Source organism: Schistosoma haematobium, chromosome 3, assembly GCF_000699445.3.
Source record: "Schistosoma haematobium chromosome 3, whole genome shotgun sequence".
Classification (NCBI taxonomy): domain Eukaryota; kingdom Metazoa; phylum Platyhelminthes; class Trematoda; order Strigeidida; family Schistosomatidae; genus Schistosoma; species Schistosoma haematobium.
In genome coordinates this window covers 35,756,412-36,000,204 of record NC_067198.1, presented here as the reverse complement: position 1 = coordinate 36,000,204, position 243,793 = coordinate 35,756,412, and the positions used below count along the sequence as shown (strand labels likewise).

The 243,793-nt window shown below is 34.8% G+C and overlaps 8 protein-coding genes across 10 annotated transcripts; 3 read left to right on the top strand and 5 right to left on the bottom strand.

The window, feature by feature from the left end:
• Window positions 1-2,359: 2,359 nt before the first annotated feature.
• On the top strand, window positions 2,360-11,833 carry SDHAF2_1 (Succinate dehydrogenase assembly factor 2, mitochondrial; the record flags this gene model as incomplete). Of its 2 annotated transcripts, XM_012944657.2 has the most annotated exons (4): window positions 2,458-3,538; window positions 4,245-4,560; window positions 9,575-9,684; window positions 11,010-11,119. In XM_012944657.2, exons 1-4 carry the CDS (start codon window positions 3,418-3,420, stop codon window positions 11,117-11,119), a joined length of 657 nt encoding a protein of 218 aa, XP_012800111.1. In that variant the 5' UTR covers window positions 2,458-3,417. The 2 variants fall into 2 exon arrangements, with proteins under 2 accessions (XP_051069749.1, XP_012800111.1); XM_051213747.1 differs by having other exon boundaries at window positions 2,360-4,560; window positions 9,575-11,833.
• A 1,506-nt stretch (window positions 11,834-13,339) lies between these two features.
• On the bottom strand, window positions 13,340-46,291 carry MS3_00005657 (uncharacterized protein). The gene is made up of 12 exons (XM_051213746.1): window positions 46,232-46,291; window positions 46,128-46,196; window positions 46,023-46,077; window positions 39,332-39,423; window positions 36,463-36,558; window positions 33,360-33,464; window positions 31,809-31,894; window positions 31,123-31,198; window positions 29,641-29,840; window positions 23,043-23,145; window positions 17,200-18,243; window positions 13,340-14,947 (listed from the first exon to the last, which is right to left on the bottom strand). Exons 1-12 carry the CDS (start codon window positions 46,250-46,252, stop codon window positions 14,933-14,935), a joined length of 1,962 nt encoding a protein of 653 aa, XP_051069748.1. The 5' UTR covers window positions 46,253-46,291; the 3' UTR covers window positions 13,340-14,932.
• A 3,915-nt stretch (window positions 46,292-50,206) lies between these two features.
• On the top strand, window positions 50,207-80,788 carry RRP12 (pre-rRNA processing protein). Its single transcript, XM_051213745.1, has 18 exons — window positions 50,207-50,567; window positions 50,609-50,679; window positions 50,711-50,816; window positions 50,850-51,106; window positions 53,527-53,683; window positions 54,828-55,259; window positions 57,145-57,575; window positions 59,166-59,560; window positions 60,338-60,489; window positions 61,576-61,628; window positions 63,164-63,257; window positions 64,338-64,805; window positions 66,484-66,843; window positions 68,215-68,556; window positions 72,243-72,334; window positions 73,949-74,239; window positions 75,641-76,371; window positions 80,325-80,788. Exons 1-18 carry the CDS (start codon window positions 50,361-50,363, stop codon window positions 80,732-80,734), a joined length of 5,049 nt encoding a protein of 1,682 aa, XP_051069747.1. The 5' UTR covers window positions 50,207-50,360; the 3' UTR covers window positions 80,735-80,788.
• A 2,090-nt stretch (window positions 80,789-82,878) lies between these two features.
• Window positions 82,879-86,379, bottom strand: MS3_00010654 (uncharacterized protein). The gene is made up of 2 exons (XM_051219045.1): window positions 86,329-86,379; window positions 82,879-84,295 (listed from the first exon to the last, which is right to left on the bottom strand). The coding sequence occupies exon 2, from the start codon at window positions 84,291-84,293 to the stop codon at window positions 83,175-83,177; it is 1,119 nt and encodes a 372-aa protein (XP_051069746.1). The 5' UTR covers window positions 84,294-84,295; window positions 86,329-86,379; the 3' UTR covers window positions 82,879-83,174.
• An 11,117-nt stretch (window positions 86,380-97,496) lies between these two features.
• On the top strand, window positions 97,497-114,703 carry MS3_00005654 (uncharacterized protein). Of its 2 annotated transcripts, XM_051213744.1 has the most exons (7): window positions 97,497-97,582; window positions 105,854-106,081; window positions 106,124-106,226; window positions 106,268-106,429; window positions 106,492-106,569; window positions 109,307-109,383; window positions 114,147-114,703. In XM_051213744.1, the coding sequence occupies exons 5-7, from the start codon at window positions 106,519-106,521 to the stop codon at window positions 114,436-114,438; spliced, it is 420 nt and encodes a 139-aa protein (XP_051069744.1). In that variant the 5' UTR covers window positions 97,497-97,582; window positions 105,854-106,081; window positions 106,124-106,226; window positions 106,268-106,429; window positions 106,492-106,518; the 3' UTR covers window positions 114,439-114,703. The 2 variants fall into 2 exon arrangements, with proteins under 2 accessions (XP_051069744.1, XP_051069745.1); XM_051213743.1 differs by lacking the exon at window positions 97,497-97,582 and having other exon boundaries at window positions 104,692-106,081; window positions 106,124-106,222; window positions 114,147-114,553.
• On the bottom strand, window positions 114,172-136,118 carry MS3_00005653 (uncharacterized protein). The gene is made up of 4 exons (XM_051213742.1): window positions 135,741-136,118; window positions 126,435-126,562; window positions 118,207-118,395; window positions 114,172-115,276 (listed from the first exon to the last, which is right to left on the bottom strand). Exons 1-4 carry the CDS (start codon window positions 135,913-135,915, stop codon window positions 115,046-115,048), a joined length of 723 nt encoding a protein of 240 aa, XP_051069743.1. The 5' UTR covers window positions 135,916-136,118; the 3' UTR covers window positions 114,172-115,045.
• Window positions 136,119-170,058: 33,940 nt separating this feature from the next.
• Window positions 170,059-174,669, bottom strand: MS3_00005652 (uncharacterized protein). The gene is made up of 2 exons (XM_051213741.1): window positions 174,224-174,669; window positions 170,059-174,188 (listed from the first exon to the last, which is right to left on the bottom strand). The coding sequence occupies exon 2, from the start codon at window positions 173,979-173,981 to the stop codon at window positions 170,805-170,807; it is 3,177 nt and encodes a 1,058-aa protein (XP_051069742.1). The 5' UTR covers window positions 173,982-174,188; window positions 174,224-174,669; the 3' UTR covers window positions 170,059-170,804.
• A 35,526-nt stretch (window positions 174,670-210,195) lies between these two features.
• On the bottom strand, window positions 210,196-223,597 carry MS3_00005649 (uncharacterized protein; the record flags this gene model as incomplete). Its single annotated transcript, XM_035730270.2, has 5 exons — window positions 210,196-210,484; window positions 214,177-215,437; window positions 215,493-216,639; window positions 217,545-218,111; window positions 222,554-223,597. 4 exons carry the CDS (start codon window positions 223,595-223,597, stop codon window positions 215,358-215,360), a joined length of 2,838 nt encoding a protein of 945 aa, XP_035586761.2. The 3' UTR covers window positions 210,196-210,484; window positions 214,177-215,357.
• Window positions 223,598-243,793: the final 20,196 nt, after the last annotated feature.

The following is a 243,793-nucleotide window of genomic DNA, read 5'->3' as shown; positions in this document are numbered from 1 at the left end:
TTATACAATCGGGTAACTCAACCATACATACCCTGGACTGTCCCAAAGAAAAAGAAGCACGGACATCCCTGGATAGGGCGGGATATTCGACGTTTACTAAGACAAAAGAAGAACAGCTGGGATGTTGCCATCCGCCTTGGTACAGCAGGTACGATGGAACGCTACAGATCAATAAGAAACGAGTGTATAACAAACATTCGGGAAGCTCAAAGAAAATATGAAATGCAGCTGGCACAATCTGCACTCAAGCAGCCCAAGAGGATATTCTCGTACATAAACTACAGAACAAGGACTCATCACTGGATTCCCAACCTAATTAAAGTAGGAAGTGAATCTGAAATGATAGAGGAAGATCAGGAAAAAGCTGAGATTATGGCTGACTACTTTGGGGCAGTTTTCACTCAGGAACCTCCTCTAGAGAAAGAACCAGACCCAATTACAGAGTCAACAAACCAGCTGCTCACCGTGGACTTCGACCAAAACGATGTGCTTAAGGCTCTTAGCACGCTAAACATGGAGAAGTCAACAGGACCAGATGAACTACACCCTAAAATCTTGAGACATATTGCCCAATATATCGCAGCCCCACTGACTGTGATATTCAAAATGTCACTTGACCAAGGTGTGTTACCTATGGACTGGAAGGACGAAAATCGTCACTCCCATACATAAAACTGGTCTACGACAAGTTCCATCGAATTACAGACCCGTAAGCCTCACCAGTGTTGTAATTAAAATACTGGAGAGAATAATCAAACGGACCATAACAGCATTTATGGAAACCAATAACTTGCTGAACATGGCACAACATGGTTTTAGAAAGGGTCTATCCTGTACAACGAACCTCCTTATAGCTAGGGAGCTCTGGATTAATGCGCTAGACAACGGAAACTCAGTGGATGTTGTCTACATAGACTTCAGTAAGGCTTTTGACAAAGTGCCAACTAATAGACTGCTATTGAAGTTGGCAAACCTTGGTATTGCCGGACCTCTTTTAAATTGGATTAAGGATTTCCTAGTAGGTCGTAGGCAAAAAGTAAGAATAAATTCCAAGTGCTCCATCTGGAGACCAGTACTTAGTGGAGTACCCCAAGGTTCCATCCTAGGTCCTTTACTTTTTATAATGTACGTTAATGATCTTACAAGTATAGTACAGTCTCCAATGTTATTATACGCTGACGATGTAAAAATTTGGCGAGTAATAACTGGAGACACAGACGCATTTACTCTTCAGGCGGACTTAAATAATATGACAAACTGGTCTAAAGAGTGGCTAATGCCTATCAAATCGGAAAAGTGTGTCTACATGCACTTGGGGGATTCAAAGGTTAATACGTACAACATAGGGGATGTGTCATTACCCGTAGTCCGGTCTCATAAGGACCTAGGGGTGACAGTGAGCAATGACCTTAAGACGACGGCCCATTGCCGGGAGGTCGCAGTTAAGGGGTTTCGAACCCTCTGGGCTTTAAAAAGGACATTCACTAGGCTTGATACTACCATGTTCACCACATTATACACATCCTTAGTGAGAACTAAGTTAGAGAACTGTGTTCAGGCTGCAAGCCCCTGTTTAAAAGGTGACTCCGACATACTAGAAAAGGTACAGAGGGCAGCTACGCGTGCAATTCCGGAACTCCGGGGTTTACCATATAAAGAGCGGCTTGAAAAACTGAACCTCTTTACTCTATCCTATCGCAGACTAAGGGGAGATCTAATAATGATGTACAGAATACTGAGAAATGATTTCGGACCTAACTTATTCTCTCTCTTTCTTCCCACTAGATCGGGACACCTCAGAGGACATAGCGGGCGAGTAGAAAAGCCAAGAACGAACGAAATACTCGTGGCATACAGGTTTTCACACTGCGTCATCAATACTTGGAACCTGCTGCCTGAAGCAGTGGTGTCCGCACCTTCAATTGACTCTTTCAAGAGAAGACTGGACACTCACAGAAGCATACTAGAAAAGGAATAACATAGGCCATAGGCCTTCTGTCCTTACTACACAAATCTGAATCTGATATATATATATATATATATATATGAATAGACAGACTGAATAAATGATTCAGTCAAAAATGAAAATTCCAATCGCTGGGTTCTTATTATTTTCGAAGACTCACACGATGGGTTATTTTGACTTTGTGTTTATTAAGATGTTTTTAGTTCAGACTAAGTAGGCTGGTGTGGCGTAGAAATCTCCGAAAATAATTGGAGCAAACAGTTGAAGTTGTTATAGACAGATTAAGCGCCTTAGAGTAAAATATCTATTTAAGAGCAAAGGGTTGTAGAAATAGGCACATGTGGCATTATTCTGGTTGACTAGTCGGTTGGACTATTCAATTTTATTAGCGCTAATTGTGTTTTGAAGGTCAGGAGGTTTTGGTGATCTCGGTTATTTGCAGATCTGTAGAGACCTTGTCTTTTATACTAAAAAGGACTGGGAAGTGAAAGGTAGCTTCAATACTAATCCATGTAAATTGTCCCCAAACTTCCATGTTACATGTTTAACACTTTCAAATCAATGAATAAAATATCATGCTGTTATGTGATTCTTTCCATAGACGGCATTTGACAACCCTGACAATGTTTGCGATCTCGAACAATCGTTTCAACTTGTTGTTCGCGAATTTTATTTTCTGAAATGTCGGTCACTAGTGACAGCTGCAGTTGATCCCAATCTCCCACATTTGGGAAAATTTTGGGGTATTTTGTGGGAACTCCCAATGTCAAATAACATTCATCAATGTTTGGGGAAATTTCGAAATTTTAGTGCCATCTCCTAAAAGTTTACTATAGTGGTTTTTTCAAAGGGGGTCAAAATTTCCCCAAAATTGGGAGCTCGGGATGCGCTATTCCCCAACTCACATTGAGTCCATTCCTATTTTCTGAGAAACATAATAATGTTAGTTAAATTGTTATCATACAAAAGTTTAGATATTTCGACGATCAGCGCAGTGTAGGAATGAATCTAACCATACTGGAAGTTATAAAATTCCATGTTCATTTTAAATTAGAGTGAATCTGATTAAGATGTTATAGATTGTTATTAATTTTAACCTCTCGGTGAGTCATTTTTACGCTTTGGCTTTGATCACTCGAAAAGTGCTACTCTATGACTGAAGATAAAATTACCCACGAAGATACATGTGAAGTTTTTGTAACAGTAGCCTGTAAGGTATTAAATTCACGATTTGCAAAGATCACTTACCTGAAGTATAGCTATTTCGTTTATGACCATAAAGATCATTTCTGACGTCTATTCGCACTAGAAAACGCTTGCTGCTATTCGTTCCTGATCATCACTTATTCTCTAAAGTTTGCATATAATTCCTGTAGTCAATATAGAATACTGTCTTATAAGTTATTCGTAGGCATAAAATCGTTTGATTCCCCGATATTCAAAGATCACTCATGTGGGACAAAAATAGAAGACCTAGATTTATCCCTCGAAGTATTCGGACTTTTACTGGTTTTAATGAAAATAGAATACCATTCACCCTTAAAGGACCTGAATGGCAACACTCGGTCCCTGGTAATTTTGGTTTTAGCCTTAGGGTATGTTATTTCTTATAAAATCCGGAGTGTGTCATTTGGTACAAAATGGCAAGATAAACCATTGCGAGAAGGGATGTGAATCTTTGACTTAGAAAGCACAGGATGATTGCTGTGAATAATGAAGTATTTTTACGACAGTTACCAACTAAAAAATAGAAAATAAGCACGTATGAATTAAAACTTAAAATTTAAATAGCGGAATTTCAAATGTACTGCACAGATTCTGACGGCTGTCGTGAGGCAAGTTGTTTTTCCGACTACACTTTCAGGCTGTCCAGATTTTTCATGTCTGCTGATTGTACATAACTTCAAGTAGCGATAACTCGGCTCGTCTTCTGTATGGTAGTCACCATGTGTGATAATATTGGTGGTTCGTAATCTATCATTATATCACTCATTAACTCCTTTCTTGACGTCAAGATGAAGTTGACGTCTATTTACCGTCTCACTGCCTACATCCATTAGAAATGATATTTAGTCCACTTGGTATTTGCTCATTTCTCAGTGAACATTCTGGTATTGTAAAGAAAAAATAACATGACGTGAACATTACTAGTAAAATATCAGATTTAGAGTTATTAGGTCTGCGTTAAGTGTCGTTCGTTTTGTTCAAAACTCAGTAAGCTCGGATTTTCTATCACATATATGTACATAATAACGACGTTTTGTGTACCTCTTTGTAGATAACCAGCGCTCAACAGATTTTGAGTTTGAGTTAATTAGCATAAAGAAAATGAATTTTAAATACCACATTGTTACAAGATTGCCTATTATGTTAAGTAGTCGATTAATCACTCTACCTAAATATGAAATAAAAATGTATTCTGGATATTCATTCTTTTCCACTCAATCATCGTTTGGCCAGAATAATGTTGTAGACGACGTACAACTTCGATCTACAAATCAAGTATCTACCACAGAAACAGATGATGTTCGCAGAGCTCGTTTATTATATCAAAGTAGAAAGCGTGGAAATTTGGAAAATGGAATTCTGTTAAGGTATTCTGATTCTATTCATATATATATTTCTATAAGTTTTCAGTTTGCTCATAGTCTTTTGTTGTTATTATATAAGGAATTTGGCTATTGAAGGTTAGATCCCAAAATATTAGTCTACCAATGTTGTTTCTTATTTTTCCAGACCTATTTTTTTAATACGTTAATGATTGACGATTCTCTTTGTTAAACAAAGCCATCAGTTGTTCGTCAACAAGTGTTGGGCAATAATATAATATCTTCCGAGTGATAAAACTGTCCACCTAAGTCAGATGGCTTGTTTTACCTACAGAATCATATAAAATGTCTATTGAAGAAAAATATTCAGTCAATCTACAAAAAATTACGGATATTGACCATCGCTCAGAGTCTAAAAAACATTTACTTGTAGTATATCTGTTGAAAGCATAACTTCAATAATCAAACGCTGCATTGTAAAGCAGTTATTATTTACAAATAGTACCTAAAGGTCAGCAAATAGTTGAATCAAAGTATTCGATCACCTAATCAAATATATGCCCACTCTGTCATGCTGAATTTACTGAGCCGGAGAAAATTTACCGTTAATAAGGTAGTTTGAAAAACTCCTGGTTGCAATAATGGTGTTTGTGGGAGGGGGGGTAACTTTGGTTTCGTTTCTATATGACAAATCTTTAGGTTGAAGAAACATACAAATGAAGAGTGTTTATTATTAGTTCAGTGCTTGTATTATATTTCTGTTAAATGGAAAACATTTTACAAAAATGATCACTTCTGGTCTTGCTGTGAATCTGTTGAACACCGTCGTTTCATAAAGCTGTGGTTTCTTGTCCTAACTCAATTTTTAACGACTGAGTTGTTAATTTTGAACCCAACCCAATCATCATGGTTCACGTAAACAGGTACCTTATTATGTTTGCACACTATTCTTCCTTATAGCGTCTTCACCGGACCAGTAAACTTATGCACGCGTATTCATTTTATCACAGTCATGTAGTATCAAATGTGCTTTAAGTAAAAAAATAAATACATATCAATCTTTTAGTGTGTAGTCTGACTATACAATGAAGGTAAACAAGTGGACATAAACAATCAGCCAAGATCACTGTATTTTTTGTTAGCAGACTAGTCAATCATATTAGTGAATGGAATAGTACTGAACGCGAACTCAGGTGACGGGAAGCCAATTTATTACTTAATGCAGAATCACAGTGGCTTAGTAAAATCTGAAAACCATACATTAAAGAAATCATTTGCATATCTTCTTTGCATTGTCGTTTGGATACACCATTATTCCTCCAATTCTGTTGTTATTTCGATCGCTCCACGACTTCCTTTCTTTTCTATTCATGTCAATCTTCTGCTGTCAGGCATTTAACTTCCGACTGTTGCTACATACTACTTATATCTGTCAGCATAAGTATAATTATTACATACAATTAAAATACTAACCAGTACTTGGCTTTTACACTTTTGTGATTCGGCCTGAAAGCCTCTGTGTTCTTAGTTTTGTTATAACTATAAAACCGACAGGTTCTTGCATTGTACTGAGACCTCTGTAATCAAGTGGTTATTATGGAAGTAGTAGTATTGTCTAGTTCGACTGCTAACTAGTTCTCTCAGTGTCTGTAGAACTGATGACCTATTTTACGAGTGACCACTGAACAACAACTGGGGCCATAATCTCATTAATTGTCGAGATATTCCCAACATAGTGTCTAATTAGAAGACTAAATTTACATGCTGATAAAATCCCTGTTGTCTAGCCGTCCAATTATATGACTCAACTCATACACTGATGTAGAGTAAATTCCTGCCTACATTAACATAAATAGGTCATTACGATCTGCCCATAATCACGCCATAAGCCGTAGGGAAATTAAGTGACTGATCTGTAATTAGTCAACAAAAAATTGAGATTTACAAAATAGAACGATAATTTATGCAAGGCTTTCTGTTTGCACACACACAATCTGTTATTGTTATCACTCACATTGCGTAATCTAGCATTATAATCTGTAATGTTTATTCCTTGTTCATATATCCTCATGGAACTGATACTTTAATCATATATATACTGATAATAAACTCGTTAGAACGAGATCCCCTCTCTGAACTTCGTGCTTTTAATGTTTAGATGGGAATTATATGCCGATAATTTAAGCACCAAACAAAGGGTTATAATTAAGAAAATATTAAGATACAATAATCCAAATATTTACTAATTTTACAATAAAAATATCGATAATAATTCTTCATAAGATAGTTCCACAAATTACTGCTTTATCGATATTCATCTTGTTAGAACAACTCTATTCAATAAATCGTACTCAGTCAAATTTACACCGAAAAAAGAACTGTCCTTTTTGAAAAATCTTTCAGGGATGTGAAATTTCTTAATTCAGAGTATAAATAAGAAAGTTAATCTTCAACTTGGCAAATTGGCTAAAGTTAACTTTAAATATAATTTCGTTGCATAATTTTTTTTGTAAACTCTGTTTATTCACTTGTAGTGAATTTTCATTTGTATTTATTCAGCCAATATGAAAGTAGCTATTTTAATTTTGTTTATAAATTCACCATATTTTTGTGCTTAAGCAATTATTATTTATACACATAGTTCCCTTTATTATTTTAAAGAGAGCAATAACAAAGATTGGTGCAGAATAATATGATTTCATTTTATTTCGTTAGGTTCTCATCAACTGCTTACAACCTAAGTTATTTGAAATTCAGAATTATTACAGATATTGACATATTTATACATAAGAGGGTGATTAAAGATGAATAAATGTATAATGGTGTAGCGAAGATTCCGATAGAGTTAATGGGGTCCGGAACATTGAAATAGTGATTAGAACTCATGAAAATAGATTAATAGTAATAAAGAAAATATGAATTGATTTCAGTCAGTTATGTATAATGTAATTTAAAAGAGTTGGAGTAATGACTCAATAAATAAATAGAGGAATAAATGAATAAAAAAGGGGGTTATTGTTACCAGGGTAAAAAAAGATTTATTACTGTCTCTTTTTGTATACATAGATCTGGTTTTAAACGTTTGATTTCTATTGCTTCGGCAAATTCCAAGAGGTTGGGGTTTGATTGTTTGTTAATCACCTTGAAGGACTTCAGTATATCAACTTCATGTCCTGTGTCAAGGAGATGTCTTGCGATGGCACTGGTGGATGCTTTTAATCCATTTAATCATAAACTTTTCGGAATATGCTCTTTGAATCGGGCGTATTTTCTTTATTACCACTAATCTATTTTCATGAGTTCTAATCACTATTTCAATGTTCCGGAACTTTCCCTCTCAAATTCTATTTATTCGAGACAAAATTTTATGACCTCATTAACCCTATCGAAATCTTCGCTACACCATGATACATTTATTCATCTTTATTCACCCTCTTATGTATATGTCAATATCTGTAATAAATTAAATTTCAAATAATTTAGGTTGTAAGCAGCTGATGAGAACCTAACGAAATAAAATGAATTCATATTATTCTGCACCAATCTTTGTTCTTGCTCTCTTCAAAGTTATTATTTAGTTTATAAATTTTGCAATTAATAATCATTGAGTTTAATCGATATATAATGGGTTTAACTTGGATGTAAATTAATTCTTCTATGGTCTTGATCAATACATCTTCCTTACAAAGCTTTTATGTTTTACCGCTCGGCGTATTGTCGTTTAAGTGCTGTGTATCAGTAATCCAATTTGTCCAGTTTGCTCATTACGTATTAGAAGCGTCTCCCAACTGTTTATGACTGTTCCATTCACAACATAATCTTAGTTGTTTCAAATGTGGTAGGTGGTAATTACAGTCAAACATTTGGCTAAAACAAAACGGATTTTTTTTCCATTGATCTCAAAAAATTTAAATGTTTAGTGGTAGACATAGATGATTGATGAAAATGCGGTTGAATCCTAATATTTTAATATTAAAATACATTGATTATCTCGATCACTATAGTTCAATTTTCAGAAAATCCCAAAAGAACCCTAGTTTATATGCGACTAAACATGGCTCGACACAGACTATTGTTTCACTTAAGTCTTACATCTAGTAACGTAAAGCGGTGATTTAATATTAAAAACACTCAAATTTTAACAAGCAAATTGTAAATTCCACCTCTTCCACGAACTTGGTTATTTGGAAAACCAGACAGTATCATTATCCATTAGAAAAAATGTGATTCAACCTGACCATATAAACCTGTCCATGGCAAATGAAGTTTAAGAAGAATATTTTAACTCATAAATATATAGAATTTTTTAGGTTTGGGCACCCGGGCAGTATTACAGCCCTCACACATATCAAATGAGATCTGCGTGGCGCATATGTATTTGGTGCTCCGTTGTACCAATATCTATGTGTTAAAATAAATAAATAAAATAATAATTTAATCAATACAGTATGATTAGTTCACACATACTTTCGCCGATTTCAAATTTTATTTCATGTATGAGTAAGTTACCTATTTCACAAGATTCTCTAAATGTGTTCTCGTAACTTATACGTTCTGAAATCTCTAGATGGTGACAGAAAAGTACATAATGCTATTGTTGTAATCTAGATTCCTTAAAAGCTGCATGTTTAATGTGTTTACTTCACCTTGCCATTGTCTTAATTTTTGAGCAGTGACTTAACAGTTAAGCAGCTACTTTCATCCAATAAGCTCCGAATTTGAAGCTCAATCTGTATACTTCAGTTTAGCCAGCGTTTGATCCGTTTTAATACCACTGATACTTATATTTCCACAGTTTGAACTTTCCTGCTTTTACAAAATACAACAAAAGGTGATTATGAATGATTAGTGTAATAATCAATCAGTTCAACGCTCGAATTGATCACACTAGATTATCATAAGCTAAAATAAATCACAAATATTATATAAGGAGATAACCATTATGTTATCACTAGATATATGTATTAATTATTAATTTCTAATAATTTGTGTTTTAATATGGTTTGGCTTTTTCATGATTTTTAATATAATTATTTTTTTTGTGGTAATTTTCATATAGTACATTTGCTGCTAAATACCTGAATTCAATGACTCATGAACAACTTATTGCATATGATAGTTTAATCAATCTACCAGACAATGAATGGGACATTTACTATTGGATTACAAGTAAGTTGTGTTTTTCTTGAAGCAAATTTTTGTGGTTAACATTTTTCTCGTAATCAAGGTTTCTTTTTCACTTGTTGGTATTCCTAATCTCATGCTCAGCCTTCTTTTTTTACTCGTGCTTAAAATTGACAGTAACACTAGAAGGGATCCAAGCAGAATTTTATGTAAAACGAGACCAAAATTAGTCTTTATTTTACTTGATTTAGTTATTACCATTTTTCATAGCATTTAAGCAACAAAATATATCCAAAGCGTTAATGAGACTTATGCTCTCTCTTCTCAAAATCTAATCTACCTCTTTTAGAAGGTAAGTCAGAAATGTGACTGACAGGGTGAGCTGTAGCGTTTATTACCTGATTAGTAAATTCCAGCAGACAATGACAGTGTTTGTTTATTTCATTGATCGTTATATTTAATGGTCAATTCAGTTGTATTAGAAATAATCTGTTAGACATCAACCATAACTTCAATGGTGCTTGGAATTAATCAAAAAGGTGTTGGTTGAGGACAAAAGTTACGATTTTGCGCTATTGTATTTTCATTGAAAAAGACTTTATCGGTCGATTGTGCACACTGTTTGTAGTCACTGACGAGAACAACAGACTGTTATCCTTAATTCTCACTCACTATGTCAGTGATATTGACGTAAGTTGACTAACACCTCTTGTGAGAATTAATTTTCAGAAATATTTTCTACTGGGAAATATTTAGAATCACAAACATTTATTCATACTTTGTCAGACTTCGGCATTATTGTTAAATATCCTCAACTTTATTTCCAAGCACTGGTTATATCGTCATTCAAAGTTATACCTGATGTATTTAGAATGGGTGGAACGTGGTCAGGAGTGAAATCCAAGATCCGCGTTTCATTCCATTTAGTTCTCGTCAGCTGGACGTGCTTGTATCCGAATATTCATGTTCACATTGGGACTCGAACCCAGAACCTTTCACTTTAAGCACCAACACTTTATCCACTGGGCTGCTCAGCCCAGAAATCGACTAATTTGTTCAACACGTACGATGTTCATATCATTATTAGCAAGGGTTTCGAATTACAGCGTTGTTGATATTCAAGACTGCATATAATAATGATATACATCTTATTTAATTAAAATCCTCTTTTCTACAGCTGATTTCGATATTTACGAGATATCCCTAATTTTCTCTTTTTTTCATCCATACATTGGATGTAAAGAACTTTTTGATTTTTATCTGTAATGTGTATTAGTGATTGGATTAAAGTTATATAATATTTCAAAACTGTTACATTTCTTTTCTAAATTATCACCTGCTCTATTTTCTTTACATGTATCGTTTAAAAGAGGCAAAAGAAGCCCCAAAATATTTTCAAACAGATGTATTACAACTTCTTCAAGAACATTGTCAAAACAATAAGAACGAACTACGAAATGAACAGCCTAGTTTATATTAATTATGCTTTATACAAAAAACCAGTTGAATAGTTTTATTTTTCGCTAGAAATTTTCATCTCCTTTTTTTTCTCTCTCACACTTTCTCAGTTCAGTAAGAATGTTTTGATCATCTAAAAATTTATTCAGTCCAAATTGGATCTAGTTCTTTTTGTTTCACGGATATTTGTATAAAATGAATCATTTTCAACTTCATTTTCTTTTCTTATGTATATAAATATTGTTGAATCCATCTGCTTTGCAAAATCAATTTTATAATATTTCCCTATAGGTTAATGATTAATAATAAAATTTCTTTAAACACCGAAAATGTTTTTCCTTGAAATCTATTTATTAAGGCGAAAGGTGATTAAAGAAGTTTTTATAACTTATGGCCTCAGTGCCCTGTTAATGTATAACGTAACGATACCGCCAATCAGAGAGCAGAGAATTACCGATTGGACCAATGACGCGTAATACACGTGCGAGCAGTCTAGAGTCCTGATTGGTCTTGCTTCCCGCCTAGCGCAGCCTGTTAAGTCCAGAACTCCAATCTCAGCCTCTGCAGTATGAATCATTTATTTCAAGCATACTGGGTTTATATACTAATCAGACAGACCATACCGTACCATAAAATATGAAAAAAACATTTGTACAAGAATTAGCCAAATGTGGCTGTGAATGTGGGAGGTAGTGATTAATAGACAGGGGATAATTCAAGGATGGTTAATCGTATAATAACAGTTTATAGGCTAAAATAAAGCTTATGATAAGAGAGATATGAATAGTTTAATTAATTAACAATTATACGATAAAAATATACGCATAGTACTGGTCCATAAATGGATCCCAAAAGTTACCATTCACTATGCTTATCGGGACATAACAGAAATGTTGTGTAGCCGTTAGAAACCAGTAATTCTAGCCATTTGAAAAAAATCCAATATAGCTTAAAGTGTACGTCAAGTATCCGTGCTGTTTTTAACAGGACTATAAAATCATCGGTTACCATTACCTATATATATTATTTGTTGGCTAGTCAAGATAATACACTTAACTAACAGTAACATATATATATATATATATATATATATATATATATATATATATAGTTCTACTCGGCACTCACTGTGGTCTATTTGATTCCTTTGTGTTGCGTTACGTGAATCAATTAGCTTGGGAATGTTACATACTCTGAGGTTGATGAAGATGTAATACAACAATAACTTAACTATCCCACCATACTGTCTTCTTTTTTTCTTATCCTCAACTAATCCAAAACAAACGATGGTTTATTCGTCGAGTCTTCATTATCTTTCTCGAGAAATTCAACGTTTACATACGATCTCCAAAATTATTCTTTTAAATTAGAAATACTTATAGAGGTGACCAATTCGTTCTACACATCACTTTATGTACGAAAACAGCTTCGAAAATCACTGGTTTAACAATCTCTTGATTCTATCCAATTAGAATATTAATTTTAAACATATCCCTATTTTTCTATATACATGCTTAGGTATTTCGTTGTCACACGTTAGTGATATCCTTTAGTTACACTTATTTCACGATGATAATGATTATATCCTCATGCATTAACTGTTAAAGCTGCATCTACTAAAGTACTTGTGAATGTCTATTTGATAATACTTTGTTTCTTCACACTAAAATACGCCACGGATGTTGATGTTGGTGAATGCTCTCAATAATTGAAGTAAAATTTGTTAGTCATAATGTTATAAGTTCTTTGGTTCTACTCTAACCTTTAAACTCTTCAAGAGTCGTGGAAGTGACAACTATTTATTTTCCTCCCAAGCTTCAGTTTGACGACGCTTTTTTTCATTATGACGATTAGCTTTCTAAGTTGTGAAAATTAAATCACATTCCATGATTAAACAAATCTGTATTTTACATAAATAAGAGTTCTTGTAATGTAAGGAACGTTTCGTGATCAGATTTATTCCACTTAATTATCTAAAACAATTACTTCCATTCATCACCGTTTCACCTTGTTAATTTCCTAACATAGGTGATTTGAAACGATACATATTTTCATCAGCCCCTACGATGTTGATAATTGATTGGGTGATTATGACTATTCTGTGTACGTAACTTAAACGTTAATTTAACGGATTATAAACTAAAATAACAATTACAAACTCCATAACACTATGGTTTTCACTCATTATTTGAATATATACAAAACTTATTGATGGCTTTTGTTATCCTACGTAGGTGGGATTGTACAGTTTTTGAGAATGAAATAATCGAAAACAATATTTTCTTCGCATATTTTTGCTTTTTGACAGAAGTTATGAATTTGTTTCAAAACCAATATTTCTAAGGCCGTAAATACGACGGGGCTTCTGCAGCTTCTATTATTTTATATCTTGGTGATAACTCAACAACATTTAGTCGACGATCAACATAGAAACTCGTATTCGATTTGTTGAAATGAACTATGTTCGAGTTGACACTACTTCTAGTGAGAAGTATATCCTGTTATGAGGCAGCGAGTATTAGGGAAGTTGAAACTTTTGTGGCTATTTTTTAAAATTATTTTCATTATAAATGCCTTTACTGTAAAACCAGTCAATAACCGTATGGTTATATCTATATTGCCCTTATTGTAAGCTTTCGGTGGACCTACCGCCTGTTGCTATACGTTTTACTATCTAATTATGTACGGTTCGCTCCACACTTATAGCATGATGGCCCTTAAAGTGTGATCTTTTATTTGGTGTTCTGTGTGGTCAGGCATTTCCGATAAATAATTGTATGAGTTTTGAGTCATAAGCAAAAGAGAGGATTAATCTGCCACCTATCTTCATCTTCTTATTAGCAATTGGATTAGCAGGGGCTCTAGGACCAATAAATGTTAAGGCCTTGATTGATATTCATTGTGTAGCTTTGACAAATAGGTCACCGGTCTAACTGGTAATATAGTACATGATGTTGATTAGAATCTCTGGGCATATCAAGGTAAACTGTGACATCATCACACATAAAACAACAGCGTTGCTTAACAAGGAGTCAGATAATTACATAAACAAACGCAATTCTTAAAACAAGCTATATGAGAACTAAATTGGATGGATAAAATATCTGTTCTCTCACCTCTCTATGTATATTATTTATAACTTATTACGTTGTTTGGTTCCAGTCGATTTCGAGAACAAGATGTGCCTTAGATATTCAGTCAATTCATTATAATAATACCTTTATTGAATAGACATATAATTATTTGTTTTAGTAATTGGCATTGTAGACTTTTTTCTAGCCATTATCATGTGGTAATCCCGTTAAAGAATGCCCAGGACAGAGTGAGTTGAAGAATGCTGGTCGGCGACCTATGCTCCATTAGGAGTGACAGGAGTAAGTAAGTAAGTAATCCCGCTAAACACATAATTTGTAACTTTAAGTATGTGCTGTAAGATTAATGTCCAAATTATTATGCAAAAGCCTATTCAATTAATTAAATGTTTAACAAAAGTTAACGTTAATATTTATTCCAAAAAAAATAAGAGAAATTAATGATTCTGAAAATACTTGAAAGCAAAGTAAACGGCAAAACTCATGTCAATATGATATAAACTACTGATAGGTAGTCAATCAATCAGTCATTATTCTACTGATATCTGATTAAAGTAATATATGATTATGTAATAACATTTTACTTTCAATTACATTCCATTGAACCAATTATGATGACAAAATAGAAGTTTTGTTTTTTCTCTTTTCATCGACATAATTCATGACTATCTATTTAAATAATGGACAGTTATCTGATATTCAAATTAGGTAAATATTTTACCTTCTTTTTTTTCTTTTCTGATTCACTCATCCTCTTCCTTTGTTTATTTGTAAGCCAAATTAACATCCAAGAACATGTGAACAAAATGTAAACAAACATTAAAAAAGGAATCAATAATCATTTAACAATTGAACACTTTTACGCGTTATGATCTGTGTAGATATATACATACCTCAGTATACATTAGTCAAATATTGTTATGTAATCAATAGGAATGTATTCTGTTGATAGTAAACTAACCGAGTAACTTCAGTTAAATGTTGTTTTTTTAGAAAACAAATAGTAATAAGTTAAAATGTTAGTGATTTTTAGGTTAGTTACCGGAGTATAAATTTTGTAATGAATATCTATTAGTCTTAATAAGTCATACTCTATTGATCATGAAGTTATTTAGGAATTTATTCGATAACATAATTAAATCGGTTATTGTTATCTACGTCTTGGAGATCAATGAAAAAATGGTAAGAAAAGTATTTTCTTCTTCTTAGTGATAAATACAACTAATAGAATTGTTTAATTAGAAGAATATAGTAGTATGATGGGTTGCTTCATAGATGTCTCTGGATGTTGGTCTACAGTAATTTAATGGTGGTCTTGATGCAACCGAAATTTAGCCAGCTTCGATGTGTCATTCACAAAAAGGATATTGATCAGTTGTAATACAATTCTTACTACTCACTTGTGTATGTACCCTCAAAATGTAGGATATTTTTGTATTGTGAATGCCTACTGGCTAATATTTTCACATTCAAATGTTCATTCCTTGTTTAAATGTATCGTACAAATTTTAACCAAACTAAAATATACAAATGATAACTCTTTTAATCGCATGAATGAATTTAATTCGTTTTAAAAGAAAAGAACAATATTAAAAGGTATACTTTGTACTAGAAAGACATCAAATCATTTCTGTCTGGGATAATCACATAGGGAGAAAATGAAAAATTAATAAATAAGCAGATTTCTCTATATGTGTCAGTTAAAATGTGATATGATGGAAAGAAAAGTCAATTTCCGATTGATTTACTCTTTATAAGTTTTGTTCAAGATTACTTCCGTTTTGATTCATTATAATGATTACTCAATGTAGTATTTGTTTGCAGAGGTCCCTCGTTCCGAGTATAAGTGATAAGCGTTTCCGACATAACAATCAGCGACAACCAGATACAAAAAGTAGCATTAAAAGAGCCAAGACAATAAGCATTCAAACGACAAGTTATAACAAAATGTGACTCTTAATCTTCTAAGCTCAACTAATCTTTTGGTCTCAGTATTGATACTATGCAAAACAATAATTTAATCATGTCTATTTTATGCTGAATATCTTAAAAATAAGGGTAATTTATTTTCTTAAGAATAAGGAATTAACAATCACTTGCTTAGTATTTTTCTAATATCCGGGTTTGTTAGTTAGTATTTGTGAAATATTCATACTCAATCATCTCTTAACAGTGTTTCCGGCCAATAAACAGTTTTCAAATAATAAATTCATTCTAGCAATCTATCTTTAATCTGTCTTAGTGTTGAATAAGCCTGGGCCATTCAAAGGAAATAGATTTTTGGTTACTGATAAAATACCACATCACCAAAAAAATCTGGAATATTTTCCGATTTTAAAAACAGTCTCGCGAGATATGGCACCAAATTTCGAAGACAACAGTTATAGATTAACCTGATAATGAATAAAAATCGGTTCTTTCTTATTTAATCTAGAATAAGCGAATACTTGATGCCATCTAAACTGTTTAGCAATTAATAATACTGAAGTGATGGGAGTTTTCGGTTGCATAGTCTTGATCAGTTTAGTTTTTAGATCACATTAACCTTCTCGATGCAAGAAAAATAAACCAATTCAACCAGGTCTGTTGTGAGATAACAACTCACTGAAGACAACTTCGTGGATTGGTTGAAGTTAAACATTAACACCGTTGGATGCCAGCTCAGTGGTCTAGTGGTTAGGTGCTCGCGCGCGAAGCCAGTAGGCCCTGGGTTCTAACCCCGCGTGGTGCGGGGTCGTGGATGCGCACTGCTGAGGAGTCCCATACTAGGACGAAACGGCCGTCCAGTGCTCCCAGGTTTTCCATGGTGGTCTAGCTTCAATCGACTCATGATTTCAACCTATGAAATTTCTAAAAACTCTCCACAAAACCCATTCTGACAATTCAGTGTATTTGTTTTATATCAATAATGCATTGGAACATACAGAAAACCTTTCAAAGAAAAATTACTTTTCCAGTAAACTGATTACTTTGATAAGTAATTCATTGGTGTAAATCAAATAAAACTTACCTCAGTTATTGGTGATGGTAAACAACCCCAAGATATAATATTTTGTTTAGGTGGTCTAACTTCATTATCATTTAACAATGATTCTCGATATAGAGTCCTGTGATTATCATTGCTATTAATAGCATCCGAACCAAATTCACGAGTACTATGATTACTACTGTTGCTGTTCTTGTTATTATCATTATTATTAATGGGAGAAGTGTTCGACCATGAGTTTTTTTGAACAATTATTGGTATACAACTAATTTCATTGTTATTGTCATAAAGACAACTATCACTCAATGGGTTCATGTTATTTTTATTTAAATAAAGCACGCTACTTAATGACTTTTCAGTAGCATAATTCATATTACATACATTTGATGATTTCATAATGGGTAGTAATGTTTCGGTTTTTTCAGTAAGTATGCTACTACTGGGATTATTATTTCTTATTGAGTAAATTGTCGAAACAGTTGGTGATTTAATATCATAGGGATAGTTTTGATTGTAATGATGGGATTTTTGATTGGAATAATACGGAAATTGACAAATGGAATAAGTCGATGCTGATGAAGTTGAATTGAACAACAGGTTGTTTGTCAATGTACACTTTTCTTTATTACCACTATTATCGTTATTCGTTTTATCACTGTTAATATCATCACCATTGCCACTTTTCATATCAGGATTGTTAGTATCATCAACTTTTGCCATTTGAATACTAACAGAGTTTAAAGTAGTCGTATCATTAGAATTTTCGTGATCATTTGAATCTATGATTTCATTTGACTTTGTTGTCGACAGCGAGGTTGATGATTGTGATGACTGTGAAGAGGATATCTTACACAATGCTCCGTTTGTATCTTTCTGCGGCAGAGATTCTTTAGACTGCGATTCATTTGTTGTATTTGTCACCATTGTCTTTATATATGCTTTTGATGATGGCGGTTGAAGGGATGGTGGTGGCGGTAGCGGTAATGTTAGTGATGATGAGTTTGATGATGATTTTTTGTTCAAACAATGATAAGAATGGTTTGAACCGATTGTTTCGTCAGATGATTTCTAAATTTTGTTTTTATTTTCAGTTTGATGCAGGTGAAAATGAGATTTAATTTAATGATAGAATAAACAATATACAATTAAATGTTAAAACTAGAAAATATAATCATTCAATCCAACTAGAACTAATCAAATGTCGAAAACAATCCATCGTGTCATTGAAAATGAATTGAAACAATTCAGTGAAGAAAATGGTCTCGACAATATCATTTACTTAAGCTGTACAATTGTATGTATTGCAAGTTTACAAATAAAATAATCTATTGAAATATAGGAGGAAGATTACATCATATGATATGTCAAAGAAAATTGCTTAATAATCAGGAATTGAAGAAAGATGATGGGATGAGATGAAATGTGAGTAGGATAATTGTTCACTTAGCGAGTATTAGAAGGGTGAATAATGAATTAAAACCGTGAAAATGATATTTTTGTGGATTAGATTACATAGGCCGCACAAAGTGAGCGCTTTCCAAGCGCATCTCCGAAAATTATCTTCCGTGGCTATTGAAACAGGAATGAAAATACCACTTTGGATTTCCGTGAAGAATTCAAATATCTTGCATAATAAGCAGTGAAAATACTTTTGTATACTGCTTAGGACATTTAGAAATGCGGTGAAAAACTATACTTTATCACAATCGAGTGGAAATAATATTCATGAACGTATCAAATGCTCAATTCTATCTCCTTAGATTGTGTGTAGCAGGCAACTTGATACTATATTTAGTTACTAAGCTAGAGTCCTTAATCCTGAAACAGACTTAAAACTGATGGCACTATGTTTTATGGACAAACTAATCAGATGGTTCTTCTTTCTTCTTACTCCTGTTACTTCCAATGGAGCATAGGCCGCCGACCAGCATTCTCCAACCCACTCTATCCTGGGCCTTCTTTTCTAGTTCCATCCAATTCTTGTTCATTTTTCTCATACCTATCTCCATTTCCCGGCGTAATGTGTTCTTTGGTCTTCCTCTTTCTCTTTGACCTTCAGGATTCCATGTGAGGGCTTGTCTTGTGACGCAGTTGGGTGTTTTCCTCAATGTGTGCCCTATCCACTTCCAGCGCTTCTTCCTAATTTCTTCCTCCGCTGGGATCTGGTTTGTTCTTTCCCACAGTTGGTTGTTGCTAATAGTGTCCGGCCAACGGATCCGAAGTATTTTGCATAGACAGCTGTTAATAAACACCTGTATTTTCCGGATGATGGATTTCGTAGTTCTCCAGGTTTCCGCCCCATACAGTAGAACTGTCTTGACATTCGTATTGAAAATCCTGACCTTGGTGTTGGTTGAAAGTTGTTTTGAGTTCCAGATGTTCCTCAGTTGTAAATATGCTGCTGTTGTTCCATCGATCCGCGCCTTCACATCCGCATCAGATCCACCATGTTCATCAATGATGCTGCCCAAATATGCAAAGGTTTTTACATCTTCCAAATCTTCTCCGTCAATTGTGATTGGTGCATGCTGTGTTGTATCGGAAAATCTTGCTTTTCCATTTGCGTGTATTGAGACCTACTGCAGCTGAGGCTGCTGCTACACTGGTCGTTTTATCCTGCATTTGTTGTTGCGTTTGGGATAGAAGGGCCAGATCATCTGCGAAGTCTAGATCGTCCAGCTGCATACTTGATGTCCACTGTATCCCGCGTTTCCCTTCAGATGTTGATGTCTTCATGATCCAGTCGATCACCAGGAAAAATAGAAAGGGTGAGAGTAAGCAACCTTGCCTGACATCGGTCTTTACCTCGAACGAGTTTGTCAATTGTCCTCCATGCAAAATTTTGCAGTTTAATCCATCATATGAACTCTGTATGATATTGACTATCTTCTGAGGCACGCCGTAGTGTTGAAGAAGCTTCCATAGTGTTGTTTTGTCCACGCCAAATCAGGTAGTATGTCCTGTGTTTTTGAGCGAAATTTATTCATCTGTATGTCTACAGAATATTTTTGTCTTATATGTAATGTCAGTTAATGATGAGAATCCTAAACCTAAAAACATTACATTTACTGAGGACAATATGGGGACTTGTAAAAATCTGTTTGAACTTTTTTCGGCACGTTTGAGGGTATCGAGAATTTATATTCACCACGATGAGTTTGTATTTTATTGTTCTTTTTATTTACAATCAGTGTAACCTGTCGAAGACATCAATTATGTAAAGTCAGTTTACAATTTTCCATAAACTATTTATTTATAAAGGCTGTATTTTTATTGGCTTGAAACTATCTGGAAATTCGTCACGTCTGTTTTTAAGCCGTCGCTATATAATATTATCCAGAATTTTTAAATGTATGTTAATGGATTCATTGATTTGCTTTAACTTCATAGCATAAATTACAAATAGATCTTAACCAGATTGACGATGAAAGCCTAGAAGCGCTGGATGTGCGTTTCATCCTAGTATGGACTCTTCAGGTGTGTGTTCACTATCCCGCAGACAGGAAAATAAACCAGATCTTTCGGTCTGAAGAACGAAACCTTAACCTCTTAACCACTGAATCAGAATCCGGTTATATATAAGTTCAATTTCAATCAACCCATGACATGGCACAACCCTTATCGATTGTCTGTGGTGGATAAACGTCTCACACTCGACACGGACTGAATTCAACTAGTAACGGCTTGTAACTAGAACTTTAGGAGGGTTACACAATGTCGTAGATTGGTTGAAATTAAACTTGCATGTCACTGGATTCTGTTTCAGTGGTTTAGAACTTAGGTGTTATACACGAAACCGGTGGCTCTGGTTTAGTCTCCCTCATGTAGGTTACTGGATGAGCACTACTGAGGAGTCCCATGCTAAGATGAAACAGCCAACTTGCGTTTTCAGGCTTTTATTACAAGTCTAACTAGGATCAGTTCGTTATTTCACGTATGAAAATCCAGTAATCTCCACAAATTCCTCGAAGCAATAAATAGAATTATCTATAATAATAAATACATTTTTGTGATCCTTTCGTAACTATCAATTCAAACCTTGACGTTGCATTGCTTTTGTTGATTTATTAGAAATATCATATACTCGAACATATATCAATTACAAATGTAATAAGAAGACAAGTCTTTCCCTTTTTCTTCTGCATTTACATAATACGTATACATAGACTTAAATCGTCCATTTGCATTCGATAATGTGTTTTGAAATGTGAAAAGTCTTCTCATCTGGTTTTTAAGTGTTGTGCCGACCCCGCGTTTCTCTTGTACTGAATTTCCTCATTGTGTTTGACAACTTCGAGGTCACGTTTCGCTACATACTACTTACAAGCAATGTTGTGAGTAGGGTTGACTACACTACTGATGCTACTAGTCGTGGAACAATTACAATCACTGAGACGAATGGTGTAATTGAAAAGCTCTCATCATGTAACTTTCTAGACAATATCATTGTTACAAGGTTATTAAAGCGATAAACTGCTAGAATTAGTACACATATGACTAACAGTATATTCAGTTGACACAGGATTTAACTACTTGCTTGTTAGATAATTGTTTTTCTATAATCTGCACATTTTTGTCCTTGAATTTTTACCTTTTTTATCAATTCATTAATTTGTTGAAAAAATTGAGTTTATTTAAATGTTTATTAAGTCATTCAGTCAGTCAGCTACAACGTAGGACCAGGCACATATATGCATCGGTTCAAGTTACCATACCTCATTAACACAAGAAGATGAACACCGGATTCATAAAAGTAGTTAATTCAGAGGTGGTAATATATAAAAGAAAGATTGCATATAAGGATATAGTATAGGAAGAAAGAATTAGTTCGTAGAAAGAAAGATATGAAGCAATTTTAATCTCTTAGTTTAAGGGAAGACAGAGAGTGTATACACCTACGCCATTGTGATCGATTCTGAGCCATGTCACCAAGAGTCTCTAACCATTGGCTACGATAGTCACGCGGAACCCAACCAAGTAGTCTGCATCTACCAACATGGCTCAGACTAGAAGTTAGTGACTTCGAGCACTGATGCTACGTTTTGGTTTGGCCACCCCTAACTTTCTTCCATCCATCTCAAACACCGGTCAGCATTTCACGTCGTGGTAATCGGTGTTCAGGCATACGTAACACGTGGCTCAACCACCTCAGTCGATGAAGATTAACAACCTAAAGGACAAGTGCATTTCACTGGCTAAGAAATGAGTCAATGTCCTAAAGACACAGTGTCTAACCTCACTATTACTTACCCGGTGATCCCAGAAGACGCCAGCAATATTTCCAAGGCATCTGTGGTCGAATACTAGTAGCTTACGAGTATCTTCTACTCTTAATGGCCGTGTTTCGCTGCCGTAAAGTAAAACAGAACGGACCACCGTGCAGTGTACTCGTCCTTTTGTTGATAGTCGGATATCTCGCTCTCATGTTTATTGAGTGATAGCTACCAGTCAGTCTTCTAATAGTTCTCTCTTCCTCATAGTGATGGCTTTTTTGCAAAATTTCAATATTTTCCCCATAAAAATTTATATCACAGTATATTTTTAGTTACATCAATGCATATGGACATTTGAGGAAGAAATTCTAAAAGTTCAATTATTTCTGGAAGTTTGTGTTGATGTTAACTGGAGAAATTGTCCATCAAAGTTACATGAACATATCATCTGCTTCAGAAAAAAACCATAGTACAGTTATCCTTTTGAGCTACAAAATTTTTAGTTACTATGCGGTTAAGCAACGAGAGTAAATCATTTGGTTCAGTCAAAACCAGTCCTTGATAAATGTTTATTTTATACTAAATAAACAACGCTAAATCAAACATGAAAATTATGGAGTATACGTACCAAAAGATGTATATCTTAATGCTTACCTGACGTGTTATTATCCCCAATAATTCACTGCTAAGTTCAGTCACTGAAAGTGAATCATGTTCAGTATTTTCTATGGCTTGACGATCACTTGAATCGAAATTGCTAAGAATTGAAAAAACGACAGGAGTTTGGTTAAAAAAGAATAAGGACAACCAATAAGACAAAACATTCATCCAGTTGGGTACCAATCTGCGATAAAATAGCCTTCAAAGTAACTTTCATATCTGTACAAATGGTTAGAAAAACATGTTTTTTATATATTTTTTTGGGATATGTCTATCGTCCAAATCTCATCGCATCTGTACATTACCGATTGTGAAATGTTTTGTTTAAATCTTATTGTTGGATTCTTTATGCGACAACAACATATAAAATGATTATCATTCAAAATACAGTATATTTCTTAAATAACTCGTCGTTCTCAATTACGCTTCTGCTATTCCATCAAGGTACAACCAACAATGTTGATATTTTTACAATTTGACTACTTGATCTCAGTCATGAATGTTCACTACTTCAAGTTTGCTTCATTGTCATACTTTGGTGTTATAATATTTGCTTGATCATTTTTATCGTTTACTATTGTGCAATCCGTAAAAAACCTTTAAACAACAACTTGTAAATAACAAACTGATAAAATTGTCGTTAGAAAATAATTTTAGAAAATCTTAGAAATTGATAACTGCTATTTCTTGAGAACATAAGTTCTAACTTATAGAAAATATATTTATTAATAGGCAGAAGTGGATAATGACTAGCAGTGGAATTCAGAAAGCGCATTTCGTCCTAGCTAAGACTCGTCAGCTGGATGTAAATATTTTTCTCCGTTAATATTCGCTTCGGTTTTAGAGCCCACTACCTTTGACTTTAAACGTCAACGCGTTCTAGACATCAGTGGGAAGATCCAAACAAGCATTACAAACGAATATGACTGTTAAGTTAGTTATTATAGAAAATAAAACAGATGAATCTGTAATACATAAACACTTAAATACTTAGCTTCTAATTATTAGATCAACATTAATAATTTCATCTTATTCAAGTTTATTTAAACTGTCTTAGTTCAAATAGTATTACTGATATAAACATTTACTCAATCACCAAGTTGTTTAAATGTTAGAAAGGAAATTTAACATACAGAATGGTGTCAATAATCCAATTTCATGGAATTCTCGATTTTTTAACTTTGCATAAAAATATAAATATATATCATTCCCACTAGGTGATATTCTCTAATTTAATGAAACCTTTTAATGTTGAACACCATAAAAACGACTATTATTAGGAATCCAGTTTGGAGGTATACCTTTGGTTGTTATGATAACTAAAGCCCCTGAATGCCCTGGTACGGCCGAGAGTGGAGAGAGTCCGCTCACCCTCTCAAAATGCTCTCACATGGCCACACGCATATAGCCTCTGCCAGGGAAGTCCTACTCACTGCCTTCTCGTGGCGGGGGTGTTGTTTACGAAATTGAGAGGAAGAAAAGCGAGCGTCCGGCGCTTTAACCGCGTTAGTGGACACGGAGAGTTCACATAGGGGATTTGGAAAACCTTGATTCCAAACCAATCGTGCACATGGGCTCCAGTATCCTAAAGGAACAAATAGCGTATGGACCAATCGTTGGTCACCGGCTTACATGGGACTGCGTCTCCTTACGTTGCTCCACTGCCTTGTGGATCAGACCTTTAGGTCGAAGGCTCCAGGTGTGGCCCCCTAAGATAACCACCTGCTTCGGTTTGGGCACCAGGGCAGTATCACAGCCCTCACATATATCGAATGAGATTTGTGTGGCGCATATGTATTTGGTGCCTCCTTATACCAATATCTATGTGTTAAAATAAATAAATAAATGATAACTAAAGCATTATCAATAGGTTAATCAGGTATAGATGCTATAAGATCTTTGAATAGTCTCAGTATATTTGTGTTCACTGTTCAGATAGATCTTAAATATCAATAAAATGGACATTTATAAAAAATTTTTATCATTTTGTAACAAGATATATATTTAGCTCGATTAGTACAGTTATGTAATTGGATTTGCCTAGTTGAAACAGCATTGGTTTCATAAAAATTGCATTGAATTTTACATTGGACAACCGATTCCTAATACAATATGATGAACATATCCATAATAGTATCGTTAGGATTTGGAAATAAGTGTTGTCTGAGCAAGTTATTCATACTTATATCTTTATAATGATATTTTTTATTAGCGTTGTGATATTATCCTAATGTTTAAATAGAAGTAGGTTATTTTGAAGGGGAAACACATTTGATTATTCTACTTAGTGGTTAAAACACTACAATAAAGTCATAGAACACATCTTTTCATAGCTAGTCCCAAGAAGGTTGATGCGTATATTTTGTCTCAGAGTCTATGCATACCATTAGCAGTAAATCATAGATGTCCAAATCCCCCAGCTGAAATCGTACATTTGATGATCCAGTCTAAGAGTTAGATGTTAACTTTCAATACTCTACTTGTGAGGACATACTTCAAAGTTAAATATAGCGAAGGGGACATTCTTATCAGTGGTTATACTTGCGCTTACGCCTCGAACTACTTTGACCTGAAAGCTCAAGTTTCTCATTAACAGGAAGTCAGAGAACAACATACAAATTTGTTTTTAACATCGTCCTAAGACATAATTGATGTTTTGCTCAATAATGATGTTGATAAATGAAGATAACCAGAGTGATCTACATTCGAGATAGATCCTGAGGATGAATAAAGTGTGGATCTACAGAAAAATGACATCAAAATGTATCTCTAATATGTCCTCAACCAGCCAACGTTAAGTTTCTATGAAGAGTCAAATCTTTAAGAAATTGAAGGAAAAATCTGTTAACTTTACAAAGTGTATATTGAAATAAACTACAACTAAAAAAGAGAAAATACGGTAAAACACCATTAAATATAAACAATTCAAATGAGAGCTTGTCTGTCATAGGCCATAGTTTATACACAAATATTACAGTGAATCAATTCTTAACAGTTTGAATGACTTATTAGTCAAGATTTTACCTGTCAAATACTCCTACTTTGAAAGGTATCAATCAACAGAGTTTAGTGTTGTCTTTCGTTACAATCATATGAATAGGACCACACACACAATTAATTATGATGTGATAGAGGAAGGATAATCTTGCAAAAGATGATCGTCTTTTTTACAAATATCATGATATCAAAAAATATGCTTAAGCAATTCAGATACGGAAGATTGATTACTTTTGTCTGACTAAATAAAAATCCACGCTGCCAGTAGACTATCATATGAAAAAAAACCTGAAGTATAAGTTTTTCGAACACAACGCTAAGAAATTATGATTAAACTTAATCAGTAATTAACAAACATTATAGAATGAACGAGTATCTGTTCAAGTTACCATAATTCGTAGCAGCATAAGTAGAGAGAAGATTAACAAGATGATAGACTAAGGAAAGAAAGTAACTATTATTCACGATTTGTAAGGATTTTTGTATTATCCTGTTATTGATTCCCGGGAATGAATTTTAGTCAGTCCTTTTTTATACACGTATATTCTGGGGGACGCTTCAATATTATCTCTCTTTGTTACAAGTATTTTTGTATACTTAGATTATAACTAACATTGAAATCCAGAAAAAATTTTTCGTTGTATTACAAATTCACTAACATGATGTAACTCTGTCTAACAGTCAATGCTTGCACTGTGACTTGTGCTCAAGTTCTTATCACTTCAAATATTATATCATTCATCAAGTTAATGAGTCCAGATATTCATTAACTTCTTCAATGAATATGGTGTTTATTTATCTTGAATATCAACAAATTAATAGTACAAAACTTTAGAATGAATGAATCAGACTACTTTATAGATTTTACTGATATGAACTGGAACACTACTTAAAACCATGGAGTATTGGACAGTTATTCTATTTGTTGTGACTTTATGGCCTGCTAGTAATCAGATAATTTATTCGCCAATCAAAATACGACTTATTCACTTCTTATACTGTACTAAACCAATGAAGTCCGACCGGCCTGATCAGTCTAGCGTCCTATCGGTTCGTTGATCACCTAGCCCGTCCAGCTGAGTCCAGAATACCAACAACAGCCTCCACCATTCGAATCATTTATTTCAGACATACTGGGTTTATATATCAATCAAACAGATCACAACGCATCACAAAATAGGAAATAACATTTATACACAATAAAGCCAAAAAGTGGCTGTGAACATGGGAGACAGTAATTAATAAACTGAGTATAATTTAAGAACAGTAAATCGTGTAATGATAAATTATAAGTCAAAATGAAGCTTATAATAAGAGGAATATAAATATACATTATCTAGTTACTGAACAGTTATACTATAAGAACATATAGATAATATTAGTCCATTAATAAGTCTCAGGAGTTATTCGTAATTTAATCTTCGCTGGGATATAACATTATCTTTGTTTGTGAATCCTTAGTAGTATCATCTAATAATGTAAATTAATCACTGATTTACAATTTATATAATATCATGTACTGGTACGGCGAGCATGAACCACCGCAAGAAGGACTGCTTTAAAGGGGAGACGAGTGTGGTGTGTGCTGCTTATATCGACATAAGTAGTATATGACGTTAGTCGTGAACAGAATGTCTGGCAGCAGAGAGACAAGAGGACCGAACAGTAAAGAATGAAAACAGAATGAAAACGCAAGAACAATGAAGTCCAAGTCATTTTAAGACAGTTGATGGACATTTTGCAAATAAAGCATTTACTGTATGATTGTTATATTTTATTAGCATGTCCTGTAATTTTGTATTAGATCTATTCGACTGTCCCCACTCGTATTCTTGTTCACTACAGTACATTTAAGTATTTTAATTTATTATTAAACTAGACTATGTTAGTTAATTATAATTTCATTTTTAACATGATAATATTTGAATTTGTTTTAATAGTATTCCAATTACAAAGTAAATATTACTGAAAGAAAATTTCTTTTCTTTGTGAATACATTAAAGAACATATGAAACAGTATAGAATTAATCATTGGTTTCTATTGATTGAAGGTAATGTGGAGCTATTATTGGTATCAGTCATAAAGTATAAAGTTATGAGATGTTATTTTCAATGAATGAGTATTGAGAAACATAGTACAGCATTAATATCCATTTAAAGAGTGATTTATATATAAATATATTCAATATTATTAAAGTTCATTTAACTCTGATACGTTTTAACCTACAAAATGGTTGAAATATAAATGTCTTAATCGATCATTGAACTCCTACAATCTCCAAACTTCAATGAACACGGAAGACAGAAAATTGAAATAAGCTTTACTTCTAATGTTTATTTCATGTAAAGTAGAAATAAAGGGAATTTAAAGGTTTAAAAGTGGCTTTTGGGAATACAAACGATTCTAGAAAGTTCACTTAAAATATCAACAAATTTTCCAACTGAGAAATCGGATTAAGTAAAAAGAATAGTTTACTACCTAGATTATCTACTAGACTCTGGAGGTGAATAGGATGTACATTGCGGAAATCATCAAACTCCATCACGAGAGAAGCCCTAACTCAGAATCATGAAAGAAAAGTGAAAAGAGGTAGACCAAAGAATAAATTGTGTTGGGAATTGGAGGCAGAAATCAAAAGAATGAATAGCAATCGGAAACAACAGGAAAGGATTGACCAGAGCAGAGTTTGATGGAGAATCCTAGTAGGCGACCTATGTTTCTCCACAAAGAGTAACAGGCGTAAGGAAATAAGATTACCCAAAAAGTTTCCCAAGACAATCAATGTCTAAAAGTTATTTCGGGCACTTTCCTGGCTTCTGATGAATCTGGGGGGGGGTAATAAATATTTAACAAGTTCAAACATAGAAAAGTCAATAAACTAGCTAGAATAATCTAAAATATCAAAACAATAATTATGTAAACTGGTGTAACTAAGTGCTGAATAGCTGTTTCACTCCAGTTTTATAAACTGTTGGATATCTATATGTTGTGTGAAATTACATTGACTAAAACCACTGTGATAACTAATATTTGATTGTTTCAAGTTAATTTAATCTCCTACAGTTTTATTTTCAATAAAATGTAAAATTAACTTCGCTGTGGTTTCATGTTTTAATAAAAAAATGATTGTTTATAATCAATTAACCTAAATTATACTAGTCCGAGTAAATTATCCTTCGGCTTTGTTCATACAATGAATAAAACAAATAAATGAAGTGAGGATAAACTGCACTCGTGTTCGCTACTTGGACTTAGAAACCATCCAAAATGAAGCGGGAGTTATTATTTACACAGTCGTAATCCATGAAGGAGGTCGTATTTCGTTCTTGTTTTTTGCTGGCTTACATAAAAAATGTAGATTTTCCTACGATAGAAATGCCAACTCATCATGCTACAGAAGTGTCAAGTGTGAAGCGCACAGATGTGATGGAAGAAAAATTACAACAAAGCAACTATCATCCCTCTAATTAATTCTGGAATAAAAATGTTCCAAAAATATCTACAATTAAGTGACTGAATAAACGAAGATACAACCGTAATTACTAACCACGATACGCTCATATGTCTTCACAATATATGTATATATAAACATACCTAGATATTATTCGTCCTCTTGATGAACTTCTGCATATGGAACCTTCACGATCTTGACAACTCATTATACTTGATGCTTTCCATTTAGTTGCTTGAGTTGCATTTTCCATATTTTTTAATGATTTAGCATAGGACATATTCAATTCTCTCGCAGCACATTCGTGTAGTTTGTTGACTTCTTCAAACAAATAATTTAATATCTGACGAAGTGTATGGTTAAAAAAGATTGAAATAAATTTGTCTACATGATGATTAAAAAAAAGAGAATCCTGGTTGTTTAATGGAAGTTGAAAATCTAGGGACCAAAATAACAACTGGATGGTCACTAGATGCAGATCGAAACTGTTTGAAAATATAGTTGGATAGAACATAAACAAACGATGGTGAGTTTAAGTGATTGGAAGCGATAGAGCGAAAGATATAGCTGGATTTGCGTTTCATACTAGTTGGTGCTTGTCAGAAATATGCTTCTAATCCTAAATGGATTGATGTCTCCATCGGAGCTCGAACTCTTATAATCTATTACTAAAGTCTAAGGTGTTAACTGGCTAGAAATATAAATCCAAAGAATCACCATGATCTCTAACTCGATACTATTGATGAAGTCAATATTAATTATAGAATAAATAACCTACAAACTGGTTTCCTTTAAATGCCTATGGCATTCAATCATGTTTGTTTCGCTGTTCATATTTCGCATATAAGCATGTTATTTTAATACAAAAATGCCTATTCTCCTGAACGGATATATTGTGTTCTAATATCAGTTGAGTAGGTGAGTTAACGTCAATAAATTGATCTTGTGATTATTCATTATTTTTTCCATATCGTATCATTGAATTTCATCAATCAATCTTTCATTTTACCAATCAAGAGTTTATTCGTCAGATTATAAAATTGTACTCCAAAATATCGATTAAAAAAGATTTAGAAATCTTCACGGCAAATTTGATTCACTTTTTACACTGTTCATGCTGAAAACGTAACCAATGGAGTTAGATCAACATCGTAAACTAGACAACAGGATATTAATTGACTATCGAGAGACTAATTAATACATCATGGTTAATGCTTAAGATTCAAACCACTGAGCCAGCACTCAGTAGTTTGCAAACCTTGCTTTATTGAAGTCACTATGTTGCCCAACTATGTTATAAGACATAACTATGTTATGACAAGGATTAACAATCCTAACTTGGTGTTAGTTAGCAGGAAATAATTAATGTTAACATGATAAATCAAGATTTCTATTAATTTACTTGTTACATCAAAGAGTCTTACAGAACTGTTGAAAAATGGATATATTATCTAGATAATGTTGAATTATTGAGTATAGTTCATTTTACCATTTCAGAAAACCTTACAAAGCAGATATGTGGAATTGGAAACAATCATTTGCTTATGATAAATATGCAAATTCGTATACACTCACTGAAATGAAATGTTAATTATCTCTTCAATTTTACCGTAAAAAAGACTTACAGAGTATATTCGATCACTGAATTGTTTATACGTCGACACAAGGACAAACAATGCATCACAGCAAGCCATTGTACCTCTTAAGAAGAAAATTAGAAATTAATTAATCAATACCAGATTACCATGCAGAAAAATTTAGAACTATAGAAAAATTATAATATACCTCACTATTCAAACCCGATGATTTATAAAAATCGGTCGTCCAAGCTAAGTCGACCTAGTTAGACTATATAAGAGATCAGACTCAAACAAATGAAACAGACTCCCAACAATAAAACCAGTCTGATTCAGGTAAATAAACTTCGTGATTGGATTTATTCAAAATCTGTACATAACTATGAATATATGTACAAATCTTAATGGCTAAATTCACATTTCCTCATATGCCTTAGACTGGAAGTTATTGACTTCATGAACGGATAGTACCTCTCTCACTAATATCAACCTCAACTAGTATTACGCATCACAGTAGGCACTGATTCAATAGTTGTTTCTTGCAAACATTCATGCTAACAATGTTCTTTGCTCTAAAGAAAACTAAACAATGAAAGCCTCTTTTATGGCTGAAGAATTAAATCACTACTATAATACCAAACAATTACTGTTTTATTTATTTTAAGAAGTTCCATTCAAAAGTGTCTGTACTTGTAAAGAACTAAATGAAAATTTGAACAATATCAAAGTCTTACTCATTTTCAACTGTATTCATTTTATCCATTAAACAATTAGTTAAATAGTCATAATTCATTGAAGATGTCCTGTAATTAATATGCGCCTATTATCGAAGAAAACAAAAACGGAAATTGGATATCTTCTTTAGTTATTTTCTTGATTTATTTCAAGTGAATGGCTTTATCATAGATTGAAAGTCTAACTGGATAACATGTCTACGACAGTTGAACCACATTACACAGTATAACCAAAGTATAGCCAAATCACAATTAACAAAAATTGAGATAGAGTAGAAGACTACGAAATTACTATACTTGAGTTCAGTTTTTAGGGCAAAAAGTAATGACTAATTTGATTAGCCTGTTTATTCATTTTCTATCTGTTCAATAATTGCTTATATTGTATAGTTCATAATTGTAAATCTTTTTGTCTTGTTTTGTAGTTCAGTTTAAGCAAATCAACTTCTATACAAAAGGTTTAGTTTGAATCCCAAAATATACCAATTAACATCTTGTTAATGTTATTTGTTATGGTTGTTTTCGTATTTCTCTTTTCATTGTTTATTTAAATAGAAATAATAGTAGTCAAATTCAAAGTTATAAGTTTCGTTACAATACAGAATTCTTAGCACCAATTGTGTAGTATTACAAGAAATATCTCTTTAACATGAATCCAAAGGACAATCATACAAAAGATGTTTTATCAATGTTTTTTAACAGTCACTATCTTTTACTCATATTCATTTATTGAATTCTTCTACCAGTTTAACTGTTACGACTGATTCTTTTCCCATTGATCATACATAACATGCATGAATTACAATATATTTATCTATTGTCTCTCCAGAACATTGATAAGTAGTAAAATATGACAAGAAGTGAAGTGTTTCTGTTTGAGTTTTCCAGTATTTATTATCACAATACACTGTAATTTTTATAACAGAGTATGATCACATACAGTTTATATTCATAATTATTTAGTTGAGACACATCTAACGCGAATAGTTTAATCGGAATCATTGAGCAGTTGAAAAATAAAGGGGGCCTAAACACTTGAGTAGGTCGTCGTAAAAAGTGTTACTACTCAAAACTTTAATTGTATAGTGTTTTTTTAGTCTATAAGGCTTTTTTTCTTTTTCTTACGAATATGTTAAGCATATTTGGAAAAAAGGCTATCGGGAAATGGTAATTTCACATTTCACTTCGTTTAAGACTCGTCAGTTCTGTGTAACGCGGTTACAATAAAACTCAAACGTGATATATATCGATTTAAACGCTAAACCACCGACGGTCGTAATAACCCCCACTTACTTAACAAATACGATATTAGTGGATACTACGTTACATTCCTAATAAGAATGTGTAACATTTCATTGATCAGTACCTAAACGTATCAAATGCCTATCCTATATTTCACCACTAACCACTATCCCCAAACATTTTACTCATTCATTTAATCTGTTTATGAATCAGTGCTTAGATAGTATTATACAATATATATATCACGAAATTATAATACAATTTTATGGTTTTATTTGCAGCTTTAATAAAAACAGAATAATGACTTACTTTCTCCTTTTTAACTGTACTTCGGCTCCGGCTATAACTTTGATTAAGATTACGCTTATGTCGATTTACACGATGTGCTGTAGATTCCAGTTCTTTTAATTGAGGCTATATTATTAAATTTATATACATGTATAAATGAAGAATAATTTCGTATCCTTTAAGTAAAATGAAATTAACTAGTGAAACTTCAACTTGAATGATCATACATCTATTTAGTGATGGTATTAAGGTTAAACCACTGGGTCGCAGGATAAAACCACACTCCGTTTGAACAGACGGATGATATTACTAGCAATGACTTAAAGTTAATTACATAAGCTTATAACTAATAAATTAGTAAAAGCAACTTGATGATAAGATTTTTACTTTTATTGATAGAAGTGAAACGAAAGACGTATAGTTACAATAACCCTATACGTATATATTTTGCTAAAACAAGTAAACTATTTAATAATTATTTGAGAATTTTAATCGAAGTATTATTGAAGTATTGTAGCTCAGGCGGATGATTTGGATGGGGTTTTGTTCTCTGAGCTAGATGGTTCGGTCGTGGAGCTTTCATCGTTCTTCTGAATGACTTCATCAGAACGAACTTCAGGTAGAAGTGAAGTGTTCGAATTTTTCCACATATGTCTCACCAAAATAAAGAAGTAAACAATGACAGTTTTAAGGTCAACAAGAACCATTCAACATTGAGGTCTACACGACAAGCTGTTAACCACATTTGCAGAAATTCGAACACTTCACTTCTATCTGAAGTTTGTGCTGATGATTTCGTACAGAAGAACAATGAAAGTTCCACGACCAAATCATCCAGTTTAGAGAACAAAACTCCATCACAATAGTATTTTCTTATTAACTTATAGAAAAACCTGTCAATAAATACAATTGGATCATATTATAATTTGTTGGGATAAACTGAAAATTGAATGAATTTTATGTTATCTTCAGAAAAAAAGTAACATAAAGTGGTAAGATGAATGTAGATTATAGATGAGTAGTAATTGTTCAGTCGATCAATATGAAAGCTATAATGATTAAATATTGTGAAAGTTTACTGATAATTTAAGAAAAATACCAGAGAAGAGTAACAAAGTTTGATTATCAAATATGAGAGGTAGGAAGAAACTTAGGACGAATATAAGATGAGCAAGTGAACATTTTGTTGTTGCACAAAAATTAGACGTGACTCAATGAATTACCAGGTCTTTTGTGGTACTCAATTTTTAATTTATTTTCCTTTAGGACAATTTATTGTGAGACTATAGTTTACGGATGAATCAATCAGATTTAAGATAACAGATGTGGTGTTTGAATGAACTAATGATTTTATTGTACTTGTTGAATGCTTGATTTCGAATTCTAAATACAATACATTCGTTCGTGCTTATCCAGTACTTCGGAGCAAATTTCATCCCTTCATGTGGCTAAATAGGGTTTTAGCTTTATAGCTGATGTCAGTTCGTCATGAAAATCCAAAATCTATCCCCTAACCATTACGTCCAACTGTAAATCTTAATAATGATTCATCGCAGTAATTTACAACCCTCTTTTGACCTTAATTAGTAGGTGAATATTTTCAAGTTTACTACAGCATCGCTCAAAGGTTGTCCATAAACTACAGCATCACCCAGTTTATTTGATTCTATGAACGTCTTTGAGTTAGAAGTATGACACGAGAAAGGGACTAGAACTTAACTAATTCTAGGTTTGAACTGGTGATTAAACTGTATACTCATTTTAACCAGGCAGAGTAATCCTGAGAGATATGTTTTGAAAGAGATCGTTGTTCGCTAAATATAACATGCTCTACAAAAAAAAGAATTTAAAGATATGGGCCAAGAGTGAGCTTGACATTAATAAGTCCAAGGATCAGAAGTTAACTCCGCCTGGAGCTTAAATAAAAACAATTAGAAGTGAAGAGAAAGAGGATATTTTTCGCACAAATTTCGAAAGTTTGCTGCAACTGTATCCCCTCTAAATTCAAATTTCTTGAAAAAGGTCACCTTTGTGACCGTCGTTGGTCTTTCATATTGATGTTTTGGATTCATACTCTTATTAATATATGTAGGTGAATAATCATTACTGAGAAGTATCTTCTAGATTTTATCCAGTCAGTCACATATCATGTCACTGATATAAATTTGTCTGCCCTTCAAGAGTAAACAGAGTATCAAGTTGACATGACTCATCTAGTTAGAAAAATAGATAGTTTTCATTACAGATTAACTTCAGTTAAAAGATTGGCATAATCAACTTCTTTGAATTTTAACTAGCCTTAATTTTATTTATGCTACATTATTTAAACCACTTAATTTAATTTAAAATTTACTCCGTACAAGATAATTGAATCACAATAATGTGTTAGATTATAGATTTTTATTAGTAAATTATTGATTATTAGTATAAATCACAACGTCAGATTTACTTCAAATTCATTCACTGAGATTTAACAAATACATTCTTCTTCTTTAATGTCTCACATCAACTCGGCGCCCGAATACTGTAAAACTATTAGATCAAATTTAGACGAAAGTTTTAGATTGAGATCATGAATTGATTGATGTTAGACCACCATTGAAAACCTTGAAGCACTAGATGGCCATTTCGTCCTATCGTGGGGCTCCTCAACAGTGCACGTCCACGATCGCGCTTGCAGGATTCATACCCAGGGTTTTCAGTCTCGCGCGCGAACGCTTAACCAACTGGATCTTTGAGCCAGCATCCAATCCTGTTAATATCTAACCCCAACCATTCCACGAAATTGCACGACCATCTTTGATTGTAACGAGGTAGACACCTGTCTCTACCCAATACGGATTAGCTCCACTTTTCATGGCTTCTGACTAGAACTTCGAGAATTCCCTCACGAAGCTAATCACTAGTGAGCACATGGTAATTATCAATATAGGGGTTGTGGAGATTATTAATTTTTAGATTGAGATCATGAAACGATGGATGTTAGACGAAAGTCCTTGTTAATTATCGTGTCATTAAATTCTCCCTGATAATCATTGAAAACATGTTTAAAAGAATTCAATATTTTTAAAAAAAATAGTAATTCGTTAATACAGTAATATATAACAATATTGTTTGAACTCACCTCTAAATGTTTATACTTTACCATTTGTTTTATAATAGGCTCTGGTAATAGTTTATTCAATGTATCCGTTAATTCGAAATGAGCATTTTCTAAATCCTTTATTTTGTTGCACACATAAAATGAATAATAATAATAATAATAATAATCTAAGTAATTTTATATAAGAAATATACATGAAGAATTGAACAATGTAAACAATAAACTGATGAATTAATTCTACTATCATAAAGAATCATGTTATGAATACTGAATAATGAATAAGTTTATGTGAATTATTATCTGATTATGAAAATGAATGTATGAAGCTAATTTGTTAAGTTTCAGTCTTTTAAATGGTACTCTACAAGTTGAACTTTAATAATGTATATAATCAAAAAATGAATTGTTCTATGAACCAGAAAAATAAGAATAATTAATGAATTAGTTAAATTAAAATATTAGATAATCAATATAAGGTTGTGGAGATTATTAAGCGTTTGATTGAGATCATGAATTGATCGATGTTAGATCACCATTGAAAACTTGGAAGCACTGGATGGCCGTTTCGTCTTATTGTGGGATTGCTCAACAGTGCTCATTCACGATGGAAGATGGTCGCGCAATTTCGTGGATTGATTGAGGTTAGACAACAACACCGTTGGATGCCAACTCAGTGGTTTAGAGGTTAAGTGTTCCCACGTGAGACTGAAGGCCCTGGGTTGGAATTCCGCAAGCGGGGTCGTGGATGCGAACTGTTGAGTAGTCCTACTATAGGATGAAACGGCCATCCAGTGCTTCCAGGTGGTCTAACATCAATCAGTTCGTGATCTCAATAAAAAATATTAGATTAACTTAAAAGTTTAATATAGCTAAAAATAACAATAAAAATATCTTTTAAAGTAAATTTTAAACAGATAAACATTAAAAATAATATATAGAAATTTGTCTTTGAATATTTTTATTGTATGGTCTACCCATGTGTTAAACAAACGAATATTTACTTTTAAACACAATCTTCTGTTAATTTTTTACAGTAAAGTAAAATGCACACAGACGGCCGTGTATTGTTTCCTGCCCCCTCCTAAAAATAACAACGATTTAAATTCAGTTGGTATTGTTTACTTGAATCTTCCTATTGATGTTTAGGAATGTGATTGATCAGCATCTTATTGGCATATGTGCATACTGTGCGCATTGCCTCGATATTGCCTTAATTCACAAGCATTATGAGCAAAGGCGGATAGTGGCTAGCAAAGATGTCTAGGACTCGCATTTTGTCCTGTTCGGGTCTCGCCAGCTGTATGTATCTGCATCCCAGAGTTGATGTTAACTTTTGGACTCGAACTCAGTACCGTTCGCTTCAAACGCCATCGCATTATCCAGATTCAAGTAAACAATACCAAATGAATTTAAACTTCACCCCATTGCACAAGCAAGTGGCTATTAGGATCCAGTAGTCAAGTGAATAACGCGATGGCATTTAAAACGAACGGTATTTGGTTCGAGTTAACATCCAACTCTGAGATGCAGGTACATCCAGCTGACGAGTCCCAAACAGGAGGAAACGCGTGTCCTGTATTCTGCTGCCATCCACTATCTATCTTTGCTTATAAAACAGTGATTTATTGACAGGTTTATATTATAACGGTCTCTGATAACCGGTATTCAACTTTCATGTCACCCATATAATAGTAATGATTATTTGCTATTTGATTAAATAATATTTAATTTAGAAATTCTAAATTACTATTCTAAATAAAGGGATAAACTATAAATAGTGAAATTTTGCCAAAATATTTTGAATGATAGAGTAGTGTGCCGTAAAACAATACTAAATAATTACGTGTGAATCATCAACAGAATCGTTTTTCACTCGGTTTAAAAAAAACGTGGGACAAAGTAGTATATCAGATCAGATTTGCGAAAGTTTAAACATCTAGAATTATTCTGTTGGGAGTTGTCTATATTTGGACTGTTGTATTGTTATGTTTCCCGTATTGTAAGCTTTCAGATAATGCCCAAAATGTTGCTATATATTTTCCTTCCTCCAAGTTTTTTTTCCTTAACAGTGGATCTTTTATTCAGTTATCCTTGACTTATGGCGTAAGGATGTACTTGTTGTATTTTTCTATTTGTGTTTGCGGTCAGCCATTTGTTCCGTTCTACCATATGATTTCGAGTTATAGGTGAACTGTACAACAGAAGTTTTATCAACCTGCTATATTCGTTTTCTGTTTGGTTATCGGACTAGTGGTTGTTAGGATATTCACGGTCATCGTATAGTGGGCTAAACAGTAGATCATTAATCTTATAAATAATAAGCGAATCAGTCAATAAATGAACTCAATAAATCAGTTGTTTATATAATTATCAGTCCTAATATTGTTCATGAAGCATTTCTTTCGAGACAAAGAAGAGACGTTTATTGGTTTAAAAATACTATTCATGAAGAAATAATCTCAGCTACAGGACTATTGATAAATGGGAAGAATTTCAATTTTTTTATTAATGACTATTTGTACTAAAATTGAATTGAAATCATAGATTTCCAAATAATCATAAATAACTTCCTTTGTTTAGTAACAAATGGAGTTTTCAGAGTTCAAATGAGAAATGTGATCATGTCGATCATACTGAGGTGATGGACTTAAACAATATTTTTTAAACGATTCAATGTAGTTCACTTATTCAAAAATTTGAAATGTCATACGGACTCTGAATTCAAAAGAATTAGAAGTTGTATATTTCTGTGAAATTCACATATAGTGAAACAGATACCCAGCGCATTATGATTTTAACTAATTCTCTAATTAACTTCCACTTATTATTACTAGTAGTGAGAATAATAGTAATAATAATAGTAATAACTTGTTTAGTAATATCAACTTACATGTATTAAAGGAAATATTATACTACCTGTTGTATTGGAATTGAGATAATGAAGAAGTGATTTTAACACTTCACTTATTGAATCTGTCGACTCTTTAAACAAAACAAAAAAAGGTTTGTAATTGAGTAAACAAGTTGTTTCAATTTTTTTTAAAAAAACAAAGGTATGTATTATTATTGATTTATCTTCAGTGCATACTAACTGATGATAACACAGAAATGATAAAAAATGTTGTTTATTCGTTGTAATGCTTTTCAAGAATCCATGGTGTTTTTATTGTTTCATATAATCTCACTTAAATAGTCATTCTTTGTACATGTTTACTATCGAAGTAAATAGTAATAAATCTCACTTATACTTAATTCAAGTAGATGTTCAAGTATTGACATATTATTAATTGAAACTGATTGAGTAAATTAAGTACTTGTGAAGTCAAAATTACGTAAGCTATAAAGCTCGGATAATTAGCTTTCATTAAAAATATTTAAACTGATAATGATAGGCACAGCAGTTAATAAACACTAAGGGTACTACAACAAAATGAATGAAGTACAACTCATAAATACATACAATCCTTTAATGTTATGTAAAGATTACTTTTGGATTGTTAAGCAATTTTCACAGTTGCGATTCAGATATAATCTGTGAATGTCCGGTCAGTTTGATCAAACTTCCATGAATTCACTTTTCCGATAGTAAAACGTTAATGACAATGAATTTAAAATAATGTTACCAAACTAAGCTTGTATACATCCCTTTGCAACCAAAAAGAAACTAAAAAATGGTTTCATTCGTGTGAAATATATTTGTTTTTAGTGTGATAACGGACTATTATTAATTTGTCTGGGTTAACGTGCCTTTTCTTCACAAGAAATACTTTAGTATTATAAATTTCATTTTATTATGGGTCTGAGCAGTTTCATTAGCTATTAGCAATACATGCGACTTGTAAATTTACAAAACATAAAAGTATGCATTACAGAATATTCATTTTGTCCATTGTTTGGTTACAGCCTGATCATTGTTTGTAAAATGTAACTAGCACCAAGAATAACAGAAGAAATTTTCCCTTTATTCAACATATTTTAATGCACTCTCGATTTTATACACAAGACGATTTATGAAATGACTTCAAATATTTGATAAGGCAGAAAAGTTAGGCCACTTAGATAAATATGCAGTATTGACATATTACCAAATTTGTTTAATGAACATTATATTAGTTCAAAGCTAACTGTCGACCTTTTAAAATAAAGTACAAAGATGTATTAATAAGTTAAAATACCTTATCCGTGAATATAATAATCACCTGCCTGTACACATTTTTCCTAAGGAAAGAAGGCTCATTTACTATCAAGAAAAAGAATTCTGAGGTTACAAAACTGTAGGATTCATGAGAAAAAAGACTATGGAAGAATATCCGATTTTCAACTTATTTTATGTTAGTAAACGTTTTGAATGATGAATGGAGAAGTGATCTCGTAAATTAAAATCTAAAACATTTAGTATATAACCTATAAGAACCGTACTTATTTGACTTTTTAAACGACTACAAGACATGCGGTAAAAATTTTGTCCCGACCGTTTGACTGATGCTGACAGTAAATCATATAGCTTCCTTTAGATTGATATGATTTTATGTCATTATTTTGCTGTTATTCCAGAATTGACGGTGGTTATTGTTCGCAGGACATAATACATTTTTCATGATATCAAACTTACTACACAAAATAATGGTAAATCTGACTCCATACCTTGAGACAGTTTGATATTTCTTCATTGTATCTAGGATATATTTATTTAAATCTTTTTGATTATTCCCAAAGTTTAAATAACGGCTTAAGGACTAACATAAACTTCTTAAGATATTTTGAAGCTATGTATTCTTTAAAATTATTACTATCGATGAATGATGATGTTCAAAAACTTGTGGTACACCAATCCCATAGTTTCCACATTCAAAATTATGAAAGTGTTATAGATTATACCTGACAGTTAGACATGTTTCAGAATCAAATGTGACGTTTTGAGCTGTCTTTGTATCATGTGATCGTAACGAAAGATAACTAGGATAATTGGTTTTCAAGCTAAAATGATAAAAATAGATATTTTGACAAGACTGTAATTCACAGAAGAACCAATCAGATTTAGGATAACAGGTCTTGAATTTTGGAGCGAAATCCATCCGTCCACTTGGGTAAATAGAGTTTCGACACTGTGGCTTATGTCAGTTCGTAATAAAAACCAAAGTATAGCTCATAACTCTAGCCATCGACTATAAATTATAATCCTAGATCCTCACACTGGTTTAAAACCCTCATTTAGCCCTAATAACTAGATGGACATAATCAGGGTCACTTTGGCGTCAGTCAAAGGTCGTCCGCAAATCAAAGTCTCACCGATATTTTCATAGTAACTCAGTACAACTGAAATGACAATTTTTCTGACAAATCCCAGTGTAACTTATTCAACAGCTAGACTTCTCAGTTGTAATAAAACTAATAAAAACATTTATGGCACTGAATCTTAAAGGTTTAGTGACAAAACATAAACAAACCATAAAATTTTAATGGACGGTTATTCAATTCATAGACCACTAATAGCTGTGCTCAAGAATGTCTATTGACCATACATTTAATAGAGCAGATTTCAGTTGCATGCACAAAAGTACGGACCGAAAACAGTACGCGTGTGCTTTACAGACGGGAAGCTTAGTCGTGGTGTGAATTGCATTTATCAAACTTTTCCTGTGTCCCTTTTTATCCATTTTAACTGTTTTGAGGGTACTGTTTACTGTTTAATGACCGTGGACTTTTGCTAGGATCCATTAAACATTTCACATTACTATAATTATGAAGAATTCGTGCAAGCGAACGGACGCCGTTTTTCCGTCACCTCTGGCATGCAGTGTGACAAATGCGAAGGTTGGTTCCAAGAAGCATGCACAGGTACTACAGTACCTGCTTACAACAGACTTAATAGGTCGGATCGTAGGTGAGTATGTGGCACGTGCAACATGAATGCTGATAATTTTCAGAGCAACATCATCATCCTCTTAACGGGTCGGCAAACCTGAAAAAGGTAGTCCTAAAACGGGTAAACAAACAAAGACGAGCAGTCAATAAAAGAAGAGCGACCTCGACAACTCCAGTATCGACGGAACATGCATCAAAACTAGTGAGGACGTGCCGAAGCTCATCATCATCGTAACATCAACGGTACTAGACTCCCTAAGCAAAGTTGGGTCCCCCAGCATAGAATTCCTGTATGCAACGGTGGTCCCCGAAAACTCTGTAGGCGATTGGATCCTATCAATAATGTTGTAATGAACCAAGTGTCATCGTCTACGAAAACGACCGCGGTTCACGATGGTTCTTTCATAATCATGAACCATAAAGGCAGCTGTGACCTTCCCCTTAGTCTTCAGGACAAAAAATGACAGGATGCTCTGGGAAGTTAAATAGGGGGCTCGAACATTTCAAGATAGGGTCTTTAACGGTCACACGGATCACTCGACGGAAGGACTTCAAGCATCGAAACCACCCAATTCTACTTTTTGTAATGCTCACTAACGCTACCGATGTAGGAGATGACTTACTGGTTAGTAACTTATTGAGATCACATGGGAATGTAAGAATACTGCCTGATGTACCATATTCTGAGCGAAATATCATCAGAAAAACTATTAGCGAATCTCGCGAGACGTTTTCTCGCTGAAGAAATATCAGTGTGCAAAGTGTCCCGAAAAACGCGGACCCTACCCACATAAACTCTGATATTCGAGGACGGAAATTCGTCAATCAGTACTTGAAGCTCAAAAAAACTATTGACTCGACAATTGGTGAGGCTAGCTAAGAAGGAGGGATATTATAGACCTCTGCTGATGAAGATAACATTTCCATTCTCCCATATGGTGGCTGCAACTTTCAAAGCATTTTGTTCCAACAAACGCCAGTTGCCAACTAGAATCCATATGTGTCCGGATGGGCCAAATGATGCCAGAATCAAGCACAAAGGCACATTGGAGCTGACTCTGCCATTTATGAACTGTCAAGATCATGAAAAAAACGTAGAAAGGACAGGAGCTACCAACTCAGAAAACCCTGTGTAGGTAGATGACCTGTCCATTCACATAAGACTCATACAGATAAACAGTACGGGGAAGCTCACATGATTAAAAGTGAAAGTATAAACTTCCTATATATGAACACCACGAGATTATCGAATAAAATGGATGAGCAACGTGAACTCAGCAATGCTAATAATACTCATCTGATATGAATATCTGAAACACAGATATATTCTCAATTTACGGACCAGGAGTTAGCAATACCAGGGATGTCAGATTTACAGGACAATCTACAGCAGGTGGACTGGGAAGTTCACTTTCAGCTTGATATCAACGCTCCTTCGGATTTTTCGCTGCACAATACCTTATGTGCTACAAAGTAGCCTTCTTCTAACTGTCCCTAAAGTCTAAATGCAACGTACAGTCACCAAGAACCACACTCTTTATTAGCTAATCCACAAAATGCACTGCTGTGCGGAATACAAACGAACTGATAACAACAGCGCACACGGGCAATCCAAGCAAATAAGGAACATATGCACAAGGGCAATAAGAGAAGACAGGCTCCAGTACCGGATAAAGCTTACCGATAAGTTTGTCTCCAATCCGAAAAGCTTATTTCGTCGTGCACCCTCTCTTAGACAAGCCAAAACCGAAGTTTCTCGACTTTTAGGTTCTAGTGGCTCGACCAACTACGAAGTTGACGCCGCTAACCTGGAAGGACAGTACTCTCAGATACTTCAGCCGACCCACACTAACTATACTGATGAAAGCTTCACCTGCAACTCCACAGAACCTTCAGAAGTGAACCTGAGCGCTGAATCGCTGTACCGGAAACTTTAGCACCTAAGCAAAGCGCGCTTTTTCTGGTCCGGATATAGTCTATTCTGATATATCATGAGGAAAGCAGCTTCAATCATGGCAACACCTCTTAGCGTGATGTCCTCGCATTTACTAAGGCGAGACACATTATCAGACAATCGGGAGCTGGCTCACATCACACCAATTTTCAGAGGAGGTCGACGTAGCAAAAGTCCAAGCTACAGACCGATAGCACTTCTCTCTATACCCTCATAAAGTATGGAGTCCCTGATATGCGACGGTATATACGACTATTTATTATTCACAAACTTTTTTCACCCCAACAGCACGGTTTTGGGAAGGTTCAGATTTACTTTTAACAGTTCATAGTGTAAGGTAATACACCTGAGACATGTTGCGGATTACAATTACAGTTTAAGTAAATCTCCTCTAAAGGTATCCCAAGATTTAAAAAATCTAGAAGTGTTAGTACCCTATGATTTGAAGTCTTACGCTAATTGCGACAAAAATGCCTTCAGAGCGAATCTTGCACTTGTAAGGTTGAAGCTCATTTTTGGCCAGTTTTAAAGAAAAACTCTCCGTGTAATCTTCAACGGTGTTATTCGTCCCTATTTAGAGTACGCAAACACATTATTTCTCTCTCAGTTCAAAAATATAAGGACACTTTGAAACGTATTCAATAGCGAGCCATGAAATCAGTTCGGGGACTTAAATTTAAGCCTTATGAAAAGCGCCTCCAATCACTGAACCTTTTCCCACCATGGTACCGGCGTCTTAAAGGTGACCTTCCAGTGGCTTACAGCATCCTTAGCACTTCTGAACATCCCCTCAAACACCTAATTAAGCTTAGTCCTAAAACAAAACTTAAGGGTCACACCCAGAAACTGAAGACACGACAAAGCACAACGGACTGTAGACACACCTTCTACTCCTTAAGGAGAGGCAAATGCTGGAACTCGCCACCAGTCGAGCTAGTTCAAACAACTTCCTGGGAGTCCTTTAAGGGAAAACTTGAGATATTCTTGGGGACTAAGGATAGTATCTTACTATGATATACCAACTTTTTTTCCTTTTTCCTCTTTTATCGTTAACATTGCTAGGTCTCTACCTAGAGGTATCGGTGATCCACTGTTACTAGATACAAAGGATCGTTAGGCGGGAGCTTCTTTAATTCCGTCAAAAACCATCCGGACTATATGAACACATTTTAAGGTCGGAATAGTATCGTTAGTTACGAACAACTATCAGAACTTCATAAACAACAAGCTGGAGTTGAAACATACAATTTAACGGATAGGAATAGTTACAAGCATCATTTCAAAGTACAATGAGACTAACAGTTTCTTTATTCAATCAAAAAACTGACTCGCTGCATTTGTCAATATAAACATATACTCAGATTACGATTAGAAATTCACAATTGACTCGTTTTTATGAAATTCGGTGTCAACACACGTTTGAAAAGTGCTTCAAATGAGCGCAAAAACGAACACTTTTATTGCCATTATTTTTATATTACCCTTAAAATATGGGTGAATTGAAAAGAACATTTGAACAATTGTTTTCCCAATATCCCAATTTCGGTAAAGTCGCCATAGAAACTTCTGGGGAACTTTCGGTGAAATGTCACCAAAAGCCCGATATTTCCCCAAAATTTCCCTTCAACCTTGGTGAAGGTCATTTGACCTTGAGGATTTCCCCTAAATTTCCCCAAACTCGGGAGAGTGGGTTAGAACGATATCTCATAAATAATTTGTTCACCAGATAATAAAATATGCCGCCAAAACGCTAAGCGCTTACTTTTATTTAGGACGACTAGATTATTTATCTCCTCGAATATAACTGCCATTAGACGCTACAGTGTAATTCGAATTACTCGATCAAGAATGATTATGATGCGCTTACATGTTTCTGTCTGGTCTTAACCACCAAATCGCCGACGTTTACATCGTCAGCCTCGAAGCATTTCCTTCTCTGAAAGTTTACTGGTCAACAAAGACCAAACATACCAGACTTCTAAATATTTTCATTCCCTCTGAAATTCAGAAATGTGCATAATGGGTTATCACTTAGATCAAGGTCAAAATCTAATATCCTATTCAGTTGAAGAAATCACGTTTGTTTGCCTAAACACAATCATTATTTTCAATAAATTATCACTAATAAATTATCAGTTGTGTATTATAAGCTTACTGACTGTAAGTTCAGCCGATGTTCATCTGGTATCTTGAACTCAACAAAGTGAATTCAAAGTTGATATACATGGTCAGAAGTGTTACACCAATAGTTAAATCGTATTTTTAGAGGCAGGAGGGTCCGGACATCAGAAACAAAGAAAGAAAAAGAAAGCATTCTGTCAAAAAATAACTTGTGGATGATCTGCCTCTCAATTACTCCATAGTTTTCCCCATTTACATAAAATCTACTCAGTGCATTATTCACTAGAACCCTTCAGGTTATTGTCAGGGGATTAATAAGGATCACACCAGGTCTTTATCTCTTACATGATATTTATCACTTGACGTCTACTCTGGATGATGTAGTGACAAATGGAGTCAAAATATTCAAAATTAGCCAATAAACTCCAATGGACACTTAAGCGTTCTATATGAGATAGTTATTTACTCCCCTTTCTTGTGTAAACGTAAGTTTATTCATTTCCCCTTACTAAACAATGAAATACCGACGCATTTTGAGTAGCAATGTTGCTCGTTTCACTTTCGCCCTATGTTGTGTAGTAAAAAGGTAAGACCGACTTATACTGCTTTCTGATTTTGATGATCAAACCATAGGTTAACTACATATCTAACAATTGTTCAGCGCTTGTACTGAGCAAAAATCTTTCATGTTCTCACTAATAGTTTATCCTTCTGACGAATCGAGGATTTTAGGATTCTTCTGTTAGCTCAAAAGGCAATAAACCTGCTATAGTCGACCTTAAATATTTTGATGTATATCGAACGACGGATAAATAACGGTTCAATAAGCGACAAGCCCTTGATTGAAGGACAGAAGTCCAGTTCTATGCACTGTGTGTGAAGTAGAATTGGTAGATTAATAACATTATCTTGGTCTTTGATGTACGTTATAGATATTTTTATTGTAAGTTTTTCGTGTTAAATTTATTTTCGTCTCATTTATATCTCGGTAATTGTTCTATCTAGAGCTTGGATTCTCAATGTATCACGTATAATTTGAACACTCGAAAGCTAGAACCCGCCTAAGTCGCAAATGAGAAGACAGAAGACAAGTCAAAGGAATGCCATTCTAAACAGTGTAATTTGTTGTACAGAACTGTCAGGTATTTATAGTTTTTAGTAGAAACGAAACCATAACTACAGTCCTACGATCCGCATACAGAGGGTTATTATCATTTGTGCGATATGGAAGCTCCACATAGGGATTCTGGAATATTCCAAAAGATGACTGGATGGGATATATTCAGCTCTTCATGTGCTTCTCAGAGCTTCCTCGAGTTCACCCATGGGCCGTCCTCACACCTAGCCTCTTTAAAGTCTGTTGTGTAAAACTTTTTCTTTTGATCAACCTGAAACTTGGTTACTGCATTCCACTTGCAATCCATAGCTCTTGAAGTTTGTATCGCTTTGACCTTGCCTCATCTACATCTCTACACTCGCACTACTTAAGGCTTTCTTGAGATGAATCCATGAGCAACTGAAACAGGATTCTGCTTTGTATGATCAATGTTCTGTCGTCCCGTTGAATTTGACTTATTTGTCTCATAAATGTTCCAACATTTCTCTTAACTAAGTACAGTTCATTTCCCACAAGACGTTTCATAACACCTAGTTCTCACTTTTTATTACCTTGACAAGAACCCTTTCGAACAAATATGGAAGCGGCGAGTGGCCGAACGATACTCATTCGTGGGTTTATTTGTCTTTCTGGGCGGCAACATACTAGTAAAGACTGTCCGAATTTCCCATCCGAACATACACTCAGCTGGTGACTTTCCAGCTGATACTGCCGGATTGGGGGTAACTCTGTAAGACATTAGGAATTTACTGGTCATATGTCCTGGGGTACCTTCACCCCTTTGACCAGAGTTTTTTTATCATACCCTTTTCAACAATCTTTGAAATTGGAAAATTTAGGAAGCGCCAGACCCCTCCTAATGTGTACTAGGAATTTCTTGGTAGATCATAGACGAAAGTAAAAATAGATTCCAAATGCTCCCCTTGAAGACCAGTAATTAGTAACATACCACAAGACCGTTGCTAATCACTACCGCGAGGTGACAACCAAAGGGGTTTGGGACCTTATTAACTTCAAGACAGATATTACTGAGTTAGCTACTGTGTTCACTACGGTATACAGAACATAAGTAAGATCCAAACTTGAAAACCGAGTTCAGGCTGCAGGCGCTTATTCAAAAGGGGCCTCGGATATCTTTGGAATGTACAGAGAGAAGCAACCCGAGCGATTCTAGTACTACCAGGTGCAATATATAAAAAGTGGCTTCAAAAGCTATACCTCTTTACTCTGTCTTACCTTAGAATAAAAGATGATATGATTTTGACGTATATAATACTAGGAAATGACTTTGGAGTAGAAAAGCCAAGAACGAACAAAAAAACCCGTGACATAAATTTTCGTACTGTTTCTCTATTTCTTTAAAACTTTTGCCTGAGGAATTGGTGTCCAACCCATCAATTGACTCATTCAAGTGAAGACGAGTCACTCTCAGAAGTTTTTGAGAAGTGGACTGACATTGGGTGTTGGTCTTCTGTCCACAATATACAAATCTTACTTACCTACCTACGCCTGTTGTCCCACAATGGAGCATAGGCCGCCGACCGGCGTTCTCCAACCCTCCCTGTTCTGTTCCAGTTCTATCTAATTTTTGTTCATTTTTTTCATGTCTGCCTTCATTCCTCTGCGAAATGTGTTCTTTGGCATTCCTCTCCTCCTTTGACCTTCAGGATTCCGAGTTGGGGCTTGACTTGTGACGCAGTTGGGTGCCTTCCTCAAAATGTGTTCTATCCACATCCACCGCTTTTTACATTCTCCAAATCTTCTCCATCAAGTGTGATTCGATTGTTGCATGCTGTGTTGCATCGGAGAATCTTGCTTTTCTCTTTGTGTATGTCGAGCCCGAATGAGGCTGATGCTCCACTGGCTGTCTTCTCTTGCATTTGTTGTTGCGATTGCGATAGAAAAGCTAGATCATCTGAAAAGCCTAGATCGTCCAGCCGCATCCTAGATGTTCACTGTATTTCACGCTTTCCCTCAGATTTTGACTTCTTGATGGTCCTATCGATCACCAGGAGAAAGAGAAATTGTAAGGGGAAGCAACCTTGTCTGACACTGGTCTTTACTTCGAACGAGTCAGTAAGCTGTCCTCCATGCACGATTTCGCAGTTTAATCCATTAATGGAATTCTCTATGATAGTGACTGTCCCTCTGGCACGCCGTAGTGTCGATGAAGCTTCAATAGTGTTGTCCTTTCCACACTATCAACTCCGTTCCCATAGACAATGAATTTGGTGTCGAGTGATGAAATCCATTCAGTAGATTATTTCATGGTGACCCATGGTGTTGCGATTCAGTCAGTATACGATCGATCCTTTCGGAATCCAGCCTGCTGGTCTCGAAGCTGGGCGTCCACGGAGTCCTTCTTTCTGTTTTATCCGGATGAATAGTTAATTGTAGTTTTGCATCGGCTTACATCAAATTTTTGATTCAGGTTTGTATACTTAATTATGTAAAACACTAACCAGAAAACGTAATTCAGTATACAAATCTGAACCACAAATTTTGATGTAAGCTGATGCAAAACTTCAGTTAAATATTCGTTCAGATAAAATTCATAAGGGAAACAATCTACCGAACACAAAGCTCAGGATAGATTATTTGGATGAAAAAGGTACTTTTGTTGCGTAAGAATACAGCCAATTTCGAGAAATAAAAATCACATTTGGACAATACCTCCTGTTCGTAACTTGCACGTCAATTTGTTGTTTCATCCTTACTTTCTGATAACCAAATCCATATAAGATAAGTTATATGTCAATATGGCTGATAAAACGGCACTTGATTGTGCGAAAGGTACTAGTTAATTTTTTTGGATATTGAACGATTTGATGAGTATTTTTCAAGGTGGTACGTGTTGCACACATGGCCAGTGCTGTTTCGGATGTTTCCTTTGTTTCATGGGCATCAGCTGCTACGGAATGCACCAATCCAACATTTCAAACTGCATTAAATCGACCATGGCCTAATACCTCAATGCACAGAGATGTGCTGTCTGTACTTGCAGCTGTTACTAAGACAATCAAAGATAACGGTGGGAAGGAATCGCCCACAGAGTACTATGCCGCCTTGGTTAGTAATATTTGATAATAAGTAATAGTTCATGATTCTAGTTGACTCTTATCAATGAGTCCTCTGAAAAAGTGGCTGTTGCTTATTTACTAAAGCTAGTCATGTGCAAGTCGTAAGTTTGTCACCTATCTCACAGTCTTTAGTGTCCAGGATTCACTGTTGCGCAAAACATGTGGAGAGGCTGCAAAAACACTTATCAAACTTTTGTCGTCCCACAATATCAGCACTGATGCTTGTCTCATTAAATCCGTAATGTTTAAAATCGTTTTGTCAAATCTGTAGGTCTTAACGTGCCTCGGTAAACTTTTACGGGCTCAGTCGTATGACTCCTGGTCAACCGAATCCATCCGTCATATATATCGTCACGTGTTGCGTTTCGTTGATAGTGAGAAACCCAGCATTCGTAAATCATGTCATTCATCAATTGTTGATATCTTGGGTTCATTGAACGTCGTCAGTTTAACTGGAGATGTCGTTTTTCATCCCGCTTGCCATCAAACCCAGGAACATTTGTGCTCTGTTATCCGTCAAGAGACAAGGTATCCTCTTAATATTCTAGTAAAATTTGTATTGTTAATTTTGTTTTGAAATTTGTATATTATTATGAAAATCTCGGCCAAATTTTATCGCAGTTATCCACTTAGCATCAAATAATAAGTCGCAATAAAGCTCTTAGGGTTTATGTGTGTATGTTCACCGTGCAAAGGCGAGCCAAAAAGTGATTGAAATCTTCCAGCCAAATTTGTACTTAAAAATTCTTTATTCGGTTCGTTTCTACCTTCACCAACTATTGGGTCACATTAATAAAAATTCCTTCCTCCAGGTTTATTCGGGAATTATAAATATCTTCTTAATTGTTACTCGTACTACTTCATTTTGTTCTCATTTTTGTTTGTTGCTCTATTCACATATCTTATTAGTAATAAGTCCATCATTCATTCTACCCTGTAAGTTTGATTTCTAATGAACCATGCACTATCATAAGGAAGATGTGTCCCGGAACCGTGTTGCTAATTACAATTTGGAATATATATATATATATATATACCATGACAATGATTGTTATTGATTTTATCCCCTTATTCATATGTATGTATTATAACTCCACTAATCACTGGTTCGAATAGTCTAGAAAGTGTTCTTACTTGTCTGATACGGATTTATTTTGTTTGAACACATAAATATTGGTACAAGAGAGTGCCAGTATATATGCGCCACACAAAACAATGAGAATTCGAAGAGAGAAAAAAGGTAAGGAGCGTAAAAAAAGAACAATGACGAAGAGATTGATGTAAGGTAGTGTAGTAATAATGAGGGAACGGAAAGGTACAGTCAGAGGAAATCTTTCAGTTAAGGGAGACACAACCACTTTTTATGAAGAAAGTAAAAGAAGGTTACAGCTTGATCGCCACTGGCTTCTATTCTGAGCCATATCTGATAACGTCTCTAGCCACTGTGTAGCACCATCTCTCGGACCCCAACCAGGGAGTCGCAAAGGACCGACAGAAGCCAGTCCTTTTCAGCTTTCTTTCATACCGCGACACCATGTCATACACTGACCACCTCTCCGCTTCTTCCAACCAGTCCCAGAGTCGGCAAATAATGCACGACGTGGAATTCTCTGGGACGACATTCAGAGAACATGTCCAAGCCACCGAAGTCGGTGTTTCAAGATGGTGACACCAATTGCATTATCATCTCTGTGCCCGAACACACGATGCCGAACCTCTGCATTACTGACATGGTGTTGCCACTGAATGTCAGCAATCCTTCGGAGACAGGGATGATCGAACACAGAGAGTCGTCTAACATCCTCAACTCGGAGAGACCAGGTTCCACAAGCATAGAGCAAAACTGCTCTCACCGACGCGTTGTAGATCCGACCTTTTACAGCCAGACTAACATCACGAAGGCGCCAAAGGTGGCCCAGATTGGCATAAGCCGCTCTGGCTTTCACTATTCGTGCATTGATCTCATCACTCACACCCCCACCAGCACTTATGCAGCTACCCAGATACACGAACTTCTCGACTACGTCTATCTGCTCACCATCCAGGGTGAGTACAGGATTGGAATCCTGCCAGTCTTGTAGAAGTACTTTGCATTTCGAAGGTGCAAAGCTCATACCATACCTACGGACACTGATTGTCAACTGATAAAGTGCGGATTGCATGCCTTGGGCATTATCGCACAGTAAGACAATATCCTCCGCATACTCAAGGTCGAGAAGTCTTTCTCCAGGCAACAGATCCACACCACCATTACTTACATTCATCAGAGCTGTTTCCAGAATGTCATCGATGGCAAAGTTGAAGAGGAATGGTGATATTGTGCAACCCTGCCTAACCCCACTGCTCGAATGGAACAATGGAGAGAGGTGGTTGTATGCCCTCACTCTGCCTGAGGTGTTTGTATATAGGGCTTTTAGGATGTTTATAAACTTCTCAGGCACACCCTTCTTCAATAGACAATCCCAGAAAACAGCCCTGTCCAACGAATCGAAGGCAGCCCTGATGTCAAGAAACACTACGATTGTTGGCCTTTGATAAGTATGGCGGTGTTCTAACATTTGGCGGAGGGTGAAGATATGATCCATACATCTTCGACCGGAACGAAACCCAGCCTGCTCCTCGCGAGTCAATCTTTCTCGGGTTTTGAACAACCTACGAAGTATGACGGAAGCCAATAGCTTGGACGCAATCGGAAGTAGACCTATACCCCGATAGTTGTTACAGTAAGGACGTGAACCCTTTTTAAAGATAGGGACAACTATCGATTCATTCCATGACGTTGGTACACTCTCTAGTTCCCGAACCTTTGTAAACAACGTCGTCTGATGAGAAACTAATAAATATTTCCACTTAACGTATTTTTCTCAATTTTTCATAATTGGAATATGCAATATATTCCAATTCACTCCGTAGAAATTATATAACTAATTAGCACTAATTTTTTTTAGACAACTAATATCCTCACTGCATACAAAGGATGTCCACTGCACTCGCCTCTTGCATTGTCTAAATTTATTAGCTTCAATAGTCCCTTTACTCCCTTCTAAAGATGTAAAATTGGCTTTTGAATGTGTTCTTGAGTTAGCGAACTTCCCAAATCCACTGGTGAGTATATCGTTTTGAATTTGCTTACCCCTGAATATTTTAAATGCTTTATTTTATTAAGTAAGCTATATCAAAATACAAAATTCAGTTTATTCTCATGGAAATAAATACCGAACTAATCATACCAGTAAAGACGCTATATAATGTTCGTAATCGAACTGAATCAAAATGAAAATTCAGCGACAATTTGTATGATTACGTATGTCATTTCTGTTCATGACAAGCTTACTAGTCATTAAGGTTCAAAACTTAGTTATTTCATTTAAGTTATAGATTTTTATGGTTATGATTAAGTTGACGAACTTTGAATACATCATGTTCCCAACTATCTATAGCTATGCAGTTCGCTTCAATAACTCTTAAATGATGATACTCAGTGTTTAGTTGTTAGGACTAAAATAGAGAAAAATCGTCTGCTGGGACTTCATTTAGTTAACTAAATGCTTGCTTTTTCTACTACAGGTTTATACAACATAACTTTGTTTAAGGTATTGTGATACTGAATAGGTTAAATCACGGAAAAAATACTAAAGAAAATAAAAATTAGTAAAGACAGTTGTAGAAACTTATAAGAGCCAGAGTTAATCTATTTATTTTCAATGTACTTGTACTTATCTACCACTAAACAAATATTTTATTGCAACACGTAAACATTTTTCCAGAGGGTTACAAATATATATGCGCCACACGGTAAAAATGAGATTGTAGTGGCATAGAAAATGGAAGGTGAACATAATAGAAAAAGAATACAAATAAGTAGGAATTAGTGTATGAGAGTGAAAAAATAATAATAGGAGAAACAGAAGGAATTCTTCCAGTTAAAGAAGTAAGAAAGTTACAGCAAGACCGCTATTGACTTCTTTTCTGAGCCATGCCCGGTAACGTCTCAAACCATTAAACAATGATACGATACCTGAAATTCATGGCCAAATTACTGAGTTATATATTCGCTCCTAAAATTTTTCCGATTTCCTTAGTTGAAAAGCTTTTTGAAACCCAGAATGCATATATCGCAAACTATAAAAGCTAGTCAGTTGACAAGCTATTTTTCATATTTTACCCCATATCTATTCATGTTGATAAATAACTCGTTATGTTAACCATTGTACACACTATACTTGATTTCTCTTCTTTTACTCATTAGGTTGTAACCAAAGTGTTTCATAGCTTTAAAATAATGTTTGATTCAAAGCCATCATTAAAAACTTTACCTATTGATATAGCTGCACGTCTGTTGACAGCATTGTATTCATGTCGACCCAATGATCCAAATGTTTTTACAATGTCTTCTACAAACAATACATGTACTGGAGTAGATGCATTAATTTCATGGATACAAGCTCTCATCTCAGGATGTGCATATTTGTGTGATTTTTCATTGTTAGCTTTAAAAACTGAGGATAATGAGTTGAAGAAAACAATTGAAAATGTTGAACGGTTCAGTATTCAACGGTTGGCTAATGAACACTTAGATCGTTTGGTTAAGACATTAATGTCCTTGTTGATATCTACCCCACTTCCACAATTAAGAGAACCGGTTACCCAAAAATTAAATCAACTTTTTACTGAGATTGTTGTAAGTAAACCATTTCATAGATCTTACTATCTGCAATTTTATTTCTGAATGTCCAGGCTTTTTTATATATATATATATATATATATATATATATATATATATATATATATATATATATATATATATCATCGGATTGCTAAGCTACTACTTTGTCCTTGTTAATAGCACAGAATTCATAACGTCCTATTAATAACTTATCTCCTTGTCCATTTCCATTTTTTAATTCCCAAGATCCTCAGTAGCTAGATAACATACTTCCAAGGCTTATTCATACAGTCGCTGTAATTCATAACTTGATAAAAACATGTCACTGGCTGCTACTGTGCACTAAATGACTTGGTTAGTGAGGTATAAAACTTATGGCATACCAATAGTGTGTTCAATTGGATGTAACAAACGGTATTTAAGTGTTCCGTACTTTGATAATAACATTTGTCCAATGACGACCTAAGTTTTTATTACTAAGGGAAATAAATTGGTAGGCTGTTATAATGAATAAGAGCGTCTAATACTAGAAATCTAAATTTCGTTTGACTTTATTCATTCGCTCATTAGTATTGTGTTTAAACAGACTAATGAAACTGATAAAGTATTAGAAAACACTTGCTTAACAAACTTATTACTGAATAGGACTAATAAGTATACAATTAGACAACCCAATTAAGCTTTTCAATGGGTAGATTAACTCAATGCAACTAATCGTTAAAGATTTCATTACTATGTGAAGCTGATATTTGTATGAGATCTGTTAGTGTTGTCCTAATAGCCAAATATTTTCGTAAGATTTCGAGGAAAGAACAAAAATATCAACCGATTTTACATGAGAAATGCAATTGGTTTCTTAGTATGTTGATCCACCTATATATTGTCAGTTGCATTTTATTACTTCAAAATTATGCGCCATTCATAACGTAATGGGGATTTCATACGATATTACATGCTTGTATTAGAAATAATGTTGTGTGCCATCTTAATAGTGATTATTGCTTCATATTTATCTAATATGCTAGCTGTTTAGGGTTCTCAACACCCATGTCAGTTTTGTAATCACCCAGTTAACTGATAGTAAACACATTGACCGGTCATTCATAAGCACCATAAAACCTAATACGAATGTGAAATGCTCCGAACCACCACATCATAACAGCACATCGAGATAAAGTTATCGAAAAGAACACCAAAATTGTACTTTCATTAGTGGTAGTTCATAAAAAGGTTATAAATAACGTATATGATTCGAGAATATAAAATGAATTCGAGGGTTAAAACTTTCAAAATAATTTTGAAATCCACAATCTAGCAGTTGACAAAATGTAAATGTAAATGTCATCCAAAGTCTCCAACCGGTAATTGCGATGCCATTTGTGATTAATAAAAAGATTGCTGATAATTCCAATTCGTTTCCACTGTTGTTTTACGTTATGTATCTCTAGAATAATAAGCAAAATGTAATGTTCCTTACTCTTACTCCCAACTGTTAACTTGTCACTCGCTTTCACAGCATTCCATGTTTAAGTTAATGTCTTCAAATTCTACTGTATATTGTAGTGCTTACTAACTAGTGCCACTGACCATCACACACTAGTTATGTTTACCTACACGTAGTTACTGAGTCCCATTTGCTTTGAGTATGTTTCCTTGAAGCTGCAAAGGCGATATACTGCCTTATCTTGTGACGAAGTCCTGGAACTTAGTTGAAAGTAGACGATTTTATTGTCCACAACTACTTGAATCATGAATTTGGAATTTTTAACTTGGTTTTACCTTTCATCAGCTATTAATTGTATTCCACAAGTTGATCCCTTTGGAAGATATTCTGTCAGTCATAGTTTTCTATGTAACATTTAAAATATTATGATATATTATCTTTACCCTCTAATTTTAGGATCCCCAGCTAGTATCATGTCAGTTAGCTGATTTACTTCCAGACTTTATTCCTAATGTCTTATGTAGTTTTATTACTGGTCTTCAATATACACATTATGAAATATGGAACCATATATTATGCTTAATTGGTCGATTTATTATGATTATTTCTAAAGTGTTCCCTTCTGGTACAACACTAAATTCAAATTCTCTCGTTGAATTATTGAAAGTAATTTTGCATCTACGGGATTGTTTAGTTGATGGGCCTAAAAGTTTAATCAATCTTATCCATGTTGATCCGGAGAATTTCCCTCTAATTGGATTAAATGATTTGGGTGAGAAAATTATCGATGGATTGGATAGTGTTTGTTTATTGGCCGTTGAATATATCGGTCCAGAATTAATTCTACCGGGAAATATATTTTCTTTGGAAATGATTATTGAAGAGTTGTAAGTTACTTATATAAGACCTGGTTATATATATATATATATATATATATATATATATATATATATATATGAGAGAGAGGGAGAGTTCGATATGTAATCTTCATTTAACAAACTTTATTGCACCCCGATTATTATATTTTCACCATTCAAGTCATCCCTAGAAGTCCTCAAAAGTCACATTCTTCAACTATAACGTTACCAATTTCCTTACACAATTTTCCAAACCATAGATTTTTAGCTAGAATCCTGTGCGCACAGATGAGCTTATCAAATTCAGTTAATCAACGATCATTAGAACTGGACCTATGATAAACATAAGACGATACCGTGCACGTTTTGTGTCTTCATTAACATAGGAGGTCGACGGATATACTCATCACTTCCCTCAATTAAACGTCTGAGCCATTTTTTCATCATTAGGTTATCTCTACATATACACTTAACGTTTATAAAGTTATTGTGAAATTTTCTTAAGTTTTATTGAAAACGTTAGTTGTTTAGTTTGTGTGTTTATTGGTCAAACTATATATATATACTCTGTGGATTAGATGACTCGAAGACACATTTAGAAAGAGTCGATCATGGGTTTTTATTTCGACCCGTCTAAAGTCTCAGTAATTTATCTGCTTACTCGTCAATAGACATAATTGGACTGTTTCACTTGGAGTTTTCATTGTATCTCTGAAACATTTATTACGAGTATACTTCACTAAAGAACTATAGTTATATTTTGTGACATGTACTTTTGAAGAACATTTTATATAGATACAGAACCCATCACTCATGATTTCAGGCATGTCTTGCTGACGAATATCAATTAACATTAAGTGTGTTCAAAGTTCCCCATCGATTACCTCCAAACATAACATCAAGCACAGTTTATATGGTATGGGACCACCTACAATATTAATCGCCTTGAGACTTGACTGATAAGATTAGATTAACTCTAAGGACCAGAACAACATGACATCAGTTGCTAATCAATGGATAAATTATTCAGAAAATATTTTAAGTTACGTGGTTAAAGTCAGCTCATTATCGCTAATGATTTTTGACAAACTTTTATTTGCCTTAATTTTTGTTAAGGGAACTTAGTAATATGTCTGAATTATGTAAATCATGTCCAAGGAGTTTTTATAACTAGTGCTCTACTCGTTAATCACTTCTGAACTACCTAATACCTCGCTACTACAATTACACTGGATTAAGTAGAATTCAAGTCTATTGGCTCATATTCAAATGTCTCCATTGTTAGATCAAACTTTCAAGGCTTAATTTCATGTACACTGCAAAAGAAAAGATCTTTTTGGTTTGAACATCAAACGCGTTCATTTCAGTTCATGGTCTAGCTAACAAAGTTTACTAATATCCTGGTAGTTTGCTAAAAATTATATATAACATACAAAAGTCTATCCTTTCAGTTCGTAATACTTCTATCAATACTCATAACATTTATTCTTAAATGTTTGGTTGAGAAACTTATCATATGTGCAAGATATCCCAAATAAACTCTACTTATTTTTTTAAAATTGATTACTTTCATTTTTTGACATCAATCTTCTTAATTTTCTTAATTCATTCAACTTGTAGAGAGACTGGTAAAATTGACCTGCAAAGATCCTGGTTTCTGCCGTTATTATCACGTGCAGTACCACAGAAACCAATTGCATTATCAATCTTTCATAAACATATCCTTCCGTTAGCCGACAGAGCTCTTGCTGTAGCCACTGTATATTCTTCAGCGACTGTTTTGTCTGATAAAACAAAGCCTCCAAATAATGCTTTAATAACTTTATCAATTAAAGTAGCTCGTCAACTTTGGTCCTCACTAAACATGTTTGTACATCACAGCCCTATAGATTGGTCAGAATTATCAACTGGTGGGTTAGGATGTCGATTAGTTAAAGAATTGAATTCAGCTCCCGCATTAAGACCAATTATTCTTCATACATTTCGCCGATTAGCTAAACTAGCTGTTGGTAATGGTAAGTTTGAGTAATTTTTGATAATAAATATTTTTAAAATTCAATAAAACTGCTTTTACTCACTTGTTAAACCTTATTAACATATCCTTTTAATGTTATTTCTGATGCTTAACTGGTTGTGTGTATCCTTGTGAAACATTTTGGACGGATTTTTTTAGAGATATATAGTTTAACAGAGCTCATTAATTAATTCCATGTTTTGTATTCAAGTTTGGGTTACACTGGTTATGCGATGATATAAGAGATACAATAATAAATAAACAATGTTTTTCTTGTTTGCATATCTTCGCTTCTCATTTGGATAAAACCTGAATATCTCAGAAACTATACAACCATGAATACATATAATCAACGATTATCCCTCATTGAATGTCTATCTTAATTTTTCGTCTATTTTTTCCGACTATATAAATGCAATGTCTCTTTCATTTACCAAGTATGATCTCATATTGTGTACTTAGAACTGAAAAGGCTAGTAACCCTGTCTGACTGAACCAGAGTACTTTAAAACTCCAGCGTAAAGTTCACTAGTTAAAAGTCAAACAATCTAACTGTTGAAACCACCTGGAAAATATATATAAAGCTTTAGCAAAAAGGTAATACTTTTACACAATCTACCATCCTAATTATATCCGAGTGTTGATTGTTCTGGTGTTGTATTTTTATCTTGTTGCTTGAGATGTTTATTATCGTCATTATAACTTATGTAATTACCGCCATACTTTCGTAGCTACTGTTCAAAATACAATTCCTCTCTTTTTTTCTCCACAAAAAAAGACCTCGCTATTACAGTTATGCGTGGTGGTGCTAAAACAGCTATACCAAATATGTTATCGTTGTATGAAACACTGGACACATTTACACAACATTCATTAAAGCAAAAAATACAAGCGACCCTATCATATTATCTACCAATTTTATCATCAAAAGTAAGTATTTCAATTAGTTAATTTTATTTTTAAAATAAAACTGTCATCGACTACTTTCGTAAAAATAACTATAGGGAGGTTCAGCTAATATTTTACTGTTATCTTATCTGTTCAGGAGAAAATTACAAGTGTTGTTTGAACTCTTGAATTTCTAAGTGATGGAACCAAAAAATCAGAAATAAGCGTCATCTAACTAGTTCTAAACTATCGATTGATGCTTATCACTGACCCTCTACACCATTGATGTGTTTCAAACCTCGAAGTCAGTACAAAGTTGCTGAGTTGTACTACAGTAAAAAAAACTAGATAAGAACCATGATTAAGTGTTAGCTTTCTTGAGGTACTATGACCAGTATCTTATTTACTACTCTAGTTTCCACACTTTTCATCATTCCATCTTTACGTTGACTATGTCTATGTATGTAATGCGTTATGTTGTTCCCTTCTCATATTTAAATTTCCTCTGTTTTACCATTGTTGTTTACCATTCTATATTTGTAACCTTGTTGTTCCCCTTTCGTTATATTTATGTAGGGTGTAGCAACTTGTCCAAGGTTGGTAATTACTGACTACTGGCTGATATTAATCATCAAAATAACAATGTGATGAGAAACCATAAATATCTATTGAATTCTTCACTTAATAAGCCATTTATTTGATTCTATTTTAAGATCGTGTTAATACTACGAATAAACAATCGTGTTTATTCGTATTTTTATGTTTTTTGAGATATCAAATATCTGTCTTTGAAGACCACCTGACTTTTTTCTCATTCCCACACACAGTTATTGTCGTTAAAATCTCATTGTGTATTAGAGCTGTTCGGTCTGTCTAAAGTCGCGTTACATCTACCCTTCTTATATCAGTAATATCACTTGGTCTTATTATTCCCTCATAATCTTAAATGTGACCAAGCTGTTGTTCACGACATCTTTCTCCATCATCATTATATTTTGGTATCTATACATACCTATGCAATTATTTGAGTTTATTTGTAGAAGTATAAAAATTGCTTATCTTCACACACACAATTACATAGTGAAGTAATTGTTTTGTTTTCCCTGGGTTTTTTTTTTGAAATTTCAGATGATTAGCTCTTTGACAAAAACTGCTATGATTAAATTTGAAAATACAAAAGAGTAAGCGGTATTTTGTTAATATTAATTATTTTTAACTGACAAGAATGAACGACAGGGTATTTACTCTATCTCATTGGGTTATTTATTATCAATCAGTTTATGTTAAAACTAATACAGTATCCTATCCTGATATTATTGATCATGTTGATTATCAGTTCGGTAATATAATGAATCGACAACATTAGAAACAAAAACGATCCCTTAATTTACATTTTAACATTGATTATGATCGAAATCTTTGTTGGTTATTGATTTATTATTTGTAATTGTTTGCCAAGTACATATGCTTATTGTATACTGCGGTGTGCCATCTATTATGTTTAAGCGCGAGTGTATTATGCTATCTTGTTACCTAAATCTAAGCAGATTTGTGGGTTTTGAACATGTGGTTTATTGATTTAAATTCAACACCTTAACCATTGAGTCACCACTTCACAACTTCGTACTCCTGATATTCCAATTTTATGTACTGATTATCTAGTTATTTCTCATCAGTCAATAAATAAGGAAACCTTTTTGATATTTAACGAAATACTTCCGAATGTGTTCCCAGAAGACTATAAGTTAACTCGAAACGTAGATATAATTAGTGCAGTTTGTGAATAGGGTTGTGTTGACTATTGAATTTATTTTCTATCTAATTAGAAATTGTCGATATTGTTACTCTTTACCATTTAATACCAATCTCGAAGTGTTAGATGGTACCAGTAATCAGCCTCTGTCAATACTACCTGAACCAACTGTTTCATTGAACATATTTTTGTTTAAAATTTCATACCATTTTCAAAGACAACTAACAGTGAACTTGTTGGACGGTTATTAGAATTTTTTAAAGGCGGTTCTTTTGTTCGAATATATTATATAAATAGATGAATGTTCATTCTCCCTTTTTAATCTCCACTTTTTCTGCATGTTACATAACTACTTACTGCTACATTGTTCCCATCTGTCTTGTCCTGGAGGATTTGTTGTTGTTGTTTCAACAATATGTACAGATGTTTGGGATTCCAAGACATTTTGATCTGTCGTCTCAACTGACATTCCGAATAGGCATTATGAATGGTAAAATACCATCGTATTCATGAAACACAATCTCATCACTTGTGATATAGTTTAAAAATTCGTTTTAATTGATACAATCTCTAATAAAATAAGCAAATTTTATTTAATACCTTAGTCATTATTAATCGTTCTTTTCTTTTTTTGAAACATACATACACATTCCCACATTTGCATACACCTTCGGTGTATACACTCTCTGTCTCCCCTTAAACTAAGAGATAAAAATCGCTTCATATCTTTCTTTCTACGAACTAATTCTTTCTTCCTATACTATATCCTTATATGCAATCTTTCTTTTATATATTACCACCTCTGAATTAACTACTTTTATGAATCCGGTGTTCATCTTCTTGTGTTAATGAGGTATGGTAACTTGAACCGATGCATATATGTGCCTGGTCCTACGTTGTAGCTGACCGACTGACTGATTACTTATATCTACCGTTTTTTTTATTATTATTTTTTCTATATAGACCAGTTTATTTGGAAATATTTCAAATTTTAACTGCTTACAATTCTGTACAAGAATTGGAACAAATCATAAAAAGAATTAATGAATACTTAAGTGTAAGTGTTTATGTATTAAGCATTTTTTTCGAATTAATTCCTTTTGGTTTCCAGAAAAAAAAACTTGTTTATCCATTTAAAAATCACCAAACATTTGCTTTATTATTACTGGTCAATGTAACATTTCAAATTCCTACTTATCCATTTAAGTCGGATTATAAACATATTAATAGTATTAACCAATAGTGCAGTAGCGGCAGCTTAATCGTTAAAGGACACTAGATGTGAATGTTGTAGTTTCACGGTATCGAATACATGAAGTGGTGACGATAAATCATTTACGAAGTTTGTAAAGCTGTAAAATGTTTGAATTCCAACCCAGCGATTGGGTGTGGTGTTGTGCTCGTTATAAGACCCGAATGTTCTTTGTTCAATGTCTTTAACTGTTAAAATGAAGCAATGTCTTCAGTGCTTCACCTATTAATGTAAATTTGTTTGTTGATTTTTTCCGAAAACTTTGTTCAATAAACCGCTTGTATACTGAGTTGACTAATAATTCTTATCTTTTTTGATAAATAATTTCTTCAATGGTTGAGATCATGAGTCAGTTGAAGCTAGACCACTATGGAAAACTTGGAAGCACTGGACCGCCGTTTCGTCCTGTTGTGGGACTCCTCAGTCAACCAACTTATCTTAAATACTTCTCAATATCTCATTCATTTAAGTACTTGCTGTAGTTAGTTTTGCATTCGATTATAAATCACTCATCTCTAGTTCATCCTCCGTAATTTTTTAACCAGTTAAATGGAAATTGAATTCGTGTTGTCAAATCAACTGAGTATATGTTGTAATGGATTCTATGGAGAGATCTTTGTGAAGAACACTTATGTGTTATGCCATACTCCAGTTAGTCAAAGATACATTAGAATTCTTCTACATTGATCGGTGATAGATATGTATTTATTGATTTTTCGTTACCAATTAAGTTAAGACAATATTCTATATGTATAATAAGTGGCAGTCAATCTATGTAAACTTCATCCCAGTTCATTTTGTAAAATGGTATTGTTACATATGACACTTTTTAATTTCTGCTCATAATTGTCAATAATATTTTCTTAAACATTCTTTAAATTAAAGGATCCTCAATTATCAAAACCTTTAAGAAAACGTGTTTGTCGTGTGTTGGAGAGTATTTGTGCTGGAAGTACTAGTCAAACAGATGAATTTTTAAATTTACACTTTGATGATGTTATTCGTATGATTTATAGTTTAACAAGAAAACCAGGCACTAATAATTCAACAACTGTTACATCATTAACAGATAAATCATTAAAAATCGACAATAATCTTACTGAAACTATTGAAGAAAAATTAACTACACTATCAGTATGTGAAATGAAAATTGGTAAACCTAATAAATTATCACAATTCTTTATACCATGGAAATCTATTTTACGATGTATTCAACATTTATTTAAACGTATAGTCACTAATGAATTGAATACTATTAATAATACTAATCAGTCCAGTGATGAGAATTTGACAACGAGAAATTTAATGGATAATGAACGCTTAAAAGAATTTGCAAATATGTTTCTACCTGAAGTATGTTTGTCTTAGTGAATATTGGATAGATTAATTATGTATTTTTTTTCCTATTTTTTTCTCAAAAATATAGAATAATAATTAGTGTAATGCATGAAGGCTTTAAATTCGATTGTTGACAAAGTCGTAAATGCTTACTACTGAGATGACCTACATTTACGATAAAACAGCTATCTAGTGCTGTTCAACTTTCATCCAGTTAGTCTAAGGTTTCAACCCCACCCCATTGTCACCTACTTTGGTTAAGGTAATCGTCTAGGACGATTAGTGTTATAATTTCTCTTGTTACGACCCAGCCATTCCTATTGCTTATTAATCTTGGACACCTATTCACTCGAAAAGTCCTCAAATCAGAACATGATTGAATAGGAACGAATTTATATTTCAAATAACATGGGTAGATGGAAGTAGGAATTGTAATAAGAAAAATGTTAGTATATTTATAGTTTTTACACGAAAAGATTTCAGAGAATTCGTCAAGTATCCACCCGTGCTGATTATTTAAGAAATAGCCAATCAGCGTGCCCCAACGTAGTCCCGCATGGAACGTGCTTTAATCCAATTTATATTCTACTAGTAATTAGCCCCTCATACTGAGAATGCAGCTCAAAACTAAGTATGCGAACCTGTGCCTACTAAATAAGTTAACATTTAATAGGGGAATAAGTAGATTTATAAAGATTTACAATATCACAGGCTAATATCTTATTCCCCCTATGTCTATTCTGACAGTTCAGTGATAATTTTCACCAAGGTGGTTATTCAAGAGTTGGTAATTCCATACACGCTTGTTGTTGTTAAACTTTTGTATCGAGTTTCTCGTGTTAGATAATTTCAGTTAATTACATCTAATTTTCCAAAAGGTATGTATATCGAAATCAAAAATTTAACAGTCAAATCGCATTAGTTTTGTTAGAGACGTAAACAAAGATTCTTTCTTCAATTCAAATGCTACCTAAAATACTTTTTAGTTATTTATATCAATGCGATAGTACGTGAGTTTTCGAGTTTTTGTATGATTTAATTACTAAATAGTTCCCATAACTTCTTACATTGAATAAGAAACGCTAAGAGCTTCCACTGAATTGTCTTATATATTATTTCGACAATCCACTGTGGATACCTTTCAATCAGTTATCCTCTTACAGCATTAGTGTTGAACATGCTGAACCATTTAAAATTTCCTCTTTTTTGACTAATAACAACCTAGCTGTGGAAGATTGTCAGCTGACCATTCTACGTAATTTTTCCTTTATATGGATTTATTTAATAATCACTCATCTCCCTTCGTTATTTTCAACGTCAATAACGTGGAAATGTTTAGCTCGTTTTCATTGCCTTGAGAAAAAAGTCTGTTCAGCTTATTTATACATATGAAAATATTTGGCTGCAGCCATTCATTGTTCATTATTCCAGACTCGTAAATCAATGATAATCCACTAGAGCATCTCAGGTCTAGTCGGAAGTGGGATAATATTGTTTTCTACCTTTGTAACTATTTTGTGGTGATTCCTTTCTCGTTCGCAGGATTTACTGAATGAATATGTTCAGTCAACCCTTCCACATACAAATATACCCTTCATGTTGCGTTAATTTTTTCGTAAATCATTGTTTAATTCGAATTGTGACGTTCATCTTCTATCATTCTATGGTATATATGTATTTTTAATTTCTCTAGATATTAACCTGTTTATGTGAATTAAATCAAACAGTAAGAAATTTAGCTGGAAATTTATTAATCAACCTTGTCTATGCATTTGCTGGTCAACAAGTATGGGATAAAGATAAATCCTCTTTATCAATATATCAATCACAAAATAATCTATTAACTTTTGACAGTAGAAGTTCACGTCCGCCAACTATAATGAATAATATTATGAATGATGATACAGATACTGAAGATGATGATAATGTTAAATTCAACAATAAATCAACTAACTCTTCTTTAATGGGAGGTTTAACATATTCTGATGGAGAAGATAATGATGATATTATGTCAACAAAGTCTATGCCACGTGGTAGTCTTATATCTGAACAAGTAAGCGTATTTATTTATGCATGAATTGATATATATATATATATATATATATATATATATATATATATATATATATATATATATATATATATATATATATATATACTGGTCACATCATCCTGGCTCCAACCGACTATTTCTGTCCGGATATTCATATAGCAAATGTCACTAGCCATCACACAGAACGTCTGGTTCAAAGTCTCAATTATACTAACCTATTAATTGGTGAATGATTTAAACCTTGTTAATTAATTATCTCGATCTGAGTATCACACAATACTTTCAATAGCTACGTGCTAGTCACAATATTGCTTAAAAGTAGTATGTGGCGGATCGTCGCATGAGAGTTACTGCAGTCGAGAGCCAAAGACAGAAGTCTCAGAAAGTCACAAGTACAAGTACGGCAATTTCTGAATACTTGTGAGGCCATAAGGAAAGCTATAAAAGAGTCTACAACCAACCTGAGTTACGGAACCAATACATGAAAATGGAAGATTGAAGACTAAGTGCACATATTTCATAAATAATCTGTTTTCCTTCTAAGTAGGTATATATATTCTATCTGAACTTGTTTGTTTGTACATTACACTGTCATACCAATTGTAGAATTGTATGTATTTGTATCCAAGTGTTAACGTTAACATGCAGATATGAACCATCCAGTATCTTTCTCTTCAAACACGAACACTTTATTCATTGAACCACTAAATCCAGTAGCCACTGACTTTAAATTACTAATTTCAACTAACAGTATAAATCTAGAGAGAAGAATTTCTGACCGCTTTTTTTAAACTGGTGTTATTTACCCGTGAATCGAATAGTTTTAAGTCTGAACATAGTAAAACACGATAAGGTATAACCTTCTTTCTCCAAGTAATTAGTTTACAGATTTCCTTTTCTCAAAAAACATTTTCATCCACAACACGAATTCAAACTATTAACACCTAAATCATAAACCTTGAATAATAGTCTGTACACAAATTAATTGACTCTGAAATTGCCATTGAAAAATACACTTCAGTTTTAAAAAATTTATGCTTAACAACTTTGAATTATATTAAAATCAAAAATTTGCATCTAAGTAAAATTGTGGTCTCGTTTCCCTTTAAATCAAGCTTCAGATCACATGTAATAAACTTTGAAGTATTCCACAACTTATTGAATTGTGTTTTTTTATTTTTCTATGTCGCAAGTGAGTATATAGTTATAATAACATTAAAACCCTGATAGTTACAGTTAGTTTTAAGTTTCCATTGATTGTCATGAGTAATACTACTGATATTGAGAATTTCAGTATTTCACCTTAGAGGTATGTATAACCCATATTCCAAATTAAAAATTTTTTCATCAATGCACGTTCTTTATTCTTAGATATGTCATGCTTTAAACTCGGTTTTATCACGTTTATGGCCATGTCTACCACCGCATAATCGTCCTGCTACAAATTCAATTGAATTATCTCTACAACAATCGTCGGCACGTGCAATCTGTTTACTCATGAGACATTGGCGTTTCAGACAAGCGCTTATTTTGAATATTAATTCCGAATCAAATTTAATCTCTCAATTAGTGTCTACATTATTATCTGAAGTGAATTTAATTAGTCAATGTTTAGTTCAATCAAATCAACGTAAATTAATTCGTTTAGGTTTACAACTTGCTCGATCATTAATAATATTCATTAAAGAAGGTTCTATTAGTTTAGCTTCTGTGGTAAGTTCCATGTAAAATGTCTATTGTTTGTTTAATAAATACTGAAACACTGTAGACGTTACTTAACTAAATAAGTGTTTAATCGCTTAATAAAGCCAATTGGTTTATGAGATTTCACATAATGAGATTGTTGGTAATACCTTTTATACAGTGAGGTGTTTACTTAATTGTGGGTATTAATGTATAGGCCATTACTTTAAACCTTGAAATGTCCCTATACCACAAACACATGAAAAACAAATGTATCTAGTAGTATACTACGCGAAATTGTATTATTTATGGCATTTATTACTTACTACATTTACTTTGAAACCCGATAATTTCAAATTTGAATACACACTGAATTATAACTACAAAAATATCACTTAATCTAAACTGAATTCTTCAAAATAGGCACTACACATTAAAATTAAGTGAAAATAAATTGCAAATAAGAGATTATTAGTGACTACTGCCACATCTCACTCTCGAATAGCAACTATTTGGAGATGGAATTGAACTGATTTCTACCATATCACTAATTAGATGACCAGTACATGAATATTAGAATTCCAATTGACAAACGTTCTATTTAATTTACAGTTTGGCTAGTTACGTATTATCAGTGAAGCTATGTACCATATAAATATTCAGTCAGTCAGATACAACGTAGGGCCAAGCTTATATACGCATCGAACCAACTTGCCACACCCCATTAGCGTATCAACATGAACACCACATTCTTACAAGCAGTTAGCTCAATGGTAATAATATGTTAAAAAATAGAGTGCATATAAGGAGAAAGAACTAGTTCATAGAAACGAAAGGCAAAAAGTAATTTTAATCTCATAATGTAAGGGAAGACAGAGAGCGTATATACCGACGCCATTGTGATCGGTTCTCAGTCATGTCAAACAGAATCTCCAATCACTGGTTACGATAGTCACACGGGACCCAACCAAGTAGTCTCCATCTCCCAACATGGCTCAACTAGAAGTTGGTGAATTCAAGCACTGATGCCACGTTTTGGTTTGGCCGCCCCTAACTTTCAACAATACCAAACACCGGTTAGCATTTCACGTCGTGGTAATCGGTGTTCAGGCATACGTAACACGTCGCCCAACCATCTCAGTCGATGAAGATTTACAACCTCATCAACTGATTTACCATCATTCCGTAATATCCTGTGTCTAGCCTCACTATTACTTACCCGGTGATCCCAGCAGATGCCAGAAATATTTCTAAGACATCTGTGGTCAAATACTAGTAGCTTACGAGTACCTTCTACTCTTAATGGCCGTGTTTCACTGCCGTAAAGTAAAACAGAACGAACTGCCGCACAGTATACTTGTCCATTAATTGATAGACGGATATTTCGCCTCCGCCATAGGTGACGCAAGTTGGCAAAAGCCAAACGAGCTTTTCGAATCCGTGCTGAGATTTCGTCAGGTACCAACCCATTACTGCTGATCAGGCTTCTAAGGTAAGTGAAGTTGTTGACGCAGACCAGTCCTGAAGCAATAACTTGCGTTTAGAGGGGAGGAAACACGTTCCAAACATCTTGGCATTGTTACTTAGTGCTACCAAAAGACTGCACTTTATCAGCGTCTTCACCAAACAGGACTATGTCATCTGCGTGTTCTGAGTCGATAAGTGAACTTCCTGGTAGGGGATCAATCCATGAAAACTCAGACGACGAGAGCGTTATTTCCATCAGTAGGTCTACGAAGAAGTTAGACAAAAATGGAGAAAGTGGACAGCCTTGACGGACACCACTTGAGGTTGCAAAAGCAGATGACAGTTCGCCATAAGCTCTGACTCGACTAGTACTGTTCGAGTAAAAACGCTTCACAAGGTTTATGTACATCTGAGGTACAACTCTCAATGACAGACACTGACACAGAATCTCGCGATCCACAGAGTCATGCTGCTTTAAAGCTAAGAATGACTACCATTATCGGACACCGACAAGCATACCTGTATTCTAGAACCTGACGAATGGTGAATATGTGGTCGATGCAGCCACGACCAGGTCTGAAGCCAGCTGGATTCTCTCGTGTTTGCAGTTCACGTGCCTTAGTTAGGCGTCCAATAATTATCGAGGCTAGTATTTTAGATACTATATTAGTTAAACTAATCCCTCTATGGTTGTCACAGGATGATTTTAACCCCTTCTTATATATTGGGACAATCAGTGGTTGTGACCAGTCAGATGGGATTACGTCCAACTCCCAGATTTTGGCTAAAATATTAGTTACCTTAATCGCCAAAAATGGACCATTATCCCTAAATACCTCTGGAGTTAATCCATCTGGACCAGTGATATGGTGAGCCAATCAGAAGTGACCTAAAGGACAAGTGCATTTCACTGGCTAAGAAATGAGTCAATGTCCTAAAGACACAGTGGTATATATATATGGATGAGCATCTGTGCGTTTTATTCGGTAGTCCAATACACTTTCTCACCACTGTTTTGTTCTCGATCAAGTGGTCAGTTGGGGGGTAGCGCGTAGCACACGGTTCATCAGTATCAGATTTCGGACACCGCAAGTCACAACAACCAGCTGCTATTCCTCGTTTCAGATTAGCTATAGCCTTTTAAACTTCAATTAGATTCAGAGGGTCTATTTCAATGTTCCATTCAGCCTATTTGGAAATGGTGGGTAATCGTAGAATATGTTTCTATCCTTCCAAGTTTTTACGGAGCCGTTTAGCCAATGGTTCGGTATTTTAGGGTTTTAGCCAAGGAGGCCTGCTAGCTGATTTGACGTAGGGCGTGTACGTTGAAGGCTCCAATGTGTAGTTTAGAGCAAGGCTTCAGTAGACCTGGGACAGTATTTCGCTCACTAGGATCGTTGACCATGGTGATTCGAGGGTAAATCGAAGAAACAACTTTAGGTTTGATAGTCGAGGTAGGAAGGATAATAGAAATGGTAGAGGTAATTTGGTTATGAATACAGTGGCCTTGGGTGCTGTTCGAGATGTGGGGCGGTTATCACTTCCCGGTCGCCCACACCGTGGAAGGGTTCTTCTAGAGGTATCTGAAAATGAAATTGGGTTAGAGGTGGTCTTAGTGACCTGAGAGCGTGACCGCAGTGCCCAAGGGACAACTGCTCGAAGTCGGTCACACACGACCTTTTTGTGGGTAATTTTCGTGTTACCTCCGTAATTATTGGAACCTTACTACCGGAGACAGATATCCGTGGGATAAGGTGAGGTGTGCATTTTTAGGGTCGACCTTTTCTAACCCCACCTCTCCCTGTGGGAAGGCAGCATCGCTGTTATGCTGGTTGTCTGAGGGAAACACCTTACTGTTGTCACACCTCTGTACAGTCAACAGTACGACTTCGCCCTCGAACCTTGGGTTTTCTGCTTTTAGTCCTACCGCTCTTCAACCGACCTGCCTGTCATGGTAGGACCTTGAGGGATGATTGTTCCAGCCAGTATAGCTCGACTGTTTTATTACGATAGGCGAGCCCGACCACCACATGAACGTACTAGCAGCAACGGTCGGGAATATAATCATTACACATATTAAATTGATGTTTCTCACTAATTGATTAAACATACATTTACTTATATGAGATTTTTCTTTATTTGTTTGTGATAATTTTATCTTGGAGTATCTGTTCCTTTTCTACATTTTTATTGAAAAATATGGCACTTTTATTATCCCCATGTTCATATTTTCATATCATCATTTACAGCTTGAGACTTTACAGTCCATTCATTCATCGTGTAAACGACCTTTACGTTTTGTTGTGAAATCCATATTAGAAAAAATGGTCAAAAAGTTTGGGTATGTCACTGGCCATTCGCTTTTTGCTCTTGTTAATGAAAATTACACTTTAAAATGTGATTATATAAATCAGCACTACCGCCACCCCTCGTCCATATTTTTGATGTGTTTTGTTATCCTTGTGGTTCTCTTCGTAAAAGTTACGCCACGTAAATAATCTGATAATTTTGTGCAGTATTTATTGATCAATAACTACGTAGTTGTAGCTAAAATAAGCACAGTGAATTATACAATCAATCAAAGAACGTTGAACCTGAAGTACATTTACATCGTTCCAAGTTTCTGTACCACATAAGCACAACGAGATTAGATTTTCAGAGTAAATTCTAGAGTCGTAGAGATAATAGAAGTAATAATGTTAATAGAAAAGATTAAGCATGGGAGATGCTTTTCGGCAATTATTACGAAAAGTTTTTTTTGATAAATTTAGAAACTTGGGATCCAAAGAAAGATAGGTAGTTAATGCACCTGAAAGATTGTGAACAATTGTGAACCATGTCACCTACTGTCAATAACTATTGGTTACGATAAACCTGCTTACCCGAGTCAATTAATCTATATCTATTTACATGGTACAGTCCAGTTTTCAGTTGGTACCACATCTTCGTTTGACCGTCACTGGAACCCAGGAACACCAGACCACAAAGGCTGATGAGACTTCCCAGGTATGTGAGGCAGTCGACACAACTACTTCACACTCCCTATCATTAGTTCGGGTGTCGATGCAACCCAATCCTGAAGCAACATTTTGCATTTCGAGGGGGGGGTCGCATCCCGAACATGCCTGCATTGTTGCTTAGAATGGTCAGAAGACTGCATTTTGTCAGCATCTTCACCAAATAGAACTATGTCGTTGGCATATTCTAAGTCAACAAGCAAATCTCCCAGTAAAAGTTCAACTCCTGAGAATTCAGATTCTGAAAGCACATCAACGACAAAGTTAAACAAGAATGGAGAGAGTTGACAGCCCTGACAAACACCACTTGAGGTAATCAATTCTGATGACAGTTCACCATAAGCTCTCACTCTACCAGTTGTGTTCGAGTAGAAAGCCTTTACAAGGTTAATGTACTCATTTCAGTGACAGACATTGCCATAGAACCTCACGACCGACAGAGTCAAATGCCGCCTTAAGGTCGAGAAATACTACGATTGTGGGGCGTCTGAATGTGTGTCTATTTTCTAGGACCTGACGTAGTGTGAATATCTGGCAGTGTCTGTCACTGAAATGAGTACCAAAGAAGTACATTAACCTTGTAAAGGCTCTACTCGAACACAACTGGTAGAGTGAGAGCTTATGGTGAACTGTCATCAGAATTGATTACCTCAAGTGGTGTTTGTCAGGGCTGTCAACTCTCTCCATTCTTGTTTAACTTTGTCGTTGATGTGCTTTTGGAGATAACACTTTCCTCATCTGAATTCCCAGGAGTTGAAGTTTAAGGTTTATAAAGCCTCAGTTTGTATGATTTAAGTATACATTTGTCCATCCGATATGACAGTATTTAGGATTCATGTTTATCAGTCACGAGAGTAATATGTGATGACTAATTTTTTTATGTATCATATTATAAAAATCAAGATTACGCTTTTTATTACTATGTTATTGTTTTACAGACGTCAAGCTATTCAGGGTTTGTTGAGTGTTGAACATCAAAAAATGGTACGCAATTCAGTTAAACTAATAGCTCGTCGTGAACGTAAATCTAAAATGCTTGAACAGTCAACTTCAAAGACAACACCATCATCGTTGTCATTGATTAGTGGATCTACTCGCCAACAAATATCCGACATTGACTCGGACCATAATTCAAGGCGATCAATATCCAATGATATTAAAAGTATTCGTTCATCTATTCACAGTAAACCATCATCATTATCTCTGCCAAAACGTGTACATATTGCTCGGTATGTTTTGTTTATCTCTTTCCAATCTATGTGTAATAATTCTACGCGTTTTTTTAAAGTAATGACTTGGGTTAACTCGAGGCCAGCAATCCTGAATTTATCGTTTAATGTTGATATTCCCGTGTCACATAGTGATGGTTTATATTGTAAAGTGGTCATTAAGAGTAGAAGATACTCGTAAGCTACTAGTATTTGATCACAGATGTCTTAAAAATATTGCTCGCATCCGCTAGGATCACCGGATAAGTAATAGTGAGATTAAAGTAATTATAATGATGAATACGATGAATGTTACAAGTATATGTAAATATTTCAGAATATTACACGACAAACTCGCGTTTGAGTATGGGCGTAAAAATTGCTGTGAATACAACTATTTACTGAATATAGGTATCATTACCAAGGTTTGATTTGATAATTTTGAATAAATTGAGCATTGGGTTGATTGTTATAAATAAAATTACAAATAAATTATTTTTTACTTATATTTACTGAATAGTAATAAGTAGTATAAAATAGTACACAAAAGTTGAAGTGAAGTGAATAAGGACAGAACGTAAAAGAGACTTAACACACTTTTTGTCTCCCCTTAAACTGTGAGATTAAACTTAATTCATACCTTTCTTTCTAAGGGGTAATTCTTTCTCCCCGTACCATATACAATATTTTTATATATTACTACCATTGAAGTAACTGCTTCTATGAATTTAGTGTTCATCTCGTTTTGCTAATGAGGTATGGCAACTTGGACCGTCATTGGTCACACGTTATACATGACTGACTTATTGAGTGACTCAAATTGAATGTGGTGTTACTTCATAATTGTGAATAGGCTAGTTTTACTAAACATAGTTGATTGATCGTTCTCTTGTTGGCGAATACAAGATATAAACATTGTAAAAAAAATTGTTTATCAGAACTAAGCTATCAGCTAGTGTTTACACAGAAATAATATCTTACAAGAAATGTGTGAATTCGCACTTAATGTTAATGAATCCCATCAAAGAGAAATTAAAAGTTATCATTCGTGTTTATTCTAGCTGCTAGGACAATCATAAAGCATAGCTCTCATATGGTATAGGAATACCCTATCAAATCCTATAGAATCTATGAACAATCCCATTTTCAAATAATATTAACGATGATTATGATCAAAGTGCACATGTTGATATGCTTGCGTGCTAATTTTCTCTCAACTCTAGCTTCAATAAAGTGAACGAAACCGATGCCACTGTCTTCGTCCCTGCCCCGCTTACACTAAATTATTATCAATCGATACTCCAGTATAATTCAAAGAATACACTTAAGATAATCAGTTGTACATCTATTTCATATGCCCGACAATCTAGTGTTTTTTCTCATATTATCCCTTCGACTTCTTTTTATCATTTTGTATTCAAGGATGGATGAACTGTTAGCCACCTCTTCAAGTGAAGATGATGATCGTCCTTCAATCCATTCACATGCTAAATCTAATCGGAGTCAAACTAAATCATCACCTCGTGACAGTTTATCATTGAAACATACAAAATCATTAGTAGAAGAATTGGAAAATGCCAAACTTACTGCTGGATTGTGTAGACGTTCACGTAGAAATTTAACTGAAAATGGATCTTTCAATAATATGATAGACAATATGGATATTGATATAGGTGCCTATAGTGAAGATGATGATGACGACGATGAAGAGATTAATAAAGCCTTATGTAAACATCCATTTAAATCTAAACATCAAGTTCGTTTTGCCACTGATACAATTAGTCATACATCAAAAACTCGTAGTCAGGTGTCGCGACATACATTATCAGCAGTAACCACTGCATCATCACGTCATCAGCCTTCGAATGATTCAGATCTATGGCTTGTAGAAAATCCTGACAGTTCAGAAATTTTAGATTTATCTGATCCTAAATCACTCGCTCGTCATACAGCCTTTGCACCGGATGGTATGACAGCAAAAGCTATGGTTAACATTTTTCAGAATTCATTGGCTGAACAATCAAAATTATCTGCTTCGCAATCAACTAATAAACATAATAATCAACCTTTTCCTATTGTTAACGGGAAAATTGTTATTAGTGGTAGTACAACTGATGAAAATCAATTAATGCTGACCAAAAAAGATCATTCAAGTAAGCATGTTGTAGTTGTACTGTGCCAATTTGATGATAGAATACTTTTTGACAGTACAGTGAGAAGATGAATTTGGTTTGAAAAGTGTAATGTATTTGCGTACATAATCTAGTCACACATACGCTAGTCAAAGCATTTTATATGAAAATTAATCAAGGTCAATTAAATAAATAAACATGAAGTGATAACTGTAAATAAAGGAGAGGATAAAATTAACATAATATGTAAATAATACAAAATTATCGCACTTCTATAGGTCATAAAATACAGTAGCGAATAGCCCAGGCTATCGATGAACATGGTGGACGCAGTGGACATCTGTCAACTGAAGTATGTTTGTTATATGTTGACAATATGATGCGGTAGCGTTGTTTAAGAGATATATGGATGATTTACTGGCTATATACGATAAATAGTTAAGTGCCGCTTAGTTACTTGATAAACTCAGTAGTCTACTAAATTGTATCGTACATACATGAGGGAAAAAATGATAGCCAATTACCCGTTATAAAACTATGTCTTTTCAATATTTACAATCTAGATATCCGATTAGCCATCAAAATAACTAGTATAATTGCACAACTGTCCGCATAGCCTTCCCCAACAAGCATTATAATTAGCAGCATGTTTTAAAATTAACACGCGAATGTAATTAGTCCTTCAAATAAATTATGTTGGGTAAGTGCTGCATATTGTAACCGAAACAAACAAGATGATTGACTTAATTGTTACTAAACTGCCCGACCGTTGCTGCTAGTACGTTCATGTGGTGGTCGGGCTCGCCTATCGTAATAAACCAGTCGAGCTATACTGGCTGGAACAATCATCCCTCAAGGTCCTACCATGACAGGCAGGTCGGTTGAAGAGCGGTAGGACTAAAAGCAGAAAACCCAAGGTTCGAGGGCGAAGTCGTACTGTTGACTGTACAGAGGTGTGACAACAGTAAGGTGTTTCCCTCAGACAACCAGCATAACAGCGATGCTGCCTTCCCACAGGGAGAGGTGGGGTTAGAAAAGGTCGACCCTAAAAATGCACACCTCACCTTATCCCACGGATATCTGTCTCCGGTAGTAAGGTTCCAATAATTACGGAGGTAACACGAAAATTACCCACAAAAAGGTCGTGTGTGACCGACTTCGAGCAGTTGTCCCTTGGGCACTGCGGTCACGCTCTCAGGTCACTAAGACCACCTCTAACCCAATTTCATTTTCAGATACCTCTAGAAGAACCCTTCCACGGTGTGGGCGACCGGGAAGTGATAACCGCCCCACATCTCGAACAGCACCCAAGGCCACTGTATTCATAACCAAATTACCTCTACCATTTCTATTATCCTTCCTACCTCGACTATCAAACCTAAAGTTGTTTCTTCGATTTACCCTCGAATCACCATGGTCAACGATCCTAGTGCGCGAAATACTGTCCCAGGTCTACTGAAGCCTTGCTCCAAACTACACATTGGAGCCTTCAACGTACACGCCCTACGTCAAATCAGCTAGCAGGCCTCCTTGGCTAAAACCCTAAAATACCGAACCATTGGCTAAACGGCTCCGTAAAAACTTGGAAGGATAGAAACATATTCTACGATTACCCACCATTTCCAAATAGGCTGAATGGAACATTGAAATAGACCCTCTGAATCTAATTGAAGTTTAAAAGGCTATAGCTAATCTGAAACGAGGAATAGCAGCTGGTTGTTGTGACTTGCGGTGTCCGAAATCTGATACTGATGAACCGTGTGCTACGCGCTACCCCCCAACTGACCACTTGATCGAGAACAAAACAGTGGTGAGAAAGTGTATTGGACTACCGAATAAAACGCACAGATGCTCATCCATATATATATACCACTGTGTCTTTAGGACATTGACTCATTTCTTAGCCAGTGAAATGCACTTGTCCTTTAGGTCACTTCTGATTGGCTCACCATATCACTGGTCCAGATGGATTAACTCCAGAGGTATTTAGGGATAATGGTCCATTTTTGGCGATTAAGGTAACTAATATTTTAGCCAAAATCTGGGAGTTGGACGTAATCCCATCTGACTGGTCACAACCACTGATTGTCCCAATATATAAGAAGGGGTTAAAATCATCCTGTGACAACCATAGAGGGATTAGTTTAACTAATATAGTATCTAAAATACTAGCCTCGATAATTATTGGACGCCTAACTAAGGCACGTGAACTGCAAACACGAGAGAATCCAGCTGGCTTCAGACCTGGTCGTGGCTGCATCGACCACATATTCACCATTCGTCAGGTTCTAGAATACAGGTATGCTTGTCGGTGTCCGATAATGGTAGTCATTCTTAGCTTTAAAGCAGCATGACTCTGTGGATCGCGAGATTCTGTGTCAGTGTCTGTCATTGAGAGTTGTACCTCAGATGTACATAAACCTTGTGAAGCGTTTTTACTCGAACAGTACTAGTCGAGTCAGAGCTTATGGCGAACTGTCATCTGCTTTTGCAACCTCAAGTGGTGTCCGTCAAGGCTGTCCACTTTCTCCATTTTTGTCTAACTTCTTCGTAGACCTACTGATGGAAATAACGCTCTCGTCGTCTGAGTTTTCATGGATTGATCCCCTACCAGGAAGTTCACTTATCGACTCAGAACACGCAGATGACATAGTCCTGTTTGGTGAAGACGCTGATAAAGTGCAGTCTTTTGGTAGCACTAAGTAACAATGCCAAGATGTTTGGAACGTGTTTCCTCCCCTCTAAACGCAAGTTATTGCTTCAGGACTGGTCTGCGTCAACAACTTCACTTACCTTAGAAGCCTGATCAGCAGTAATGGGTTGGTACCTGACGAAATCTCAGCACGGATTCGAAAAGCTCGTTTGGCTTTTGCCAACTTGCGTCACCTATGGCGGAGGCGAAATATCCGTCTATCAATTAATGGACAAGTATACTGTGCGGCAGTTCGTTCTGTTTTACTTTACGGCAGTGAAACACGGCCATTAAGAGTAGAAGGTACTCGTAAGCTACTAGTATTTGACCACAGATGTCTTAGAAATATTTCTGGCATCTGCTGGGATCACCGGGTAAGTAATAGTGAGGCTAGACACAGGATATTACGGAATGATGGTAAATCAGTTGATGAGGTTGTAAATCTTCATCGACTGAGATGGTTGGGCGACGTGTTACGTATGCCTGAACACCGATTACCACGACGTGAAATGCTAACCGGTGTTTGGTATTGTTGAAAGTTAGGGGCGGCCAAACCAAAACGTGGCATCAGTGCTTGAATTCACCAACTTCTAGTTGAGCCATGTTGGGAGATGGAGACTCTTGGTGACATGGCTCAGAATCAATCACAACAGTGTAGGTGTATACACTCTTTGTCTTCTCTTAAACTAAGGGATTAAAATCGCTTCATTTCTTTCTTCCTATAATCTAATTCTTTCTTCCTGTACTATATCCTTATATGCAATCTTTCTTTTATATATTACCACTTAATTAGCTACTTCTATGGATTCGTTGTTCATCTTGTGCTAATGTGGCATGGCAACTTGGACCGATGTACATATGTGCCTGGTTCTGCGTTGTAGCTAACTGATACTACATATAATTCTTTTTAAGAAAATTAGAAGCAATATATTGTGGCAATTCGAACTGATGCATTTATATGCCAGGTCGCATATTGTTTATACGTGACAGCACTGGTTGAGATGGAACGACTATGTAAGGTGTAGAAGAGTTAAGGACGCTATTCTCCGCCTCGTATTTTAAACAAGTCGTTTAAGACGCAATATAATTATCGGATATCTTTTCAAATACAAAGCTAAGACCGTAAGACCTTTTTGAAAGCGGCTCGACTGAATATGAATACGTTCTAGGACAGTAATGATATGTTTGTAATGCTGATCGGTTTACGTGAGAGCCTATTGTAAACTAAAATCGCTTTCACATTCAAAATAGGTTGCAATATTTATTTTTCTTGAATTAGCAGAATGGGATCTCGATGGTGATGACGATGATGATGCTAACATACAGTCGTCTTCCTGCGTGAATAAAAACGATGTTAAACATAGAAAAAAGAGAACTATTCCAATACCTGGTCGTATCTACGCATCAAGCAAAGCAAAAGGTGATATGAAGCGACCTGGTATGCCAGAACCTTTTGCGTTTGTTCCACTTGGAGCTGGCATCGGTAAATCAAACAATTCAATTAGTCAAAGAGTAACGCCACTTGAACGTCGGCGTCTTTTGAGAGAAGTTGGCATGGGAAGACAGAAACGAAAGAGAATTCAAGGTGGTAACCAGATGAAATCCTCGAAGAATATTCCTTTAAAAGTTTTTCATAAAAAGACTAAATTTTCAAAATTATCGAAAGCTAAATTTTCACGAGATAATATATAAAAAACTGGAAATCTTTGTGATCGTTTTTTTCTTCTGATCATAATGTTATTATCCTACTAAATGAATTTATTTGATTATTTAAAAGTTATTCGGTTATGATTTTCAGTTTATTTAACGGCTAGTAGGTTTATTCCCAGGTTTAACTGCGTTTATCCACTACATTCTACTGAGTTTGTTCTACACAGAGTACCCTTTCCTTGAAAGGGATTGCATGAATAACAGTATGATCTTGAATAGCCCTTACGTAATTAAATATTAGAAAATGCAAAGTAGTGCATGTCCAGTGATTATGGAATAACCGCAGCTCACATGTTTTGTATTTTTTTCGTTTGTATAGCATATATACACCTCAACTCAAGTATCGGTAAGAACTTTAGTTTATCGTATAAATTAAACATCTCCCTCCCAGCACTCTAAATCTGTAATATACATTAACTTAGAAACCCGCAATTCTTAAAAAATATTTGTATTTAGCCTAACCAACATTCCTCACTGCATGTATTCTGTTTTCTCATGTTAGTCATCTTAGAACCAAGGATGGTCATTTAAAGAAAAATTTTGCTATCATGTTAATAGTTTATCCAAATCCATAATGGTAAAGAAACAGATACAAGGACAGTTTGTCTGTACGGCACCAACAAATTGAAGAACTCACAACTACGTCAGAGTTTTGAGATTCTACTAATTGGTTGTGACATGTTCCAAAAATGAATACTTAATTGCCTAATCAACAAGTAACAGAATGGTATCAAGTATTATATTCCAGAACAGGAATATATACGTCTATTTTCAAAACCTGAGGTAAACGTTCAACACTTAACTGAAATCAAGATAACAGGTGTCCAGATGCACTCGTAAGAAGTTCAGATGGTAAACTAGTAACCTATTAAAAGGCTGATAACCGCTAGCTTTGATTGTAAGGATACTAAGGCGATAGTTGAGCGAAGACTAAAATGCCACATTAACCAGGAATTCAGCTGGTAAGTTACGCCTTTTGTCGACCAACATAAGCAGAAATCAGAATATATAACGCGTGTATCTTGCGAATTACCACTAAAAAACCAAGAAGAAAAACTACTTAGTTAGTCGTCTCTCAGTATTCTGACCACCATTATAATAGTCGCTTGGTGAGTTGATTTCTGGTAAGATTATCCGCTCATTAAATCTGATCTACTGCTATAAATCGCCTCTACCTATTCCATATTGCCTCACAGTTGAATCCCACTCTGTCTCCTCCATATTTTGTTCCCACTAGAGTGAGTTTCTAAGTGTTTATTAGTACTATAGAGACTGTATAAACCTACTAGTGTGCTATCTGTAGAACCAATCTTTGTAACACTTCCTTCGAATCATAAAAAGAGGGTGGTTGGAGACTCTAGTCGCACACATATATCATGTATTCTACAGAAATATTAAGGAGAGGTCAACCATCAGCTTGTGCCAGATTTAATCACACTGATTAAACCAAGATTTATTCCAAATATACACAGGGGGTACACTACAAACATTCCTCACATTAACGCTCCACATAAATTAAAAGTTATTGGTTATTTTGTAGGCAATAAGCTTCAGGTCTCTATCTAGAAAACGATCACAAGTTGTACAAATATGGTCGACACAATCAGCCCAGCAACTATAGCCAGATTATATTACGTCATTAGTTGTGAAGTGAATTATAATAATATAAGTGATTGAGGTAACTGAGAGTTACCTAACACGGGCATTTATTGCCTACTCAGATATGCACAGGAGCAATTCGGAAGATGATTACAGATTGGTAAACTGATACATGCCATCAATTCACGGAATCATTGGCTATTGGTTTGAGTCATTATTATTCAAATCACTTCCACTGGCGTAACTGCATTCATTTTCTATCTCCACATAAATCTTAAGTAACATTACTATTTCAAACTTTATATTTTCCGATTTTGATTGTACTATATTATTATTATATTTTCAATTTTTGGTCTTACTATCTTTGATATTGGGATCATTTTACAAGTCTCATTGCTTTCTTTTATTATTGTGACTAGTAAATTTGTATACACATCAGTCTACTTTATTAAGGCTATCCCAAATCCAATACCAAGTAATTTCAAGAAACGTTTGCATAAAAGGTAAGCAAGTCAAAACTATTTCGATTGAAAATATATAGTACATTTCTACTATATACACGACAAAGCAATTGATTAGTTCAGTTTATGTACATCATTACTGACAATTTGATTGTCAAATTGCACACTGAAAAAGTTACCAATGTGAAAAATAACGTCCATATGGAATGACAACCGTAATCGTCCAATTCAGCTGAATTCCTTAGTTGATCAAGGAAACTACTTTATAGTGTACATGAAATTAAATTATATACAAGACATTGATTTGAAAAACTCTCTGAAATTGATATATGTTAGCAGTTATCGAAAAATTTATTCTTTTCTTAACTTGGCGGAGGAGCAGCTTGTTTGTCTTCTAACTTTCGTTTAATCAATGCCTTAAATTGAGCCTGCAATTTCGCTTCACGTTTAGCACGCTCAGCATGGTTAAAATGTTCTAAAGCACGTTTCTCATCGGCTGAGTATATCTGGTTCTCTTTACGCAAACGAACAGCTTCCATACGACGATGACGACTACCTGACATGACATAACCCTCTTTTTCAAACGATTCAATCTCTTCTGGGGTTAGACCGATTTCACCACGTCGTGGTATACGTTTACCTTCGGCAATATAAGCTGCCATTGCTGCACCTTCGCCCGGTAATAATGCTCGGCCATAGTCTAACGGAATTAAGCTGGAATGTTCAGCAGTAGGTAACATTGGGCCAACAGCTTCTACTTCCTCTTCCTCTTGTGCACGTTTACGTTCTAGTTCACGTTTCTTATCCTTCATTTGTTTAATAAATTGTTTCTTTTCATCTTCACTATCTACTTCAGATTCTGAAGATGATGAGGAAGAGGATGTGCGACTAGCATGTTTATTCTTCCGCTTTTGTTTTCTGAGTCTATTGCTCTTTTTTGTTTCTTTTTTATGCCTTTTGGAGTGTTTATGTGACCGATGATGATGATGGCTGTGGTTCTTATGCTTGAGCTTTTTATGAGAATAAGAAGTATCACGGTTGTCTGGTATTTTGAAATCTGTTGGAAGACTAGGTCCGAAAGCTTGTCCAGAAATTGTATGCTGGTCGTTATCTGAATCAGAATCCTCTTTAGGTGGGTTTGACTCCCATATCTGTGTGTTTACAGAAGCACCAGAACGCTCACGCATTTTACGACGTCGCTCCCAAAATTCTGGCGTTTGATGATGATTAAATTCATTGGTTTTACGATGACGACCTTCATTTTTATGACTAATTGACAAGGATGGAGATTTTGATTTGGAATAACTTTCACTGAGATCATGTTTATCCTTGTAAGAATGTCGACTAACTTCATAACCTCTGTGTGTGGAATCGGCATTATGTCTAACTGCATTTTCACCATAAGATCTTCGAGTAGGACTGGAATTTCGTGACTCCATGAAAGGAGACCTGTCATACCTTTCATGATTGATTGTCACCATGTCTTAAAAAAATAGAGAATTGGACAAAACATTTTCAAGTATTAATGAACAGAATACCTCACATTTACTCTGACAAGTACGATTAAAACCTCTTAGATACGTGTTGACGTGAAAAGGCAAAATGTTGGGGTTTTAAAAGATAGGATAAGCACAGTTGTATTGATTTTTGAGGATTAATTTCAGACATCTTAGCATCCAACCAGAATATATACACTCTAATGAATCATAAAAACCAATGGCTTGTGACTTCTAAGTGACATATATAGTCATGATATGCCGGATATATGTCACGCTTCGTACAAACATGGAGTATTGTGGTCGGTGTAGGAAATAAATAACCAGTGATATCCGCAATCAAATAGACATAGAATAATGCTACACAAAGTTAAATACCAAGTAAGGAAAAACTGCGAGTTCAAGTGACATGAGGATGAATATTCATGAGTATTTCTGTATAGTGAATACATGACATAATAAAAGGGGTAATTAGCTACCGATTTATAAGTGCGGTCGTAAGTTAGTCGACTAAAGTAACAGGTGTATACGACCATCTGAGATTTAAAACTAGGTAAGAACGTTTACCTATCAAACTGTCGATAGGTAAACCAATTCGCAATACAGACGATGTAAAGCTTCAACTCTGGGACAACGAATTGTCCCAAATGTGGTTTTTAGCCTGGCCTGATAGTACTTTAGAATAAGATTTCATGTTCGTATCTTTATTTCATTTTGAAGCAACGGTTTTTGTGTTCTCATACTTCTAATTTCCTACCGCTGTCCTGAATTAACTTATTTATTTAAAGGACTGAACATTGGCACAAAGAGGCCATCAAAATATTTATACGCAGCACAGAGTGGTTACCATTAAATTTGTGTGTGGGTTAGTCCCCGAGCCTTCGATCTAGAGGTCTAATCCACAAGACAGTGGGGCAATGTCGAGATGCAGTCCCATGGTGGCTGGTGACCGAGATTATGTTCATACGTCATTTGTTCCTTCACGATCCTGAAGCCTATGTGCACGACTGGTTTGAAAGTAGGGTTTTCCGGCGGACTTATGTTCATCTTCCGCGCCCACCACTCCCAGTAAATTTGCTTTTCGCCCTACCAATTTCATATACAGCAACCCTACCCTGGCAGTGCTTATATGCGTGTTCTCAAATGTGGGCATTTTGGAAGGGAGAGCAAACTCCCCATCCTCGGGCGTACCGGTCTATTCTGGGGGCACCGACAATCATATAAATATACTGTATTGGAAGAGGATAATTTCACATTGGTTTTCAGGAGAACTAGACACTATCCTGGGCTTAACACTGCAGTCTGGAAAATACGGCTTAATCCTGTGGCGCAACTTCACAGGTACTAGAACCGCAGTGGACCTGTTCTGACGTAAAGTATATCTGCTTGGATAGATACACATCCAAGCTAGGCTCGAGTGACAATGTCTGGTTGATAGTATGTTTAAATTATTAACATAACGTGAAGTCTTATCTAAGAAGAATGTCTAAATAAACTAGACAGCTTTGAAGGTAGAGAAAAACATATCTCCGTACTGTTAGGACTAGTTTAAGCTAAAAGGGCATAATGTCTGAAAACTACTCCCTTTTAATATTATTTAAGTTCGAGACGACCCAGGTCACTATTATGACCAAAAAAACTACTGGACTTTAGTTATCTGCACACATACATTGCAAATGAATTCTGTTAGCGTCTTACAGACCAATGTTTACAAGTGTCATTCACGAACGCAAGCAATTTTAACATAAACGAAAGCCATACCAAACTTATATAATGGTCACAACGTCTGAGGGTAATTGGTGAGTTATCTAGAAATTAAGAGATTATAACGAATAAAGCTTTCCGATGTGAATAATTCGTCTGTGACTACCCTGAACTAGTTCAGGGTAATGTGATTATGATATAGATTTTACAGTACCTAGAAGAACTATCACCAAATCTATTTAGCTTGCATAATGACAAATTTGAAACTAGTTTCCACTTATCTAAACCGATCTACTGTCCACAGTTTAAGTCTTACCGGTGTCCGTTACGCTGAACACAGCTAAGGAAGTAACGTTAAAAACCAAATACAGCGCAACCGAATGCCAAAAAGGCACATTCTTCAGAGATGATTCACTTCCAGATTCGGGTTAGTGTATTAAGTACAAAAGACCTACGGCTTATTTCAGTACCCCTCTAGTATGCTTCTGTGGGTATCTAACCATCTATTGAATGAGTCGATTGAAGGCACTGACACCACTGCTTCGAGTAACAGGTTCCAAGACCTGATGACTCGGTGTGAAAAGTTTCGGTTTCAGTTTCAGTTTGGGAAGGACAGGAGGCCTGGTGGCCTGTGTTAGTCCTGGCAATGGTGATCCCTCAGTTGACCCAACTTTCGTTGGAAAGAATCGACGGACGGAGCCTCAACCACGTGCTGAGGTAATGAGTTCCACTCGTTGATGATTCTATGGAAAGTCGATAGTCAGCTGACAAGTAATTTGTTCTTAGCTTGTGGACTTTTTTGGAGTGTCCTCGTAAATTCTCTGTTCTGGAAGACAAGAAAAATGAGGGCATATCAGGTGCAAATTTGGCACTAAGCTATTTGAAAACTGTAATCAAGTCGCCTCTAGTTCTGCGATATGACAACGGGAAAAGGTTCAGCTTGGCCAGTCGAGCTTCATACGGAAGCTTCGCTATTCCGGGAATCAGCTTGGTTGTCGTTCTCTGAACCTTTTCCAGAAGCTCACTGTCTTTTTTTAAGCAGGGGCTGGCCGCTTGTATGCAGTACTCAAGTTTAGGATGTACGAATACTGTATACAAAGTCAAAACCGTCTTAGCGTCGACGTGACTAAAAGCTCTACGTATTGACCATAAGGTTCTAAAACCTTTGGCGGCTATTGCACGGCAGTGTGCAGTAGTCTTTAAGTCTTGGCTAACGATAACTCCTAAGCCATTATATGTCTGGACGACAGGTAGCTCAGTGTTATTCATCATGTATGTATCTGTGCCTTGATGGCCGATATGCATCACAACACACTTGGAAGTATTTGTCGGCAACTGCCAGATAATTTCTTCAGGTCATTTTGGAGTTCTAAGCTATCACACTCACATCGTATCGTTCTCCATATCTTGACATCGTCAGCATATAGCAAGACGGATGATGATAGGAGACAAGGAAGGTCATTTACATACAAGAAGAATAGCGCTGGCCCCAAAACTGTACCCTGGGGCACTCCACTAAGCGCAGTTCCCCAGCTAGATAACTTCGAGTTCACCCGAACTCTTTGTTGACGCCCAACTAAGAAGTCTTTTATCCACATCAATAGATTGCCTCCAATTCCGACATTTCTTAACTTATATAACAGCCGAATGTGCGGAACTTTGCTGAAATCAGTGTAGTCTACGTCTCAATTTTCCCAAGATTTTGGGGTTTAGTTCGTCAAGACCTGTTGACTTTTCCGCGTCTATAGTGGTAAAGTCCTTTGGTACGTCGTCTCGATTGAAATCTGAAGTGAGCATACAATTTACTCTTGCCTTGTATTAAGGTCTAGCTTTCCATCTAGGTGATGTCAGTCGATTAACTTTCCTCCTACCTCTAAGGAGAAGTGATTATACTGTCATCTTATAAAAGTTCATGGCTAGGATGGCCCGTCAAGCAATTGCACCGGGTCGTTCTAACATATGGAAAGCAAACCTAAAGGCGATCGTATCTGCAGCGTCTACTGAATACGAGACAATTGACTTTGTTTCTTTCTACCGGATAGGAACAACTCAGAGGTTATAATGAGCGAGTAGAACCAAGAACGAAAAAGATATCCGTGGTATACAGGTTTTCACACCGAGTCATCAGGTCTTGGAACCTGTTACTCGAAGCAGTGGTGTCAGTGCCTTCAATCGACTCATTCAATAGATGGTTAGATACCCACAGAAGCATACTAGAGGGGTACTGAAATAAGCCGTAGGCTTTCTGTACTTAATACACGAATCCGAATCTGAAATCTGAGTCTGAATCATGAATGTATACTTAATTACAAACATCCCTTGTGCTACACACTAATATCCAGCTTAGATCAAGCGCTTCTTATTAAATCGATAATTTTTACAAAAATGTTCTCAAACTCCTTTACCTGTGACCTCTGCTTTGAATGGATTGCTATCCATCGATTATAGTGTTACGGACAAATATGTCCTCATACCCTGAATATCTATGGCACCTTTAAAAATGGCTAACACGACATACGTACTCGGAAGCAGTATTTTGGATAATGTAAGTGGCGGATTTTATCCACATCTCTATGAAATCACTCAAACGTTCTGTGAAATGATTGCAACCCTGTAACGCTACTTATTGACTTTCGTATCGTATTTGCAGTTAGCCGCTGACCATGATTGACAATTAAGATGAATTCCAATGGTCAAATAAGATCACAGGATAGGCGGACATCATCATCCATTGCGAAACATTTGATTGAGGCGAGTCATAAGGTTGGTATCAAATCAGAATTTGTTTTGTTGTACAAAAGCCTTCAAGGACGTATACCAAGGTTTATTGAAGCATTGGCTGTACGAAAGTTGGAACCCCCTTTATGTGTTCAAAAACAATTTGTGTTTACACTTAACCTACCCTGGTAGTACTGATTTATTATCCAGAGTGTTAATCACATTTGTTTTTTTGTACTTTAATATTTTTCCATTGTTATGACTTACCCTTAACCTGCCTAGTTGACTTTTTAATTCTCATATATAAATGTTCTTAACAAGTATATGTGTGATCAGATTGTTCGAAATGTATTGCACAAATATATCACATAATTCTGATGAACTACGTCTTCTCATTGCATTATCGACATTTATCAAAGGAACTAATTGTTTTGAATTAAGAACAAGCCCTCATGTTCTACAAGTTGCGTGATAGATAACCAATACGCATAGCGTATAGTTAAATATTTAATTTCGTATTTAAAGCTACCATAAAAATAGAGGACAAACTCATACTAGGTGCTTCAACTTCGAGTCATTGATTGTATCTAGTTGAATATCTTGGCATATTATGATTGTAAGTGTTCCAAGTTGTTCACTATTAAGACACTGAACGATGGTTGGTCAAGACTAGCATTTTTGTATGGGTGGGTGCATTCGTTATCTCTTATTGTCGTCCAAACCAGCACTTCATATTTGATGCAAAAGTTAGTTGCTAACACAAGCAAGTTCCATTCATTTATTATTGATGCTGGTAGCTTTTATATCCTAGTGAAGATTAAATTACGAGCAACTTCGGAGAACTTGTAGTGCAGCTTCGAGTCGTGTTTGACTATGATCAACACTACAGTGTAGATCACCAACGTAGATGATCTATGTCGAAATGATTGGAGGCCGACTCGAGTTAGACGTGAATGGTGTGACGAACCAACTAACGTCGAAGTCACACCTCGTGGTCAACACCTTACGTGGACTACCCCCATTGACGTAACAAGGTACTATAGATGCTTTGAAGACTGTACAACACAAAGGACGTTATTACAGAAATATATTAGTTAAAGTAGATACAAGCGAAAGTAAGACCACTGCCGCATGGGCCAGCCCATGGCGTATGATTAACTAATGCGCGTCGGTTGTACATGACCTTGGCAGGGAGCGACGATCTGTTCGACATTCAGTGATCCAACTGCCGGATGATTTGGCTGGGGCTCAGTGACATTTCACTGGCCCTACAATACTCCCCACCAGATTCAGCGGCCGTTTGAATCGGTACCAAACATGTTGGGAGCAGTCGCGCGCCGGAGAGTGCCAAACGAATATTATAAATTCTCCAGGTATTGCTTATCTGTAAAACAAATGGAAAGGAGGCGGCAGAAACTGGTCGGGAAACAGCGAGTCATAATATGTTAGTAGGTCGTTGCTTAAACGTAAATTGATTAACCATAGAAATAATGAAAAGAACAAAACGTTTTATTGTTCTATCAAGTCGCGCTGAAATATATAGCCTTGACAAGTAATTCAGTTCCTCCGATGACAAACGTTAAGTCTGCCGCAAGAGTAATGATGCTATAGCGATAGTAGGATAAGTGTATTATCAATCGATATCCATATTTGTACTGTCATTAGTTTAAAGTTGTAAGTCGGACAGTGTCGTTGACAGCTATTAATTAGTGTCAAATTCTAGTTATATCTATATCTAACAGACTAACCGTAAGTACAGAAGTATAACCGTGAAGAGTGGTCGTGATTTCATTGTGCGAATCTATTGACCAACTTGTAGTCACAGTTTGAAAAGTCGATGACTGCTGCTACAGTTAGTAAGGGTTGAAGGCTACAAATCGACAGCAAAGGTGGCACGATGAAGTCTCTAAAAGATGATAAACGGTGAGTGCTGCGTGTTTGTTCGGTTAGTAAACAGAAAAATATCGAAAAGAACATAAGAAAACAAAAGTGTCACTCTGGACTCATGTCAATGATACCCTTGAAAAACGCTGTCAGTGTTGGGATAGAGGCGACAATATCGTTTTCAGTTTGCAGGAGATTCGCTCGACTGCATAAACTGATGATTCGCGCGAATGATAATGTCGTCAGACCACCAATTGAACTGGACAGGTTGTAAATCGTCGAGTAGTTGAACAACCGATTGATGTACCGAAATCATCGGTTAGATAACAGCCACGAGGAAACAATACTTCATAAAATAAAGTACGACGTCGAAGTAGAATAACTACAATAGTTCTGATGTATTATAAAGTCAAGTTTAAATAACATCGTTCTTACGTATACTAACAATTGCACTGAACGGTCGTTTAGGTATTATTAGCGTAACAGTTGGATGTGTGAATAAAAACATATACGAAAACTATGGTTGGGTTCGTGGAGAATTTTCGAGGACGTTTAGATATTTTCCAAACCCGTATTGTATACAAATATACCGAAAATGGAATTGGAATGACTGTCGTGTAATATGAAAATCGAGCCATGATTTACCGTGTGAAATAATGGCAAATACAAGGGGTATAGTAAACATTAATTAAAATGGTAACCACCAATGTAACTAAGGTTTAGAGGATCCAGGTAACGTGGCCATTTCGTAAAAGGCTGATACAAAGAGCTTATTACCTAGCGTTAAGTGACATATTAAGTACGACAACGTGTGCACTTGGGACACGGACTAAGCGTGCTCGTGTACATGCAATATGTTTTACCACAGTATGTCGACTAACGAGTCATAAATGTACATGATTTCGACTAAAACTTGACGGCAGTGACAGAATATATGACTAGTTTACGTGAAAGAAACTACGAAATGTTATCACGCATCATAAATATAGTACGAAATAATCTAATGAAATTATGAAACTCGCCTGGGTTACTCTTGCCTTTAAGTAATGAAGTAGGCAATAGTTTGAATCTGGATTATGTACGAGGTACTGTTGATTAAATTTTTCGATTAACACAGCGTTGTAGACTGACGAACAGTCTAAACGAGATCTAAGATCGCAGGAAATTTATAGTTCAAACTCACCGTGAATTTCTAGCATTCGTATCCTCTGTTTGGCCATGGAACTCAGCAATTGGAAATTAGGCAGGCAGTGGTAAAAAAAAGCAGAACATTCTAGTGGATAGTGGTTAAGCAGAAAGATGAATTTATAGTCGATAGTTTATCTTGTCTTATTTATACCAGTGGATAAGGTACAAAGAGATATGCGTTCGTGTTGCCTTGTGGCTATACTCACGAGTGGTTGATATTTTAACAGACATATTACACAGGAGCATTTACATGCTGCTAATGCTTGTTAAAGAACCACGATAGCCGATTATAATCGTAGTTGATTGGTTAGTTCTGTCGATTGAACGAATTATCTAGGTTTAAATGCTAATCAACATTGACATGAACCAACGAAAGTTCACAGTAACAGATTAACATAGGCGATGATAAAAATGAAAAAGAATAAGTATAGAATACAATAATAAAGATTATAGTGATAGGTTGCGTTATTCGAAGTCTTGCTCACCTGTGTAGATCACCAACGTAGATGATCTATGTCGAAATGATTGGAGGCCGACTCGAGTTAGACGTGAATGGTGTGACGAACCAACTAACGTCGAAGTCACACCTCGTGGTCAACACCTTACGTGGACTACCCCCATTGACGTAACAAGGTACTATAGATGCTTTGAAGACTGTACAACACAAAGGACGTTATTACAGAAATATATTAGTTAAAGTAGATACAAGCGAAAGTAAGACCACTGCCGCATGGGCCAGCCCATGGCGTATGATTAACTAATGCGCGTCGGTTGTACATGACCTTGGCAGGGAGCGACGATCTGTTCGACATTCAGTGATCCAACTGCCGGATGATTTGGCTGGGGCTCAGTGACATTTCACTGGCCCTACAACAGGAAGACTACTTGCCAATTAACCGATAAGATCCTCCGTAAGCCAAATATCAGCAGGCAGTTGATGGCTGTAGTCGAGATGTATTTGTTGGCGATCTCGTGGTATCGAAAGAATACCGAGATTGTGCCAAAGGAGTACAAGTGTTGTTACTGAGAGTATCCAAATTCGTGCAAGGTCATAATCAAAGAAAGAATGTCTTTAGTACAGTTAAACAAACAAGTACAGTAAAACAATCACTGGTATAATTCGTCATAATAATAATTGTTTCCATCACAACAATCGCGTTTTCATGATAAAAGTATGTCACTACAGGAGCCCCCTGCTAGAAAAGGTTTACACATTCGTTACGTAGCGGTTTCGTTCGTGGGAATGATCGGCAAACGTGCGATTGTAGGACGAAAGAGTTGGCAGAGCAGGAAGCGACCGTTGATCCTAGAGCTGCCACCGAAGGTCTTTTACGTAGAACGGTACCAGGAGAAACGTGTTGTATCTGTTGCCAAAACAAAGTAATTGGGCAAATGACGGTCCTAATATTCATCATAAATTTAAATGTACATTGTTACCTAAGCAAATATGACCACCCAACTGTTCAACCAATAATTGTTCAATTAATCGAATCTAAATTACAGTAAATGAGGAAATTGATAAACGATGCGAGAGAATTACTAATCGCAACGAATAACTGTTATTCTATCCTGTCTGGATAGACCACAGACAGATTCGTTCAAAAGATAATATTTAGTTGCTTTATAACAGAGTGTTTCCAATTCTGGAAGAGTGCTTCAATTCACGATCAAAAATACACACTTCTAGTCAATACAAGCAACACAATCAAAAGGAGGAACAAAACCAATATGGTTGTCACCAAGACTAAGTGTCAATTTAAACAACATGAATCCAGTTCAGTGAAAAAAATGAAATTTTAGTGAAGGCATAAGGAAAATGAAAATGATGGTTCACTAACTAGCTTTAATAGCACTTACGTGCTTCAGCGAAATAAACTTGTTTAAACATCAAGCTCTATCAATTATGATCTATAATAACCTAAATATGCATTGACTAACAACGTAAGAAAGGACTAGATAGTTATCTTGATCTAATTCTTAGTGTTCCTTCACCTCATCCTGTTTTAAACTATTCACTATCCTGTAATATCTTTTCTTCCGACCACTGCCTGCCTAATTTCATATTCTCGAGTTCCATTGCCAAACAACAAGGATGACACTTCTCCAAAAACATACGGTGAGTTTAAGCTATAAGTTTTCTGCAATCATAAATTCATTTTAAATGGCTCGTTCCATGGCGACCACACAATTATCTGGGTTCATTCGATTGTTCCGATCCGAGCGAGTGGCAAAAACGTCAACAGCATCAAGCACCCCGGAATTAATTGCCATACTGCATGTCTTATTCTGGATACTTTTGGATCATTACTACTCCTCAAGAATGGCGTTATATATGTCGTACATTGAATAATCTAATTTTCAAAAATAATCAAGGCGAGTTCAACTATTTTACTTAATGATTTTTTGTACTTAAGATGTATATGTTTTTCAGTTGCTTTTTCCATATATTTGTAAGTGACCCTAGGCTAAATGCAGTAACTTCTTATGGAATGTTTAAAACGCGTCATTTTCCTGCCTGAAGTTTCACAAGCAGTCTTAACTTTAAAATTATTTATCTGGACATGTTCATTATTATTAAATTGTCATATACGTCAACAACCTGCATGTTAACCTGGCCCATGCATACGTTGCACTATATCTTCATGTCTCCTAAATTTAGGAATCATCTGAATCGCCTTTAACATTTATCAATAAACCCATCATAATCGTTGTCGCTAATCGTATTTGAGTTTATGGATTGGTTTATCATATTAGCAGCCTAAAATGCGAACATAGTTTAGATAATAAGATTAAAAATTTAGGTTCTATCAACTGCACTAGTAAAATAACTAAACTGTCAGGTAGCTGTTAGCTAAACAAACGTTTAAAATCAAAACTCTTTAGCCTACTAGAATTAACACTAAACGAATCTTTCTGAATTAAAATTTATAATTAAATTAGGCGTCTCGGATTCTTTAACGTTATAAATTTCTGATAATTTCGAATCACCTAAAGCAACAATACCTATTTTTCTACTGACTAATCCTCAATCAACACTATAACTAGTTAAACGTAATAGTTTCAGGATATCGTCATAAAGCATTGTCATAACTTGACAATCACGTAATATGATTGATAAAATTAATGAAACTATTAACAAAATCGGTCAGCAAATTGATTTACAATTATCACTAGTGTTGTTTTTTCTTTTATCTCCATTCACTATAGATGATTACAGTATGTTTCTCTATCGGTTGCTTATTCAGTAAATATCTCAAAACCTTGTCAGTCTAATTGGAGGTTTAGCGACACAATCATGCATGCAAATAATCAGGATAAGCAGTCGAGCAAATCTGCAAACTGAAAACATCAATGTCGAATTTACCCCAACACTGACTGCGGTTCAAGCCATTATCATAGACATGAGTTGGGAGTGTACTCCCCTTGGTTACAACTTATGTACTCCCTGATAATCACATGAGCATCACTCACTATTAATTGTCTTGTAAAAACTTATTTAGCTAAATACATCTTGCAGCACCACATCACTTCGTAATATGACACATAAGCTTGACTGATTTCAATAACTTATAATCACTATATCTCAGTTAAATCGTATTCCACCTTATAATAAACTGCATACTTGCAACTAACTTGTGTGTCCAATAAGCCGGCAAGTATAATTATAAATAAACGGTCTACCGCAGATCAGAACATTGAGTCTAGAGCATGTCTCTTACGAATACACTCATGTTTAATGATTTGTTCTTAGCTATCTGTCCAAAACTCATATAATTATCACTCACGTATTTAAATTTTGTTTTGATAACCATTCATGTGTATTAGTAGTATTACTAAATTCTATCACGGTCAAGTAAAAATAATGTTGAGAATATCTCCCGGTAACTAAATAAACCGTATCAAACTAACTGGAACACTAGTTGGAATTCTTCTCCACGGTAATACTTTTGTTCCTTCAGTTAGCCTACTAATAAAAATGCAATTGAAAATCAACTAATTGACAACTTACTAGCATGAACGTTATTTGATTTTATAATTTAAACCAAAACTAATGCCAATATTAACATTTCTACAATATTGATTGCTTTTAATATTTCTAAACACAATACACATACCACGTATGAGTTAAGTTATTAACCAACGGTTATTAACACGCATCGTTTTATTATTACTATTGTAATCCCATTTTCTATAGCTCAAATAATCTTCACCCAAATTGTCATTTTAAGAGTGTTAAGCATGAAGGCAGGTATTTTCAAATTATTACATGTATTTCCCGACCAGATGTTGCCGCCTTCCTTCTGATTTATCTTTCAGCTTACCATTGCCCGGGGATGCTTACTAGTCTTGGTAACCTTCGGCGCACGACAATCCCATCCAATTCGGTATCGAACCAACATCACGTTGATTCTGGTGAGAGAGTAGTGTAGTGGCATTGGACAATAACCACACAATCCACAAAGCTGAACACGAGACTACTCAGAAAATAGATATCCAATATTTAACGCGGGGAAATACCTAACAATGGAGAAGGCGCGAACAAGGAGTTGAATGGACTGGAGTTGATCGGATGGCATGGCTCGGCCATGCAGGTGTGGTCTCTGCTGAATGTTACCTTATGTCTTCTATTCCTATTAAATATATTGTTCTTTCACTAGCCTAACCTTGTTCTACATCATGTATTGGTAATTGATACGATACAGTGAGTTGATGTAGTCTATGGTGTGACTTCCACGTAAGATCTTATAGATTAGGCAGTTATATCATGACAAATCTACAAATTTAGGATTAGGTCTATTATTAGAGCAGTACTAATATCATAGTAGACCATAATACCACAGATTAAGCCAAATAACAAACACTTTCACAAGACTGCCTAAGAGCGATATGAAGCCATCGCTTCACACTGTAACCTCGAATAGAGTCAAATGAGGCATTATTGTTGATGGTCAAGTTGGAAATATAGCAACAAAGAATAGCGAGGGAGAATCTTAACGGAAGTCGAAAAGTGAGTATTTAGTCGAAAGAGAATGAGGGATGTCAAAGTCTGGTCTCACAGGTCCTAGATAAAACCGACGTAATAGGCGTGACATGTAAAGAAGACCCAAAGTGCGACTATAGTAAAGCTTGAGACATTTGCCAGAATCCAGATATACATAAGATAAATATGTGAAAGTACCCAAAACTCCAAATCTGTTACACTGGCGGAATAATTTTTACCGACAAATGTGTTGACAGGGAAAAATCTCTGATTTATGGTCTCATGCATTCATATTGATAGTAGAATTTCCAAGATGTAGAATATAATGCAATTTCACATCTGTTCACCAGTAGTGAGAAAAGTTGAATGATAACAACCCCAGTACAATCCAAATTATGGAGGACGAATATTTTGGCAACTAATACCCCAAGACAAAGTGTGTCGGGTCTCGAATAAGTTGAATATGAGTTGATTCGAAGCTTGTCAATAATGGATTATTTTCAAGTCCTTAGAAGATCAGAAATCCTGTATAATAAATACACCTTACATATTATATCAACAACCATAGAACGGTAGTCAGATTTAAATCCATCTGTATATCATTTTTGAAGCTCAACTATGATTTTAGGCGCAAAATGAGGTGATTATGTCACCGAAAATCGAATAAATATGAGAAAGCTACTTATAATTCAGTTCTGGTCACCTCAATGTTCACTGAAGTAGCGCGAAATATGAATCTAAGCCGTACGTCAAGGTCTTTTAGGGTTATCTTCACATATTTGACGTTCTAGTTCCTCTGGTGAGACTATAAATTATGGACGACCTCCGAGTGATGCTAACTTAACCTTGAAAGTGCCCACCTAACAACTGGGACCAAACGAGGGCTATAAACCTGTGTGAGGATTTAGAATTATGGTTAACATTTGATGGTTTAGGTTAGAAATTAGATTTAGGGTTTTCATTACGAACCGACATCATCTATAATGCCAAAACTCTATTTATACGAATAATGAGTGAATTTCGCGCCAACATTCGAAACCTGTTATTTTGTACCTGATTGATCAACTAATTGGTTCGTTCAGAAATTATAGTCTCGCTGTGTTATAGTTGATGTCATTTCATGGTGAAACCCTTAGTCCTGACCCTAACATCTAGCTGTTTAAAATAATCGTAATAGCTCAGAGTGGTTTATAATTCTCGCTTGACCTTAGAATGTAGATGACGAATTCCAGGGAAAAAATGTACCAATTTCGATGCAGCTTCAACAAAATATCATGGGCATACGAAATAAAACCCCGAAAATTTTCCAGATTTTCTTAAAATTGCGAGATTGTGTGTGCATGCTCTAGGTTACTTCGGTGTCGCTATGAGGACATGCATAAATTTAGTTTCATTGTTATGTCATGTAAAAATGCGTAACTAGATCTCATACGGCTCAAACTAGCACTCAACTCGAATGGCAGTGCTATTCATGAGAAGCCCATCTCTGCCACCATTAGTTTGCACTTGGACAATGTCTTGTATCATTTTCTTAGTTATTGACCCTATATTGTTTTAGACAGTTCTGTATCGTCTAACTAGTAAAGTTTTTGAAAAATCTCACTCCCTATCTGTTTTTAAACACATAAACAAGGTGTGAATTTTTGTTTTCTTTTGAGCGTCACTACTAACCTTTCTTCTCCTTCTAGTAGATAATGAACGAATGGGAGTTGTCCGTGTATAACACATCAGTCTTCAGTAATAAGGATAGGAGGTCTATCGACCTATATTAATCCTTGCAGTTTGTAATACTGTGGAGGTCCAACCTCGTTTTGAATATATTAACAGACGGTGCTGATATTACGTGTTCCGGTAGAGAATTCCAGTAATTCACTACTCGGTGCGAGAAACGGAACTCCAGACGTAAACGGTTTGATCTCGGTTTTTGAACTTTCTTCGAATGTCCTCTCAAATGATCGGTTCTAGACGGAAGCAAAAGATAAGACATGTTAATACCAAGGTCATCGTTCAGTATACGATAGGCCAATATTAGATCACCCCGTATTCTACGCTAATTTCAAAAAGGGCAGTGAATTTTGTACTTGTGGTGATTATACTTGCTTTTGGTACTTATTGCACTAAAAAGCATTCTTGGTCGACTTTAACTAAGAGTTCTTTGGTTAGAGTTTGAAATTTTTTGCTATATTTTGTCCTGAGTACCTGTTTTTAGTCCTTGACTAACACTTGTGTTCACATTGTTATCGTTTTTTTGTTTTTAAACCTTTTAAATCGAATTACAATGGTTGGTAAGACTCACAAATGTGGGCAACCAAACTGTTTGTTCCCTGTGGAAGAGGGGATGCAGTGTGACGAATGCCATAAGTGGTCCCACAAAATGTGCACTCGCTTAAGTCCCACCGCATACAAAAGATGCTCGAAGCCTAACTCACATTGGCTTTGCATGTTTTGCTGTGCCAACAAGGCATTACTAATACAGGAGGCTATGAGTCTGTTGGCTTTGGCCTGTAAAAAGAAGGATGGCATATGCTCCGACAACACGGGCACTGACAGCGACGAATGTGTCAGTGTAGTACCTGCTGTTACGCGACGCCTCAAACAATTGACTCTGACTGACGTAAAAGTGGAATCTTCGTTGACATTAACAGGGGGAGTAGTACCACCTGGTACTGACATTGTTAATAATGCACCTTTAATGGGAACCGAAGATCTGGATAAAGCAGTCACCGTTCCAAATAGTCCCAGTGTTATGAGGGATGAAAAATGGACTACGGTACGTAGGAAACGAAACGAAAAGAAAAAAGCTATAAGCAGTACACAGGTAGTTAGTAACTCACTGGTGGACCCAAATTGTGAGCCACAAATTGCACTACCAAAATCTGAAGGTAAGAGTGAAACCCATCCTGGCGTGACTGAGAAGAAAAATCTAATAACATCGAATATTATTGTGAGCAAATTGCGGGAGTCAAACGACCCTGATCCGAAAATTAGACACGCGCATGACTTAGAAAAGCTAGGAGAATACATTCGTAGTATTTTACCAGATAACTCCAAAGGAGTTCAGGTCAAAAAATTGGTAAGAATAGGCAAGAGGACCGAGGACAATGTTGAACCCCGTCCATGCAGACTCCTTAAGGTAATCCTAGGATCGGAGAAGCAACGGGATCTCTTGTTAAGTAGCGCTCGTTGTCACGACAATTCTGACATCCGAGTTAGACCTGACATGTCTCTCGAAGATAGAATAAAAAGGAAGAAAGCACTAGCTGAACTTGAAACCCGTCGGCAAAACGGCGAGGAAAATCTCCGACTAGTGGGTTTTCGGATAGTCAGGTCTTGGAAGCGAATGCTACCAAGGCCTGTGTGGATAGGCTGTTCTACTTAGGAGTTTTATATGCCAACGCTCGTAGTTTACGAAATAAGTTCTATGAACTAGAAGCACTAGTAGACAGGTTAAAGCCACTCATAGTAGCAGTGACAGAAACTTGGTTAGTCCATGACTTAGACATTACTCCAGAATTATCCGGATACCATTGCATCAGGAGTGATAGACATAGATGTAGAAAAGGAGGCGGCGTCCTGTTATATATAGCCAATGGCATAAATATCCGCTCCTCTACTAGCGAATCCCATGGTAGCAGCACTTGTGAAGTCATTAGCTGTAAGTTGGCAATAGGATGTAGTACATTTATGCTAGGTGTCATCTATCGGAGCCCAATCTGCTTAGCTGATGACTTTGTTTTAGAGCACATTCATCTTTGGAGTGATAATACCAGGTGCTTGATAATAGGAGACTTTAACGCACCTGATATTAGTTGGACTGATATGACCACAGAAGGATCTATAAACTCCTTTGATAGTAGGTTACTGATAACAATAATGGAGCATGCACTAGTGCAGCATGTATCCCAACCCACACGTTTTGGTGTTAACCAGGGTTCTTCTCTGCTGGATTTGGTAATCACTCATGAGACTGAGGATATTGTCGACTTAAATATTCTTCCACCGTTAGTAAACAGCGATCACGCTGTTTTGTCATTCGCGTTTAGAACTAGGGACATGTTATATGATCAGGTTACACCTCGCCCAAATGTATGGAAAGCTAACATATCAGCCATTCAGGAATGCGCTGCCAAGACAGATTGGTTAGTAGATACTAGCATATCAGTTGAAGAAGCATGGTCTGTATTTAAAGGTAAATTTAGACTAGTTACGTCCCCGTTCATACCATACCTGGTACCGCGAAGACCGAATAACAGTCCACCATGGATAACGAAAAGAGTCAGGAGACTTCTTAGAAAAAGGAAGAAGCACTGAAATATGTTCATCTCTACTGGCTTAGAACAATACATATCCAGTTATTGTAAGATTAGGAATGCCTGTAAAGTGTTAATAAGTAATACTAGACGATCATATGAAAAACGATTGGTTAGGGATTCTAGATATAGTCCGAAACTGTTATTCTCGTATTTGAAAAGATGAACTTAGAGAAGCGATGGAATTCCACTACTTTTGATACAAGAAAATCCGTTAATCTTGGCAGAAAATGATACCGAAAAAGCTGAAGCTTTATCGGAATATTTCAGTAAAGTGTTTTCTATCGGTAATGAGGAACGACCAATGATTCACTGTGATCGTGGCGGCTCGCTGATGGACCCTGTAGTCATTGAGAAAGATACTGTTTTAAGGCTACTTCAGCATCTCAAACCTGATAAGTCCAGTGGTCCCGATGATATTCATCCTAGGATTATGAAAGCCATATCAGATGAAATTGCTGAACCATTAGCGATACTGTTTGACATGTCTCTGAGACAGTCCAGACTTCCTAGAGATTGGAAAGACGCCATAATAAGTCCGGTGTATAAGGCTGGGAATAGGGATTTAGTTAGTAACTGTAGACCCGTTAGCTTAACTAGTGCAGTTGTAAAACTGATGGAGAAAATCATTCGGATAGCTGTTATAAACTATGTTGAAGGGCAAAATCTTTTCTCCAGGGCACAACATGGTTTTCAGAAAGGCCTATCTTGCTTGACAAATCTTCTCATTGCACGAGAAGATTGGGCTGCGGCAAAGGATCGGAATGTTCCTGTGGATGTGATTTTCATAGATCTAAGTAAAGCCTTTGATAAGGTTTCACACTCTGGTCTTAAATTCAAACTGGAACGTTTTGGAATCCATAACACAGTCGTCGATTGGATAAGTAACTTTTTCCATGATAGGAGACAAAGGGTAAGGGTTAATGGGGCTCTCTCCTCGTGGGTACCTGTAAAAAGTGGGGTTCCCAAGGTACAATCCTATGTCCTCTTCTCTTTTTACTTTATGTAAATGAATTGCCAACTGTAGCAAAATCATCCATTCTACTCTTCGCTGATGACATAAAGATTTGGAGACCCATACATAGTATGTCGGATAGAATAGTATTACAGGACGATCTTAGCTCATTGGTGGCATGGTTAGACAGGTGGTCACTAGAAGTAAATCCTAGTAAGAGTGTAGTGATGCAGTTAAATAACCCTGATGAATCGTATGACTATACACTACGTGGATTTGTGCTACTCAAAGCAAGAAACTGTAAAGATTTAGGAGTTATATTAAGCAATGATCTCAAAACGACTAGTCACTGTAAGGCTGCTGCTGCAAAAGGCTATAAGGTATTATGGTCAATTCGCAGGTCTTTCCAGTATTTAGATGATGAAATGTTTAGATTACTATACCCGATTTATGTGCGACCACATTTAGAATACGGGATTCAAGCAGCGTGTCCTTGTTTCAAATATGAAGCAGATATGCTAGAAAGAGTCCAACGACGAGCGACTAAGATGGTACAAGGTCTAGCTGGCCTATCTTATGAAGACAGACTGAGACACCTTAACTTATTTCCGTTATCTTCAGTCTTCAGTAATAAGGATAGGAGGTCTATCGACCTATATTAATCCTTGCAGTTTGTAATACTGTGGAGGTCCAACCTCGTTTTGAATATATTAACAGACGGTGCTGATATTACGTGTTCCGGTAGAGAATTCCAGTAATTCACTACTCGGTGCGAGAAACGGAACTCCAGACGTAAACGGTTTGATCTCGGTTTTTGAACTTTCTTCGAATGTCCTCTCAAATGATCGGTTCTAGACGGAAGCAAAAGATAAGACATGTTAATACCAAGGTCATCGTTCAGTATACGATAAGCCAATATTAGATCACCCCGTACTCTACGGTAACATAACGGAAATAAGTTAAGGTGTCTCAGTCTGTCTTCATAAGATAGGCCAGCTAGACCTTGTACCATCTTAGTCGCTCGTCGTTGGACTCTTTCTAGCATATCTGCTTCATATTTGAAACAAGGACACGCTGCTTGAATCCCGTATTCTAAATGTGGTCGCACATAAATCGGGTATAGTAATCTAAACATTTCATCATCTAAATACTGGAAAGACCTGCGAATTGACCATAATACCTTATAGCCTTTTGCAGCAGCAGCCTTACAGTGACTAGTCGTTTTGAGATCATTGCTTAATATAACTCCTAAATCTTTACAGTTTCTTGCTTTGAGTAGCACAAATCCACGTAGTGTATAGTCATACGATTCATCAGGGTTATTTAACTGCATCACTACACTCTTACTAGGATTTACTTCTAGTGACCACCTGTCTAACCATGCCACCAATGAGCTAAGATCGTCCTGTAATACTATTCTATCCGACATACTATGTATGGGTCTCCAAATCTTTATGTCATCAGCGAAGAGTAGAATGGATGATTTTGCTACAGTTGGCAATTCATTTACATAAAGTAAAAGAGAAGAGGACATAGGATTGTACCTTGGGGAACCCCACTTTTTACAGGTACCCACGAGGAGAGAGCCCCATTAACCCTTACCCTTTGTCTCCTATCATGGAAAAAGTTACTTATCCAATCGACGACTGTGTTATGGATTCCAAAACGTTCCAGTTTGAATTTAAGACCAGAGTGTGAAACCTTATCAAAGGCTTTACTTAGATCTATGAAAATCACATCCACAGGAACATTCCGATCCTTTGCCGCAGCCCAATCTTCTCGTGCAATGAGAAGATTTGTCAAGCAAGATAGGCCTTTCTGAAAACCATGTTGTGCCCTGGAGAAAAGATTTTGCCCTTCAACATAGTTTATAACAGCTATCCGAATGATTTTCTCCATCAGTTTTACAACTGCACTAGTTAAGCTAACGGGTCTACAGTTACTAACTAAATCCCTATTCCCAGCCTTATACACCGGACTTATTATGGCGTCTTTCCAATCTCTAGGAAGTCTGGACTGTCTCAGAGACATGTCAAACAGTATCGCTAATGGTTCAGCAATTTCATCTGATATGGCTTTCATAATCCTAGGATGAATATCATCGGGACCACTGGACTTATCAGGTTTGAGATGCTGAAGTAGCCTTAAAACAGTATCTTTCTCAATGACTACAGGGTCCATCAGCGAGCCGCCACGATCACAGTGAATCATTGGTCGTTCCTCATTACCGATAGAAAACACTTTACTGAAATATTCCGATAAAGCTTCAGCTTTTTCGGTATCATTTTCTGCCAAGATTAACGGATTTTCTTGTATCAAAAGTAGTGGAATTCCATCGCTTCTCTAAGTTCATCTTTTCAAATACGAGAATAACAGTTTCGGACTATATCTAGAATCCCTAACCAATCGTTTTTCATATGATCGTCTAGTATTACTTATTAACACTTTACAGGCATTCCTAATCTTACAATAACTGGATATGTATTGTTCTAAGCCAGTAGAGATGAACATATTTCAGTGCTTCTTCCTTTTTCTAAGAAGTCTCCTGACTCTTTTCGTTATCCATGGTGGACTGTTATTCGGTCTTCGCGGTACCAGGTATGGTATGAACGGGGACGTAACTAGTCTAAATTTACCTTTAAATACAGACCATGCTTCTTCAACTGATATGCTAGTATCTACTAACCAATCTGTCTTGGCAGCGCATTCCTGAATGGCTGATATGTTAGCTTTCCATACATTTGGGCGAGGTGTAACCTGATCATATAACATGTCCCTAGTTCTAAACGCGAATGACAAAACAGCGTGATCGCTGTTTACTAACGGTGGAAGAATATTTAAGTCGACAATATCCTCAGTCTCATGAGTGATTACCAAATCCAGCAGAGAAGAACCCTGGTTTTGTTTTTCATGTTCCTTATAACTCGTCTTCCCGCAGTAAACAAATCCCGAGTTTCATTCTGTAACAACTCTTGAAGAAAGATTATCAAGGTGTTAAATATATAGAGAATTACTCCAAAGTATGCTCAAACTTTGATTGTTTGTCTCTTAGCTAAGGACTTCACTCAGGGAAAGAGGTATTCTCACTATTTAATAAATCCCTTAAAAACTTTTTCAATGTTCATTATGGTACCAATTACACCGAAAAACTAAATTTGTTTTCCTTTGACTAACCTCACTGAGTAATATATCGTTCGTTTATGTCTCTTTAAGATCAATACAAAAATGTGTAACTATTTCTCATCTGTTGAGGTGAAATATATGTCACGTAACATTGATTTATGATAAGTAATTTTCTTCAACCTGTTCGCGAAATCAGACAACGGTTTTACGACTACAACATCCGTACTCTTGTGTACTGCCTTCATTTATATCACCTTTTATTTCTTTAGTTTAGACTAACGTTCTCGTTACATGCATTATTCTCCTTAGAAATTATAGTACAAACTTTACACAACTAAAAAACGTGACTAAACATTTGTTATAATGTCATATATCTCTAGTTAAGCCATTTAATAGAAATTAGATGGAATGAAATAAATGGAACACCAGGTTGTATAGTTATCACACTAGTTACTATACTGTTGGCATCTTAAGACATTATTCAAAAACGAAAATTCAGATCACAATAAATGCATAGTTCGCAACTCGTGAATGGGTGTTTAGTCAACGTTAAGTTGGTTATCCAGCAACAAGTATTCATAAATAATTCGTAATTACCTAAATCACCTTCAGCTCAAATTGTTCTAACCCCTTGTTTCTCTTTTTTTTTGACAAAAACACATGTAACTACACGTAACTACAGCTCTCCCTTTCTTCAATGAATAATAAAAGATCAAATGATGTTAGTATCATTCCTAAATCAGATATTCGTCAATTGATTAGAGTTACAAAGCCACAAGCTCAACGGACTATTGATCATCCTCATGTGAGATATAATCAACTCGGTCGGATATCATGCATTTTATGTGGTGTGCAAATCAAATCAGAATTTGCTTGGACTGCACATATACTCAGCAAGTCGCATAAACAAGTATGTGCTGAGCTTTTGTCTTTTTTTCTAAAATTACTATAGAACGAACTACGTGGAATCCAATTGCCCATTAAACGTCCTACTACAGGAGCCAAAGCAATTGACGAGGTAACTTGTAAATCGGCGAAAGTTGAAAACGAAGTAGGTGTGTGGGAATTTCTGTGATGTATATTTCCATATGTACAGGTTAAGTCAGACGAGAAAGATTCGGATGCTAACCAACACAACAACTTACCAACGTTAATTCCCAGTAAAAAAATATGTGAAAAAAATCCTGCAGAGAAAAAAGTAGAATCGCAATCTCAACTTCCAGAAGGTTTTTTTGATGACCGATATAAGGATGCAAAAGTATGACACTATAATATAATGATTTTTCATGGCGACAATTCCACTTCTTTTTTGTTATATAGGTTCGATGTGTTCCATATAAGGATAAAATGGCAGAAGAGTTGGAACTTTTTCAAAAAGAAATGATTGCTCTGGAGAAGGTAATTCTATACTTTTCACTGTGATATCTACTCATCCATAATAAATCCAACTCTACAGATATGAGTTTGTGTGCTCACATATGAGCTGCACTTACTGTTTGGCAAGGGTTATTATTGCTGGGGTCCGCAGCATAAGTTATATAGAGTAAGATTTTAACCCTAATCCGGTAGTTTACCGCTTTAATTCCTAAGCCATCGTTTCAAGGTTATAACGTATTGTCTATAAGTCTAGTACTGAAATCATTGAGATGATCAATTTCTCACCCTTATCAACTTCTTATGTATTGAGAGGATAGAACATATTTTTTTCCTTGCACGATATATTGCTGTACTACAATAATATATGCTGAGCGGATGACCGAGTTTATAATACCGCTAGATTTGGTACTCGAATGATCCGCTGTACGCATACTAGACCATATCATGTCAGATACCCGATCCACGGCTAAATATAGAACACTAAAACATAGACTAACTAATACTTTATTCTACACAATTACAAGCAGTCACTCAGTGACTCCGGAGTAAAAGTGAATTAGAGGAAAGGAAATCGCATATTTAGTAGTCAGTGAGTTGAATGCCTCTTTGCCCACAATCAGCAACTAATCATACTTTCATTACTATATATCGAATTCATGGAATACTCTTGAATTTTATTGTGATGATAATTGGGATATTGTTTATTCTTTAGTGTTAGAGACCATATGTATATATAAACTCGGTTATCCGCTCAGCATATATTATTGTAGTACAGCAATATATCGTGCAAGGAAAAAATATGTTCTATCCTCTCAATACATAAGAAGTTGATAAGGGTGAGAAATTGATCATCTCAATGATTTCAGTACTAGACTTATAGACAATACTATATATATATATATATCCTTCTGGCTTGGACAAGAACATGTAGGCTGAAAGTTTGAGTGAGTTTGTAGTCAAATTCCTCCAATGGTGTGGTTTGTTTATAAGACCTTGCCTACCGTTTGACCTTAAAATGGCGTCTTATCAATTTTATAGATTATTAGAACTTTGTGTTGTTGATATTCTGTTTTATGTGCATTCTAATTTTTATCATGAAATTTGACAATGTACGTTTATCTGTCTGGTGACTGGTATCTACTTCACTGTCTTCCCCTCCAACCCTTGATCCCATACTGTCTGACAAATAATACGGAAATTATGTTTGTGTCGTTAATTATTATAAAAAACCTATAAAATTGTATAGGACAAGAGACAAGTAAGCTAGGAAAAATCATTCGTTGACAATATATTCTTGTAACATACTCTAAGTTCCCCAAACATTATGCATCGAAGTAGGAGGTGTCTTTCCATACGTAGCAATAGGAAGTGATTCCTCTTACCGTTCTTCACATGAGGAACTGTAGGTCAAAGCTAAATACATGAAACTGTGCTTGATTGCTGAGTTAAGAAAATAATTCAAGTACACCTTTCTGTTGATTGCCCTACCGTATTTGCTACCTTGCTGTAGTGGTCGGGCTTGGACATCGTAATAACCCGATCGAACTATATTAGGTTGAACACTCCTTCAGATCTTACCATGTCGTTTAGTGAGCAGTGAGATTAAAGGCAATAAATTCGGACCCGATGATAGAATCGTACTGCCAGCGGTATAGTAGCATGGTGTAAGATGTTTCCTTGAGATAAAAAGCATCTGCAACGATTCTGCCTTCTCACGACGGAAAGAAGGGTTTAGAAAATTCCAGCCTTAAAATAGCAAATTTTAGCTTGCCTCATGGATTTGCTTTACCGGATGTAAGGTGTTGTGACTTTATGTCCGGCTTTTTATCACGTGATTTATCCACCAATCAAAATACGAATTATACAATCTTAGCACTGTGCCAAACCAATGACGTTCGACCGGTATGAGCAGCCTAGCGTCCTTATTGGTCCTATGTCCGCCTAGCCCGTCCACTTGAGTCGAGAACACCAATACCAGCTTCCACTATGCGAATCGAATCATTTATTTCAGACATAACGGGTTTATATATCAACCAAACAGACCTCAACGCACCATAAAATAGGAAATAACATTTGTACACAATAAAGCCAAAAAGTGGCTGTGAACGTAGGAGGCAGTAGTTAATAAACTGAGCATAGCTTCAGAACAGTAAATCGTACAATAATAAATTATAGGTCAAAATAAAGCTTATAACAAGGGGAATATAGATATACATAATCTAGTTACTGAATATTTATACCATGAGAATGTATAGATAATATTATTCAATTGATATGTTTCAGAAGTTACTCGTGATTTAATCTTCGCTCGGATATAACATAAGGTCTTATGGCTAACGCATCAAGAACTACTTTAAAAAGACCAATGCTGTTTGCCTCAGATAGCTCTCCATTAATCAATCCAGCCACACTTTCGGGTCGTCAAGACCATCCTTAACCAAATTTATTGTTCAGATTTCTCAAGAAAAGGCATTTTTTTCAGTGTGTGGACAATCGGGAAGTAACACCCCCCCTCATACCTCTAACAGCACTCGAGGTCATCTTGTTCACAATCGAAATCCCCTTCCTTCTTCTGTTCTAAGTTACGAGAGACAAAAAAACTTAATAAAACTATATTCGCATGCTTCAAATTTTGATACGTATCAAGAACTGAATATTTCTATTATTATTATTATTATTATTATTATTATTATTATTATTATTATTATTATTATTATTATTGATTACCTTAACTACTGATAAGTGAATATTTTCTCAGCACTCAGAAGAAATCATGGAAAAAGAAAGTGAAGCATCAGTATCTGAACGAAATTTGGCTGAAATAAATGAACAAATGTAAGCCAACTTGTTTTCACAACAAAAATTGCATTTGTTGAATTATTTCTTAGAAAAAGTTAATTAAACGTTATTAGTCATCGCTGGAGAGATGACATAGTCCTGTTTGGTGAAGACGCTGATAAAATGCAGTCTTTTGGTAGCACTAAGCAACAATGCTAAGATGTTTGAAACGTGTTTCCTCCCCTCTAAATGCAAGTTACTGCTTCAGGACTGGTCTGCGTAAACGCCTGAACTAAGGATAGCGAGTGAAGTAGTCGAACGCGTCGACAACTTCACTTACCTTAGAAGCCTGATCAGCAGTAATGGGTTGGTACCTGACGAAATCTCAGCACGGATTCGAAAAGCTCGTTTGGCTTTTGCCAACTTGCGTCACCTATGGCGGAGGCGAAATATCCGTCTATCAATTAATGGACAAGTATACTGTGCGGCAGTTCGTTCTGTTTTACTTTACGGCAGTGAAACACGGCCATTAAGAGTAGAAGGTACTCGTAAGCTACTAGTATTTGACCACAGATGTCTTAGAAATATTTCTGGCATCTGCTGGGATCACCGGGTAAGTAATAGTGAGGCTAGACACAGGATATTACGGAATGATGGTAAATCAGTTGATGAGGTTGTAAATCTTCATCGACTGAGATGGTTGGGCGACGTGTTACGTATGCCTGAACACCGATTACCACGACGTGAAATGCTAACCGGTGTTTGGTATTGTTGAAAGTTAGGGGCGGCCAAACCAAAACGTGGCATCAGTGCTTGAATTCACCAACTTCTAGTTGAGCCATGTTGGGAGATGGAGACTACTTGGTTGGGTCCCGTGTGACTATCGTAACCAGTGATTGGAGATTCTTTTTGACATGACTGAGAACCGATCACAATGACGTCGGTATATACACTCTCTGTCTTCCCTTACATTATGAGATTAAAATTACTTTTTGCCTTTCGTTTCTACGAACTAGTTCTTTCTCCCTGTATCATATCCTTATATGCAATCTTTTTTTATACATTGCGGCCAGTGAAGTAACTCCTATGAATTTTGTGTTCATCTTGTGTTAATGATATATGGCGAATTGGACCGATGCATATATATGTGCCTGGTCCTATGTTGTTGATGACTAATGACTGAGATCATCAATTTACGACCATTTTCTCTGATCGTGACTCCACAAGCAGGTGAATGGATCCGCGATTGAAGTATTCGGTGTTTAATCATTCAGTCTCAGGTCCGAACCCCACCCCGCTTACTTCAATTTTGGCCACCGGTTACTATCGCTTATCAGAAGTTATTCTATTTTTTGAAACGTTTTAAGTAATAGCACCTGGGTCTCTAAATTTCCTTTTTTTAAACAATATATTTCATAGTTTATCACAGATTTTAACGTTATCTGCTACCAAAATCTGTTAAGATCAAACCATAATGTATCCTGATTTCTAACGGATCACATTTCTGTTTGGTGACATTTAGTACTAAATAGTTATTCTACCTTTCGAAAAGATCAGATTCCATGGATCAGTCATGCGTGGTACTTATGTGCACTGGTTTAAGTTGCCACCACACTATTTTAGCATAGTGAAATGAAATTATGTAAATAAATGTCAGGGTAGTAGAAATAGTGAAAATATCAAAGTTAATAAAAAACATTCGGCATAAACAATGAGATCCGAGAAGAAGGAGTAAATTCACCGAATGAAGAGTATGAAATAATTTTTAATTCATGATATAAGAGGAGAGAAATAGAAAATTCATCTGAGCTATTATAATTGATTCCGAGTCGTATATTTGTGAACGAGAATACAGGTGGAGACAGCCAAATGTATTTTAATACGAAATTACAGAATATCTTGGTAAAATATGAGAACCATATATTGAATACTTCATTTGCAGATTTCTATCATTTATCCTTCACATTCTGTATGATTCTTCCTAATTGTAATTCCTTTCTATTTCTCTTTCCACCCTCTCCAACTTGATCTTCTTAACCATCTACTGTCATGATTTCCACTTCCGATTGGTGTTACATACACCACAATATCACCAAACAATCTATTACAAGTGTCATGACCTACTTGTTTTTCTTTAAATCCTTTATATTACTAATAAGTAGTTACAATTCATGAGGTTTGTTTTTCTTGAATCCATTATCGTTTGGTGAGTATTGACTCAAGTGATACTAGAGATACAATTCATAAACGACCCTTGATTTTATATATCAAATATCCAAATATATGTATCCACTATTGTAAATCGGTTCATTTAAAATTTATCAAGAGAATCATTCACTTTAAATGAATAATTTATCCTGTCTTTCAAACAACGTAGTCCAAAGTCTCAACATAATAATTAATGATTATGACCTCATAAAGAAAGTCACCTATGGCGTCATTACAAAAGAATTTTATGGGATGAATTGAAGTGTTTCGAAAAAAGAAAACACTGACTTCGCTTTAGTACATAAATGCTAAGCCATTCAGTTAGTTGTAACATAAAACCTGGCACGTATATACATCGGTTCAAGTTGTCATATCCCATTGGCACACAGAGATGAAATTGTCAGACCAAACTCCATAATAGTAGAGGTAGTAACAGTATCAGTGGAAATAGAAAATATTACTCATTGAAAATACAACTCGACAGGAAAATATAAATTAGTGAAATAAAAACACAAAAAGTTATGATGAATTCACAACTCAGAGTCTGAGGAAAGACACAGAATGCATCCATCTGCACCACTGCGAACGATTTTGAGCTATATCATTCAAAACCTCTGACCACTGGTTATGATGATGACGTGAACCTCAACCAGGTAGTATACTGCTACTGTCATTACTCAGTCCAACTGTCATTGACTTGATGGACTGATATAATGTTTTGATTTGGCTACCCCTAACTTCCTTATACTTTACTCTTACACCAAACAACATCACTCATCGAAGTAGACAGTGCTTAGGCACACGTAGCACATCTTGACCATAAATACTATGATGAGTCAACACCTAAGTACATTTTTAAAAGTTTCCTCTCTTCAAATAGATCCTTTTTAATAACTCCATGTACGACTAATAATAGATCGATTACTGATTAAAAGTGTAGAAATACATATTTTTTGTCATTAATTTGCATTTAGTTTAGTTCACTTGGTGTCTTAGAAAACAATCGATTAACTTATTGTTTGATTTCATTAGGTTTGAGTGACCTCGACAAAACAGAGATCATGAAATCTCTTAGGTTAATCATGTTATCGACTACATTATAATGTACTTGTTATATATATATGAAACGACATTCCACAGAGGTGTTTAGTAACTGTAATCACAAGATAACAATATTTCTTACCCATTTATCCGTCTAAGTACTCTTAGCTTTTGTTTATTTTGGATGACTTGTGTCATTTCGGAACATAGAACTCTATTATCGTTGATCGTTGGTGTTCTCATCAGACAGAGTCATGTCACTGTTTTCTGATTTATACTATATGTTATGTCATTCTTATTCATTTATTTAACTGACATATTTTATCTAAATCCTGTCTAAATTATGGGTTTCAGTCATGTTAGGCTACCTGTAGCACAGGTAATATGTCTGTCTATTTAAGAGTGAATATTTCCTGAAGCCATTAGTTGTTTATAATTTTTAACCGATAAAACTAATTTTGGAGGCAGACAATATGGTTAGATTTCTCGTGTCTGATCATATTCGGAATAACAACTCAACAGTGAATAAAACGCAAAATAACCCTCAACTAAACTTTCACTACCCCCCCATTACTCTTAACCCAGTACCCAATTATTGAAGAGACATAAGAAAGGAGACGCTTTACTGCCATTCAAAATGACGATTACTTATGGGAAGGAAGCGTATTTATAGGATTTTTCAGGGTATTCTTAAGAGTTAGTCATTGTAGATGTGGCCGAATTTGTTATTGCTGATTTGCATGCAAGCGGTTTGAAGATTAATAACAGCCTATCTCGACTAATTTGAGTCTAATCTTTAGTGGGCTAGTGCATTTTCCAACAGATTGTAGATAACTTCGAAACATGCTCACATATAATGGAAGCATGAATTTACTAATGTCAAGTTGGGACCGTAGTTATAGTTAAAAAGTGATAAGTCAGTTGATGAGAATGTAGATATTGACCTAAGTAGATGTAGCATGTATTGCTTATCTTCAGCTACTGACTTCTGTGATGTGAGTTCTTAGCTACAAGAGAAGTAGGTCGGAATAAGACAGGCCTAGGGGTGATCAAACGTAAACATACAATTAATCCATGAAGCCATTGAACTGAATCACGTTAAAATGTACAAATTTATCAATTGAATTCCAACCTGTACTCTGTGATCTATGCTAGAAGGCCTATGTAACTCAAAATCGATCACAAGATCATATATACATTCACATTTTTTGTATCTCCCTTCAAATATTAATTCTATTTCATACTAATTATTCCGTAATTGTATCCATTTGTGTTTAATTCTCACCATCATTAGTACTATTTGTTTTCTGTACTCATTGATGTAGTCTGGTAAATTAAATCCTACTTAAGGTTGTTTATAACTGATTGACTGTGGAAAGGTCAATAGTTTATCATTTGTATTGGTTCCGAGATTAATCCACTGTTTTTTTTCTTATTTTCGTCTGCTTATTCAGATAAACAGATTCATGAGTGAAATTTCTTTGAACTCACAACTTTTTAACATCTACTAACTACTTATCCAGTATTTTTTTGATCTTCTCACCGTTTTTTTATATTTCTACCATATTTAGAATGAAATGGGAAAAAATCAAACAATTAGAAAATGAAAAAGATTTATACGAAATGCGATTAAAGAAAAAACTAACAGACAGTATAAATCAATTTAAAAAACTCGAAAACCATGTAGACATCAAGATAAAAAAGGAACAATGCTACACAGAAGACGATGGTGACGGTGATTATAATAATAATAATCATGGTGGTGATGATGATGATGATGATGATGATGATGATAATGATGATGATGAAGAAGACAATATCTCCGATGAATTAAATAATTTCCGAACAAAAAATACAATTTAAATGAAATAACGAAAGACATTGTCTTTTCCTGTGTTCTTTTTCACATACATACATAACTATTTCTGTATATATGTGTTTATGGAATGAGTGCGTATCATGTTATTTGTAATGTAAAAAATAATTTTATATATAAGAAATAAGCTACTTGCTAGTGTATAAGTAATATGCACATTTGCTATAAAGTGTGTACAATATATAGACAGGCGGAGAATGATATATACGTATAAGCAGTATATATCTAAATAATTGAAAAAGTTTGTCTTTTTACAGTCTTATATTATTTCATCATTATTCAAGTCCCTGCCATTATCTCGGCTTTTAATTTGATAGTGCTACCGAGTATTCTGTTTTTCTTCATGCAAATAAAGTAAATTGAGTGTTATTCTTTTGTAGTTAGATTAATTTTATACACAATAACAATTAAGAATGAGCAAGATACAGTAAAGATGTGGTCGATTATACAAAAAAATGAGAATAGATTGTGAAAGGCGAACAGGCATATGAGAATAAAGTTGTTTATATCTTATTGGATAAGGATTAGTATGCCATTGATATATTCATCGGGAGCTGTAATGGAATTTTTATATATATAGTGTTTCGTTTCCGTTTAGTCAATAAATTTCTGTGGTGATTCAATTGGTTTTTCATAGCCGAAATAAATACGTGAATGCATATGTCTTCTCCCAAGTAAATGATCAATTTGACGTGTAAATCCAGCGTCGAAGACATTTTCAGCTAATTTAATGAGTGTTCCATTGTTTTCTGTAAAACTATTCATTAAATTTGTATATCGTATCCGCCATTCAGGATTCTCACTTGGTATTACTAATGTACCATTCTGTTATGGATTAAAGAGAGAGAAAAGTATAGAATGAGTAATTTTTTGTGATAATATACGATAACAAATATGGTGGAGATTTGTTGCTCAGTTGAATGATTTTGGTGTTTTGCTCTCTGAGCTGGATGGTTTGGTCGTGGAGCTTTCATCGTTTTTTTTAACAACATCAGCAGCACACATTTCAGGCTCTGATATGGTGTTTTTCAAAAGAACGGTGAAAGCTCCACAACCAGACCATCCAGCTCAGAGAACAAAACTCCCAAGATAACAAGTAAAAAGTCTTACTATAATCATTTCCCTGTTCTACAGTTGATACTACATATATTTGAGATGGGCTATTTTTTTATGAATGATGCCAGATATATAAATTGAAGTATTAATGAGAGAATTTAACAAAATGGGTGAACTCGACACAAATATGTTTCAGCCGAACTTGTATTAATAACTCTTAATTCAGTCCTTACCCGATAACTATTGAAAAGATGAAAGGAAACAAAAGATTTGTTCCCTTGGTTTGATTGACAGTGATACATGGAAAATTGTTTTGATCTTCAATGTGTCCTCAATTATTAGCTAGTCAGGATAATAATTCCATAGAGCCCGTTCCAATGCCAAAACCGTGATTTTAAAACTCCATGTAGTGATTATTTCTTTTTGAAAAATCTCGCTTTTGGCGATTTTTGGGAAATAATACATTTCCCAGCGCTTTTATATCCATGTTTCACATTTTAGCCAACAAAATTTATGTGTTCCCGTCTATCAGCTTGAAGTATCCACTTGTAACAGGATAGTTCTTATGTGAATGACACAAGCGGTTGTTAAGTATTGAATGAGCATTAAAATTATGTTCAGTAATCCATCAGACAGTCTTGAGACCTTGATTTTTGTTCTTAACTAACTCACTTTATATTTGTTATTGATCCTGTATTTTGGAAACCATACCAGACGTATATATGTATGTATGTGGTGTTTAACATAATATTTTTCACGTAGAAACACGTCTGTTTTTATTGTGAACTACTTAAAATGTACGTAGAATTTGGTATTAACGTTCATTTAAGATGGATCGTTAAGTTTATAATGGAAATAATATAACTATGATAAATACCAGAATTGTTAGTGAGAAAATACACACACCAATAAGTTTTATATATGTTTCACTGATTGAAATCATGAGTCAATTGAAGCTAGACCACCATGGAAAACACTGGACAGCCGTTTTGTCCTGCTATGGGACTCCTCAGCAGTGCGCATCTACGAATGTATATTGCTTTATTGATTATTACAAGATATGACATTGTTCAATAGGAATTTACAGATGATAACGCTAATTAGGCTGATAAAAATGGACTGTGTTTTGTTTCTAAGCAAATTATTTCCTTTCTGTTTGCACGTTAGAAGTATGCGACAACTTGAATCGATACAGTAACAATAAAAGATGTGACAATTTCCAAAATTGTTCCAGGCAGATTATAATAGTTGGTTCCTATTTTCTCTGTAGTTGTAAAAACCTTAATTGCAACTGATGTAATGTAACAGTATCCGAGCTTAAACCAGTCGTGTATATTCTATGATCATCTAGAAAGAACTAACACAGACTATTTACTAGCTGATAAATCTACAGTTCACAATGAATCAATAACCTGTGTTAATTTTCTAATGAGCTACAAAATAAAGCAGGATATCATTCACAACTTGTAATAGACCTTAATATCCTTCATACTGTATAACTAACCATAAATTAAGAGAAACTATCTATTGAATTTAAGCTGACAACATTATATATATATATATATATATATATATATATATATATATATCGCTTTTTACTCACACACACATCCTGTGATCCAAATGATCACGTATTTTCACTACACACTAGTCGTGATTAGTCTATGTGTGAATTTAATTTACATACCTTTATTATTGGTCTACATCAACCCTCCCTACTAGTGACTAAAAATAACAGTACATATATATATATATATATATATATATATATTGGCACCAATTAAATGGGAAAAAGTGTATCATTCTGTCTTTTTCCAAAGTTTATTGAATCTCAATGAGGAAACAGAAAGAGATAAGGCAAACTCCAATACATCACATAGTTGAACACATATTTCAGTCTTGTGTTTACGGTTAATTTTCTTTGAGTTATAAGAATTTTTAACAATAAGTTGTTTATTCTATTCGTGTTTATGATTAGCATTAAAAATTTATTCTTTGAAAAAAAACAAACGATAGAGAGAGAGAGAGGACAAGAGCTACATACACAACTCATATTGTGCTTCTTATAATCAATAGTAATGAGGTATAAAATGCCAACCTAAGTACACGTTAATGTAAATCATCATGATGAGAACGACGGGTTTATTATTTAATTCCAAAGAAAATAACACATTTCTGCATTATATACAAAAACTTTCAATTGTCATAATGTTATAGAATAGATAGATTGGGGTTGCCAGTTGAATCTAGGATATACAGTCTGTCCTGTTTGAGACTTGTCAGTTGGATGTACCTACAGCGTAATGTAATAGTGGTCACTCATTCGAAATTGAACCAAATGTGTTATCCATGAAACTATTCAGTTAAAACAGTCATTAACTTCTAAGACCAGTATGCAGTGAATTGGTAAAAATTTGATATTTTCCCATCGTTAATATCAAAGATTTCAATTGATCAGCTGCTATTAGCATGTGTACATTCTAACATGATTATCTTGATATTATCATTTAGACAAAAGTTCATGTTGTCAATGTAATCCACGGGAGAATTGACCTCTATTCAAATTTATCTCTTATTAAACTACTCGTAAGAACACAAAACATCAAATTTTGTTAATCGAAATCAAGGGACACACAAACAAAGAGAGAAAGTATGTAATCTTTAAATACTCCATTATCTATCATATTATTATTTCTTACCTTTTCTAATAATTCTCTAATTCGTTTCATTCGTCTAATAGTTGGTTGAAATTCAATCACTAACGGAATAACAAAATTATCTGATCTCGGTCGTACACGTTCAATTAACATCTCTTCGTAGTCTGTTTCATCCCAATTGACAAGATGAATTTTAATTTTTCCAAAATAATTTACAATTAATTCGTCAATCTACATAGCGAATAACAAAAAATAAATAAGGAAGATGAAAAATTAAATGAAACAATTTAAAACAGATAAGGTGTGTAGTGATATTGGTTCCTAAGCACACAATCTTTGAAGCCGAGCATATAATTACTGAAAAGATTTACATCCAACATGTAACACTCTGAGACATGACTCGGTCATGCAGGCGTGATCACTCTATGTAACCTCTCGTTTTTTTATATTGAATAAATTAATCTCTACCCAGCCCAAATATGTTCTTCAGAAGTGTTAAACGGCATATTGCTGATCGTCACGATAGGACGAGTCAGTATAAACTATGACGTGACTTCCACGTAAGATCTTATAGATTAGGTAGTCACATCATGACAAATCTACAATTTTGAGACTAGGTCTATTATAAGAGTAATACTAATACCGAAATAGACCACAATTCTCTAGATGTAAAATTAAATAACAGTCTAATAAGTATTGGTGCAGAGAGGGGGGAGAAAGTGTGAAGATTGTTAGGTTTTATAGTTTGCATTACGAGTAATTTCTTGTATCGAGATCTAAAGGTCTCAAGTTCAATCCCCTATGGAATTGTGAATCTATGATCTGCCAATAACTCTTACTTGTCCAGTACTTCTTAGTTTCCGACGGTTATCTAACTAAATCTAGTGTATGATGTAAACTATAAAATCTAACAAGTATTTACACTGAAAAAAGGTAGTAAAGAGGATATGTAAATAAGTGAATAGTTCAATCAATCATCGTTTTGTACAGTCTATGCTACCTTTATCCCATTAATTATGTTCATTATTAGTCACAATGATTTAAAATTATTGAGAAATGTATAATTTACTACTAGTGAACACTTTAAACACTGAAAAATATAGTTTGAGAAATACAATACCAATTAACTTTTACAGCCGTTCAACTAGTGACTCTAAATCATTGTAGACTACTATCCAATGATTATTAAGTTACGAAAAAATTGTTCGTTTCAGAGTTTCAATATAACTAAGATAGATAACTAAAAGTTGATTTGTTTATACATGACCAAACCAAAGGCAATCTCTACAGGATGCACATATACCAATAAGAGACTGATCAGTTGCAGTCCTAAACATCAATGAGAAGATTCAAGCAAGCAATACAAAAGTGAATTTAAACTTCACCCCACTGTATAAGCTAGTGACTATCTGGACTCATTAACTAAGTAGATATCGTGATGTGTTTGAAGCGTACGGTACTGGGTTCGAGCACCGGAGTAACCATCAACTCGGATGCAGGTACGTCCAGCTGACGAGTCACAGACAGAACGAAACGCACGTCATGGATTCCACTGCTAGTCACCATCTATCTTTGCTTACAAAGTTATATGGGTTGGTGTTTGAACTTACAACCAAATAGCGAATAGACAGTTACTCTTAAACCACTAAACCACTCTTTTTCATAGATGGAAATGAAGATATCTAAATTGGTGAAGACAATTTGCAGCTCATTTGGATACTTTTGATGTTATTCAGTTTCTATCAGCTGGATGAATTAATTACGAAAATTTTATTGTCATTCTGAATAACATTATCGGTATTTACTTCTTACAGAAGTGAGCCTCTTAGTTATTTCAATAGAGTTAAATTAGTTCACTCTTACGGTTCTCCTTGTGATTGGTTTTTTTAACACCTACAAAAGAAGTTCACTTCTACATGAATTAAACCTCGATGATGTCGAAAACGGTAAAGAAAGTTCCTCAGTTAAACTACTTATGTTAGAGAACTCAACAACATTAAGATGAATATGTCTATCTAAGAATGAGAATGAAAGTTGGTCCACATAGTGGAATATATTGATCTTTTAACTCAGTGTATTAGCGATAAGCTATTATTGTCTTCCCTCACCACAACCTAAAAATTACCATTTAAATAATTACTTATTACAATTTAGGTAGCAATTGTTAACAGAACACTGGATCGTAATAAAAAAATATCACCCTGTGATAACTACGAAAATAAGTACAATGAATGTTGTTAAAATACCCAAACATAATCCAGTCATGGATTCATGATTGAATTAGAATAAAGAAAAATAACATAACATTAATATTTGTGTAAGCACGTAATTTACTTATGATAATCTATGCATATACATATTATTACCTAAAAATTTAATATGTACCACCCACTGTATCACTGTTTCTAGCCTCTTAAAAAAAGTTCAAATCACATGGTTTCTTTTTGAGAAATGTATGGAACTATATGTATTTATCATACTGAAATTTATACAGATAATCGTAATCTTGTTCAGATAAACAGTACGAGAGAATTATATATATTCGCATTCATTTCATTCTACCTATTGGCTATTGCGATACGATTTACTATTCTTAAGTCATTCCCAATCTATTAGTTACAGTCTCACACTCACAGATATTTTTAGTTTGATCTTGTATAATTGTCATTTTTTATTTTATGGTGTGATGTGGTCTGATTTGCTTGTACATAAACTGCGTATATCTGAAATAGATGATTCTTGAAGTAGTAGCTGAGATTGTGTTCTGGACTGAATGGGCAGGACAAGGCTAGAAGAACCGATAGGAACTGAGTTGACTCTAGGCTGTTCGTGTTGGTTAACGCGTTATTGGTTTGGCATAGGGCTAAGGTCGTATAAGTCGGTGTTCTGATAAGAGATCTTGTCACGTAATATCTTGAAGGGGCTGTAGGACAATATATTTATGTAATTTTTCAAATAGTATAGAAGTGATTTTGTTTCGTTAATGAGTTACATTTATCTTTTGTCAGGGCTATATAACAGTTCTTCATTATCGTTCACGAGTGAATTTATGAAAAAAATCTTGTTATTAGAGTATTGTTTACCAAAAAAATTACACAACTGGTATAACTAAATGATTTCATTGGTATATTGATTATTGGTCACAATGAAGCTGACAATTTATCTTCGATTTACATCAAGATTATGTCTGGGTTTTATTACTATGACATATTACAGCACAATGTGTTGCATCACAACGCACTTCAAGAATAGAATGTTACTCCAATTGTTGCCCAACCGATGATTCACCATCATACTGATATAACTACTGAGAATTATTCACTAATTGGCTGATTACGAATACATAGGGATAAGTTATTTCTACGCAAGACTAATGCTCACCATGTTTACTGTAATAAATATCTATGGAACTATCGAGAAATTTCGAACGAAATAGTTATTTAACGAAGTAATAAACAATGGAATAAATCACAGTATTAAGTAGAAGGGATTAGAAATCATTTGATTTTATATTTATTTATTTATATGAACACAAATATTGGTACAAAGGGGCATCGAATACATATAAGCCACACAAGTCACTTGATTTGTGTGTGGGCTATGATACTCCCTGGGTGCCCAGACCGAAGCAGGTGGTTCTCCTAGGGGGCCATACCCGGAGCCTTTGACCTAAAGTATTAATCCACAAGGCAGTGGAGCAACTTTAGGAGATGTAGTCCCATAGTAGCCGATGACCAACAACAAGTTCATACGCCATTTGTTCCTTCAGGACCCTGGAGCCCATGTGCACCACTGGTTTGGAATCAGGGTTTTCCAACTCCCCTAGGTGAACTCTCCGTGTTCACCAACCCGGTTGAAGTGCCGGACATTCGCTTTTCGTCCTCTCAATTTCGTAAACAACACCCCCGCCACGAGAAGGCAGTGAGTAGGACTTCCCTGACAGTAGCTGTATACGCATGGCCATGTGTGAGCATTTCGAGGAGAACGAACTCTCTCCACCCTTGGCCGTACCAGGGCATTTGGAGGTATCTGATCCCATGGTGTAACTGTCATTATATCGTTTTGTATCCTAATAACGATCCACTTTCTATCTTAACATGAATATTTACCTATGTCTAATAGATATATTTTGGTATGATTATATTATCTAAATGTATTTATTGATGAGATAGTCATATGAGTGACCTAGTAGATTATATATATTGTTAAAGAATTTGCATTTTCACATGGTGTCATTGTTTTTTTTTATTCGAAGCGAAATACTTATGAGAATAATACAAAATGATATATGTTTCGTTATTCGATAACGACTATCGTTATATATTTGAACGTATGATATATTCCGTTAAATTGTTTGTTTTTTTTCAAATAACTCCAAATATACCAAGATTTAAATAGCCTAATCAAATTCTACTAAACATTGTTGGTGTATAGACACCTTGAACCGATGCCTTGACAGGTAGATAAGTAGATAGTTACTCTTTTTTGATGAAAATCTTTAAATAAGACAGAATTAAGTAATCGAAATATTACTTTTTTGACTGATTTATCATGAACAACGGAACTGCATTAACTTACACAATAATATTCAGTATTACTTTCGTATCATGACAGTTTAATGAAAAGATCTTGGAGATTATTGAATCTTATAGTTTTTACCACGGATATATCTTAGTAAGACAACCGTCACATACCAGGATGAATCTCACAGCATTTTGTCTTTGTATGAGACCCCCAATACAGACCAAACCCAGAACAGCCAATTATGGTTTTGATTGAATGTTGACTCAATGTCCTGAATGTTAGAGATTCACTTCGAGACCCGAAGGTCCTGAGTTCAGTCCCCAGTGGAGTCGTGGATGTACACAGCCGAAGAGTCCCATATCAGGTACAAAACACCCATACACTGCTTCCTGGCTTCCAGTGGTAACATTTAAGTAATGTCAGTCTGTGACGTAAATTATAAAATACCCGGTTAGTTTGACATAATCGAATGTAACACGAATGTTAATTATCCATTGTCATGGTTGATAAAGCATATCAAATTCTGAAGTGGATTAACATTTATCAGTATTTGATTAAAACTAATTTTTCTCAGGAATACATTAAATTTTAAATAGAAATCATCTGTTATTTACTAGTTCTAGCTAGCTTTTATGTTGTGTGTTCTCCCCCACCTGATGGCAAAGTTATCATCTTTGCTTAAGAACTTAAGTCAAAAATGAAGCGCAGTTACTCGACGTGATAACATAGAATGATGTTTGTACCAATATCATAAAATTTATTGAAGTTAATCATTGAATTCGCATTTAACTGTTTAATTACTTATCTTTATAAATTCAAGTATAGTGGGGAAGATTCGCAGCTCAGTTGGATGATTTTGGTGTTGGTGTTGTGCTGTCTTAGCTCGGTAGCTTAATCATGAATCCTTAAATGTCTTCCTAAACAACATCATTAACACAAAATTTAGATAGAAGTGAGTTATTCGAAGTTAGACACTAACATCGTTGGATGTCAGCTCAGTGGTCTAATGGTTAGCCGTTTGATTTCCTCGTGTGAAGTCGTGGATGCACACTTCTGACGAATAGTCTCATATTAGGATAAAACAGACATCCAGTGTTTCTAGGTTTTCAATGGTGGTCTGGCTAAGATCAGTTAGTGATTATAACGGTGAAAATACTACAATCTTCACAAATTCCCGATACTAATATAACAAAAAGCTCATTTTATTAACACTATATTTGATTGGTTGTTGCCACTTGTCATTATCTGCACATTAATTCTCATTGTTTCCTCCTAAATTGATTTAATTCTTCACTTCATAGTTATTTATTTTTAAATGAGTCGATGAAAAAGCTTGATGATTAAACCATACAACTGAGACTGAAACTACACCAAAATTGTGTTCATTCACCTTAATGAGAAATTCTAAAGTATAACAATAAAATACGTGATTTTCGATTCATCATAGCCTATCAACAGAAGAGATCTTTTTCATGCAACAGAAAAATTTGTACTGTTTCTAAACCGATTTGATCTGTCTGACTATACTCATATCTCTAATCAATAATTAAGCATTACAAAATGTAATAGTCATATATAGGTTACATAAGTTTCAAATGTCGAGAGAAGTTTGAAATACCAATTAAAAATAGAGTCGATTAGTGGAATGCATAAACCAACCAATCTACCTACCTACCTGCTTACCTACCTACATTCATCTAAACATACTTAGAAACTAATCGGTGATCATTAATTTACATGATTTGTCTCTTCATGTGTTGGTGGCAATGATAATACACATTGGTGTAATATTTAATTACCTTATTTTTTTCTGACAAATTATATTTTATTTCGCTATATTTTTCACACCATTCATGAGTTTATTCATTACAAATTTTTCAGTGATATATATGTAGAAAAAAAATAGTTAGAAAAGTGAAAACGTGACTGTATATCGTGATGCACCTCCTCATAGATCTATACATAAGTGTCGGTACCTAACTGATAGTTGTCCATGTGATTTAAATGCATTAGAATGCATGAAGTTAAATAAATATCAAGTGGCATCTGTCTCATAGTTTGTTGAATTCACTGATCATGCAATCTGAGTGCATAATATGGATAAAATTTTAGTTTATAATGATGTTACATTTGTTGAAAGGGAAGATTTCATGGTAAATCATTTGAATAGAAATAAATTTTAGGATGTCTCGACAGTTGGATAAAATGAATCTCCTTTGATAACATTAGATGTGGAAAGAAATTCATCAAGATTGTACTGTTGCTCTCAACGACTAATAAACTACAATGTTATTGATTACGTGTGGATCAATCAGTTGAATGATTATTATGCATAACTTCAGGACGTTATGATTTTATATTTCGTCTACAACCACATGAGTTTGAAAGTCTGACAAAATCTAAGAACGGATTAAGAAGATTCGATCGACTTTTGGCAACTTATGGCGTAGGCGAGATAACTGTCTGACAACCAAACGATGAATTTACTGCACAGCAGTTTGCTCCGTTCTATTTTAGGGATGGGAAACCTGGTCATTAAGAATAGTGGGTATTCACAGGTTACTAGCATGAGATCATAGCTGTCTTCGAAGCATTGATCATGTATTTTTGGACCATGGAGTAAACAGTGTCTGGGTTAGGAATAGGGTACTAGGTAAAGATAGCAAGTCGACTGATGAGGTAGCAGAACCTCATCAACTGAGGTGTTTGAGGTGTGCGTTACGTGTGCCTAACCACTGTCCACTTCGATGAGTGATGTTGTTTGGTGTAAGAGTAAAGTATAAGGAAGTTAGGGGTAGCCAAATCAAAACATTATATCAGTCCATCAAGTCAATGACAGTTGGACTGAGTAATGACAGTAGCAGTATACTACCTGGTTGAGGTTCACGTCATCATCATAACCAGTGGTCAGAGGTTTTGAATGATATAGCTCAAAATCGTTCGCAGTGGTGCAGATGGATGCATTCTGTGTCTTTCCTCAGACTCTGAGTTGTGAATTCATCATAACTTTTTGTGTTTTTATTTCACTAATTTATATTTTCCTGTCGAGTTGTATTTTCAATGAGTAATATTTTCTATTTCCACTGATACTGTTACTACCTCTACTATTATGGAGTTTGATCTGACAATTTCATCTCTGTGTGCCAATGGGATATGACAACTTGAACCGATGTACATACGTGCTAGGTTCTACATTGTGACTGACTGACTTAAGTTTAAATGGTACGATCTTTCTGGAGTTATGGTTATCAGCTTAGTAAAAGGGTTATAGATATTTCTTGGGCTATCAACTATTAAATGAAGTCATTAACTGAGATAGCCAACTTGGAATTAGTGCGCCATATGAATAAACCATAACAGCCACAAATCACACTTCAGTTGATGGGGATTAGTAGTAATATACAGAAGATGCACATAGAACTGAACCGTTAGTTGGCTGGAGGTAGTTGGCGGGAAATTCTGTCTAAGTTTCGTGTTAGTTGACAATTGTTAGAAAGGCATACATGTAATATTCAAAAAATTGATGATGCATGAGTGGTTCAAACTTGTAATACAGTATGGCAAGTGTTCCATTTCAATCATAAATCGACGTAAATGGTTCCAGGTCGACTATCTTAAGGGTTACTTAAATCATAATGACAATAATGTGAAGACATCTCGAAAACACACTAATCATTATCGACAATTCATCATCACTCATAAATAAGCTCATTAATAAACGCATTTTAGTAATTGTGTAAACTTACATCAGTACTGGCAATAATTAGAGATGAATAGTCAATCATTCCAGGTTTCGCTATCATTGCATAGTCTAAACAAGGGGATATATCATCTGGTAATCCACAAATAAGAATTTTTTGACGGGGACGATAATCTGCACACAAAAGAAATAAGAACGAATAGGCATAGATAAAGAAAAAATAATAAGTTACATAGTTATATGAAGAAAAATAATAACTATCCATTAATTTATATTATTCTGTAAGAATAAATTTAGTTTCACATGGAATATGATAGCTAATGAATCATTGAAACGTTAATTACCGGTAACCTCAAGCTTGAAATTTGGAACGATGGAAGTTGTTCATACTTTCCTAAATATAATCTAGATGATACAGACCTACACGGATTAATTGTTTACTACATGCATTCATCACTTTCATTAATCTGAATTTATTCACTGACTGGAATTTTATAGTTTACATCACGAGCTGATTTCAACAATACCACCATTGGAAATCAGGAAGCACTGGATAGTTGTTTCACCCTAGCATTAGACTCTTCAGTTGTGTACCTAGATCATGCTACCATGGGTTTTGTGAAGTTATCTTAACATTTATACCACTGAGTCACCATGTAGTGGTCTGATTTCTAACATCCATCAATTTGAGATATTATTTAAAGATCTCTCAATGTCATTGGCGAGGAACTTCCTCACACTGGCGGATATGTACAGCTAAGGTCTCCCCTATCAGGACGAGACACATCCAGCGAGTTCGGGTTTTCCATGTTCGTCAAAATAATGTCATTCCGTTATGTAAACTATGAAAATTCAACAATCTACACAAGCTCTCTATATTGATGACGACGAAACTATGATAAGTCAAGTGAATCTATGTTAGTCATTGACAATTCGTAAATCACAGGCGATTATAAACTCTATCAGAAAAGGAATGACAGCTGCCACATGTTTGCCACAGGTTATGAGAGTTTAAAATTCTATTCCATTGAAGAAGTAATAAGTCAATACTGTTGAGATAACTTTAAATTAGAATGAAACAATGAATCAGTAGCCTTTTTCGATGTTAGATTATGATAAAAAATTTCTACAAATTATCAACAGTGATCATGACTTTTTATCAATGATATGGTGTCTTTATATACACATACGTACATGCATACATACATACGTCGCTAAATATGCATGTACATGTCATAGTGACAACTGTTAGCCTGATATATGGAAAAATAAATAAACATAATATATCGATTATTGATTATCCCCAACTTTATAATTTCATAATCATGACCTCTGTTGGGGTGTAGGTATGCATATATCAATAAATCTATATAAATAAACTAAATATTATGCAGTTTGTGTGTTTACTTGAAAGTGAAGAAATGTATTAAAATATCATTGATTTTCAGTTATTCTATTGAAAATTGACAGTCTTTTCTTTCATTTCCTGATAAGTTCAGATTACACTTCGAGCCAACTGGCAATAATTTCACATGGCGTCAGTACAGTGTTACTAAATTATCAAAACAAATGTCAGATTGGTGGAAGTCGTAACAATATCAACGATGTTAGAAAACACTAAACACCGACAATATGATACGAGAAGAAAGAAGGCATTAGATAATTTTAAAACTCAAGATCCAATGAAAGATAAGAGTGAATGCATCTTTTTCATTTCGACTGATTCTGAGTCATGTCTTCCAAAATCTCTAACCATTGGCTACGATAATAACGCACACCCCAACCAGATAATCTGTGCCTACCTATACTGTTTAGTCTAACAATCACTAACTTCATGAACTGACATCACGTATTGGTCTTACCACTCATAGATTTCTTCTGATCTCACACTCAACATCGAAGACAACATCATACGTTGAGGCAAGTAGTGGTTAAGCATACGCCACACAAATTAATAACATTTAAAAATGGTTTATTCTCGGAAAGAAAGTTAGACAAACAGAATGGCATTTCAGGTTGTGGAGCTTATTGAATTTTATCGAGATCATGAACCCATCAATGCTAGAAAATCACTTAAAACCTAGAGACACTAGACCCCGTTTATTCTTAATGTGTAACTCCTTATCAGTGCTCACTCACAAGCTCGTTACCGGGAATCGAACCCACGGCCTTCGGTCTCTAGCACGAATGCTTAACTTCTGAACTAATGAGCCCGGATATGATTTTGAATGATTTTTAAGCTTTATAAGAATCACAGGTTTCTGTCATCGTCAACTAAGAAAGAAAAAAACTGAAGCAAAGAATCTATTGGACTCTGTACAAAAGTAACAGAGGTCATTCGATTGTTGACTTTATTTTAACAACAAGACTGTTATAGGATAGTGAGGATGGGAACAGATTGAATGTATAATCTTTATAAAGTTGTGATGACTATTGTGATTATTGTTAAGCGTTAATAAAAATCTAATCAGCGCAGATACATTTATTAAACTAATGAACATCAATTACCATTCAGAAATAACCATTTTGTTTGATTCTTAGAGTTGATCGAATAGATCACCAAAGTTGTCTTAATGATAACAAATACTTTAGAACAAACCACAATATCAAGATTTAAAAACATTCTATCGTTTAGGCAGTTATCTCCAACACTCTGATACACTAAAACTACATGCATTAGTAATGCTCACCCTGACTTGATGATATAACCATCCTGATTACGTAATACCAACTTTCAAGTTAGTAAACGAGAACATCATTTATTTTACTATTCTTGTTACTATCATTTAAAAGTGAAAGGTGATACAATATAATAGAGTGATTAATGATTCAAACCACACTAATGAGTTATTCCATATATTCATTTGTTAATTAAACAATTATTCTTCATCGATAAATTTCTAGGTACTCTTGTGATAAACAGTAGCAAAGAATCATCTGATATCATACACATATAGTTAAACAGACTGAACTTTATTGTAACTATCCAACTTTTGGACAGCATGTCACTAAAAATGATCAACATTGTATTTACAATTTTGATCTCATTCCTTCTTATTCTGATGCTTCTTTGCTTACCCTGGTTAACTGACATCAATTTAATTGTGTTCACAGTCATAAATAACAAAACTGTACAGTATTGTTTATGAAATAAGAAAAAAAATGTTACCCTGGAACATTTAATTATGTATGGTTGTGTGCTGGTAAGAACACGTTACTATTCCTTTTTTTAAATAATTGAGTTAATTACACTCTTTATATTATAGAAACAACCATATCTAGAATATTTACTGAGCATAACCTATTTAGAAAGCAAATGTGTCCTCTCAATAATACTGTGCACTATGGGGTAGGTGATAATTTACACACAATATATGGAAAAAATCACACTAGTTTGTTATTGTCAATGTCGAGTTTAATAACATAGGTTTTAGGAATAATTAACAACCTATCTATGTACTCAAAAGACTTAATAATTAGTAAACTTATTTTGTTTTATTTGGTGAAGACGCTGACAAAATGCATAGTCTTCTGACCACTCTAAGCAACAATACTAACATGTTCGGGATGCGATTCTCTCCCTCGAAATGCAAAATGTTGCTTCAGGATTGGGTTACATCGACACCCGAACTAGTGATAGGGAGTGAAGTAGTTGAGTGTGTCGACCGCTTCACTTATCTTGGAAGTCTCATCAGCCCTTTTGGTCTGGTGTGTGACGAAATCTCAGCACGGATACAGAAGGCTCGACTAGCTTTTACCAACTTGCGTCATTTATGGCGTAGGCGAGATATCCGTCTATCAATCAAAGGACGTGTTTACTGCGCAGCAGTTCGTTCCGTCCTACTTTATGGCAGTGAAACATGGCCGGTAAGAGTAGAGGATATTCGTGGGTTACTAGTATTCGATCATAGATGTCTTCGAAACATTGCTCGTATATCATAGGACCATCGAGTAAGTAACACAGTTGTTAGGAAACGGGTACTAGGTAAGGATGGCAAATCAATTGATGAAGTAGTGAAACTTCATCAGTTGAGATGGCTGGGACACGTGTTACGTATGCCCAACGACCGACTGCCTCGACGTGCTATGTTCAGTTGTATAGGAGTAGGTTGAGAGAAAGCTAGAGACGGCCAAACCAAAACATGGCACAAGTCCATGAAGTCACTGACAAGTGGACTGAGTCATGTTGGTAGGTGTAGACTACCTGGTTGGGGACCGCGAGATGATAGCAACCGATGGTTAGAGACCCTGAATGACATGGCTCAAAATCGTTTGCAATGGCGCAGGTGCATCCACTCTCTGTGTTCTCCCAAATTCTAATCTTCTGAATTCTTCATGTCCCTTTTTTCCTCTTTCCAAATTTATTTCACTGGATTATACTCTTTAAATAACATCTCCAAACCCTAATCTTCCCGATTACTGCTTATACTCTTGCTACCTCTACCACTACGGGATTTGAATCGACCACTGCATCTCTATGCTAATGTGGTGTGGCAACTCGAACTGATGTACGTACGTACGAAGTTCTACGTTGTTACTGACTGACTGAAACTTATTTTGTAGGATCAAAACTATTAACCAAATTTCAACTTCTCATAAGAGATATACTCACCAATTAAGATGCACAGACATTAATAAAAATGTTTAGACTAAAGAAATACAAATGGTGTCATTAGTTAATTGTATGCAACGTAAGATGTGACAAATATGTATTTCGGTTTAAATTGCCTTATCACATTGATACATGGAGATTAGATTATTTTAAGACATCACAAAGTGGTATGGTGTAAGGTGATTTTAGGACATATGTTCAAGAGTAAACCAATGAGTGAACACACCTGGACCATTACAATCGATTCTGAGCCGTATCAACTAAAGTTTATAACTGCTGGTTACTATAAACCACACGGACTCTAATCAGGTAGTGTACACCTATTAGCATGGTATAGTTCAGTCTTCAATTAATTCATGAACTGGTGCCACATCATAGTTCGGCATGACGTTCTACAATTGAAGAACATCTGGAACTCAAAACAACTGTCAATTTGGTCATCCCTAGCCTTCTTATAGTCTACTACTGCACCAACGATCATCGTCCGTCAAAGTGGGAGGTGGTTGGGCATACGTAACACATATACCAACTAGCTCATTTGATGAAATGGTTGGGACATGTGTTATTAAGAGCATGATTAAGAGTAATTGTAACCGTAATTACCTACTTAATATTTCATTCACTAAATTCACATTGTTGATAGTAACAAAACAGTCACTGTTTACAGTTTGATATCACTAATTTATTTTAATTAAACAACCAGTGAAAACTATGAAGTACTGGGTAGATGTTTCATCCTAATATGGAAATCCTTAACAGTGCACATCCTAAACCCCATTGGGTATCAGAACCAGGATATTTGAACATTGCCGTGTGTTCTTACCTTCCTAGTGTTCTAAAGAAAAGCCGTAACCAGTGACGTTCAACCATCAGAAGTGATACAAATATCATCAATAGTAGTGGATAATGGACACAAAATATCGCAAATTGACTGAAGTTAGAAATATGAACTATTGAACCCCAATTGTGGTCTGAAGGTCAGATGCTCAAAATTAGGCCTGGGGATTCTGGGTTATATATCTCTTGTATGTCCGTGTACCTCACTGTTCATTTACATCAGATTGTCAGTAGTTATCTAACCACAGTCGGTGCATTACGTGAAATTTTAACTTCGACAATCTTTATGACACTATATAATAACACTCAATGCTTTCAAGACAATGACATGAATCAGTAATTCAATGGAGTATAGAAAATTATGCTTCGATACAATAAACATGACCTTGATCCAGATGAATATTCAAATCGTCTATCAAAGATTCAAGAATTACACTTTATTCATCATAGTTTTAATTTCAAATCCTTAGTTCTTCAGTCGATCCTAGTTAGAGGTGAGAACTAACTTTCTACTATATTTACTATGTTAAATATCCTCTTTACCATCTCAGAAAATCTATTATGACAGAATTGTTTAACAACATAATTCACATGTTATATAAACGTGATTATTATCCTGCTAAAAACTAGGTTGTTGTTTTTTTTTTTTGAAAAAATTTATTTTACCCTTTCTCAAATAGTTTTGTCTAAATACTGATTGTATCAACTTTATATTTTATTTATTCAAGGTCACATTCATATGCCTATATAAGACACAAACAAATAGTGTCAACCTAAATGTCCCCCAAACCCAATGCTGATTGTTATTATACATGACCTTCATTTTTTTTAATGACTCATCTCCTCTATTTTATTGTGTCTAAGTTCATAATCTAAACAACTTAAATAGATAGATAAAATCGTCTCATTTGAATTTATCGATTTTTTAACTGGTTTCATTGACCATGTTATTTGAATATGATCATACAGGTTAATAAATTGTATCGTAAATTTGCTTCAGTACAGTTTTACATATTTTGGTAGAGTTTTGTTCTTTGAGCTAGATGGTTTGGTCGTGGAGCTTTCATCGTTCTTCTGAACGACATTATCAGCACAAACTTCAGATAGAAGTGAAGTGTTCGAATTTCTCCATATGTGTTTCACAACTTGTTCTATGCACCTCGATGTTGATTGGTTCTTATTGACCTGAGCTACAAATCTTCTCCACAGTTTTACATATATAATGATGTCCTAGGTATTCACTGTATTCAATACTTTTAATCATTAAAACAAAATTTTAAATATTATCCCTTAATATATTACTATTTGAGAGACGTATCATCATCAATAGGATTCGAATAATGAGAAGGATTCCAAGTATAATTACATGCATCAATAGTCAACGACTCGAATAGTTTTGAAATTTTTTTCGACTGTTCTGATTGACTAAGTGAATGTGTGTATAAGATTGGGTAGCAACTATAGTATTTCACATTCTCAAACTACTCCGCTTTAATCAGTTACCTGATATAACTAGCCCTCACATCATTCAAACTTCAGTACACAAATATGTACTTGATAAATGAGTTGTAAACTAATAACACAATACTATTCCCAGCAGTCGAAACAGGTTGATTCGTGAAAATGAGATTTGTAATAAACAGTCAGTATTTCTCATACATACAATGATCTAGGTATAACAAGAACAACAGTAATGATAATAATTAATGGTTAGATATTATCTCACCCGTGGTTTAAAATAAAAGTAACTTTAAGAAGATACATAAAATAAAAACAATGAAATACAAAAGATTTCGACAAAATGAACCACACGTAAATACCGAAGAAATAGACTAATATTCAACGGATGAAAACAAAAACGGAATCTAAATTAGGAAAAAAAGCAACAGAAACGAAAGAAAAAGAAAAGAAGATTGAGATAAACATTTGAAGCGACAGTCAACTTCAAACGACAGTCAACACGTTCTTAACTGGTCAACTAATTAGTTAACTAACTATGAACGATAAGAAATAATTCATATGTTTTTTTTTAAATAAAAAAATATGATACACTTTTGCAGAAGAAATAGTCTGATCTGGTTGTAACCTTGATAGATAATATTATTGTTAGTGTATGCAAAATAGAATTTCGATTTAACCAAAATATTTTATTCATGGTGTGTGTGTGTGTGTTTATTTCATTGTAATTTGGAGCCCTAATTGATGGAGTGAAGATTTGAACCGTCTAAACTATGGAATATATTACAAACTAAGGATATACATATACATTATAATGGTTAATGAACTTAGAGATAGAGAGACATGGATATGGTGATCATCTGTTCAAACGTCAGATTAAAGCTTATCTGGTAATTAATTATAAGATCTGGTTGCTGATTGGTTAAAGAAGAATTAGGAAGATTAACTAGTTGTATGTTTATACCAAATGATGTTTTCAGTGACTGTATGAAATGACAATGATAGATGCATAGTAACTAATCTAACCCTTTAGAATCACTAACATGAATGTATGTATACTGCATCACTTGGCTGATGGGATCCGTTAACAAATAGTTTGACTGAATATGGTTAATCTTATCATCAAGATCAAAACATTTTAAGTATGGCTTAACCCTATGACTTGATAAGGTTTAACTAAAATGAACCAGTATTCCAATTACTGTCACAGGTGTGAACCGTATTTCAGTTATGTTATAAAACAAGTAGTTTAAAAATACTCTGACTTTAAGGCAATAATGTTAGTTTGTGCATGGAATTACTACTTTTACTACGACTATTGGTGCTACTACTGTTACAACTATCATCAAGATTATTGCATTCTTCTTAAACCATTGGAGACTAAAGATAATTCATTCTTTCTATTAGTGAACTGATGCCCTGGAGATACCTAGTTGAAAGCTATCTTTCGTCTAATCAACACACTAATCAGGTATGCAATAAATTTATCAATGGTTTCAACTTTGAATATAACCGCATCTGTAAGAGGTTTACAAATAAATTAATTTTTATCAATAACAAAAATAGATCGGAAAATGTATTTTGATCATCTTTCAACACTAGTAAATTTTCATATTTTTAGACGGTCAATCAGTTGTATGCAATCCAAAGTCAAGTCTTGTTGTACATCGGCTCAAGTTGAGAGCATAGTGAAAAGAAATTATCGAGGTGAAAAACAGTGTAGCAGAAGTAGTATAAGTGACGGTAAGAAAGACTAAGAATAATGAATATAAGTTGAGAGGAAGAAAATGAATAAGTGGGGGAAAAAGGTATGAAATAATTTTAAAACTTAGGACCGATTCTGAGTCATGTTTTTATTATTATTATTGATGGCTTTATTCAATATTATCTTTTGGTACAATATAGAATTCTCAGCACAAAAGTGTGGCAACTGGCTGTTGCAATGTGGAAGTGCCGGGCAACGATCCCGGGCCCTCTCGCATGCCAACTATTGATCATAATAATCGCGCAAACTCCAACGAGGTAGTCTTCACCTTACATGTTAGGACCATTTCTTGTAATTATAATTTATTTTTAATGTAGTGTTGTTTGTTACTATGAATTTGATCTGTGATCAATACCAACAAGATTTATTGAACTAAACTTTAATTTAACAAAATATATCACTGGAAAAGCGAGGCGCATCACATAAATTATTTAAGTGAAATAAGAAAACTGTCAAATAGTTAAGTTTTGCAAACCATCATAATTCATCAAATCACTAATTCAGAAATTATTATTTGTAAGAGAGGCAATATTTAGATTTTCTCCAAATGAATTTATATTCAATAGACAAAATCTGATCCGATCAGTAAAATAACAAGGTGTTATGTTATCTAGGATCAAATGATCATATTTTACAACAATACATTACATTATAATAATAAAATAAAACCAACAACTTACTTGAAAATGATTTTAAAGATGATACAGGCGATGAAAGTGCTGTAGATGCTGTAGGAAATTGTGAAGTAGTATTTAATGAATGATAGTCATATTCATAAGGAGAAAATGATTTTTCTGATTTTTGTGTACTAATAATTAAATTAACAAGGAATTCCACTTCAGTTTGATCGTACATATTGTTATTCACGTATTTGTATAATTGATGTTTCACTTTCGAAGTATGATATTCTTCTTCTTTTCTTGATGGCACTTACACTTATTCACAAGTAATTGAATAAAATATACAAATGTAAGTAGTATATTAAGGAAAGAAATGGATTCAGATCATATTCATTCAGTAAATTTATAGTGAATTTGGTGTACTCGATAAACAAATAAAATGTTTGTGCGTTATTAACTCAAAAAGATAATCACGTGAATATGACTCTTAATGGTGCTAATCAAAGTATAATTGTCTATCTATAATATGTCTGCCTAACTAACACCGGCCTTCTAATATTAAACAAATCGTTCACAAATCATCTAGTTGGACTCTGATTCTATGCACACATGATTGTCTATTTATTTATTAATTGTATGCATGCATGAATACCTTTAATCTATGGTATATAGGGGTATCGATGATGATGATGACGATGGTGATATAAATGTAACGGTGATAATAATAGTGATAATAGAGACGAGGTTATCTATAGCTAGATGATCTATCACGCAAAAAGATGATGATCATCTTTTATCTTGATATGTTTTTTTTGTTGTTTGCTTGAAAATTTGAGGTTATGGTGAAATCGTATGACATCATTATCATTATTATTATCACTTATTAGATTGTTTTCTGAGGCGAAACAAATTAAATATAATGGTATGCAATACAATACCTCATTATTATAGTAGTAATTGTATAAAGTAAATTTTTCAAGGTCATTTCAACGTCTAGAACTATGTCAATTACACAATATTAACACGCATTATTATGATGATTCAAATAATTGAAACATCATTCACTTGTTGTGTGATTCATAAAATGATCTCGGTTAATATTCTATAAACTTTTACTAAATTAGTTTTTACTTTAATTGAAAAGGAAAATTGAATGGAATTCTTACTAGGAACTGGTAGTAAAACTGAGGATGGTAACAGTATAAATATGTAACTATGAGATGTGATAATAAGAACAATATCTTTGATCTATTGGTTTATATTGTTGATTTTTTGTTCAACATACTCGATCTTCAATGTATTTGCTATTGAATTGGTTACAGTGAGAAACTCATAAACAATAAAATTAGTAAGATTGAAATGGATTAAATAGGTTATTCACTGATGACATTGAATAAGTATTAAGGTTTATCTTAGTCTGAATGATATTAGAAAAAGATAACTTTGAAGCATCAATGATGATGTAAGGTAGAAGCATCTTAGTGTTTATCACTTTTGGTGTAGGGTGTTATGAATACTGATTACTGAGAAGTTTTATATTAGAGTAAATCACTTCCTGTATTTCATTATTCCTTTATCCGATGTTCTTTATGTAACATGACAGAAGTTTCAAAATAAATGAAGAACCACTTTTCGGTTTTATCAGAAATTAGCCATGTAAATGTTTCAACATACAAACATACTTCCAGTACAGATAAATTTTATTGTCAAACAAACTTCCGACTGCTATTAACATATTAGGGAGATGTGAATGAATATGAGTGTGGCTTCTATTATCTGAATAAATAGAATCCAACCAATTTTCAGATGCTGAAGTTAACATTTATCAAACTTTATGATTCTTTAAGGTGCAGTGATGACCGGATGTTTAAAGCATTTGACATTTTTCTGTATAGTAAACTCTTTATTTATGGGAGTAGACTATGAATGAAATGTCGCTTAAACTCAGTGTGACTCAAAACTGTTCAGTAGTCCAAAGTTCTATCCGAGCTGAAGCTGCACATAAATAATTCGAATTCCAAATTCTTTAAGTTCATGATGAATTTTGGATATAATTTTTTCGGCTCATACATATATGAGTTTTCAATGTAACTGTTTTATGTTCTGTGTTACTGAGGCGCTTATAAATTTCACCATTGTAGGTTCTTATCCCATTTTAAGCGAAATTAATTCAGAATATGGTCACAGAAACTAAGATAAACCTTTCTTACACAAGTGTATGAACTATGTTTTATATCAGTAATTAATAAATGATATGGAATTCACTGGTTGAAATCATGAGTCAACTGAAAATAGACCACCACGGAAAACTTGGAAGCACTGGACGACCGTTTCGTCCTAGTATGGGACTCCTCGGCAGTGTGCATCCACGATCCCAATCCCTGCTAACTAGTGACTGACTTCAAGAGGTATTTCCTGGAGTTCTAGTGAGAAGCCGTGACCAATGGAGATATCAGCTCACTGAAGACAATGGTGGACGGTGGCGTAATTTCGTGGATCGGTTGAAGTTAGACATTAATACCGTTGGATGCCTGCTCAATAGTCTAGTGACTAAGCACTCGCGCATGAGACTGATAGGTCATAGGTTCGAATCTCGCGCGGGGTGGGATCGTGGATGCGCACTGCTGAGGAGTCCCATACTAGGACGAAACGGTCGTCCAGTGATTCCAGGTTTTCCATGGTGGTCTATTTTCAATTGACTCATGATTTCAACTATTGAACCTTGTAAAATCTCCACAAAAACCCTTCTGATGATATAGAATTTAATCAAGATTCATATTAATCAATATTACTGAAATACTAAACACTACTATTAAAACCAATAAACTCACTAGATAAGGTGGTATATATTTATTTTATACAAAATGTACTTACAATGGAAACGTTGATAGAAATTCGACGTTAGCACTTTTCACCTTAGTATATCAATCTGATAACAGGCGGTTTACTTCACATTTCAATGAACTTTATCTTAAAAGAAATCAATTGTGAAGTGAACTTATAAAGTATGATTGTGTACAGGTTAGAAATTAGAAAATATTTAAAAACTATACACGAATCATCGAAATTCTATTGGTTATTTTCGGTGGGTATTAAAATGACTAATAATAGATTGTTACACATCAGCCTATAGTTTGTATACATACGCTTGAATATATGGCCAGTTTTGAGGATTATTGGTTTTGTACGTATACAATTCCAAAACAATGTAGGCAATTTTAAATCACTGAAACTAATGGTCACATTATAATTTGATCGATAGAACTCAATCAGTATTCAAGAATAGACGGACATTGATTGGTCAGTGAGTAGTTATCAGTCGGTTTTAAATATCTTAGATCTGCAAGAGGTCAGTTACTGTTCAAGTAGCTTAATGGTAACATCTTAAATTACGTAACTAGGTAATGAGAATTCGTATCCGATAATGAGTATTAGTTCCTTCAATATTACAGATGCGCTTTACTAATGGTTGACAACTAGCACGAAACATACATCCAGGATGTTCATCGACTATAAACAATAACCTAATACTACTGTAGCTACAACTCAATTTTCCTTTTATCTCTCATCCTGACTGTACTAATGAGTACATAACCACTTCTGAAATCCATTACGAGCATTAAACCATATTCGTATTAATTATTTCTTAAAATCTTGTCTTAGATTTTAACAAATTTGAACTATTTTAGCTTTTTGTTATAATCATTGTATCCATATGTTTTCTATAATTCATTTTATGGTTAATTTGTTCATTACTAATGTTCACAGTTGACTGGTATACATCCAATGTTATGACACTTTTCAATAATTATTGTTTCATTAGAAAGACTTGTTCCATAATGTCTGCACAAAATTCACATATGCAGTATAAAATAATTGTTCCAAAAGACTTGCTTGAATATCTGGGCTATCTGTTCCTGCCATCTAGATATTTCAACAAATTATCTGTTTCCCTGTATTTTTTTAACAGATCATTATATCAATTAATTGTATAAACTATTCAGATGCGTTTGTGGAAAGTTTACGACATTTCGTACAATCAGAGATATCATGATGGCTGGCAATATGCCCTGAAAAGAATGAATATTATTCAGATGTCGACTTCTGAAATGCTAATATATAACCGGAGATCACTCAATATTTATTGTCAATATCGATCTAAAAATAAGAAACGTAAACTTGCTGAAACACTTTGTGCTGAGAATTCTATATTGTACCGAACATATAATATTGAATAAAGCTAATAATAAATAAAATAGTAAAAAATTCATAAAGCACTGTCAATAATGCTCTTCAGACAGAAAGTCTCATGACCTAATTAATGTCATTGTTAAATTTTTCAACAGAGCACAATCTTTAAAATAGCATGATTTATGCACTGGAATCATATTCATTGCTACATAAATCCGAATAGAAATGTATATTATAGATTTTAGAGAGGATGAATATTTATCAGTAAAGAGAGAAGGGGTATCTCTTGCAAATGAGGCCAAACGTAAACAACCAGTTATCAAACGAATATTATCAGAATTTCGTGTCATAAGCAACAGCACACACTTATATACATACAGAATTTTCTGCATGAAAGTTCTTTGCTTAAAACAAAAACATATTTCTATCGAAGTGATTTCCAATAATGGTTGTCACTGATCAATGTTTCATTACCGACATCAGATATATCAATAATAATGATGATAACAAATAAAACTGTCTGTATTTTCCTCCTTACCATTACAAAAGAACTGTGAAAATAGTACCCTTTAAAGGTTTTACTCTTCATTGTTGACACAGCAAGCTTTAATTAAGTATGCCTGAATTTAAAGCTTTTATTTACTAAACGAGATGATATTGTTTATTGTACAACTTGTAGTTACAGAAATGAACTATTACTTACAATTAAACTTATACAGTAATCGTGTACACATGAAAACATAAAGAATGAAAACCTAACTAGTAGTAATTTGTTTTTTTTTACCACAATTTGCTACTACTGTTATTCTGAATCATTCAACCGTCAACTATATCATGTTAATTTCGATTCTCACTCTGGTAATATTAAGTGTCTCAGTGGTCTGGTGGTTAAATGCTCGCTCACGAGATTGATAGGTCATGGGTTCGAATATCGCAGGGGGCGAGGTCGTGGATGCGCACTACTGAGAAGTCTCACAATAGGATGAGATGGTCGTCCAGTGATTCCAGGTTTTCCATCGTGGTCTAGCTTCAACTGACTCATGATGTTAACCATTGAAAATATAAAATTGTCGACTATTACAAAATCTTCTACAAGGAAAAAATAAACATTTCAGAATATGGTGAATTCATCCCGTTTTGTGTGTTCCATGTCATTCCCACACTCCCACTGATTTGTACAATTCAATCAAATGTTTTACAATGGTATTTTATGTGTAATATGTACTGTCGTGTATGTTACTTATGTCGACAGACATAAGTTGTATGTAACACTAATCCGAAAAGGAGTGTTCGGCAGCAGAAGGTTGAGAAGATTGAACTGAAGAGAACAGAAAGGGGAACATATAGGAATCGAGAATTAGAAGAATCCTGAAGGATCTAGAGGGCAATTGGTGGAGGATGTGCAAATGAAATACTCAAGGTATGATTTTCACATTTTACCAAAGAAATTTTACAAAGTAAATAGATCGGTATTCCCCATCTGAGTCTATGTTCACTACGGTACAATTACCTTGTAGTACCACAAGCAAACATCTGATAGACATGAATCCTTCGTTGTATCCTGGTACTACCTTGTGAGTAGTAAATAAACAAAATAACAACATAATTTTACGTTATAAAAGCCCAGTCTTTATTTGTTGTCTAAATCCCAAATTGTTTATTGAAAAAAGCACTTGCAGTTCACTTGATGTCATTATGGTGGCTAGTTTACAGTTGTGTTTCCCTTCCTTTATTTTCTTGATTTTTATTTACTTGATCTCAGTACTATTTAGTCAGAAGATTCAAAATGTTCATTTTAATTCGGTTGTCATTTCAAATTTATGATTATTATTTATAACTGACCCTATTATTTTTTATATTACAAAGTATTTAACCCTTTATCAATTTAGACATCTACATCCGTTTTCTTAATCCCTCGCTAACTATTATTCTGACCGCTACTATAATTAATTCAGTACTGTTTTTTTTGTTGTCAAGGTAATTACTATCACATTCATCATACTGTCTACTGTTATCATATAAACTTGTATATGTTTACTATATCTGACTACGTCATGGTCTCTATCTCCCTCGTTTAACCTATTCATCTATATATTGAACTTTTGCGGATCTCGAAAATATTGATAATTAACTGTTTTCACCATTAAACTAAATGAATATTTAGTGTGACTATAATTTATGGCCAACCTTTGAGTGACGCTAAAGTGACCTTGAGAATGTCCACCTACATACTAAGGCTAAATGAGGGTTATATGGCAATTTGAAGAATAAGGACTATGATATTGTTTTACTTGAATCTTCCCATTGATGTTTTTGGACTGAAATTGATCAGTCTCTTATTGGCATATGTGCATACTGTGCGTATGCCTCGATATTGCCTTAATTTACAAGCATTATAAGCAAAGATGGATAGTGGCTAGCAGTGGAAAAATGTTAAGACGCTATTTAGCCAAACGGGTGAATGAATTTTGCACTAAAATCTGAGTTCTGTTATCCTAAATTTGATTGTTTCGTCCATAAATTATAGTCTCGCCGAATATTTCTGACATGTTATGCATAAAATGACAGTTGTAAATCATTTCATTTATTTATATAAACCAATACATATGTAAATGACTAAAAGAACATGAAATGAAATGCATTCAATTCATTCTACAATATACATTATTCTTGTTTATCAAAGGAATTATTTGTATGATATTACAAAATCATTTTAGTCAATAATACTGAAATATATTGTTTTCTCTTCTTGTTGACATTGCTAACTATTTTACCAAAAAATAATCGAACATAACAACGATTATTATTATTATTACCATTATTATTAACGGGATTATTAAGTGAATAAAATCTATCTTAATTACTGACCCAGAATGAAAACAGCCGGTTTGGTACCAACTAACAAAAAGAAATATTATAAAATATTTTTCATAGTTCTAAATTATGAACCGATCCTAGTTGAACTACCATTCAAAGCTAGGGAGCAGTGGACAGCTAGTTTTTCCTAGAATGAGACTACTGCTTCTTACTAGAATTTCAGGGATTATATTCTAAAGCTAATAAATTGATAGAGTAGAAAAATATGGAAAAATGTTTTTGATTTTGCTGATCAAAGGAAATTGATTTAAGTTGATTTGAGATATTTGGTGAGAAACTTGGATTGACTTAAGTATCAGTAAAGGAAACCTGTAATCTTCAGTGAGCTAATAGTCAGTAAGAAATAATCCAAGAGCCTTCTATTATTGGTTGTACGATTTCAAATCTTCCTATGTCAGTAAAATATATTTAATATGCAAAATTATTGACTGTTTATTGAAAATCTAACCAATAATCAACATAATTATAAATATAAATCCCTCAATCGCTTCTTTCCAATTGCATTAAATTAAATGTATAATTTCTACGTAGGAAAGTGTTAAGAAGGAGTAAAATGCGTAATTCATTAATTGATTTATATTTTCTAATTAAAACAGTGTAATCTAATGTTATTATCAATTATATTACAAGCGTTAAGTGATTGATTCATTTATATCAAAAACTGCTCAGTTCAGTAATATTCAAAATGCAACTATTGTCCAGCACGAAACCCGTGTCCACGGTTTCCTGTCTACTACCTTCAACTAACATCTAATCTCAAAATATAATGCATGCAGTGTCTAGTCACCTAGACTGGTGGCCACATTGCAACATGGTCGATAGCATTCGATTTGCACTAATAAGGACTTGACACACATGACATTGATCACCACCCAGTGATCAAACAATTGAGACAGATAAGTCTTTATTCCATTATAATATGACGGTGATTAGCGTATACGTAATCACATTAAACATGCATATAATGCCTAAATAAAGAAAATTCTGATAACAAACAGTAAAATATGAAACAGGCATTTTCTTAAAACTTATTTAAAATCACACAAAGAATACCATACATTGTGTATGATTCATTGTACTGATTAAGAAATAATGCTTAATAAATCACATAATACATTATAAAGGTTGTGTGTGTTGTAAGTTGAAAACAATTATGACAGACCATTTCACCGATAAAGTTCATCGTCCACGTTGATCGTGCATTAGAAACATACATTTATAGCTGATTCAAATTATGCAATATATCAGGTCAGTATTCACCTATGTATTTAGATGATGTAGTTACAAAAATACCTTCTATATCCTTCTGTATTTATATATTTTATAAAATATAGTTGGATGAATTCATTCGAAACAAATATTTGTGAAAAAAATTATGGATCGTTGAGGGTTAGTTGATTCACCAATTCAAACTTGATCTTTATGTCTGATCCTTTACCTTATCATAGTTACTATTATTCTTTTTATCAAGTGGATAACTACTTTTCACAACCCTCTTCTATATATTATTTTCATTCCTATTACCTGTTGACTACTAAATAACTACGATATGAGCCTAAACATTTGGTAGCTTTGTTAATGACGTAAGAATTTACTATTTTATCATAGACTATTATGTATAGAATAACTTTAGTACAACTAAACAGAGATGAATAGTGACTGGCAGTGGAATACAGGACGTGCGTTTCGAACCAAGTACCGGTATAGGGTTCGAGTTCCGGGATAAACACCAACTCTAGGTAAACTAAAGAAAAATTCCCCACAGAAATCACGAATCGATCTAAGTTAAACCACCATTGGAAACCTAGGAGTACTTGACGGCCGTTTCGTCTCAGTATGAAACCCCTCGAAATTCTACAATCCGTGCAAACCCATACTGAGAACTATTTTTACTCAACTTAAATACCTAAGGCCTCCTTCCGGCGCCCCTGGATAGTAGGGGCAACCTTGCTAGTCAACTTGGGCGGTCGACATAGATCGGATTGATCACCGACTCTGTTGTATCCTTGATCAACTCGGGTTCTAACTCAGGGTTCACCCAACTGCACCGGGTCACCTGACGTGTATCTTTTGTGTAAGAATTGCAGAAGTCCTCGGGCCTATGTAGTTCATGTATGTAGGTATATACAAAGGGTGTACTTATGGTGTCGTGTAAAGAAAACGTTAGCTGAAATATCGTCTGCCCTATATCTAATAAAACCAGCAGCCTAATCTACCAGGTCGAAGACACAATAAAAATATATAATGGCAAATATTAGGGAGAGGCTACCAGAAACATTCCCTAAGAGAATGCTTATGTTTATTTGTGTGTCAGGAAGTACCGCGGCGGTAGCCATGGGCTGAATGGTATGCATGTAATGTGTAAGAGACAGTCTGGTGTAACACATATGTCTCTAAGGAAATAGTGAATATTCGCCCTCCCAAGTGGGTGAATATACCTATATGTATGCTGTAGGATGCATGGGATAAAACCTGTGTGTTACTGGTGTATATTTGCTCACAGTGTATGTATATCAAGGAATACTCAGATAAAAGTCCATATGTTACCTAGTATGCACGTAGACTATATTTATCCAGGGTAAGTAAAAACTTTAAAAATCCCTTACTTGCTCTTCTTGTGATACCGAGATACTAGTAAAGACCTGCGGGGTTATGGTTCCCCACAAAGTCACATCAACGCGGTGAGTTTGTGAGCCTTGAAAACACGAAATCCATTCTAGAAGGGCCTACACAAGCTTCACCAGAAAATACTCTACCAACCAATCTGGCTGGAACACCACCGTAAATGAAAATGCATCAAAACTGTAGGGACAATTAATAATAGGCTTAAATGTATAACGTATCATTCAGCCGAATTGATCAAGATATTGTTCAACTAAACCGAAGTTTAGTAGTTACCTCTTTTATGTTACCACAAACGATCTGCATTCATTCACTTGTGTATATCGAATTAGTTATATTAATAAAAGATTATAAATGGGGTATAAACATTTTATTCCATTTACATCTTTGTCATTACTCTGTTCATATTAAACTGTGTATATTCAATACAAACTAGTACATTTATAATAATCTGGTTTTATGATTACTGTTTCGAATTCAATTTTAACTGATCATTCTGTTTGTATTCATTATAGTTTTATCCTGCGAATCTTTTATTTTTGTGCTATTCACTTTAAAATTTTGGTTAAATTCTGATCAATAATTATTTGTAAATTTTCAGAGTTGACCATCTCATGAGCTACATATCATCCTGCTTAATCGAACTATATATTTCTTGTCAGGATGGGTTTTGTGGAGATTTTTAGAAATTTCACTGGCTGAAATCATGAGTCAATTGAAAATAGACCACCATGGAAAACCTGGGAGCACTGGACGGCCGTTTCGTCCTAGTATGGGACTCCTCAGCAGTGCGCATCCACGATCCCGTCCCCCCGTGAGATTCGAACCCAGGACTTATCAGTCTCGCGCCGGGCGCTTAACCAACTAGACCACTGAGCAGGTACCCAACGGTGTTAATGTCTAACTTCAACCAATCCACGAAGTTGCTCCACCGTCCACCATTGTCATCAGTGAGTTCCTATCTCACAACAGACCTGGTTGAAAGTATATATATATATATATATGATGTTTAGTTTAATTGCGTAACAATTTAGTCTGTTTACTCAGAATTAATGTATCATACTGATTATCATGTAAATTCCTAGTTAGGTAAATAAACAATTTGCAAGTGATTTTATTCAACATAAAAAAAATTTCACATCACTGACTCGAAGTTAACATGATAACATGATTAATGCAAAAGAAATATTACTGTACATTAGATCGTTCAGGTGGTCTATGATAATAATAATAATAATTGGTGTGCATGATTTATTTAATATGTTTTTATAGTATACCTACCATTTATTAAATTATAATTGCTCGAATAATGATTCCAATGATGATTGCATAACTGTATATCTGGTGTGCTCAACAATAGTTTACTTATTTATTTAACATGAAATTCATTTCATGTATAACAATGTTCATTTATTTTACTTAAGAACATTATATATGTTCGTAAATTTGTCGGGTACTTACTTTTAAATATTTAATATAATTTCAATATCTAATACCATTTTTGTTCATTTGACAAATGTATACTGACTATAAAAGTATAATTTTTGCTAGGAGACTTCATTTCAAGTTATAACTTTCATATTAATTGTATTTTTCATCCTACAATTTGAGACCCACTACAGAGATATGTAGATCAAAGTCATATGTAGATAGTTTTAGATGAGTTATATGAAGTCCTTAGTAAAAAAATCACATTCTTATATGAGCACTCGCACAATGATTAAATGAAAAAAAATGCTCGAAAATGCTAGATACCACACCTATTAAAGATTGAAAAGAGATAGTTATTGTCACAATTTCACTTGCTAAAATCAATGTGATTACTTTCTATGTTATTCTGGTTTGCCAAAGGGGCATCAACCTTGCAACTTCCAAAGAATATAGAATTTCATTATCAGACATCATGACTTTTCTAAGTGAAGACTCTTCGACTCCCAGGTCAGAGTCTAAATAGTTAAAATGGTTTTTTTCTGCCAAGCACTTTTTTAAAAAACAAGGTTGTTGTATGCGAGATAGTCACTAACTTTATGCTCGACCCTACTCCTTTATCCAGGCATGGGACTGACAGTAACTTTAGAAGGGCTCCAGGTTCAGTTTACTTGATATTATGGAGATATGTCATTGTTAGAAACGTGTCAGGATTTTGCAAATATAACAAAAGTGTGTTACTATTATTATTATTATTATTATTATTATTATTATTATTATTATTATCATTATCATTCGCCAGACGTATTCTTTTTGTGAACAAATGAATATCTTCCTACATTTTTTCCCCGTTAGTTTCATTTATCTTGAATTTGTTTCCCATTGAATGAACGACCTTCATCTAATTAAATCTCGATCATTAAAATAATATGTAACTAATAGTTGATTGAACACGACATGAAAAAATGATTTCAGATTAACTAATTTTGTATTCTTCTGCTTTTAAAAACTTACAAATTTAAAAAAAAACTAAGCAGACAAATTATCATCTACTTTATAATGACAAAACGACTGGTCATTTATCAAAGTTCAATTGAATAGTATAAAAGAATTTTCTGACTTCAAAATTGTCACAATGAATTCTTTTCATCTTTTCATTTCATGATTGTCAAGAAGCATTTTTTTTCGTTGAAATCATGAACCGATCAATGTTGTGCCATCATTGAAAACCTGGAAGCATTGAACGACATTTTCATCCTAGTACGGGACTCCTCAGCATTGCTCATTCACGAACCGGGACATTGGACTCAAACCCAAAACCTTCGGTCTCACTTCAACTCTCTTGATCACTGAGCTAGCATCCAACGGTGTTAACGTCTAACTCTAACCAATTCATGACGTTGAGTAACCACTTTTCTTTCTTCTCCTTAATATGCTGCATTTAGTGGTAATAAAAAATTGTGTTTAAATTTATTTTTACTGAATTCACATTAGATATTATTTACGTACTGGTAAAAAGTTTTCTGAATACTTTGAGTAGGCGGTGAATTTAAAATTTTTACTGAATCAAATTGACCTAATGGAATTTTCATTTATTCAATCATTCATTTACTGAATGATTTAGTTGATAATTAAGGTCATTGAACAATGGATCATTTCATTGTTTATTATTATTCATAAATAGTCTACGTATGGTAAGATTCTGAGCATATTTAGTAAGTGTTTCACTTGATAGAGAAGGTCGATTCATACTAAAAAAAGAAGAGAAAATAAAGAAGATAGCGAAGCGATGTTATATTTCTTCCTGGAACATAAATGGGATGCATGATTTCTAAAGGCAAATAATGAAATGAAGCTATTACGTATATAATTGATATGCTGTATCAGATACCAAGGTTATGACTAATGTACCATATGTCAGTTTGACTTACACGTATATCATGGGAAATACAGGGTACTGGAAAAATTTCACACTACAAGTCATATATATCTGGCTATCGATACACTCGTTTGTTAATGTCAACCAGCTACCGTCGAGTCTCACCCACACAACAGACGGAAACGCTTCCTTAGGACATATCAGCCACTTAGGTTACCAAAGAGGGGGAACACTCTTTTTATCTGCAACATAATGTTTTCTTCCATAAAAATCAAAATTGCAATCTATTAATTATTCAAGAATTAAACTTTACCGTACAAAACCTGTCCACTGAAAGAAGTCTTAGAAACAGTTTCTTTGCTATCTAATATTTTTATTTTGTTCGGATCGTTAACCAGTTATCAGGTGATCGTTTTACATTCGTCCATATCTTTATTAATTGGCATTTCAAATAATTTTGACAATCCGCTTTTAAACTATAACAAACTCATGATCACAAGTGATCGATTTTTAAAGCAGAAAAACACGATGTTTATATTAAACTTCTTAACAGTTACAACTATAAACCATATAATATGATCTATGTAGTTTTTTAGTTAGTTTGATATAATGTAAGAATGTCACACAGAAACGAATCAGCAATAATAGATACTAAATTTGTAACATTGTTTACTTATAGTAAATTAGAATTGTGACTAATAAAGGAATTGATGATTAGACTTTTGTCTCATTCACGACTCTTCAGATGAATGTAATACATCCCTGTTTTGATACTTGAACCCAGTCGCTACAGTCTCTACAGTATGTTTTTTGATTAAATTACTTAAATCACAAAACTAATGGCTTTTCCAACAGGTATGAAGTTATTGGTAAGAGCCTTTAGTTCCCCGTTGTTAATATATAGGACTGCGATTAATTAATCTCTGTTACTGTATATGCCTACTAAATGGATTGCCTCGATCTAGCATTTTAGTCACACGTTCCAATATATTTAAATTGGAATCCAGGACACGTGTTTCATCCTAGTTAGGATTCGTTAGTTGGCTTTACCTGGATCTTAGTTCGTTCAAATACACTAAATCTTGTAACGAAAACCTGTACCAAGTCAATCTAATTAAAATGTATATATGTTAACAGGGATTGTTCAGTTATAGTTCTGAATGTCAAAAAAAGGGAAATTGTAAAACTTAATGCCGTCACGTTATATTTTGAATTTCATATCAAGAATAATTGAATATGTCTGTTACTCACTGGTAATTGAATAAACACTCAAATTACAAGGTAAACAACACTTTATGATGTATGTAAACATGTTTACCATGAAATAAACACTTTTTTCTATAGTTGTCTTTATTGTTGATTACATTGAAATTTAAACCATTGTGTTATAGAGTTGCAGTATGAAACAACAGTACTTAAAAATAAATATATTTGGTGCTAACATTGTGTTATTATGCGATTTACGCTCCAAACTATGTCACATTTTGCTATCCACATTACATACTCCCGACTTAACTAGTCAACTTATCTCACTCCCTTTTACTATGTTACTTGAAAAAGTAGATTTTTTATTTCATGATTAGTAGATTGTCTTCTTTTCTATTCATTATCAATGAAGTGCATTAGAAATGTATTAAGCATAATAAATCGAAAGCTTGGTGACCTAATCGTAATATTCTGACGAAGTAAACCTTCTTGACAGTGAGGAAAATGTTTTGTAAATTTTAATCTACAAGCATAATAACAATCTTTATTACCGTTATAATTTAAGCGGATCGTTTAAGTTTTGAATATAGTTGAACATATATTTTCCAGTCAACATTGAATTCTATCAGTCTGCTGATTCGTAGCAAATACAGTTCTCATCGGACCATAAAAAACTATCCACTCAAATTATTAACTGAATAATAGTATTGGCAATAATAATAACGATAATGACGGGTAGCATGTTACATAACTTCAGATAATAAAAAGTATACACGGAATTTATTTGATACTTTGTACGCGTATATGAATTTAACATCTATCTATCTATCTATCTATCTATCTATCTATCTATCTATCTATCTATCTATCTATCTATCTATCTATCTATCTATCTATCTATCTATCTATCTATCTATCTATCTATCTATCTATCTATCTATCTATCTATCTATCTATCTATCTATCTATCTATCTATCTATCTATCTATCTATCTATCTATCTATCTATCTATCTATCTATCTATCTATCTATCTATCTATCTATCTATCTATCTATCTATCTATCTATCTATCTATCTATCTATCTATCTATCTATCTATCTATCTATCTATCTATCTATCTATCTATCTATCCATCTATCTATCTATCTATCTATCTATCTATCTATCCATCTATCTATCTATCTATCTATCTATCTATCTATCTATCTATCTATCTATCTATCTATCTATCTATCTATCTATCTATCTGACTGAATCACTATATATATCAGGTATGGTTGATTCAAGCTTCTAGAGTATTCAGTAGTTTTAGGAGTAAATGCTTTTTTGGTTTTCGATCGGATTTTTTTAATAATATTCGTCGGCTAACTTAAGACTGAACTTAACATGTGTTAAGAAAAAGAGAATGGGATTGATGTACGTCGTTCGTGAGTAATTTAGGCTAGGAGCTACTTCTGAACTTAGTGACGAAGTCACCCGGACGACTGACAGAACTAGGTAAACTGCTTCATATACACTAAACTGGTCAGTCTTAGTAGCTTATCCTTTATCCGGAAGTATACAAGCCAAATACTATTATAGATTATGTAGAAATTTGCTCCATGACACTGTTTCCCGAATTGATTTTTTCAAACGGTGTTCAGGTATATTACCAAGAATATTTTACTTCGACTGGAGACTCAAGTTTAATACACTTTTGATTATTATTCTCAACCGAATTCCAACTATTTAGTTTTCTTTACTTTAAATATAAAACTACTATTTAAAGAAGCCATTTTCGAAGACAGGTTGAACATGAAAATAGCTTCCTTAATAGATAGGTATCAATCAGGAAGAATTATTGAAAACCACGAAGCCTTGGACGAATATGTCGTGGTGTAGCTTAGCCTGATGAAATCAGAGAGGACGAATTATAGTGAAAAAAAATGATTAAATGTCTTATATTGGTGATCCAAATACAGAAGAAATTATCCACTAAAATTATTTCGACCACATTGAATATTTGGTATAGAAAAATAAATGTTTAATCAGAAAACAACCTAATTTATTGATTTATAATTCCACCACTTCCTATCACATCCTCTTCCAAAGAAATTGTGTGATTTTCTATCAAAACCAACTTGGAAAATATTTGTTGTTTTACGTCGCTATGCTAATTTTCTTACATGTGTCGGAGCATATAGTAGAAAGTGGATGACACAAAATAATAGATTTTCACATCCAGAATAAAAAGGACGAAATGAACATGATTAAATCTAATGACTATCTAAGTCATTTGTAAAAGGTTATGGTTATCAGAGAATCACAACATAAGTCAAGATAACATTATAAAAAATACAATCTTCTTAACAGTGTCACTGATGGAATATATATGTATCGCCAGCTTTAACTGAATCGTGCTTTCTATCAGTGATATTTACACACCTATCAAAATATTAAACGTAACGAAACAAAATCAAATATTGTGCAAACAACTCAACATCTCACCACCACATTCTCAGTACTAACTAAATGTGAGTAGTATGGTGAATTGATGAAAATTTTGTCAACGAATTGACGTCTACGCACTTCCATGATTCAATGTTAACAGAACAATCCAGGGTCCTCCTACACTACAATTAAACAATACACTGTCTCGACAAACAACTGGAAACAGTTCATCTAACCGTGCAACGTCAAACCGAAACCAACATTAGAATTCATCTTACGAATCTGTCTAAAACGTGAATTTATCATAAAGTCTTCTGAAATATTTATTATTATAATAATCTTATGTTTCATCATCAAATGTTTAGTATAGCATGTTAAATAAGTAACGATGTTATGAGTATGAAAATCATATGTAACTGCGACGCCCCATCTAGATGAGAGATTATAGCCCCAGACGGCTCACATTATCAATGTAGGATGGGATACTTGAGATTATGCCACTGCGTAACCCACATGGCCACATCCACATATCAGCCAAGGCAATAAATCTAATCACATTATATCTTGCTTCTTCAACGTTACAAACAGATCTTATTAGAAATAAGTGCCGTGGATGATTTCTCCCATATCTACATGTGGCTCTTGATAAATACACCTACTTTATTCACACAATCACAGAATCACTCCACAGTATTCATGTTAGGATTTTCAAGAATCAATGCATGATTACATAATACTGGTAAACTGAACTCATAAATTGCTAATCATGCTGACAGATATACAAAGTGTAAAACTGCAGTCTGATATGAAGTGCCTTCCAGAAGAAGATTGGAATGAAGAGAAGAGGGAAGAAAACTGAAAGTAATCACAATAACAACAGGAATGTAGGAACGATGGATTTTGTAAGAGACAACTTAAATAAGTGTGTAAATGATGTATTAAATGCATGAACTTCACATCTAACCAGTGCACAGTGAGATTTCGCATTGAACGGTAAATCGGTTATCCCACCCAGTTCTCGTTCACTTATTTAAAAGTATATCATTCGAATAAAATGCGTTTGTCGTGTCGTTCGTTGACTTCGAGTTGTTAGACGTTTATGAGTTACAGTGACATTAATACATGCATGCTCATCTGTAAAAATGATGAACTCAGTATGAATAAACTGTAAATCATGGGAGTATCACAGTTTGTCAACCACTTTCGAATTCTTATAAACGCTTTCCTGAAACCCATATAATCTCCCTATACCATATCGAAAAATCAACTCCACTTGTATCTCTTATAGAGTTACTGACAGTAACAAGCTGACACAAGGGGGTAGAGTTGCTAAAAATATCTAACCAAATTAAACAAATTAAACCATTTTAACTCTGTCCTCCAACTTCAAGAAACAATTATCAAGTCTCATGATGAAAGTCGAGATTTGTCGGAAATCACGAGGCAGATGTCCCTTCTAATAACTCCAGCAACAAGTAATATAGGTGCATGAAACTTCGAGATAATATGGGAGAGCGGAAGGGCCAACCAAATAGCAACAGAAAAAGGCGATACAACATAACAGTACTCAGAATCAGTGAAAACCATTGAACTCGAGTTGGACAGCAAATGATGCTGTATTCCGGTCTAAAAGAGGAAAATGCTCCATACACTCAACGAATCTCTCTGATGTTGTCCAAACAAACACGAAATGCACTCATTGAGCGGGAATCTCATGCATCCTAAATCATCAATGCATCCTTCAAAACACAGGAGGAGGCAATCATAATGAATGTTATCCAATGTTGTGCACTCAACAATGATAACGATGACGACGATAAAGATCAGTTCAACGAGAGGCTGCAATCGATCATAGTGAAGTGTCTATGGTAGTAGCTGATTATCCTGATGGGAGGGAGACCTAAACACCAATGTAGGAATGGACACTAACGGTTGTGGGGATATCATGGGACGATATGTAATGTGGAGTGTGAGAAAGGAAGGAGAATGGTGATAAATTTGCATATCTATGTGCATTCAACAAAGTGGTTGTAGGTGGCACAATATTCACACACAAACGCATGCACAAGGCTAATTCGGTCTCACCAGACCACACCATGGATAACCAGATAGATCATATTTGCTTCCGTAAAACATTCGCAAGGACAATGGAAGTGTTGGGACGCCTTCCGATAACTACAGAGGACCTAAGGGGGACAAAGAGTTTCCATACAATCAGAACATGATGAAGCTTTCTAGAATGTCGACGTGTTATGCTACTACTGAACCGTTGCATAACACGCCTCTCTGCAGATTGGCTGAATTATAATATTGCTATAAAACACACTAATATACATATAAATATCCATGATTTTCTGTACATTTTTATTCTTGACCAACAAGCACTTCTCCAGTCTTCTTCTGTCTTCTTATTTACGACTGTTGGGCGTTCTATACGTTCGAGTATCGTAGTTATATGTCGTATTCTACGTTAATCAAGTAGCGGACTTAACAGGAAGACGTAAGAACGAGGAGAAGATATGACATAGCTTTATATCACTACCTAGTTGTGGCCAAGATGAAACTGAAGCTAATGAAACGCTGGACAACTTGAGAAACCAAATTACAGAAGTTCAATATAACCTTCTCTGAAGTGAACGGTACTGGGTCCAAGTCTCAGGGTGATCATCAACTCTGAAATGCAGGTTCATACAGCTGATGAGTCACAAATAGGTCTAAATGCGTGTCCTGGATTCCACTGCTTGCCACCATCCGTCTTTGTTTATAAAGCTTGTGACTTAAGGCAATATCGAGGCAGTCCTCACAGGATGCACATATGCCAACAAGAAACTGACCAATTGCAGTCCTAAACAACAATGGGAAGATACAAGCAAATAATACCAAGTGAAATAAACAATGTTGTTTGCTCATTTTGTGTATTTATCGGACAATGCACATTTTCAAATTGTGTCGATAACTCTTCATACCATGAAAGAATATTTAAAAACAATTTAGTGAAGTAATGTTTCTTTTCGGTGATATCACCTATTGATATTGTACAACAATATTGATTGTAATTTAGTAAACAGAAAAACAATTGGAGAGTGCATTCACCAAACGGTATGTAAGAGTATTCAAATGTGAGTAAGGGACTGTTACGTAATAATTTGTAAGTCAATGAGAAAAATCAAGATGAAAATAATCATTCACAGATTTGAAATCTGATAATTATCTGGCAGACATCGAGAAAAATGGAGGAGTAAATGTTGTCGTCCGAAAATGTAGGTTATTGTCGCAAACTAACATCGTCTGGAAAAGTAGTGAGTGGATAAGTACATAGTTTATCTATTGTGCAGTCATCAGTCGAGTTCAAATTGAACAGGTGACCAATCTCCATCATTTGTAATAATTATCTAATTTATGTTAGCATATAATGACAAAATAACTTCAAATAACTAGAAGTCGATTAGAGGTGTTTGAACATGAGAATGATGTCGTCAACCGAACTGAATGATGATCATCATCGCAGTAAATGCCACGATAACTAGATGAATATTTTAAAAGTTGTTGTACTCTCCACCTGCTCACTTATTAAACATTTTCATAATTTCTAATGACAAATTTGAGTAACATTTGACAGTATTACTTGCTGGTATGCAATATCATATGTGAAGGAAGGAGGAACACTCATTTGAAGACAAAATCGATGTGGTGAATCTGTGTGATATCACAGACAAATGATGTGATATTATCTGCTTATCAACATCTTACATATATAAAACATAGATCAGGAGAGAGAGATGAATGATCCGATCAAAATACTCCATAAGTACAATCACACTTATCTGTAGATGATTTTGAGTATTTGACTATTTGTTATAAAATATCTTCATCAAATTATAGAATAAATGGAATTATAGACAATATTATTTGAGAATATTTTCTATAGATATTTAATCGATGATTAATAAATCTCAAATATTTCAATGTATTGCAAATAATGAAGGAGCTCTGAAAATGATAATAATAATAATAATAATAATAATAATAATATGTATTCTGAATTTAATATTTACAGGATACGGCCTCTTGATCTCGAAGTTGGGCGTCTACTGAGTCCTTCATCCGGTTCAGCAACACTATGTTGAAAACGTTTCCTGGCACTGACAATAGTGTAATTCCTCTATAGTTCTCACATTTGCTCAGATCTCCTTTCCTTGGTATCTTGATGAAGTGTGCTTTTTCCAGTCTGTCGACAGTTTTCCTTCTCCCAAATCTTCCTGAATAGAATGTGGACCATATTTGCAGCTACTTCAATGTCTGACTTCAGTGCTTCAGCTGGTATATTGTCAGGTCCTGCATCTTTCCTACTCTTCATTTGTCTGATGTCCATCCTGATTTCTTCCGTCGTTGGTGGAGTGGCATCAATAGGAAAATGTGTGTGTATGTGCTGCTTCAGTGTTCAGTGAATTCAGTGGAACTGTTTAATTCAAGAGTTCCTCGAATTGTTCTACCCATCCGTTACTCTGTTCATGAATCTTGACGATTGCCTTGTCTTCGTTATCGTTGACCGGTCTCTCTGATTTATTATATTTCTCTGGCAGTTTCCTGGTTGTGACATATGTTTGCCTCACATTTACTCCTCGTGCAGCTTTTTCTGCTGTCTTTGATGGCTCTTCCACATATTTCTGCATGTCGGCTCTAGTGCTTTTCTTCATTTGCTTGTATGCTTCGGTGTATTCAGATTGTTCCTTGACTTTCTCCGTTCTTGTTCGGTTGTTTTTAACTCCTGTCCTCTTGTTCTTCCATTTTTGAGCCTTTTTCATGGTTTCCATAGAGATCCGTTCATAGAGATGGTGCTTATTGAGGACCAGAAACTCCTGCTACATAAAAGTCAGTGCTTCTTTGGAACCTTTCCAACTGTTCTCCATAGTAGTTTTATCTCATTGAGTAGATTTTGTATGGCTTGAAACGAGTTGTTGAGAGTTATCTTGAATTCGTTGAGTTTGTTAGTATGTTGAAAGAAGGCTGTATTGAACATTTGTAATACTGTCTGTCCGGTTGTCCTGTGTTTCTTTGGCTTTAGTTTCAATCTTGGTCACAACCAGGTGGTGATCTGAAGCTATGTCAGCTCGTTTCCTGGTTCTCACATCTTCCATTGCCCTCCTGACATTCTTACTGATGCAAATATGATCTATCTGGTTATCCATGGTGTGGTCTGGTGAGACCGAATTAGCCTTGTGCATGCGTTTGTGTGTGAATATTGTGCCACCTACAACCACTTTGTTGAATGCACATAGATATGCAAATTTATCACCATTCTCCTTCCTTTCTCACACTCCACATTACATATCGTCCCATGATATCCCCACAACCGTTAGTGTCCATTCCTACATTGGTGTTTAGGTCTCCCTCCCATCAGGATAATCAGCTACTACCATAGACACTTCACTATGATCGATTGCAGCCTCTCGTTGAACTGATCTTTATCGTCGTCATCGTTATCATTGTTGAGTGCACAACATTGGATAACATTCATTATGATTGCCTCCTCCTGTGTTTTGAAGGATGCATTGATGATTTAGGATGCATGAGATTCCCGCTCAATGAGTGCATTTCGTGTTTGTTTGGACAACATCAGAGAGATTCGTTGAGTGTATGGAGCATTTTCCTCTTTTAGACCGGAATACAGCATCATTTGCTGTCCAACTCGAGTTCAATGGTTTTCACTGATTCTGAGTACTGTTATGTTGTATCGCCTTTTTCTGTTGCTATTTGGTTGGCCCTTCCGCTCTCCCATATTATCTCGAAGTTTCATGCACCTATATTACTTGTTGCTGGAGTTATTAGAAGGGACATCTGCCTCGTGATTTCCGACAAATCTCGACTTTCATCATGAGACTTGATAATTGTTTCTTGAAGTTGGAGGACAGAGTTAAAATGGTTTAATTTGTTTAATTTGGTTAGATATTTTTAGCAACTCTACCCCCTTGTGTCAGCTTGTTACTGTCAGTAACTCTATAAGAGATACAAGTGGAGTTGATTTTCGATATGGTATAGGGAGATTATATGGGTTTCAGGAAAGCGTTTATAAGAATTCGAAAGTGGTTGACAAACTGTGATACTCCCATGATTTACAGTTTATTCATACTGAGTTCATCATTTTTACAGATGAGCATGCATGTATTAATGTCACTGTAACTCATAAACGTCTAACAACTCGAAGTCAACGAACGACACGACAAACGCATTTTATTCGAATGATATACTTTTAAATAAGTGAACGAGAACTGGGTGGGATAACCGATTTACCGTTCAATGCGAAATCTCACTGTGCACTGGTTAGATGTGAAGTTCATGCATTTAATACATCATTTACACACTTATTTAAGTTGTCTCTTACAAAATCCATCGTTCCTACATTCCTGTTGTTATTGTGATTACTTTCAGTTTTCTTCCCTCTTCTCTTCATTCCAATCTTCTTCTGGAAGGCACTTCATATCAGACTGCAGTTTTACACTTTGTATATCTGTCAGCATGATTAGCAATTTATGAGTTCAGTTTACCAGTATTATGTAATCATGCATTGATTCTTGAAAATCCTAACATGAATACTGTGGAGTGATTCTGTGATTGTGTGAATAAAGTAGGTGTATTTATCAAGAGCCACATGTAGATATGGGAGAAATCATCCACGGCACTTATTTCTAATAAGATCTGTTTGTAACGTTGAAGAAGCAAGATATAATGTGATTAGATTTATTGCCTTGGCTGATATGTGGATGTGGCCATGTGGGTTACGCAGTGGCATAATCTCAAGTATCCCATCCTACATTGATAATGTGAGCCGTCTGGGGCTATAATCTCTCATCTAGATGGGGCGTCGCAGTTACATATGATTTTCATACTCATAACATCGTTACTTATTTAACATGCTATACTAAACATTTGATGATGAAACATAAGATTATTATAATAATAAATATTTCAGAAGACTTTATGATAAATTCACGTTTTAGACAGATTCGTAAGATGAATTCTAATGTTGGTTTCGGTTTGACGTTGCACGGTTAGATGAACTGTTTCCAGTTGTTTGTCGAGACAGTGTATTGTTTAATTGTAGTGTAGGAGGACCCTGGATTGTTCTGTTAACATTGAATCATGGAAGTGCGTAGACGTCAATTCGTTGACAAAATTTTCATCAATTCACCATACTACTCACATTTAGTTAGTACTGAGAATGTGGTGGTGAGATGTTGAGTTGTTTGCACAATATTTGATTTTGTTTCCGTTTCACTTTCAGTTTGGGAAGGACAGGAGGCTCGATGGGCTATGTTATTCCGGGCAATGGTGGTATCTCAGTAGATCCAACTTTCTTTTGAAAGAGTCGACGGATAGAGCCTCAACCACGTGCTGATATAGTGAATTCCACTCGTTGATGTTTCGATGGGAAATTCGATATTCAGCTGACAAGTAATTTGTTCTCGGCTTATGAACTTTTGTGGAATGTCCTCGTAAATTCTCTGATTTGGAAGACAAGAAAAATGAAGGCATATCAGGTGCAAATTTGGCACTAAGCAATTTGAAAACTGTAATCAAGTTGACTCTAGTTCTGCGATATGACAACGGGAAAAGGTTCAGCATGGCCAGTCGAGATTCATACGGAAACTTCGCTATTCCGGGAATCAGCTTAGTCGCCGTTCTCTGAACCTTTTCCGGAAACTCACTGTCTTTTTTAAGCAGGGGCTGGCCGCTTGTATGCAGTACTCAAGTTTAGGACGAACGAACACTGTATACAAAGTCAAAAACGTCTTAGCGTCGACATGACTAATAGCCCTACGTATTGGCCATAAGGTTCTAAAACCTTTGGCGGCTATTGCACGAGAGTGTGCAGTGGTCTTTAAGTCTTGGCTAACGATGACTCCTTAGTCATTATATGTCTGGACGACAGGTAGCTCAGTGTTATTCATCGTGTATGTATCTGTACCTTGATGACCGATATGCATCACAACACACTTAGAAGTATTTATCGGCAACTGCCATGTTTGAGACCATTCAGATAATTTCTTCAGGTCATTTCGGAGTTCTAAGCTATCACACTCACATCGTATCGTTCTCCATATCTTGACATCGTCAGCATATAGCAAGACCGATGATGATAGGAGACGAGGACAGTCATTTACATACAAGAGGAATAGCGCTGGCCCCAAAACTGTACCCTGAAGCACTCCACTAAGCACAGTTTCCCAGATAGATAACTTTGAGTTCACCTTTACTCTTTGTTGACGCGTAACTAAGAAGTCGTTTGTCCACATAAATAGATCGCCTCCAATCCCGACTTTTCTTAACTTATATAACAGCCGGTTGTGCGGAACTTTGTCAAAAGCTTTAATGAAATCAATGAAGGCTACGTCTACAGGTAGCTTTTGGTCCTTAAGAACGCACCAGATTTCACGAGCCACTAATAAGTTAGTGAGACAAGAATGACCTATTCTGAAGCCGTGCTGCTTCTCCGAGAGGATCCGGTTTTTATCGAGATACTTAAACAGCTCCTTCCGAATAATCTTTTCTAAGATTTTAACAACCACACTAGCTAGGCTAACGGTGCGGTACTTCTTAGGTTTGTGTTTCATACCTGTTTTGAAGACAGGACTTACTATGGCGTTTTTCCAGTCTTTTGGTAAACGACCCTGCGTAACAGATAGGTTAAAGCATGTACTTAAAGGGCTTGCAACGAAGTTAGATAATTCCTTCAGTAGCCTAGGATGTAATTCATCGGGCCCCGTGGATTTACCTATGTCAAGCTTATTTAGCAGACTCAACAGAATGACAGACCAGATTCATCTTGTGTGTTGCGATGTTGTAAAATGGATTTCAGAATGTTCCCGTATCTCAAATTGACTAATCTGCATTCTGAACATTGAAGATATTTGCACTTGATGAACAATGTGCTAACATTTTAATGAATAACAATGAATGCTTCACAATAGTAGTATTCATCTTATGGAACACAACAGTAAGAAAATTATTCGTTTATGTCATAAATATTCCCCATCAGTGATTACAACAACAACAACAACAACAACAACTACTACTACTACTACTACTACTACTACTACTACTACTACTACTACTACTACTACTACTGCTACTGCTACTGCTGCTGCTGCTGCTGCTGCTGCTGCTGCTGCTGCTGCTGCTGCTGCTGCTGCTGCTGCTGCTGCTGCTGCTGCTGCTGCTGCTGCTGCTGCTGCTGCTGCTGCTGCTGCTGCTGCTGCTGCTGCTGCTGCTGCTGCTGCTGCTGCTGCTGCTGCTGCTGCTGCTGCTGCTGCTGCTGCTGCTGCTGCTGCTGCTGCTGCTGCTGCTGCTGCTGCTGCTGCTGCTGCTGCTGCTGCTGCTGCTGCTGCTGCTGCTGCTGCTGCTGCTGCTGCTGCTGCTGCTGCTGCTGCTGCTGCTGCTGCTGCTGCTGCTGCTGCTGCTGCTGCTCTGCTGCTGCTGCTGCTGCTCTGCTGCTGCTGCTGCTGCTGCTGCTGCTGCTGCTGCTGCTGCTGCTGCTGCTGCTGCTGCTGCTGCTGCTGCTGCTGCTGCTGCTGCTGCTGCTGCTGCTGCTGCTGCTGCTGCTGCTGCTGCTGCTGCTGCTGCTGCTGCTGCTGCTGCTGCTGCTGCTGCTGCTGCTGCTGCTGCTGCTGCTGCTGCTGCTGCTGCTGCTGCTGCTGCTGCTGCTGCTGCTGCTGCTGCTGCTGCTGCTGCTGCTGCTGCTGCTGCTGCTGCTGCTGCTGCTGCTGCTGCTGCTGCTGCTGCTGCTGCTGCTGCTGCTGCTGCTGCTGCTGCTGCTGCTGCTGCTGCTGCTGCTGCTGCTGCTGCTGCTGCTGCTGCTGCTGCTGCTGCTGCTGCTGCTGCTGCTGCTGCTGCTGCTGCTGCTGCTGCTGCTGCTGCTGCTGCTGCTGCTGCTGCTGCTGCTGCTGCTGCTGCTGCTGCTGCTGCTGCTGCTGCTGCTGCTGCTGCTGCTGCTGCTGCTGCTGCTGCTGCTGCTGCTGCTGCTGCTGCTGCTGCTGCTGCTGCTGCTGCTGCTGCTGCTGCTGCTGCTGCTGCTGCTGCTGCTGCTGCTGCTGCTGCTGCTGCTGCTGCTGCTGCTGCTGCTGCTGCTGCTGCTGCTGCTGCTGCTGCTGCTGCTGCTGCTGCTGCTGCTGCTGCTGCTGCTGCTGCTGCTGCTGCTGCTGCTGCTGCTGCTGCTGCTGCTGCTGCTGCTGCTGCTGCTGCTGCTGCTGCTGCTGCTGCTGCTGCTGCTGCTGCTGCTGCTGCTGCTGCTGCTGCTGCTGCTGCTGCTGCTGCTGCTGCTGCTGCTGCTGCTGCTGCTGCTGCTGCTGCTGCTGCTGCTGCTGCTGCTGCTGCTGCTGCTGCTGCTGCTGCTGCTGCTGCTGCTGCTGCTGCTGCTGCTGCTGCTGCTGCTGCTGCTGCTGCTGCTGCTGCTGCTGCTGCTGCTGCTGCTGCTGCTGCTGCTGCTGCTGCTGCTGCTGCTGCTGCTGCTGCTGCTGCTGCTGCTGCTGCTGCTGCTGCTGCTGCTGCTGCTGCTGCTGCTGCTGCTGCTGCTGCTGCTGCTGCTGCTGCTGCTGCTGCTCTGCTGCTGCTGCTGCTGCTGCTGCTGCTGCTGCTGCTGCTGCTGCTGCTGCTGCTGCTGCTGCTGCTGCTGCTGCTGCTGCTGCTGCTGCTGCTGCTGCTGCTGCTGCTGCTGCTGCTGCTGCTGCTGCTGCTGCTGCTGCTGCTGCTGCTGCTGCTGCTGCTGCTGCTGCTGCTGCTGCTGCTGCTGCTGCTGCTGCTGCTGCTGCTGCTGCTGCTGCTGCTGCTGCTGCTGCTGCTGCTGCTACTGCTGCTGCTGCTGCTGCTGCTGCTGCTACTACTACTACTACTACTACTACTACTACTACTACTACTACTACTACTACTACTACTACTACTACTACTACTACTACTACTACTACTACTACTACTACTACTACTACTACTACTACAACTTCTACTACCATTCTGACTTCTAATTGTTACATTGATTTCTCGTGTGAAATTATGTGTTTTCCAATTGAATGGTGAGTTTCGATTCTCTTCAAAGTTCTCTCTTTCTCGTATTTTAGAGACAGTTGCATTGATTCGACGTGAATCTAAGCAGAGAATTTCTGTGACTTTGTGGAGACATATCGTGTGTGAGATTCCATGCTGATTCACAATCGTCCTGGTTACGAGATCCACCACTCTATAGAAAGTAGACAGAATGGGGAAAGAATTATATTTGGCCAAACCAAATCATATGATAGTGTTGTAAGTGGATATACTCGTAATCGAAGTGAAAATCCAGTCACAAAAGCCAAAATATTCTGGTCTTCCTATCAACACCTCATTCCCTACATGTAAATAAAACAAAAACAGATTCGACAAATTAAACCCTCATCTCTCAGTATATTGAATTCCAGATAAATATGATGGATATGATGAGATTCTAGAGATTATGCCACTGCGTAACCCACATGGCCACATCCACATATCAGCCAAGGCAATAAATCTAATCACATTATATCTTGCTTCTTCAACGTTACAAACAGATCTTATTAGAAATAAATGCTGTGGATGATTCCTCCTCACAATAACAACAGGAATGTAGGAACGATGAAGTTTGTAAGCGACAACTTAAATAAGTGTGTAAATGATGTATTAAATGCATGAACTTCACATCTAACCAGTGCACAGTGAGATTTCGCATTGAACGGTAAATCGGTTATCCCACCCAGTTCTCGTTCACTTATTTAAAAGTATATCATTCGAATAAAATGCGTTTGTCGTGTCGTTCGTTGACTTCGAGTTGTTAGACGTTTATGAGTTACAGTGACATTAATACATGCATGCTCATCTGTAAAAATGATGAACTCAGTATGAATAAACTGTAAATCATGGGAGTATCACAGTTTGTCAACCACTTTCGAATTCTTATAAACGCTTTCCTGAAACCCATATAATCTCCCTATACCATATCGAAAAATCAACTCCACTTGTATCTCTTATAGAGTTACTGACAGTAACAAGCTGACACAAGGGGTAGAGTTGCTAAAAATATCTAACCAAATTAAACAAATTAAACCATTTTAACTCTGTCCTCCAACTTCAAGAAACAATTATCAAGTCTCATGATGAAAGTCGAGATTTGTCGGAAATCACGAGGCAGATGTCCCTTCTAATAACTCCAGCAACAAGTAATATAGGTGCATGAAACTTCGAGATAATATGGGAGAGCGGAAGGGCCAACCAAATAGCAACAGAAAAAGGCGATACAACATAACAGTACTCAGAATCAGTGAAAACCATTGAACTCGAGTTGGACAGCAAATGATGCTGTATTCCGGTCTAAAAGAGGAAAATGCTCCATACACTCAACGAATCTCTCTGATGTTGTCCAAACAAACACGAAATGCACTCATTGAGCGGGAATCTCATGCATCCTAAATCATCAATGCATCCTTCAAAACACAGGAGGAGGCAATCATAATGAATGTTATCCAATGTTGTGCACTCAACAATGATAACGATGACGACGATAAAGATCAGTTCAACGAGAGGCTGCAATCGATCATAGTGAAGTGTCTATGGTAGTAGCTGATTATCCTGATGGGAGGGAGACCTAAACACCAATGTAGGAATGGACACTAACGGTTGTGGGGATATCATGGGACGATATGTAATGTGGAGTGTGAGAAAGGAAGGAGAATGGTGATAAATTTGCATATCTATGTGCATTCAACAAAGTGGTTGTAGGTGGCACAATATTCACACACAAACGCATGCACAAGGCTAATTCGGTCTCACCAGACCACACCATGGATAACCAGATAGATCATATTTGCATCAGTAAGAATGTCAGGAGGGCAATGGAAGATGTGAGAACCAGGAAACGAGCTGACATAGCTTCAGATCACCACCTGGTTGTGACCAAGATTGAAACTAAAGCCAAAGAAACACAGGACAACCGGACAGACAGTATTACAAATGTTCAATACAGCCTTCTTTCAACATACTAACAAACTCAACGAATTCAAGATAACTCTCAACAACTCGTTTCAAGCCATACAAAATCTACTCAATGAGATAAAACTACTATGGAGAACAGTTGGAAAGGTTCCAAAGAAGCACTGACTTTTATGTAGCAGGAGTTTCTGGTCCTCAATAAGCACCATCTCTATGAACGGATCTCTATGGAAACCATGAAAAAGGCTCAAAAATGGAAGAACAAGAGGACAGGAGTTAAAAACAACCGAACAAGAACGGAGAAAGTCAAGGAACAATCTGAATACACCGAAGCATACAAGCAAATGAAGAAAAGCACTAGAGCCGACATGCAGAAATATGTGGAAGAGCCATCAAAGACAGCAGAAAAAGCTGCACGAGGAGTAAATGTGAGGCAAACATATGTCACAACCAGGAAACTGCCAGAGAAATATAATAAATCAGAGAGACCGGTCAACGATAACGAAGACAAGGCAATCGTCAAGATTCATGAACAGAGTAACGGATGGGTAGAACAATTCGAGGAACTCTTGAATTAAACAGTTCCACTGAATTCACTGAACACTGAAGCAGCACATACACACACATTTTCCTATTGATGCCACTCCACCAACGACGGAAGAAATCAGGATGGACATCAGACAAATGAAGAGTAGGAAAGATGCAGGACCTGACAATATACCAGCTGAAGCACTGAAGTCAGACATTGAAGTAGCTGCAAATATGGTCCACATTCTATTCAGGAAGATTTGGGAGAAGGAAAAACTGTCGACAGACTGGAAAAAAGCACACTTCATCAAGATACCAAGGAAAGGAGATCTGAGCAAATGTGAGAACTATAGAGGAATTACACTATTGTCAGTGCCAGGAAACGTTTTCAACATAGTGTTGCTGAACCGGATGAAGGACTCAGTAGACGCCCAACTTCGAGATCAAGAGGCCGTATTCTGTAAAGATTGGTCGTTCACAAACCAAATCGTGACACTACGGACCATCGTTGAGCAACCAGTTGAATGGAATTCGTCACTATACATCAACTTCATTGATTATGAGAAAACGTTTGACAATGTGGATATGAGGACATTATGGGACCTTATTAGACGCTATGGAGTGAGTAGCTGAGACGATCTCCAATATCGTCCGGAATTCATACGACGGACTATATTGCACGATGGCGCATGGAGGACAACTGACAGACGCATTTCAAATGAGGAAGGGAGTCAGATAAGGCTGCTCACTCTTCCTCTTTCTTTTGGTGATCGACTGTATTATGAAGATCTTGACATCTGGGTGGGAGCGCGGAATATAATGGACAACTCGGAATCGATTAGAAGATTTCGACGTCGCATATGAAATGGCCCTCCTGTCCCATACATACGAACAAATGCATATGAAGATAACTAGTTTAGCAGCAGCTTCTGCATTCTGAATTCTGTTTTTGCTTTGCCGCTTTATGCCTTCATTGTGCATCAGATGCACCTTCTTTACCAATTGTGCTGTCCAGTCAAGTAAAGGCTTCCATCAGTTCTAGATCTTTGCTGTCAAGAATGATGTAGTGGGTGCTCATTATTTTGTATTTCAGAATTTTATTTCTCTCCTTGTGATTACTAGGGTCCACTTCTAGTTGTCTTCATCTACGTTCATTTTACCAACTATATAATTACAAAACTAAGTAATTGAACAATATTAAATTCATTACAGTCTAGGCAACTGACCATTCATTAGTAAAGTTAGTGTGATAAACTTGAGTGTATTAGTTGAGGAAGTCTAGACAATTGATTCAAGTTTTTGATCATTTTATTAGAATGTTTTTACAAATTATAAGTTTTCAGTTTACATAAGCTATGATACGAGTTTTAAACAAAGTGAAAACATCAATTATTCAATGGTTCAAAATGTTTTATCAGCTGTTTCGATCACCTAACAATTAGATATTGTTGCCTGTGAAGGATAATGAAATATTAAGGAAATTTGTCAAGATTCGATAAAATGTGAGATCATATTTTAATTCTGTTGAGAAGAAAACAAATGTATAGTGTCAGTGATGAATTATATTTCTCTGCTTAAACAATTAATTTATTAATTTTGTAAATTATACAAACACATTAAGTTATTCACTTATTAATGTCGATTACTGCTCTATTATCATATTCAGATTTATTTACTGATTGAACATTTAAACGAGTATACCTATTTCATGAATATTTTTTGTGTCAGATTAATTTTTGTTTGGTTACTTAGAGTTCAGAGATAATATGGTCCTGTGTGGTGAAGACTTAATAAAATTTAGAGACTTCTGACCACATCAAGCAAAAATGCAAACATGTTTGAGATGCAATTCTTTACCTTGAAATGTAAAATGGTGTATCAAGACTGGTATACTTCCACATCTGGAATAATGATAAGCAGTTTGGTAGTTGAACGTGTTGATAACTCCACTTATCTAGGAAGTCCCACCAGACTTAGTGAGTCGGTACTTGACCAAATCTCGGTACCAATTCAGAAGGTTTTTGCCAAATTGTGTCACTTGTGACATAGGCGAGATATACGTATTCCAACCAAACGACGAGTTTACTGTGCAGCAGTTTGCTCAGTCCTACTTCATAGGTGTGAAACGTGATCATCATGGGTGGAGGATATTCGTAGGTTACTGGTATTCGATCATAGGTTTCTTCGAATTACTGCTCATGTTTCACGGAACCGTCGAGTCAGCGACTCTGAAGTGAGAAACAGAGTGCTAGGTTTTGGACACATGCGCTACGATGACTGGTGTGGTAGTTGGTTAGAAGAAAGCTAGAGTCAGCCAAATCAAGATATGACATCAGTTCACGAAGACCGTGACTTTTGGATCGAGCCATGTAAGCAGGTGTAGACTACCTGGTTGGGATCTACCTGATTATCATAACCAATAGCTAGGAACTTAAGATGAAATGGTTTGGGATTGTTCACAATTACCCAGATGTACTTAATTCGTATCTTCTCTTAGATTCTTACTTTCTGAATCCCTGATGTGTATTTTTTATTTCACTAATTTTTCAGTTCTCGAATCCTAATCTCTATATCCAATCTCTTCTTTTACTAATAATACTGTTATTACTTTTATTACTCTGGGATTTGCTCTGACAATTGCATCTCGTTGTACTTATGGAGTATGGTAACCTGAACAGATGCATATTTGTCCCAGGTTCTAAGATGTGAATGGTTGACTGACAAATAAATCAGTCTGCTTCTACAGTCTCGTTCTCTTCCTTGAGTCGGCATAGTAGTTTTGTTTCATTATAACAACTAGCTAGTAGCGATTACTTCGCTGTCATCACAAACACCTATATTATTAGCAGTAATAACCATTTTATGTTCAAGTCACAATAGATTTAGAGTGATATTTATTAAGCACAGCATTCGTTTCATCTTTGCTTCAATATACTATTTGTGATATATTTCTTAAATAGAACATTGAACGCTCATTGATGTTGATTCAGAGAAAGGTTCACTTTTATGTTTCCAGTGTGCTTTCACATTCACTTATGTATGTCTTGGCTCTTCTAATGCTACATTTTGTGTCTGGTCGTCGCTGATTGTTATGTTGAAAACGCTTATCACTTATACTCGGAAAGGGGGACCTCTGCAATTCCCACGATGCGAAAGTAAGAACGCAAAGACTGGTATAAGTGATGATTTGTTAACCCCCAAAACACGACGACGACAACGATTCTAGTAGAAAATACACTCATTTATATCTTGATTGTAAACCCATTTTGATTAATAATTAGAATGTAATCACAGAACAGGTCTCGAAACAGACCTTACAGTCCCAATGTCTTGTGGGTTGCATAATTCATAACCTCTATAACAACGAGTCACGTATTTAGATATACAAAGTATGTCTTCGACCACTCTTAGAATACTGCACGTTTATTCTTAGTAGTGTTCGCATAAAGGAAAAATTGATGAGATGATTTACACTTCGGATTCTTGGAACTGATTGTACGTTGGATTATAAATCCAGATGTAACAAATTTGGACTCGACCCTTCATGGAAGAGGAGACTCAAACTAAACCTAGTCTTCTTCTTATTCTTCTTGAAAATACTTAAAAGACTATCTCCTAAAACCAGACAAGTAATTGAATATGCAGAAATTTCTTATTACAACATCCGTAACTCCTTGTCATTAGTGAAACAAACACGTTCTAAATCATCTCTCCATATGAATTAATTTACCAGCAAATTTTACAGACTCCGGAGTAATCTACCACAATCTATCCATGGGATAAAATCATTTCCATCCTTTGTTCGCTTCATCGATGCTTACTTCGCTTTTGAAAATCCATTAAATGTTTTTACACCTGTATGTGTATCTTATTCCACAAGTGAGATTATAGGAACTTCAAATGTTTAGTCATCTTTATTACTGAATACACATGGTAAACCTACCTACCTGCTGTTACTTTACACTTACACCATTCCCGATAACGTGAAATAGTTTGAATATTATCTAATACAAATAGTATATCATAAAATAACCTGACATATGTATTATGGTAGACCTGAGTAACCTATCGTAGTAATTATTGCCTTTTATGTTCCGTGCTCTCTCCTTCCGTTTTATATTCTTTACTTGTAGATAATTATAATCAATTGGTTATGGCTTAGGAAATCACTTTAAATGCACCGTTCATACATCAACAGAATGTCCAATTAAAAAGAATGAAAAGTTCCCAGCTAATGTCTTTCATTACTGTAATACATATGAAAAGTGTACTACCTAGACAATTTTTGAACTAGAACACTTGTTAATTCTATCGAAGCGTCCAAGTGACCCCGATTGAGATACGCGCAAAATCGAAGTTCCAAAACAACGATTTGTCTACAAAAGCGGTTCTTTATTAAATAATACACAAAATTTAGTTACAAACCTCAACTTGTGAGGTGTCTAGGCGTTTAAACGCGTCGTTCAAGAATGAAAATAGCAAAGACTTCCTGTAAGAGTAACATAAAGAATGATTACAACATACGATAGTCCAAAGACAGCCGATAGCTGTGTCTAAATTTGATAACAGTTTATGAACAACCGAAACTCGAACCAAGAGAAAGCAATATGGAAACTGTTGCGTTTAAACAAATGCATAAAACAGTGTATAACCGTTACAGTAATTAAATTACAGTGATTATAATGATAAATACAATGATAAGTAAAATAAACGTTAAAGATATCTGTGAACATTCCAGAATGTTACAGCACAACTTGAGTTACAACGTAAGTGTGAAAATTGTTGGGCATACAGCTGCCTACTGAATGTAAATAAGTAGTATAAAACAACATACAAAAGAGTAGAAAAGGAACATGTAGGAACAATGTAAAACAAACTTAACACCGCCCCCCAAAGACAGCATGTCTTTCCTTACTTTCGCTGATTAGGTATTAACGTAAAAACATTCAGAGGTGACAATGGTACGATTTACTCTAGCCACAGTCACTCTGAAAAGTCTCTCTATTCTCTACTTTTCGGTCGTCAGCTCCTTCTAATAAACAAATTTTACGTATGTCTCTAATAATTGTACCTTTCCACGTTCTGATCTTCGCTTGTTTCCATAGACCATCTCCTCCTGGGTCAAAACTTACCACGAGGTCTTTAGGCCAGTTATTTCGTGCATAAGTGTCCCCAATAATCAAGACTGGACCGCGAACTTGTAAATCTCGTCTTCCTTGTGTCCATTTTGGTCGCGTCTGTAAGAGTGGTCTATCATTAGGTATTCTTTCTGCTTCAGTCAAACAGGTGGTGAGTGTCTCGTAGGACATAGATACTGCGCTCAAAGGTCTGCGTATGCTTCCTATTAATCTTTCCCATACTCGATGATGATTTGCGTAGGGAGTGTTATGGTGCCATTCTATGTTCCAATGAGTCATTTCTGTAGCTACTCTACTATCCTTAAAGTCTGGTAATGGATGTTGTATCTGCTTGTCTAACCCAACTAAAGGGGACATGGATGTAGTTGTCGTAAACTTCTTATCATCATCAGCAGACTGAATAAAACAATCATCTTTCTGATTCTCTCTATCACGCTTGATGTCAATAGAACTCTCAGCAGACGCCACTACAGGAGATACAAGTTTCGTATTTGCAGAGAACTGAGTTGTTGTTGCTTTGCAACTAATTGATGACTCGTGTAGTAGTATCACAGACTTAGCACTAACGTTTACGTCAGAAACACCAGGGAGATCTGTTTCGGCAGAGAACATAACAGATGTTTTCGATGACATTAACTCGCCACTATCTGTTGGAAGAATTTTGTCTGGAGGAGAAATACATCTAAGGTCAATATTCACTACTGTATCGACATGACGATCGTTGGCAGTTTTTAGAAGGTACTCATCGTCAACAGCTGGTAATGAAATAACTTGTTCTAAATCCATTAGATTCTCGTCTGTCGCTTTAGATACAGAATCAAAGGTGTCTATAAGTCGGTTACTTCTTGAATCAGGTGGAGTGTCAAATTCAGAAGAACGAACTGGCGGTAAACCTTGATGAACCCTGGAATCTTCAGTCTCAACAGCGGCTGCTGCTACTATGAGTGAGTGTACATCATCATTATCGACTAAGAGTGCCACATCAGGAGAGTGTTTAAGGCATAAACCAGGATCATCTATGAACGGCAACGAACGATTTGAAGAGTTTTCAGGCGCTACTGTGGCCAAAGAAAGGGGTGGCGTGGGTCTATCCTCGATAGAACTCTTTGCTTCTAAACCGTTTATGAAGACTGAAGATTTAATAAGTTGGTCCGTTGGTCCAAATAAAGCCCATCCTAACATAGTTAGTGAGGCATAGGGTTGTTTAGGTTTTCCGATACGCTGATCGAGTACCCAGTGGGCCTCAGGAACGTCAACACCAAGTAACAAACCAACCTTGTCACAGGCTATGGAGGGTAGTTGTACACCTTTCAAGTGTTTCCATCTTTCTTGGAAGTCCGTTGGTGGGATTTCTGCTCTTTTAATAGGTAGGTTATCTATAGTATATGCACCTTCGATTTTTATTCGTTTGGTCTTATCTAAAGACTCAATTTCGAAATTGGTAAGTTCAGCGTTCTGAGATGACGCTCCAATTACTGAAGATATGTTTAATCTTGTCACTGCACCAGAAATTCCTACCTGCTTTGCCACGTCACTAAGCAGTAATGTCGAGTCTGAGCCATTATCTAACAATGCATAGGTATCCACATAACCTGTGGGACCATGTAGTCTGACTGGTACAAAGCCTAAATACGTCCCAGTAGTATGAGTAGAGTTACAACATGCTTGTTTAACATCAGGTTCTGTGTTGTGAAGAATTCTATGATGGCGTCGCTTGCATCCATCAATTTCACACAACACGGGCTGTCTGCAGTCTGTGGCTCGATGATTGGGTTTTAAGCAATTAAAGCAAAGTTTAAACTTCTTCAGCAATTCTACTTTTTCGTTGTGACTTACTGACAACAGCTGAGGGCAAGATGTGACTTCGTGGGCATCGGAGCAAATTACACAATGGACTGATCCTTTAATCGACGAAGTATGGATCTTAGCTCTTATGGAAGACGACCGGTTGTTCGATGTCGTTTGAGCTTTATAGCTTCCGCTTGCTAATTGTCCGTATGTGTTTGTTGCGATTGACACTTTCTTTTCTAAGAATTGCAATAAATCATCGAAATTGGGCTCTAGCCCCTTTCTTAAAATATCGTCCGCGGCCTCCGCCCATTTAAACTGCATACTACGTGGTAGCTGTTTCACTATTCGTTTTATGTTGGTCGAACAATTCAGATCGGCATTCCTGCCCATCTGTGACAAGGCTATCTTACAATTAGTCATGAGTCTTGTCAGTTTCTGTAGGCCAGTTATGTCGTCTTGATTCAATGGTGATCCACTTAAGAGTTCTGTTAAGAAAGCTTCTACGATGTCGTGTGGTCTGCCGAACCGTTCATGTAGAAGCTTAATTGCCTCAGTATAACCTTCCTTTTCTGGTAATAAAACACAGTGTTCTATAGCATCCTTTGCTATACCTTCGCAATAGTGTATCAAGTACATTAATTTCTGAGTGTCATCATTTACTCTGTCAGCTATGTTAACCTTGAATCCCTTCATGAACGTCCAAAATTTCAGAGGGCTCCCGTCAAATTTCATGATTTCTATCTTCGGTAAGCTTACTGACATACATAACGCCTTGACACTATCTACCTGTGCTTTGAATTGCATTTCATCGCTCAAAAGTACATTGGTGTATCGGTGACTTGCCGTAACTACTGAAGTTTTATCCTCGGATCGAGACCCCGACAACTCGGTAGTCTCCCTAGGTCTTCTCACTTTGTTTGAAGAGTTCGGAGTTAGTTCTAGCAATCGCTTGCGAAGTTGGAGTTCTCTAATCTCCAGCTCAATCTTTTCTACTTCCCTTTCCCTAGAGTCCACTTCGTCTTCTACACTGTGTCTAGTTTCTATATAGTTGTCTCCTACCGAGCAACTGTCTTTGGGGTTAGGTTTAACAATATCAAAGGCAAGATTTAAAGGAATAGGTGAGTTCACCTTAGAAACTGAAGGAATAATATTTTCAGCACTGGAATTGTCTGTGTCTTGGGAACTGTCATCGTTGTACTTCATTCTTCTCGTTCTAGTCATCGTTGGGATGAATGAACCAAACCGGATTCCGACCAAATTCGTTACAGCAAGTATTCCCTCCAATTAGGACCAAAGTTCAGAACTGTATCCACACCAAATGAGACCAAAGTTGAGAACTGTTAATTCTATCGAAGCGTCCAAGTGACCCCGATTGAGATACGCGCAAAATCGAAGTTCCAAAACAACGATTTGTCTACAAAAGCGGTTCTTTATTAAATAATACACAAAATTTAGTTACAAACCTCAACTTGTGAGGTGTCTAGGCGTTTAAACGCGTCGTTCAAGAATGAAAATAGCAAAGACTTCCTGTAAGAGTAACATAAAGAATGATTACAACATACGATAGTCCAAAGACAGCCGATAGCTGTGTCTAAATTTGATAACAGTTTATGAACAACCGAAACTCGAACCAAGAGAAAGCAATATGGAAACTGTTGCGTTTAAACAAATGCATAAAACAGTGTATAACCGTTACAGTAATTAAATTACAGTGATTATAATGATAAATACAATGATAAGTAAAATAAACGTTAAAGATATCTGTGAACATTCCAGAATGTTACAGCACAACTTGAGTTACAACGTAAGTGTGAAAATTGTTGGGCATACAGCTGCCTACTGAATGTAAATAAGTAGTATAAAACAACATACAAAAGAGTAGAAAAGGAACATGTAGGAACAATGTAAAACAAACTTAACAACACTTAAAACAGTCTTATATCACATGTTCGTTCTCTACATTCAATATTACTATCTATAATGCATGTTAACTGGCACGAATCCTGTAAATATTAAATTCAGAATACATATTATTATTATTATTATTATTATTATTATTATTATTATTATTATTATTATTATTATTATTATCATTTTCAGAGCTCCTTCATTATTTGCAATACAGTGAAATATTTGAGATTTATTAATCATCGATTAAATATCTATAGAAAATATTCTCAAATAATATTGTCTATAATTCCATTTATTCTATAATTTGATGAAGATATTTTATAACAAATAGTCAAATACTCAAAATCATCTACAGATAAGTGTGATTGTACTTATGGAGTATTTTGATCGGATCATTCATCTCTCTCTCCTGATCTATGTTTTATATATGTAAGATGTTGATAAGCAGATAATATCACATCATTTGTCTGTGATATCACACAGATTCACCACATCGATTTTGTCTTCAAATGAGTGTTCCTCCTTCCTTCACATATGATATTGCATACCAGCAAGTAATACTGTCAAATGTTACTCAAATTTGTCATTAGAAATTATGAAAATGTTTAATAAGTGAGCAGGTGGAGAGTACAACAACTTTTAAAATATTCATCTAGTTATCGTGGCATTTACTGCGATGATGATCATCATTCAGTTCGGTTGACGACATCATTCTCATGTTCAAACACCTCTAATCGACTTCTAGTTATTTGAAGTTATTTTGTCATTATATGCTAACATAAATTAGATAATTATTACAAATGATGGAGATTGGTCACCTGTTCAATTTGAACTCGACTGATGACTGCACAATAGATAAACTATGTACTTATCCACTCACTACTTTTCCAGACGATGTTAGTTTGCGACAATAACCTACATTTTCGGACGACAACATTTACTCCTCCATTTTTTCTCGATGTCTGCCAGATAATTATCAGATTTCAAATCTGTGAATGATTATTTTCATCTTGATTTTTCTCATTGACTTACAAATTATTACGTAACAGTCCCTTACTCACATTTGAATACTCTTACATACCGTTTGGTGAATGCACTCTCCAATTGTTTTTCTGTTTACTAAATTACAATCAATATTGTTGTACAATATCAATAGGTGATATCACCGAAAAGAAACATTACTTCACTAAATTGTTTTTAAATATTCTTTCATGGTATGAAGAGTTATCGACACAATTTGAAAATGTGCATTGTCCGATAAATACACAAAATGAGCAAACAACATTGTTTATTTCACTTGGTATTATTTGCTTGTATCTTCCCATTGTTGTTTAGGACTGCAATTGGTCAGTTTCTTGTTGGCATATGTGCATCCTGTGAGGACTGCCTCGATATTGCCTTAAGTCACAAGCTTTATAAACAAAGACGGATGGTGGCAAGCAGTGGAATCCAGGACACGCATTTAGACCTATTTGTGACTCATCAGCTGTATGAACCTGCATTTCAGAGTTGATGATCACCCTGAGACTTGGACCCAGTACCGTTCACTTCAGAGAAGGTTATATTGAACTTCTGTAATTTGGTTTCTCAAGTTGTCCAGCGTTTCATTAGCTTCAGTTTCATCTTGGCCACAACTAGGTAGTGATATAAAGCTATGTCATATCTTCTCCTCGTTCTTACGTCTTCCTGTTAAGTCCGCTACTTGATTAACGTAGAATACGACATATAACTACGATACTCGAACGTATAGAACGCCCAACAGTCGTAAATAAGAAGACAGAAGAAGACTGGAGAAGTGCTTGTTGGTCAAGAATAAAAATGTACAGAAAATCATGGATATTTATATGTATATTAGTGTGTTTTATAGCAATATTATAATTCAGCCAATCTGCAGAGAGGCGTGTTATGCAACGGTTCAGTAGTAGCATAACACGTCGACATTCTAGAAAGCTTCATCATGTTCTGATTGTATGGAAACTCTTTGTCCCCCTTAGGTCCTCTGTAGTTATCGGAAGGCGTCCCAACACTTCCATTGTCCTTGCGAATGTTTTACGGAAGCAAATATGATCTATCTGGTTATCCATGGTGTGGTCTGGTGAGACCGAATTAGCCTTGTGCATGCGTTTGTGTGTGAATATTGTGCCACCTACAACCACTTTGTTGAATGCACATAGATATGCAAATTTATCACCATTCTCCTTCCTTTCTCACACTCCACATTACATATCGTCCCATGATATCCCCACAACCGTTAGTGTCCATTCCTACATTGGTGTTTAGGTCTCCCTCCCATCAGGATAATCAGCTACTACCATAGACACTTCACTATGATCGATTGCAGCCTCTCGTTGAACTGATCTTTATCGTCGTCATCGTTATCATTGTTGAGTGCACAACATTGGATAACATTCATTATGATTGCCTCCTCCTGTGTTTTGAAGGATGCATTGATGATTTAGGATGCATGAGATTCCCGCTCAATGAGTGCATTTCGTGTTTGTTTGGACAACATCAGAGAGATTCGTTGAGTGTATGGAGCATTTTCCTCTTTTAGACCGGAATACAGCATCATTTGCTGTCCAACTCGAGTTCAATGGTTTTCACTGATTCTGAGTACTGTTATGTTGTATCGCCTTTTTCTGTTGCTATTTGGTTGGCCCTTCCGCTCTCCCATATTATCTCGAAGTTTCATGCACCTATATTACTTGTTGCTGGAGTTATTAGAAGGGACATCTGCCTCGTGATTTCCGACAAATCTCGACTTTCATCATGAGACTTGATAATTGTTTCTTGAAGTTGGAGGACAGAGTTAAAATGGTTTAATTTGTTTAATTTGGTTAGATATTTTTAGCAACTCTACCCCCTTGTGTCAGCTTGTTACTGTCAGTAACTCTATAAGAGATACAAGTGGAGTTGATTTTTCGATATGGTATAGGGAGATTATATGGGTTTCAGGAAAGCGTTTATAAGAATTCGAAAGTGGTTGACAAACTGTGATACTCCCATGATTTACAGTTTATTCATACTGAGTTCATCATTTTTACAGATGAGCATGCATGTATTAATGTCACTGTAACTCATAAACGTCTAACAACTCGAAGTCAACGAACGACACGACAAACGCATTTTATTCGAATGATATACTTTTAAATAAGTGAACGAGAACTGGGTGGGATAACCGATTTACCGTTCAATGCGAAATCTCACTGTGCACTGGTTAGATGTGAAGTTCATGCATTTAATACATCATTTACACACTTATTTAAGTTGTCGCTTACAAACTTCATCGTTCCTACATTCCTGTTGTTATTGTGAGGAGGAATCATCCACAGCATTTATTTCTAATAAGATCTGTTTGTAACGTTGAAGAAGCAAGATATAATGTGGTTAGATTTATTGCCTTGGCTGACATGTGGATGTGGCCATGTGGGTTACGCAGTGGTATAATCCCCAAAATCTCATCCTACATTGACAATGTGAGCCATCTAGATCTACCAGGTGCCTATCTAGATAGTGCATCACAGTTACACACAATTTTCATACTCATAACATCGTTACTTATTTAACATGCTATACTAAACATTTGATGATGAAACATAAGATTATTATAATAATAAATATTTCAGAAGACTTTATGGTAAATTCACGTTTTAGACAGATTCGTAAGATGAATTCCAGTTTTGGTTTCGGTTTGACGTTGCACGGTTAGATGAACTGTTTCCAGTTGTTTGTCGAGACAGTGTATTGTTTAATTGTAGTGTAGGAGGACCCTGGATTGTTCTGTTAACATTGAATCATGGAAGTGCGTAGACGTCAATTCATTGACAAATTTTCATCAATTCACCATACTACTCACATTTAGTTAGTACTGAGAATGTGGTGGTGAGATGTTGAGTTGTTTGCACAATATTTGATTTTGTTTCGTTACGTTTAATATTTTGATAGGTGTGTAAATATCACTGATCGAAATCATGAGGCAATTGAAGGTAGACCACTATGGAAAGCCTGGAAACACTGTACTGCCGTTTCATCCTAGTATGGGACTACTCAGTATTGCGCATCCACGATCCCACAGCCCACGAGATTGAAACTCAGGTTTGTCAATTGACAACAATTTCCTATGCAAAATGCCAAATGCCTGTTGGCGGGATATCATCAGCAAGAGCCTACTGTAGGAGAGAACAAACCACTTTTGTGGCCATATGATCTGACTGCAGGTAGATCGTTTGCTGCTTCTTATCGAAACATACTTGTCAGCTTTCCTCGTATGCAATCATCGACGTAGATCGGGTTAGTCAATGAAGGGATTGAATAAGTCGAATAAGAGAATGGGTTTCGAACAAGTATATTTCGTACAATCATTGATCCAGACAAACGATCGAAGAAACGAAGAGAAATGGCGCGTGTTGGAGAAGGCGACTGAGCCATCTTGATTTAACCAAGCGTGGATCGACATTCATAATCAGACAAAAATAAGTTACAGACATGTGTTGAGTAAGATGAGAAAGGCACACACATACGCTCACATGAATACAGTCAAGGTTGATGAGTGAATAAGTGACATGGTAAAAATGTGGCTTGATTTGAATGAATAGACTGATCGGTTCAGAATCTAGAATATCCTATGTGAGCTTGACATAGTACCAACTCCTATCAAGCCCCACTGTAGAAAATAGAACATTAATTTGCAAAATGTCTGCTCTCGAAAATATCACTGAGGTGGTATGTGGTTAACGTTAACAATAATTAGGGACAAAATGTATTTCATACCTAATAAAGTACAGTATCAAGTGAGAGGTGAGTGTATAATAGGCAAGTGTCATTTATGTTTACAAAGTACGTGAATATCGTAAAGACGCGGACAAAAATGAAATGTTAGGATGTGATTTCTAGCGAACAAGTGAGCGTACAAAAAATTAACATGCATTTATGTCATGATTGTCCGAACGATAAAGTAACGCGATAGTATCAGAGATTCAAAATACCGTGAAAAGAGTTATGAATCGTTTATGGGTATGAGAGCGAGATAAGTTGTGGAAATCAGTTAGGTAGAATATAACAAATTGGTCTGTGGTGCCGACTGAAAATAAGGATAAGGAACAGTGAAATATGGACACGTTATGATAAGCCACAGTAGAGTATATAGTGTCGATTGCCGATTAATGGATTCGAATTTACATACATGGATTTTATGTTCGTAGGATAAGACCCATCAAGCCGTGAAATGGTAACTCCATCGACAGGTGATATTCATTGCTATACTGCGATTGATGATGATCGTAAAATGAGAAGTCAGTGTACGTCGTCGTTGGCGTTGTGACCAGATGCGTCGAGTTATCGTTAAATATGCATTGGTAGGATGATCAGAGGAACAGAATAGTGACTACGGAGGCGAGATAAGCGTATTTGTATCTCGTTTTTGGTCTTGAAGTCTAGCGTGGTTTGTGTGGTTTGGGAGAGAGGGGCTCGACCTCGTTTGCTAAGAAGCCGCACTAAGACACGACAGCGAGTGAGACTGATTTGAATGTGACGAACAAGAGTATATCTTTGAGAGACCAGCCCTAAACTCTATGTTCTGACTGCATTATGGCTGGAATAGAATATTAATTGCAGTAGTCAAATAATGTTTATGGGTTATAGCGACTAACGTGCAATCGGGTTTATTCTCATTTAACTCAGTTAAGCCCTTTTGCTAATTCATTTAGCGGACAAAGTCATCCGCACTATAACAATTTATTGTATCCTCATTATTTTGTGCTTGTATGAAATACGTATGCTTGAATATTGATTACGGCCTACGCATTTATTCACTCTGCTAGTCTTACTACTAACTGCTTATTTGATTCGATTACTCATTCATTTCACATGCTATATATATGTCCATGTTATTCATACTCACTCACTCACTCACTCACTCACTCACTCACTCACTCACTCACTCACTCACTCACTCACTCACTCACTCACTCACTCACTCACTCACTCACTCACTCACTCACTCACTCACTCACTCACTCACTCACTCACTCACTCACTCACTCACTCACTCACTCACTCACTCACTCACTCACTCACACTCTCGTCTCGCTCTTGCTATCGCTCCCGCTCGCTTGCTTGCCTTTCGGCACAACTCTTCTATGCTTGTTTAACGCATCTGTACATTTGGATATATGTGTGTGGTCTCGCAATAAACGTAATCAACACTTCGTATTTGCCTTCTGATTAATATACCGTTGGGACGTTATATAGAACGGTTATCAAGACGAGCTGTATACGAAGTTTAAAGATTATATCGAATACCGACCACCACAGGGTAATAGATGATGTAGCATGCATGTATACATGTGAACGAATAGATAAGATAAACTTAGTCGTAACTAATCGGTTAGTAATGAGGCGTCGAATACTTGATGTGTGTATAGACATTAAAGTAAGGATAATCGACTGAACGAAAAATGGCAGAATTTCGGATGGGATTGTCGTTGAAAAAGGGGAAAAACGACGACTGATGCGTATCAGTAAGATGAATGAACATTAATTTCATCTCGAGAACATAAGTTCCTACTATTGGAAGTATGACTCCAATCTTATATCTATGATAGAGTTTCTAACCGTTGCCAGCGTTGGGTTAGTTGCGAGCATACCGTTATCAGCTTGAATGAGGTTCACTCGACTGCTTAGACTGATGATTTGTGTGCATGCGCGTGTCGATAGACCGCCAATTTACATAACAGGTTGCAGGTTGTTCTGTGTACGAGCAGCTAGTAGAGACGTCGGAACTATGTGACATGTGATAGCCATATATTCACAAAAATGAACGATAATAATTAAGCCATTGATTTGATAAATGATCAAGGACAAAATAAAGATTATCAATCCCAGCGAAAGGCTTATTGGAATTAAAGGCATCACGGACATAATAGTAGATGATACGAAACGAAAAATGTGTGGTATGATAACATAAAAATGACCTCGACTATGTAAATGAGTGTAAAAATAGGGAAGAAATTACATGAAAAGAATTGACCGGACTCAGTTAAGGAAGGAAAATTTTACGTTATTGAATAATAAAAAAATAGTCCAGTGAGTTTCAAATGTCTTAACGTGAATGGAATATTCATAAAATATAATTTGTTCAGTGAATGATATGAGTGCGTAAACGTCATAATTTAATGTCGACACGAACAGCAATAATGATTCAAGGTGTGATGATTTGACAATGATGTGATAAAGGAAATATGATAATTATTGTTATCAAAATGGAAGGACCCACCAAATAATTCAATGGGCAGAATCGACACGAGGACAGTGTCAATAAGATAATACGATTTGAGCATGTCCATGTCGCTGCAGTACTGGATTCGCTTGATGCGTTGGGTTAGAAATTGAGTCGTTTCGGTTGCTTGTCGACCAAGTCAGCCATTTCATTCGTTTATTGGACGCGTAGAGTCCGAGATGTTCACCGTCTGTGTTGATTTGCATAGTGCTTTTAGTTCGAAATTAAGCTTACCACTCTAATGGTGCCATGATCATTCTTGTTTGATCGTATGGTCGAAAACTGAGTTGCTTATCAATTGAGGTGGCTTCGCTGAGTTCGTCCGTCGAAAGTATGGAGTGCGGAAGATACTTCATCATCGTAGTTTGCTGCATAGGTTAATCGTCAACGGACTGACCATTTTAGTAGCCCTAAATCTGACTCCAGATAGATCATTTGGTATGTTGGCTGGACATATCACAAGCCCCTACACCAGCATTCATTTGAGGAGGAAATTAAGGAAAGACATCGGGAGTTGATGGAACAAATATTGTGGAGATCACCAAACTGCATCACGAGGAATACGCTAACTTGGAACCCTGAAGAGGAGCTGTAAAGTGAGGGACAAAGGGACAAATTGCATCAAGAACTGAAAGCAGACTTCAGAAGAATGAATAGCGATTAAAAACAACGGGAAAGGATTTTCCAGAACAGAGTTTGTTGGAGAATGCTGGTGGGTGGCCCATGCTCCACCACGAGAGACGACAGGCGTAAGTTAGCAAGCAAGCAAACAGACATTGAAATAATTGACAGTTAAATGTAGACAACGAGTGTTGTCTGTTAGATACAAATTCACAAATCTCTTAATGCACATACATTGGATGTACACACACACTCATATGCTATACATAACGCGTAACGAATAACGGACCGAAGTTAATTCAACAAAGCGATTTCAAACAAAGCTGTTCAAGAGAATTTCCATAGCAAACATTGTAGAAATATTCGTTGATGAACACTATATCGACATACTTACTTCTCATTTCATTATACTCTTGATGTACTTATCAATGTTCCAAGTTACAAAATTACTTTGTTTGGTAATACCATAGCATTTTATTCAAAATTTCTCATCGGTAAGATTCACAAAAGTCATAAGATTCGATTGAATGATGTAGTGTTATTGACTGAGTAGCGTTCTCACCAGAATGACAGACCAGATTCATCTTGTGTGTTGCGATGTTGTAAAAAATGGACTTCAGAATATTCCCGTATCTCAAATTGACTGATCTGCATTCTGAACATTGAAGATATTTCCACTTGATGAACACTGTGTTAACATTTTAATGAATAACAATGAATGCTTCAAAATAATAGTATTCATCTTATGGGACACAACAGTAAGAAAATTATTCGTTTATGACATAAATATTCTCCATCAGTGATTACAACAACAACAACAACCACTACTAGTACTACTACTTCTACTACCATTCTGACTTCTAATTGTTACATTGATTTCTCGTGTGAAATTATGTGTTTTCCAATTGAATGGTGAGTTTCGATTCTCTTCAAAGTTCTCTCTTTCTCGTATTTTAGAGACAGTTGCATTGATTCGACGTGAATCTAAGCAGAGAATTTCTGTGACTTTGTGGAGACATATCGTGTGTGAGATTCCATGCTGATTCACAATCTTCCTGGTTACGAGACCGACCGCTCGATAGAAAGTAGACAGAATGGGGAAAGAATTATATTTGACCAAACCAAATCATATGATAGTGTTGTAAGTGGATATACTCGTAATCGAAGTGAAAATCCAGTCACAAAAGCCAAAATATTCTGGTCTTCTTATCAACACCTCATTCCCTACATGTAAATAAAACAAAAATTGATTCTACAAATTACTCCCTCACCTCTCAGTATATTGTATTCCAGATAAATATTATGGATCGTATCATTGACATCGATTAATTAGTTGATTAAAATAAGTAAATTTGGAAAGTTTGTCGTATGCTAGGCTAGCACTATATTACTCCCCATAATCATCCCGGAACTCGATGTACGGTGTTGCTCAAGGTAACCAACCAACACGTGCACCATTCAACTGCATAGATCTTAACAACCACACACCTATTTACACGTACGCGCATTTCGATTGAAGCAGTCATCGCAGTATTCACAAAATCAAACTTTCCCCCTTCTCCACATAACTAGGGAGTCACTAGATATTTTACCTCATTTCAAACACTTCTATCAAAAACCACAACACAGTCGAAGGCATATTCACAATGCTCAACACTAAACATCTACCGAAGCAAATAAATACACACAATGGTTTTTGCTCAGTTGCCGATGTTTCAGTGATAAAATATTTACTCTCCAACATCATCAAAAAGAACAAATATGAGATGGATGGAAAGACAACTTCTACGCTTTTCCTGATATTAAGTAATGTGCCCGTTTATTCAATGTGTTGACGATCTTTTAATTGCCGAGATTAGGATACTAATAACTCCGATATTGATTCAAACCAGATAACCATTGAAACTTATTGAACTGGACTACTAATTCATACTAACATGGGAAGACTCAAAAGTGGCAGTTCATGATCCTATCATCTAGGATCAGAACCAGGATCTTCGGTTCCGCGTGTGAACCTCTAGATCTAGATCTAGATGACAAAGCCGGAAAACAGTGATGTGCATGTTACACGTTGAACAGTCTCCACAACACGATGGTATTAAATATCACAATTTCATGGATACATATTCAATTGAATGTGCTGTATGATGTGCCTTGTTGTATATTTCCGTTACAATAATGGCATATTGTTAGTTTTTTGCTACTAACATTAAAATGATAACCAATTTTCATCAAGAAGCATGAATTTATGCTGTTTAGTTTGTTGCATTAATAAACGGTTTGGCATTTATGATAGAAAATAGCAAGTTAGTGGTATCACGGATGTAGCCACGTGGGTTACGCAGTGGCGTAAAATCCAGAATCACATTCTAGACTGATACGGTGCCCAATTTAGAAGTCCCAAATCATCTATCTACGTCATGGATTGCAGTTACACAGTTCCGTTCTATATTCTCCTGATGTATTTATCAGTGTTCCATGTAACACGATTATATCGTTTATTATTCATTTGATGAACAGTAATGGAGGTATAATATATGAATATTAAGAGTTAAGTAAAAACGTCGAATATTGTACAGTGAATCTTCGTCTTCCCATTTCACCTATTCAATGGTTGTGAGGAGAACAAATCAGATCATGGTGTCAGAACTAAATGTGTCAATCTCGACAAGTCACATACACTGCTACCCACTTTTAATCTTGCCATATCTATACTACGTAATAATTATGAGTAGTATGAGTATGAATTCCACTGATCATCACATCTCAACACTCAATTTCCAATCGAATCTTCGTTCACTTGACAAGACATTTACACCGTGCAACTCCGGTCTTCACACATACGATTGCATGTCTGTGAAAATTAGAAGTTGTCGAATAGATGTGTTAACTTAGAGTTCCCACAATAGTGCAATTTCGGTCACACAGAACTCGATGAGCACAAATAGAATTATTATAGTCCCGATTTCAGCCTATCGTAATTCTCATGCAATTCACTGATTGTGACTGATTTGTACTTCCTGGTTAGCCCGTACACAACTTCTCATGTGATCTTAGCGCAGTGATAATCAAGTGAATTCTAATCATGAAGTTGTATCATAATTTATCCTGATGGGTACAGAAAGTAAGTGAGTGAGGATAAGAAGTTGCAGTTCAAATTCCAATTTAACTCTTTGTTGTTGTTACCGAGTTAATTAAAGCAAGTAGCTGTGAAAAGTGTATTGTGCACCGGCCAGATACTAGGGTAGCCACTGGCATTGAGGCTGGAATGGCAATACCTAACCCAGTCCTCCGGTAATTCAGTATACGGTGATGCCTGATGGAACACGCCACTGCGTACACCAACCAACCACACAGGCACGAGATCTGCGTTAAAATCTTATTCACAAACACGTAAATTTTAATTAGAGCTGTAATCGTAAAACAAAATTCAACCTTTCCAACTACAAAATCATTAGGTATTTCACCTCACTTCAAGCAAAATTTCCAACTCATTCACCTAACTACTCATCCACAAACTCACATGAATGCATTAACCAGGTAACATGTGATCAAACTGTTTGAAATTCATTGAAATAATATTTCAAAAAGTTCTGATAAACTTCATCTTCTCATCACAACATCGAAATCTATCAGACGGTACAACCATTCTAAATCATATTCATTATTGCAATTACTGGAGTACGTGACATGGGTTGAAGAATCGTCATGTATGAGAGTTATCACGCCTCATAATTTTAACCGGCACTCACAAACCACTACACCGTGTGACAACCAGAGCAACCAATAATGTAGTATGCATGATAAGTAGAAGTGGTCAAATCAATATGCTCACTAGTGTTTCTTCTCAGCATCATCCATTTCTTACTGTTGTATTCATCAATGAACCACTATTCAATTCATACCGAAATCAGTGAGCACACTGGAAGCTGTTGCATTGTTTGAAATTCGGAATAGGTCTGCAATACCGATCGAACGTATCACTAAATACCACATACACCACAACTTTCACAACTTACCTGCACACCTAGATTTCAATAGTACATTGCACGTCTTCTCTGTACGTTGGTCGAATATTTGTCTGCATATGCACTCTATATTACAATTAATATACTCATCATCATCAGCGTAGATAACAGAACTCGGAAAAGATCAACCTGCTCCATACACTCACCTCTCTAGTTCGTCAAATTTTGTTGCACTAATCGGATTAATGACAGTTTTCAACTTCACAAAATTTTGTGTCCGACCACTAAAACACGGATTCTTGAGAGTACTGAGTAGATACTAGCACAGCATAACAATCGACCAGGTGGTGAGTGCATCTGTAATGCAGTGTGAATCATCGTGTGTAACTAATAACATAAACAACACTCACCGACTGAACACATCTCCCAATATCTCGATTGTGAAGTCATCATTTAGTAAAATCGTCAACAATAATTCAGACTACTTAGCAGATGGACTAATGACAGCAAGTGAACAATATCTGATGATAACTGTATCACAGTAACCTGATTGAATTCTTCGAAATTCCTCAAACTATACTGACCACGGATTCCGCTTGTACGAGTGAATATGCGATTTATGATATCTTTCTCAATCGTTTGCTGTTCGACATGCATCCACAATTATGTCCGACCACCAACATTTGACGAAGATGTCATTTCTCTAATATTCAAATATCTATCATACAGATTGTGGTGTACAGATCCACGTGATGAGGGAGCAATAAAAATCTGGTCATTTAAGTACATAATACAATCCGAAGTGCTGAATCCTTCATCCCGTTTGGCCAGATGGACTCGGAATCAACAAACCCTATTTCAGGAAGAATAATTTCTACTACGCTGAACAAATATTGTCAAATTAGTCAGACGAGATCACTCTCATCAGACATTCTGATGAAGACGTGACTCAATTTCTTGTGAGCTTTTTTTGGCCGACAGAAAATTGTAATTTGAGGAAGTTAACAACGGTGCAAAAGAACGATGTGAACGCCATTCTGTTCCCTTTCTTCTGAGAGAATATCCTGCGGGTCGAGATTTAAGAGTCGGAAAATCACTCGAAATGGAGTGAAATGGTGAGATGATGTAGCCAATTACGTGTTCACTTCAGCGCCATCATCACCACCCTGTGTTCAATCTGAATACATGTCACAGAGTAGAGGGAAACTGGATTTCATTGCTCATGTTCAATAGTCTAAACAATCCTTACAACATTTACACAGTATGTGAGACTCTCGAGCTAGTTGTGTGAAATCGGACTACGGTGTTTGCTGAAGTTTACCACGTGAACAGTCTTGGTTGCATTGAGATGTCGGATTTGTTACTTCAGTCGGTTAATTGTTGTGCAGTTTGTTTAGCATGTGAGTGTATGTGTGCATCCACTGTATGTGCATTAACAGATTCGTGAGTGTGTGTCTAACAGGAACCACACATTATCTACTGTTCACCTTCAATTATTTTCATTATCTATTTGCACACCTGTCAAAGTACTAAAGGAAACGAAACAACGTCGAATATTGTGCAAACCACTTGACATCTCACTACCACGTTCACAGTACTGACTAAATGTGAGTAGTATGATGAATTGATGATATTGTCAATAAGCTATCATCTTCGCACCTCATCAATTCAATGTTAACAGCAGAATGTATAGTCCTCCTTGAGAAAATCGGTCAACATACTGTCTGAACTATCAGCTAGAAACAATTCATCCAACTGTGCAACATCAAATCAAAGCGAACCTTTAAATTCAACTTATCGAGGTATCAAATTACACAGTCTGTCATCCACTCATTTGAATTATTGATTTGTATTGATAACTATGCAACTTGAGGCGAGTTCTTCGAAAAAGGTATTGCTCATTCATAGTATGAATAGATTCTTTCTACTATCATAATCAATTGTGAAGCAAAGAGATAAATTCACTAGATTCCGTCCTACTGGATTCACTTATTTTATCTATTTATATGTAGAAACCGAGTGTATTATATTTCATGCTGAGAAACTGGGAGTGTGTTGAATGTCGAACACATATGTAACTGCACCACGTCACATAGATTACGATAACCCAAATAACCTAGGATCATCATACTATCACTTTGGGATGTGGAATTACGGGATTACGCCACCTCGTAACCCATATGGCCACATCCGGTATCCACTGGCCTCCTCACTTTGTGTAATCTTCTCAATTCAGAAAATTCATTGGTCACTGAATAATCCTTACTCGGTTAAAAAATAAATGGTCTACTTATTTATATTTGTACGAATCGAAGTGAATATATGAATTGTGTTGATGTATTGACTGAATTACAGAATACATATATGTTCGACTTACGGCAGTAATCATAGTTTATAGTGCATAATGTCAAAGTCGTACTCTTGTTTTCAAACCAACTGCGCCTAGATCAATTCTAGTGTTACTGTCTGTTTCAGGCCCGTGTAAATGAGGATGGCTATGTGCAAGGTCAACAATCCTATTCCATGGAAACAACCGTGTCAAAACAAGCTAACCAGAAATAATCATTCAAGCTACTTGAAATTCTGTTTAGGGAGTTGAAGTTTCTGTATTTAGAAGAGTTATAAAGTTTCACGGTGTTAGTCAGGATTCTTCGGTTACCATTCTTGAACCATTGACCGTCGGCTAGAGATTTACAGCTAACCCTATCCTGGCATCTCCTTTCCAGTTGTTGCTAAGTTCTATTCATACTTTCGATGTCTGCCTACAATTTCCGGAGCAATTTATTCTTTGGTCTGGCTCCTTCCTCCTTACCTTAAGAATTTCAATTTTATTATATGGTGCATTTTGATTATTTCTGCAGAGTGTGTTCTACGCTCCCCTCTCTAATTTTCTGATCCCTCCTTACCTGAAAGCTGATTTGTCGATTATTTCTGATGGTCTCTGGCCAATGGATCTCGAGATGACAGCTACGTATGATTACCTGTACTCTTTTGGTGATGATAGCGGTAGTTCTCCAAGTTTCAACCATGCACAATAGATCTATCTTTAAATTTATATTGGTGATTCCGACTTTAATATTGTTTAACGGTTGTTTTGAGTTCTGTTTTTGCTTTGTCAGTGTTCCTTTACATTTGCATCAGATGAACCTTCTTTGTTAATTATGCTGTCCAGCCATATAAAGGCTTCCATCACTTCCAGAAATTCTCCATCAAGAATTATTTGGTGGGTGTTCTCTGTGTGCCTTCTGAGTATGGCTTATTTAACCAGCTCAACAGGCACAGTTGAATTGGTATTAAAATATGGAGGAGCTAGTCATCGGTAATCTATACTTGATTTGTTGTGTAAGTACTGGTTTGGTTGGGATTATATAAAACTTAACTCCGGGGCTACTGCCGGTCCCAATCCCGGATAAAGGAGGAGGGTTGAGTATGGGGTTAGCGACCCCATCCCGTAGAAAGCTAACTCTCTGAAAAATGCTAACCAGAAAAAATTATTCAAACCATTTAAACTCTGCCCTGAGAGTCAGAAGATCTTCATTTAGAAGAACTATGACGCCTCATGATGAAGCCGAGTTCCTTCGGAAGTCACGAGGCCGATGCCTCTTCTGACAACCAGAGCAACAATTTATCTAGGTACATGGAATGCTCGTACAATGTGGGAGACCGGAAGAGTCTTCCGAATTGCTGCAGAAATGAGTAGATACAACCTAGAGGTACTTGGGATCAGTGAAACACATTGGACGCAAGTTGGACAACAACGACTAGCTTCAGGAGAACTTCTGTTATAATCCGGCCATGAAGAAGAAAATGCTCCAAATACACAAGGAGTTGCATTGATACTGTCCGAACAAGCACAAAATGCACTTATAGGATGGGAATCTCATGGATCAAGGATCATCAAAGCCTCCGTCAAAACAAAGAAATGGGGCATTTCAATGAACGTCATCCAATGCTATGCGCCTACCAACGATTACAATGAAGACGCTAAAGATCAATTCTACAATAGGCTGTAGTCAATCGTCGAGAAGTGCCCAATAAAGGACCTGACCATTCTGATGGGAGATGTCAATGCCATGGTTGGAGTGGACAACACTGGATATGAAGACATCATGGGACGACACGGACTGGGAGAAAGGAGTGAAAATGGTGAGAGATTTGCAAACCTATGTGCCTTCAATGAACTGGTCATAGGCGGCACTATATTCCCACATAAACACATACACAAAACCACATGCACTTCACCGGATTACACCACGTAAAACCAAATCGACCATATCTGCATCAACAAAAAGTTCAGGAGGACGATGGAAGACGTGAGAACCAAGAGAGGAGATGATATAGCATCAGATCACCACTTGCTGGTCGCCAAGATGAAAATGAAACTCAAGAAGCACTAGATAACGAGGCGGACAATATCACAAAAGTTCAATACGGCTTTTCTTCAGGATACTAACAAACTCAACAAATTCAAGATAGCCCTCAGCAACAAGTTCCAGGCCTTTCATGATCTACTCAATGGAGAAGGAACTACTGTGGAGAGCAACTGGAAGGGGATCAAAGAGGCAATCACTTCAACATGTCATGAGGTCCTGGGCCACAAGAAGCACCATCACAAGGAATGGATCACTGTTGATACACTGGATAAGATTCAAGAAAGGAGGAACAAGAAGGGAGCAATCAACACCAGCCGAACAAGTGAAGAGGAAGCAAAGGCACAGGCTGAATACACAGAAGTAAACAAACAAGTGAAGAGGAGCATCAGAACCGACAAACGTAAATATGTGGAAGATTTAGCAACGACGGCGGAAAAGGCTGCAAGAGAAGGGAACATGAGACAACTGTATGACACAACAAAGAAACTCTCTGGAAATCGCCGCAAACCAAAACGACCAGTCAAAAGCAAGGAAGGCGAGGTAATCACCAACATTGAAGAGCAACAAAACAGGTGGGTAGAACACTTCAAAGAACTCTTGAATCGACCAGCTCCATTGAACCCACCCAACATCGAAGCAGCACCCACGGACCTCCCAACCAATGTTGGCCCACCAACAATTGAAGAAATCAGCATGACCATCAGACAAATCAAGAGTGGCAAAGCATCGGGACCAGACAACATTCCAGCAGAGTCACTGATAGTAGACGTAGCGGCAACTGCGAGGATACTCTACATTCTCTTCAATAAGATTTAGGATGAGGAACAAGTACCACCAGGCTGGAAAGAAGGATTTCTGGTCAAAATACCAAAGAAAGGCTATCTCAGCAAGTGTGATAATTACAGGGGCATCACTCTTCTCTCAATACCGGGAAAAGTCTTCAACAGGGTATTGTTAAACAGAATGAAGGACTCCGTAGACGCCAAACTTCGAGACCGACAGGCAGGATTCCGTAAGGATCGGTCGTGTACAGACCAAATCGCAACTCTGCGGATCATTGTGGAACAATCAATTGAATGGAATTCATCACTCTACATCAACTTCATTGACTTCGAAAAGGCATTTGATAGTGTGGACAGAACAACACAATGGAAGCTTCTTCGATACTACGGCGTGCCTCAGAAGATAGTCAATATCATACGGAATTCGTATGATGGATTAAACTGCAAAATCATGCATCGAGGACAATTGACAAACTCGTTCGAGGTAAAGACCGGTGTAAGGCAAGGTTGCTTACTCTCAAACTTTCGCTTTCTCCTGGTGATCGACTGGATCTTGAAGACATCAACATCTGAAGGGAAACGCGGGATACAGTGGACAGCTAGGATGCAGCTGGACGATCTAGACTTCGCAGATGATCTGGCTCTTCCATCGCAATCGCAACAACAAATGCAAGAGAAGACGACCAGTGTAGCAGCAGCCTCAGCAGCAGTAGGTCTCAATATACACAAAGGGAAAAGCAAGATTCTCCGATTCAACACAACATGCACCAATCCAGTCACAATTGACGGAGAAGATTTGGAAGATGTAAAATCCTTTAAATATTTGGGCAGCATCATTGATGAACACGGTGAATCTGATGCAGATGTGAAGGCACGGATCGGCAAAGCAAGGGCAGTAGATTTACAACTGAGGAACACCTGGAACTCAAAGCAACTGTCAACCAACACCAAGGTCAGGATTCTCAATACAAATGTCAAGACAGTTCTACTATATGGGTCGGAAACCTGGATAACTGCGAAAACCAGCATCCAGAAGATACAAGTGCTTATTAACAGTTGTCTATGCAAAATACTTCGGATCCGTTGGCCAGACACTATTAACAACAACCTACTGTGGGAGAGAACAAACCAGATCCCAGTGGAGGGAGAAATGAGGAAGAAGTGCTGGAGGTGGATAGGACACATATTAAGGAAAGCACCCAACTGCGCCACAAGACAAGCCCTCACATGGAATCTTCAAGGTCAAATGGGGATAGGAAGACCAAAGAACACATTACGCCAGAAAATGGAGATAGACATGATAAAAATGAACAACAATTAGATAGAACTGGAAAGGAAGACAGAGTGGGCCAGAGTGGGTTGGAGAATGTTGGTCTGCGGCCTATGCTCCATTGGGAGTAACAGGCGTAGGTAGGTAAGTAAGTAATATAGAACTTGGCGAATGATTATAATTTAGCTTTCTCTAATGTCCCACTTTCTAGAACGAAAAACGGTCCCATAGAAAAAACGTATCTAAAAAGAATTCCTGGACGGGCCAGTATACCCATTTCTATAGTTTTACACCTCTCAACACAAAATTTGGTCAAATGTCTCGGACAAAGAATCAAACTGTCATGTTCTGAGGATAGTGTAGATAGAGAAATAGCCAAACTAAAGAACACATTAAGAAGTAATGGCTATTCAGATAGTTTTTCAGGAAATTTCTATCATAAATTAATAATAGAACAAACTCTGATTCGGTTAGCAAGAAAATCCACTATCTGAAACTGGATTTTAAGGGGGACAAAGTGGGTGATATTTGAATAAGTAAACACAAAAGTCTGTTGAAAGGACATTTCATGCCTCCAAGTTACATGTAATCTCCTCGACCAAACCAGTACTTACACAATATATCAAGGATAGGTTACCTATGATTTGCTCCTCCATGTGTGTATACTGATTCAACCGCTCCGGTTAAGCAAGTTACATAAACTATACTCAAAGGGCTTTATCCTTTTGTTCTCGTGGATATGTAACAGCATGTTTGGAAAAAAAATCACTAAATCTATAAACAGCGCCATTCTTTCCTATTTGGTAGATAGTGAATGTAGATCACAAACGTAGATGATCTATGTCGAATGATTGGAGACCTACTTGAGTTAGACGGGAATGGAGTGAAAAACCAGCTAACCTTAAAGTCACGCCTTGTGGTCAGGACCTTACTTGGACTGCCCCATTGACGTATCAAAGTACTATAGATGCTTTAAAGACTGTACAACACAGAGGACGTTATTACAGAAATATATTAGTTAAGGTAGATACAAGCGAAAGTAAGATCACCACCGCATGGGCCAGTCCATGGCGTACGATTAACTGATGCGCGCTAGTTGTCCTTGGCCTTGACGAGGATCGATGATTTATTCGATATTCAGTGACCCAACTGCTGGATGATTTGGCTAGGGCTCAATGAAATTTCACTAGCCCTACATGAACATCATATCAAAATAGACAAAGCTTCCTCTGTTTCTTATCAAGTTCCAAAAAATTTATCTAGACGAGATAGATGACGACTCCTCTGTATGTCTGAAAACTTCTCCCCAACAATTCTAGGGCCATCGCCGGTCCCAAGCCCACACAAAGGAGGAGGGTTGGACATCGGGTCGGCAACCCCATTTCGTTGGAAACAACCTTTCTAAAAACGCCAACCAGATTAAACAAATTAAAACTCTACCCTCCAAGATGGATGAAAAATTATGACGCCTCATGATGAAAGCTGAGATTCTTCGGAAGTCATGAGGTTTATGCCCTTTCTAGCTACCAGCGCAACATTCGAGGTAATAATAATAATAACAATAATAATAATGCTGTGTGGATGTAATGTGTAATAAGAGAAGTGTTGTCAAGGTAATTATGATAAAATATTCACGTGAATTGAAAAAGATGATTATGTATATTAAGAAAGATATAAACACAAAAGGAATTGGAAAGGGTGATGGGTAAGAGGTTTATAATATCCACTGTAGGTGATTAGTGCTCCAGTTGTGGACGGAAGTAAATATAGAGGTTGGGTATACCTATTATGGATACATAAGTTAGGTTTTCAGGAGTTGGTCCAGATGGTTTCAGCTGAGTACTTACTTAACTAAAAATAATATGTTCTTTTGGCCTTGTTAAATGCTTCGCAGATTAATTTATCCCTTCGTATTTTCTCCCACCTAACTTACATATTCATAACCGATGCTTCATCCATTAGACATTTTATTCACAACCAAAAAAGTGTAGACAGAAGTGGTAACCAGAGAATCTCCACCACGTAGTATAAATGCTTACTAATGAAATTCGACGAACTGAATCAACTGTATGGATTGGTCAATTAATTGAATACAGTCATGAGAATACTAGTCAGAATATTGATTACACCATAATAGCGATCAAACGTGCAACTAAGATCATGAGAGGAAAGGAAAACAAATACAGTTTACGATTAAAGTTACTGATCAACACTTTACAGAAAAACATTGTAGTTAGTCAGTCACACTAATTATTAGTTGTTTTCTGAACATGTGTTGAGCAGTTGTCCAATGTGTTCAATAAAAAATGTGATGATGAAAGTGTTTTTCCATGAATGTTGATATGAATAAATCTAACATTGGATTTTGAAATCCGATATAACTAAATGGTAAGTGAGAAAGAATAATTCAGTGGAGAAATCGAATTTTGCAAAATCCACACTCTCCAAAACTGTTCAATCACAAATGTTTACAGTTTTTTACTTTCATAATGACAATCAAAAATATCAATTAGGGAGATTTGTAGATGGGATTGGATGTAATTGAAATCACGAACTGACCCAAGTTAAACATTCACTGAAAACCACTAGTGACTAATCTCGAGAAGTTAGTTCAGTAATTCTAGTGAGAAAGCGTGATCAGTGAAGTTCAGGTGTTTATGGGGTGTGAGGTTGTTACCCATCATTCAAATGAAATATAGTTAGAAATAATACGGCAACTCAAATAAGTTTTTACTAGACGGTATCAGATCAACAAAGTTGTGGAGAATTTTTGCATTCAGATGTCTGTAAAACACTAGAGATTAAGATCATAGTAGAAGTAAACGCTGAATACGTTTGTTTGGTACGGAGAATTCTAGACGTATGATGAAGGTAGGAGCAGTGAACAAAGATAACTATTTAATCTCTTTGGTGAGTTTCTGTTCACACCATAAATCAAATTCAATGTAATGAATTTGTATTTTGATTTAACAACCCGAGTTTACAAGATGTTAAATTATTAATTAGATCTCCCTGGGAAAATTTTGCATAAAACAATGGATATCAAGAATTTCTCATCATGAAATCGACTTCACTCTTATTTTCCAGATGGACGATGTTTGTTTAAAAACAAACATTAAAAAAACATTTGTTGACAGAAAGCACTTGTCACTTTCATTGACTTACATGACATCTGCGATCATATCGAACTGAATTATCTTATCAACAAACCCACTGTATCAATTATGACAGAATGATATTTACAAGGGTACAGTATATTTTACTGCGTACAAGCTTCATGTGTTGGCTAATGCCATGCTGCCTGATTGACTGTCCATACAGCATCGATTGAGATCGACTTAAACTTGTGATACGTAGATTGGGAACAAAGTGATCTAAGATTTTGACTAGTATCAAATAATAATTGTCATGTTTAATGAAATATTTGTTACCAGTGTCGTGTCTGTCAATAAGAACACATATAAAATACTTGTCCTTGAGATTATTAGCTGTGAGCTATATCAGGTATACAAAATATCAACTTGTACATATGTATTCTGCATCGACAGACCACACAGTATATATATATATATATATATATATATATATATATATATATATATATATATATATGTACTCATAAGTACTCAGTGTACTTTATCCTTAAATTGGGTGGGGATATCTTGATATTAAATCTGCTCGCAGTTATATCTAGACATTTTGATTTAGATTTACTGCAAAGATGATTTGGGGATATTTTGGATTCTTTCATTCAAGTGAATACATAGAGATGGTAAAGTTTTTTCACCACATTTCTCGTGCTCCACCCTATTCCACCGTTGAAATGGAAAGGAATATATCTAAGATAGTCATAGATTAATTAAGGTGAGAAATAGTAACCTTCGTATATAAAACTGAGAAGATTCATCATTAGAATATATCATGTACTAACATTGTTACGTTAGTCGTGCATACGCACATCTGATTGTGATGATTATTCAGTCAGGCAACGAGTATATAATTGACCGTTGTCCATTTACTGGTACATCGGTGGTGTATGCATGTATGTGTGTGAGAGAGAGAAGGAGGTGATAGTGACAACTATGAGACCTAGTTGACAGATCGAAAATATTTCTTCCTACTACTACTAATAGTAATTCCTTAAACCAAAATGAACTTTCATTTCTCTGAGTAATTATGTTTATGTGGTCACTATGAATTGGGGAAAATTGTGGATCATTGTTCTTATGTAGAGATTTCCATATTGTCGGGAGATTTTTCGTTCTGATTGAGTTAGTTCAGGACGATAATTGGACAGGAGGGATGGGGACAGTTTTGCTATATTGGTCAGCATTTATCAACACATTATATTTTTGTTACAACATTCTACGGTTGTTCGATTCAACGATAGATAGATAGATATATGCTTTATAAACGTTTGCCTAAGCTGCTATACGAGTGAGATTAGAAATGACTAGAAGCTGTAAAAAAAAACGGAATAAAATGTACACAAATCATTGTTGTATATACATTTGTCGTTCTGGCTTAGACAAGGATTTATCAGTTAAGTCCCCTGGTTAGGTGCCCAATCGGACTCAACTAGTGACATATCTTGTTTATCATTTCTCATCGATCGTTTGGAGCTGAGGTGGCATATGAGCACATGTGCTTGATAAGCTTGGATTTATATGCACAAAACATGGATACCAACTGTCTCTGTGGCGGCCCCCTCGAACATTTTGGTCATCTTTGTATTGGTTGTTTGAATATTCACATGTTTAGGACTGCGACTGATCAACCCTTATTGTCATATGTGCATCCTGTCCGGATTGCCTCGATATTACCTTGAGTCACAAGCATTATAAGCAGAGATGGATGGTGGTTAGCAGTGGAGTTCAGGACGAGGGTTTCGTCCTATTTGGGACTTGTCAGCTAGATGTACTTGCACCCTAGAGTTGGTGTTCACTACGGGACTCGAACCAAGTGAGGTTGTTTTCTACAGGATGCGGTTGCCGACCCCATGCCCAACCCCACTCCTTAACCCGAACTTGGGACTGGCAGTAACTCTACAAGAGCTACAGGTTGAGTTAATCTTGGGATATATAGGGAACTTTAGTGCACAAATTAATCCTAAGCTAACTGGGATTTTATTGAGATTTGATCAACTTACTCTGGTCTTAATATTAAAGCGAAAATGTTTTGAGTTTTAATTATTTTTACTAAATATTGTAATCTACATCAACGTTATCATAACAGTTTAAAAATCCCCTTAATTCGTTATATACTGATTCTAAAATCGTCATAAATATTTTATAAACAATACAAACTACTTACAAGTAGTCTAAGGCAACATGTCAACAATAGTTTACGTACAAAGTTAACTGTAAAGAATCTTCCCATATTTTAAACTAATATAAATGAATACTGAATATCTGATTGATATTTGCTTCTGTTCCAACAGAATAGATGATGTCTGCATATTTCAAGACGATATATTCGAATATCACTTTTTTTCCTGTTTTGTAATCATATCTGAACTGATTCATAGATTAACATAATTTAATAGGTGAATTCATGAGTCGATTTAATCTAGACCACCATGGAAAACCTGGATGCATTGGCCGACTGCTTCGTCCTAGTACGATACCCCTCAACAGTATCTATTATCACCCATGCGGGGCCCGAACCACAGGACCTTCGGTCTCGCACTCGAACGCGCAACTCCTAAACCACTGATCCGGCATTCAACAGTGTTAATGTCTAAGTTCAACCAGTCCACGATATTGCCGACCGTTTAATTTGGTTTGTCGAAAAATAAAATGAATTATGTTGTATTTTAGTAGCGAAACATCATGGAATTTAGTCGTATACTTCAGTGAGTTTACAAATTTCACCTGAGCATCTAAATCAATTGGTTAGTTTTTTCTAGGAGACTTATTCAAACTCTTGTCACATACATCACCCTTCAATCAAAATTTTAACTATGAAGATATCATGACAAATTTTCCTTTTCACATATGTGTTTTAACTGGTCCATGATAGGCGGTAACTGAGGTAATTGCCCAAGTACATACATAATAAGTAGCTTACAGCACTTATTAATGAAACCGATTACTGAGACAAATTAAATTAGGACTGACATCATAGTTGGTAGACATTTTTTTATCTGTTCTTATGGGAAATAGAATGCAACTATAATGGAATTCATGTGTAAATTATAGGATTCAGTGAAGAAAAATGGTTGTGTGTGTGAAACAGAGTCGAAAAATTTTTCACGCGAAGATAACCTGACAACCCTATTCACTGATGACAAACGAGGACGAGAGAGATGTCCATTTCAACAGTCAACGACCATGGAACACAAAAACGTAAGCCAAGTAAAAGTGAGAAAAAATGATAAAAAAGGACAGTGTGAAAACATGAATTAAAGAAGTTTTATCAGGATAATTCTTCCAAGTAAGAAGTGTCAGTTATTGACAAAAACAACTTAACAAAGTGAGACTTTCCTAGAAGTACACTAAGTTACAAACAGTATGCTATTTCTGTCCAATAGTTTCTTGAAAAGAATTTTGAGTGTTTTATCTAAACTCTTAGAGAACAATAATTATGGTATGTATTTACTGAAAACTCACTAACCCTACCGATATGCCTAAACTGTCTTCTTAGCCAACTCCTATAACCTAAACTATTTCTACACCTCAACTGGAACGATTGAGAGAAGGTGAGATTTCCGAGTAGGAACTTTGCTCTAAGGTTAGTTTACGTAAAAAAAAAACGAGGATGTTTATAGGGTTATACATGTCCTTGGGTTTACGAAAATTCCTGTAATTATATAAATTATAGTAGCAATATAGGTAGATACCCAATCAAAATCTTGGCATGTAGTTCTTCATTTTATAAATGCTTCTATTCAACACTGATTAGATAAAATATTTTCCGGCATTTCTGGGATTCTAGAGACTTTGACGAGGGATATTTTGAGACTCCCCTAACACATCTCGATCATGAAAGATGGTGCATTTTGTAGTTGTCAGAGTAACTCTAATGCCAACATCTATGTTTGTGTTGTCCTGAATTGATAATTTCGACTATGATAATAATTTCCAATCGGTTATCGATACATATTATGAATGAGTATTGAAATCAAATGAAAAACAGAAATTTGATCTATTAGTCATCTTTATGGGCTTGGATTATCTAAGATCGGATTTGATTGTCAGATTCGACTTGTGGGAACTGAACTAAATAGATGTTTAAAGAAAAGACTACAGGCCATTGAATACAAAAATATGAAATCGGTGCATAAAGTCTTTGACCATTTGTTTGGTTTGTTCTGTGGGAATTCCTATGAAACAGGTCAGAATCAACCTGAACAGCACAGATATTTTGATAAATTTAGAATATATTTATTGTGTTATGTTTGTTATGTTGTTTCGCTTTTTCTCGACTCATATCCATTCTTACTTATTTTCATTCCTTTCTGTAAAGTCAACCCGATTCGTATGTTATTTGAAGATCTGCATTGATCCGTTAGTTATTATTATAAATAGGTATATATTTAGTCAAATTACTATCATCCATACTGAAGATAATACAAATCAAGTGCTAATAAGGTCCCAGGTTTGACGGAGTTACAGTCTGATAGGAAAAACAAACCCGGACAGATTACATGCTATTCCAAGACTGATTGATGTAAATGAGGCCATTCTGAGTGTTTAAATAGTTTATTTGACCATTTATCTCATCATTATATACACACATATATGTATTTACACATTTATTTAGAAATGATTATTCACTGATTGGTACCAATTAATTTTTAATACATCTCAGTCCTATAGTAGGTCAGTTGCTGCCTGATTGGCTCAGTGGTAACATCTCCGCTATAGGGTGTCGGTTCTCTCAAGAATATAGATACACCTTGCTGATGAGTGTCAAATAGCACAAAACCTATATTATGAATTTTCTGTAGATTTCCTCTATTCATCACATTTATTCGAATTTGACAAAACAGCTTCTTACATACTATTCACCCTGTAAAGATGATTGTGCAAGTAAATGGAAGCCTCTGTCAGTTACTAAGTCGAACTGATTGAATATAAAGCAAAGTACAGGATAAATAGCGCTTCAAAAATGTGATACAACAAGACAAATGTTGAGTCTATTTATTCTCTGAAGTGGTTTACGAAACGTCATAAAATCTAATTTTTCTACTCATTGGGATATTACAAATATATTATTTATTTATAGCAATCTACCCAATGCTCAATTTATTGGGAATTATCAAGTCAGACCTTGGTAATGATACCTACAAGAAGTTGAGTCTGTTCATACGAAAGTTTTAAATGCCTTACAAAAGTCATTTATGTGAACAGAATCATATAATTCATATTGGAATCCAGATAATACCAAATAGTTCATTAGAAACGATAATTTGTATCTTAACCAATAAGAACAGAGAATAAGAAAGCTGGATAGATACAAGTAACTACACGATAAAAAAACACTACGACTTTAGGTAACCTCACTACAAATATTTCCGTTAATGTTAGACTGCTGAATTTAATAGTTCACATACTGGATTAATTCTAGTTAGACAACGATTGGGAACCTCAAGGAACTGGACGATTGTTTCATACTAGTAATAAACTCCTTTTCAGAGGGTATTCATAAATTAATTAGGCGCTGTAATCAGAACGAAAGTTTGCATAAAGTAATCTGAAGGTTAAAAACTCACTACTAAGCTTGAAGTTCCTATCTGAGATCCCTTATGAAGTCGTGGTTAAACACTTCTAAGGAGTCACATATTATGATGGAACAACTGATCAGTGTTTCCTAGTTTGAACTGGTTTCATTTAAATTCTGTGATAACCAATGTTAAATAAATGGATATCATTTTTAAAAACAACTAACCTCTTCATATATATATGCACACATACTTTGGTTTGCATATCACAATTACATTTCATTAATGATGATATTCATATGTTATATTTACTTTGCCACGGACTTTTGCACTACCCACCCTTTACTATCAAATGAGCTCTAATTCCCTTGATCGCTTCCTAATTATTTAGTATTAATCATTTCTGCTAAATTTTGTTATTTGGTTAAATAAAAAAAATCAACACATACCTAGATCACTATAAATTCAGAAATCATTGGAACTAATAGAGACAGAGAGAAGCTGAGATAGTGTTGAACAAATGTCACATATATGTAGACACACATAATTGAAGAGATCCGTATAATAATAATAATAATAATAATAATTATTATTATTATTATTATTATTATTACTTAGCCAAATTTATGCTTTTGTTGTGATCGTTCCTATTTTTATTCGTGGTTGTGTTGTTGTTTCGTTAAGGGAATACAAAATATACGGAAGAGGGAAATAAACCGATAAATAATAAGGTGGAATGTCATTACTCATAATTTTTTCACCTCTACACTATTTGAATATTTAATTACTGTTATCGTTGTTATGTTTATTATTATTTCTTGATATCTATGTCCATCTAAAGCCAACCTAGTTAACATGTCTTATGTACTGTTTACTCACACACTCTCACTTATTCCTATATTTCATTATTTTTTTTTAAACTCGGAATTTATCCCGACATCCTGCCCTTACTCATAAACCCAGATATCTATATAAATACATATTGTTACTTGACTTGTTAACTTATTCACACCTGCTTATTTGCTTACCTACATTGTCGAGTATCATTATTATCATTTAAGTTTTGTAAATGTCATCACCTATGGGATCGTCAGTCTTCCTAATTAGTCAGAATCGTTATTAACAAATTTGTGATTTCTTCAGATGTACACACACACACACAAATACAATGATAAATACTCATCTAGCGTGTGGAATTATATGGAGGATGATCATCTGAAGTATGTACATGTATGAGTGTTCTGTACACAGATGAGCAATAGTTTTTTGTCTGATACATAGAGTCTAGTTCACCTCAAAACCACGTGGGTCATAGTGGTAAAAAAAACGTTTGAATTTCGATAAATATTCACTACGCTCACATAGGACAAGCATCTAATCACACAAACAAACATTATATTTATACAGAAAACAAGACAAAAAGGGAAAGTGAGGAAAAAAGCCATTTATCAAAAACTTTGGATAAATAGAAGAATGGGAGGGAGGGAGGGAGAGAGAGAGAGAGAGGAAGGAGGAATTAAAACACAACTATCAGGAGAAAAATATTGTTATTATTATAATAATTTTTTTTGTATTACACGGGCAATAAATAACTTAATTGAATGAATGAGTGAATAAGATATGGTCCAGTGAGTTAAAACGTACTTCACACTTGAAAAATGGAGAAGCATATTGTATATAAATGGAACATAGAAGTTAATGAAAAACTATATGGTAATACCATTCACCCTAGACGGTGATGATGAAGGAAAATAAGAGGTCAGGAAAAGATAATGACTGGCAAAAAAAATAAGCATGTACGAGTCATAAGTTGTACACAGCTTGTTTTAATTTCCCAACATATAATAGTGTGGAGATTGTCATTGTGAATCAAGTGGCTAACACAGAGGTGGAAATCCCCCCAACAGCGACTTTCATTCATTTCCATATCAGAACAATATCGCTGTGTGTGTGTGTGTGTACAAAATTATGTTTAACAGTTTTGTGTAGAAAGAAGAACAATGTGTAAAGAAATTACTACTTCCCACCTCCATCCATAGAATCTTGAATAATAATTATTGTAGAGAGAATAATCTAGAGTATTTATACAGTGAAGGTAAGACGAGAACTACTATTCCTCAAATTTTTATCATAAATTAAACTATCTTTATTATAAATCAGTCTATAGTTAATTAACTAACGGGTTTCTTACACAGTAACTTCATCTTCGTAAATACAAATTAAAAGTAAAATTCCTCCTTAGTAAATATCTTTCCAGTAATATTTTAAAGATTCACCGAAATCAATGTCAATGATTAGCTCATCTTACAATCAAATAAACAAACCTGTAACTTGAATCGATCATAATTGAGTTAGTCGAATTACTCATATGATTTGAATATGGGAACAATGATAACACTTTCCATTATAAATAAGTGTGTATATTTCTGAACAAGAGATTCTGTTGTAATGTCTTAAAGATAAACATACAGTTTTAATCAAAATACATCACAGACAATCGACCAAATGATGCTTTCAAAATGATGATTTTTGTCACATTCAATCATTTATTAGTACATTTATCACTTATCAATTCAAATGATTATTTATTTACCCTATGATGGTTGGTTCATTGATATAACCTTGAAAGTTGTACACTACAATCGCCAATTACATTTTAATCATTTCATAAATGTATCAATTCGATATAAATCACTGAATATTTACCGATGAGCTTAATTGATAAATCAAGTTGAACCATGAGCATATTGGAACTTTTCATACGGTTTTATTTTAGGCAGAATCACTAACCACTACTAAAGAACTTAAAACATTTAGAGGTACTGTGATAATACGCTTGTTTTCAATGTTATTTTTACGTTAGCGATCAATATAACTCGGTCACATTATTTCACTAACTAATGTTTAATCTTAACTTCACAGTAGAAAACAATTTAATATTATTTAATTCATTCAATGATAATAAAATTGGCTAGCAAATGAACTTAGAATATAGTTTTCGTCCAATTTGAGACTCATCAACTTGATGTACCTACATATTAGTATCAATATTCATAAAATGCGACTCAATCATAGTATCTAACGTTTAAAAATGATAGTATGCTGCTCATTGAGTTATTGAGTCTCGATAGTCAATAACGCGTTTAATAAGTATGATAAAATGTTTGATCGAAGAGTGTCTAATGTATAAAATCATGTGAATTAAGTAAGAAATAGTAAAATAAAATGACTACCAATTAAGTTCCTTATGTATTCATAAAAATGATAATAATAATCATAACAATATAAGTAATAGTAATAGTACATCAACTTGATTGACTACGAGAAACAATTTGATAGCGTGGACAGGACAACACTATGGAAGCTTCTTCGATACTACGGCGTGCTTGAGAAGATAGGCAATATCATACAGAGTTCATATGATGGATTAAACTGCGAAATCGTGCATGGAGGACAATTGACAGTTTCGTTCGAGGTAAAGACCGGTGTCAGGCAAGGTTGCTTACTCTCACCCTTTCTCTTTCTCCTGGTGATCGACTGGATCATGAAGACATCAACATCTGAAGGGAAACGCGGGATACAGTGGACATCTAGGATGCAGCTGGATGATCTACACTTTGCAGATGATCTAGCCCTTCTATCGCAATCGCAACAACAAATGCAAGAGAAGATGACCAGTGTAGCAGCAGCCTCAGCAGCAGTAGGTCTCAACATACACAAAGGGAAAAGCAAGATTCTCCGACACAACACAGAATGCACCAATCCAGTCACAATTGACGGAGAAGATTTGGAAGATGTAAAATCCTTTAAATATTTGGGCAGCATCATTGATGAACACGGTGAATCTGATGCAGATGTGAAGGCGCGGATCGGCAAAGCAAGAGCAGTAGATTTACAACTGAGGAACACCTGGAACTCAAAGCAACTGTCAACCAACACCAAGGTCAGGATTCTCAATACAAATGTCAAGACAGTTCTACTATATGGGTCGGAAACCTGGATAACTGCGAAAACCAGCATCCAGAAGATACAAGTGCTTATTAACAGTTGTCTATGCAAAATACTTCGGATCCGTTGGCCAGACACTATTAACAACAACCTACTGTGGGAGAGAACAAACCAGATCCCAGTGGAGGAAGAAATTAGGAAGAAGTGCTGGAGGTGGATAGGACACACATTGAGGAAAGCACCCAACTGCGCCACAAGACAAGCCCTCACATGGAATCTTCAAGGCCAAATGAGGAGAGGAATACCAAAGAACACATCACACCAAGGAATGGAGATAGGTATGAGAAGAATGAACAACAGTTAGATAGAACTGGAAAGGAAGACAGAGTGGGCCAGAGTGGGTTGGAGAATGCTGGTCTGCGGCCTATGCTCCATTGGGAGTAACAGGCATACGTAAGTAAGTAATGGTAATAGAGTGATATGTGAATAATGATAATAATAGCATTGAAATAAGACAAACTGATGTTAATAAAAATGATATAAAGGGTGGTAAATATGTTCGTCTAAACTATAAACATCTCAATTCTGAATTTATTCAATACAAACAGGTTACGCAACTCGTATGAATCAGTTGTTTTCACTAGTCTACGGTGTTAGTAAACAATTCCCAAAATGTGTTCAATTCACAATTCTTTTAATGATAGAAGTAATAACCACATAGATTAAAATATCGGCTCTTTGCGTACAAAAGAAGGAAGCTCAACTTCTTTTCTTAGCTTGGTCAGCCTCAAGTCAAGTAAACCAACAGTAAGCTTAATTATAAATTGTCATATATATATATATATATATGCGTATGTATATTTGTGAATGTGTTTGTGTATTCGTATTTTTTTGAAAGTTGGTCAATTCATCAGTAAAATAAATGTTTCGGATGTTTCACTATATTCGTTTTTGAGCTAAGATCTTATTGTCTACTACATGAATTTTTACTAAACTATATAATTATTATCATTACGATTATTACTTGACCAATTTTCGATTTGTAACAATCTTTATACTTTATATATAAATACTTGAGGTCATCCAACCTAAGTTTGGTACGAGTCATATGAATCGGTACATTGAGTCCAGTAATCTAAATGTATGTCTATTCATTTGTATGAACGAACGAACGAATAAATGAATGAATGAAGAGAGAATAAATATTTTGTGTTGTTGGTCTGTTATTTACAAATTTGTTTAGCTTTACTATTGTACAGTTGATATTTACTTATATTCAAGTATTTATACTGTCTGTTATTATCATTACTATTACTCGTATTCTTGTTATTATTTCAAATCATTTGTGAAATATTTATTTTCATAGGATAATAACAAAACACTTTCTCATCATAATTTCGAACAACTCTATTCCAATCAGCACCACGATTATCATAGTAATAAGAACAATAATAATATTAGTATTGTTGTGACCGAAGAACTCAGATGGGGAAGACCAAATTATTGTTCATTAAAAAAACTACAGTGTTTTCGTAATTCATGAAAACCATACATTAGATACTTCATTCGCTCATTTCTCATCAATTGTCCTTTACATCCTTCATAATTCTTTAAATTCTTCTCTGTTCTCTTCAGTTCAATCTTTTCAATCTTCTTTTGACAAGCATTCCATTTCTGGTTGGTGTTACATACTATTTACATCTGCTAACAGGAGTAACATAGACCACATTACTATTAATGAACTTATGTTGAAATTTCTATTTAAACGTTAAAAGTACACCCTCACCCAACCAGAAATCCTAGGTGTTTTGTGAACTGACAATTTCAATTTCTATCATTTAGGCGTCGAAATTCTTCCATAAGTCTGAAATTCAAATTTTCTACCACAACATTAACTCTTCTCTTATCGGCTGCTTAGATAATTTAATTCCGAGTTATATGATATCACTTACTGGTGATCAATTCTCGATATTACACAACCTTCTTTCCATGTCATTGGTGGGTAACTGCCTTACATCCAACAACGTTAGACTACACTGATCATGTGTTTGTACTAGAACACTGGGAACTGTCTCTCAAAATTAGTCACTAGTGAATACATGACTATTATTAGCATAAGAAGTTTATGGGGAATGTTGAATTTCACAGTTTATATTACTAACTGACCTTAGTTAAATAACCACTGAAAGCCAGAAAGTCCTATGGAAGATTTAATTACCTACAGATGATTTCCTAAATAAGTCCCTTGGCTACTGAATTGTTTGGCCCGAAAAAGTTTATCTGCTTCTAAAACAGAAATCAATACAATCGATTAGAGGGAAAAAAGAAGAGACAAAAATGTCACATACCGAATAGTTACTAAAGGACATAAAGAATGAGTTAGAGAGGCTTAATCTTATTGTTAAAATATTGTACAAGTCTTTGGTTGACAAGTACACAAAGTATAATCACATCAAGGTCAGTTTAAGCGAAATCGGTGGTTATCCCAATATGAGACTCGTCAGTAGTGCCATTCCATGAAGTCATCTAGGATTGAATCCAAGACCTTAAGGTTTCTCAGTGGACAAAAAACGTTTTATTCCTTTTATTATGACGATCCAGCAGTTACTACTTCTTAATCTTCCGGTTGTACTAAGCTTATACAATTCATAGAGTTTGGAAGATATCACAGTGTTATTTTAAAAAGATATTGCACTTTTAGCGAGACTATAATTTGTGGATGAACCAATCAGATTTAACACAACAGATCTTGGATTTTGGCATGAAATTGACTCATACATAGGTCTAAGTAGTGTTTTGGCATTATAGCTAACAGTTCAAAATGAAAACTATAACTAATTCCTAATTCTGACGTTCAACTGTAAACCATAATCTTAATTCCTCACACAAATATATAACTCTGATTTAACCCTAGTAAGTAGGGGGACATTCTCAAGGTCATCTAAGCATCGCTCCAATATCGTCCATAAATTATAGTCTCATTGAAGTTCTCTCTCTCTCTCTCTCCAAAATCATTGTTGAATGGTCACTACGTTCTTTCTTAATTAATTGTCTCACTCAATGTTTCAGTCATCAAGTTAAATCGCACTAAAATTACTGACTTCCGTACCCACAATTTCTGATATTAATCGACTTCACTATGAAAGACAATGAATAATATCTAGATATTTACAAAGATAAAAGAATTTATATTGATTATAATTAGCAAAATTAGTATTATTAATTGGAACCCTTTTTTCCTTTAAAATATCAATCTAAATAGTATGTTATCAATATATTTATCACTAGTCTTTGTGGCAAGATGGTAAGTTAGTTTTTATTCATTACATTTCTAATATTATCGTTATTGTGTTCTTCCTCATAGGCACAAGCTTGTAAAGATAACCAGTAACATGGCAACTTATCAGAATAAACGGATTCGATACTAAAACATATACTTCTGATTCTACCGTTATTGACAATAAAGTAATCCAACTATCCAGACTAGAGTATGTGGCTAATATAAAATCATCTAACTGAACTATAAAAATCCTCTTTATTACTTAGCCAACATTATAAATTGCAAATTTTTACAACTTATATATATAACTACTTTGTTTCATCTTTTAGTCTATTTCCATGTAACAGTATGATAAAATCATTAACCTCATTATAAAGAAAATCTCTTAAAAAGAACACTCATAGTAATTGATGTGTAGTAGTGAAAGTCATGTATGATGATTGGTCATTGAATGTGGGCAAACAGCCACACAAATTACTACCAACTAAATATGATTTCTTTTTCTTTTAATTATTTTTACTCAGAACTCACTGAGAGTGACTGCTTGTAATTGTGTAGAATAAGATATTGTCTAGTCTATACTCTAGTTCTCTATTCTCGATTATGAATCTTGGATAGCATATATCATGATCTAATCTGTATATAATAGATTGTTCAAGTATCCAATCTAGAGATAGTATAAACTCAATCACCCAAATTAATTATATAACCACATAGAAACAAAAAAACCTTTAAATTTATCAGTTATATCAATCCATTTTATCATTGATAATAATTTGGATCACCAATTCAATGAAAAATCATTAAACAAAATCAATAATTTAAACAACATTTATGTCATTCATAAATCTTGTTATACAACTACCATTATTATCTTTAAAAAACAAAACAAAAAAGGGGGAGGGGGGAAACAAAACAAAACAAAACAAAATCTTCAAAGTGTACATGATAATTTCTAAATAGAATAGTTACCTAAAAAAGAAAAAAATTATTTCATTTGATTTATTCATCTTTCTATTGAATCTTCATTGAAATGTATATTTAATTAAAAATTAAACATTGAACAATAAAATAATGAAACAATTGAACATATGAAATAAACTATTAGATATAGATATATATAGAACCGATAGTAATCATATAGTAACTAAAATGATATTATATTTTGTATTGTTTTACTCTTTCTTTCTTTCTTTCTTTCCTTCCTTCTTTCTTTCTTAAGTTAATACACTATTTACTTTACTATTTGTGTATAGTAAGGAACAGAAGTTCAATTAATTGAAATCGGATAAAAAAGAACAATTAAAGTATGATATTATTCATAAATAAATAATGATGAAAGGGGATTTTAATGTCATGGATAATTTTTTTTTACTGTTATTATTATTTCATTTATGTATATATATATAAAGATGGAATATGAATGGAATGTATCATTTTAATACTTTTGTACTGTTAAAAGAAAACATCAGCTAACGTTGTATAAAAATGATGACGAGAAACAGAATGGAATGTTAGTTGTTTTTTTGTAAACTTTTAATTGAAATGTTGCGTCAGAATTTTTTCCCTCTCTCTCTCTCTCTTTCTTCCATAATATTAGGCAAGATTGGCCGAATTCTACCGGTAGGAACTAAAATTTTAAAAAAGAAGACAAAAAGAAAGAAAGAGACAAAGGGAAATTATATGTACAAAGATGAAAGATAGGTATTGAATATTTTTCAGTGAAAATTCTATGCTAATCGAGTAATGTTAGTAGAGATATTATTTGTACAGAAAGCTTGTGGAGATTATAGAATTGTGTAGTTTAGATTACACATTGACCATTAAGAAATATAAAGCATTGAATAGTCATTTAATCCTAGTGTGGAACTTCTATGACAACATCGAGGGATCTAACAAAAGCCTTTATATTTTAACCGTTAGACTACTGAGTCAATATTCAATGGTTTATATTTTTAACCCCAGTCGATTTAGGATATTGTATAACCATCTTCTAATGCCATTAGTGAGCGTTTAACATTACTCCTAATAATAATAATAATTAAACCCCACTGTTGAATAGTCCCATACTAGAATGAAGCAGCTGTCCAGTGCTTCCTAGTTTCCAATAGTTTTCGAAATAATGGTATTAGAAGCAGTTTTACTTGAAAAATATCAAGCCAATGAGTAACTCTTCCATCATACAGTTAGAATATTTGAATGGAGTATCAAGAATAAAGCTTACTTTATAAACAAAATAAATTCGATTTTGTCTGACTAATTGTTGAACAAATATATTTTGAATTATTAGTTATTCAGTATTTATTCATTTGGGGGTGAATATTTTCTTTCGATAACCTACTTGGGATAGTTGAGTAGTTTATTGATGACAGACAAGAACCATGTTATATGGAAGGACTTTGGAGGTGCTGAGTGCTCTGAGCTGAATGTTTTGACTGAGTGTTTTGTTCTTATTATCTCAGGCAAAATCATCAGGAACTACTTTGAAAGACTTTGGATTAAGTTATTCAACTCAGAGAACGTAGACTCCTCGATAGCTTAGTGATTATCAATAGTCACTCAGTTTAAGCTCTAGATTTGAACTTCATGCTGGTTGATATTCATATAGATTATTAGTTCCTTTAAGATCTTACCGATTCCATACTGATGATGAGGAACTAATACGAGCCCCAGATGAAAGAGAGAGTCCTATCGACTAACTTTGGATATCAATTCACTTGGACTAGCTGTCATATTGCAGTTTGGTCGATAGAAATCCATCAATACTAAGGACCACACAGTTGCTCCAACAGTATTAACGGAAATAATATTTGTGTTTCCCCTAATAATAATAATAATAAATAGGACGATTTGAAAGGATCACAAAATTAAATTTTATTGATCACTTATTCTTCAAATTATATTTTACACCATTTTTGGGAATAAACTTTATGCATTTTAGCGTCCATATTGATTATATAGCAATCACTGATGGATACTTAACTTCATTCATATCACAAACATTTAAATCAACTGAGTATAATTGATTAACCATTGAATAGTGACCAATATCGTGTTTGTTTAGTCCTTTTTAAGTTCATCGAATTCTGTCAGTCATGTTGCGATGTGACCACTAGTCTAAGTGACTTGATACCGGGTGTACTGTCTTGAGATGTTCAGTAATTGGATTTAGTCTGCAGGAAACGATAGAGCTAGATTTCTTGAGATTTAGCACTTTTCACCAAAGGATAACTACAATCTTGAAGGAGCTGATGCTTTCAATTAATATTCGAAGCAGCGTCACCCACCTCCCAGTCTAAGACGTTATCATTTGCTAATAATTACTAATTGACATGAAATCTAGATCAAGTTTAGTTTCATGCAAACTACCTCCAAATATCTAACATTCCAACTAAGTAGTTTGATACATTGGCATTCGATTATAACTTTTTCTTTAAGTTTGACCAAGTATTATTCATGTGATTCACATATTCAACCAAACCTCCTTCTTCTTGATCATTTTAATCAAGAAATAAGATTAAATTGGAACAACTGCTTATCGTTGTAATTGATCATTCCCTGTTGCCATATATGCATTCCATAAACACCTTTATATTTACTGAAGAATTTGATGACTATCCGGACTCAGTGACTCAGCGTTGGGTAGTTAGCGACAACTACTGAGTTCAAGTATTAGTGTAAACACTAGTATTTTAGATGGATCTGGCTAACGAGTTCTAAGTAGAATGAAACGCGTATCTCGATTTCCGCTGTTGGCCAAATAATAAAACAACAATCATAAAGCAACCTCTCCCTTTCCTGGTTTTTCTTTATCAAATTTACAATGAGAACTGTGGAAATGCTGTCAATGGGCAGCAACATACCCACATGTTCTCTGGACGTTAATCCCTCTTCATTTATTCGTTTGTTACATTTTTGTTTTGTGTTCTTAAAAAATAAACCATGACAAAAAAGGAATTGAATTTCGATTTGTCACCTGACGAAGAAAACACATTAACACAACAACAACACATAACTGTATGACCAATCAGCTCTATAACATCACTGCTTAATGATGGCATTAGTTACCAATATGAAAAGGACGCCATATTAGATAGGAAAGTCAGTGTTTGTGTGTAATGGTTTTTATACCAAGAGTTCAGTGATGGTCAGTGAAGTAGATGAGACAACTTATTTCGTGAAGAATCAAATAAGAATATACCTATATATTAGGAAAAATTTGTAGAGTGGTTAGATTATTTTATGCTTCATAACACACTAGTAACTGTGTATGTTGTATATGTGAGTATATGGATCAAGGGGGTTATGTTTTGTATCGTAGTATACTATAATATAGTATTAACACATCTGTAAGATTTTGTAACCACCTAGTTTATATCTAAAGATAATAATCCAATCTATATAAAATTATCAACTAGAGAATGACTTACATATTAAGTGACCACTGAACTGTTAATCTTAACTGAAGTTTTATTAATCTGATTTCATTCTGTCAATCACCTAACCAAATTTAAGTCACTTGGTGTAGTCACTTAGTGTAGATACATCAAAAAGTTGACAATGTAAATTATAACTCATTTACCACGCTCAAGTTCATTTACTCAGCTCTAGGGTACATTTTAGTGTGTTTATTAATTATACTAATCGACTGCCCAAACAAGAGCAGTTGGAGTATGGTTCGAGGAGAGAACTCAATATCCGAATACTTTAATAACAAAGACGTCTTTTCAGCAAACGACACAAACATATAGTGTCAGTTATTTCTCGTATGTTTGTTGAGAATAGCGATGAATTTTATTCTGACAGTCTCATCTTGATAGAGTGTATTTTCCCAACAAACATTGGTCAGGTTAACGTTTATATATCAATGAAATACTCGTTACATAAAATATTTCTATTTTACCCTGTTGATTTAAAACAAGAACCAACTACTTTTCTCGTTGATTATTGGACGTGTATCAAATAGGGTAAATTGCACTTCTTTGGATTTTAGGAGTTGAAACAACTTTACAGTTCAAAGTCATAGAAGTTATCCAAGTCAAATAAGGAGTGACAAAAATTGATTCTAATTCTGTCTTAGTGGGGTTAGCATTCCTTCATAGCTATGAATTTAACTATTAATTATATAGTTGATTGAATAATACTAGAACTGATTTGTTTCTTTATTCCATATTTACACAATTACATAATCCAAATTACTAATAAAACACAAATTTTTGTTATACTGAATTGTTCGATTAAAGGTTTTATATGACCCTAAATTAGAAGAGAATCAAGAAAATTAATAAAAACAATATTATAAAAGTAAATTATTTGACTTACACTTGAAAAGTCAAATCATCCGTTCATTATTTAATTTTCATCTCTAATCCTATTGGTTGATTCAACATTCCCACTGCTCATCAATATATTTGAATGATTATTATTATTATTATCGATCATTGCTTGATTATTATCATTACTAAACTGCAGCAATGACCAAGCTGACAAATTCACATCACTACCATGTTCAGACTGATTATTAATGTGTCTTGAATATTCCAATTTTGAATGATTTAATGAGACTCTTGAGTTTGGCTGTTTATCATTATCTTCATCATCAATGCTATCATCACTAGCATGAGTATTATCAGATATATTGATTTGTGTGTTCGTATCAGAAAACAGATTATTCATTTTAAGATTAGAATAATTTCGCCATATTGTATTTGAATAATCCAGGGTTCGTGATGCGGGTATATTCGTAGGAAGGCGCGGAAAAGAAACTGGTAAACTACTATTTACTTCGGGAGGCATAAATGATGAAGCCGATGAAACTGTATTTAAATTTGGATCATGAAACTTGTCTACAGCAAGTTGATTAAATGCTAAGGACATATAATTAGTGGAAGAAACTGGTTGGAATGTTGTGGTTAGTGGTAACTCATGTTTTCTGCTATTATTACCAGTATGTCGTATTAGTGTTGTTAATTCTTCTTGAGATATTCGAATATCATCTGTTTCTTTATTTATCCATTCTCTTGGTGATCTGTTAAACCTTGAATAGTGTTCTACTGGTGAACCTTGATACTCATCAATATAAGGTAGTGAATTTCCAGTTATTATGCATGTTTTATCCATTGATGGTACATGAATCTCACTGTCAATAGGAGGACATTCTTCTCTAATTGTTCTATTTTGTCCTAAATTTGAATATAACTCAGGATCTAATGTTTCGTAAGGTTTGTGATGTTGATGCTGAATTGAGGCGGGTTGATTGTACATATGGTGATAATGATGATAACGTTTAGCATCCATAGTATTTGCTTCATTCAATAAGTCGTCATTATCAACAACATCATCCTCTTCATCATCATAGTCATCATCTATATTGTCTTGTCCATGTCGTTGTTGAATATCTTCTCGAAAATTTTGATTAATATGACAATGTGTATGTGCGTGACAATGATGATGATGGTAATGATGATGAGAACATCGTCTTGGCGAATTACTGATAGCCGGTGTCATTGCAACCATCGCCGCAGCGGCTGCAGCTGCTGCAGCCACGGCTGAAACGCGTTCAGGACAATAGAAAGCGGTTTCGCTAGGTAATTGTGATGTGAAATATGAGCCGAATTTATTATTCATGGGGTTATTACTATGATTAGCACAATTGTTATTATTATTAACAGGTGTGTTTATATTACTATTCAAATTATTTGTTGTGGGATTGTATGCTTGAGATCGATTTATTCTGTACAAATAAGGCGATGGATTTCTAAAATCAATAGTAGGACCGAAATAATCAGAATTATCATAATAATAATTTTTATCATTATCATTATAATGAAAATTAACATTGGCTTCATTGGTTAAACCACTTTTTAGAATTGGTGACTCATAATAATCTTCTATTGAGTTCAATTGTGAAAAATCTGTTGTGATTGCAGAATCAAATTCTGTACTATTATTATTATTATTATTATTATTATTATTATTATTATTATTGATTTTTTGATGAATATATCCTAAACTTGTATCATATTGTACACAATCAATTGAATTCATAGTAGTCAATTGATTCTGTACAGGATGATTTACAGAAATTGATAATGATGATGGTGATAATACTGATGTTAAAGTAGTTGGTATATTATGTAATAAATTTGTTGATTGAATCCACCAATCCGATGATGAAAGATGATTTATATCACGAACAGTTAAAAGATTTGAATTTTTTAATGGTGTTATTGTTTTTGTTTGTTCTTTTACATGATTCCCATTAAAAAGTGTTGTTGATAATTGATAAGAAGATGTAGGTAATAATGATTCATTAAGATAATTCTCTGAACTATTTTGTGATAAAATTGAATCGATAGAATTTGATCGTGAATTTATTTTATGACTTAATTGTGAACGGGTTGTATTCACGAATAGACTATTATTATTATTATTATTATTACTATTACTATTATTATCGTTGTTGCTGAGATTATCATGTAATAATTGTGTTAAACATGGTGATGATTTAGGTGGTCTTGATAATAATAAACTTTCATTTGTTTGTTGATTGATTAAATTCTCTCCGATTTTTTCATTTCCATTAGGATGATTTACATTGATTTTATTATTATTATTATTATTGCTATATAGATTAGTTGATGGCTTATATGCACATTCTGTTTGAGTATTTGTATCATTCAACGTTGAATTACTTTGTACAATTGATTGCAATTTAGGGGTTGAATAATTGTTACGATTTTCTTTGAAAACATTAGTGAAGGGTTTTAATTCATTATGACTTACCTTTAAAAAAAAACACAAAATAAATCAATTTGGTAATGAGTACATTTATTGTAACGTATATTAAAGTGAGTAAATTTTCCCTAAGTACGTTTATTTTAAGGAGATAGCTTATTATATAATCAATATTATTGTTAAATGGTCGAAAGAAATAATCTCGATGATATATTTCACCTTTCCTTCATCTTATATTAGCATTCTTATCATTATTAGTAAGGATTTAAATTATTGGATTGTTAGTAATCAGTAATAAATTTTGATCAATCTTTGTTGACATGTGTACCATGTGAGAAGTTCTTCGACATATCCATGTTTTACAAATCCTTTAGAATAGATGAATCATTGGCAGAAATGAAATCCAACAGCTCAGCCGACAATTTATTGGAGTTTGAAGAGAAAATTATGGTTTTCATGTCCTACTGTGAACATAAACAGCACAATGTAACTACATCTAGCTGGAGAGTTCCAAATAGGACGGGATATAAGCCTTAGATTCCCCTGGTAGTCACCACCTATTTATTCTCAATGACTATATACCATTTGTCACTAAGGGGTATCGGAGACAGTGAGGAAAGAGATGCTGACCATGGGATTCGGACTCATATTATTCAATGATGAACAGATTTTACTAATGAGTTATCTAGGGGAACACTACTTCTTTCAATATCCCAGGTACACTTTCCTAACAATAGGCAACTAGGATAAATTCTTCATTAGTTAGTGCCTCCAACTATCTTGTCAAAAATATATTCTGAATCCTTCGGTAATGATATTTTTAGCGAACATACAATATAATGAATGATAAATATTTGAATGGATAGATGTATAAACACAAAGATAAAATTTAATTATCCCCCTTTTCAGATGGGTGGGTGTAGTTCTTAAAATAAAAAACTGTCATTTCTTACCATTTCCCTAAGTGTTTTTTCTGTATCTTTTCTCACGTTAATCAATCGACATGGATCACATGGGCAATTTCTAAATGGACAAGTTTTCTTATGTCCTTTCCATGTAACAGCTATTGAATGATTACGACATCGTCGACAATGTGGACCAGATGTAATTGTTTGTTTATCGTCCATCATTGTCACCATTGATCGTAATGAATTAGAATGAGTTGATAAATGAACTAACGTTGGATTGATTCTTTCATCACAAAAAGTAGGATTATGTAATCCAGTTGTACTACATACACGAGTAGTGTTTCGAGTTGTAGTTACATTTTTATTCATTTTTGGCTCATCAATTCTATTTCGTTCCAGGTTGGTAGCTGCAATAGGTAAGGCAGTTGTAGTCGTAGTAGCTATTGTTGCCATTGACGACGGTGACGATGCTACCGCTTCTGTAAATGTCTGTAACCAATGAATGTTAGAGGATGTTTGTACACGATTCAAACTTGTTTGTTGTTCATGTGTATCACGTTGATGTGAATTACCAGTTTGATCACGATAAAGAGCTATCTGTTTGGCGACAACCTAGAGAGATAGAAACCCGAAACAAAACCAATAGTTAGAAGTTTTAAAACAAAATTTTCCTTTCTAATTTAGAGAAATTGATTTTTCAGAGGACTTAGCCATTTATTTACACAATTATAAATTATTTCAAAGGTTAACTAGATGTGTTTACTTACGAAATTCAAACAGGACCTTCTTTTTGATCATCTGAATGTGATCATAACATAATTTTAAGTCTAATATGTTAAACTGATACATCTATGTACTAGATTTGCTTTGCTGACGACGAAGAAAGAATTTAGATATTTGTGAGACTATTTTAAAGTTAGGCGTTAACACCGTTGGATGGCAGCTCAGTTGTCTAGATGTTAAATATTCGCGTGTAATACTGAAAGTCCTGTGTTCAGTTTCCGGAATGCAGTGGCGTGGATGAGCACTGCTGAAGAGCCTTATACTAGGACAAAACAGCCATCTAATTCTTCCAGGTTTCTAATAGTGTTCTAGGTTAAGTCGTTTCATGATTTCATTTAAATTCAACAATCTCCACCACCCCCAACTAAATATCATGACATTACAACATAATCGATTTGATAATATAGTTCGTATTTTACTTAAATAAAAAACATATTCATTCCGCAAAGGCAAATGAAGAGAATATAAACGGAAAAAACAATAAACTTTGTTATTGTACACTTTAAAACTAGTTATCAAGATGTGTTACAACCATTTAACAATCCGAAAAAGTTCACATAATGTCGAATAACTTAGACTAGTGACTATATTGTAATGTAGTTGTTAGAATTTATTTTCTTACTTTAATAATGTTGACAAGTGGATACCTATTGAACAGTAGAATATTTCAGCTGACAATCAGTTATTTGAATGTCACTTGTGAAATCCTTGATAGGGTTGTTTTCACATACTTCTACATAGTCAAGTACTAGAATAAAACATCTATTCAGTGTTTTATAGTTTTTAATGGTAACCTGACAACACCTAAATGTTTGTTATTAACTCATTGAGTAGACTGATGAGATGTTTATCTTTGAATGACATACGAATAATTCATTATTTAAAACATTTATATATGAATAACTTTTCTTAGAAAATAACTTCCTATTTTTAGTAGGATTTAATATATTGAGATATTATTTTGAAAGTTTACCAAATGATAAATTAATCCACATTAATTTTAATTAGACCATAAACAAAGGGTTAAGCATTCGCATATCAGACCGAAGGTCCTGGGTTCGAGTCCCGCGGATGAGGAGTTCCATACTGGGAGAAAATAGCTGTTCAATGCTTTCAGGTTTTCAATGGTGGTTTAAGATCAATCAGTTCATGATCTTAATCAAAAAGTTAACAGTCTCCACAGCTTCATACTGATAATAAACAAAACGATGAAATTCTTTATACGAACAAAATCTACTCTTTGGGAAAATACACATAAAATATTTATACACAATTTATGTATTAAGTTGTACAATCTTATAAATCCCTTAGAGAAAATGAATAAATTCTCTTTCTATTGAAAATTACGAGATAAATATAGAAAACATTCTCCAGCACCACCACATCCACCACCACCATCACCACTACATTTTTTACAGTGTACTATTGATTTTTTTCTGGACAAAAAAAAACAAAACAGTTTCTATTTATAAAATGGGAAATTCTTAAAGAAAGAAAATTATATTAAATGAATTTTAAAAAAAATAATCATTCTATTCATTTATTTATTTAATATAAATTATTAAATTAACATTCTGTTACATTAACATTAGATAGAGATTAGTGTTAATTTATTTGTTTTGTTTTTTTATTTCTTTATATATTGGTTGCTTTGATTTTATTCTTAATAATTTGTATATTTTAATCGATTGAATATAATACATATAGATTATCTTATGTTATTTGTATCCCGACCGTTGTTGCTACCTTGACGTGGTGGTTGGGCTTGCCTATCGTGATGAAGCAACCGAGCTATACTGGCTGGAACAACCGTTCCTCAAGGTCCTACCATGTCAGACAGGTCGGTTGAAGAGCGGTAAGACTAAAAGCAACAAACCCAAGGTCCGAAGGTGAAGTCGTACTGCTGACTGTACAGAGGTGTGACAGCAGTAAGGTGTTTCCTTCAAACAACCAGCATGACAGCGATGCTGCCTTCCCACAAGGAGGGGTGGGGTTAGAAAAGGTCGACCCTAAAAATGCACACCTCGCCTTATCCCACGGATATCCGTCTGTGGCGGTAAGGTCTCAACAAGTGCGGAGCTAACACAAAAACTACCCATAAAAAGGTTGTGTGTGACCGACCTCAAGCAGTTGTCCCTTGGGCACTGCTGTCACGCTCTCAGATCGCTAAGACCACCTCTAGAAGAACCCTTCCACGGTGTGAGCAACCAGGAAGTGATAACCGCCCTCATACCTCTAACAGCACTCAAGACCACTGTATTCATAATCAACCTTCCTCTTCAATTCCTATTATTCCTCCTACATCGAATTTCAACGCTAAACTTCCTCTTTCGGCTTCCCCCTCAAGTGTCACCATAGCCAACGATTCTAGCGCGCAAAACACTGTTCCAGGTCTACTGAAACCTCGCTCCAAACTACACATTGGAGCCTTCCACGTACGCGCCCTATGTTGTTTGTATAATGTTATACCTTTTGTGTAAATTTCTCATGTATTTCATCAAAGTATATGGTAGTTCTTTACTTGTTACATAATGTATAAAATGGATTAATAAGAATGATAATCATATGTTTACATTTTATTGCTTTTTTTCTCTCAAAATATACTTAAATCTAAATGATTTACATTGGGATTATTATTTTTTTAATATGAAGCAGTAGTGGTAGATAAATTTTGAGAAGGTTGATCAGTAGATTTTACAATCAATTAATAATTGAACAAATAACTGAAAATAGAATTTATTTTGTCTTAAGTTAAATATATTATCTATATAGTAGTATGTTTGAGTTACTAGACTGCACACAATCTTTAAGATGAATTGAAATAACGATAGTATCTTGTAAGCGAAGATGGATGGTGGTAAGCAGTGGAATCCAGGATGTGTGTTTTGTCCTAGTTGGGACTCGTCAGCTGGATTTACCTGCATTTTAAAATCCTGGAGTGAACATCAACTCTAAGATGAAGGTATAATCCAACTGACGAGTCACAAATGGGACGAAATGCACATTCACGATTCCACTGCTTGTCAGTACCCATATCTGTTTACAATAGTTGTGAATTAAAGCAATATCAAGGCAATCCACGAAGGATGTCCATACGCCGATAAGAGAGTGATCAATTGTAGTCTTAAACATCAATGAGAAAATTAAAACAGTCAATACGAAACTGAATAGAAAGTAACTTTTACCTATATTTCCTTATCAAAATATTAAACCTCTTTTTCTTTTATATAATCCCAGCTAATCCGAAAGAGAATCTCCCTGAGAAAAAAAAGATTTATTGATACAAATTGACTAGATAATACTATTTCATCACTGGTATTTGTCCACTTCTATACAAACTAGCTATGAAGATTTAGTAGTTTAAACAAAATTGTCATATTGAATAAACGTCACACAAAATTAGTACAATTGAATATGATTATACTCAGCAAAAATCAAACAAACGAAAATCAGATTGGATCAATATATGACATAACACATGATTTCTCTATCATAATTGATGTTTAAGAATTTTACATCCTTATCAACCTCATATATTACTTAGATTATTTATCGTAAAATTATCTCATCATATAATGAATTAAATATTGAACAATGTATTTTTAAATTTTAACTGATTATATGAGTCGATCAAATCTAAACTACCAATCGAAACTTGGAAGCACTGGATAGTCATCTCGTCTCAGTATGGGACTCCTCACCAGTGAATGCAACTAGGAAAATACTACAATCTCCACAAATGACCATTCTGATAACAATCATGTGCTCACCAGAGACTAGGTTCAACATGGAGCTCCTGGAGTTCTAGTGAGAAGCCATGACCAATTAAATCAATCCATGTCGGGTGTGAGACAGTTATCCATCTCAGACAATGGATGAAGGGTTGCACAGGATCACGGATCGATTGAAGTTAGATGCCGGATCAGTGGGCTAGCGGTTAAATATTCGCGTGTGAGATCGAAAGTTCCGTGTTCCATTTCTGGTGTAGAAGATCGTGAGTGTTCACTGGTGAGGAGTCCCATACTATGACATAAAACGGCCGTCTAGTGCCTCCAGGTTTTCAGTGGTGATCTAGCTTAGATCGACCAGTGAATTCAACTTTGAAAATACCATCATATCAACAAATCCCTATACTGATTTAAATTATTAAGAGAGTGACAACATATGATAATTAAAATCACCTTGTATAATATATAAAACATTCTCATAAATATAGTATTAATATACTTTTAAAATAAATAATATAAAAATAAACAGGATAGATTACTCACTTTTCTACCTTGATCAACAAGATGACATTTAATACATTTACAGTTTGTATATGGACATGTACGTTTGTGTCGTTTAACTGGAATATTATGTCCATGTGTTTTACACTTACGACACATATATGATGCTCTTGAACAAATTGACGCTGTTCTATAGTGATGAACATGATGGTGATGATGATGATGTGGATGTGAATGTGAATGATTATTTAATCGATTTTGTACAGTTGAACGTAATGAATTTCCATATTCTTTATAGTCTTGACTACCAGTCGAACGATTTATTATAGTTGAACTTCTTGTCGTAGTCGTAGTGGTAGTTGTGGTAGTAGTAGTAGTAGTAGTAGTAGTAGTAGTAGTAGTAGTAGTAGTAGTAGTAGTAGTTAGTGTACCTATTCCCATAGTCACTGTTATTCTCGGATTTTGATGATGATTATGATGATGATGTGAAAAACTAGACGTAGAAGATTTTGATGCATGTGTCGATGTGAACAATGACGATGATGATGATGTTGGCAAGTTAATTAGACTATTCTTTAGATTATTATTATTATCATTACGAGTTAATGATGATTCTAATGATGATGATGATGATGATATTGGGGTTTGGGTTGAATAATTCAATTCGTTTTGTTGTATAGAATGAATAAATTCTAAATTTTCTATATCATTCATTGGTGGTTGATGATCATCTTGAAGATGATAATGATTATTTAATTGATTAGTTAAATTTAAATGAATCAATGGATGATGATGATGAAAGGTTTTTTCTAATAAATTATTTGATATTGATAACATTGAATTGATTTTATTTACTGATACTGACATTGTATTATTGATTGTTGTGTATACAAAATCATTTAAATTCAATTCTTGTTCATTTAAATAAGTATCATCTGAATTTAAATGATTATTATTATTATTATTATTATTAGTATCTGAATAAAATTGTTGTATAGTTGAATTTGTTGAAGAAGTTGTCGGTGAATTCTCATTAATAATAGATTCTTGTTTAAAAATCATTGGAGAGATTTCATAATTTGTCATTTTTTCTTTCTTTTTTCTCTTTTCTTTTTTATTTTTTCTTTTACTTTAAAAGCTACATCAAAATAGAGGAATAATAAAAGAAAATCGAAATATCGATGTTTATCAAGTTTTTAAATTTGTGTTTAATTGATCTTAATTAATCGAAAGACTTCAGTTCATTTGAATCAAGTTGATTTATTGAACTTTGATAGTGTAATCAGGAAGTATTCATTTCATATTTCATTTATGCTAATAATCCACTTCATTTCATATCTTATGAATATGGCGAGGTTTATGCCAGGGGTAATTACTTTCAGTTCTATCAAGAGGTTGTAACTGGTGAAATTCAACAATACCAGTTAGAGAGTGGATCGATGGAAATATCATCGATATCTATGTAAAAAAAGCCACCCAATATCGCCAGTCGATTGAAGTTAACAGTACAGACCATTAGATTTTATTGAAATCATGAACCAATCCTATCTGGACAACCATCGAATACATCGAAACACTGAAAGGAAGATTTTTCCTAGTATGAGACACATTAGCAATGAGAATTCAAGATCTCAGAATTGAGAATCAGACACATAATCTACGGTCTTATGTGAGAACACTCAACTTCTAGATGATTGGACCAGGACCCAATTGAGTACATGTTTAACTGTAATCTTTGATGAGTAACTGTCCACACTCGACACGGTTTAGCTCCATTGGCCACGGCTTCTAACTCGAATTCCGGAAATTTCTTTTCGAAGCTAGTCACCAGTGATCACATGATAATTATCAGTACAGGGTTGTGGAAACTGTTAAATCTTATTGAAATCATTAACCTATGCATCACACTTAGACAAATGAATTTCATCTTATTGATTTGAAGGTCAAGGGATAAATTTGAGGCCTAAAATTAATCAGTGTTATCCCTAGTGAGGAATTTGATGACCATTGCTGAAGAGTCCGAAACAGTTGTCCAGTCATTATATATGAAAATTATATTTGAAATAATCCCAGCGATTGAAATTTAAATAATTCCAATATTTCGTCCAGCAAACTCGTCTAGACTTCTTCAGGTTAATAAACAATGTCAAAATCATCAAAGAAATATATAGCGTTTAACAATCAAATCAAATCTATACTGTGCTAATTCAATCATATTTAGGTGCTGACTTTAGCTACCCACCAGTGTTTCTTGATTTCTATTACTTATCTAATTAATATCAGAAGGGGTTTTGTGGAGATTATAGTAATTTCAATAGCTGAGATCATGAGTCAATTGAAGCTAGACCACCATGGAAACCGTGGAAGCACTGGACGGCCGTTTCGTCCTATTGTGGAACTCCTTAGCAGCGCATATATATATAACAAATTCGGCGACAAGAGATCCCTTCGCTGAACTTCGTATTTTTAATGTTAAAATTGGAATTATATGTCAAATATGTATTTGTCTTGAGCTATTACGCCCTTTGTGTTTGTTTTCCTTTGGAAAAACAAAACATGCATATTTGTTACAACTTTATAAGATACTAAATTTTTAGTATGTCACATCAAGCTATCAGAGTAAGTCAAAATGTCCTAACCCGACCCACCCACCCACACTTAAAATTCTAATAAAATGTTGCTTTTGTTTTTCGTTAAGTGAATACACTAAAATAATTAGAGATGATGGGTAGGTGGGTGAGGTGGAGGTGGACTAACTGGGAAATTTATGGCTTATAAATAACAGATCATCGTTTATTTTTTTACCTAATATACACCCATTAATAATAATCATTATTACTATATGGCTTAAGATCAATTTTAATGACAAAAAAGAACTCAAATGAAAATCAATTAAAAAAACAACACGATAAAAAAACATTACAGCGAAGTGGTGATGGCAGTCCACCCCCTCCTAAGGAATTTTATGACATAAAAATAAAATAAAATAAATGAAGTCTTGTTGGTAATTTTTTCTCTTGTTGCTTGTTTTTATTTCACTTGTCTCAAATAGATATTAAATTAGAAGGGGTGTTGTGGAGATTGTAGTAATTTCAATAGTTGAGATCATGAGTCAAATCATTTGCAAAAAATGTACATATATAATCTGTTTTCTTTTTTATCGAACTTAATTTAATTAAATGATGTAATAATAAGGAGATGACAGGTAGTGAGTATGGATTGAATAGGAATGCATATATATTTATCTTAAATTTTTATTTCAAATAAACAAATATATTGGTTATGCATGAATGAATTTTGAAAAGATATGGGTGGAAAATGGAATTAAGTATACAAGTGGAAATTTTCTGATGATTAACTTAATTAGCATATGATTTTCATAACACAGATTAATATCAAATTGGGCTACTACTGAAAACCAGAGAATACTGAACAACCGTTACATTTTGGTAGGTGGCTACTAACTGGTACTTACACATAGGCTAGGGGGATTGAATTCATGATCTTCAGATTTTGATAACATCAAATTATCTTTTGAACACTAATTTGTAGCTCATTAATTTCATATTTCCAACTTCAATCTATTTTTCATACATTATCAAGATCGTTTAATGCCATTTCTGACGACTATTTGAATTCTGACAACTTTTTGACATCTATCAATTATAAATTATCATTAGAATCTCCGAAATCTGTTAGAATTTTCAAAGAAAAACACTTTGCCAAATCAGCATTAAACAGAAATTCTAAAAATAATGGATGTTATGTTCTGACGGAGGGAAGTTTTTCGATTATCAGAATTAGTGAATAAAATATTAATCGATATATAAACGTTACGATATGATGTGGTCAATGGATGGCTGCTGACGAAACCGATTTTATTACTAATTTTAACCTGTTTCTAGAAACCTGTAGGATATCAAGATCAACTGTAAATCTTCGCATATTCTCGTTCTTTATACCCAAAGTTTTCTTTTTCATACATTCCACATTTTGTCTCTCACACTAGGTTGTAATGTAAGAGATTCTGAATGGCTATTGAGTAGTTGATGAGTCAGTATCAAGTTTTCCAATACCAGATCTATCAAAGTTCACATTAATGTGACTGCTAGTGGAAATTAACTTCCGTTATCGATACATTTTGTTAGAGATTGACATTAGTTACGATTGATGATGTTTAATTTTGTTAAGAATATAATAAACATTAAAGATTATATTTAAATAATTTCACCATATTTCTGAATACATAGTGTAAAAATTTAAGACTATTGGTGATTGACTAACTGAACTGAAAATATCATGCTCATTGCATGACTCAAATATGTTTCGTTTAAATCGAATGAATAATCTCAAGCAAGAACAATCATTTAATTCATTAATATATTGTTTGTTTCAATCTTCTCATTGATGTTAAGGACTACAATTGATCAGTCTCTTATTTTCATAAGTGCATCCTATGTGGATTGCCTCGATATTGCCTTAATTCACAACTATTGTAAGCAGAGATGGGTGTTGGCAAGCAATGGAATCTAGAATGTGCATTCCGTTTTATTTGGAACTCGTCAGTTAGATTATACCTGCATCCAAGTAGAACCATCGCTTCGAGTGTACTTTTCTTATTTGTATGTCTCTTTTCATATATTTTCAACAAATGGATTATTAAAATAAATGATAAAGCACAACCTATGTCAGTTTGGTTCATTTAAACAGTCAATAATTACTTCTACAAATGGTTTCTTACAATTTATGCAATATCTTTCTACAGACTTTATGAAAAGTCGATTAAATTATGTTACAAGACAATGATCTTAGATTTATATACATAAAAGTTTTAACTTTTCTAAACGATTTGTCTAAAACAATAATGGTTATTATTTATCATGTTGGTATTAAAATTGATTTAATTAAGAATTTATTTTAAACAATCGGGAAAGGAGTGAATTCATGTTAATTTATATTTTAAGTGTAATTTCCATAAGAAGTAATTAGCCTTTCACATTTTGTACAGTATTCATAGTAAATTATTTTCTTTATTTACTATGAAATCAACCATTTTTATCAATTTTAAAACGTTTAAGCTGTAGATAAATGTAATCTCTAATAAAGTCAATCATTAAATGAATATTAGCTAGAATAGGGGTTTTGTGAAGATTATAGTAATTATAATAGTTGAATTTATGAGTCGATCTAAGCCAGACCATCATTAAAAACCTGGAAGTTATGACCAGTGGAGTCCAATTCGTGTCAGATGAGAAACAGTTATCTACCTCAGACAATAGATAAAGGGTTATGCAAGATAATGTATCGACTGAAGTTAGACATTAACATCGTTGGATGTCTGCTCAGTCGTCTAGCGATAAAATATTCACATGACAGATCGGAAGTCCCATGTTCAATTTCCGATGTACAAAATCGTGAGTGTACATTGGTAAGTGGTCCCATACTATGACATCAAACGGCCATCCAGTGCTTCCAAATTTTTACTAATGGTCTAGCTTAGATCGATTCATAAATTCAACTAGAATATTAGTTAGGTCTACTTATTTTAAACTTCATATAAAGTCTTAAATTGATCATTTTGATACTGATTGGTTTAATAATATATTATAATTTCATTATCCTTTTTATAAATTGAACATAAACCAATAAAAATATTTGTTTAAATTAATGACAATAATGAAATAACGAAAGTCGTGAATTATCAACACTTTTCTGTGTTATGTATATATATATATATATATATATCATAACAAGTGGCCTATTGAAACTAATACAACATTCATCATTATTTATGAGTACATAAATGTGCAATAACTATTTCGTAGTTGAGATAATGTTTTTTTCTTTTCTGTTGTTTTCTTTTTTTTTCTATTTTTTTTATAATTTACAGAAAATCAATTTAATCCGTTGTTACCATGTGTATATATTAGCGATTTGTACCTATTAAAAAGAAACTAATTTTCATCAATTACAAATGTATATCACATTTATTATTGTGAATAGAATAATAATAGATTATTAGTGCTGTTATTGTTGTGGTTATTATTGATTTTTTTTAAATATTTTTATTTACTTGTTCAATAATGAATCATTTAATTTGATATTAGCTGATTATAGACTATTGAAATTTTCTAATATGATTTATGCTTTAATGATGTGTATAGGTGTTAAATTTACGGAAAATAATCAATAAATAAAGTATATTTTTTTATAAACTTTGAATTGGAAGGATTTAAATAGTTTATATAAAGTTAGTTGCTATGACAACTTGATACACTAACTGCAGATCTTAAGGCTTGATTCCCAAGTGTTAGATAGTGGATTCACACTTTTGAGTCTTATACTAAGATGAATTAGACAATTAAATCTTCAATAAACATTTCATGGGATATGAGGACTTTATGGTGATAGTTGAATTTTACAGTTTACATTAAAAAAAACTAACCTTAGTTAAATAACCATGGAAAAGGAAGACAGTAATTTCTACAAACTTCTTAAACTCGTAACAACTTTGTACTCATTAAAGATTATTTTTAAAAGGTTAGACATCAGTAAGAAGCCATGGCTAGAACAGTTTAGTTATGTCGAGTTTGAGTTAGTTAACCATAGATGGCACTGGAAGATGTTTGTGTAGTATCGTCAATTGATTGGAGATGAAGATGTAACCTATTTGATCTAAGCTGAGTGGTTTGAACTGTAGGTCCGAGTTTCAGTTTCTGATCGGGTAAGGAAGTCTCATACTAATATGAGACAGCTCTTCAGTACTTCCTAGTTCCCAATGGTTGTCTAAGTCGATTTGGCAATGTAAACTTAAAATAGCTAAATATCATTCCATGATGAAAACTATTAAAATACTGCACAATTTTTTTGACAAATAATTTGACCAAGCAGAAGAGTTGTTAGCTAATTGTCTTTAGCAGTAGGTATCATGCATATTTACCATAATTAAACTGACTAAAGATATATAATCAAGCTTCTGACAACTCACTGATCAGATCATCTGTTCATACACATGCAATCATTAATAAACTAAACAATTCTTCAGTCGCCTATATTTGTGTTGAAAAACAAACTGAAAAATTGTTTTCTACTTGTTCATTGATTGGAGTTAGTCGATGGGAAACCCTAAACTTATGTTTTGTGCTATTTGCAACATATAAGTAAGGTGTATCAATAGTCTTAAAAGAACTAATGCTCTCTGGCAAGTTCGACTGATTGAACAGATACAAAAGATCAAGGTAATGATATATGCATTAGGAACTTGTTATCAATGTAAGTCATATTTTGATCAAGTCAACTCCATATATATATATATATATATATATATATATATATATATATATACTGATAATCTATAACTTATTAATGTTCTAAAAACTTGTCAGTGTAGTTCAAAAAAATTATAAACCAAATAAATTCTAGTTCATTTTCGTATTAGTTTCTTGGATCGACTCCGAGATGCAGATACATCCAGCGGACGAGTCCCACATATGACGAAACGTGCCTTATGGATTCCACTGCTAGCCACTGTCATATCGGTTTATAAATAAATTCGGTTAATCAATTATAGTGAGAAGAAATATGTATGTATGATGTAATCAAAAGTCAAGACTTGTACAGTTTCTCTTGATTGTTGAAGTTAATTCATCACTGTCCTAATTCTCATATTAATTGAATCAAACTTAATTTCTTCAATGGCCAGGACGAATTGTTTCAACAGTCCAATTATATCACAATAAAAAATAGCTTCAATATCTGTAATGTCTTGGAGAATACCTTGTTCAAACAACATCATGATAGTAATAAACAAAGCAACTCATTGTAGGTAATCTACCATAAGAATGAAGGTCACATAATATGATTTACTCTTAGTTTCATAACAATAGAATAGCGTGTTTATTTGTTTGATTCTTTTAAATACGGGTTAGTGTTTTTTTATCTACACAAATATGTATACAAATAAATTCGAAATAAAAACCTAATAAATGTTGATTGTTTGGCTAGTGTGTCATTATCACCCCCCATCTCTTTTATGTATTACTCACTAGCTTCACAACTACATTGAATGTCAACTTGACGGATAAGGTGGATTATTTCATTCATTTAACAACACGAATACATTTCTTACCGTCATTTTTAAAAAGAATTATTTAAAACTATATAGAAAGCCAAGTGTAGGTAAAAAAAAATACGTGCCGAATTTGATGAGAACCTGGTGTATGTGTAGTGTATCGGCTTTTAGTGGCTATGATTATAAAAAGTCACTTTATCATAGACGTGCATTTCAAATGGGATTGACAAAGAGGAATAAGAAGTAGAAAAGAGAAAGATCTAGAATCCTACACTAATAATAATAATATTGTTACCATGATATATGAGACTATTCCGCATGATTAATTTAACCACACGTTCATGTACACATACATGATCATACAGGTTTTTCGATCATGGGCTAAATGTGGAATAAATACTTCTCAAATATTAATACTCTCCCCCCCCCCACAATACCACATCTCTATCATCACCACCCCTATCAACATCTAATTTCATTTGTCAATAAGATGAAATCAACAAATTGTCAACATTATCCCATGGTCAAATCTAGTTCAGTTTTATACATTGTATATATCATATGAGTATGGGTTAATTTAACATAATATATGTGAACATGTCTTTTTCTGATTTCTATACAATCGAAATAATTAAATAGTAAAATGCAATGAATTTCTTTTTTGTTTTGTTTAAGAAAAAAAAGCCACATTATTAAACTTGAACATTGAATGAATGAAGATAAAATAATAACAACTGAGCAATTGTTTAGTACAATTCCGTTCATTAAAATTAATTTATTAATCTTTCCAATTATTTAGTTATCTATTTATCATCCATCATTATTCTAGTTTATATTTTAGATAATATTTCACTAAAATAATTAAGATACAATATTAGTTTGCTTAGTTATTATTAAATTCCAACTATCTGTAGTGTACAGATGATATGTCGGTTATTGAATTTATCAATAAGCGATTATATTAATGAGCTTTAGATTGATTTCTGTTATTATTCTAATAGTAAAATATGATGTATTAATGTAATGGATATACATAAGTTGATTATAGTTGACAATAGAAGTGATTAAAGAAATCTTTTTACATACTACGTAAACATTAAGTGGGTAACTTTGAGGTTAAATAAAGACTACTAAGTAGAAATGATCGAGTTAGTGAGATTATAAATCAATATTGTCTCACCTTTTCTTTTACTTCTGGTGATTAACCGGATTATGAAGACCTCCATATTTCAGGCAAAGCACGGAATATAATGGATCGCTAGGGTGTACCTAGACGATTTAGACTTCGTAGATGACGTGGCACTTCTTTCCCATACACGTCAACAAATACAAATCAAGACGACGAGTGTAGCAGCAGCCTCTGGATCAGTAGGCCTCAACACACACAAAGGAAAAAACAGCATTCTCGAGTAAGACTCGGAGAGACAGCTTTACTGTACGGGGTTGAAACTTCGAGAACTAACGCAACCATCAATAAAAATGTACAAGTGTTTATAAACAATTGTCTATGCAAGATACTCAATGTCATTTGACCGGAAACCATCAGTAACAGCCTACTATGGGAAAGAACAAACCAACTTCCAATTGAAGAGGAAATTAGGAAAAGACATTGGACGTGGATAAGAATTACATTACGGAAATCATCAGACTGCATCACGAGACAAACGCTAACTTGGAATCCTGAAGGGAAACGAAAAAGAGGAAGACCAAAATACACTGCATCGGGGATTGTAAACAGACATGAAAAGAATGAATAGCAACTGGAAAGAAGTGGAAAGAAGAGAGTTGACTGGAGAATGCTAGTGGACGGCCTATGCTCCTCTATGAGGGGTAACAGTCGTAAGATGAATTAGGAGTTAATTACGAATGAGCTGTTAAATGTCGACATTACTTGTTCGGTAGTTGGAAGTAACCGGGGAGGGGATATCTAATCCCTCAAAATCTCAACGTTTTCCATGTGATGTAGTGTCATCTAGAAAGACTAGTGGCCACATCACGACTTGATCGATAGCATTTGGTCTGCAGTAAAAGACTAGATGAATATAACATTGTGTGCTAATTAATGACAAGTGTCACATTCTTTTATTCACAGTAAAAGTTTACCTCTGATGTATTATATGTATGTAGTCGCATCAATTTACTTCGTTCATCTCTAATGTATTACAAGCATTTTTTTATTACTAAAGTCAGTATGAATACTAGTAACAGTAGTAGTACAGATGTGCATACATTGTTAATACTGTTGCAAACAAAAATGATAATAATAATATAGTTGAATTGTGGATTAATTTCTTTTTCTCAGTTAATCATCTTCATACAGATGTTTATAGTGAAATGAACAAAAATATCTTCTGACTTCTAAACAAATGATAAACAAATCGGCATATACACCAATATCGACCGATCTGTACATATATGTACACATGATGAACGTGCCCAAAATGACCTGAATACTTCTTCTTTGGTCATTTGAATAAAACTTTTGTATCAAAATATACAAAATATCCTTATAGATAAATGAATAAATAAATAACAAAAATATATTTATTTACAAACAATTCTTTGTGTTCTTTTTACCTTCAAGATTTATTGAAAATTTACCATGATGATGATGATGATGATGATGATGATGATGATGATGACAACGTTGATTGTATGTCATACACAAGTATGTTTGTGTGTGTATGAGCAAGAACACAAGGGGAGGGTAAGTGCACACATATATTATTCATTTGATCTAAATGTTAGTAGAGCAGCCAGTTTTAATACCAGTTAAATGGGAATAAAGAAAAGGTGGAAGGCAATACAGAAAAAAACATAATTTTTATTATTTTGTCTACTACTACTACTACTACTACTACTACTACTACTACTACTACTACTACTACACTGCAGAAGCACATTATCATATCATTTTAATACCTTTACAGATAAAAATTTTATTAGATCTATTTAATTGAAGTTTATAGAACATTTGCATATAACTTCTTATCAACTGTACTTAAACACAGAGAAGAAAGGACAACAACACGAACAATTTCTTCATAAACTTAAATTACTTATAGAACCATTAAAATTCCATATTCATTGGATAGTTGTTTAGTTCATAATTACAGACTCCTTAACATTAGCATACTCACAAAGTTATACCAAATTGAACCTTGAATTATTCAAGTGTTCTGGCTAGTAACTAACTTTATCACATAGCCGTTGAGTTGAGATTATTTAGAGCTTTACATAGCAAGTTAATTTTAGTAAAAGAATCAGTAGAAACTAAAAATTATGGAACAGATCTTTCGTCCCAGTATAAAGCTCCTCACCAGTGAGCATCCACGATCTCGCACTCAAGACCTGAACTCAGTAAATTTGGTCTCGTGCACGGACACACCCTCTAGACCACTGTGTCAGCATCCAACGATGTTAATGTACAACATCAACAACATGATCTTGTGCAACCCTTCATCCATTGTCTGAGGTGGATAACTGTCTCGCACTTAATTGGTCACAGCTTCTCACTGGAACTCCAAGAAATCCATGTTGAAGCCAGTCTCTAGTGAGCACATGATTGTTATCAGAATGGTGATTTGTGGAGATTGTAGTATTTTCCTAGTTGAATTCATTAGTCTATGTAGGATGCGCACTGGTGAGGAGTCCCATATTGAGACGAAATGACCGTCCAGTGCTTCCAGGTTTTCAATGCTAATCTAGCTTAGATCAACTCATAAATTCAACTATTAAAATCTTTGATTATTTGCATGAATGGCATTAATTGAAGAAAAATAATGTTTTGATATGGTGAAAATTTACCACTACTTAAATTTCACAAGTTTATATTTCAATGAAATTCCTTAATATATCATTGATTACCAGTACTCCCAAGTTTTCCATAATGGTCTAGCTTCAACTGACTTGTGATCTCAACCATTGAGATTACCATTTTGTTTGAATACTATTACTCAAAGAAATTCTATAAACAATTTATGTTTCCTTTTCATACAACAATTTAATGAAAAATTCATTATAAAAGGATTTTTTTCCTAATTCACATGTGTTCAATAAATTCACCTTATTTATTCTAAATTCATTCATTCATTATATAAAGTCAGTTTACCAAGAATCTCATTATAAAAAATGTACTGTTCATAATTTGTATATCTGTATGTATATATACAACAATACAATAAAATCATATGAGTTAATTCACTCGATATTGTTTGCTTGTATCTTCCCATGATTGTGTTAAGCCTGCAATTGATCAGTCTCTTATTGGTTTATGTGAATCCTATGCGAAATGCTGTGACATTGCCCTAAGTCACAAGCGTTTATAAGCAAATATGTGAATGATAATTTAAATATTCTTAATTGAATAATAATTATTTTTATTTACACTAATTTTCATTAATGATGTTTGTGCTTACATGTGCGTGTGTGTGTGTGTGTGTGTAGTCCGCATTAAACGATTTAAACAGTTAAGAATTGGTGTTAAATGTTTGTTTGTTTATTTGTTTGTCCGTTTTTTTTGTTTCTCTCGACTATTCATGAAAATAAATAAGCAGCTGGGCATTATGATGATTCTTGTTCTGATCAGGTATCTTTTAAGCTTCTAATCTATCGTCATTTTTACCGTAGAGGAATAATTATAATTTGCATTTTTTTTTCCTTCTATATTTTATTTAAAGAAATAAACCTTTTCACTATTATAAAATTCACTGAGATTTCTTGTTTTAATTAAGACAGCAGGATCTTAAATGTTTAGTTGTTTTGTTGTTGGTTCAGTTGAATGTTGATGTTTTGGTTTTTATAAAAAAAGGAAACAGAAGTAAGTACAAGAGCAGCGGCAAGGGGGGTATAGAGTTAATCACTTATAAGAATAATATATGATGAATGAAATGAGTCCACCAGTGTATATGAGTATGTGAGTTGTTGAAGTTAATATTTTACAGCTATTTTCTCGCTAAATTTATAATTATAGTGAAACAACAAATTGAGGAGACTGTGATTATACGAAGTGGAGGGGAGGGGAGAATTTTAAGAGGTTTATTTTACATTTTCATCATCATTTTTCTTTCTTGGTAAATCAGTGGAAAAAAACTGGAAGTAAATAAATTTCTAACGAAAGTTCTACATTCAAGACGTTCTGTTTCATATTAGTAGTGCTCAATGAATAACTAAATAGTTTTAAAAAGAAAACACATAAATCACCTGGAATTTTTTTGAAAAACATTTGTATATCATCAATTTTAAACTTTATGAGATTGTTTACTTAGTAGCTTTCGTCAGCAATTGTTCCTCAACTTCCCTAATAAAGATTTTCTAAAAATACAAGAATATATAGTTAAGGATTCACACTGGTAAAGAGTCTCATACTATGATGAAACAGTCATCTATTGCTTCTAGTGGTTTATAGTGGTCTAGCTAAGATTATTTCATGATTTTGACGGTGAAAATAATACGTTTAACAGTCTAGTGTTCTTGATAAATTCATCCTTTATCTGGTTGTCTGGATATTGATTTTTCAATAAATTTATAACCTTCTTGTAATTTTACAGAACCCCAAGATCCTCTGACATTGTAAATTATTTTTTTGATTTTTATATCATGAATTAACTGACTAAATTTATTATTCAATACTTGCAGAATGATGACGGTCTAAAAGCTGGTTATAATTTTAGTGTTCCATGAGAGAAGTGGATAAGTGTTTCAATAAAAGGTCGGTAATAATAGTAATAATAAACTGGGTGTTCGAAACTTGACAACAAGTTTAGGCGAATTTATTTTCCGACTGCTCCTAATTGTATCAAGTGGATTCATGTGACAATATTTTTAACATTCAAATACGATTTAAAAGCATCTTTGACAAAATATGAATTAATATTTCTAAAAATTAGTTATTACTGAGTTGTTTCCATTTGTTGATTACTTTAGTCAATGTTTTGATATAATCAGTCAGTCAGTCATATGCAAAGTAGAACGTAGCTACCATCAAACAGTGAGATAATATTACCAAAACAAATATTAGAATAGCAGACGTAATAATATCATATCAGTGGTAGTAGAAAATATAAAATATAGACAATATATTTCGAGAAGAAGAAACGAATTCATGGAATAGATGAGTATAAGGCAATTACGAAATTCAAGATCGGAGGAAAAACATAAATGGAGTAGGTTTATACCATTTCCACCAATTCTAAGTCATATTATTCAATATGTTCACCCACCATTTCCAATACAAATAGTCTTCACTTACCTACAATCTTTAGTCCAGTAGATAATAACTTCACGGGCTGAGGTTATATCTTAGTTAAACTGTTCCTATCTATTCGTACACTTTCTAATATCATGCATCGAGTTAGACTGTGGCTGAAGTTATGTATTATATATCAAAATATCTACACGATATCGATTACATGAAGCAGATTCTCACCAATAATTGTAACCAATTAGAGAATTATTAATAAAACTACACAGAGAAGTAAGAAATTACTCCATTTTAATTTAAACACCTTTTAAACTCCATTTTTCTCCTTGAACTTTTCAAAAAAGAATCAAGAAATAATGATACTATAAGTCCTATGGTAAATAAATACATTGTGTTGGAATCATGGAATTAGAATCCATTGAATAATATAAGAAGAAAAAATGTATATAATCTCCTATTATAATAGTTTGTTACGTTGTTTAATTATTAACTGATCAAAATGACATATTAAAAAGATAAGTTTTCACTTATTTACCACTAAAAATAAATTTCATATCAGAATGAGTTTTGTGGAGATTTTAGAAATTTCACTGGTTGAAATCCCATGCTAGGACAAAACGGCCGTCTAGTGATCCCGGGTTTTTCATAGTGGTCTGGCTTCAATTGACTCATGATTTCAACCAGTAAATTTTATATGACCATAAATATAAAAAAGTGATATTATTTTATTGATCTTAGGATGATTAGTAGAGTTCATTGTTATTAAAAAGGTAATCACTGCACAAATTATTAACTTTAATATTCATCTTAAAACGATAATAATAATAATAATAACTGGGAGATAGGTTTGAGTGCAAAAGCATAAGGTGTGAAAAACTATATCATTGTTGTTGGGGTGGGTATAAATAATAAATTTAAACTACAATTATTTTTTTCATGTTATTCGTAAACTGATCCATAGGTGGAAATGAGTGAAGTTTATGGTAAACTATACATCCATTTGCTAATCAATATCGTTCCTGTACTAAAAAAAACTTCCAAACAATTCCAATTCTAGGATACTTATCACTAGACTGTATGTTGAAATGCTTAAAGACAATATACAGGTGGATATAAAATTCTTTGTTTGTACTTACTGACATTGATTAACAAAATGACAATTGATAACATTTAGCCGACGCATTGCCGAGGAGTTCCATAGTAGGATGAAACAGCCTTTCAGTACTTCCAGGTCTTCAGTGGTGGTCTAGATTAGATTGAATCTTGAATTCAACAAGGAAAATACTACAATCTCCACAAATCACCATTTCGATAACAATCATGTGCTCACTAGTGACTGGATTCAATATGGAGCTCCTGGAGTTCTAGTGAGAAACAGTGATCAGTGGAGTCCAATCCATGTCGGGTGTGGGAAAGTTATCCACCTCAGACAATGGATGAAGGGTTGCAAAAGATCATGGATTGATTAAAGTTATACATTAACATCGTTGGACGCCGGCTCAATGCTCTAGAGTTCTGGTCTTGTGTGCGGGATCTTGACCTTACTGGTGAGGAGTCCCATACTAATAAGACATAACCGATTAGTACTTCCAAGTTTTAAATGTTGATCTAATGTATACCGACTACTGAATTCAACTGTTAAAATTATGTGTACACATTGAAACTATCTTGATAATAAAAATGTCCCCAGTTATAATATTAGAGTGATTGAAATATAGTTTTGAATTATTCAAACTTTTTAATTCTTAATACAACGTCAGATAAATTGTTGTTAACCAGACATAAAGTTGTAATAGTTAAAAGCCTTCAACTAGATACACTTCATTTGTTGCATTTATTCACTAATCTAATGTATTATAAATGAGGAATAGGATAGATTGAAAAAAGATTTGTCAGTTGAAATTTTAATAAGATTACCTAGTAACTGAACATGGTGACAAATAATGTACAGTAATTTAATGAACTCAGTCATATAATCATGAATACTCTAAAGAATCAAATATGCATAGTTTAAATGTGGATATACTAGTAGTTTATTCACTTATATCTTAATTCATTATTTTGTATTGGATTGTATTAAATCTTCTGATATGATTTTTAATTGATAAAATAAATGAAATTAATTCTACTCTGGAAATATACTACTGATATCGTTTACATGAATATATTTTTAACAAAACTATTAATTATACAACTAATTTCTAATGAAATTTCTATTAAAATTGTGTATATTTTAATCATGAACAATTCTATTTTTATATGTGAAAATTATATTTGAAATAATTTTAAAATGGTTCCAACGTTTCGTCCAGCTAACTTGTCTGGACTTCTTCAGGGTAATAATCAATATCAAAATAATCAACGAAATATATAGCTATTTTAACAATCGAAACTATACTGTGTTAAACCAATCATATTTGGAAGTTGATTTTGTAAAATAGGATAAGTCAAAAGCTAAATATTTCTTTGATGATTTTGATTTTGATTGTTATCCTGAAGAAGTCCAGACAAGTTAGCTGACCGAGACGTTGGAATTAATTTTAAATTTCAATCGCTGAGATTATTTAAAATATAATTTTCACATATAATGACTTCTCTATACTCGGCGCTCAATTTCTGTCAAACTATTCGTTCTAATCTTGACGAATATTCGCATAAATTCTATTTTTATTATACATCACTCTTTTTTTAGAAGAAATGTTCACAAACTCGTCAGAAAGAAAATTGGATTTTGGATTTCAAGTAGAATTCTTAGAATGAAATAAACTGAGGAATAATTATTTCTCTTATGAAAAATATAACACGGAGAGCATCAACACACTCACACTTACTGAAGAAACTCTGTAAGTGATCGAAACTTTAACATATTTGAACAATACCGTTGACAAACAAGAAGGACCTACATGCAGATGTAAATTCAAGGATTGGCAAAGTAAGGACAGAACTTCTACAACTGAAAAATATATGAAACTCAAAACAACTGTCAATAACTCAACATCAAAGTCAGAGTTTTCAGTACAAACGTCAAGACGTTGGAAGTGGATAGGGCATACATTACGGAAATCATAAGACTGTATCACGAGGCGAACACTAACTTGGAATCTTAAAAGGAAGCAGAAAAGTGAAAGATCAAAGAACACATGGCGTCGAAAATTGTAAGCAGACATGAAAAGGATAAATAGCAGGTGAAAACGACTGAAAATATTTGTCTAGAAGAGAGTTGGCCGGAGAATGTTTGTGAATGGCCTATGCTCCTCCACGAGGGGTAACAAGTGTAATCTTGATGTAATATCACGGTAAAAATTAAGTTTTTATATTAATCAATAAACTTTAACATTATTAATTTGAAATATGACAATTCTATATTTTGCAAATTCATTTAATTAATTGCTAACTTTCATTTGTTTTGTTCTTTAATATTTATATAGATTTCTACGTAAATTAATGTAGGTGAAACTAGCCTCTAAATGTGACTGCTTATTTCAACGTAGAATGAAAACAATTATTCATATTATTTTCATTCCAGTAAAATTAGTTTCTTACTAATAAATTGTAGATTAAATAAGTTGCATTTTCATAGCCTGCAAAAGGCATTCGTCACAGACAAATCTTAGTTAAGGCATCACTGAAAACCAAAGAGAACTGAACATTCACAGCAAAGAACATCTTGTTTCTTTGAATATTACCTAAATTAAAAGATTAATTTGTAACACGATTATCTTCTCTATATTCAAGTAATTACCATGAAATCATTTCAATTAAATAATGACCAATTTTCAGTGGTTCGTGTAAAGAATAACTGATTTTTAGTTAATAGAATTAAAAATCATAATCAATAGAAAAAGAAACAGTGTCCAATTCAGTTAATTACTTAACGTTGTAGACAATTATGACCGATTGAAGTTAGTCAAGATTGAATTTTTCTGTGGATTTATTCTCAATCGAAAACCATGAGGAACCATTAAACAGTAGTTATGTTCATATATGTATTCAAGATCCTATTATGGTTTGATCCCCACCCATTATTAAAAAATCTCTTCAGAACAAGTATCTTATTCAAATTACACAGAAATTAAATTTCAAATGATTGTCCACAATGTGATCATGTTAATGACTACAACTAGATTCTAAGAAATGTTCTATTAAAATTTATAATCATCAATTTTATCAATTAAATATTTAATTATTCAAATTCTCAATGAAAATAAAACAATCCTTGTGAGTTAGAATTCATTTTTTATATCTAAAAAAAAGAATTTCATGAATTTATACCAGTTATTGATGGCGATCCCTTGTCTTTCTCTCTCTCTTACTCTCTCTCTCACACACACACTGTCTCCATCCATTTTAGATTAATCAATATCTTTTGGAAATAATTCACTTAAATAAATAGAATAATTTTATCTATTTACGTTGTAGTTATTATTACAAATGTGGTTTGTAGTGACTTGCTGAGAAGTGCTTTTTCCTTTTTAGTCATCTTCTTCTACAAAAATGTACTCAACTAATGTAGATTCAGTCATGTTTGAGTTGGAAACAGTAACTTGATAATAAACATCATGATCTTTTTTCAATCCAAAAAAAAATTCAGCAAATGTATAATGATAGATCTAATTGATTGAGAACAATATGAGAAACAAATATAAACTATTGAATTCTAACTTAACATAAGTATAATAAAGTTTTTTGGGTATAGTTCTTGTAGGAGATCAATATTAAAATGAAACAATAATGATTTAATTTAACATAATTAACGATTTGTAATTTCTTTGGTTTGAACCCCTGAATTAAAGTTTGCATGTTGAAAAAGATTTGAAGAATTAATAAACTTTTTTTCTTCTCAAACATTCTAAATAATTAGATTAATGGAAGAACAAGCGAGAGTTATGACGAAAGCATGTCTTTCCTCTGTTTGCTTCTTATAACAAAAGATATTCTTGTTCACAAATGAAATGGCAGGCAAATATCAGTTAAATTCATGATAAATTTGTCTCAGTTCTAGTAGGACTCTAAATCAAAGACATTGGATTGATGTCATATACTAGTATGGAATTATTTAGTTATGCGCTTCCAATACTTTACCACGGATTCAAGTGATAGTCCTAAGATCTGGAGACAAATGTTTAACGATTACATTCACTAATCCAATGATTAACAGTGCATACTTCACATTTAAGTAATTTACACTTGAGCTCGACAATTATCCACTTGTCATTACTAATGACTATCTCACTCTTGATGTGTTTTCTATATAACTACAATTGAAATGAATCTGAGTAGTGAATATTATCAGTATGGGGTTATGGAGATTGTTAAGTTTTTGATGAAGATCATGAATTGACCGATGTTAGACCACCATTGAAAACCTGAAAGCACTGGATAACAGTGTCATCCTAATATGGGACTCCTCAGATTGTCGCGCAATTTCGTGAATTGGTTGAAGTTAGATATTAACACCGTTGGATACCAATCCAACGGTCTAAGAATTAAGCGTTCGTACGCAAGCCCGAAGGTTCAGGGTTCGAATCCCGTGCACGAAACAGTGACTATAATTCTACACAATAAATCAATCTTAATATGAAATTTTCTTGAGAGGTAAATATTAAAGTAATACATAAAACATAATTCATGTATAACTTACCAGTGATTAATTTCGTTAAAGAAATTTATTAAATTTTGTGTATAATCAAATGAAAACACATACACATACTGTTACTAAGATTTATATTCAGTTTAATAATATTAGTAAATGGTGATAGGCAATCAATAGATGAGAAATGATATTAGAAAAAAAGTGATAGATAACTGAAAGTAAGTTGACAAAACCAAATGGAAATGATTTTCCTCTTTCCAGTTAAAAGTCGAATATAGTTTACATTAAATTTGTGTTCTTTTTTCTTGTTCTTGTTGGTGTTGTTGCATTGATTTGACATTGGAATGGTTAAAAAATGAATAAGGATCCAATTTTCATTGATAATGTTTAAATATTAATATGATTATTGTCATCAACATCAAATTATTGAGAAATTTCCATAGACAATGCTAAATTATTTATTTGATTTCGTTTGTTTAATCTTCTTTACAAGTTCAATGTTTTCTGGTAAAAATTAATACATACTCTTTATTCTATGATAGGAAAAGCAAACAAACAGAATAATTGTTGTAATTTTGTGTATGTTAACAATATTCCTCCTCTTGTGAATAATAATGGATCAATCTTTCTTGAATTGTTCTCCTTATTCTACTCTAATCCAGATATATTTTTATTCTCATTGTTATAATTAGTATTGTTCCATTTATTTTAATGAACTACTGGTTCACTCTCACATACATACACACTAAACTCACCCAACACCCCTATGCTTTCAACTAGATACAGTATTCCTTTAAAAATATAGAGTTGAGTGTAATGAATGTGGGTTGGTTTGATGTAGTTTTATCGTGTATAGCTGTTGAAATTTAGCATTTCAAGTTTAAACTATAAGCATAAGTACATATCTATGCACATATATTCTCATCTATGTTTATATGTATTGTAAAGAGAATTGTCAAATCTTATTTTCCTCTGTACTCTGCGATAGAGGTAGGGGTGACTTACTGAGCATAGTGAAAATCACGTGATAAATAGTATATTTTGGAGGCAGACAATGAGTGTTATTTTATATGATAATAATAATAATAGTAATAATAATAATAACAGAGATATTAACAAATAAAATAAAATAAAATTCCGTTTATTTGACTGACTGACTGCCTTCTAAGCTAGAAAAAATTCTGTTATAAAAATACAAGCAAACAGAATGAAAACATGAACATCATAACTGACCATTCATTGACAAGAAATGTATCGAATTGCGAATTTGTATGAATTCTATGCTAATATATACACACCCTGTATACAGACAGAAATGAAATAAATTCATTGATAAACAAGGACCCTTATGATATTTTCTCAATAAATGGATTATATGACCCTGTTCGTGGTCACAAGATATGCACACACACACAC

What these genes read in the sequence shown, in the direction of transcription:
- MS3_00005657 (XM_051213746.1), bottom strand. Translation starts at nt 46,252, where the DNA reads ATGAAAATATTTAGAAGTCTG. An exon ending in TAATATTTCCTTTAATACAT is followed by an intron (nt 36,559 to 39,331) that starts GTAAGTTGATAT and finishes AACAAAATAAAG; the next exon opens with GATTTAGAAAATGCTCATTT. An exon ending in AGAGGACGAATAATATCTAG is followed by an intron (nt 23,146 to 29,640) that starts GTATGTTTATAT and finishes TTCAATTCTTAG; the next exon opens with CAATTTCGATTCAAGTGATC.
- RRP12 (XM_051213745.1), top strand. Translation starts at nt 50,361, where the DNA reads ATGGCCAGTGCTGTTTCGGATGTTTCCTTTGTTTCATGGGCATCAGCT. An exon ending in GTTATCCGTCAAGAGACAAG is followed by an intron (nt 51,107 to 53,526) that starts GTATCCTCTTAA and finishes AATTTTTTTTAG; the next exon opens with ACAACTAATATCCTCACTGC. An exon ending in AAATTTGAAAATACAAAAGA is followed by an intron (nt 61,629 to 63,163) that starts GTAAGCGGTATT and finishes TTTTCTATATAG; the next exon opens with ACCAGTTTATTTGGAAATAT.
- MS3_00010654 (XM_051219045.1), bottom strand. Translation starts at nt 84,293, where the DNA reads ATGGTGACAATCAATCATGAAAGGTATGACAGGTCTCCTTTCATGGAG.
- MS3_00005654 (XM_051213743.1), top strand. Translation starts at nt 105,869, where the DNA reads ATGAATAATAAAAGATCAAATGATGTTAGTATCATTCCTAAATCAGAT. An exon ending in ACCGATATAAGGATGCAAAA is followed by an intron (nt 106,430 to 106,491) that starts GTATGACACTAT and finishes TTTGTTATATAG; the next exon opens with GTTCGATGTGTTCCATATAA. An exon ending in GCTGAAATAAATGAACAAAT is followed by an intron (nt 109,384 to 114,146) that starts GTAAGCCAACTT and finishes TACCATATTTAG; the next exon opens with AATGAAATGGGAAAAAATCA.
- MS3_00005653 (XM_051213742.1), bottom strand. Translation starts at nt 135,915, where the DNA reads ATGTACGATCAAACTGAAGTGGAATTCCTTGTTAATTTAATTATTAGT. An exon ending in ATCTTTAAAATCATTTTCAA is followed by an intron (nt 126,563 to 135,740) that starts GTAAGTTGTTGG and finishes TTTTGTGTGCAG; the next exon opens with ATTATCGTCCCCGTCAAAAA. An exon ending in TAATTATTGCCAGTACTGAT is followed by an intron (nt 118,396 to 126,434) that starts GTAAGTTTACAC and finishes TTCGCTATGTAG; the next exon opens with ATTGACGAATTAATTGTAAA.
- MS3_00005652 (XM_051213741.1), bottom strand. Translation starts at nt 173,981, where the DNA reads ATGACTAGAACGAGAAGAATGAAGTACAACGATGACAGTTCCCAAGAC.